Source organism: Dermacentor variabilis, chromosome 7 (assembly GCF_050947875.1).
Source record: "Dermacentor variabilis isolate Ectoservices chromosome 7, ASM5094787v1, whole genome shotgun sequence".
NCBI lineage: Eukaryota > Metazoa > Arthropoda > Arachnida > Ixodida > Ixodidae > Dermacentor > Dermacentor variabilis.
Window position 1 is genome coordinate 86169240 of NC_134574.1, and position 232782 is coordinate 86402021.

General features: G+C 46.3%; 4 protein-coding genes across 5 annotated transcripts; 1 reads left to right on the top strand and 3 right to left on the bottom strand.

The window, feature by feature from the left end:
- Positions 1-20099: 20099 nt before the first annotated feature.
- On the top strand, positions 20100-25908 carry LOC142586907 (uncharacterized). The gene is made up of 2 exons (XM_075697793.1): positions 20100-20358; positions 25635-25908. The coding sequence occupies exons 1-2, from the start codon at positions 20109-20111 to the stop codon at positions 25811-25813; spliced, it is 429 nt and encodes a 142-aa protein (XP_075553908.1). The 5' UTR covers positions 20100-20108; the 3' UTR covers positions 25814-25908.
- Positions 25909-46099: 20191 nt separating this feature from the next.
- On the bottom strand, positions 46100-50243 carry LOC142586908 (uncharacterized). The gene is made up of 2 exons (XM_075697794.1): positions 49789-50243; positions 46100-46413 (listed from the first exon to the last, which is right to left on the bottom strand). Exons 1-2 carry the CDS (start codon positions 50195-50197, stop codon positions 46172-46174), a joined length of 651 nt encoding a protein of 216 aa, XP_075553909.1. The 5' UTR covers positions 50198-50243; the 3' UTR covers positions 46100-46171.
- Positions 50244-76253: 26010 nt separating this feature from the next.
- Positions 76254-196671, bottom strand: Cmtr1 (Cap methyltransferase 1). 2 transcript variants are annotated; one of them, XM_075698727.1, is made up of 26 exons: positions 196474-196671; positions 187512-187583; positions 183512-183637; positions 180520-180618; positions 176238-176303; positions 170123-170200; positions 168397-168428; positions 165977-166138; positions 164032-164124; positions 162720-162791; positions 150556-150650; positions 148440-148512; positions 143575-143767; positions 139127-139236; positions 126980-127076; positions 125418-125550; positions 117204-117389; positions 112505-112561; positions 110860-110917; positions 102441-102509; positions 100687-100836; positions 97053-97175; positions 92033-92124; positions 86367-86483; positions 85823-85953; positions 76254-76600 (listed from the first exon to the last, which is right to left on the bottom strand). In XM_075698727.1, the coding sequence occupies exons 1-26, from the start codon at positions 196502-196504 to the stop codon at positions 76341-76343; spliced, it is 2775 nt and encodes a 924-aa protein (XP_075554842.1). In that variant the 5' UTR covers positions 196505-196671; the 3' UTR covers positions 76254-76340. The 2 variants fall into 2 exon arrangements, with proteins under 2 accessions (XP_075554842.1, XP_075554843.1); XM_075698728.1 differs by lacking the exon at positions 180520-180618.
- On the bottom strand, positions 190007-191907 carry LOC142588249 (uncharacterized). The gene is made up of 2 exons (XM_075699815.1): positions 191851-191907; positions 190007-191023 (listed from the first exon to the last, which is right to left on the bottom strand). The coding sequence occupies exons 1-2, from the start codon at positions 191905-191907 to the stop codon at positions 190007-190009; spliced, it is 1074 nt and encodes a 357-aa protein (XP_075555930.1).
- Positions 196672-232782: the final 36111 nt, after the last annotated feature.

Here is a 232782-nt window from a genome sequence, read left to right on the forward strand (position 1 = left end):
GATATAACACGAAGAATGTATACGAAGTTTCTAAGTTTAGTCATAAGTGCAGTAAAAGGTTGGCATTCACGTGCAAATCAATGTCACAATCTTGTCGACGGAATGGTGCTTTAGTCACCCACTACAGATTTCTTGATGTCATGATCGGCCGCAATCTTTCTTCGAATAAGAATTTTCTTGCCCTACCTCCGGTTTCCCTATTCTTGAACTATCGCCCTTAGTGGGTACACGTCATAAAAGCGGGACATAATCATCATCACCGCGCTTTCTGTGGTCATCTTCGGCAACACGGAAAGAAATGAAAAACCACTTCGCGTGTGCGACTTCGCAGACGAGACTCCGGCTCTTATGAGAGGCAAGCAAAAAAGGGCACACCTCTTACGCGCCGTTCGTGCTTCTGAGCACTGTCCTTCCATTCGGCTGGGGCCGTGTACGAGAAGACAGCTTTAGTATAGCCTTTGTCGTCTTACGTACGTTAAATGCAAGCTCCTTTGCGAGACGTTAGATGCGAGTCACTTCAAAATTTTTTTCTTTAACGTACGAGAACACAAACATAAGGAATACGTTAGATGACAGAGCGCCACCTGGTGCGATCGTGCCAAACGTATCGAAATAGACGCTCTATTAGCAACCACCCTGTCGTTTCTATGCGGACGCGTCTCTTTGGGTATACCGACGCCGGAATCGCCGAACGGTCTCAGAAAGTGGACGCGCTAAGCGCTCATAACTAACGCTTCACGTAAGGTTATAGGATCGAAAGCTCATATTTATAGTTACTGGTGAACAGCGAGAGCGTAGCCCTCACGAAAATTCACGCTGAAGCGGGAGCCAGGGTGCCGTCATATTCGACAACGCTATTTTTTGCACGCATAAGCATTACGAACGTTAAATTCACCAAATAACCTACGTTATCATACCACACGTGAGACGCAGCCACCCAATTACGTATGAAGCGTGCGCACTCAGCACAACGCTATTTTTTGCATGCTTAATGTGCTTAGGTTTGTTGTAAGCGCTATTCTAAAGCTCTTTATTGTCTTGCAATATGGCGCAATGTCAGCGTGACCTTACAAAACAAACAACTGTAAGAGTTCGCGTGGCACGACAAAGCGTCTGTGTATATAGATTCTGCGGCCGTGCCTTGTCCCGGCTCTCCGATTAGTTAGTGTACCTTCTACATCACTTGCTTCAGTGAAAGTTGAAGCAGTTGACAGCTGAAACAGTTGAAGCAATCGGCGATGGGTAAAGTCAAAACAAAATACACTATACTGATGCGCGACTTCAATGCCAAGGTAGGCAAGAAGCAGGCTGGAGACAAATCATTGGGGGAATATGGCATAGGCTCTAGGAATAGCAGGGGAGAGTTATTAGTAGAGTTTGCACAACAGCATAATATGCGGATAATGAATACCTTCTTCCGCAGGCGGGATAGCCGAAAGTGGACGTGGAGGAGCCCGAATGGCTAGACTAGAAATGAAATAGACTTCATACTCTGCGCTAACCCTGGCATCATACAAGATGTGGACGTGCTCAGCAAGGTGCGCTGCAGTGACCGTAGGATGGTAAGAACTCGAATTAGCCTAAACTTGAGGAGGGAACGGAAGAAACTGGTACATAAGAAGCCAATCAATGAGTCAGCGGTAAGAGGCAAACTAGAGGAATTCCGGATCAAGCTACAGAGCAGGTATTCAGCATTAACTCAGGAAGATGACCTTAGTGTTGAAGCAATGAACGACAATCTTATGGGCATCATTAAGGAGTGTGCAATAGAAGTCCGTGGTAACTCCGTTAGACAGGATACCAGTAAGCTATCGCAGGAGACGAAAGATCTGATCAAGAAACGCCAATGTATGAAAGAATCTAACCCTACAGCTAGAATAGAACTGGCAGAACTTTCAAAGTTAATCAACAAGCGTAAGACAGCTGACATAAGGAACTGTAATATGAATAGAATTGAACATGCTCTCAGTAACGGAGGAAGCCTAAAAGCAGTGAAGAAGAACCTAGGAATAGGCAAGAATCAGATGTGTGCGTTAAGAGACAAAGCCAGCAATATCATTACTAATATGCATGAGATAGTTCAAGTGGCTGAGGAGTTCTATAAAGATTTATACAGTACCAGTAGCACTCACGACGATAATGTGAGTGAGAATAGTCTAGAGGAATTTGAAATCCCACAAGTAACGCCGGAAGAAGTAAAGAACGCCTTGCGAGCTATGCAAAGGGGGAAGGCAGCGGGGGAGAATCAGGTAACAGCAGATTTGTTGAAGGATGGTGGGCACATTGTTCTAGAAAAACTGGCCACCCTGTAAACACAATGTCTCATGACCTAGAGCGTACCTGGATCTTGGAAGACCGCTAACATAATCCTAATCCATAAGAAAGAGGACGCCAAAGACGAAAAATTATAGACCGATCAGCTTATTGTCCGTTGCCTACAAAGTATTTACTAAGGTAATCGCAAATAGAATCAGGAACACCTTAGACTTCTGTCAACCAAAGGACTAGGCAGAATTCCGTAATGGCTACTCAACAATAGATCATATTCACACTATCAATCAGGTGATAGAGAAATGTGCGGAATATAACCAACCCTTATTATAGCTTTCATTGATTACGAAAAAGCGTTTGCTTCGGTCGAAACCTCAGCATTCATGGAGGCACTACGGAATCAGGGTGTAGACGAGCCATATGTAAAAATAGTGAAAGATATCTATAGCGGCTCCACAGCCACCGCAGTCCTCCATAAAGAAAGCAACAAAATCCCAAATAAAGAAAGGCGTCAGGCAGGGAGATATGATCTCTCCAATGCTAATCACAGCGTGTTTACAGGGAAACGAGCTATAGAAAGAATAATGATGGGCGTAACGTTAAGGGATAAGAAAAGAGCAGATTGGGCGAGGGAACAAACGCGAGTTATTGACACCTTAGTTGAAATCAAGAAAAAGAAATGGGGGGGGGGGCCTGGGCAGGACATGTAATGAGGAGGGAAGATAACCGATGGTCATTAAGGGTTATAGACTGGATTCCAAGGGCAGGGAAGCGTAGTAGTGGGCCGCAGAAAGTTAGGTGGGCGGATGAGATTAAGAAGTTTGCAGGGACAACATGGCCACAATTAGTACATGACCAGGGTAATTGGGAGAAGTATGGGAGAGGCCTTTGCCCTGCAGTGGGCGTAACCAGGCTTATGACGATGATGATGAAGCAGTACATGGGAAATTTCAATGAAAGGAATATCACGTGGACAAAGACACTGTGTAGATATTGAGAAATGAGCCACGAAAGGGGCTGCGTAAATGCAAAACATCACAACTTCAGTATTTGACAGACGTCCTTAATTAAGCGACGGTATCGGGGTTTATAAAGTGATTAGGGGCAAGTTGTTTCACTTCTCTTCACTCCTATTGGACTGCGACATTAAATAGTGATACGAAGCAAACTTTAGCCTTTCCTGAAAGCCGTTCTGATGTTGAGCGGCGCCTATTATAGACGATGCTTAGTACTGATGGTTGGTAATAAATACCATGACGGTGCCTAAGTATCTACTATGATTTTTTTTATTCGAAAGAAACTCGTGGGAAATATTGACACTTCAGAGGCAAGAAATTGAGTATAGCCTTCATCAAAGGCGATACATAGCTACGGAGCGTGAATTCTCATTTTATTGCCCGACACTCAGCTGGTGCATTCAGCACGTGGACAAATCTCCATACCAGTTTGTTTTTAAGCATGAAATGTTTTTAGCTCCCGCTGTCGGCGACCTTCAAGTGACCTTGAGCCAAAAGCCAGCGCTGTTATCCGGGCATTCAAGCGCGAACAACCGTGCAAGTTGTGAGAACATAACCAGACCATCCGGGCAACCAGCCAAAACTTCAGAAAATGCGGTCTCTGGACCCAACCATTTGTGAAGGACCGCGTTACATACGCCAGTTACAGCCAAAACAAGTTTTTTTTTATATTGCTTCCAAGTTCTTCCTATGTATGTTCACAATATAACTCAAGCGGTAACGTCTAGCACCATGAATTTTGGTTTGTCGTTTCTAGTAGCGACTTTCAGATGGGCGGTACTGGGCACCATACACCTGATTGTCATCTCTTTGCGCTGAGACAGTGTTGCCTGTTCAACGCCAGCGGTACGTGAGTTCCGCGGCGCGGGTTTTGCGTCAGCCCGAGAGATGGCGCCTCCCTGATTGACCAAGCCGGCAGCGTCCGGCCATCTGGCGATGTCTGTTTGGCCCAAACACTTGCAATGAGGTTCAGTTCAAAACAGGTTTGTGTGCTGTGGCGTGGTGTGGTGGGGTGCGGTGGGGTGTGCCGTTGCGAACATGCACTATATCCATTTTAAGGATGTGGCTAGTATCATCTCCAACCAATCTCCTTTGCCTGTAGCCATGTCATACTTACATCTGCTCTCGATTACGGGAGAGTCATAATTTTTTTAAGAGGAAGCTTTAGGTCTGCGTGTCCTATCTATACATGCATGGGAAAAGAGAAATAGTTTCTTTCTCGGCAATCATTGCGCCAAATTTGATTAAGTTTTTTTGTATTTAAAAGAAAAAGTTATTGTTTAGTCACTGTTTGTTGCGAATTCTCGATTCAGATTTTAATTTTTTTATTAAAAGTTGACAAAAATCTCGAATTTTCAGAAAAACGAACTATCAAGTTTAAAACTCTAACTTACCAATCAAACAATATCACAATTCTGTAAATTCCACCAATTAGTACATCTAAAGCGCCCAAAATCAATATACAATAGATTGTTCTCAAGTAGAACACTAATTTATTAGTAGTACTGTTGCAAACACCTTGTAAACAACGTAAAAATTCACGTAGGATATAACATTGTCCGCTTTAGATTCTCTAATGAATGCAGTTTACAGAATAGCGATATCTATTTTAGGTGCAGAGATACAAATTTGTAAACTTCGTGCACCTATTTTTTTCTTTCAAACTTAGCCATTTTTGAAAATTCCATTAAAAATGTCAAGCCATAAATCAAAATTCTGCTTCCGATAGTCACTAGAATCCAACTTTCGCTCTCAAATGCAAAACATTTCATGAAAATCGGCCTCGTGGTTATCTCAGAAAAGTGTTTCTGCATTTTACGTGGATTTGGATAGGGGGCGTCGGAGTTTGGCCCGTGTTAAAGCTTCCTCTTAAACTTTTCCTACAGCGCACCTAGACCGGAGCGCGAGCTTCAGTTGTATATTCTACGCATTGTCATAACCACGACCGCCAACCCTCATCGTAGATGTAGGTGCTGATCCTTGGGATACACTGGCACGCACCCACTTTGGGGGATTGGCCAAGAATCTGGTCGGTCAACGTCCGAAATAAGAGAACTGATCGTTCGCACGCGCGCATAAAGTAACAACGAAGAAGAAGAAGCTCGCAACCCCGGCGTCATGCGTCAAGGAAGGTCGTCCAGTTTCCTTCCACCTGCGCGAACGGGTACCGCAAGCCGAGTTTCTTTGGACCTGGTTGGTCCCGATGAGAGCGTCTCGACGATGCCTCAAGACGCGGGGCCTTCCTGTTCGCATCTGGACGAGGCCGAGGCGCGCCATGAGCTCGACATGGGGCGCCGTGCTCACGCCTCGCCAGCGGCCAGTTCATCCGCTGTGGCCACAGGTGCGTTGGAAGCGCGAGATTATACTTATTTGCTTACACCCTATAGCCACTTTGGCGATTTTATCTGGCTGCCTGGCCTCGGTACAAGTCACACGCGCTTTATGCTCCAGACGCTGCAGCAGAACGTTTTCCCTGTGCCGCCAAAACTCGGGAAGCCAGGGGAACCCGGCTCCAACAAAAATGAGAGGCGAAACCCCAACGCGTCGCACAAGGAAAAACTCGAGAATGAGGCTCCGGATAGAATAGGGTGTGTATCGCTGTGTGAAATGCACTCGCATTGACTTGCACGATCATCGTAGATGGGTTCTGTCTAATTTTACAGCGAAGCTGTTAGCCTTCAATTGGTCGGAATTTTTTCGTCGGTAATGCTCGCCCAAGAACAGTCCCGCTAGCAGGCGTGGTCACTCAGATATATACCTCAAGCGGCAGCTAAAAAAGGGCTTTGTCTTTAATTTTCCGGGTACACAATTACGTTTTCTCGTATATTCGAATTACAATCCGAAGCTATCATGTCTCCAGCTTGTGTGTAAGTCGTACTTGACGAATACTTTGGCGCAATTTACTTTGAAGAATCCAATTAGGTAACTAAGGTGCTTGCGCTTGGCGGATGGCTTAGGATGTATGCTGCACTTCCGCACATGTGCGTACGAGCGTGACGTACGTGAGCACACAATGTATTTGACCTTGATGCCTGCGCGCGCTGCCCGTGGCATCTGTCGCACAGCGTGTGCTGCGACCGTAATCGACACTAGAGAGCTTTAGAATAGGGGCCCCAAACGTTTTGGGGCCCCAAAGAAATAGCGTCGAAGCCACTGCGCATGCGCTAGATGCAAACTGCGTTTGGGTTTTGCGTTGGGAACGCTATTTCACCGATTTAGCGGGAGCCCAAATAGCGGCCCCAAAACTTTTGCGTCGGCAAACATGGCGGCACCCATCGAAGCGACGGCTCTAACCTAGCACCAAACTGGGTTCGATTCGCGGTAACGCGTGAAGTTCGCAAGCTAGGAGAAGTGACTGCTGTTATCGCTTTCTCTCAACTAGCGTGTGTTATGAAGATTGACAGATTAGACGCCGCTGATTTTGAATTCGATTGTGGATTATATGGCTTGTAGGCCTAACACGTCTAAGCTTGGTAGGTGAAGGCTAGTAAAGTTAGTTTTCTCAAAACTAAGCGCAACAAATTATTTGCTGCTTACAGAATAACTTCTAAATTGTAATTAAATGCGAATACACGAAAGTCAAAATTATTATTCCTATCATAAAATGGTATATTTTATTTAATTATTTCTAATAGCTTTTCTTTGACGCCGTAGTGGCGCTGTCAGCGCAAGACGCTATCCGCAAACGTAAAACTCTATTCTAAAACTCTTCACTCCTACGTGCCCCAACGCTAACACCCGCAAAGCTCTTTTGGGCCCCAAACAATCGAGGCCCCTATTCTAAAACTCTCTACTATGGCGAACACTTCCCAAACAAGTAACGCCACCTAGCGGCCGCGGCCACTCAGACAGGCCTCAAACGGCAGCTAGAAAAGGGTGCGTTTGGGCTGACGCTACTCGACAGAGCAAACCGGTAGTTGGTGGTGTGTGGATTGACATCAATCTGATCAACCCGATGGCAGATGGCGGGGGCCTTTTCAAGGAGTAGCCTAGCAATTGATTTCAGTGTCGTTGCGGCGGCGCAATGGGTAGGCCCAATTTAAATTAACTAATGGGGTTTTAAGTGCCTAAACCACGATCTGATTATGAGACACGCAGTAGTGAGGGAATCCGGAATAATTTGGACCACCTGGGGTGCTTTAACGTGCACTTAAAGCTAACCGCACAGGAGTTTTCACATTTTTGCCCTCATGGAAATGCGGCTGCCTTGGCCAGGATTCGACCCTGCGACCTCGCGCTTAGCAGCCCAGCACCAAAGCCAGAAAGCAACCACGGCGGGTGAGTAGTAGACCACCTATACGTAGGTCTGCGAAGACCAGCGTGAGCACGAACAACAGCAATGCGACCGTCTGTGAATGGTGGCGCTGGCTAACACTCCCAGGGTTATACTAGGACACATAAGTACCCAAGAAAGTGGATGGGGAAACAGCGCCGCGGTAGCTCAATTGGTAGATCATCGCACGCGAAATGCGAAGGTTGTGGGTTCGGTTCCCACCTGCGGCAAGTTGTTTTTTCATTCACTTTAACTTCCATTAATTTATCGTTTCTTTATTTCATTTATTAAGCACAAGTAATTTCCCCTATGTTGTCCTTGGTGTCAGTGTTTGTTCGCTTCTTATGATATGACTAATATATATATTTTTTTGCAGAATAGTATATTTAATTCACACGCATTCAACTTCGCACACAAATGTGCCATATAGTAGGCCGCCCATTTTTGTTACGTTTAATCTCAGTGGCATTTTTTAGTTAGGACAGGGCTGCGTGCTAAATTTGGTGCCGCTTGTGAAACTCAATCATATACGATCTGGAGCGCTGGAATACGTAATTTATTACACACGCCGTAACAAGTCCAAATACTTTGAGTTTTGTCTACGCGTAACCAATAACGAGCCCTTTATTCCTGCGAAACGTAAACTTTGTGTAACTTAGAGTTCACTAGGGGCACTGGGAAACGAAGTGTAAGATGACCATAAACGCTTTCGAGCACTTTCTAAAACGTTTTCTTTAAAAAAGAAAAGGTAATATGCGATCCACATGGATATAACTTAACAAAACTTTGCCGCAATGTTCTCCCCATGATTGCTGAAGTTAATTTTATTGGCGTTTGTAGTTATGCCAGTGTATAGCGCGCTAAACTTTGAACCGCTCACAAAGCAAGCTTATAGCACTGTGGAGCACTTACATATGTAATTTATTGCACAGGCCGTAGTTATCCCAAACACACTTAATTATCCCTAGACATAACTAAGAACGTTCCCCTAATTTCAGCCAAATACAAGCTTTAGTGTGAAATAGAATGCTCTCGGGAAGCAGGGAAACAGCGAAAAATGACCATATCGTGCTTGGTAGCACTTGACAAAGGAATTTTTTTTTCAAAAGCTTTATCTGATACACAAGCATTTAACTGCGCACAAAAAGTTCATCCACGAAATAGCGATCCATTTATGTACGCTAAATTTGATCTTGGTAGCATCTGTATCCATGCAAGAACGCCGCTCTTAAAACACACTCATGACGCTCCGGAGCGCTTCAATACGCAATTCACAGCAAAAGCTACAATTATCCAACACACGTTGAGATTCCGCTTCGAATTACCCATAATGTCCCCCTTATTACCCCTAAGTGTAAACAAGGCGCCTTTTTTTTTTCACCGTGGACACCGCTGGAACCAGCCAGAACCTCGTATAACGCGTATAAATAAACAAGAAAGCGAGGGCTAAAGGACTATTTTCAACGCTTCTAGCTAAGACCAGAAAGTCATAGTTTCGCCACACATTACTCTCAACATTGCTCCTATTTTTTACTGCATTTGGGACTTGGTGTCTTGTACTGTTGTTTTAGGATTCTGGGAAGCATTGCGGACAATGGCAGTATAAAACTTGAATGAGTGAAAATCTCGAATAAGTAACTTTCTACAAACCCTGTCATTAATCTACAGAGATAAAACACATTGTTTTATTATTTGTCAGGCACAACACGCTTCCTACGTCAACGAAATATAAACAACGTGCCTTACACAGTTCACTGAGGAACCAACTACATCCATCGGATAACGGATAAAAACCGCGTGGGGACGGGTACAGGTATTCAGTAAATATTTTAAAAATCACATAATTACCCAACACATCTCAAACTTTCCATACACATTGAGTAGTATTGAGTAGCATTGAGTATTTCTTCTAAATATGAAATATTTGCCGTTTTTGGCCCGTCCAACAAAGCGGATAATACTTTGAAGCCTTTCATATATCGCCTCGAAAGTGGCCGAAAACAAGGATTTAGCTATTTTCATTCAAGCGCCTGACGGACAGATCTACTGCGTCTGTTGCCTGCATATTTCGTTCAAATATTCCCCACATTTTCTCGAAACATACAGTGCCTAAGTGATGTAGTGTTCTTGGAGAACCATGCCAACGGGCCTATTACGTTTCCAGCGCGTCTAGTAGCACTAACAGTTTCGCTGTAGAAGGAAAAGGCTTAGGATAATCAAGAGAGCAGTACAATAGTATTCGAAGCGAGATCAGGGTGCCTACGAACCCATATGAGCAAATTACCGATGACCCATACATGTGTAGTATGTGAAAATAATGCAGAAACCATAGATCAAGTTTTGTTAGCATGTAGCGGTATCAGCCCAGACTCATATGAGGACGTATTTGCGTTGTCCGGTGCTCTGGACTTTAAAGGTAATAGAAATTATTTCAAAATGGAATCTGCCGATGACAGTAAAAAGCAGGCTGGAGGATTGGTAGCGTAAACATAGGGAAAACAAAGAATGAGAAGACATTATATTTTTTTAATTTTCAAGTTTGATGGTTTGTTGACACGAACCCACTGAACACTGTAGTGGCCGATCGATAGTTATGACAGAAAGGATGTAGAAATGACGAGCTTGGCGCATTAAGCCACTTCCAATTGGATTCTAATATTATCCATCCATTCAATCGCGAGGGAGTGTCGATCTTTGGAGGAACGGTCCGGGGAAATGTGGTTTGTTCCGCTGCCATCGACATACCTTTCTTTTTTTTTTTCTTGCTCGTCACCAGCAGGCGTCCCTCCGACGACCGAGGCCGACAGTTGCGGAAGAGGTCTCGACGGTGGTGTGTCCGGCTGGGCGTCCGCGATCTCCAAGGAGGCCCTCTGGGTGCTGGGCATCGTGGTGGCGCTGTGCCTGCTGCTCGTGGCGCTCGTCTACCTCAACCTGAGCCACAGGGCGGGGATGTGAAGACTACCACGAAGTGGCCAGCCACACCCGCCTCGTGGGCCTGTCGCGGAAACTTAAATTTTGTCCGGAATTCGTTGGCATATTTTCACTTGCTTCTAGGTGTGTGTCTTTTCTTTATTGCTACTGCTGTTGTAGATGCGTACATTGTCGGGCAAAAATTACTGTAATTTTGCTTTTTATTGTGCAACCTTTGTATTCCATCGTCTTGTTCACTCTCAATATGTGAATTACTCGTAATTATTGTTGTTGTTTTAAAAAAATTTCTGGGGTTTTTTTTTTCTTCCTGCTTTGCTCTTCCTCTTTTATGTAGTGGCCAGTTTCTGTTTGCTTTAACTACCACTACTGTTATTACTGCACGTAATATTAACGATATAAATTTTGTTCGTTGTTGTACTTGCCTCGTATTTATTTGCTTGGAAAACGGGTGCCATTCTGTTATGATTATTTCATTCGTTTTGTCGCATGTCTCGTTCATTAATTCTCGCCCCCCCCACTTCTGCAGTGGCATCTAAAGGGTCATTAAGTGTAGAATAAATGATTATTAGAATATAACCAAACAAAATCCTTCCTGGTTTCTTACTGCAAATTATAAGCTTCAGCAAGCTCATAAACAATTCAACGAAGACCTCCTGAACACAGATGCAGATTGTTATATATACCGTCGACAGGAACTTTCTCTGTAATAAGTACAGTTGGCAATTCGGCTGCAAAGCCTTGGTCTAGGTTTATCTTCAAGTGTAATCCTGTATTTCCGAGTCTCTTGGAGCCTGCATGCCTTTCTGGGTTTCAGCGAAATAAATGTTTCCTCCACAGGGCGGAATGGTGTTACCCAAGCTATAGTAGATTACCGTGGTAGATTAATTTTTCATATTTCTCTTTTTGCTTGATGCGGCGTTTTCTTCTTGTTGATATGTTTTATTTTTGTTCCGCAACCTAGAACTTTTATTACGAAGGTGGTGTCTTCCCCATAAATAGTTTCTCTCCATACCCCTTCCTCTTAACCACAAAACTTATTACCGATCCCGCAGCTTTTTTTTTTCTTTCAACTTATTGGGATCGCAGCCGTATCGTCCCTCGCGGTCAGGTTTATGTGCACATATGGATGCTGCCTGTGTGTGTGCAAATAAACTTGTGTGCATCACCCTCCTCGCGTGTGATGGCCGACTGCCCGTTTACTGGACTATGCTGCTAGTACTAATGCCTCTATAATAACACTATTTGTGTGCTTTTGAGTGTGTGTGCGTGTGCAAATCGAATCTTCGCTGCTTTCTTTTTTTCTTGGCTATTCTCGATTGAGCAGCGCACTTGGGAGTTCGGGATAGCCGGCTGATAGCCGGCCGATAGTCGAAGATGGCCTACGTTCCCAATTTTTCTACTTCTAAAATTTCCTAGTGTGAGTTTCCGCCATGGACATTCAGGACAACAACCATATTGACACGTGGACTTGTTTATCTTTTTTTGGATGAGCGTTTTTAACCGTCAAACAAATGTTATCGCTCAGCGTGGGACGCGCCTGCTTGTAACGGAGGTTTCTGGAATGTTATCGATGGTTCCATCCGCTGTCTGTTGTCACCGAACCTTGTTTAATCTAATTTCATGTATGCGCGACGCCAGTGGTGCAGAACTTTCTGGAAGACACGCGGGCACCAGCAATTACTCTGGAACGTTCGATGGCTCGTCTATAAAAACCAACGCGCTTGACCGGCAGATCAGATTTTCAACGATCGCCGACTGTGTTCGCCGCTATCGTTGTGCTTTAAGTGTGGCGCGTTTTTGTGGGCACAGGTTCGCCCAATAAAAGTTAGTTTCGTCATTCATAGTATTGCTACTGTGTTCTTTACCGTCACTACTACGTGACACTATAATTCAAGGAAGAAATTAGTGCGCTGGTCATAATTATTCTAAATATTGCAATGAATCTTCGTATCCTTTCTTAATTTAATCATCCCTTTATCTAGCCTCACTGCCCCAATTCACAATGCTATTTTATTCTGTTACATCTTTTTGTTTCTTCTTTAAGTCATTAACTTAGCGTACAACTGCCCAATTCTTCGTACATCTCCCATTGTGGTTACGTGCCATGTTTTAAAGACGTGTCATCGTCATCAGCGTCGTCATCATCATTATATATATGACGGCGTATCGCTGCTATGTTGAACCAGGCTTCTCCATAAATTCCAGATAATTCAAAGGTACAATCCTTGGTGGGTTGGCCCTTTCTTAGATTTAGTAGTATGTAAACCAAAGATCATTAGTTTGCTTCGAAGTAGCATATTTGGTTTTACTTCACATCGCGCCTTGTCCTAACTAAAGCGGGACGAAAGAACAAATGTGATCAGCCCGTTTCGTAGCTCAAAACCCTCGTTCACTGTAAGTCGTGCCACTATACTACTAGTTAAGTGCACATCTCAGCTTTTCCGACACAAGCACAACCAATACATAATGACGGCATCTGCATGAACGATCTTCTTCAAGAAGTCATTTTTATTCGTGAACAAAAGGTTGATTTGGATGCATCGCCAAAAAAATCTCATTGGTAAATCACTAAGCGAGCCCTCGGCATACCGATCTTCACCAACACCAATGGTCTCCTCCAGCTAGGTGCGCACAACACTCTGGAAAAGATTTCAGAGGCTCAGGAAAGAGCGCAACTTGTCAGAATCTCCACGACCGCCGCCGGTAAGAGGATACTACAAGAGCTCGGCCACCCGTAATCAGTAGAGGCACTAAGAAAATGCCACTTAGCGCGAGACATACGATACCTGTTCTCCGTATCGCCGATACCGAGAAATTTACATCCTGAATACAAGGGTAGGAGGAAAGCAAGAGCTTCCACCATACTCCAACAGATCCAGGCAGACTGGCGTAGAGCCTGCCTTGTTGACGCGGCCGTGTATCGGAAGGAGTGCTCCTTTTGTGCGGTAGCGGTGCATTCCAAACAGCGACTCAGGAACTGTGCATCTGCGCGAACCGGAGATGCGGCGATAGCCGAGCAGGAAGCCATTGCCTTGGAAATGCTTGATGACGGCAGCGACATCATTTGCAGTGGTTCAGGGTCGGCCATTAGGGCATTTGAGTGTGGAGTAATCTCAGATAAGCTTTGGGGCTGCTTCGTAAGGCAGGTACGGATAGAATCAAGCATCACTTGCTTACTTGGTTCCCAGACCACGTTGGGCACATGGTGGGTGTCCCCGCGAAGCTCAACGAGACGGCCCACGCTGCCGAGGGCGCGCTTACTGACCGCGCTGGCGGCGTAACGGCCGAGGAGAGAGTTAATGGATGGTAGGGAGGCGCCCGCTACTTACAATGTTCTTACATAACACTTTTATCTGTCACGGCGAGAATACCCTCCTCCTCACCAAGCTCACCAGGCCACAGGCACTGACATTCAGACCTGCAGGCAGAGACCTATCCCAATCGGTTCACGTTGCATGCGATATATCCGGAGATTCACCCTGATGGAGCGTGCCCTGCTTGAGGTGATAGATCAACACTTTCACACATGCTCTGGGGATGTATCTTTATAACAATCCCTGACCTCAACTCCGCTAGGTGGAAAGCGGCCCTCCGCAATCCACTCCTGGCTGAGCAACGTTGGGCCGTCCTGCAGGCCCACGATGCGGCTGGCAGGCTAGGCCTGTCGGTCTCGACGTAGCAGTGGCCCGCGACGGGCTAATACGCGTTCTGCAGGACTGAAAAATAACATTTATTCAATCAAACAATCAATTGGTAGCAACAGCAAGTATGGTGTATAACTTGGCGATCTTGTTACCTTTTGTGAGCTTTGTACATCCATTTACCTTCAAAAGAAAGTTCTTTTTTACAGCGCAGCTTTCAAGGCCTAGTTCTCCCAGGATCGCTTCCGTGTTTAGACACAAAACTTCACATACGTGGGCCGATCCAGAAGATGGTTCAATGCTGGGCTGACCCGCGGCGGAGATGCAGTACGCAAACGCTGGTAATCCTTATTCACTTCACAAAGTGGAAGGGCACTTCTTTTTTCCTCTACCATATCGTGTGGGGTTTTACGACATTTCTGTTGAGAATTGCAAGGGCCTATCGAGATACGACTCATTTCGCAAATGCTGGGACGGCTGCCCTAGAATCGCTGCGGATCCTGGATCTCTTTGGGTCTAAAAGTGTCAATGCGATGGCTACCGGTTCTGCAATTTCTGGTTGTGTGGTGAACGTCGAAGGCGAGTTGACGACATCACCTTTGCCGTTCAGAAGAACCACTGTGAAGGCTCGTCTGCTGGACATGAAAGCCGCTTCGACGAACAAGCATTCTTCAGCCTGATTTTTAGTTTTTTCTAGTAGGGCTTTGACTCTGGCTTGCCTTCTGCCCACAAGGTAAGAAGATGCTGAGGTTCCAGATTACAGGGACCACCTCCTCACTTACAGCGAGCTAACCAAGCACTTCTATCTAGGACGCAGGGCCCTCCCCCTCCACACAGTAAACTAAATATAGTTCCGGCTATTGCGCTAAGGCCCTTGTAAATAAGAACATATCCGAACCCGCATTTAATCAACAAGATATATCCGGAGTTCTCTACACCTACAACATACGATAAATGCAACGACACCATATATATTAGTCATATGCTCTGCCGTTGCTTCGCGTTGGGCTGCTGATCACGAGGTAGCGGGATCGAATCCCGGCCACGGCGGCCGCATTTCGATGGGGGCGGAATGCGAAAACACCCGTGTACTTAGACTTACGTGCACGTTAAAGAACCCCCAGGTGGTCCAAATTTCCGGAGTCCTACACTACGGCGTGCCTCATAATCAGAGAGTGGTTTTGGCACGTAAAACCCCATAATTAGAATTATTATTGGCGTTGCTTCGCGTTACGCAGCGACAAGGACAACACGGAAGAGCGGTGGGACGCAGCTCTACGCACTCTCACATTAGAAGAACAGCTGTGGGCACTCCAATGGGCCCGCGAAGAGGCCGAAAGGCTAGGCCTTTCGGTCCCAACGTGGGAGCGGCCCGCTTCGGGCTAGGAAACTCGCGCGACCTAATGGACCTCAATAAAGTTTTTCCATTCATCCATCCTCCTCCAGTTTTCGTGTTCGTCATTGCCGGATGTATTTCTATGTGTATACAGACAACCTTGTGCACCGGGTATGTGCCCGGATAGACACCTTGCAGCTGGCTGCTGTCTGGCCTGTAGAATTTGGCCCATCGGGTATGTGCCACTGTTTATGTGCCAGAACTGACTACTTCGGCAGTCGGTATATGTCAGCGGGTGTGCGCCTATTCTCGGCCAGTCCCCCAGAATGGATGCCCCACGGTAACATGACGGGTATAAGCCTTAAATCTATCTAGATATGTGTCGTGGTTTTCAGTGCATATGCGCCACTTATAGACATTATCCGTGCTTGAGGAAACCGGATTACGCAGGCACGTTCGGTTCCGCCCAGGACAGGATAAATTTTAAGTAAACCTTTTAAGAATGTGGTATGCAGCCACCATGGATAATTGAGCAAGAACGGACACATGTCCCCCTTTATTATGAATAAATGCTCACTCTGCCTCTCGACAAGTATCACACACCGTCTTCGTCCTCGTTACACAGATAGGTAGCCGACAGCCATAAGTGACGATGATGGTGCCATCCGCTACTTCGCTAACTCAAGCATTAAACTTCGCGTCATTGGCGTGATTTAGACTAGAACACTGCGTTGGATCGATGTATTCTATTGTGACAGCCGTTACACATGGAAGCTGTAGGTGCGAAGGGGATACGGCGTTCCTCCGGTGTTACGGGACGTGCCCTGCATAGGCTCTCGTTGTCCAACTCATTTTCGGAGGTTGATTCAGCATGCTGATCGTTGCCTTCAATCGACGCGGCAAGTCACCGGGATCATTTTCAGACCACGCTGACCCCAGTGAGTGACATTTTCAACGTCTAACTGAATCCCCCAAGCTCTTCGCGACCACGGCAGCCACAGGCACACAGCGGAATGGCTAACCCTAGGCGTGATCGGTTTCGGCCACGCTGACGGCGATCTTCGGGAGCTTTGACTGGGGAAAGTGACGCGTTTTCAAAAAACCTGCATAAATCCGCACCAGATCGAGTCAGAACCTGTCTTTCGCAGACGTTCTGGTACATTTTAACGTTTTTCTCTCTAGGAACGCCGCCGGCACGCAGAAGCCCGTGATTTCCAGATGGAGGCTGCTCCGCCCGAGAAAGTTGTGACAGACGTCGTGATCGGGACCACTGCAGCGGCTATGGACACGACTCTGGCCAGGACCACGACTAGTGACGAAACTTCCTGATCAGACAAGGGCGGCTCTGCATGGGTGCTGGTTCTAAAAGAAGCGCCACACGCAAGCAGACCTCTGTGTCCCGACGCTGAATGAAGACACGAAGCCAACTGCGCCGACCCCGGACATTGCAAGCCACTTCCCTTGCCCCTCCACGACTACAAGGTCATCCTGCGCTCATAGGGAGGGCTACGTTCGGACCAGTGGACTCGGTCCCGCCCTGACCCGGTTGAGTGAGGAGGTCATGGGCTTGCCCTATTGTTATCAAAGTGTCAATGAGACATTTGTAGTCACTCCCAGGCAGCCCCAAATGACATCTAACTGCTTTGTTTTCAGCGACGTACAATTGCGAGCAATTTTTACCGAATGGCAAACAAACCTCACGAAATATGAAAAATACCACGTGACTGCGCTCCTACCCGCATCATAAAGCAACGCCCTCAAATAAGCTGATTGAAAGCAACTGCATTGCCTGTCGCAAACCCAAAGAGACAGCGCATCACCTCGATAATGGTACGGAAGGAGCACCAACAGCAGGTTTCGCGGTATTGCAGCTATTCCTTCCTCTCTACGTCACACTTATCCATCTCTCAAGGCCGACTGATCACATTGATAACAAATGCCTCTTGACCACACAAGCGCTGCTCTGACCACGCACGAAACGCGAATAGCAATGTGATAGGCATAACATGTTTCGAAATCCCGACTTTGCTCGCACCGCATCAACAGAGTGCGCGCGCAGCTATGTGTCGCGCCAGAAACTTGCTTCGGACCAAAGCCAAATTAAAATGACGGTTTATTTCTCATGAGAGTGCATATATGCTGCAAAAAGGAGCTCGTGGAAAGAAAATAAAAGCGAATAAACAGACCGGGAAGCGAACCACGTGTTGAGAAAAGGCAATAAAACCGATGTGTTCAAGAAATTAAATAATCACTCCTAAATTTGATTTCTGACGTTGTTATCAATTCATGAGCAAAAAGTGATTTCAGCCTGTTGGTAATTGCCAGAGAGTATGGTAATACCGGATGTTAACCAGTAATATCCAGTAACACAGTAATACAGTAATATCCAGAGTTGTTTAGCTGACTGTAAGCCTCTTGCTTGTACTTATCTACTGGCCAAATAACTTTACTTCCACCTTTATTTCCTTACTTAATGGCAATGTAGTTCCGGAAACTAAAATTTCAGATGATACGACTTTCAGAGGCAGTTGTGCTTCTAGGTCGCTTAGCTGTCTTGGCTTATAATTTCTTTAGTGACAGTTTCGGGGCGCGTTCGTCGCCGAACGTCAACTAGCTCTGTCACACTCACTTTGTTGTCGCAGGAGACCTTCACGGCGTCCGAAGATTTAGATACTGCTGTCGGCGGTAGCACTTTGTCGCGTTTCTCCGCCGCCTGGGCTGACGGCTCAAGGCTACATTTTTCGCCGAAATCCTCTACGCGTCTCCTATCGTGATGCGCCGAAATGTGATCTTCTTCCATGAGTAATGCGTGTTTTACTGACAAATACTGGCAAACTTATTTCTAACTAATTTCAATGTTCCTGCAGATCTCAGCGGCCGCTGCTTCTGTAGATAGATAGATAGATAGATAGATAGATAGATAGATAGATAGATAGATAGATAGATAGATAGATAGATAGATAGATAGATAGATAGATAGATAGATAGATAGATAGATAGATAGATAGATAGATAGATAGATAGATAGATAGATAGATAGATAGATAGATAGATAGATAGATAGATAGATAGATAGATAGATAGATAGATAGATAGATAGATAGATAGATAGATAGATAGATAGATAGATAGATAGATAGATAGATAGATAGATAGATAGATAGATAGATAGATAGATAGATAGATAGATAGATAGATAGATAGATAGATAGATAGATAGATAGATAAACTTTATTAAAATAATAATAAAAAAACAGCTAATGGTCGGGGCCCTTAGTCCAGGGCTCCGCTGGCTCTTGCCATCTTCTCAGCTCTCTTTATCAGCTTGAGCTGGTCGTCGAGGGCCGAGTTGGACAGCAGTGCCTCCCATTGCTCACTCGTGGTGTTCGTGTCGGGGTGTTCTATGTTGTGTAGTGCGCACTCCCACGTAATGAGGTATAGGGTTGGTGTGGCCCCACACCGCGGGCATTGGTCCCTGTAGGCTGTGGGGTGTATCCGGATGTGTAGGTTCGTGTAAGCGCCTGTCTGGAGCCTACGCAAGGCAGCGGCATCTTCTGTCTTAAGATTTCTATGGGGTGGTGGATATCGCAAGCGACGCCTTCTGTGGTAGTTCACGATGGCTGAATACTCGAGGTCGACAGGGTCCGGGGCTTCTGCAGCCGGCGTGATGAGTGCTCGGTTATGTACGAATCCTCGAGCTGCTCTGTCGGCCTGCAGGTCGCCCGTCATGCTAGTGTGGCCCGGTATCCAGATGACGGTTTGGGTGGTGAAGGCCTCAGGGTCCTCCTTGAGTATTCCGGCTATGACTTGTGCAGCCGGTCTTCCAATTCTTCCCTGTAGGAAGTTGCGGCAGACCTGCTAGGAATCCGTGAGGATCGTCAGTGGTTGGTTTGCGTGTAGGCCCTCGCGGATGGCTAATGCGATGGCCAGCTCTTCGGCTTCCGTAATCGCGCAGGGGCGGGTCGATGCAGCGGAGGTAACGTGGCCTCGGTGGTCGCATGCCACTGCAACTGCGCCCTTTTTGTTCGTCGCATACGGTAAAACGTCCGTAAAACGGGCCGTGGTATTGAACCTGAACGCTTTCTCCATGTACTGGGCCCTTGTTCTCCTCCTGCCGGAGTGTAGGTTAGGGTCCATGTTGCGTGGTATCGGGGCAACGTGAAACCTGTCCTGGACCTGACGAGGTATCAAGCAGGTTTCTTGGGTTCGTGTTATTGCTGGGAACCCCAAGGTTTGTAGGAACTGCCGGCCCGTGCGAGTCCGCGCAAGTCTAGGTTGTTGCGAGACGTAATGGGCTTCTGTCAGTTCGCTGGGGGTTTTGTGTGTAAGCTGGTTTTGTTCAGAAATCATGTAGTCCTAATTTTTTTTCTTTTTTGTAAATGCTCTTCTTGTAGACGTCGCAATATTGTGAGAACTAGTAAATGTACAAATCGATCAAACAGCTTGGACTCTATTTCGGGCAAACAAAAAAGTATACACTTACAAGAATTCAGAGAAAAGAGGTCACAGAGCCCAAAGCTGCAAGGAAAACCCACTGGCATCCACATGCAGGTGCCATCATCGCCGTTACCAACCCGACTGCTCAACCTCGTGCCCGCACGCTCTAGCTGAAGAAGAAGAAAATTATGAAAGCGGACGCCATGCACCAAGTTGGGCCGACCAGCCGCCTTACGCGAACTCCGACGGGTGCACGGAGCAGAGCTTCTCTGGACTCGATCGGGACGGGCTCCGGGCCAAGTGTCCCTGCGACGTCCAGCCGCGCGGTCCTCTCGTCGTCGTTCCAGGACCGGGGACACCAAGACGTGGCCGAGGCGCCCCACGATCTCGACACTGGGCGCCGCTCGCGGGCCTCGTCGGCGACCAGCATATCGGCAGCGCCAGTGGCCTCAGGTGTGTACCGAGCCGCGAGTACTTTTATTGGCGAGTTCGAACAGTTAATTTGCAACCCCCGTTTTGAGTACTTGTCATTGTGTGAGATCATCACCTTATTGGATCAATGCCCCTTCGCTTCGTGTAGCTGTAACCACGTTGTAACTACAAAACACAGAGCAGGTCAGGTACCCCTTAGTATTTTCCTTTTATGGCGTTAACCGTTTATCGTATCACAAACGCGGACATGGACGAATTGGTCTGTTTTCATCGAAAATTCCCTCCCGCTGAGCACGAAAAAAAAAACATGTTCCTGAGCGGAATTTAACATGATGACTTACCTTTTGCGAGCTAGCTGTTGCAAACACTGCACCACAGCATTTCGACGGAAGTGTGTGACTAGTGGAAGCACGTTATGCAGTCATGCCGTTTTGTGCGTGTTTCGCCGAAGACTAGAGCGGTGAGTTACAAGCACTGAACCGACATGCATCGCCGTGATGAGGCGGATGCGGTGAGACGCATCACTTCACGCATTTTTCGTGAGACAAAAGCCTGGTATCAAGTACACTTAAACAAATACCAAAGAAGGTGGACGGAGGGACAGCCGCCACCGTAGTTCCGTTGGTGGAACATCGTGCGCGTCACACCTGTGGAGGTGGTCGGCTCGGTTCCCACCGGCGGCGCTTTGTCTTTACCTTCCACTTTGATTTAGCTTTTCTTTGATATTGCTGCATTTAGGTAAGAAAAAAGAAACGCACTTAATGTTCCCTACGTTTTCCTTGGCTTCATTATCTGTTGGCATTTTATGTTTGGTACTATACAACGAAAATCGAACATCATATGCTCCCTGATTCTTCTAGCTCTGTAAGTCTATGTACGTGACAAAGATCGTGTGAGGTGTCACGAAATTGCTACGCAGCCGGCCAGCCTGCAAGTCACTCGTCGATCCCACTCGCCTTCACCTACATCACGTGCACTCTTAATGACGTTTGCACCCTTTGAGGCTTATCTTGTCCCAAAAGTTCTTGAATAATCTGCGCTTGCTATTTTCCTGTCACGAATGCTATGCCACACTGATAACGCACGTGCCGTTAGTGACCTGGAACTACCGGGTCCACTGCGTGAAAGACAGGAAGTGCAAGCAAGACAGATGACAATTATTGTTGTGGGACAAGCACCACAAGCTGCAAACTTTTCTGAGAGTGTATACTGTCGGCGTGAAATGAAATGAGAACAGCGGAGCGCGTGGCCGAAGCATAACTGAAGGTGCATATTGTGCGCCGTCCCGTCATCGCCACAGAAAAGCGCGCGCATCAGGTTTCACCACACTGCTCGATGATGCCCGCCCTATACTGCTATATTTTCGTTTTTGTTCTACAGTTACCAACAACGTACCGCATCTACATGAACGGCCGCCGAGATAAACTATTACTCCGTTCCCAGATATTTAGGTAAGAGTTCCAGCGCTAAAGATCAACTTTGTGAGAAACCATATATTAAAAATTACAGATAAAATGCAGAAATGCTTTGCTGAAAGAACAACCGGATCAAGGTAAACGAAATTTCCTGCATTTGACATAGACAGTTAATTTCATAGACGCGTACTTAAAAATAAGACCTCAAGTTTTTAGCAACAACTGTTTAGACATATTTAGAAAAATTATGTATTAGCAATAAGTTCACAAATTCATAAATCTGCCCAAAATAAAATTCGCAGTTCTTTCAATCGTACTCGTTAGAGCATCTAAAGCGATAAAAATGGTATCTGCATTTCCTGTTCATGTAAAATTCTTTATCATACATCAGTTTTGTTCACTTTATTTGTAATGTATCAAGCAATGTAGAGAAATATCATATCTATAATCAATCATGAGTTGCAGCAGTAGGCGTGCATTCAAGGCTTTTTTTCTGTTTCTTAGTTTAAGTCAAGTCTAAGTCAGTGCAATGTTGGTTTGTACAACGGAATTCTGTTCACCTGTTTCCCGTGCGCAACAGTGAGGTGACGGAAACGTCGATGGCCAAGATCACGAAAAGAGGGATAAAGTATTATTCATTACACCACCAGACTGTGCACCAGACTGACTAATCACCTATGCAGGCACAGTTTACTCATAAGGAAGGAGTTCTTGTTAAATGATCGAAACACTGGTAACCTCCTCGGTTCGCAGCGGCTCACTTCTCCTGCTTGTCAATTCTCGTTCCTAGCTGGCTATTTGACGAAGAGGCACTTTGTCATGTGGAAAAAAAATAGTGGTTTGCAGAAGAAATGAAGAATAGGAAGAATATTAGAAGAGTAGGATTATGTAGGCTTAAAGGGAAGCTGAAGAGTCTGTTGAATTCAATAAGACGCTCATATACGGATGCGGGAACCTTATAAACTATGTAGGTAAAATTTGGGGGCTTTCTTTCAATTAGGAGTGACGTAATCGTAGAGTTAAAATTGCGCTGTAGCTCCGTCCCCCGTCGAATGCCGCGCGCTGCTGCTGACGCTGACGATGCGAGCGGAGACCGGAAACCGCGGTGTTGTGACGTCAACACTAGCGTTCCGTTCCTTCGCAGCCTCCGCGACCGTGCCTGACCGTGCTTGTTTCTGCGTGCGTGCCATCGTAATCTGCTTCGATCGACCCTGCATTCCTTTGTTGGTGCATCTGCGTGTATGTAGAGTGGTAGTCAACGTGCGCAGCATAAACTGAAGTGGTGGGCCGATCATGCCGCTTGTACGAGAACGGTAGCAAACGCAGGCTTTCTAAACGCAGCGCGAAAAGATCGGAGCACCGAAAACAAAGACGGCCCGAGTGCGGACTGACTGATGATAACTGGTGTTGGAAGGCCTTATGAATACACGAACTCGCCCAAACCTGGATTTTGATTTACTGCGAGCTCCTTCGTGTTAGCAAGCTGAACGAAAGGTGCATGTCTATCTCCCGCCCTTGACGCAGGTTACGTCGCAAAGCGCCGCGAATTTTCTATTTGCACGTGTGTTGTAAAACAGCCTGCATGCAGCTACCATAACGCAGTGCAAATGTAGAGTTTGCATGTGCTGGAAAGCCGGCGCACACCAAGACGCTACGCTCCCCCCTTCTCTCGCGCACAGCGAGAAACCGACCGTCTCACGTAGCCGACGGAATTCGCCGCCTTTACGATTTCGGTTACGAGTAGTGTGCGGATGGCGCACAGATGAAGGTCACTACACGTACTGCATGAACCGGGAAGCTTTTCACGCGTTTAAACCGTCTTTGTAGATTGCCGACAGCTTTGGACAGCGCACAAATGCCGACGATCGCATCCCCGCTTACGTTCCACGAGGAGGCATGCACAACACTACAGTTGTTTGACCGGAAACGAGCTCACTAGATCGGCGAGATCACTAGATCGCTTTGCAAAAAAGATACTCACCAAAGAGCATTTCCAACACGAGGAGATCCCAAGACTTCGCTTTCGTTCGCGTCGAAAGCACTGCTCGCACCAGCATCGTTTGCTTCTTCGAGAGGCCGGCTCTTCGCAATCGGCTCGTACATGTAGAGAGTAACGCCGAACTCCTCCGAAAAACGCAGTCTCTCTAAATTTTCCGTTACCGTCTCAGAAAAACAGCACCAAACTACCTGGCACCGCGCTTCACGTGTAGCGGCGGCGGCCGGTTCGGACGAACACTAGTGTTGACGTCACGAGGCGCCCGACCAATCACAGGCGGAAACGAGACGCGCAAGCTGGGCGTGTCCGCTGCTGCACTTTTCGTCGAAATAAAATATATTTGCGCTTTCTTTCGCTCAATTTCGATACGATATTCGAATTCGGAGGGTTGAAAAACATTATGTAGAGATGTTCACTCATTTTTTCTGGAAAACCTTTCAGCTTCCCTTTAAGAAGCGAGAAGATATTACGATAAAGCAACGATGGCTGCGCAAACTGTACCACGCGCCTCGCTGTTCGCGTTCCATTTGACGCCGATAGCACATATGGTTTCGCAGCATGGTGCGATAACACTGGTTCGATGCTGCGATATTCTAGCTCCGGTTCTAGAGTGCCGCTCATAGAGCGGCACTCTAAGACAGGAGCTAAACAGTCTGCGTCTATTTCATGGCGAGCATTGGCGTAGCCGAGCAAACGAGCACAATGAAAGACGAGAGCGAGAGAGAGAGAGAGAGAGAAGTGGTTCTTAAAGGGATAAGGGAGGGTTGACGCTATTTTCTGCAGCCCTTGCGGGAGCACGGATCAGAGAGAGCGAACGCGGCGCCCACCGAGGATGAAAAAGAAGCGGCGAGAGTGAAGCGCGAAAAGAAAGTGGAGAGGATGGTGCAGCGGAACCATGAGACGGAAAGCGGAGGAGGGTATGGCGAAAGGGTGAGGAGGAAAGCGGAGTGCCCAGCAGCATGCCGGCAGCGACCAAGCATGTGGCGAGCCCGGAAACAAAGCGCTGGCGTGGGCTTCGGACCTATTGCGCATGCGCTACTTCGCGTCCGGCGCCGCCGCTGCCGCCGCCACGCGTTGCCGCGTTCACGCTTTTTTTTTTTTTTGTGAAGAATGAGCTACGCAACCAGTGTAAATGCTTCGTCTGCCACTGCTGCTCAACAAGCTGCCTGAGCAGAGGCTCAGCGCCGCCGCCGAGAGTACCCTGTCGTTCAGAATCAAATTCTTAGCCACAATATGTCGCGAGCTCAAAACATCTAAACAGCTGCGCTCAACATTCGCATTAAGGAGTATTGTAATCGTTGGTGAAATTTTTCTTTTGCTATGGTAGCTTTGAAATAAAAGAGAACCGGAACAGAAACGAAAATATTGCAATGTGGGTGGAGCATCATCGCGCAGTGATGTCAAACCGTACGTCCGCACTTTTAAGTTGTGATGACTGGACGGCGCGCACTACATCATTAGTTACGTTTCGGCCACGAGCTCCGCTGTTCGCGTTTCAGTTTGACGCTGATAGCACTTGCACCATGAACTAAAGGGCCACCTGTGCGTTCCGCGCGACGAAGGCGTTTTTACCTTTCTGCGAGACACTGGTCTCGAAGGTGTCGCGTTTCGTGCTTGTTATGTGTACGTTGTGTGTCGTATGACATCCTTGTATCGTTTTATCTAAGATTGAATTCGCCTGCAGCAGCAGCACGCTATTGTCGCGCGGACGATTTCATTTCGACCGTTTCGACGAACCGACAGTTTTCGTTTGCCTCTCTATCTCACCGTTCACCCGCCAGTCGGTCGTATAGGTAACTCGTTGGGTCGAACAGAACCGTCACTTGGATAAAGAAGTTTGATATGGCTGGCATACTCACATCTTGCGCTTCTTCGCCTCTCGCCAGTGGGCCCCCTTCCGACGGCCGAAGCCGAGAGAAGTGGAAGCGGTCCCATCGGCGATGTGTCCGGCTGGACGTCCGCGATCTCCAAGGAGGCCCTCTGGGTGCTGGGCATCGTGGTGGCGCTGTGCCTGCTGCTCGTGGCGCTCGTCTACCTCAACCTGAGCCACAGGGCGGGGATGTGAACATCGCATAGCCCAGTCGCTCCTGTCTGCAAGACCCTTGTGGCCCTCCGCATACCTTGCTCCATTACATACCGTGCGCTGGTATTCCCTTACTGATTCACGTTCTGTTTTGATTTTTTTGTTTTGAGAATCATCAGTCAATAAAGAACCGTTTATATTCCCCTGAATTTATATTAAAACGAAGATCTCGGCAGCAATGGGAGTCGCTAGCTGAAACCGCATTTAACAGTAAAATCTTAAAATTACGGGGTTTTACGTGCCAAAACCACTTTCTGATTATGAGGCACGCCGTAGTGGAGGACTCCGGAAATTTTGACCGCCTGGGGTTCTTTAACGTGCACCTAAATCTAAGTACACGGGTGTTTTCGCATTTCGCCCCCATCGAAATGCGGCCGCCATGGCCGGGATTCGATCCCGCGACCTCGTGCTCAGCAGCCCAACACCATAGCCACTGAGCAACCACGGCGGGTAACGGTAAAATCTAATCCATTAATACGTAAGCAGTCTAGGGCTACTTCTTCCCTCGGAAATATGTTCGTCTGAAACGTGACACGATGTGCTCCATAGGTATACAAATGGTCCTATGGAGTACGTATGACAGTGCCTTATCACTACGTATGACTACTGAGATTTATGATTGTCATATGGAGCACCTACAGTTACAGTTGGCATAAAAAGAAAGTACATCAGTGCAGTCGACGTAACAAGTAACGCTACCATGTCTCCGAAAAGAAAGCACATGTAAGTGAGTGAATAAACTTTATTTCGGAGACCAAGCTGTTGATGCCCGAAGGTGCGCGGCCACCCTATTCCAGGTAGCCGTGGCCCTGTGCTGATAGCCTTGTCCTATTCACCAGCCAAAGTTGGTCCTCAGGCTTTGGGCTTGTCAGCTGTGCCTCCCACCGGTCATCAGGGGTGCGATCGGAGTTCGTTGTTCGGCGCCCTCGTTCGGTTACCGGCGCGCGCGATTGGCCTACTCCGCGCCGACGTCGCCAGCCGCGGGGCACCGCCCCGTTTTTGGTGACGTCAAAATGACGACACGCTCCTGTCAATCATCCGCCCACCGAGCATTTCGTCCGAACGCGACGGCAGTTGAGAAGTTAGGAGCGATCATACGGCTTCGCATGGCGCGTCTGGTGGATTGGATTGGATCCAACAGGCGGCCTTTTCGGCTGCGGAATGGCACGTTTGAATCCAATCCATAGTTTAATTCTAGAAAATGGCGCTTCCGTTGGAAACTTAGGTTGTTGCGCTGGCTTTTCTAGAGGAAGGAGGAGAGCGGGTGGCGGTGCGAAACGCGTTTGAAGAAATGGCAGAAAGTGAATTCCGGCGTCGTTTTTGTTTCTCGAAACAAATAATTCGTCGGTTGTACAGAGAAATTGACAAGATCATCGGTGCCAGCGAGCCACTGGGATATTGTCGCTGCCTCTTGAAAAGTGCGCCACTCTTCCCGCCGTTTTTTTTTCTCTTTCCTTCTCGCTGTGCGCGACACCACCTAGGGACGACGCAAAGAACCTAATAGTTATAAATTGCAGTAGTCACACGTACTACTATTTGAAAACGTGTTTGGGCTTGAGAAGAAAAAATACATTTTTTTAGATAAAGATTTCATTCAATTGGAAGACGAGAAACATTTGGCATTGTAGTATACTGTTTGCAAGCAGACGACAAACGACGGAGGTAAACTTCCGGGGAGGTCACCGCTTCCTGATTGACTGCTCTCTCCGCCCCGCTGTCACAAATTTTGCATACTGCAACTTTGTGACGTTGCAGCAACTGAACAGAACGCGTATCGAACAAAATATCTCCGATCGCGCCCCTGTTGCTGCTTGGAAAGGCGTTGTCGGCGGGTTATATTTTGCATTCTCAGACAATGGGGAAAAGGTGTTTTGTGTATCGCAGAATTGGCAGTCTCTTGTAAATGTTGAGGGATAGATTGCGTGTAATAGAGTGCCCTGGAGGTAATTGCCCATCTGAAGTTGGCGTAGTATGACGGCTTCTTCTTTGTTAAGCTTGATGCGTGGCGGCGGATATTCCCTCCTGTTCTTCTTGTAATGTTCTAGAATGTTGTAGTACTTTCTTTGTATCACGTCGTCTTGGTCTGACAGTAGATAACGTCTTGGTGGTGTTGCCCGGCGTACATGTTCTCGGGCGGTGGCGTGAGCCGCTTGGTTTTCCGCCAAGGATTCGTGTGCCGAGGTACAGACAATGCACATTTCAGTGATATCTCGTTTTTTGATGACGTTGAGTGCGCTCTTGCTAATTCTTCCTGCCTGAAAATGGCCACAAGCTACCTGCGAGTCTGTGGCGACGATGACCGGCGCGTCACATTGGCAGGTCCGTATGGCCATTGCTATGGCCACCTGTTAGGCCACCTGAATGAAAGGCAGCAGAATTAAAGATTTCATTCGGTTTTACTTAGGAAAGCATATAGAACACCTACAGTCGCCGCAACACTCGGCACAAAAAGAAAGCAGATAGTACAGCTGCCACAAAAAGTGTACCGTACAGTCGGCCATATTACATGGTGCATGTGGAGCTATATGGTCCGTGAGGAAAGAGAGTAGGCCACTACAGTCGGCCGCGACAAGTATGCCATGCCGTCGGCACACCGTAAAGTCCGTTTGGGAAGAAAGCAGGCCACTATAGTTGCCGCCATAAGAATACCATACAGACGGTGCAGAAAGAAAGAAAGGCCACTACAGTTACCACAACACGTAACTATAACATACAGTTATTGTAGACAGAAAGCCACTACAGTTCCTGCAAAAATTTTACCATACACTCGAGCAATACCGTAAAATTGGTGCAGAAATAAAACAGGTCTCTAATGCTGCCGCAGCAAGAAATTAACCCTAATTAAGCCACTAATTAAACCTAATCAATAATAGTTAAGTGTACTTATCATTAAACATGTAAGCCTTAAACCTTGTAACATGTTTCTGTGAATAAATGTCACTCGCACATTTGGCTACGTTGTTTGTGTGCCTTAGTGCCTACACACCCTCAGCAGCACGCACAAGATGTTCATCACGGGCCTCGCTGCAGCTGAGTTTCCGATACAGCATTCCCCGATTTTATTGTGAGGTTAGGTAATTTTTTACCAAAAAATAATTTTGCAAATTTTAAGGTATTGCTTGAAACGCGACATTTAAGTGAAGAGCGTACTGAGAAATATGAAAATAATTTTTTTCGTGATTATAGCTGCTGCAATTTTTTTACCTTTCATCAATAATACTTACTACTATCATAACGAGTGTTGTAAATTTTTTTTTTAACTCGTTGATGTTTACGACTGCCAGGTGTGCTGGGGCGCGGCAGACTAGGGCGCGAAGACTGTACACTGCACTCGATCGTTACTAAATTGAAAGACCTATAGATCAGAACCAACAGGAACAGATCCTTTTATTATTTATAGTGTAGCCTTGGGTAAAAAAAATGATGTATATAAGAAAGGCTGTTGCATGGCAGCAGAAAAGAAAGTTCCACAAGGTCGTATTGGACGAGAAAGTTATATACGGTCGACACGGCAACTCTACAATTATATTTTTTTGTTGAAAAGCACGGTGATTTACAATAATGATGCTTAATGATTACTTTATTAGCATCCCCTTGGAAACGGAGCGGCGAAATATAGTCACCTAGCCTGCTTCACCAGTCGAGCATTTTGCTTATATTTAACGTACATCCTCTCTCTCTCTCTCTCTCTCTTTGTACGTTCTATATTCAATATGTCTCTAGGCGTTTTTTTTTTTTTTTGTGTGTGTGTGTGTGTCAACGCGCGTGCTCTAAACATCTCTTGCTTATCTCTACTGCTGACCAGCGAATGCTTTGTTCCGCTTTGAATCTAAGTGCTTCTGGAAGATAGACGTTCCCTACGGTTGTTGTAGAGTGAACATCTTGGCATTTCATGACGATGCGCTGAATCATCTCCGGACTGCAGTAAACGCTTGCCTCATCCTATTCTATAAGTGCTTCTGCATGTCCTTGCCCTCAGGCAGCCAGCTCGAGTTTCCGAACAGCAATGCGAACCCTTTCTATTATTGTGCAAAATTTTTCTCCTCATTTTTTGTAAACCTTCAGTAATGATGATGGTGATAATAATTGTGGTCTTCCCCTTCGTATCGGGTGGCCAACGCACAGTGTCCTAACCGGTAAATGTAAAAAGAAGAAAAAAGATGTGCAGGTCCCACGCACTGTGGAGTGTGAGTGAGTGAAAAACTTTATCAGCTCTAGATTCACTGGTCTTCTGCGGTCTTCAGATGGAATCGTCCATCTTCTAGCACAACGGTCGGTTGCCCTTAGTCCAGGGCTCCGCTGGATGCTGCTGCCAGTTGTGCTCGCCGAATCAGACCTTCTTGGTCGACCTGGCGATCGCTGGAGAGCACTCCCTCCCATTGCTCCGCACTCGGGTTTGGTATAACGGGTACCACGTCTATCTTCTGGCATGCCCACGTTATGTGATACAGCGTGGGTGTTTCGTGGCACCAGGGGCATTTGTCATTGTATTGTGTGGGATAAATTTTGCTGAGTACGTTTAGGTTCGGGTACGAGCCCGTTTGCAGCTGCCTCCACGCGATAGAGTCCTCTCTGCTAAGGGAGTTGTGCGGTGGTGGATACCGCTTTCTGCAGCCCTTGTAGTAATTTAGTATCGCCGAATAGTCTTGGGGTACAGGTTCGGTCTCCTCGAGGTCGCCTATGTTGGATGCTCGGTAATAAGTGTACCCTCGAGCTATCCTGTCCGCCTCTTGGTTCCCTGCCACTCCCGTGTGTCCCGGCGTCCATACTATCGTATGCCTAATTGGTTCCTCTTTTGTTTGTCGTTCTGTTATGGGGTCTCCGGAGCGGAGTATGCGGAGCGCTCCGTACCCTATTCTGCCGCGTAGGTAGTTGCAGCACGCTGTTTGCGAGTCTGTAAGGATTGTTAGAGACCGTTTAGACCGATATCCCTCCGCTGCCGCTAGAGCGACGGCCGCTTCTTCAGCCTCGACTATCGTACAGCCTTGTAGTGATGCGCTGGTGATCTCGCGTAGGGTCGAATCAATCACCGTTGCTACCGCGTTGCTGTTGCTCTGCCCCGCTGCTCTGGCGTACGTGGATGCGTCCATGTATACTGTCGTTTCTTGGGGTGCCAGTGTCTTTTGTAGGTATTCAGCCCTCGCTTCTCTGCGTGCTTTGTGTAGGTTGGGATCCATGTTCCGGGGTATGGGTGCTACTTTCAGTGTGTTGCGATACTCGTCTGGAATTGTTTCGGTCCTCTGTATCTCTTGAAGTTGATAGGCGCAGCCTAGTTTCTTCAGGAGCTCCCTGCCAGATGGGGTCTGCTGTAGTCTGCGTTGTTGGGAGACTAGTTGCGCCTCTTTCAATTCGTCGAAGGTGTTATGTAGTCCTAAGGCTAGGAGCTTTTCGGTTGAGGTGTTGTGGGGAAGGTGGAGTGCGGTTTTGTAGGCTTTGCGTAGAATCGCGTCCGCCTGTTGCACCTCACTCTTGATGGGATTGTAGTATGGAAGGGTGTATGCCACTCGGCTGACGACCAAGCTTCTGACCAGCTTGAGTGTGTCCTCCTCTCGCATGCCGTGGCGTCTGTGTGAGATGCGCGTGATCATGCGGGCCACTTGTAGGGTGGATGCCTTGAGTAGGGCGAGCGTGTGGGTGCAGCGTTGGTTTGACTGCATCCACATCCCCAGGATTCTGATGAGCGTCTTTTCCGGTATCGGCTTCCCCTCGAGGTAGACGTGGAGCTTTAACTCGTCGCTGGTGGGGACTGTGCGGTTTTGCTTTCCTCTCCAAACTCTCAGCAGCTCGGACTTCTCAGTGGAGCAGGCTAGCCCTCTTGCTCTGACGTAGTCCTCTACGCAGGTGGCTGCCTCTTGTAACTTCTCTTCTTTCTGTCTGAGCGAGCCTGTGTTAACCCAGATGGTGATGTCGTCGGCATACATGGCATGGTGTATGCCGTCGATTTCATTTAACTGTTTTGCCAAGCCAATCATTGCTATGTTGAAAAGCGTGGGGGAGATGACTGACCCTTGAGGCGTCCCTTTGTTTGGAGTAAGGAACTTCTCTGATCGGAGCCCTCCGAGGCCAATCGTTGCCGTTCTGTTTGAAAGGAAGGCTTTGACGTAGCCGTAGACTCTCCTCCCGCAGTTCAGGTCGTTCATGCCCGTGAGGATAGCTTCGTGGCTTACATTGTCAAAAGCCCCCTTGATATCCAATGCCATTATTATATTCTCCCCACTCCTGGGGACGTTCCCGAGTACTTCTTCTTTGATTTGAAGCAGTACGTCTTGGGTCGATAATTTTGCTCTGAATCCAAACATGCTGTGGGGATACAGTTCGTTGTCCTCCATGTACTGTTGTAGTCTCAGCGTCACCACTCGTTCGTACAGTTTTCCCAGGCACGATGTGAGCGAGATCGGTCTGAGGTTCTCAATTTGCAGTTTCTTGCCCGGTTTAGGAATCATCACTACCTCCGCATGCTTCCACTCCTCGGGAACGGTCTCAGCTTCCCAGTGTTTGTTGAGAAAGTCGGTTAATTCTGCGACTAACTCTTCACTGAGGTTGCGGATGAGTGCGTTATTTATCTTGTCTGCACCCGTGGCTGTGTTTCTGGTTGTGTTTCGAATCGCTGCGTAGACCTCTTCTCGCGTGATGGGCCTGTCCAGGTTAACGTTTTCTCTTCCGCGGTAGCGCTCTGCGTAAGCTGCTGGGTTTGTGTCCCCGAAGCATTTAACGCGTACCTTCTCCGGGAGTTCCGAGTCTGGTCCCTCGAACTGGTGGATGAACCGGTAGATGGTTTTGTTGTTTTCTGCCTTGCTCTTGGTCGGATCTATGAGAGCCTTGAGGATATGCCACGTCCTCGCTGTGTTCAAAGTTCCGTTGAGGGAGTCGCTGAATTGCTGCCAATTTTGCCTTGCCAATTGCGCCGCGTACTTCTCTGCTTTCGCTGTGACTTCTGCGATCTTTAGCTTCCTGTTGTATTTTTGTTTCTTCCACCTCTTGGTGAGCCCGCGTCTAGCTTCCCACAGCTTGAGTAGTCTGGCGTCTACCTCGGGCGTCTGCGTCTTTCGCGCGATTTCTTTGGTGTACTTGCGCTGTTTTTCAATGAGCATTTTCCCCCACTCTTCTATCGATTGGATCCCGTTCTCGGCGAGATTCCTATCGCATGCGTCTCGAAAAGCGCTCCAGTCCGTAATTTTTGCCGATCCCAGCTGACGCCTTAGCCTGTCCGAAGTTACTTGCGTCTTGAGTATGTAGTGGTCACTACCCAGGTTCTCTAACAGGTTCTCCCACACTGCTTGTTCCGCTCCTCGTATGAACGTGAGGTCGGGGCAGGTGTCGGTACTAACGCTGTTTCCGATTCTGGTTGGAGTGTCTGGGTCTGTGAGAAGGTTGCAGTCGGTGTTCTCTGCTGCCTCCGCTAGCGTTTTGCCTTTTGGGTTTGCTGTTTGGTATCCCCAGCTTTTGTCCATGGCGTTAAAGTCTCCTAGGATGATTAGCGTGCTGTCTTTCGCTAGTTTGCGTGCGCCATAGAAAAGCTCGTAGAATTTTGCCTTCCTCTGTTTCGGGGGGCTGTATGCATTTACAATAAATATACTGCCCCTCTTTCTTTTCTTCTTTGGTATAATTTCTACAATCACGTGCTCTACGTCGGTGTCGGCTATCCTGTCGTGGCTTATGGCGATGAGTGCCTTGCTGACTAGGGTTGCCGTTCTTCCTTTCTCTTGAGTCTCGTAACACGTGTATCCTGCGAGTGTTGGTGTCGTGCCCGTCTCTTGAAGCGATATAATGTCGGGCGGTGTTTGTTGTGTGTGAATGTATTGTTGGAGGAGGCCCTGCTTCTTACGGTAGCCTCTGCAGTTCCATTGCCATATATCTAAGGTTTCTTGCTTGCTTAAAGTTGTACTGGCCATGTTTAAGCCTCGGTGTTGTTTGCGGATGTGTCGGCGAGGGATGCCAGCGCGGGGCGGTGGTTGGCCTTCTCTCTAATGTTCTCGGTAAACTTCTGCTTGCGGATGCGGCTCCGGAGCTCTGTGACTTGTAATTGCACTTGCTGCATTTGTTGCTGCTGTTGCTGCATCATCTGCTGCATCATTTGCTGAATCTCTGCTTTAAACGTGGCGAAATCCTCGTTGCCTGCTTGCCATGGGGCTTGGGTTTGTACGGTCTGTGGCTGCGGAGAGCTGTTCGACCTAAGGTCTCGCACTGCCTTCGTTAGCTCTGCTATTTGGCGTTCTAGCTCTTTCTGCCTAGAGCGTGATAGCTCTAATTCGCGTCTCAGCGCTATTTTCTCTGCGTCCTCCTGTCTAGGCTGTTCGCGGTTGCTGTAGAAATCGATGTAGGCGAAGCTTTGCCTGCTGTTTGCTTTCATTGACGTTATCAGGCCGTAATATATCGACGGCATACCATAGCTGTGACGGGATGTGAAATGTTACCTTGCCTGCTCCGCTCGACGCTTTATGCGAGCCTTCGTGTCGTCGGCCCTAGTGTGCACGCTTCGGGGCCATTCTGGGTTGTAGCGTTGTAGCGCACAAGACTGCCTCCTCTCTCTCTCTCTCTCTATTCCCTCGCTAAAATTCTCCCCACCTCCTCTCTCTACTGTCGCTGCTGTTGCGGGTGAGCACGGAGACAAGCGCGGCAGCTCCTGCGCAGCATTTGTGAGGGGTCACGCCTATAGTTACAGCGTCCAGAGGGCGGTGTGCAGATGCGACGCGGCGTAAATCTTGACACGAGCTTTTCTGACGGTCTTTGTGCCACGCTGCTGTCGTGTACTAACGCGATAGCGTTGGCGGGCCCCGTGTGGCAGCAAATCTGGTGTCGACGCCGCGGGCGTCACAACAATCATTCTGAACCACAACAGTGCAGGTCTCCAAATGGGGCATGCGTAGTCTTAAGGCTCAACCAGACGTACGCGTTCCAATGCGCCCGCACGCGCCGCACCACGCATGGGCGCGTACGGCGTCAGGCGCGGAGGCTGTTTCGCGTGTCGGCGCGCGGCGGCGTGGAGACCTACAACCGCTAGAATTTTTGCGCCCGCGCCGGAAGCTGCCGCTCGCGTCAGTAGCATGACACACCTCACATGACCACGGCAAGCCAACGTCACTTCCGGAACGACTCTTCGCGCGACGTTCAGGCAAGCTTGCGGGAAACATGGCGGCGGTCCCGGCTGCCCGCTTCGAATTGAATTTGGCGTTGCTTTTGTAAAATGCACTTCGTTCGTAGCAAATGACTGTGTAAACGGCTTTCGCTTAGTCTCAGGCCGCTTCGATGACAGAGTATTATGGATAACCTCGTGGTGTTTTCGAGATCGCTTCTCGTTTCGAACGAGTCGAAGCCTAACGAAAGAAACGTTCGAGATGTCAACGCCACCTGTCGCTAATGGCGCGAAATAGCCGCAACAACGGCATATGGCCTCTGAGATTCGAAGATATCGCCGGTCAACTAAAATTGTAGAAAACGTGCGCTGCTTAGCGTACGCTATATTATAGCGTATAGCGTACGCTGTAGTTGCTGACGCTAAACTAAAACTGTCTAATATGTAACACATTGCTTAACGAGGCCGTTAAGCGAAGGCTAGACTGCCTTGAACATGGCAAGCTAGCAACACTGCGCCGCCGCGACGAGACGCGCGGCTACGCGCGGCAACTCGTGCATCGTTTGGGTGCGCGCCCTCTTCCTCCGTCGGCCGCCACGCGACGTCGAGTCAGCGCGGCGTGTGCGGACGCATTGGAACGCGTACGTCTGCTTGAACCTTTAGATTCTTTACAAAGTTATTCCTCGAAATTTTGAAAATGACAGCTCATAAATAAATGTCATGATACAAAACACCAACAGCGCATGCCTTTCGTTTGTCTTTTTTTTTGCATTGCCACGTCTCGACCACGTCCCGACGTGGCCACCGTTAGTCTTGTGCGTGTCAACTACGTCCTGACGTGGCAGGCGCTATAGCAGCAGCCGCAGCAGCCCACAGCAGCAGCAGCAGTGGGAAAGTCGAAGGAAGAGGCAAAAAAAAAGCTTCCCTTTAAAAATTATGCGTGGCTCTGCTATCGCAAACGCCAGAGACTAGCGGAGCTGGGGGAAGCCCAGTAAAGTATTGCCGAACCGCACCCAAGACACATGAGCGCCGGCAACGCGTCCCTGCGAGTTCCACCAAAGGCGTCTCTACGGCGTCCGCGATTCACATGGCCAACGCCGTAGCAGACGCCGCGGTTGTCTCCACTCGGTAACGAGCAATAGGCGAGGAGGACATCGAGGCACCCTAGCAGCTGCCGGAGAACAACGCCCCTCCTCCCTCGCCTGACCCCCCTGCCCAAAGCCACCTAGCCCTGGCTCACGCACCGCAGGAGAGGGCACGCATCCGGGTCGCGTTAAGCCCCAACCAGACGTACGCGGCCGCACGCGCCGCACCGCGTCTGAGTGCGTACAGCGTCAGGCGCGGAGGCTGCATCGCATGTCGGCGCGCGGCGGCGTGGAGACCTACAACCGCTAGGATTTTTGCGCCCGCGCCGGAAGCTGCCGCTCGCGTCAGTAGCATGACGCACCTCACATGACCACGGCAAGCCAACGTCACTTCCGGAACGACTCTTCGCGCGACGTTCAGGCAAGCCCGGGCAAGCTGCTTCAGTACCTTGTGATGCTATGCCGATGCTGCTGCAGGTGTCGCCGGGCTCACAATACTCATATTAGGTCGCAGTTGAGCGGAATGACCCACAAGGAGTCGTAAAATATGTTTCTGAAATATAAACACAAATTTTAAGCTAAAATTATTGTGTTTTCTTGCAATATGTAACACATTGCTTAACGTGGCCGTTAAGCGAAGGCTAGACTGCCTTGAACATGGCAATCTAGCAATACTGCGCCGCCGCGACGAGACGCGCGGCTACGCGCGGCAACTCGTGCATCGTTTGGGTGCGCGCCCTCTTCCTCCGCCGGGCGGGTCGCGACGCCGAGTGAGCGCGGCGCGTGCGGACGCGTCCCACCGCGTACGTCTGGTTGGGGTTTCACTCGCTCGCTTATCGGAGGGAAGTAGCGGCAGCTAGGTTCCCGTGCATCCGAGGCAAGGAGGGAGAAAACGGTCGCTCCGCAGCACCAGTGCGTGGGCTGCCGTTGTAGCGGGAGAAAGGGCAAGTTGAATCGGGTGGCGGGGGGAATTTGCACGTGCTCTTGCAATCTGGTTTCCAACACACCCGTGCACGCGAGCAGAGAGAATCTTTTTTCATCCATAAATTTGGAACGTACACTAAAGGAATTAATGAGAGTCCGGGGCGGCTGACGTGCCTCCGGGATATGCCGTAAAAGTGCATGGGAAACGCGAATACATGTTCTGTACTCTAAAATTGAGACGCTGGCTATTCACTGCTTGCTCACCCCTCCGCAGCGGAAAACCAATAAATTCAGTTTCCTGGACCCTGCCACTGAAGTGCTCATTCTGAGTGACCTATTGCCCTTCTTGAAATACGCACGAGCTGACTTGATGTCAGTTGTCTGTTAAACGTTCAAAAACTGGACCGCAAGGAGGCTATTTAACTCGGCTCCCTAAATCTAAGCCTAGGGGCGCACTTGCTTTGGAATCCCACGCATATATTCTTTTTGAGAACTATATTTTTTTCGCACCGTAGCTGGACCACAGAGTTGCCGGAACGGGCCGTGCCTTGTATATGTGTACTATGACACTGTGTTTCTTTCCACAAGTTGCCGCTCTTCTGTCTTCCTTCTGGGCCCCTTCTCTATTGTGCCCCCCGCCACCCGATTCAACTTGCCTTCTCTCTCGCTACAACGGTAGCCCACTGTTGCGTTTCGCCTGCGACACGTGGTTTTGCCGGCGCGACTGCGGCGGGGCGGCAGACATTTTGGCCCGATCGTCGTCGCCGCAACACTCATCGCCAGGTGTTTCCAGGCGCGACTGCGGCGATGCGACCGCCTAGGGATCATCCTCGCATTCCAGTCATTGTGCCCGAAACAGGCGATGCCAAAGCAGGGATCTCATTCCAGTTATTGGGCCCGAAACAGGCGATGCCAAAGCAGGGATCTCGTTCCAGTCATTGTGCCCGAAACAGGCGATGCCAAAGCAGGGATCTCATTCCAGTTATTGGGCCCGAAACAGGCGATGCCAAAGCAGGGATCTCGTTCCAGTCATTGTGCCCGAAACAGGCGATGCCAAAGCAGGGACCATCCTCTCATTACAGTCATTGTGTCCGACCGGCAGCGCCACGACAGGGTGCTACGAGATCGTGCTCGACATGGTGCTACGGCATCGCTACGACAGTGTGCGTCACCATTAGCCCATTGTACATTCACGTGCTCGTCTTTTGAGGGGTTCCTTCTTGCCCTCAACTGCGAGAGTATAAAAACAGCTGCCCCCGGACGCCAAAAGGAGGGCTCCGATTTCTTCTGTTGAGTGAAGTGCTCTCCCGTCTCTCTACTTCGGTCAAACCTGACCGCCAACTCTTTGCGATGTTAAAATAAACAAGTTGTTTCGTTGTTACCAGTCGACTCATGCTTTGCCGAGACCTTCGGATGCTTCCAGTTGTACCCCAGGCCGCCAGGCCAACGCTACCCTTGGGGCTTGCGACCCAGGTACAACCACGGGCGTCAGCGCCGAGTTCCCAACAGATCGTACCAGCAGCAGTCAGATCCAAACATCTGGTTGCCAGCGGTGAGATCGCCTACGACTTCAAACAACTATCTGCCAGCGGCGAGATCGCGACAACGGAGGCCAGCAGCAAAGAGATGCAGTTGACTGGATGCTGAGCAGCTCAACGACGATCCGGGAGCAGTGCAACGAGCCCTGTGTGACGACTGGTTGCCTGCAGCGGAACGACTGCGCGGAATTCCTGCCTGCGAGGTTTGGTGAGTGCGGGACTTTCTTCTTCTGAGCTTTGCCAGGCTTTTGTTAGTGTTAGAAACAGAGCTGGTAATTGTGGTTGTCGTTGCTGCCGGGTTAGTTTGCGGCAAGACAATAATAAGCAGTAGAGAAAGCAGCATTCAGAGCAGCCATGGATTTGAAGTCGTTGCGCAAACCGAAATTGTTGGAGCTTGCAAGAGAGTTGGGTCTGGATGTCTCAGACAAACTAAGAAAACCTGAACTGCTAAAGGCTATTCTTGAGTTAGAGGCTGAGGATGACGAGCTGTCGGAATGCCTTGAGACTATTGAGGAGAGGTCAAAAAGACAGGAGCGCGAACTTAAAGAACAGAAAGAAAAAGAAGAGCGTGAACGTAAAGAACAGAAAGAAAAAGAAGAGCGTGAACGTAAAGAACAGAAAGAGCGAGAGCAACAAGAGAGAAAAGAAGAGCGCGAACACGCTTTGGAAATGAAGCGTCTCGAGGTAGAGATGGAACGCGCTCGTAATGGAAGTCAGGCACACGGTGCAGGAGAACGCGTATTGTTCAAAATGACGGACCTGATGCGGCCGTTTAAGCTTGGAGAGGACATTGGTTTGTTCCTGGTTAACTTTGAGCGAACGTGCGAGAAGCAGGGGTTCTCTCGGGAAACGTGGCCACAGCGCTTGCTCACTTTGTTACCCGGCGAGGCGGCCGACGTAGTCGCTCGCTTGGATAGAGAGGAGGCAGAGGATTTCGACACAGTGAAATCGAGTCTTCTAAAAAAGTACCGGCTGTCTGCGGAGGCGTTCCGTCGGAAGTTTCGGGAAAATGAGAAAGGCAGAAGTGAGTCATATACAGAGTTTGCGTATAGGCTTATGTCGAACATGCAGGAGTGGCTCAAAGAAGAGAAAGCGTTTGGTGACCACGATAAAGTTCTGCAGTGTTTCGGGCTAGAACAGTTTTATAGTCGGTTACCGGAGAACGTGCGATACTGGGTCTTGGATAGGCCAGACGTTTGTACGGTGGCTAAAGCCGCTGAGCTAGCCGAGGAGTTTGTGACGCGTCGAGCTCGCGGAGCTAAGGACGGTCAAAAGGGTGAATTTGGCTCGAAGTTTGAGAGGCCGAAGTTCACACCCATGAGAGCAAAGGGGAACACGCGTAGTGAGGATGCAAGTGAAAGCAGTCCGACCAAACGTAAAGAGACGGCGGCAGCCGAAGCCGAACGCAGAAAGCGGTTCGAGATGAGGCGAGCGGGCGTTTGTTATACGTGCCAGAAGCCGGGTCACTTTTCGGCGCAGTGTCCGGAAACAACACCAAAAGTTGTGTTTTTTTCATTAGGCAGCACTGACGAGAACATGAAGCTTCTCGAGCCTTACATGCGAGACCTCCTCGTGAACGGGAAAGAGTGCCGGGTGCTTCGCGATTCCGCAGCTACGATGGATGTAGTTCACCCATCTTACGTAGAACCCCATATGTTCACGGGCGAGTGCGCATGGATCAAGCAAGCCGTGGAAGCTCATAGCGTGTGTCTGCCGGTAGCAAAAGTGCTTATTGAAGGACCTTTCGGAGCGCTTGAGACAGAGGCGGCAGTGTCATCTATGCTGCCACCCCAGTACCCGTACCTATTTTCAAACAGGTCCGATCACCTCCTGCGCGAGAAGGGGCTTTTGTTTGGTGAAGCTAGTGTTCAGGCCTTAACCAGATCGAAGGTTCGGGAGCTCGCTGCAAAGGCGGTAGTTGCGGGGCCGACGTTATCAAACAACGAAAAAGGGTCAGAGGCGCAGCAAGCTGATATTCCGAGCACGCCCGAACTGAATAAACTTGAGTCTGTAACGTTAAAGGCGCCAGATACTGGAGAGGAAATGCCCGACACGGGAAAGTTAGAAGAGCTATCTACTGATTTGCTCATCGCGCCTACGTCAGACGGACTTGATAGGTTGCTAAAAGTCAGCCGGTCGGCTTTGATAGCCGACCAAAAAAAGGATGGCAGCCTGGAAAACGTGCGCTGCAATGTCAAAGAAGGTATCGCCAGGAAAACTGCGCGTTTTGTGGAAAGGGGTGGAGTCCTGTACCGGAAGTATCTAGACCGCAGAGGAGTGGAGTTCGATCAGCTGGTCGTGCCTCAATGCTATCGTCAGGATCTGTTGCGCTTGTCACACGGGGGTTCGTGGTCCGGACACCTAGGAGTTAAGAAAACTAAGGACCGTCTCTTGCAAGAGTACTATTGGCCAGGGTGTTTTCGGGACGCAGACCATTTCGTGAGGACATGTGACACTTGTCAGCGGGTGGGCAAACCAGGGGACAAATCGAGGGCGCCGTTGAAATTGGTACCTATCATTACGGAGCCTTTTAGACGGCTCGTTATTGATACTGTGGGACCTCTGCCGGTAACAGCCACGGGGTACAGACATATTTTGACTGTGATCTGCCCAGCGACAAAGTTCCCTGAGGCAGTGCCGCTTAAAGAACTCAGCTCAGTTGAGATAGTTAATGCACTACTGTCCATATTTGCGCGAGTTGGTTTTCCTGCAGAAATTCAATCAGATCAGGGCACAGTCTTTACTAGCGCTTTGACGACAACTTTTCTCGAAAGGTGTGGGGTAAAGCTGTTACACAGCTCAGTGTACCACCCACAGTCGAATTCCGTTGAGAAGCTCCACTCCGTCATGAAGCGCGTGTTGAGAGCCTTGTGTTTTGAACATCAAACTGACTGGGAGCTGTGTCTGCCTGGGGCGATGTTTGCTTTAAGGACCGCGCCGCATGCGGCTACGGGGTTTTCGCCAGCTGAACTGGTGTACGGTCGCTCGCTTCGATCTCCGCTTCGCATGCTTCGAGAATCATGGGAAGGTAGGGGCGACGACCCAGTCGTGGTGGAGTACGTACTTAAGCTCCTCGAACGCTTAAGAAGAGCACAGGAGTTGTCAGGTGAAGCAATGACAAAGGCCCAGCAGAGGGCCAAGGTTTATTATGATCGGACAGCCAGGGCCCGTCGTTTTGAGGTTGGCGATGAGGTCATGATATTGCGCACATCGCTAAACAACAAACTAGACGTGCAGTGGGAGGGCCCAGCGCGAATTGTTCAGAAACTGTCGGACGTTAACTACGTGGTAAGTCTGCCAGGAAAGCGGAAAGCACAGCAAGTTTACCACTGTAATCTGCTCAAACCTTATAGACAACGGGAAGCAGTGGTGTGCATGATGATAAACGTTCCTGAAGAGCTTCCAGTCGAGCTTCCGGGACTAGGCTCAGTGACGAACAGGGAAGACACCGGTCAAGTCATTGGTGACCTTATCAGTAAAGCACCGCTGTCGCCTGAGCAGAAAACCGAACTACACCAGCTATTACAAGAGTTTCAAGGTCTGTTCTCTGAGAGGCCTGGTAGGACTTCTGTACTTACTCATGATATAGAACTTACCTCCCCAGAGCCAGTACGATCCAAGGCGTATCGGGTGTCACCCCGCCAGAGCGATATTATGGAGGCTGAGGTAAAGAAAATGCTACAGCTCGGTGTTATTGAGGCAGGTGAGAGTGATTATACCTCCCCTTTGATTTTAGTTGAGGTACCGGGCAAGGAACCTCGTCCTTGCGTCGACTACCGCAGGCTTAATTCCATCACTAAGGATCAAATTTATCCGATCCCTAACATCGAGGAGCGCCTTGAGAAAGTTAGTAGCGCTCAGTTTATTTCCACCCTAGATCTTGTCAGGGGTTATTGGCAGGTTCCACTTACAGAAGAGGCTAGTAGGTATGCGGCGTTCATTTCACCAATGGGAACATTCCGTCCTAAAGTGTTGAGTTTTGGTTTGAAGAACGCGCCATACTGTTTTTCAAGCCTCATGGATAAAGTGTTGCGGGGACAGCAAGAATTCGCTTTACCGTATCTAGACGACGTAGCGATATTCTCCGCATCCTGGTCCGAGCATATGACACACTTGCGGGCAGTGCTAACCCGCCTGCGCGAAGCGGGCTTGACAGTAAAGGCTCCTAAGTGCCAGTTAGCACAGGCCGAGGTTGTCTACCTCGGTCACGTGATTGGTCAGGGTCGTCGCCGCCCCTCTGAAATAAAAGTGGCCGCTGTGCGAGACTTTCCGCAACCGCGCACCAAGACCGATATTCGGTCGTTCTTAGGTGTCGCCGGCTACTATCAGAGGTACATCCCTAGGTACTCTGATATCGCGGCTCCCCTGACGGATGCTCTAAGAAAGACAGAGCCTCAAACAGTCGTCTGGGACGAGACAAAGGAAAGAGCTTTTAGCGCCCTAAAGAGTGCCCTAACAAGCCAGCCTGCGCTACGATCGCCAGACTATACAAAAGGGTTCATTGTTCAGTGCGATGCTAGTGAGCGAGGCATGGGCGTTGTACTGTGCCAACGGGAAAATGGAGAAGTAGAACACCCCGTCCTGTATGCTAGTCGTAAGCTGACCAGTCGTGAGCAGGCGTATAGCGCCACCGAGAAAGAGTGTGCGTGTCTCGTGTGGGCCGTTCAGAAATTGTCATGCTATCTAGCCGGCTCGAGGTTTATCATTGAGACGGATCACTGCCCTCTCCAATGGCTGCAGACCATCTCTCCCAAAAATGGCCGCCTCCTGCGCTGGAGCCTCGCTTTACAACAATATTCCTTTGAGGTGCGTTACAAAAAGGGGAGTCTCAACGGTAACGCCGATGGCTTAAGTCGAAGCCCCTAACGTAGGAATCAGCCTCAAAATTGTTTGTTACTGATGTTTTTCTTCCTGAGGCAGGATTTTTTTTTTAACATATTGCTTTTGTTTAGTGTTTCAAAGTGATGATATGCTTTCTAGTGCAATTTTTCAATTTGTGGACGCGTTCTGAGTGATGCTAGACTACTGTAAGGAACTAGGCAGTGGTATAAAAAGGGGAAAGAGCCTGGCAGGGCTTAGTGAGGGTTGTGCCGTGCTTGCTGACTGAGCGGTTGAGTTTCAGCGTAGTTCTAACGCTTGCCGGGAACGAGAACAAAAATGTGAACTCTCCCGAAGTCACTTTGCAGTGTCCCGTACGAACCTGAACGAGAGAACGAGGCCTTCTCTGTGCGCTGCGCTCAAGAAACGTCAAGGGACGCCCGACTTCGGTTATGAGCATCATCGAGCGACATCCCTCCGGACAGCGGATGCAGTCCCCTGTCCATCGGGATCTCCTTCCCCCGGCGGGGCGGTCTGTTGCGTTTCGCCTGCGACACGTGGTTTTGCCGGCGCGACTGCGGCGGGGCGGCAGACATTTTGGCCCGATCGTCGTCGCCGCAACACTCATCGCCAGGTGTTTCCAGGCGCGACTGCGGCGATGCGACCGCCTAGGGATCATCCTCGCATTCCAGTCATTGTGCCCGAAACAGGCGATGCCAAAGCAGGGATCTCATTCCAGTTATTGGGCCCGAAACAGGCGATGCCAAAGCAGGGATCTCGTTCCAGTCATTGTGCCCGAAACAGGCGATGCCAAAGCAGGGATCTCATTCCAGTTATTGGGCCCGAAACAGGCGATGCCAAAGCAGGGATCTCGTTCCAGTCATTGTGCCCGAAACAGGCGATGCCAAAGCAGGGACCATCCTCTCATTACAGTCATTGTGTCCGACCGGCAGCGCCACGACAGGGTGCTACGAGATCGTGCTCGACATGGTGCTACGGCATCGCTACGACAGTGTGCGTCACCATTAGCCCATTGTACATTCACGTGCTCGTCTTTTGAGGGGTTCCTTCTTGCCCTCAACTGCGAGAGTATAAAAACAGCTGCCCCCGGACGCCAAAAGGAGGGCTCCGATTTCTTCTGTTGAGTGAAGTGCTCTCCCGTCTCTCTACTTCGGTCAAACCTGACCGCCAACTCTTTGCGATGTTAAAATAAACAAGTTGTTTCGTTGTTACCAGTCGACTCATGCTTTGCCGAGACCTTCGGATGCTTCCAGTTGTACCCCAGGCCGCCAGGCCAACGCTACCCTTGGGGCTTGCGACCCAGGTACAACCACGGGCGTCAGCGCCGAGTTCCCAACAGATCGTACCAGCAGCAGTCAGATCCAAACACCACGCACTGGTGCTGCGGAGCGACCGTTTTCTCCCTCCTTGCCTCGGGTGCACGGGAACCTAGCTGCCGCTACTTCCCGCCCCCATCATTCTCCGACTTACGTCTCCCTCCTCCTGTGTGCTTTTCTCTTTTTCTTTCCTTTTTCTTTCTTTCCTTTATTTCATTTCTTTTTTTTTCTCACTGACCTCCTTGCTCTACATACATGTGACTCCGCCTTCCTCTTGCCCTGCATAGCTGCCAAAGGCAGCTGTAAATCTGCCAAAGCGCCGAAAATCAATCACTGTCACAACTGTTCCTCTCGGTTTGATGTATGTAAGAACGACCGGACACCCGGTCTGGTGTCTTCACTACCAGGGCCGAACTGCCATTTTTTTGTAAACCCTGATGAAGATCGGTCCACCGATCGAAACTGTCGAAATTAAATACTTGTTCTGTTTACCTTGTAGAACCACTCAAGTTCTTTACGTTTGAAAGGTAGCCTGAAGAATCCCTCTTTGCCTACTATATATATATATATATATATATATATATATATATATATGTGTGTGTGTGTGTGTGTGTGTGTGTGTGTGTGTGTGTGTGTGTGTGTGTGTGTGTGTGTGTGTGTGTGTGTGTGTGTGTGTGTGTGTGTGTGTAGAGAGAGAGAGAGAGAGAGAATTAAGCTTAACGATAAGGGATTCTAAGTTACCTTGCTTATATGTCGTTGGAATGGACAACCACTTCTATGCGCGATATTTTTACCAAGTAATTCGTAACTTGCTTCTGACGTCGCGTTAGAGCAACTTTAACTTGGAGTCGGCTAGGAGTTTGTACGGCTGCGGCCGTGACACCTGACTCGATGGTGCTTGTGCCGTCACTGAGAACCAGGGGCGCATCCCCCCATCCTCCACAGAAATTTCAGTGAGGGATACCTGCGGCATAAAACGGCGGGAGAGAACACACTTCTGCCTCCCTCCCTCCATCCCTCCCCTCCCCCCTATGCCACTGCTAATAACAGCCATTCACGACGGCGTGAGCCAGCAGAGCCTCTGTTCTTTGATGCATCAATGTCAGATCTAAATGCATCCGTGAAGGCATTCTTACAAATATTTGAAAGGTTGAAGTAAAACAAGAAAATGTTTAAGAACGGAACGGCTGTCACGTCCAGTGATGCTACAAGATGCCCAATAATGTCGTTAACACAATTAAGTATGAGTAACGGAAACTCAATATATAGTTAAGCGTGAGAAATGAAGATGAATAATAAGAAATTTGCTGGAGATGCTCATATCCCAAACACAACATTCACAAGACTAAGATAAAGCTCGCTGCTTTCGTAGAAGCAATACATATTTGCCCATTCCACCAAGGAGGAAAGGTCACAAACGCAAGGGAAAGTCCAAAGAAAAAGCATAGCTAAGGTACTGAAAACAGGGTACAACATGAAGTCATCGTCTCGAATTTTAATATTACACACCGGAAACCTGTCGGGCCGACCCGGCGTTCGCATCTGAGAGACGCCAAAGCGGCCTTCTAGAACGGTTGCCAGAACTTGGTAGCCGCCTCTAGCAGTAGCCCATGCCGTGGCCTTCGACGTCGCATGGCGAGCAACTTCTGGTACGAGAAGTAAGCGAGGGCCACCAGCACTGCCAGCAGCAACACCAAGGTCACCGTGAGGCAGAACACCCAATCGGAAGGAGTCCGGCCCAGCGGAGACGCCATTCGACGGCGCCGGGCAGGGGCGGGAGGCGGCTCCACGTAGGGAGTCATGGATTCTAGGAATCAAGAAAGATGTGAAAGCATCAGTTTGCCTGCCTGCACAGTCACGTCGACTAAATACGAAAAGGCATGTTAAAGGCAAACAGTCTGCCCGTCTTCAATATTTCAATACCCATTCAGTTTCAAAAGAAATCGCGGCTCAAAGAACCGCATGCCTGAAATTATTTCAACGTTTTATAGAGAAACAGTATCTGAGATGCAACAAAAGGTTGCAATCGAAAGAGGCAACGAAATGTTTGCTTAAAACATTGAAAGAAAGGACGCCAAATGTTGTTATTCTTACATTCGATGTTAATCGAAACGGGTCCGTGAAGTCATATTTGCCAGATAGATATCACGTGAAGGTGTGGCTCTATATACATGCACTCCGATGCAAACAGCATGACGAGGTAATGCTTCAGCCTGCCGCCCAAGCATCTTTGCGTTTCCTTTAAGAGAAGGTTTCTTTGCCTGCCCTCCCTAGTATCGCGGGGCAGCTGCTGTCTATTGATGGGTCAGTCCGTATCTAGGCGGTTACATTTTTGGGCCTATATAGGAAGCATATTTGTGCACTGTATAGATGGACCTTGCACCGTATGCAAGTACTAGCAAAGGAGCATATATAGTATAACATTTGTATATGCTGACCAGCAAAACAGTACTACTAAACGCACTTCTACTCTGCATAATATAAAGTTAAGTTGCAATGCTAGTCAACCTGCAGTTGAAAGTCAATGAAAGACAATGTCTTCCCGAGTGAGTTGGGGACGAGATAGGGGCGGAGTCACTGCGCACCGCCCTTTATCGCGTCACTCCTCACGTGGGGGGAGTATAGCATGGAGCATCGCACTCAGATTCTTTTGCTGTACTATCTTCGAGATTGGCCCCTATTTTGACGTATGGTAAGGTGTTAATTATTCTAAATAACCTCCAGGACTCAACGTGTCGGACCACGACCTAATTATGAGGCACGCCGTTATGTGAGAAAAGTGTTGGTGGCGTAATGGTTACAGTATCCGGCTTCTGTGCAAGACGTCCTCTGTTCGAATCCGGCCTTTGGACAACGTTATTGATTTACTGATTAAAAAAAATCAGTTTCGTCACAAGGGCTAAACAATGAATGCGATAGCTACATGCTAGAATATGACCCGAAGCAAAGCTCGTAGCTTTGGTGGCAGTATGAATTGCAGTAAACGCGTACTGGCCAAGTAAACACGCGTGCCGTCACGTGCGCAGACACGCATGGACAGAAGGAACTCGATGGCCGCGAGCAGAATCGGCCAGAACTACAGGGTCCTGTCGGCGTTGTCACCTTGCGTTGGCGACGTCGCATTCGCGCACTGCGGCGGGCTCACGGCGGGCAGGATGTGTGCGTCTGCTTCACCCTTTTGAACCGCGGGGTTTTGTCGACGTAGTCGCTCAACCCTCGGCCCCTCATGTTCTCGCAGCCCCACGTCAGGGCGCCTCTGGCGTCGAGCTCTAGCGTGCGCCAAACACGTAGCGGCACGTTGTTCCTGTGTGTGGACCGCTGAATGGTCCTCCTTGCTTCAGTGCGATTAGAGTTTCACATAAGCTTCTCGGCTAGGGGTTCTGAGTACTAAAAACGCGGAGCCATGTTTTCCCGGTGTGATATGCACGATGCTTCACTGCAGAAATTCCGCACCGACGGGCTACGTGTGAGAAAACGACGGCACAAGCTGGCAGGGTCTACCTGTAGCTGGGGTTGCAATTCGTTTCAGCACGCAAAGCTGCCTAACCTGAGGTCTTAGCTTGCAGCGGCTTCTGCGCACCAGTCTGCGCGATTCGAACGCGAACACGTCTAGACATATCACGCCACCTGGCGTTCAAATTCGACTCAATGAGAAAGCGCGCAGTTAATGTGAGTAATGTTCAGCAGAAAACGTATTAAAATTCAACAAATCAATATTTTTACGCGTGATTATCGTTGACGGCGAAAGGTCACATCAAGTGTCCATATAATTGATATTGCAACAAATTGTTACACGCGCCTCAACGCGCTGGCTTGCACGTGGTAAATGCTTAAGGATATTCTATGCCACCTCATGGCGGATGCGCCGGTGGTGTAATAGAGAATCGGGTTTGCTGTTCGAATCCTCCCACCGAACAATTCCATATATATATATATATATATATATATATATATATATATATATATATATATATATATATATATCAGGTCGCCCAGTAGTCCCAGTAGCGCATATAGGCTCATATTTCAAGGCTGCACTATCTCCGGGATTGGCCCACGATATATGGCTAAGAGCGTACCCGATACGGAAACGTGGTGGTAACCCGCTAAGAAAGACTTTGTCTTTAAAAAGGTAGTTGTTTTCCCAGTGGGCAGAGAAGTGTTAAATCGTAGCGCAGAGACACGTGGACAAAATTATGCGGCTCTCATGCACTGTGGAAATCGATGTAATCGAAGCTTTCTGTGCTGTTTCCGTTGATTGGCGATAATTGGAGGTGACGTTTACAGCGAATGTTTGAATTCTTCAGCGTTTAGTGCAACACTACAAAGGGAAGTTGGAGTTAATTGTGGCCTTGTGAGCACCACTGTCTGTCTGCGTAGTATACACTGAACACACAGCGAAACGTGTCTCCTTGAAGCGTTGTGCGCCATTATTCATAACCTCCGAAAAGGTTGGCATTGTCATTGCCTCACATGGCACATCGCATCGCGGCAGAAGTATTAAACATTAATTGAAGCATGAAGCGTTGTGTAAGCATGCCTTCATTAAATTTGCATGACAGTGAACTTGCATTTTTAAACCGCTTCATAGTGCATTAGATTACAGGGTATTGCTGTTTGTCTGTGCACTGATAATGGCGCCATCGACGAGAGTGCACGCGGGTGTAGGTTGTAGCGCTTAAGCTTGTGTGTACTTTCTAGTAAAGTTAGTTGTGAGTTCAGCGCTGTCCTGCGTGTTTTCTGCTTTTTGTCTTTGTCGTCTTGCGCTGCCCCTTCAAGATGTTCATATCGGTTAGTGCTGACCAGATACACTGATTACATACTCTTCTTTTCGATATCGCGAAGTCCGTCATGAGTTGACAAGCGCCTGCCGAGCTCGTTCCAATCCTCCTTTAACATGTCTCAATCGTCAGGAATAAAAACCTTACCGGTGACCCACTGCGGTGTAGCTCAGTGGCTATGCCGTTGTGCTGCTGTGAACGAGGTCGCGGATTTGATCTCGGCCGCATTCCGAAGGGGGCGGTCTGCCAAAATGCTCGTGTGCGTGCAACAGGTGTATGCACGCTAAAGAAGCCCAGGTAGTCGACATTAACCTACAGTCCCCCGCTACGGCGTGTCTCGTGATCAGATTGTGGTTTTTGCACGTAAAACGCAACAACGGAATTCAGTTTCGAAGCCTTACCGGCGGCCAGGCCGGCACCCCATGGCTCGGCTTGGAGGTCCACCGCGCCAGTGTACGCCGGGGCCAGCTGCGGCACCGGTGCGCCGAGTGCAACCGGAGCATAGGATCCTTGGCCAGGATCGATGCCCACGGTTCCCAGGGTTGGCTGTGGTGGTGGCTGGGGATAAGTACTGAGGACGCGCTGAGCCGCCAGGGGATACGGGCTGTCGATGTGCTGCACTGGTTCTGGGTACACAGCGTCAGGAGCGGCGGGCTGAGCCAACTCTGGACGAGATTCGACGAGCTGCGGCTGTTGGACGTACGGCGGGCCGCCAGGTGCGGCGATTGGGAAAGGCTGGCCAGGGAAGTTTCCGGCCGCGTTTGCTGGAAGTGCGGCTGGCGGAGCCGAGGAATACTGCTGGAAGTACATAACCCTTTCGACGGCGCACTTCCCAAACCGTTGTTGTTTTTGTTCTTCTTCGTGCGTCTAAAGGCTGGCTCATACCCACTACAAGGGACTGGCCAAAAAGCAGGCGATCGCACATGTGCTTACTAAGATTATAACAAAAATAACATTTTTCTAGCAGAGCGTGGGTTAAAAAAGTTAGAAATAAAAAAAATTGTTAGCAATATTGAGGTCAAATAATTTACCATCAAGAAATGAAATAATACCGGTGATTGAGAAATTCAGGAATTCACAAAGGTAATGATTTTGCGTCCCTAATAATATAGTAAATCGCGAGAAAAGCATCCATGTGGCTGAGTACCAGTGAAAACGCCCCTAAAGACAGGAGTGGTTGGCGTAGTTAACGATAATCAAAATTGTCGAAATGATACTTCTAAGAACTTTGTATAGAATATCGGCGCCTAGAGTAAACTTTACCGTACTTGCCTACTTAGCGGGTTTGGCGCTGCGCTGCTAAGCACGACGTCGCGGGACCAAATCCCGGCCGCGGCGGCGGCACATCGATGGGGGCGAAATGTAAAAAAAACACCAGTGTACTTAGATTAAGGTGCACGTTAAAGAACTCCAGATAGTCCTAATTTATCTTGAGACACCCGCTATAGCGTGCCTCCTAATCAGATCATGGTTTTGGCACGTAAACCCCATTATTTTCATGTAAATGTTAAATGAGGAGTACGGCATCTCAATTTTGTAAAGCAGACTTACTATTGTCTTGAGGGACACGAATTATTTATGCGTTGGCATTCTCAGAGTACTTCATACACTTTCCAGTGGCGACTACCTATCTATCTAGTGGCTATACTATCTATCGGCTCCGTGATTTCGAGTTTTCCAAGCGCCCAAAATCTTCTGGTACCACTGAAATCAGCGGAATATCTTTGTGAACATCAGGGGGACTCAGCGGAACCAAACTTCGGTGAGCAGCAGTTTTTAAGACCAACGAGACCCCTATTCGTACGGCCACGCCGACGGTATACGGTTTGCCCTAACGCCGAACGCTGGCGCGCGGGAGCTCGGAGACCCGCAAGCAGCCACCGTGTCGACGGTGAGCTGTGGGGGCGACCCAGCCCGGAATGCTACGATCGCGGGAAGCCCAGGCACCATTTCCCATCAACCCACCGACACTGAAACCACAGAAGTTATATCCGAGAGTCACCCGAGACCCCTGCCTGACGAGGCCTTGCCCGGGCCGTCTCCCGTCCTCTCGGAGCAGCTCCACAATCAAGAATCCCAGTGGCAAACGGTCGTTTCCCTTCATCGGAACGCCGCCTGCAAAAACAACAATCCACTGGTGAGCAAGACCCAGTCGGGCAAACCCCGGCATCTAAAACCACGCCGTTAGGGCTAGCTCTAACCCTAGCGCCAGCCGCCACCGCGAAAGCCACGTCGCAGGCTATCTGCGAAGAGCGCGCAGCCGGAACACCTATTTCTGAATACGCGGCTGCAAAGAGCAAGCCTCGCCGACGCGCGCCTCCACTCCCGCGCACTGACATGAAAATCATTATCCGCCCGACCACGGGCCACATACTTCGAAAACTACAGACCCACCAAGTGGCCAATGCGATCGTACAAGCCATCGGAGGCGCGCCGACCTGCAAGGGGGTCGACTTCATCGCCCGCCGGCGACACGGCTCGAACATCATCATCGTGAGCACCCCCTCCATGAGGCCACGGTGGCCACCCTCATGAAAATTATGAGCCTCGCCTTTCACGGACGATCACACCCTGTGAAGGTGTATCTATCAACAGCCGAGGGCCTGCTTAAAGGTGTCGTACACGGCATCGACGCAGGCACCGGCGAAGAAGAGCTTATGATGAATCTTCGGGTCCGCACACATGGAAGCTTCTGTGGGCCCGTATGCTAGGACAATTCCAGACAGCCCTATTCCACTTCGAGGGACCCCAGGTGTCTAGATTTAATTGTGTACTTCTACGGAGGGGAGATGCCTTGCCGAGACTACCAGCCGACAAGGCAGTTCTGCTCCATCTGTAGAACCACCGGACACCGACCAGACGTCTGCCCCAACCCAACGGTTCGTGCGTGCAACGTTTGCAGCCACCTTAACCCAGACGCCGCACACACTCGTGTTCCGAAGTGCGCCCTGTGCGGAGGGGCCCATCTCGCGGCCGCAACACAGTGCAACAAGGTCAAGCGCATTCCCCCAGATGGAAGCCTGCCTCTACCACCACACTCAAAACCCAACGACAGCCCCGCCTGGTCACTCAGTCGACCAAGGCGGCTGGCCTTCACCCGCAATGGTCCAGCTCCGAGTGGGAAGACACCGACTTTGACTACTCGGAGTCTTCGAGCATCTACGGATCCCGGTCCGGTTCCAACCCGAGGTCCAGGTCCCGCTCCTGCTCTCACCCCCGGCCTCACTTTCGGTCGCCCAGACGGCGATCTCGGTTGACGCCCAAGCAAGAACAGCAGGCAGCACCAACCACAGCGGCACTCAAAGACAAGGAACCCCAGCAGCACCAACGAAAGACCAACGAAGTCTCACTCAAGAGGACTATCACCAAAGAACACGAGGTAAGCTGGTCAGCAGTAACCTCCCCCTCGTATGAAAAACCACGGACGCCACCATCTATGAAATTTGAACACGAACTCGCGACCATGCGTGCACACATACAAGCACTCACACAATTAAACAGACAACTCAAACAAGTGATACAGCTCAGACAAATACCACAAGAGATGCCTCCAAACAAGGTCATCATTGACCTACAAACCTATACCGATGCCATCCACACCCAGATGCAAGCCCTCATGGTCGCTACACGCGTCCATTTGGAACAACTAACACAGACTGCAATAGAACGCACAGAGGCAGCAATAAAGCACATGGATAAGCCACTGTAGACAGCAAGCTTAAGAACCAGCTTCACTCCACAAAACTACGAAAGAAACTACGACAGAACATTTACAAGGTCACATCTGTAGCAGGACCGAACCAAATCGTAACATCACCTACCACAAAATCCAACAATGCCTAGACCATACAGGCAAGTCAAAGAAAACTTAGAAATTTGGCAATGGAACTGCCGTGGGTACCGAAGGAAGAAAGGGCTGTTGACACAATTGATCGCTCATTCCTCAACGCCACCGGAGCTCATAGCCCTACAAGAGCCCGGTACCCGACCAACACTACATGGTTACAAAGAATGCCACACAAGTCAAGACGACAAGTGGAAGGTAGCCACACTAGTAGATAGAAACGTCACAACCATAAAACACAAACCCGTAGACGACGTGGACGTACTATATGTAATTCTCGAAATAGTATACAAAGGCAACAAGAAACACAGCGCCTTCGGCCTCAATATTTACTGCCCCCCAGCCAAAGGCGAGCAAACATAAGAACACTCTTTGGGGACACCCTCCGCCTCGCTAAAGACAGTCCCCTGGTAATCACAGGCGATTTCAACGCTCAGTACACGCTGTGGGGGTACCAGAGGCAGGATTGGAAATGTCTCAAGCTAGAAACGCTAATTGAACAGTGTCACCTCACACTCATCACAGACCCGAACATACCGACGAGGGAAGGGAACGGCGTAACACGCGACACCACTCCCGACCTCGCCTTGATAACTCAAACCACGCGAGCCGAATGGCTCAACACACTCGAAAATTTAGGCATCGATCACTACATACTAAACATAACACTACAGACTGGACGCCTACGCAGGCAGATCGGCACAGCTAAACTCACTGACTGGCGAAAAATCAGGGAAGCCCAAGAACAGGACGCCGACACAATCACGAACCTGGAAGACTGGTGCGACAACCTCCGTCGACATAAACAAGACCACCCAAAGGAAATCGTCAGAACGGAAGAGACCCCAGAGGTGGATCCCCACTTACTACACCTCTGGGATGCCAAACGGGGCCTCACCCGCCGCTGGAAAGAAAGACAGAAATACAACAGTAAACTGAAGACGCGCATAGCACAAATAACAGCGGAAACAGAATATGCCATGCAATTCGCCTCCGCGAACTGGTATAGATTGTGCGACTCCTTCGGTGGCACCCTGGACCCCACCAAAACCAAAGGAGAAGGACACAGGGCTCTGGAGCGCTTACTACACACACCTACCCAGGTAGCCAACAAGACCTCGTCGATGCCATCAAAACCAAGTGTCATGAAGATCCCGCTCCCACACAATCATGTAGAACACCATACACCAGGACAACCCAACCCACTAATGGACGAACCTATCACAGAAAACGAAATGAGAGCGGTCATCGTAGCCACCACCCGTAACACAGCGGCGGGAACGGACCAGATCACGAGCTCCATGATCAGAAAACTGAACAAGTCTATCTCCGCGCTCACAGCCTTTCTCAACCAACACTGGGAACAAGGTACGGTGCCGGCGATGTGTAAACACGCACTAATAATCATGATCCCCAAACCGGGCAAGAAATTCGCAATTTAAAACCTCAGACCCATCTCGCTCACGTCCTGCCTCGGCACGGTGTAGGAGAAAATTTTAACACAAGACTACAGAGATACTTAGAAGATAACAAACACCTGCCGGACACCACGTTCGGTTTCCGAGAAGGCCTGTCCACACAAGATGCGCTACCCCAAATTAAGGAAGAAGCCCTCAGCAACATTTCCCGCTGCGGCGAACACGTCCTCCTAGCAATTGACATCGAAGGGGCTTTCGACGTCAGCCACCAAAGAATCCTAGAAGGGCTGGCCAACACCAACTGCCACGAGCGAACGTACATGTATGTTCAGAGCTTCCTGAGCCACCGCATGGCCGAGCTGAAGATGGGAGAGATCCAGACTCCAGTGTAACACCCTCCCAACGAAGGCGCACCACAAGGTGCTGTTACCTCACCCACGCTGTTCAAAGTCGCCATGATTGGCCTCGCAAGCAAACTGCAGGACGTAGCAGGTCTTCGGCAAGCAGTCTACGCAGACTACATAACACTCTGGACCACAACAGGTTCCCTCGTTGAAAAAAAAAAAAGAACGGCTGCAAACTGCAGCAAATCCCATCCAAGAATACGTCAGCCGACGGGGACTACAATGCTGCCCCGAGAAATCTGAACTCCTACGAGTTTGGCGCGGCCGGGGTAACCACACAGTCCCCACAGACCCAACAAGAAAACTCGAGGTACACCTCAACGGAGGCCTCATCCCAGAGAAGCCATTGCTCAGGGTGCTGGGCATGTGGCTACAGTCCAACCAGCGGGCCATACACACCCTCAAAACCAGTTTCAAGGCGATATCACGCATGATCTCTCGCGTAACATCCAAGAACAGAGGCGTGAAGGAAAGGGACAACTTCCGTCTGATCAGAAGCCTGGTGGTAAGCGGAATCACATACAGCCTGCGCTAATACTATCTCACACAGTCCGAGACGAAGCAGGCCGACACACTTTTGATGATGGCTTTCAAGACCGATCTCCGCCTACCGATGAGTACATCAACTGAAAAATTATTGGCGCTAGGGTTGCACAACACTCTCAGCGAACTGACAGAAGCCATTTACGTCTCGTAACAACAGACTTGCGCGGACCCGCACGGGCAGGCAGGTCCTACAAACCACGGGGTTCCCAGCTATAACACGAACCCAAGAAACTTGCTTGATACCTCGTCACGTTCAGGACAGGTTTCACGTTGCCCCGATACCACGCAACATGGACCCTAACCTACACTCCCGCAGGAGGAGAGCAAGGGCCCAGTACATGGAGAAAGCATTCAGGTTCAATACAACGGCCCGTTTTACGCACGCCACCATGTATGGGACGAACAATAAGGGCGCAGTGGCAGTGTTATGCGACCACCGAGGCCACGTTACCTCCGCTGCATCGACCCGCCCTGCACGTTTACGAAAGCCGAAGAGCTGGCCATCGTGTTGGCCATCCACGAAGGCCTACACGCAAACCAACCACTGACGATCCTCACGGATTCCCAGCAGGCCTGTCCCAACTTCCTACAGGGAAGAATTGGAAAACCAGCTGCGCAAGTACTAGCCCAAATACTCAAAGAGGACCCTGATGACTTCACCACCCAAACCATCATCTGGATACCGGGCCACACTGGCCTCACGGGCAACCTGCAGGCCGACAAAGCAGCTCGAAGATTCGTACATAACCGAGCACTCATCACGCCGGCTGCAAAAGAGCCGGATCCTGTCAACCTCGAATATTCAGCCATCGTGAACTAACACAGAGGGCGTCGCTTGCGACATCCACCACCCAATCGAAATCTAGACAGAGGATGCCGCTGCCTGGCGTATGCTCTAGACAGGCACTTACACTAACCTACACATATTACATCGCATACACCCCGCAGCCTACAGGGACGAATGCCCGCGGTGTGGGGCCACACCAACCCTATACTTCATTACGTGGGAGTGCGCACTACACAACGTAGAACACCCCGACACGAACACTACGAGGGAGCAATGGGAGGCACTGCTGTCCAGCTCGGCCCTCGACGACCAGCTCAAGCTGATACGGAGAGCTGAGAAGATGGCCAGAGCCACCGGAGCCCTGGACTAGGGGCCCCGACCATTAGCAGTTTTTGTGATTATTCTTTTAATAAAATCTATCTATCTATCTATCTATCTATCTATCTATCTATCTATCTATCTATCTATCTATCTATCTATCTAACAACCAGAATCAGACTGGACGAGGAAGAGAGCATACAAGTGGACATGGGCAGGGCTAGCGCACCGCAAGGGTCCGTCGTGTCACCGATGCTCTTCAACCTCGTCATGATCGGACTATCGGAAAAGATGGAGCGAATAGAAGGCATTAATCACACCGTTTATGCAGACGCAGACATGGCACACGTCTTATGAAAGTGCACAAAGATCAGATCAATATATGTAGAGGACAACATAGAACCAGACCTTCTCGAAGAACGATGGTTAAGCGCTATGACTAGCTCGGAACTACACGACCAAGTATGGACGATCCAGCGGGACCGGGCAGCGGTGGAAAGGCTATGCCTCACCGCACATAATGCCCGTGTGGCCCGAGCCCGGGCTGGCAACCTCGCAGGTCCTTTTCTCATTAAAGTTTTTTTCCGTCCGTCCGTCCAGCTAGCCACCTATCTATGTATCTAACCGTTTTCCCGCCTACCTGGGTTGCTGGGTAGTCCATGGTCAAGTGCGTAGCACGTCGGGCTGCTGTGCTGAGGGAAGTGGGTTCGAAACCAACCGTCGGACCAACTTGGCTCACTGGGTATGTGGCCATTGTGTACATATGTGCCGCTATTCAAAGAGCCTCTCATGCAGACATAGATCAATGTAGATGCGGGTCTGGGTAGGTACCACTGTTCAATGAAACTCTTTGATGCCGACTTGGGACACTTGGTATGTGCACTCGATCTGTGATGGTCTGCGATGAACCGTTTTGATGCGAACTCGGGTCGCTGGGTATGTGCCAGTAGATGTGTGCTGCTCTTCAATGAATGCCTTTGACGCCAACATGAGTAAGTAGGTATGTGCAACAGGGAATGTGCCGCACCTACAGTGACGACGAAGATCCCTTCAATTTGTTCGATGGTGAGCGGAATCAAACCCACGTCACAAGGGTTCCTCAAGGACGGTATCCCGACGTACTCGGTATGTGCCGCTTTCAATAAACGCCTTTCCATCAACGCTTTAGCGAGCTGCGCCTTGAGTGCATTGGGTGCGTGCAGATCACGAACCTCCCGCCAAATTGGGTCACTGAGTATGCGCCACTGAGTGTACGGCTAGGGAGGGAGCAATTCTTAGCGTTCGCAGGCACCGGTGTGCCACGCTTCTCGTCTCGGAGCCAACGCGCGGTCTTCTCGGTAGCGTCACTAGATGGCACAGCGTGTCCAGAAAGAAAGTAACGTACACCTTCTATAGAAGCTCTCAAATTTAAGGTGTACAGAAGCATCAACCGGCTTCAAGTCGGGATAAGCAAGGAACGTCTAGGGTATTGGTAGGGAAAAAATGCAGGGAGGATGCTGATACGACCGGAACCGTTATAGGCATAGGTAGAGGTACAACATAGAGATGTTTTGAGATGAAAGAATAAAAATAAATATGTATCGAAACGCTATTATGCCTAAGGGCATGCTTTCGAATTAAAAAAAAACGCTAAAGTGAAAAGCACGTAAAGCACTAGATGGCGCCAAGCGTCTTTAGGGAAATGCGGAACAGAAGTCCTGCTGCAGTACACGGCTCATACGTAAATCGTTTCGACGGTGGCAATACGTTGTGTCGATATAATAATTTAATGCTAAACGCATTACCGTCGACATTCATCGTGAGATGGGTTCTACCGAATCTTTCATTCTACGGGAAACAAAGTTCATGGAATTTAGGAGATGATATTAGTCCATATTGCGGAATTTTCCGTGTGGAGAGATTTCTGTACTTACCCGCGGTTACATAAACAGATTTCGGCAAAACAGATGACAGGGCTATTTAGGGATGCTCGTGCGAGTAAATGCGTCATTTCATTCAAGCACAACCCCGCGGTGTCCCGGTACCTAATGCAATTGAACTTGCCATAATTGCGCAGGTACCATTTAACAAAATGTTCGCAGAATTCTTGAATTTGCGGATGCAGTAAGTGCCGTGCATACAGACGGCGAGTCGGTCACAATAACAGCTAATGAGGCATTTTGGGAAAGTTTTCGTAATGCTAGTACAATCCCTAATAATTCCACTTGTCGAAACGTTGTCTCCTGCTTTCACCTTGCTCTCGTTTTGCTCATCGTCTTGAATGTCCATCTCCCGCCTTCCCCGTGTTTTCCCTCTATTTAAAATAGAAGAGATAGTGCAGGCCAAAAAGGGACCACCACAGAAAACGCCGGTTGTGCGAGTGCGAGGGCCGTGGCCCTCGCACTCGCACAACCGGGAGTGAGGACCGTGGTCACAGACTCCTAGACCGCCTACGCAAGGTACCGCAAGGGGAACATCTCTCCCGCGGCACTAGCGATCCTCACCAAATGCAAATCACCGGGACGGGCCGTTGAGCTCGTGTGGGTCCCGGCTCACTCGTAAGTGGAAGGCAACGCACTCGCCGACCACTATGCCCGAGAACTTTCAATCCGGGCCGAGGACGAGCCAGAGCTACCGCACTCCGTGACAAGCTACAAAGAAACCACGCAAATGTACAGAAGCGGCAGATGTAGGCTTCCCCGGCCGCATCCGCAACTCAACCGAATGCAGCAAACGATCGTGCGACGCACGCAAGCGGGGTCGCTAGCGCATCCCGTGTTCTTGCACAAGATGTTCCCAACAGAGCATGACACTTCATGCCCTTTTTGCAGACGGTCAAAAGGCACTCTAGCACACATCCTTGCAGAGTGCACTAAGCTCAAGAACCCCCCACCATCCCTACCCCCCACCCTCCCCAGTCCCAACCCCCCCGAGCGATGGGAGACCTTGTTGTCCAGCCCCGACCTACCGACCCAGCTCGCGCTGGCGGCTAGGGGCCAGGAACTGCTGGACGCATATGGGACCTGAGAAGAAGGTTCCACCCCATCTGGTGCCAGCGCGCACCAACCGTCACTAAGGGCTCAGCACAAAAGTTGATTCTCTCTCTCTCTCTCTCACTACCAAAATATACGCAAGATATGTGTACACACTGTTCTTGGAACCGGTAATCGTATCCTACCCGACAATTCGAAATTTCATTTAAGACGCTGCCCCGTTGCCGTATCCCGCCATTTCATTTTTACTAGCACAGATATGGTATTGCGGCCTCCCCTTTATGCTATCTCCGCAATGAGCCGTAATCAATCGATTACTTTGCTTTTATCGTGTCAGTGGCTATTCGGAATTCGCCTCCGTTATCTCGGGCTGACTTTAGGCAGTACTGTTACACTTTCACTTGGAGCATCGGTGTTAGGATACAGCCACAGGAGCGTTTGCCGAGCCATACATAATTGCCTCTGCGACACAAATAAATTGCCGTAATAATATTACCAATTTTACCACGAAGGATTTATTTCTGCTTGTGCAAAGCCTTGACGACCTCGTTACGCACTATCTTATTTTATTCATAATGAGTCTCTTTCATAGCTTCGTTTGCGCGTTTATTTGTTTTTTTTCTTCGTTTGTCACATAACTCTGTTCGTGGCCTATCACCTGCAGCGAGTTTTGCGTCATTGTACATGGAATTAGCGCAACCGTCATCACTGCTCGAGATTCAGGAGGCGGAGAGCCTACATAACACTCGACCGGCACAGCCGTCCGAAGGTTTGTATCTGCGACCAAAATTCACCCAGAAGTACTATCATGACCGCTCATAGCGAATAGATAGATAGATAGATAGATAGATAGATAGATAGATAGATAGATAGATAGATAGATAGATAGATAGATAGATAGATAGATAGATAGATAGATAGATAGATAGATAGATAGATTTCTCTGAAAACAAAGTGCAGAATGAAAGCGATGTACAAAATGACTGCTATGTAGGCCGACGCATGGATCCGATTGCACGAACCATTTTACCTTTACACTTAATTAACATTTCGGGAGTGACTAAGTTGCCCTTTTGTAATTTGACGACATACAGGGACAACAAGAATCGGAGAAGTGACACCTTTCTTGATAAACGCGTTTCCTTTTGCTGACTAAAGAAGGTGTATCAGTGATGGTTGTTCATATATGTACAGGGTCCTGAATATTTGGCTGAGCGTGTTCAAGAAAATATTTTGCACTCGCCGCTGCACTGTTCATGCTCAAATTTTGCAGAACGACCGCATTTTGCTGTCGACTTCGTTTGCTATAATACCTGGCACGATTAGTCACCTGTTTTTTAAGCCAAAATGAGAAACTGTTTTCGCCCATGGGAAAAATGGCGTTTGAAAAGCCGGCCCTGGCACAGACTTGTGTCGCCGCCTGCCGGCAGCAGCAGGAAGGATCTGCTGCCGCGTAAGCGGCCGATTTGAAGATTCCGTTTCATCTGCGAAGCAGCTCCATAAACGGTATCTATAAACGGTTTATCGAAAGATCTGTAAACAGTGGTATATAGCTCGCAGCAACTCATTGCACAAGGAGTCGAGGAAGACGTAATAATAATATTTGGGGTTTTACGTGCCAAAACCACTTTCTGATTATGAGGCACGCCGTAGTGGAGGACTCCGGAAATTTTGACCACCTGGGGTTCTTTAACGTGCACCTAAATCTAAGCACACGGGTGTTTTCGCATTTCGCCCCCATCGAAATGCGGCCGCCGTGGCCGGGATTCGATCCCGCGACCTCGTGCTCAGCAGCCCAACACCATAGCCACTGAGCAACCACGGCGGGTGAGGAAGACGTACTGCTGACGATATACAGTAACTTCGTCCATGAAAGCCTTGCGATTGTGTTTTACGGTGGCTGTACTTTTCTTTTTAACACGTACCCTTGAGTTCTCGTTTAAAGATGCTTTGGAAACCAACTCGGCCAATTTTCTGCGCATGTGCGCACGACAACGAAATTGTTTAGTACAACTTATTAATGATGTCCAAAGGCCGCAGATGTGTACGTGCGTATACATCTACCGCTCAGAACCTCCAAGTCCCTTTAGTCATCTGGTCAGTCAGCCAAAATTAATTTATTTGTAGATTAATTAAAGACATATAATTATACTTCAGCCCGTAGCCTATGCGCCAGTACACAGTCTGGTGCAACAACTTAAATGAGCTATTACCAACATCTTTCAAGAAATATTATTTGAAAGATAAAGAGTGATGTTCGACTGGATAATTAGCCTTCACACTTTTTAAGTTGTTATGTAACTTGATAAATAACTTTCTGACACATCGCTCATTATTTGCATAATTCCAGGGCTCGGGAATTCCCGAGCTTCTAAATGCATATTTCGACAAATTAAAAAAAAGGAAAAACAACTAAGACTATCTGGTAAAAAGTTATAAACTAGCTAGAGTGCCTCGGGAGGAGGCACGTGGCCGAAACGCCGAAATATGCTTCCAGTTAATAAGCCAAACGTGACGAAGCCGCCTTTCACACTGCAAGTATAAATAATTTCTATCGAAGCGTCGGCAGGCATGTTCACGGGCATAATTACCGGGGGTGGGGGGAGTGTGGGGAGAGAGGGGGAACCACCTATAAAGGTATGCCCCCCCCCCCCTCACACACACTTTTGAAAGCCCGCACTGCTGGCTGCGACAAACCCAACCAAAGGATACCGGTTCACAAATTTTCTTTCTGAAAGTAGTGCCACGAAAGCAATGCTTTTCTTTCTTACGTGTTCTCTGCTAGGGCAGCAAGCAGTGGCGTAGCTAGGTCGTCTGGCACCCGGGGCCCTTAGCTCTTCTGTCACCCCCCCCCCCCGGCTGTAGTCGAGGAAGGCGAGGATATCGACAATTTTCGGGTGTCTTCAGACGTATATGACACCCTCCCCCCCCCCCCTTGCTGGCCCCGTGCACCCGGGGCCCACGGCCCCCCGGCCCCCCCTGTTGCTACGCCACTGGCAGCAAGGGTTGTCTTTCGCGCCTCCCCGTGAAGCGCTATGCGGGCACGCATTGCGGAGAAGGCTGGTGTTGGCCAGGGGGTGTATTCTGTAAGAGTCCACTTAGTGGACTGTCCACTTCGGCCGCTGCTGATTGGATGGAGCTTTACGAGAGAGGAGGAGACGAGCGGCCCTAGCCAATAAGCAGTGGGCGAAATGGACAGTCCACTAGGTGGACTCATACAGAATACCCCCCCAGTTACCACCATAAATATGTTTCAGTTTGAGCTGCTTATTACATCATGCCGAGTTTTGGGGGGACGTCTAACCATATCAGCGTTGTTATATTTAACCTAAGCGTGAGGGGTCGGGTCCAGATAAAGTAGCATAATCAGCCGCACCCAACAATTGCGCGCCTTACGGCCCGCAATCGATGGGTATTCAAATACCGGAACTATCGAATACCGATCCTTTGCGTACGTAAAGTCCATGTAGCATGCAGTCGTTCTCTTCTTACCTTCAAAAAACAAAACAAGGAAACTCTCGCAGCTCACCACCGAATTACATTGTGCAATCACAACTTATCGTAGATAATGTTGGTGGAAAACGATCTTATCCAAGATCTTATCCTACGAGCACTAGAAGGCCTCAAATCTCTACGTTGGCGAGACGAGACGAAAGTTGCCAGATATCTAGATCCCACGTGCCTCAAATCGATCTGAAGTCTCCAAATAACACCTTGTCATCACACAAAAAAAAAGAAAAAAGGGGGCAAAGAAGACCATATCACATTGCATTTTTATGCACCCGTACTCTTACAGCACCGACTTATTTTTTTTTTTATATTGACATATGTTTCTTCTGACGTTCCCTTTCACTTTTAGGTTCTTTCTACATAAGAGTTACAATAGCATATCCATTTTTCCCCTTGCGCGTCTTGCAAGTGGTTTAATGTTGATTGCGCCTATTTGGTATAACCTCGACAACGTCGTTGCCTTAACTGCTCTCAAATTTGTCTTGTAGACTTAAAAGCATGTATTATATATGCTTTAATTACTAAAATTGTTTGTAGCAAATGTTGTATGAAGCCAACAGACCATGCAGCCAAGAAAAGCATCGGGAAAGTTATTTGACTTTTATTCGAAGTGCAGAAACGATAAATTAAAGAGAAATGAAAGTGGACGAAGAAAGAATTTGCCGCCGTTGGGTGACGAAGTCAGAACCTTCACATTCTCGCGTAATGAGGCCGTTTCATTCATTGGTACATGGGTACTTGAGAAGCTTGCGATTGATTTGGGTACCTGGTCATAAAGGACTAATTATAAATGAAATTGCACATTCTCCAGCCAAGGCATCGATAAGTGGCCCGATTCTCCCTTATTGTTCACTCCCAAATTGTTCACACCCTTGTTTTAATACAACTCATTTACTCACCCGATTCGTGGCCAATCCCCCACTGTGGGTATGTGCGACAGCCGCTCAGGACAACAACAACCTTCACATTACGCGTGCGACGATCCACCATTTCTGCTACGGCGGCGGCTGTTCCAGCGTCCACATTCTTGGGCATTTATGTGTGTGTAACCACGGAAGTGTTAGCCAGCGCCAGTCAGGCCTTCGCGGCCGATGTAGAACATCATTTTGACCGATGGTGCCACGTAGCACGCGAACTTTATGAGCAGGCAGCTGACCAATAAACCCTTGTATGCCAACTGACGACGACAAACTTGCCGGCTTCATCTCTGATGGTTTCCGCGAAATTTTCTTATCCAGCGTGTGCTTACATCCGCTGTCGTATACATATTAAATCAAGTGGTGGCCACGCTGTTATGAATGCGCTCCAAGCAGTATACATCACGTCGCGTGAATATTTCGGTCGCACAAGTTGTGCACACGTTGTCTCAAAAGAACAGAATTACCTAATCCCAAGGTTGGCTATAATGTACAAAGCTAACAAATGGACTAAAGCAGAGAAAGCATCTAGCAAGTACGCCGAGACCCATCATGTCTGTTTTCCGCATACTGCGCGCGCGTCCTTAATTCGATTAAATTTTCAGAAGAACGACAGGAACAAGCTTTCTCCGCAATTTCACCACATCTCTTCCGTTGGGAACGTAGGTTTCGAGATAGCCGTGGCCTTCGCTTTCTCTAAGCGAGTCATATTGACCACGTAGCTGACGTACATCGTAACCATCAAAACGACGCCGACCACAACCATGACGAAGAACATCCAGGTCATGTTCTTCGGTTTCTCCGGTGGCGTCATAGAGTCCTCTATGGAAGGCGGCCTGTCCCATATCGTCCAACCCATGCTGATCGGAAACGAATCGGTTATTCGTGGCGATGATGTCAGCCGACGCTTGATTTCCGGCGTCTTGAGAGGGCGGTCGGAAGGGCCACCACCCCCAAAAATAAGACTCGGGTTAAGTGTCGGTGCCTCCGGTTTCTGCGGCGCCACGTAGCCGGAAGTCAGGAACGTGAGAACGTTGTCAGCATCAATGCCCTCGCCGAAGACGCTGGCTAGGTACGGCGGTTCAGACCGATCTGGCGAGGAACTCGACACCTGGACAGGTCCGAAGCTTTCGGAGGACGGCGTAATGGGCTCGCGAGCAGCCGGAAGAGATGCTACAAAAGCGGAACGCTTTCCGGCACGATTTTCCTCCTTGAAAGCACGGCCACTGACGGGCTCCTTTTCCGAAGACCGGCGGTTCGCTCCTCTGTCGAGCCAATCGGTTTCCGTGATCTTCGCATCCTTCAGGACCCTAGCCGCACGCGGTGCTGTTCTCGCTTCCCAATAGGGGCCACCTGCGATGTCCGGTACTGTTTCTACCTTGACTGCGGGCTCGCTCACGTCCTCGAAGGCACCTACTAGTGGCTTGGGCACCAGAGACACTAGAAGTTCGTGCATCGGTTCCAGGACGGGAGTAGCGCTGGACGCAGCCTTTTGCACGTTTACACGAGCGGCTTCCAGCGTCCCCGGTACGTCTCGCTCGAATTCCGAAAGAAAGAGCAGCTTATGCATGCTGAATGATGCGCGCTGTTGGTAACCTACAGCAATCGTGCCGCCAAGACCATGCGGTTTCGTCTTCCTTCCCGCTTGTTCAGATGTGACCACAATAGCACCCTCTACATGGAATCAGCAGAGAAGCCGGTGGCTCGGGGGCTGAAACAAGAGCAGTAATTTTACAATTGGGAGAAATATATTCTGATGCTAATGCATCAAACGGCCCATTGAGCAAAAAAGACGGCGTCTGTAACAGCGAAACGGCACCTAAATTCCCATTGGCCGCGACGCCACGTCACGAGCGCGCCTCGACGGACCAGCGCGGGCGCATCGGAACACCTGCTGCCACGCCAGCGCGCCAGGTGTTGCGCCGCCGTTGGCGTTGGCAAGCGCGGCCCACGCGTCGAGGGTTAGAATGCCTACAGAAACGCGCGTGCATTTGGCCGCAAAGGCCACCAAGTCAACCGGACGCAGATGTGCGACAGTTCTCAGGAAAGGGACATACCTACAGTGTTGAGACGTTTCGCGCTTGCCTTGTCTACTTTGCCCCCAAAAATCCACAGCTTACTCCTATGATGTCATGGCCGTCAGCTATGGGCATTGCAATTGGAACTGTTTGTTGTATCACTTCAATTGCGTAATTATCAGCATCAAGGCAAATGAGTAATGTGATTTCTTTTCCTGTTTAAGGTCATACATTGCCGCCTTGCACAATCATGAGAATAGTGAAAGGCAACAAAGGAAAACAAGCGATGGAGAGCTTCAGTGGAAGCAGAAGCACCCAAAAGCACAAGGTGGTGAAGCTGTGCCTTGCCTTTGAAAGAGAAAGCTTCTTATGGTATGACCGGTTTTTCTATATTGTAAACATATTAGAAGCCTTGGCTTCGCGTGGTGGTTGTGTTTACTTGATGCTCAGCACAATCGGCCTAGATTGGTTGCAAAGGCACGTGCAACGCAGGATAACAGTGCAAAATGGTGTACAGTAATTATGCAAAGCTGATTCTCTAAGGCCTCCCAGATATCGACAGCCTGAAACCATCTTTTTGGCGAAAGAAACTGGCAATGTGTTGCAGAGGCTTAGCATAGATACAAATGAAATATGGAAGCCAGCTCTTGCTACGAATTCACAGACAACGGCCTCTCCATGCTAACGTTCTAGATGCGTTTAACTCTTTCTCTACCATGGGGAAAATAGGCTTTTTTTGTCGGCTACGGCAGATTTCTTTCAGAGTAAACTAATGCACTATATATTTTATATAATACTTAAACAAAAGGCAGAACGATGCAGCTGTCACTCATAAATTTTTTATTAACGAGATGTATGCCATAAAAAAGATATAAATTGCCAAAATCAAGATTGTGGGATAAAATTGAACAAAATTTGTAATGACACGCTTATATCTACTAAGAAAAAAATATAACACATGGATATAGTCAGCCACAAACACAGCGGAATTCCGAGATCTGCGATTTATCGAAGCGCGCGCTGCTCCCGGAGGCGGCCATTTTTGCTTTCTGCTTTGAAAATCGCCAAACTTCGGAGTGCGTTCAAAATTAACGCCTGGTGGGGAAAAAGCGAACTGCTTAAAAAACAAAAATATAGTTCTCATCCTTCACATCCTACGGTGCAGAGTGGCCGGGAACAGAGCGGAAAGTCTCGAAAGCGGCGTTTCAAATCATCGATAGCGGGCAGCCATTATTGCTTTTTACATTGACGAGTGCGAAAGCTTCAGAGCGCGTTCAAAAATCGCCGCCTGGGGGAAAAAGGCGAACTGCTCAGGAAACAAAAAGGCTAGCTATCCTCCTTCACGTCCGAAAGTGCAGTGTGTCCGTGAGCGGCGCGGAAAGTCTTGAAACCGGCGTTTCCAACAATAGTTAGCGGGCTAATAAGAGTTGTGAGGGAAGCAAACAGCACACCAGCAACAGTTGTATATGGTTCCAGATGGAACTTGACAAAATTGCAAGACCTTGTTGTGCTGTCAGAGCAAACTGTAGACATTGCTTTTCAGAAAATTCATCAGAGCGTCTTGCTGTTGAAACAACCCCGTACTACTTTTGTTTTTGCAATGTTCATGCTCCGTGTAACCTCCTACCTGTGAGGCCTTCATATTCATCATCATCATCATCCTGGTTACGCTCACTGCAGGGCAAAGGCCCCTCCCATAGTTCTCCAACTACCCCGGTCATGTACTAATTGTGGCCATGTTGTCCCTGCAAACTTCCTAATCTCATCTACCCACCTAACTTTCTGCCGCCCCCTGCTACGCTTCCCTTCCTTGGAATCCAGTCCGCAACCCTTAATGACCATCGGTAATCTTCCCGCCTCATTACACGTCCTGCCCATTTCTTTTTCTTGATTTAAACTAAGATGTCATTAACTCGCGTTTATTCCCTCAGCCAATCTGCTTCTTTCTTATCTCTTAACGTTACATCCATCATTCTTTCCATAGCTCGTTGCTTCGTCCTCAATTTAAGTAGAACCCTTTTCGTAAGCCTCCGGGTTTCTGCCCCGTACGTGAGTACTGATAAGACAAAGCTGTTATACACTTTTCTCTTGAGGGATAATGGCAACCTGCTGTTCATGACCTGAGAATGCCTGCCAAACGCACCCCAGCCCATTCTTATTCTGATTATTTCATTCTCATGATCTGGATCTGCGGTCACTACCTACCCTAAGTAGATGTATTCCCTTACCACTTCCAGTGCCTCGCTACCTATCGTAAACTGCTGTTCTCTTCCGAGACTGTTAAACATTAGTTTTCTACAGGTTAATTTTTAGACCCGCCCTTCTGCTTTGCCTCTCCAGGTCAGTGGGCATACATGCAATTGGTCCCCTGAGTTACTAAGCAAGGCAATATCATCAGCGAATCGCAAGTTACTAAGGTATTCTCCATTAACTCTTATCTCCAATTCTTCCCAATCCAGGTCTCTGAATACCTCATGTAAACACGCTGTGAAGAGCATTGGAGAGATCGTATCTCCCTGCCTGACGCCTTTCTTTATGGAGGACTATGGTGGCTGTGGAGCTGCTACAGATATCTTTCAGTATTTTTACATACGGCTCGTCTACACCTCGATTCTGTAATGCCTCCATGACTGCTGACGTTTCGACTGAATCAAACGCTTTCTCGTAATCAATGAAAGCTATAAATAAGGGTCCGTCATATTCCACACATTTCTCTATCACCTGATTGATAGTGTGAATATGGTCTATTGTTGATTAGCCTTCACGGAATCCTGCCTGGTCCTTTGGTTGACAGAAGTCTAAGGTGTTCCTGATTCTATTTGCAATCAGCTTAGTAAATGCTTTGTAGGCAACGGTCAGTAAGCTGAGTATGTATTCCTCAATTATACACACGTGCACCCGGTATTTCCTGTCGCAGTACGAGCGCCGATATGCCTAATAGGTGTACCGACAGGCCTTCAGAGCGTTTTCGAACGTGCCTGTGGCGGTTTGAGCCCCTAAGGGCAGTAAATGACACGTATTTATTTTTTTTTACAACTGGCCGCGAGGTTTTCGCGACCCCTAGGGAGTTCTAAAAATCGGCCGTGGACTGTGCAAAACTGACCAAGATGCTTCAAATGGTCCTTGGGGCGAACGAGTGGCAGGAGGACAAGAACAGAAATGATGTACGCATTGAGGAATAAACGGGAAAGGAAGCTTGCTGCCGGCGTTTTGAAGGAGTTTGAGCTCAAAAAACAAAGTTTTGGCGGATGGCGAGATGCAGGTGTCCCTCATCCAAACCAAAATAAACTCTTTAAAGCAGTGAAACACAACACTCAGGCGTCGTGCGCGGGCTGAGAGTATGTCAGGACAGTTGAGGTTGACTTACGAGCGGTTGAGAGAGAATCTCAATTGTGGCAGAGTTCGGGCCTCATACCACTGAGCTTGCTATCAGTTGATAGAAATAGCTCATATTCGAATATACTTGCTTCTATGTGCATCTCCTTTTTATTCGTATTTGTGAATGTCCGACTTCATTTGCAATTTTTTTCGAAGACATTTTATTTGCTGTGCATTTTACTAACCCCTGCTTTCTATTCTCTTTTAGAGCGCAGCTCTTTGGCGTCCGTTCCTGGGTTTCGCGTCGTCGTCGGCCTCGTAACCAGCTCCGCCCCCCTTTCATCCCCCCAGCGCTAGCAGCGACCGACTGATACCGCTGGATGCCGCTGACGCCGCTAGAGAGTCAAAATAACGTGTCGGCATCGGCGGCGTTGTCCCTGAAACCAACTCCGCAGCTGGGGTTGACTCACTATCGGCTTCAGCGGCATCAGTCAGTCGCTGCTATCTCTTCCCTCCTCCCTTTATCGTGTTGTCCGCTTGCTGCGCGCGCTTCTGCCCCCATCGTTTGCCGCTGGGTGTACACGCCGCCCCCCTCCCCCCTCTTCCTGCGAGTCTCCGGTTGTCAAAGCGCCGGCTCGAACTTAATTCCTTTCTTCGCTCCTCCTCCAATGCAACCCCTGTGCGGTGGCAATCAGAGAGCCAGATCGGTGGCGGCGGATCTGTATATGTGCACCGCCCGAGCCGAAATTGCCGCTGCCGTTCGCCACTGCGAAATTATCTGCCAGTTCTTTCTGAGCCATGAGCGAGACGACCGATGGAAGTCCTCCGTCTGCTGCTGCTGCTGCTAAACGAGCTGCCAGAGCAGAGGCCCAGCGCCGTCGCCGTCAGAATCCAGAGGTGCGTGCCGCCGAAGCAGAAGCTTACCTAGTGGAGTCTTTGTTAAAGGAATACGTGTGAAAAATAAAAAAAAAATTCTGTGATAGCGCATACATGTGTTGCTCGATTTCTTTGCCTCAATCTATCGAAAAGGTGAAACAGCTTATTTGCTGCGCTCAAATTTCGCATTAGGAAGTAACGTAATCGTCGGTAATTTTTTTGAATAACATAAACACTACTTCTTAGTATTCAAATTGGATTAAGTCGCTTTTTTTTTCATGTGCTTACTCGAGAGTGACAGCATCAGGCGATATGGTTTCAGCCCATCTTGACATAAAACATAGTTCTGCATCACTCAGGGAAATGTGTAAAAGCACTCAGGGAAAACCTAGAAAACTCGGGGAATTTGGAAATGTCAACTTGGTAGACACCCTGCACCTCCTCTGCTTCGATCTTCTCCAGTTTCTTCTTTAAGGCATCGAGGTGCACTTAGCAAGAATGGCGTTGCTCTGGGTTTCAAGCGGATCGTGTAGGCTTCAGGTAGCGATCCCAGTCCTTTCAACAGGCCAGGGTCTAAGAGCAGTTCCCTGTATGGCTTCTGTGAGCTTGAGACTTGGTAAAGGAATTTGCATACACTCAGAGCCTGCATTACAGGGAAGCTTTGCAGAGGAACTGTCCTGGCAGCCAACACACAATTTCTGTTCCACAGACTTGTCTTTCCACGTGAGCGTGGCTTCATAGGTACCTAGGACAGGCAATGTAAGCTTATCGGGACCCTTAGCTTGCCTTCTGGGACATGAAGCTGCAGCAGGATGACAAGAAATGAGCCAGGGACGACAGAAAGTTAAGCACCGGAGTCTACCTTGAAAAACAGTGGACAGCTATTCACAAGTTTCTTGATTACCTTTGCATTCGAACAATTCTCTGCAGCAGCATGAAGCTTGATAGAGGTCGCTGAAGACCATGTGTGTTTTGAGTTGCTTCCTTTTTTCTTCAAGCAATCTGCTTCAAAAGTTGTTGAGTGGATGTTGAGCTGGAAGCCTGTGGCACCAGCATATTGGAAAAACACGGCATTGTGATAGGCAGATTGCATACAGGGAGAGGGTCCTCACTGGGTGCCTTTAAACATTGCATCTTTGGTGTAAGAAACTTCATGTGGTGGCATATATTCACATACGAAATGTGCAAGAACTGTTGTTTTGGTGTCTTTGTAGTTGGTATTGTTATGTGGTGAGACAGACTTGGTGACAGTGGTGAGAACAGATGGCCGGATTTGCAGAAGGATCAGTGATGCCGTTAAGACAGAGTCAGCTGTCGGCCCATAGCTGTCTTGTTCATGCGAGGCACCTGAACAGGAGGAGCCATAAGTGTGGAGCGTACCAGCAAGTAGACCCTCTCTTGTGTGATGACTGAACTTCAATGCTGTTTAGGTTCTGCGATCGCGAAAGCTGGGAAACTTGCAGCAGGAAGTGGCTGATGCCTTTCATCGTAGATGCAGTACAAGCAATAACATTTTGTCAGTTACCCACAGCCATGCTCAGTTCTTTTGTGTTGTCTGTCCTTGTTAAGTATTTCAGTGCACTTAGATTGAACAGAACTACTAATTGCAGCTTTTATATTAAATAGCGCTGTAGCAGGAACTCTGATCATCAGATAAGGTACAAACTTTATTTTCTTTTTTATTGCCGTGAACACCTGCCTTAAGGCATAACGTTTGGTGTGTATTATATGTGTGCTGCAGGACCTGTGTTGTGTATGAATTGAAGCAGAATTTTATTGTATCTGTTGTCATGTACCTAACAATCATAGCTTGTCATGGCACTGTAACAAGGCCAGCTGAAGTGCCAAATCTAAGAATGCATGCTGAGTGATGTACAAAGTTTATTTGAAAAATGGAGAATAAGTTGAGGTGTAAGCCACATTCAAAAATCAATTTTCTTGCAGAATACTGATTTTCGTTTTTTACATTTTAAGAACACCTCAACATTCAGAAATATGTTGCAAAAGAAATGATCTTCCTAAATGATTGGGAGTTAGTGAGTTTTGCAACTCATACCCTCATATTGCGAAACGGAAACCGCATTGCATTCATTCCGAAAATTTTTTACATATCAATATATATTATTCAAAATACTTTTTCCCTCTTATGCTGCTGACGGGCAGCCACACGAACAAAGAGAGACTCCTGTGCATCTCATGGGGGTCTCAGCTATGAACTTGGTGCATTTTAGGTCTCTGTGTGTTTTTGACATCTTTTACGTGGTTTGAAACTTTTTACATTTTTCTCAAAACAAGATTATGCTCCACCTCCTGTAACCCAAACTTTGATAACTTTTTCTGAATGAATACATTCAAATGAAATTTTTCACACCCATTCCTGACATAGATATGGGTGCAACAAACTAGAAGAAAATAAATAGGTGCAATATTTTTGAATTTGCATCATATTTTGCAAACAACAACTTTGATCCAAATAGGCAATTTTATTTCAGCTTGCTTAGTCTTTCACACATAACTTCCTTGACGTTTGTCACATTACATTTATTCTAATTGATTGCGTAGGTCATACACTTAGCTACATAAATGTCAACAGCTTTACTCAATTCAGCAATTCATTAGTTACTTATCATTGCTGGTGCAACTAGCACTTCTAATACATTTTACTAAAAGATTACCTGCAAAAAACAAAATGAGCTATTTTTTTTAGTTTAAACAGTTGGATATGTTAAATAAGGCATGCTCATTCAGTGAAAAAAGTTATTTCCATCCTTACTTCTGTTTTAAAAAATGACTTTTTTTTGGGGGGCCTCTCACCTTAATAGTCTATACATCAAAAGTCTGCGCACTGCTCCGACACAAATGTTTTCCCGATTTTCAACACTATGCAGCTTGGAAGAGGCTCTCTGTTGCGTCTGCCACACCTGTGCCATATCAACCTTGCAAAGTAGCAATACGCTGCATTTCTGTACCACCTGCAAAAGAAAGAATAGGTTATTTCCAATTTCAAATGCTTGCTACTGTTTTTATCAAGCCAAGATAAATAGTGCTTTCTGTTAGAGAAATTGTTGTAACACAGCTGATATGACAGCTACTGCATAGAAAAATTTGAAGAGTTCAACTGTACCAGAAGAGAAACTTGGGCGAGTCGGTGGTGATTCATGTTTCGAAAATTAACAGCCCAAAACAGACAAGGACGAAGGAAAAGAACGCAGCGCCAGTGTCACATTCTTTTCCTTCGCCCTTGTCTGTGTCGCACTGTTAGTTTCCGAAACATGAAGAGTTCAACATTTTAGTCATCTGTGACTGTACATATGTATATCGACAGCTTTGAAAGTGTCTTGGTTCAGGGCCATCATGTTCACGTAGGCAATCTCTATGGCATGCACACCTGAAATTTCAGCCACAAAGGTTGGATGCACTGTGATGCAGGCTCTGCCTTTCATCTTGGCGTGGACTTTGGCGACGCTATGGCAGCAGATGTTTTCTGTGGCTGTCTCCATTTGCTTGCACAGGCCACAGTACACCTGAAACATGCAATGTTACTTTTTTATCAGGTAGCATGCAAATCCTCCTGCCATGTCTTTTATCAAGCATTACTCAACGCTGTGAGCTTGCTTTCCAAAATACATAAACTTCTATTAACTCAGGGACGAAAATAAATGAGGCATTGCACTTTTTTTAACGTGCAAGAGAATTCTCTTTAAAATCGTCTGAGATACCACTATTTTGCTTCTCCTGTGTGGTCATTTAAAAAGGCAGAGACCACATGTTTGACAAAACAGCGGAAGGACAAGGAGTTTATGCAACATATTGACATCGCAGAATTGTAGCCTGTATTCCGAAGTGACACCTGTTTCAAGACATACATGGTATAAGCGTGTGCCAAAGACGTTATTGCCTCAGTTGCTTAACTCTTACTCTGCACATCTTTTTTTCTGCAGGAGGAGAGCACATTCCAGGCATTCAAATCTGAGCTCATGCTATTACATAATTAATTGTAGCCAAATATATTATTGACTGTGCCATTGCAACATGTGCCCTGTGGTCATTAGTTAAAATGGTAATTAAAACACATTTGTCAGTGACTTTCTCACTATAATTTTTTGAGCTTGTGATGTCCACTGTTTGTTGAACTAATCCCACTGAAGAGATAAACTGGTATCGCCGCTGGCGATCTTTGTAATGCAGCGTAGCAAGCTCTACGGCGAGTATGCTCTTGGAAGCACATTACTGATGTTTCTTGAGGCTGCAGGCAGCTAGTGCCCCAGCTAAATGTTAGACTTGCTATTCTTTTACCAATATTGGGTGCAGTAAAGCAAGTTCAAGTAGAGGTTCAGCCAAATCATTCATTGTGCAAAATCCTTGCACCGTGGGCACACGTTGTGCACGGGCATTTGTTTACATTGCCACATGCAAGTACAGGGGAGGAAAAAAAAAAGACTGGTAGGAATGCACGGCAGCTTAATGAAATTGTACTTTTGTTGAGTACGAACCTGAGATACATGCATGCATAGAATTCATGCCAGCAAACAATCCATGCGCATAACAATTTGCATTGTGCAAAGTAGCATCAGACTTCGTCTCCCGTGAACCACTGGTTCAGCAGCGCTGTGCGCATGAAATATGATGAAATGAGGCTATACTACTCACCAGTGCAGAAGGGCATCACCAGCGTTTTGCACAACACCAACGTTGTCGTCTCTGTCGACGTCTTCTGCGCTGTCTCTTGAGCTGGTGACGACGGGGTCAAAGTCAAAATGTGAAACGCACAAGATGCCATCGCTCCTTCTGCTGCTTAAAGGTTCGTTGCTTGCTTCACACGAAGTTGTCGGTGTCAAAGACAAGGCATGCGATATCGAGCAAATATGGCAACGAACGGTAGCTATACTCTGACGTCGCATGGTGTGGTGGCCAATCTTGTAGCAGACGATGGCTCAGTTCCATGCAGCACATTACTTTACACATGGAATAGCAATATGGCAGTCGGCGCCGGAGGGCGGGGCTTAAAGCCAGCGACTTCTATCTTGTATTTTGGACAGACGTATGTGCAGCCCAGTTTTTACACATGTATAGCCATACTAGACCCTCTACTACAATTTCTTGTGGAAAACTGAAAATTGTTGGGTGACCGTGTCATGCCCTCTTTAACAAAAGGCTCGTTTATGCATTGAAGCACAAAAGCAACTGGAACACCCTAGTATTTCATCCCACACTTAGGGAAATAATATCTCGGAAGTGGTGTAATCCTGGTAATTCATTTCAAGTGGATATGTCTTGTAAACTCTCTGGTTACAATTCATAAATTGCAATATTTGTCATAAAGTAGATAACTAGGAAGTTAATTAGTTGAATATGTGTTTCGATTTCTCATGTAATTAATGTCTGCCTCTTGAAATCATCCTGCTCTGGGATGAGAAATGTGCAATCAGCCACAAGTGATTTTTAAAAATTCCGTAAAACTTGAAAATGACCACGCCGTATATTGCTGCTTAATTCCTAATTCCATAATTTAGCATATCAACCTGGGATAGCAATGAATGCTAGACGTTAGTGGTACACACATGCGTTTAGACACATGCCTCACATGTGCTAGAGCATTTGTGAGCCTAGCTAAACTTCACAATGGACACAGCTCTAGTAATGACATTGGCAGGGTTGGGCAACTGGACATATCTCAAGTGCATGTGCGTTCATTTGTTTATGAGTCTTTCTTGGCTTCTTTTTTTATACCCTTCCCCTCACGCCTTCCTCCCCCACCCTGTCCTTCTGCAGGACCATTCCGGTGTCTGCATGAACGCGACACAGCTATGATGCCTGCGATCACACTTTTACATTTTCTCAACAGTAATACATACTACCCCTATTACTGACATGTATTGCTTTTTCGTGGGCACAAAGTGAGTAAAATAAACAAAGCAAAACAGAGGAGAGGATCGCATCACATGCCAGACTCTTTCATTCATCATCACTCTGCTTTCAGCTCACGCAGTTAATGTACATTCTCATGGCAGTCCATTCCAATGGTTCACTTTTCCAGTCTCTTCTTGACAAAGTTGATGAGGGTCATGCGATGGACACGGCCATCGTTGGGGCAGGTCTCGGATGGTGATTGGGGGGGCAGGATTCGGAGACCTGGAACCCATGGCCAAAGCACGGCCGACTGGAAGCAGTCCTTAAAAGTGGCTGCGCACCCATACTTGGGCATCTCGTAGTCACTCTTTCTCGTCATGGTGTTGAAGTAGTAGGTGCGTTGTGAACTCGTGCTGAACTCTTCATGCCATGGCTCTGCATAAACGTAGGTTACAAAAAAGGAGTGGGTATAAGCTGCTACTGCAGAAGTACTAAAGTTCCTACTGTTTGAATAATGGTGTTTTAATACAAGGGCCATCCAGAAAGTTAGTTTCGATTCATTTTTAAACAGGCATGAACATACAAAATGTTGACAGTCACTTGAGCATACACTATAGAGGATGAAGGCAAAAGCCTGCGCGATCACGAGATATCCTTGAAATTACTTGATATTCTCATTCGAATGAGTTGTTACTTCGTATCACTCGTTATCTCCCACCAAAGGTTGTGGCTTTGAGCACCTTAACTCGATCATAATTAACTGTGCCTTAATTAACTTTGCCTTAATTAACATCAGAGGTCTTGTACCAATGCTCGAGAGTTCAACTATATATATAATGGCCCCATCAATTTTTGGTGCCATCGAATTTTGGTCCGACCAAAATCGAGGGTTGGACTTCACCAAAAGTCTTGGGTTGAAGTACTGTAGTTAACTTAGCCCTAATTAACTTAGCGCCAATTTCGGTGCCATTGGATTTTGGTCCCACCAATGGTCGTGGGTGACACCATCAATTTTGGTGCCATAATGCCAGATGGCAAACTTTTTCATAATGTAAAACAATGGATTTTTCAACCTATGAGGCACTTAAGACTGTTTGCACTAAAGAAAGAAAGGTTTAACAAAGTATTCACGCTAAAGAAGACAAGGTCAACGTACATGGTGGTTCAAATGATTCACTGATTAAATGTTGATTATATCACTCTATTCTCTCTATTTCTCGTGTTCATTATTTATTAATTTTGTATCATATTCGTATTGTATTTCATGTGCAGTTACATCGACCTTGACTTGTTCAGCATCAAAACTTGGCTCAAGCTTTCTTTCTTCATCATTTCGTGCTCTGGAATGCACCCCTCGCCTTGCTTTTCTTGGTGCTCTTTCACGATACCACTTGGAGTAGGGCCTATTAGCCCCTAGTGCTTACAGCTTCTTCAAAACACACGCTCAAGGCACAGGTGACGCACTCACACGGCCGGTGGCTCACCGCTCTCACTGCTTCTCTGACCCAGCTCTTCTCCGCCCCAAATTCACGCACTTCGCACCATCTGGCAGAGGGCTGGGCAATTAAGTTAGAGGGCGCTTGGTGGTGGCATGGCAAAGGACAGCGGTGACACAGGCATTGACATCTCACCCCATTTATGGCTAATTATACTAGTCTTTAATTGTATCCTTAGTTTCTGACTACCGTGAAATTCTGAGCAAGCCCCCTTGCCCGTTCAAGCACTTCCCTCCACTTTCGAGTGACCTGAAATTGGTGCCAACTACCAAGCAAGAGCCCCCTCCCTTTCTTCACCCTGTCCACCGCATCATGCATTTTCACCTGACTGCTTGGCTAGCATTTCTTTGTCAACATTTTACGAGATGTCATATTAAATTACATAAAATGACGCAATTCAGTGTGAAATAAATTTATTGCTTAGCCGCATTTCTGCCGTGGCCCGATAGTCCACCATAGCCAGGTATCTGCATAGCCATTGCCTTCGTCAGTCACTATTTTGGTCAAACATGCGAAGTGTCACATAGTGCAAGACAAATGGTGCAATTTTGCATGTGATCCATCACGTGTTGGAGACCGACTTGCCACATACGATGATTCAGGACACGTGGCATAAATGAGCGAGTGGTGAACCAGCGCCCCTGCATGGTCGCTCAGAATGACTTCGCAAATACAGTGAAAACAAACGTGCTTGCACAGCTCTTTTGTTTTAAGCAAAAGATGCGAATATAAACACAACTATGTGAGCAGCATAGACGTGTTTCCGCAAGGCCACGTCTGCCGTGTCGGCTTTGTTGACAGCCGCCGATGACTAGGAGCTGGCAGGCCTAGCTCACTGGCCACCGGATCCGAGGCTGGCAGGCCTTGAATTTCGCTCCGCAACTGAGCAAGGCCCCCTCCCCCCGCAAACTTTCTGGGATTTTCTTTCACCCCAGAGGGGGGAGGGGCACTTGCTTGGAATTTTACCGTACTGCTCCGTGTTCTTGACGTGGAGAGGTATCATTTGATACGATTTTCATGTTCAGACATCTACAAGTCACCTGATCGACCATTTTGTGTCCTTAAAATGGTTGCAAGATACCCAGATCCCAGATATGCCAAATCCATCTGAAATCAGCTAAGACCTTGTCATCAAAAAGCAATGTTCCACTCATGTACAGAAAAGATTCTATTGGCCAGAATGGCAGATGCATCAATGACCGAGCATGGGAACATGAACAATCGATTAGGAATAATGCTGTATCGGATTGATTGACACATTGTAGGGCTGCACAAGTGAGCCACAGGTTTTTAATACTGTTACGAATGATGTTTATTTACAGGGTGAAACGGTGAAACGAGGTCCGAGAGGGAAGCTACAGGCCAGGCCCAGCCGGCGCAGAGTACCGTGAGGTCATGCGCGCACACTCTACTTCGTCTTTCTCTGCCTCAGCCGCAGCCGCGCAGTGCTGCGACATTTTCCCCGGGGGCAGACGAAGCTCGCCGTGCGAGTTAGAGGGACCTGTGATGGCACTGCTTGAGTCTGGCCACGTGAACAACTTGCGTCGCCCGTGAACGCCGATTACTTGCCATCACTTTGGCGACGACATAGTTCACATCGCTCAAGCGGTTGAGTATAACGAATGGTCCGGTGTAAGTGGCGAGAAACTTGCGGTACAATCCCTTTTTGCGAACAGGTGTCCACAACCAAACATAATCACCGGGAGTAAAACTGACGGGGAGATGCTGCACATCATAGCGAATCTTGCTGTTGCCTTGTGAGGACAACGTCCTAAGATGCGCCAGTCGACGTGCTTCCTCAGCACGACACAGAGTTTGGGCGATGGAAGGATCCTGTTGGCACGATAAAGGTAGAATAGTGTCCAGAAAGCTCTGGGGTGCGCGGGCGTACAGCAAAAGGAACGGCGCATATCCAGTAACTTCGTGCTTGGCACTATTGTACGCGTACGTTACAAAAGGTAAGACGGCGTCCCAATTCTTGTGGTCAGCAGCGACATACATTGATAACATGTTGGTAAGGGTTCGATTCGTCCGCTCCGTGAGGCCATTGGTTTGCGGGTGGTAAGGAGTGGCATGACGATATGCAGAACCACAAAGCCGCAAAAGTTCTTCAACGACGTCGGCGGTGAATTGCCGTCCACGGTCACTGATGACAACACGGGGAGCGCCGTGACGGAGTATGACGTGATGCAACAAAAATGAAGAGACATCTGCTGCAGTGGCAGATGGAAGTGCCGCCGTTTCCGTGTAGCGAGTAAGATAATCTACGCATACTATAATCCAGCGGTAGCCAGCTGACGTCTTTGGGAGCGGGCCAAGCAAGTCGATGCCCACTTTTTCAAAGGGTAACGTCGGTGGCTTAACTGGTTGTAAATAGCCTGCTGGGGATGTCGTCGTTTGCTTGTGGCGCTGGCAAACAGTACAGCTGGCGACATACTGTTTCGTTGTTTTCCAGAGCTTGGGCCAGAAAAATCTCTGTCTAAGTCGGTGTAGCGTGCGTGTAAAGCCAAGGTGCCCAGACGTGATATCGTCATGCATACAACGAAGGACAGCCGAGCGCAGGTTTTCGGGCACAACTAGAAGCAATGGGGGACCATCAGCCGAGTAATCTTTTTTGTACAGCAAACCATTACGAAAAGTAAACGGTGTTGTTCCTGCTGGCTCACGTGCAGCTGCCCGTAGGGATTTCAAGGTAGGGTCGCAACGTTGCTCGCTCTCGAAGGTACGCAGGTCTGTAAAGTCGGAAGAGATGGAAACTAGGTAGTCGTCGAAGTCATCATCCTCAGCTTTAGTGTGCGGCAAAGGGAGACGGGATAGGCAATCAGCATCCGTGTGACAGCGTCCGCTCTTGTGGTTAACGGAGAAGCTGTACTCTTGAAGGCGCAAAGCCCAGCGGGCCAACCGGCCAGACGGGTCACGCAGCCCAACCAGCCAACAGAGTGAATGATGGTCAGTCACTATCGTGAATGCGCGGCCATGTAGATAGGAACGGAACTTCTGAATGGCGAAGACGACTGCTAGGCACTCGAGTTCAGTAACGGTGTAGTTTGTCTCCGCTTTTGTAAGTGTCCGACTAGCGTAGGCAATGACATGCTCACGGCCATCGCAGAGTTGAACAAGCACAGCACCAACACCCGCACCGCTGGCGTCAGTGTGCAGCTCAGTTGACGCCTCCAGATCAAAATGCCGCAGTACCGGTCCAGAAGTCAACAAAAATTTCAGCTGTTGAAACGCCGACTCGCAGTCAGCAGTCCACAAGTATGGGGTGTCTTTGTGAAGTAGAGACGTGAGGGGAGAGGCAAGCTGTGCGAAATTCTTGATAAAACGTCGGAAATATGAACAAAGGCCCAAAAAGCTTCGAAGATCTTTCACCGTTTGTGGCTGTTGGAAGTCGCGAACCGCTGCTATCTTTTCAGGGTCTGGTCGTATGCCGTCTTTGTCGACCAGAAAGCCTAGTACGAGGGCTTGACGCTCACCGAAATGACATTTCTTCGAGTTTAAAATAAGGCCAGCTTGCTGGATACAGTCAAGAACGATCGACAGGCGCTGATTGTGCTCGTGAAATGTATGTCCGGCCATAGATAATGACGTCGTCTAAATAGCACATGCAAATTTCCCATTTGAGTCCGCGGAGCACGGTATCCACAAATCGCTCGAATGTCGCTGGAGCGTTGCATAAGCCAAAGGGCATAACGTTGAACTCAAAGAGACCATCAGGTGTCACGAAGGCTGTCTTCTCCTTGTCTGAGGGGTGCATGGGAATTTGCCAATATCCTGACCGCAAATCAACAGAAGAGAAATACGACGCGGAGTGGAGGCAGTCGACGGCGTCATCTATTCGTGGTAGGGGGTACACGTCTTTCTTTGTGACGGTGTTTAGGCGGCGATAGTCCACACAGAATCTCCATGAGTTGTCTTTTTTTCTTGACTAGGATCACAGGAGCAGCCCAAGGGCTAGATGATTCCTGGATCACTCCTTTCTGTAACATTTCTTCGACCTGCTCGGCGATGACTTTTCTCTCTGAAGGTGAAACGCGGTAGGGCTTCTGACGAATTGGCGTTGCTTGCCCTGTATGGATGCGGTGTTGCATACGAGACGCCGGTGGTGTATGGGACGCTCGTTGGCCTTGAGCAAAATCAAACACTGTGGCGTAGCGAGCGAGCACAGCTTCCAGCAGACACTGCTCACTAGAAGACAGCGACTTGTCAATCATGCGCTTAAAGTCAGCAGAATTATCATAGATGGAGTCGGGGTTGGATTTTTTTTCGGCAGTTGACATTTCGACCGTTCCGACGCTGACAATGGCTTGTTCATCAAAACTTGCCAGTTTAAGTCCTAGCGGCAATGTTATAGATTGGGTTGAAACGTTCACTGTCCACAAACGAGTACAACCATCAGTGGTAACCACGAGGGAGCGAGGGACTATCGCATTTTTCTTGAGCGCATTGTTATAATCGGGCTCGGCTAAACCACAACAAGAACCTGTACGAGGGCGAGAAGTAGTGACAGGTACAAACATTGCAGTCTTAGGGAGCAAACACACATCTTGTGACACGGTGAGAATGTCGGCGGCATCACTGGTGCTATCTGTCATTGAAGTTCGCGCGTCGCGGCGAAGAGAAATCGCGCCACTTCCACAATCCAAAGTTGCCCCCCACTCACGCAAGAAATCAATTCCTAAAATAATGTCATGCGTTGTACGTGCAAGCACAGTAAATTCACTTCTAAATGTCTGCTCCCCTATCATAACTGAAACAGAACAGACCCCAAGTGGGCGTAACATTTCCCCGCCAACTCCACGAAAGGTAGCGTTCCGATCCCAAGAAAACATAACTTTTTGTCCAAGACGATTTTTGAAGGACAGGCTCATAATAGAAACTGCCGCCCCAGTGTCAACTAAAGCAAAAGCACTCACATTGTCAACTAAAACGCACACTTTGTTTTTAAACAATTTTACACAAGGGGGTCTTGATGAAGATGAACATATTGCGGCCTCACCCCCGTCGGTCGCACCAGCTAGTTTCCCAGCGGCGGCGGTGATAACGAGCGACGACGAGGTGATGGAGAGCGTCGTTGTCGTGTCGGTGGTGGTGTCAGGCTGCGATCGGAAACGGGGGAGTCACTGCAGTTTGCGCGTCCCTGCTGCAGCCGCTGGAAGGAAGTGGGATATGGCCAGGGCTCATCAGCGGGCACGCAGGGCGTGTAGGAATTAAACCGTGGAGCACGCTGCTGGCGGCGGTGGCAATACCTAGCAATGTGTCCAACCACACCGCAGCTGTAGCAAGTGCGGGAGTCGCGGCTTGTCGCGGGTGACACCGGTGACATGGGTGTCATGGGTAGAAACACACTCTCAGGCTGGTTGTAGGAGGGAATAGCCCGCGGAACAAATCGTTGTGGTGCATCTTGTCGGCGTCCCAGACTTGTCGGTTGCGGTGGCAAGTTGCTGCTCTCCGTACGATCAGCATAGGTCCCGCGAGGTTCTCGGAAACTCTGAGGCGCCCAGGTGGACGGTGGCACACGAGAACGATGATCAAATGCACACTGACGGCACACATGAGCGTCGTCAACAACTTTAAGGCGTTGAAGCTCTTCTTTAACTACTTGCCGAATCACTGAGGAGAGGTCGTCGTGGGTTGGGACGGACACACTTGCAATAGTAGTAACATTGTCCAATCGTCCAAACTTTGGCCCAATCCTTCTCATTTTCAGCGCTTCAAACGCCCGGCAGTGATTCTTCAGATCAGACGGAGTACTAAGATCGTCCTTCATTATAAGAAAATTATAAACATCTTCAGCGATTCCTTTAAGCAGATGTCCTACTTTGTCTTCGTCTGTCATGGTAGCGCTGACGATTCCGCATAATTTCAGAACAGCCTCTATGTACGTTGTACACGTTTCGCCAGGTAATTGAGCTCGTCGGGAAAGCGTCTGCTCAGCCTTCTTTTTCTTAGAGATTGGGTCCCCGAAGCACTTGGTGAATTCTTCTACAAAGTTATCCCAGCTTGTTAGAACGCTCTCGTGGTTTTCAAACCAGAGGAGTGCGGTGCCAGCGAGAAAAAAAACCACGTTATCGAGCTGCTTCGTAGAGTTCCAGTGGTTGTGGCGACTCACTCTGTTGTAGTGTTTAAGCCAGTCGTCGACGTCTTCGTTGGCCTTCCCCGAAAAGGTGGGTGGCTCTCGCAGCGGTGTCCAGTAGCCAGCCTGACCTGCGTGATTGCTGTCTGGTCCGCTGCAGGTGGGGTCGTCATTGCCTTCTCCGGAATCGGCCATGTCCGCTGCTTGTGGTCGTAAACCGGCCAAGCGCCTACTCCGTCGGACAGTTGGTAGAGCTAGGTCATCCAGGATCGTCCAAGATTTACCCAGCACCTCCACCAAAGATGTTACGAATGATGTTTATTTACAGGGTGAAACGGTGAAACGAGGTCCGAGAGGGAAGCTACAGGCCAGGCCCAGCCGGCGCAGAGTACCGCGAGGTCACGCGCGCACACTCTACTTCGTCTTTCTCTGCCTCAGCTGCAGCCGCGCAGTGCTGCGACAATACAGTGGACTTTCATTATTTTAACCTTGACAGGACCAACAAAGTTATGCAGTGAGAGAAACAAGAACAAAGCAGACAAATTATCCAAACACACCACTGGCCCGTTTGGCAGTATTTGCCCGATTTCAATGCATTCTAAATCCAATGCACACCCAGTGTTTATGGGTTCACAGCAGGGTTCTCCACAGAAATTTTGCGACCGAGAGAGGGGGTACATGCAACTAAGCCCCCATTCTCTATTTTTCAAGTATCATTCTACCATTTTTAATTGTAACTTCAACTTTCGATTTTAGATGCATTTACAAAACTAGCACGAGCCAGCGATGCATCCTACTACAATTGCCAAACTTCCCCGGGACAAAAAATTCGCTGCTTGCTACTGTCAAAATACATGTGAGAAATCTGCTGGCAATTTAAATGTGCATCAGCCAATAGGAGCACTTCCTGTGCCTGCACGGCAACAGTAACAAATCACAACGTTAGTTTAGGCACTAAGTTTCTTATTGAGGTACCAACAAATCTCCTCGTGGGTTGTCGCACATCGCATTCATAGCCATCGCCACCAATCCTATTGTGACAAGCACATTCACTTATCTGTTTCACAGCATGCAGGCCGTACTGCCATTGGAAGTGTACTGCAAGCTTTTAATACGCGATAATCCAAACGCGCTGCCGCTCCCTGTGCATGTGCGGTCATGCTCCATGTGCTCCATGCTCCATGTGCATGGGCATCATGTGTCGCTCTGGTGGCACCACAGGCATTGTATTACGGTGCTGCCCACCAGTTCAATTTTACTGATATTTCTAATCGCAGTCTGTCAAAACAGTGTGCAACAGAAAAACGACCATGTGCATCTCGGGTTGCTCACGCCCTACAATCTCGACATGCGTCCGCATCTTGTGCCAGAATGATCTGCACAGAGTGGGCACGTCAAAACGTCCCAATAAAATGCCCTGCTCGAAGAAGCTGCTGACCCAGGCTGAAGTTGAGAAGCCCAAACGTAAGCTTGCTGAAGCCGTAAAAATGACAACACAAGTTTCGGGGCCTTTGGAGGACCCACCAGCTCGGCTCGTGTTTTTGTCTCGTGCTGCAATGATTCTCATAATGCTTTGCATTACACAGATGTCAACTACAGTTGAGTATGTAGATTTTTTTAGTGACTTCTGATTATATGTTTTCTCGGTTAGTATGTTCTTTCTCACGTTTTTTTCTAAACGTATGAATTAGTTTCTGCTGTAGTTAGTAACATTCTATTTATGTAGGAAACTGTAGCACCCTGGCCTGGGCGGAACCCGGATAGTGCGTGCCCGCATGAGAAGAAAATAAAGATGGCACCTGGTCGTCGCACGCGAAGCCACAGCTTGCAGTTCCATTCTGGCGTTGATTCGGATCAGCTGTCTCTTTCCTTCATGCCTTAGACATAAGCCTGCAAAACTTCAAATATTCAACCAACCCTAGAATTAACATTTTGCCTCAAACGAAATACTGCCAGCACAGCGGGGAATCAAGCTGGGAGTCCAACCCATGACCTCATGTTCAGCAGCAAAAGGTCATGGCCACTGAGCTAGGTGGGGAATAGACCCTTACAGCTGCTACAAGAATGAAAGCAACTCTCCCTTACCCCTGGTGGTACGGTAGAAGAGGACGCCCGTGGCCGAGAAGTGCTTCTCCTCCCGGTCCCTCGCTTCCTTGGGCACCGTGCAGCTGAGTCGCATGTTTCGGGCAGCACCTTTCTCCAGCTTCAAGGTGATCCTGGCGCCAACATGAGAGTAAAGTATTAGTATGGCGGTGGCAGATTAGACGGAGAAACAACAACATCATGGCTCAACAAGTAAACTCAAATGCGCCTGCCTAAAAGGGAGCCTATCCCTTGAATTATTAACAAATATGGAGTTAAATGCTATGTGAAACCACTCTACAATATGCGTTCACATGTGCTGAAGATGGCCTTGATACCTGCGAATACCAGAACAATACGGCCTTGCATGTAAATCCTTTTCTTACTTTGCAAGAAAAACTACTCTCTAAGAAAAAAGTATTTGTCAACAAGACAAGTGTGCAGAGCAAATGCAGGCTAACTTGCTTGCACATTCGCAAACATTCTACACGACAAACAGGCACATAACCCTTCCTTTAACAAAAGTAAGGAACAAAGATGGTACTACCGTTCAAAGAGTGACTCTACATCTCGAAGCTTGAAAACCTCCTTGGCTCGAAGAGGCGTCAAGTCAGATCGACTTGGCTTTGACAGGGCTTTGGCAAACTTTTGAACCCATTTCATCCTGGGAAAGTTAAGCAGTGAAAATCATCAGTGAAAGAGCAAATGGCTTGCACACACTTACGAAAACTTCCTACCCTAATTGTGCCACATTTAGGTGGAACAATTAGCAGCATGGGTGGAAGAGACGCGAAAGCATGGCTGGCTTTGCTTTGCGTCATCGACGTGAAGATATCGTTGACAAGGCACGAAATAGCACCTTCCGTCACCAACTCGCAAATTCAACCAAAAGAATTTTTTTTCTGATTCAAATTTGCCTTTTCCGACTGTCCAATAATTCAGAAAATTTTGTGGCCCCTTCCGTGTAAAAAAGATGCATTGGCAAGCAAACTTATTTGCACGAAAGGTCAAATATTAATATAACAAAATTTCAATATATCGAAGCAAATTGCAAATTTTACAGACTTGGTTACATCAAGGTTTAACTGGGCTGTGGCACCTTTCCAAGTAAAGTGGGTACTACATTTCATCACCACTGCTTGGCAGCTTCTTCAACGAGGTGCTGCTTGAGAAACACATCTCAACTCAATCAGGCAGACAGTGAGCTTGAGCACCTGGTTAAGGAATTTAACTGGTGAATAGATTAGGAGCGTCAACATGTAGTGACCAGTTCACAGCAGGTGGGCAGCACTGCCGACTCATAATTAATGCGGAACAAAGATAAAAGCAATAGCCTTGGTAACATCAGCCAAGAAAATGACGAAAGGGAATGCTCACAAATTCAAACGGAATGCTCCTAAGTAGGCTTGTGCAAATATCAATTTTTTGGTTCGAAGCAAGGTGAAAGCAAAAATTATTTAGTGTGGAATAATTTAGAAGCGAATGGTTCGAATAGTCATAAGGTTTGCATCAAACCTTGACATAGGAGCCAGACGTTGGCAAATCTAGGAAAAGCTGGCTCTTCGCTTGCACTAAGGAAAAGGGTTTATCTCAAAAGTCATTTTATTATAAAAGTGCCGTTTTATGCAGATATTTTCATGCAAAAGTTCAACATTTATTACTACTCCAGCTGTACAGAAAATGTGTTCACAGGATCTTGCCCCCTGTCATGTATGTCTATTTAAGATTCTGTGGTGGTTGAGGCACGGGAATATTTTGGCTTCGCCTGTCCTGCATTGTGGCAATGCTGTGAAGGGCAACCTTGACTGCGTGATGGTGGCAGTTTATGGTGTGCTGTGCAAATTCAGCTTGATGCTTTCCGTCTACAGGCGAGCTTAACGCGTTCCATTCTGCAAGCGTACAGACAAAAAAAATTGCAAAGCTTTAACAATAAAATTGGGATGCGGGTTAAACGTGAATTTCGGCTTGCAATGTGGTTTCACGACAGCGCGGGCTGCACTGCTGTGAAATGACATTTCGGGCACAGTTCTCCGCCATTAGCATCGCTGAATAAGTGGGGAACAGAGCAGCTGGCCAAAAATATGGCATGGACGATTCATGCATCTGCAAATGAAAAACATTATTGCAAACATTTGGGCATTGTATGCAATTATTTCTGCAGGTTATATGCACAGATTATTTTTCTTTTGGGGTTGTTGTAATTGTGGGTGTGGATTATGCGCGGAAAAATATGTATACTCATTTGCTTTGAATACCTTGAAAATGTCGAACACTGATATTCAAACCAGAGCTAATATTAAATAGCAAAATATTCAATCGAACATTACCGAGTCATAACTCATAATATCCAGTGATGATCCATAACTCAATTGTATTAAAAAGGTAATTTCATTAGATTATAAGACGGAAGAAAATGCTACTTGTCTACTTCTATTCGGTTCTAAGAAAAAATAACATTTTGACGTTACCCTTGAATAGTATAGTAGGTTTCGTTTTCGCTCGACTCTGCACGCTCGACTTTGCGCCGCGCACGCTTTGGAGTTTCAGTTGTTTGTTTATCGCGTCGTGCTGCGGTGGTCCTGCTGGCTCGCGAAACTTGCATTTGGAACAAGCAGCGAGAATGCCACGTCCATGTGATGTCGTGGGATGCGCGAACGGTCCGCGGAACTTGGCCAAGGGCAGTCGCAGCGGCGAATCCAACGTTACTTATCACTGTGTGCCAACGAGTGAACCTCTCCGTTCGAAGTGGTTAAGTGCCGTACCTCTGCCACAGCGCGCTGGCAAAGAGCTGAAAAATCACGTAGTGTGCTCGCTGCACTTTCCTCCAGAGGATTACGAGTTCAACACTGACTTACTGAAGTCGCGTGGAGTGCCTTTCAAAGCAGGCCGTCATCGTAGTAGTACTCAACGACGCCGGCAGCGCGAGCCCTCAATAGCAGGTCACATTCATCAGTGCTTAAATCGCTGAACTAATGTGTCGCAACTAATCGCAAGCTAATGTGTCGTTGTCAGGGTCATCCATTGCCACAAGCGTCGAAGTTGGCGTCATAAAATAATGCACCAGCTTATCGTCGTGCGCTTTCCCTTCCGCTAGCCACCATAGTTCCGCTTTCGCGCTACTGTCGGCTCTGTCTTGGCTCTGTTTCTGGCCGCGCGTTTGCGTTTTGTGCAGAAAAGCCGTAGCACCATCTGCGGGAGCCGTTTTACTCACTGACGGCGCAACGTCACTATGAGACCATGACGTCAATACTCCTCAATCGGAGGGCGGGTGATTTGAACTGCCCTAGAGGTACGCGGACGCTTCAGAACGCATTTTCTCTTAAAATAAGTCTCTTCTTCGCACGAAACAAGCGTTTCGACGCTTCTGGGATTGTATTTCCACAGTCCACGTTGACTTCATATTAACCTTTAGTGTCCGTTTAATGAAAACAGAATCAATGAGAAAGAGTTGCATTTATGCAGTAAAGCATCACTAAGATGTCCCAAGTTCAATTGCACATTTTTTCTTAAGAATAAGTGTGCAGTCACCAATCATAATTTCCAATAATACATGATTCATTAACAGGTACTGGTAACTTAACAACTGCAGATAATTACAGCCTATATTTACATACTTACGGCATATTTGAGTTCCAATTTGACCATATGGGAGCTGGTCCCCCAACCATAGAGAAAGAGAGATTTCAAATACAACCGGAAATGTTAGTGTGGTATCTAGGGTGGATCCAATACTCAGTTTCAAATATGACTGGAATATTACACACTCACCATTCATATTCATATTCGAAAATGTGCTATTCGGTATGTTTTATTATTTGAAACTAACTTTATATTTCACGACTTTATTTCACAATAACTGTTCAATTCTTGTTACGATTGTCCGCCTGCTAAACGAAGTATCATAAAATTATTCGAAGTGAGACAAGGACCAAAGTTTTCGAAGAAATTCAAAAACAATATGGGTAATGCAAGCTTGGTTTCATGATAGAAGCCTAAAAGCCAACTGGTGATTTCTGCTTACAGTCTGTCATTTCGTGTTTTTGGCAGTCTAGTAGCTCTATTTATGCTACAATCAGTGATGTTTTTCATTTACACGTACTTACGACACATCCTTCAGCTGTCTTTTTTTTTTCCACAACTCGTTCTTCTTTCTTTTAATGCGAAAACGTCAAATGGCCCATTGAGCTACAAAGCCAAGGTTGTAAGATCTTTTCTCGTTTGGACCTGATAAGGCTTCTGGCAAATGCCGCTGCCAGAGGAGGCTATCGTATTTACCTGCATAATGACCGCACTTGCATAATGATCGCACCCCTGAATTTTCTCGTCAAAACTCATTTTTTTTCTTTCCTGCGTAATGATCACACCCCAAACTTGCCGCAGCAATATGTCGAGTGCCAAGTCTAGCTAATGAAGATCGCGCGCAGCATCTGTCGAATTCTGCCGAATGCTATGTGAACAAATCCTCAAGACACACCAAGCGGTCTGCACACACCAAACATTCTTAAGAGGAAACTTTAGCTCGGGCCCAACTCCGACGCGGCCTATTCAAATACATGTAAAACGCAAAAACGTTTTTATGAGATAACCCCTGGACCGATCTTGATGAAATTTGTTGCATTTGAAAGAGAAAGTTAAATTCTAGTGACTGTTGGAAGCGGAATTTCGATTTAGGGCTTGAATTTTCTTAAAACGATTTTCAAATATTTGACCGTTTGAAAAAGATAGAAGCACAATTTTTAAAAATTGATAGCTATGCATCAAGAACTGATATCGCGGTTCTGTAAACGGCATCCATTAGATCATTCAAAGCGGACAAATTCAATATGTCATTTTACATCTTACATGAATTAGTTACGTTGGTTACAATGGTTTTACAAAAGTTGTATTTCCCTATGATTAAATTTTTTTATATTCATGTGTAACATATCAATTTTGTCCGCTATGGATGTACTTTTAGATGCAATTCACAGAATTGTATTATAATCATTAGTGGTTGAGTTACAGAGTTGTAAACTTGATAGTATCGTTTTCTGAAAATTTTATGATTTTCGCCAATTTTTAATAAAAGATTGACGACCTAACCCAAAAATTCGAAACCAACAGTCACTAGATTTTAAGTTTTTCTTTTAAATGCAACAAACCTCGTCAAATTTGGTGTAGTGGTTGCCGAGAAAAACGAATTCTCCTTTTACATGTATTTAGATAGGAGCACTCGAGCTAAAGCTTCCTCTTAAGCAGATGCCCCATTTTATTCCTTTCATCACTTTCCACACTTCCATGAAAAAAAAAGAAAGCTACCACCAAGTTTGCCTTGGCTTTATTATTTGTAGGCTTTATAATGGTTGTGGTCAACAACAACAAAAAAGGCGCCTTTCAATTCTTCGCATCTGCACTTGTGCGCACGCAACAAATCGCGAGCGGCAATGGTAGTAGCCACGTTTACACTGATACGTTAGAAGTGCACCCTATTCATACGCAGACGCTTGCAACACAGCTAAGATATTTACCCACTCTTAGCAGAAACGTGCCGTGTTAGAATAGTAGTGAAGACAAATGCCGCAGTTTTTGCAGCATACCCACCATGTGTTTCTATGTCACTGGCAGCTAAGCGTGCCCATCTGTTTCTGTCCCCTCAAAGTGGACGTGGCTACATTATTGGCACTGACTTGCCGATATTAACAATATTATTCATTACTAATACAGAAGAAACTGTTTCATCGCATTTGGAGCGTTCGGCTTGCTCCGCTGGCCGCCATTTTTTTTTTGGTGTCCCACACTGTTACAGTGGCAGCCGCCTGTTTGTTGACCTATCATCCCGCAGCAAATGAAGGTTGAAAAATTTTGCTTCCGTTTTGCGGGAAATTTAACCTGCGTAATGATCGCACCCCTGAATTTGCGGCAATTTTTTTGACAAAATATGTGTGATCATTGTGCGAGTAGATGCGGTAAAAAGTTCCCCATCTTTACGACACCATTAGACACATACGAATATAATAGGCCCGAGACAACAAGTGCTAACCAGTGTTACGAGCGCGCCTCGTGCACTGGTTCACAACTTGTAAGAAGTGCTTACGTGTCCTCGGATACTTTTTTGACAAGCATCTAGTGGCCTGACTACATGCAATCAAAGCTGTGAAATGAAATGGTTTGGCTGCCTCTGAGAGCTGGATGAACGAGAAGAAAATTTGACAAAAAACTTCAGGTGCCACTCACCTCTCCTCATAGTGCTTATCTCTGACAGATACTTTGCCCAAAACAAGAGCGTCAATGATGTGGATTGTGTTGAAACGTTTCTGTTGTCGGCCCTAAAAAAAAAAAGAAAAAGACAAATAAGCAAAATGTGCTGCTGATGGCTTTAACCTTTCTAAACATCTCATCTCCATGTCCCCCCCCCCCCCCCTTTCTAATTTTTGTGTGGCAACATGCAATATTGATGAACTGTTCAAATAGAACACAATAGAAAAACAGGCCTACAAAAAACTTAACACCTTCATTGTGTGTAGAAGCTTCATAAGGTAATTCTATTTTCCTTTATGCTTTTTTAATGCAACAGAATTTCCTGTGTGTGAGGCTCACATACTGCTTGAACTTGCATGAATCTCAAAAGAGGATATATACTGGAACGGAAGTGAAAGACTTGAACTTCAGGGTGGTTCCGTTTGAGAGATATGGGAACAGAGCAACGCTCATACTAGCAGTTAATTAAACAGCAAAACCAGTACTACGAGGATCATCATAAATTGCTCTGAAATGGAATCTCTATCATCTTTGTTAGGCACCATGCTTTCACTGTACCACATCTTGGCCACACATCAACCAGGCCTATTTTCGCAACTCCGTATGATTTATCAACTAAAAAAAATTAAATTATGGAATTTTACGTGCCAAAACCACGAATAATTTATCAACTGCAATGAATGCTGATGTTAAGGCTTGTTAAAAAAAGCCAGAGCTAGAATATTGTTTCAACGCTATGACTCTACTACCACATGTGAGCTCCGTGCTCCAAGAAAGAACTATCGTTCTGTTGTGACACTGAAATCCTTTGCTTCAAATGCAGTGTAACAAGAAGACACTCCAGCATTATGAGAAACTTGCCTGGCATAAATCATTACTACAGAAAACGATAGAGAACCCACTACATGATCAAGTGCCAGTGCTGGCTGGAAACACCTCAACATCTATTTTACTCTACTTTCTCTAGGTCAGTTCAAACCAATTACTGCTTCATTGGCATATGTTAAGTCAAGAGAGCCTTAAGTTGTATGCAGTGAATTATAAGAACGGCCACTTTCGTTGAAGCTTGCAAATGTGGGACACAATCATGGCACGTACAAATGGAGACCCGGCACTCATGCAAGACATTAGTGCTCACGACATGTGGGCACAAAAAAAGAAATTGATAGATAATGCCTAATGCATCAATTCTGGGCCGCAAGGTAAACATACAAGGGCTATGCCTAAACCTGGGCTGAGAAATGCATCACTGAAATGTCTCGCTAAGGGACACAAAACTGCACCATCCTCATCTACAAGCTGGCACGACTACAAAACAATGCTTTTGCTCACGTGACTGCACCGCAGTATGACTTGGCACCACTGCCTACATTACTTCTGCAAAGAGTACTGATAATAGACAATTTCACAATTCAACCTCATTTTAATGAGTCACTCTCCTTAAACAAAAATGCCTTCACTATATATACAGCGAAATCTCAATATAACGAACTTCTGGTGCCCGCAGTAATGTCTTCGTTATTCTGAAAGATTGTTATACAGTCAAAGCTTATTTATTCACAACTCATAAATTTGAAATTTCTGATAATTCGAAGTAGCTGCTACGGTCTGTCCAACAATGTATTGAAAGCAACATGTAATGCGTCCCGCAAATTCACACTGAAATCCGCACCGCCACCAATAATTCTAACTCAAAGCCATCGTGAATGGGGAGTGTGTTAGGGTGCAGGAGCATGTTGGCGATGCTGGCATTGCCGCGCAGGCCGTGCAGCTTTGCTCTTTCTATCTGCGGCCCTTTGTTTAAGCCCGACTGGAGAGAGACGCGTTTGTGCCAGGCCAGGCATGGCCAACGCCTCTGTTGCAGGTCAGTTCTCTCCATCTCTCACAACCTTCAAGATAAGAACACATGCGCGGCGTGGCGTGTTTTTTTTTTCCTTTTTCCTTCTTTTTTTCATTTTACATCTTCGAGGCTATGCTCATTCTCTACGAGGTTTTTCTGCCGAGAACCGGCACCAGGTAATGTCTAAAAAATGGCGGCCGTGGCGTTTATTGGCATTCGCAGTACCGAAAAAGTATGGCCTTTGAGATTGGTGGCCATTAATCAATGGAAAGCGTCATTTTGATACGTGTTTGGACACCACCTATAGCGGTGTGCAGCCGGTGCAGGTACAAAAGTACAACGGAGACCAACATTGCAGCAGCTTGTGGTGTGTTTTGCAAGTGCATTTTTGAGCACAGCTCTTGTTCCTGCGGTGAGCGTCGGTGGCGCAAAGGCGTGTTTATTGTCTGACGTTTCCGGCATGGGTCATTTGCGGCCAGTCACGCTACGTCACTTGCGCTGTGCCAGCCGTCCCCTCTATATGCGCGCGCCGCACGTGTGAGCACTGCTCTCTTCGAAGCATGCGCAGAACGATCCCCAACCCACGCACATCTTTGAATGGCTGTTTGCGACCATCAAAGAAGTGGCGTGGGCACTTTTTTCTCCGCGTCATGCATTGTGGGTCGGCGCAACAAATGTGCGGATGGAGCAAGAGCCATCTCGACGTTGGGCATGTCGGACCGCATTGGCCACGTCCAGTCATGTTGGCTGAGCCAGTGCTTTGAACTATAGATGTTGTTGTTCTCACCAACATTACATAGCATGTGCGCGCACATGCTCCCGCTACATTGAACTATATGCGTGTCTTAACTGAACGATTTCTTTTCTGACTTTCATTATTTCAAATTTTGCATAATTCAAGTTTTCGTAGCATCCCCAAGGAATTTGAATTATTTATTTATTTATTTATTTATTTATTTATTTATTTATTCGGTATACCTACATCGCCTGTACGGCATTATCGTACGGCTGTTATTGAGCTGTTATTGTAGTGAAAGCCTCAAAATTAACCATTCCGCCCATCAACCCATCAGTTCACAAGTTGTTACCATATAAGCTATCCCCGAAAATGTCACTGTTAGCTGTCAGCACATGCTGTTGCTATTATCCACAGATTCCGCTGCCACGCACCATTGAAGCACCGCATAATAAGAGTGATGCGTGCAATACAGATGCTGACACCGAGAAAACTACCGACAAAAAGGTAGCTCCGTGTTGCCTCCAAAGCACTATGTTTCTTGCTTTTTGTTTGTTTTCCACATTTCTTGCCGTGCACACCTAAACTGTCTCGCTCGAGGAGGACACCCAAACTATGTCAAAGCACAAGTGCGCCTAAATGACACCGTCTGGAACGTGCGAAGTGCGACTGTGTGGCATCCCCGCGAGTACGGAGGTTACATTTCACCGTGCATGTAGCTAGTACGGCTGCAGAAAGAAGCGCAAAAGAAAGAGGCATGCACAGAAAGAAGGGTGAAAGAAGCAAGAGGCGCACCTCCATAGCAAGGTGGCATTTTACTGGGTGGAGCATACGCTTGGAAAACCTGACGCGTTGTCGCCTCTGCTCACCCGCATTCTTTTTTTCTTGGGCACCGTCTCAGGTTTTCCGAACCCGTGTGTCACAATGTCTGCTCTCTGCACCCTGTCGTCTTCTAGCCTACTGTTTCGGCTGCTGAGAAGGATATACGGAAATCTAAGAATCCCCAGATTTCTGAATATTAGTTTGTAGTCCTGAGGCATTGTTAACGTCATAGGGTAACTGAACAACGATTGTTATTCTGAAAAGTTGGGTATTCTGAAGTTCGTAGCACTTAAATATTTTCACATTGAAACTATAAGTCAGCAGGCGATTTCTGAAATGTTCATTGATCTGAAAAGTCCGTTATTGCGGCATTCATAGTAATAAGGTTCCACTGTAACGGCTGTAAAAGCGCACATGCTGATATCAGTGGGAAAAAAAGTTGAGATCAAGTCCATGCAGAAAAAATGCAAGGATGATGCCTCTGACGAGTCAGCAATGGCTTTCCTTTTGATTCTAACGGCCCACCAGTGGCTCACTGTTTCAATGTATGGCACACAAGCCATGCTAAAGTTGAAAGCACATTCTGCGCTGTCCTCCATAAGTACGCAGGCAATCGGTGTGATCCCACGGGATTGTAGGAATGGCCAGAACGCTGGAGGCCAGCCAAATTTAGGCTAAAATCCACTTGCATGTTCAGTGTGTGCTGTACCAAGCCATGCCTGATCAGTGTTCAACATTTGCCTACAAGGGAACATACTTTGAGCTGCTGAGCAAACAGCTGTTCGCCTCTCTGTAAACAAAATTTTCTCGAATCTGGGACATCTGGTTTCATTCTAGCAGTAGAATACTCAGTGAATAAAACATGGTATGAAGATTTACTTTACTGTCTTGAACAGTTTGTATACTTGTGCTCGCTATATAAAGGTATTCATTTTACTGATTTAAGTTGTTATAAGCGTGCTTGATATAATCTTACTTCCACTGCCAAAAACAAAATGAAGCAAGTGGCGCTTCAGTATAAAACGTTCTCCGTGATCCAGCCAAATAAACACAAAAAACAAATAAACAGGGTGCGAACTTGGGCGAGTTGGTAAGTCATAGTAAACTTGAAAGAGTGCTTTACGAATGTGACATAGGCAAAGCAACAGGTGCAAAATATGTGGCGCTACTTCCAAGTGGTGTTTATTGAGTTCAACAGAACACATAATAGAAAAAAGAGAATGTGCAGACATAGCAGATGATGCTGTCGTCAATGTGATCAAACCACGTGTGTAAGATAACAGCGTTCTTTGTTTGATAAGGACGAAGACAGAGCACTGACGCAGTCTTCTCTGTCAAAACAAATTTCCGCTGCCTCTATAATCTCCTGCGTGCACTTGTGTCCTTACAGCAAATAATGATGCAATTATTTTAAAAATTTCTAACTGCAAAAGATTTTGAAGGTGTGTTTGTCGTACCTGTTTCTTTGCCTATGTCTCGTTCGTGAGGCACTATTGCAAAGTAAGTGTATCATTAGGCTTTCAGAACTCTCACGACTCTCCTCCAGCTAAGGTCACAGAAACCTGACGTGTAGTGCATGCCATATGCAAGCCACTGACCTCTCCTGAAAACTCCTGCACCATCTCGCCATAGAAAAGCGTGTCTGGTGGGAGTTCCAGGCCTTCGGTGACTTTCTTCCACTGGTCTGTGGAGTTGCCTGTCCACTGGTAGACCTGCTTCCGCTGCAAGTGGATGTAAGCAGTTATCGTACTATAGGCAAAAAAACCCCCCAAAAAACAGACCTCCCATGCCAGCAACCTGTCGACCTTAATACCTGAAAAACCCTACAGTTAAAGTGCAAGAAAAGAAGAAAGTAACAACCAAGAATTCATGAAACATACCTACCACAAGTTGTCTTATTACTCAACATGTAGGTTGGTTGTTAAACATTCACTGACTCTGTAATGCAGGGATGCTATAAACAGGCAGCTCTATATAATAGTTGCAGCAAGAATAATCTGTGCCACTCACCAAATGTTCATGAAATTTATTCACGAAATATTTGTGTTAAGGCAACTGATATTTTGGTTGCTATTACAAACTGGTTCTGCATGTCATTGTCGCTTCTGCAGGTAAGTCCAAATAAGGAGTCTGAAATGTCAAGTCTTAAAAAAAATTGATAAGCAACTCTATTTATATTCTTGTGAAATCAGTACTGCCCTAAACTAAACACAAATTAAAGATTACTACTGCCCCGAGATCTGTAAACAAGTTCTGAGAATCGTGCCTTGTACAATAATATCAAAAAACTGGGAGGTGATATGGAAGCATAGGCAGGGGCTGTACGCTCTTCTAGAAGTGAGATATCTTCACAAATGTCCAACACAGTTTTGGCAAGTCAAGTGCAATTGCATTATACTGCAACACCCGCAGATAATTTTCCTTGAAGCTTTGCTAACCCCTTGGCAACAATTTGCAAAAAAATTTATGTGCCGAATGTTGGTGAAGTGTTGGCTAGGGTGTGTAGGGTACCAACTGTTTCAGATAGCGTCATGCCAAGCTACTATGTGCAGCCTATGAAGGGACATGTGAAAAGTAAGTGGAATGCTTCTGTCGTGCAATGGTGCCTCATTCTTCCTTAATGTCAACAGAACCCACCACTAGCATGAGACGTTCTGTATCAGTGTGACAATTGACATAGGTTGACGTAAAATAGGTAATTTATCATGCCACGAGCAGTCTAGTTAAGTTGTAGCAAGCAAGCAAGCTGTATTAAGCAATTTTTCTATGAATCTCTAGAAGCATATAGGGAAATTTGCTTTCTTGTAAACAGTGAACATAGTAGTATGAGGAAGGTTACAGACTCTGACAAGGCCTTAAAGAGAACCCTCTTTACCCCACACTCTAAGAGTTATTCTGTGCAGTTAAAAAAGAAAGCAACATTCTAGCTCTGAGCACAATAAGGCTCTGTTGACCACTAATGAGCTGGAATGGTGCATATATTAAGAGAAGTTCCCATGCACTGATCTGATGTTATCAAAAAGCCATTATTGTGGCTTCAAAAGACTTGACCTCGTATAAAGGTTAAGACATATTGGCAAAGTGTTTGCTAAGAAACTGTCCTGGAAAGGCCCTCACTGGATAAGAAAATGAGACTTATCTTGCCAATGACAGATCTGTCACAAAAGAAAAAAATAATAATAATTCTGGGTTTTATGTGTAAGGCTCTGTCACCGACAATAATGGCATGTCTGCTATCCTTTAAGGGTATGCTACCAATGTAGAATGACTTGATTTACTGACTGACCTTAAATCGTACACTTTTGTTAATTCAACTTAATTCAATTTTTAGTTATTGATTCGATTAACTAGATTTTTCGGTCAATTTGATCCCCGAAGTTTCTGGCCGGCCCCTATACATTTCTACTGGACCAAACTTTAGTTATTCCAATCCTGAAACTAGCCTTCAGCGGGTAATTCTAACTTGGCTGGTCATTGCGCACACACCCAACTCCAACGGTGACCACAGACTCCACTAGGTGCAGCATCCATTTTGGCCGTGTTTAGGGTAAAGTGAATGCGTCGAGCTCGTGTCATCTTTCGTTGAAAACCCCTGTTTTATGGCATGCTCCAGCAATATTCTGAAGCAAAAGCAGCGGTGCACAGTGAATTATTACGGTATTTACCCTGTTCTAATGCGTGCCTTTTTTTCCCAAGAAAATTCATACGAAAATTGCTTGGCCTGGGCAATCCCGATACGAAGCTGAAACCAAAACAGTGTTTGCGGCGTTCAATCGTTATAGCCGGCCTGGCCAGCTTCACCACCATTTCCATTACGAGATGACTAGCACAGAAGACGACAAAACGAGTTTTCTTGCATAGCATAACGACGTCTTTCGCCGGTTTCAGCTTGATTACAAAAGCACATTCAAACGATCGGCTATTTTACGTGCTAAGCTAGCGGCAAGAAGTCGCGTCACGTGTTGTTGGCTTTCCGGAGAATTGTATGCGTTGCAGAATGAACTCGCGAAGTGGTTATAATCCTGTTAGCGATTGTGGTAGAGTTGTTTCATAAATGCAGATTATAAAGTGTGCCATGGACCGTACGAAGGACGAAACGTGGTGGTTCTTAATGGACAGCGATAAAGTGCAGTACGAGAGCACTGGTGATGGACACCACGTAGATAACTAAATTTACATTCTGTGAAGGTAAAGCTCGCTGGTTTTGTCATTTCCTTTCTGTCTAATATGCATCTACTTCCTGATTAGACGAGATGTCGTCCAATTATTGATTTATTTTCCTTATTGCCAGAAACAGATGCACTGTATGTTTTTCTTGCTAAAATATAGAGTGCGCGTTCCGAATTCTATTTCGTTTAGGGGCTCTAATGCCATTTCTGTATTAGTTTTCTATTTTGAACCCTTAATAAGTGGCACGTGCGCATTTTATTCAGGGGTGCTTCAGAAACGGGGAAAATACTGCTGATGAATCGGCAGTGAGTTTCAGCATTTCTGCCTCTTGCTTAATACAACCCACTAATTCAACCAAGTCAGTCGGTCCCATCAGGGTCAACTTAACTGACATAATCTGTAGTGCCTACAAGCACGCTTCAAGGAAGCTCCTGTACAGCTTTCATTTGCCACGAGCTACTTACAAACAGCGAAACAAGACAAGTGCTTTCTGAGATGAAGTGCTGAATATGCAACCAAGACAAACACTGCAAATTCTGCCGATAAGATATGGCAACAACCTTAGGAGGTAAGCAGCCGCTAATCTCACAGCAATTAAAAAAAAAATGATGGTACCACTTCAGCCAGCGATCAAGAAATCGGTGGTCTATGCAAGCAGTATGTGATAAGGCGAACCAAACTAAGCTGTTCCAGACAGCAGGAACATAAATAGTATGTCATGCATAGTGCATCTTGTGCACAGCCAAACACCAAAACCCTCATTTGCTGCATATTCTGCTGGCTAGAGTCTATGAGGGTGCTACAGTGAGTCTCCTTGTGGTTGCTTGTGGGTGTGCTTTATTCAATGCCACTGCCTGTCAATACCAATGCCCTTGATGGCACCAATAGTTATGGAAGGCTACGGCTTCAGTGGAGGCCATAAAAAATTATCCTGTGTTGACTGCTACAGTTAACAATCATCCTTTATAGCAACTGTTTTGAACTGTTCTCACTGCTAAAAGGAAAAGCCAAAAGAAATAGTTAGCCTAATATACTGAAGGAAACACAGAAAAATTCACTCACCCCTGCGCTGAGATAGAAATATTTGTTGTCTGGAATATTGGGCTTCCACTCTCCACATACGACACACCGGTAGTCGTGGATGCTCTTGATGCCTTCAAGAAACTTGGGTTTGAGCTCGTCAGGACGTTTGTCAAAGTACGACAGTTCATTCTAAAGCACAGAAAGCAAAGAAAGTAGATCGATGAAAGAATGTCATGAAACAATGTGTATAGCCTACTATATTCCCACAAAATCAGCACAAATTTATCTAAGACAATTTATGCTATGCTAAGACAATTTATCAATGCTAGCTACTGTCAAAGGAGATCATTAATTGGAGATAGAGCGCCAACTAATCTCCTTAATGATACAAAGTTTCACTGGTGGCGAATGTGTTTTTGCATCTGGTTGATGTGTTCAGTCCTCTTGTATCCCTAATGTTGTTTGCTTCTGCCATGGAGTGTTTTTAATTGCAACATTTAGAATGACTCAGATACAGTTGCTACATGGTAAATTGGACGTGACGGGGACAGCCTAAATGTCCAAGTAATCAAAAGTACAGAAGATTGGAGTCACCAGAAGATAGGTGCCTTCAATCCACAAGTGGCCAAAAAGAAACTTGTCAACGGATTGCTATGCCACTATGTGTACACTTGCCTGTGACCTGGTCAATCTGTTTTTCGATAATAGTCTCACCATGCCTACAAAGTGATGTAAGTTAAGGCGTGCCAAATCTATATCCCTTGGAAACTTGAAACAGAGGTTGACTGTGCTCTGATAGCTGAATAACTTTGGGTTCCTTCGCAATAGTGATTGTCTGGCGCTCCCCTCACTTAATCACCGCCTTTGTTGGCACAGACACTGAAGGTAATATTGGCACCACTTCAAGCTGTTTGATGATCCTGAGCGACTAAACATCAAAGAAGTTGCCTGGATCTGCGTCACAATTTAACACGTAAAGGAACGAACCCTGGACACGCAAGACTCATATGACAGACAATGCGGCCTTTACAACTCAACAGCTTGGCTTGGCTTGTCCTGTGGTTAGAGCATGGTCAGCAACTACTGGGTTTACTAGGGTCCACTTGTTTCAGTTTTGAGGAGACGCTGGTGACAATGCTGATGACACATCAAACAAAAATATAGCTCTTTCTGTCCGACTTCGTGGCTAAACTAGCTGGCAATTATGCAGTTATCGAAAGGTGCTTGGTAAGGTGCCTGAAATTTCGGTCATCCTTATACATTAGGTCTCTGACACCAGTGGTCATGCTGCAAAGCTGTCCGGAAACTAGAGCATGTCTGAATTATTGGTCAGCGACTAGTATAAGTCCATTTGGGTGTGGAGATCAAGATTACTTCTTGTACTGGTTTACTACTGATCTCTTGGAGGATGAAAAATTGGCAGTTCTGACTGAAGTGTAAAGGAGCAACAATAACTGCTAGCACAATATAACCTATTTGAATTAAGATTCACATTATTTCATGCAGTCTAAGTTGCACTACACATTCGCAGGCACATGAAAACAATTTGCACATCACTGTCTGGCTGAACTCAGAACTTTGTACATAGTTTGCAGAGTTCAACGTATGCACAGCACATCACTATACCTTTGCAAGAGATTTTCAAGAGGATTTTACAACAGCTCGATATAGAAAATAATTTTACATATCAGAGTTTGACATATCTCAGATCTACTGCTGCAGCATCGTCATATCTTCATTACGTTACACTTTGCAACTCATCTATATTGTTATGAAGACAAAGAAAATCCAACCTTCGTCAGTTCTTTGAGCTTTGCTTCAGGAGGTGGCCGCTTGGGGTCTAGCCGCGCTAGGTCTGGAACCTGCATGGTTAATAAATGAAATCATCACAAGGAATTCCCGGATGGCATCCAATTTAAATTTTTAGAAAGCAGTGCAGTTCTTGCTGCATACATACAAGTAACGTACAAGGTGTTTCACTTAACTTGGGCCAAACCTCAAAAATATGCAAATGCCACTTAGCTAGACTGAACAAAGGTAACGTTGCTTGCCGTCGCTTGGAGATACCGCGATTATTTTTTGCATTATGCCTAATTATATAATTGGTCTTAATTAATCACGTCTCAATTATTATAATTAGATGAGAAGTGTAAACAAGAAAATTGTAGAGCAATGTGATAAACTCCAGATACAGCTTTCTGTTGCTGAATACGTGCTAGATAAAAGTGTCTATCCGAGCGTGAAAGAAGCTCACAAATACATGCAAAAGTGCTGCGCGAGTGGCCGCTCGAGGCATTTTGTGTGTATTCACACTTAAGTAAGACTAATTAACTAATTGGGCGTAATGAAAAAAATTATCTATCTCCAAGTGACGGCAAACAACATTACCTTGGTTCTGTCGAGCTACGTAGCAGTTGCATATTTTTAATGTTTGGCCAAAGTTAAGTGAAACACACTGTATATTCAAAAGGAGAGATGTGAACATGCACCCATGTTTCCACAAGAAGCGTTCCAGGAGAATTTTCTGAGAACCGCGGTTTTTATGCACTGGGCATGTCCCAGTTACCCAAATGCTGTCACGTAATTCACGACTTCACAATCAGCCAATATCATCATCACCATCAGCCTGGTTACACCCACTGCAGGGCAAAGGCATCTCTCATACTTCTCCAAGTACCCCGGTCATGTACTAATTGTGGCCATGTTGTCCCTGCAAACTTCTTAATCTCATCTGCCCACCAAACTTTCTGCCGCCCCCTGCTACGCTTCCCTTCCCTTGGAATCCAGTCCATAACCCTTAATGACCATCGGTTATCTTCCCTCCTCAGCCAATATACCATCAAATTATTGTGTTATCAGTAACAGAAGCTCACAGATCCTGCGAACATCACTAACCCTGCATCCCTGTACAGCTTGCACACCTAATTAATATCCCTACATCGGCTGTTTTTCGACGTACTGCTCTTGAATGAGAAGCCAGAAAGCTTAAATTTACTGATAGCGTTGCTTAAATCAAGCCGCCTCAGAATGCATTGAAAACACAATGGGTCAACCAAAATTTTAAAGTTGTTTCAACTGAACATTAAAATATGTTAAACGCCTCAATGCTCACGAGGCATTATTTGAATTACTTGACGCTCTCACTTGAACGCACTGTTACATCCTATTGCTTGTTTTGTCCTGCAAAGGCCATAGGTTCGACTCCTACCAATAGTCATGGGTTCGACCATCAATGGTGGCACCATCAATTTTGGTGCCATTGAATTTTGGTCCCACCAAAGGTTGTGGGTTCGAGTGCCTTAATTAAGACTAACAGGTATAAGTACCCTAATTAACACTATCTTGATTAAATTTGCTTTATTAACTTGAGAGTTTAATTAGCACCATATATCATGGGTCCGAGTGTCTTAATTAACTATTTTAATTAACTGTGCCTTACTTAACATCCCCTTAATTAACACCAAAGGTCATGGGTTCAAGTGCTATGATTAATTTTATCTTAATTAACTGTGCCTTATTTAACTTCACCTTAATTAACACCAATGGTCGTGGGTTCGGCCATCAATGCTGGCACCATCAAATTTGGTGCCACTGAATTTTCTTCTACCTTAGGTCGAGGATTTGACTCCCACCAAAGCTTGTGTGTTGGAGTGCCTTAACATCACCTTAATTAATTAATTAACACCATATGCTGTGGGTTCGAGTTCCACCAGAGGCCATGGGTGGCACCAGCAATTTTGGTGCCACTGAATTTTAGTGCCATAATGTCGGACGGTAAATTTTTCGATAATGCTGGACAATGGATTTTTCGACCTATGAGCCACTTCAGACGTTCACCCTAATATACGTCTGAATTATTGCAAGTTGACTGTACCCTTACTAATGTTAACTAGCACAGACAGGAATCTTAGGCTGTGTAGCTGTTATCAAATGTTTTTTTTTTCCTTCCTTCCTGTCATTTGTCAATTCTGCACTTTGCCATCACGAGTTGATACAGCAATACAGCAGGTGGCAGCAATGTGCTATGTAGCGATAGCGATACAACGTTTGCATTTAGCTTCCCAATTATAAAGAAAGATACATATTAAAGAGGGCTGGAAACACATTCTTTTGAAACCTGAACAACGCATTAAAATTGGTGCAATGCATTTCAAGGAATATACTCTAGAAGAAATTCTTTCCCCATTCTCCCTCATGTCCTCACAGATGATCCTGCACTTCTTATCGCTTCTTTCTTTCATTTTCTTTTCTCTACAGCATGCTTCTGATAATGTAGTAGTAGTAGTAGTAGTAGTAGTAGTAGTAGTAGTAGTAGTAGTAGTAGTAGTAGTAGTAGTAGTAGTTTATTTCATGTCCAATACAGAACATGAGGACTAAGAGAAAGAGCTGCTTTTAGTCAGCTTGATGAAGCTCTCACTCTCTGTAGCTTGGACATGGGTCAGCATAGGTTTCAGACATACCGAATAATATCTCAAGTGGTTAACTACATGGAATTAATTGAAATGGACAAATGTGCAACCTATAATCACATTGAAAGGAAATACGAAGGAAAAAAATATAATAAATATGGGTATATGACTTCACATTATTCATTTCATGGTACAAAAATAAAAGTTTTGAGTTTATCTTAGCTTAAGAAACTATGCACAAACAAAGAAAATACAAAGAAAATGGTTCACTATAATATCAGCGCTACATACAATACTGCCTAAGTTGATTGAGTGTGAAATACCCTATATTTAAATCTTGTTCATAAAGATTATGTAACATTCTAGGAATGATGCAACATAACCTATCCCCCCCACAATTACTTTTACTGGGACGCACTTTCCAATATTTGAAACGTCAAGTGTTATAGGCATGAGCGTATATGTTTAAGTTACCCAGAGTGTGCGAATAATGAGTATTTTTCTTAATTTCATCTCATAGTGCATAACATACTAGTTAAAAATTTTAGAGATGGTCCAAACTAATCAAATCATACTTCTTAACGGCCAAGCCAGATGATCGGGAGCAGTATTAGCAATTACCCTCACCATATTGTTTCGAAGTCTTTTAAGTTTCAAAGTGCTTGTGGAAGTGGTGGCTACCCACATGAGAAAACAGTACACAGTGAAACCTCGTTTTTATGAACACTACATTAACAAACTTTTCAGAATAACGAGCTTTTCAGAAATCACCTGCTGACTTCTTATGGGTTCAATTAAAAATATTTCAGTACTACGAACTTCAGAATACCAAACTTTTCAGATCAGTGATCGTCATTCAATTTTCGTGTCACGCTAACATCGCCTTGGTACTATGAACTAATATTCTGAAATCTGGGGATACTAGCAGACGACATCGCATCGTTGCAGCGCATGGATTCGGAAAACCTGAGACGGTGCTCAATAAAAAAACGCTGGAGATAATTTTTTTTACCTATTGCAGAGGCGACGACACACTGGGTTTTGCGAGTGCAAGCTCTGCCCAGGCAAGCGTCCCTTAGCAACGGAGGTGCGTCTCTTCCTTCTTTCACCCTTCTTCCTTTCTGCGGCCGTACCAGCTAAGCGTGTGAAGAAATGTAACCTCCATACTTGCGGGAATAACACATGGTTATGTTTTGCACTTTCCGAACCATGTCGTTTACGCGCACTTGCACATTGGAATAGCTCAGGTGTCCGCCTTGAGAGAGACAGTTGTGGTGTCCACAGCAAGGAATGTGAAAAACAAACAAGAAACATTGTGCTTTGGAGGCGACATGGAGCTTCCTTTTTGTCAGTAGTTTCCTCAGTGTCAGCGTCTGCTTTGCACCCGTCACTCTTATTATACAGTGCTTTAGTGGTGCGTGGTGGCGGAATCTATGGAATATAGCAACAGCACAGGCCGAGAGCCAACAGCAACGTTTGCGTGGATAGCTCAAACGGTGACAGCTTATGAACTGATGGATTGATGGGAGGAATGGTTAATTTTGGCACTTTTACTATAACGACCTTTCAGAATAATGAACGATTTTTGGCGGTCCCACATGATTTGTTATATTGAGATTTGACTATACAATGCAAGACATAAACAAAGAGAGATAAACCAAAAGTCTGATCTTTGTTGGTAATAAGTCACGGTCAGGGCAGATAAGTCTTAATGCACGAACTTCCTTGTGAGCTCCATAATCAGTATGTGAGCCCTATGACAAATGTTCAGCAAATACAACACCAAGAGTTCTGAAGTTATTAACAACTTCAATGAGGCTTCCGTCTAGTAGGAGCGGACTACATTTTACAAAGTGCTTGCTTTTTGCCCGAAATATAACTGCACACATTTTGGAAACATAAATTACTAACCCATTACATGACGACCATTCGGTCAGCTTAAGCAGAACCTAGTTTCCACGCTGGAAGAACCTGTCACAGTCATCATTGGCTATAAACAGGCTCATGTCGTCGGCATAAATAATATATTTAACATTTGGGTCCACTAACGCATATACAGTTAAACCTTGATATAACAAAGTTGGTCAAATCAGTAATTTGCTTCGTTACACTGAAATACTGTTCTATTAACATTTAACCTTTCCTACAAATGAGTAGTCGCCGATACATTTTTCTAATTTGCTTCGTTACATTGAAATTCTGTTCTATTAACATTCAACCTTTCCTACAAATGATTAGTCACCGATACATTTTTCTTAAACAGAAAGGGGTCACAGAATTTTCCGAATTATCAGGCAACCGAAAAAAGCAAAGTTGAATTCAGAAAAAAATTCATTTTGATAAGTTTGGGAGTCGGCGATGAATGATACGGTTTCATGCCACTTAAGTGGACGATATCTTCACACAGGCGGCACGAACTAAGCGAAGACAACCATGCTTTCGCATGCTTTCCGCCCTCGCAACTGATGGCGTCGCCCACACTGGGACGACACTATCATGAAAAGTGCTGCCAGCTTCGTCTTCGTCTGCCTCTCGCTCCAACAGGTCACCGAAACTCGAGATTGCGCAACCTCTAATACTAAACATGCGGTAAGACAGCTTACATGGTGCCAAGCCGCCTTGGCATGCCCACTCTTTGCACACGTGGCAGATTACCCTTAAAACCGGGTGCACGGCTGCGTATGTGGTCAGCTGTGCTTACAGCCATGCGCAGCTACGGCCGAGATGCGCACCAATTAACCGCCACCCCCCCTGCCCCGTCGCGCATGCTTGATTGCGTTACCACGAGCGAGTTCCCCTCCCCCTCTTTCCCTTTGCTCGCGCGGGAAGGCGGCACTCGTGAAGCCACCATCTTTCTTCTCTCACCCTCACATACTTTCACTCACACCTACAGCACACAATGCACGAGGCGCAATAGGATCTTATCGCACTTGGACTTTATATGGAACATCACTGCGGCTTCAATTCGGTGGTCTTTCTTGTCGCGCCATGCGCGACTTGAGAGGTGCATTTGCAAACAGCTGCTTGTAATCAAATCATCTGACCATCTGTGTCCGTGAACGTTTCCATTTATTGTCTTGGCATTCCTTTACGGTGGCAGTGAAATTTCATTATGCTGAAATGGCATACAAACACACTTCCTTATATAGAGGTTTTAAATACATGGTGTTCTATGGACAAGAGGTTATGAAAAGTTAAATACAGTAAAAGCTCGTTAATTCGAACCGCAAGGGGAAGCCGCTTCAGTTCGAATTAACGAAAGTTCGAACTAACGAAAGTGAAGGAGAGCAACAGTACACTGCCATTTGCAAGCAGTAGGGCATGTCAGAAATTTGGCGTGTCAGAAAGTGATGGCGTGTGCCACGGGCACACGCCATCTTCAAGTTGAAGCTCTGGGTCCGACTGTGCCACACCACCGATGTCCACCGAAACGAACGTTAGTCGAGGCTTAACACCACCACAATGAATCGCGACGGCAGATACCTCCTAAGCTGAAAAAAGAGGTGCACAACCGATGAAGACTGCCGAGACAAAGACGCTGAACATGTGAAGGTGGCGAAGACCCTGATTCATTGGTTCTTGATTGCAAGCGCAGCTGCGACGTACTTGATTCGCTGTGTTTCGGTGCTTGCCGTGCCATCTAAACACAACATTAGCAGCTGCACAAGATTTGCAAAGCCTCCGAGATTCGCAATGGGAAAGAAGTCTCGGAGGTTACGTAGAACGGAGAGGCGGCAGCCGCCGCTGCCTTCTGCCTGACCCCGCGCCGGTTAGATTTTTTTTCCAATTTTGCCTCCACTCGCCGTTCTCTCCGTTCCGGAGGCAATGCAGCCTTGTGTGTAGGCAGTAGGCGCGTTTCTCTGGCTGTGTGCCAGGCGAGCGTAGTTCGAATTGTCCGTGAGGGAACCTTCTCGCGTTCGAATTAACGGACTTTTTTATACATAGACTTCTGTGGAGCTTGGCCGGACCAAATCGTACAGTTCGGATTATCCATAAATTCGAATTATTGAAGTTCGAATTAACGAGCTTTCACTGTACTTCGTTATATCGAAAATTTCGTTACACTGAAGTTCATCATATCGAGGTTTAACTGTATTGAAAAATTATCGACCTAAGATACTACATTGCAGCACTCCAGACGAAGTGCCTTTTAATTGAAGATGTGGTGTTATCAGTTGAAATATATTGCTGGCTGTGACTAAGGTGATATTAGAGGATCCGACAAGCTGCATATGAATGCCGTGCCGTAGAATTCTAAATTCTGGACAAGCAGATTTCTATTAGGGGAATTAAATGCCTTTGTAAGGTCTATAAACATACCTAATATACACTTCCTATCTTCAATTTTCTACAGTATAAATTCTTTTTGATTGTGGAGTGCGAGTTGTGTGGAATAGTTTTTACAAAAGCCAAATTGAGATTCTGCCATTATGTGGTGCTTATTGGTAAAAGAGATGAATCAAGAATAAAGAGCCTTTTCGAAAATTTTAGAAAACATGGACAGAATTAAAATCAGTCTGTAATTTGCTAAATCATTTCTGTTCTTCTGTTTATACAAGACGCAAACTTTTGCCTTCTCAAGTTTAAAAATTAAATTATGGGGTTTTATGTGCCAAATCCACTTTCTGATTATGAGGCACGCCGTAGTGGAGGACTCCGGAAATTTCGACCACCTGGGATTCTTTAACGTGCACCTAAATCTAAGTACAGGGGTGTTTTCGCATTTCGCCCCCATCGAAATGCGGCCACCGTGGCCGGGATTCGATCCCGCGACCTCGTGCTCAGCAGCCCAGCACCATAGCCACTGCGCAACCACGGCGGGTCCTTCTCAAGTTCAACAGTGAATATGGGATCGGAAGTGCAAAGGTTGATTACATCAACAATTGCATCTTGGCAATTACATCTGCAACAAGTTTAACAGTGCATACCTGAATTCCAAAAACATCGCAACAACTACTACTTCTTAAGCTGCACAATTAGCAGGCAAATCTCAGCCTACGAAACACGATTCAAGTACACCGTATCAGCATAGTTGCCTTTCAAATACCCTAAAGTGTTTCCTGGAGTCAAAGAAAAAGACAGGTTTGCAAGGTACTCGCTGAATATATCGGCTAGTTCGGCACTTTGAACTACTTGGCCATTAACAATAATTCCATGCATAGTATTATTCCTCCAACCGAGCACTGAGTTGAGCTTTCCCCAAGCCAGAATCGTGGTTTTTGAGCCCTCTGAAAACATATTACTTTGTTTCTTTTGCGTGCTGAACTTATTTATTTAAAGGATTACAATAGTCTTAAAACTCCTGAAGAGGGGGTCACAAAGCAAAATGACTGTTGTACATTGATGTGCAACAAATTGTCCATCTCAACCATTAAAAAAAAGTGGTTGAGATGGACAAAGGAGCTGTGAAAGACTTGAGGGATGCATTACCAATAGCTGCTTCCCCATTTGCCAGATCTCAAAAAGTGGGGTATGTGCGTGCACAATGGCTGTCACCTATTAGCCATTGTGCTTTGTGAAATGTTATCATTGACAGTGCCTAAGGCCAAAAAGAGCAGGGGTTTCAAATGGCACGGGAGAGAGCTAGCGACCTGTTACGTGAGACCCCAAAATTCCCTGTTGCTTGCAGTTGGTCAATGTGTGGCACGCATGTTAAACAAAAGCTACAGATTGTCTACATATTGGGAACATTTTCTTACTGCACCTAAATAGTGTTTCGGCACCCACTTACTTCCCAAACCTAGCACACAAGCCATTTAACCTATAAGACGATACAGATGAATAAGCACAAGAAAACACGCACCTTCCAGAGTTTCAAACATTCTTTCCGAAGGTTGCTCTGCCTTCCATCATACAACTCACTGCACAAGGCAAAAAGAAAAGCACAATCGTTAGACATGATGTAGGTCACTACACCGAAGATGCCACTAAGTCTGTGCGTTCCACAAGCTGTGACATGAACACCGCAAAGCACGTCAAAATGTGTCAGTGACAATTGCAGAAATGCGACAGTGACAACAAATGCCTTACAATTTCTATGCTGCACACAGCCAGAGGAAGAACAAAACCACAAAAGAGAGAACGCATTACAAGCAGTTTGATGAAAAGTTCACAGCACCGAGAGCGATAGCTAGTACAACTCTCGGGAGGCAGTGCTTTTGATCCTTTTGTTTGGCATTTATTAACCCTTTCAGGGTCGATTTTTTTCGCCATATGCGACTGCCCAGGTTAGATTTTTTTTATTGCATATTTAAACTGTTCAGAGGGACCTATTTCGAAAAAAATTTACCGTAATTGTTTTACGATGACCATAAAGTGAGAAAAAAATATTTTGCATTGGTATATATGCACTGTTTATTCATGGATAACAACAATAAAAAAGGAAATAAAGTTATAAGAATTTAACAATCTGATGCATTGTTACACACATAGCTCAAGGCTTAGAATATGTGCACACGAGAATACTTCAAAAGTCTCAAATGTTCCTGCTCTTACACTAATATTTACGTCCATAGCATAATCGAACTGCGTAGGTGAGCGCACTCAAGAAAACCATGTGGTTGTGTGCCCGTCAGAAAAGCAAAATGTGTGACAAACTTCTGCTAACCTTCACCTTATCACGAATCAGAAGCGATTAGCTTTTGCAAGTCTCCCCCAAAAAAAATCATAAAGAAAGAAAGAAAGAGAAGAAATGCATGAACGGTGGCATCCTTCATATGTGCACCCCTGTGAGCAATGAAAAAGCAAGTAACAGGCGGTCGCCCTTTTAGTAACGAGATAGCCATCAGTTTTGCGAGTGCAAGAAGCCGAAACCATACGTGGAAGAAAACCCAAACTAACTGCCACCCATCCGCACGCGTGACAATGCACGTGCGGTAGTACATAGACACACCGGAGCAAACAAACTAGCTCTAAAAGAAAAGAGTGTGCAACAAAAACCGGGAAAGGGAGGAGCAAGAAAAAAATTCCCTGCATTCCCGCATAGCAGCAGCACATGCCAGGGAAGAAAAAGTTTGGAAATTGGCGTGCTTTTTAAACGTACAGACTGCGCCGTAAGTATACAGCATCGGCCATTTTGGAGTTGTTCGCGGTGCCATATATTTACGTCACTGACCCTGAAAGGGTTAACTGCAACAAAAAAGAGGCACTGCTGAGCTGGTGCACCGTGTCAAGTGTTTTTGTCTTCTTCATTACTGCAGACCCCTGTCCTTCCTTATTGTCGGAAAATAATCTTTCCATATGGCCCAATGAAGCTGCAACAAGTTTCCTTTTTTCTTTTCTTTTTTTTTCAACAAGTAAATATAGCAGTGCTGCCACTTATGTGAGACATGCCACGCAAATTACATTCTTCTCATCTTTCCTGGCAACTGTTTACTTTTTGGAAGGATGAGAAGGTAATGCAATTACTAAACTAGAACTACTTGTGACACCACAAGAAGAGAACTCACCTGTTCTGTGCAAAGGCCCTGATCTTCATGAGATGTGTGACTTGGGCACGCCCTAGCCTAGATGAGCAAGAAGGGAAGCGCAAAAGAATAAAGCAAGAGCACAGAAGGACAGAGAGATAATGCATTCACCTGAATCTAACACACACCCCTTTTTTTCAGAGAAAATGGGTCCAAAAATTTCCTGCACATTACAATCAGGCATGAAACCAAAACTGTGTTCTCAGTGTTGGCAACAGCCTATCATCAAAGCTGTCAGACGTAGCGTCATCACCATCATCAGATGGCGACAGAGAATGTTTTTACACTGGTTTTCATGAAGCTTGCTATGGGTACATTTTGTGTTCAACTACATTCTGGAGCAGTATTCACAATCACTTTCGGAGGTACTACCCCTTTCGTTAAAATTTTTCGCGACTCGGCACTAGATGGTCAGCGTATAAGGCCGACAGCATTTCTGGCGTTGTGCCAAGCTCATTATCTGCAGACAGTGCCGGGAACGCTGTTGGTCATATACTTCAATAAGTCCGATGCAGTCACAAAATCTCATGAAAGTGATAGCAGTGTCTGTAGTGATCGCTCGAGAATATTGCCCCCGTGTGCTTCTTATCTGTGGGCAACGAAGCGGTAATAGCCATGATGGCATGCTGCTTTCATAATGCAAGCTCATTTTTAAAAAAAAATTCCATTCTGCAAAAACAAATTCTGCATGCCTCGTTTTCTTTTTTCTGATCGCAAATGTGGGGGGCATGCTACAGCTTAGACAACTTAAAACCTAACCGTTTATAGTGCACAACTGGCTACAAGACGGCCTTTTCTGACTCCTGTTTACCCTCCCAGAGAACTCCATGTATATGCGTACTGCTTACATTGCAGCTGCGCAAGACAAAATACCAATTATAATGTGGCTTCTGCAGGTAAATCCTGCGGACAAGCACGGTAGCGAGCATGCTTCTCAACGAGGTGTGCCGGCCAATGGAAGAGGAGAGCAATGAGGGCAATGCAGAGAAGGAGGAGGAGCATGAAACGAGGAGCGAGTGAACAAATGAACCGGAAAAAAAAATAATAAAGCAGCGGCAGCGCTATGCGGGCGCTCGGTGGTTGCCTAGGCAATGGAGAAGCTTTGTGCTCAGCTGCTGCTTATCAGCGATGTGCTCTGCACTGAACGCAGCTTCAGTTTCTGTGCACCCGTTGCAATGTGCATTGTTGTGATGTGCATATGTCAAGCGTGCGACCTTGACTGCTGTCAGTTTAAGCAATGTTCCGCAAATTTAGTTTGGAGCTATTAGGTTTTATGTGCACTTGTGAGCTTCAGCCGTTCCTACCAGTGTGCACACATATAGGCTTCGTAGGCGTGCACAGTAGTTGCCGCGACTGATCGCCGGAGAAACCAAACTCTGCTTTGCACGCGCTGCTGTCAATTTAGACCGTGCGTGTGATCGCATGTGCAATCTCTGTGCAACTGTCTACGGGTACAAACATATCAAGGGTGAGAATCCCGCAACGGCATGCCGCCCAACATCCCCGCTGGCTAGGTCTAACCAGCATGACTGATCGGTGACCAAAATTGTGGTTTAGTGCCAAGTCAATAAAACGTGTTGCAGTGGCTGTATGGCACATGGAAAATGAAGAAACCACCTTGATAACGAAAGTGAGGGCACAGGCAACACTCAAATGGTGGCAACTTGGTCTGCAGTCGCTATGTTTTTGACAATGTGCATATGCCGATGAGTTCGAGAAATCAGATGAGCTACTGTACTGCGTCTAAAATTTCGGTCGGCGTCGTTTTTAAAAAAATTTTTATTACTTTGTCTGCTTCATGGGAAGACAGCGGGTACTTGGACAATAACATTTCAATGTTTGTAAACTTAAACAGATGCAAAAGTCCTGGTCACAAGCTTCGATTCTCGGATACAGCTGCTGCTTGGGCTACATGTTTTTCGCATGTGAAGGCTTTGCACACTTGTTTTGGTTACAGTGCGGTACCGTTTATAGTGCAAATATTCCCGAATCCGGCAACTTACGCTACAAGCGGTCTATGCTGTATATCTTTCTTTTATAAGTTGGGGGGCATGTTACGTTCAGGTGCACATTTACTTTCTTTCTTTGAAGCGAAAATTAGGTGCATGATAGATTCGGGGGTGCATTAAGATTGCATAAATATGGTAATTTGTGCCTAACACAGAGCGCATTAACACGAGCACAGTCAAAAGTTTGAAGGTTGGGCCAGTATAGTGCAGCAATTCATTCGGCTAGATTCTATTCCTTTCCTAACATCCACCGCACAAAACAAGTCCGCCTTTGAGATAACAGACATATTTAGCAGAGCGTCACTTAGGTTGCATACTCAGGTGACTGCAGAGAACTGTATTGCCTTCACTTATTCAATAAGTCCCAGAGATACCAGTGACATGCAGTCAGCTTGGCAGTAAAACGACAAAGAAGCCAAGTAGACACACCATCACACTATGCTCAATCTGCTTTATAGCAGAGCATGGGCAGCATTTCACGTTCCTCTGCCAGTATGAACATAGCCTGCACATGGGCCAGTGCTCCCAACTGAGCAGCTGCGTGAAAATTGTTGGGATAGGCAGCTTTCAGTGGAGCAGAGCATAAACACTCTGCTAAACATGTCTAATGCAGGAAGTGCATCGCATGGACCCCTGACGAAGCCTTAAGATTCAAAAGGAATAGCACTGGAATAGAATCATTGCCTTATCTCGACCTTGGTCTCCTCAGCCTTCACTTTAATGTATAGAAACGTAACATAGTTTGCTTACAAAAAGAGAAAAAAAAAATGAGACTTGAACCGAGTTGTGCTCGTCAAGCGTGTAGTACTTGCGAAAAAAAGTCAAAAGAAAAGCCCAGCTCTTCTGGTGCTGTTGTAATTTTCATGCGGCCCTCAAGACGAGTCAAGCTACTCCGTTGTTCTGTGCTTGTTCAATACTAGATGGCGCAAGGTGCCTGTTGAAGGGTGAAGTTGTGAATATAGACTTTCTTGCTTCCTTGTCGTGTAACCAGCCATCTATTTCAATATGGCATCCTCCATGGGATGAGTGAACACATCGAATCATGTTGAAAAGAAAAAAATGTATGGCGATTTGGAGAACTGAACTTCTTCGAGTAAGAGGAATTTTGCAATATGTGTCGAAACGTAAAAATAAGAGAAGCAAAAAGGAGCAGTGAAATTTGCCTGTGTGTAGTTTAGCCAACTTTCATTACAGCGTAACATTTTTTTTTTGTCCTGATGAACTTTGTCGCTCTGAAAGAAAATTTTTTTCATGGTCCTCATACTATTAACAGATCATTTGCAAGCTAAAAAAGAAAGGCTTAGTTTTTGCAAGTCATTTTCTTAAATATCTGTACTGTCCTTCAAGGCTAAGGGTAAGGCAAGATAAAGCACTTCTCACAACAGCAAACATGAAGATCCACTTATATTCTCCATGTAGATAGTGCCTTCAGAATCTAATTTTGGTATTAAAAAAGAAAATAGGCTTATCACATCAGAAATTAATGTCTTTGAGCTGTCCTTTGGATCTGAAGAGCATGCAAACTCAGCTTAAAAAAGAAGTGCATGTTAGGTACTAGTACAGTTGAATCTCAATATAACGAAAATGGATATAACAAATTATTGCATAGAGTGAAGTAAATCTAAAATGCTGCTGGCTAACATCTGCATGCAACAAATAGATTCTTGTGACAAATGTAATGAAGGTACAGTCAAATCTTGTTAATGCTTTAAAGAGTTTAATTCGGTTTGTATTAGGGACACCTGCATCTCGGCATCAGCCAACACCATTTTTCGAGCTCAAGCACTTGCAAAGAAGCAGCAGCACGCTTCCTTTCCCGTTCATTCCTCAATGCATAGATCTTTTCTGTTCTCGTCCTCCTTCCGCCGCGCGTCCTCCTTCCGCCGCGCCAAAGGAAGCATTGCCTAAGCACGTGTACTGCAGCACATGGAGGAAGCTACTGCAGCTAGGCTCGAAGCGCGTACGAGGCGGCCATTTTTATATGCCGATGGCGATATGGTGACGCAGATTTAGGGTCATACTCGATTCTAACGCGCATGCAATGTTTTTACCCAATCTATCAGGAAAAAAAATGTTCGTTAAATTCGACTAAATACGGTAATTAGCACCATCCAGCAAGCTGGTGGGAAAGCAAATCCATACACTATCCGCCCATCCCCGCAGCTGCGCTACCCTCACCCTCCCTCTCAACTTCCTCGTAACTCCCTCATCTTCGACGGTCTTGGTGCGCCTGCACTTCTGCGCCAGTGCCGCCAGCCCCGCCAGCCTGGCACCTGCTTAGCCCGCTCCTTGAAGTTTCGTTTTCTGCCATTATCTTGAAGCAAGTGTTTGGCCGGCTTGGGCAGTTTCGTGGTCCTTGCTCGCTGTGTACTAGCGCGCTCCGATATTTCACGACTCGCACTGTTCGCGCATCGCGTTATGGTGAATGAATAATTCAAAAACAAGGCCTTCTTTTAATTCAAAGTTCATTTAGTTTAAACAAGTTTTTGGGCCCCTTCCAGCTTCAATTATTAAGATTCGACTGTGTTTCCATGTTTGCTGCAACTTCGTTACAACGAGCTTGAATTGTATTCCGAGACGTGTACCACAACTGTAGTTCGATGACGAGTTGCGTTTGTGACCAAGTCGTGCCCCTGACCAATTGCTGCCAGAAGCCTAGCTCACGCACCCACCTGTCATTTGACTCACGGATGTACTTCGCGAAGACAGCATCGTCGTTGATGACTTCCAGGGGCACAACCTCCACTATATCAAGCTCGCTCATGACACTTGAAATCTCCTTGAAGCGACAGGACAGCTCATACATGTAGTCCTCGATGTCCTTGGTGTCCGGCCGGCGCCACTTGCAGACGATGTACCTGCACATTCCCAAAATTAGCGGTTCTTTACTTGTCCCAAGTCGGAGAGCAGTCAGAGGACAACTCCAAGAATAGCTCCAGCTTTGTATGACAAGCTTTAGAACACACAGTCAAGATGCGCACTGTTAGGCGATAGAAAGCAATAGGAGGATTAGCAATATTTTGGCAGAAATTAGGGAGCTTTAGGAGAGGGACGCCCACACCTAGGGTCCCGCTAATGAATAGCACCTTGCCACTGCAGATGTGCTAAATGCAAACCTTGGTGTTTGAATTAATACTTGGGCGCCCCAAGCTTTGTTTAAACAAACATGGTGGTATCCATCCTGATGACACCTGCTACCTTGCACCAAATCTGACTTGATTTCTGAGCAACTGGTAACATTTGTGACAAAACAACCCTGATAAACATTATCACTTAAATAAAGAAGATTAAACAACAAATCACTACTGTTTTTGAGATTGTTTGTGGATCAAGAGCTCACATCCTTGAAGCAAGATGCTTTCGGCTCGTGTAGCCTAATTTGGAATTGCCTCGGCTGATTGTGCAGCTGCTTTTGCATTGCTTCCAACAAGAAAACCAAGACTGCCTTTGTGGCAAACGTCTCAAAGACAGATTATTTATCTAAGCACTGCCTCTCTGGCAATTATTACTTCAAGCAATAATCGTAGCATTAGCACGATGGTCACAATAAAGGTGACATTTGTCCCGTCATCTTTCTGGCAGCTGTCATCTTAACACTATGGTTATTGCTTTAGGTATGAACTGACTAGCTTGATATGAAGTTTTGACCTTTCACATAAGGCTTTGAGCCCACAACAAATGCACATACTACAATAATTCGTTATTTTATTTCTTTAACACTGCTTTTAGAACTTCTTTCTGCCGCCATAACAGCACTGCGAATGCTTTATGCTATTGCGAATCTGGAACCGTACACAAAAGGGCATCCGCTTTAAGTAACCCTCGAACCCAGAGCGGTCACTCGGGGCACCCCGAGCTGGTGTGCCCCTGCTCTATAACTCCCTATTAGGGGGAAGAACTAAAGTTTGGCATCTCAAGTCTGATGCCAACAGCCCAAAAATTGCCCCCTCAATGTTATATTCGTCTTAATGTTACACAAAGGTTATTGTAGTACAGTTAAATCTTATATAACAAACTTCAATACAGTAGAACCTGTCTATATCGAACCCGTTTACATATCAAGTTATTCTATATATCGAACAATTTCTGGACACGGTATAGTTACAATGAGTATACATAACAAAAATTACGCTTACATCGAACAAAAATAGCAGACTCCCAATATATCAAACGTCAAGGGGCAGAAAAGTGCCCCCAGAAGTTGGCTTTTCCTCGCGGTGGCAAGTAAACCCGGTGGCGCAGCTCCACCCAACCGCTCTCCCTACCGTGACCACGCTGCCTCAGGCGAACCGTCAACACCCCTCTGCAAAAAATGATCCTGGCCTGCCCGCAGCGCTTGCTCAGACAGCGAATCAGAGGCTCTTGTGCCCTCGTGCAATATGGCAAAAGTGCGAGTTGTCTCGCGGCTTTTCTGGTTCATTGTGTGTGCGTCTTGTGGGCCTTCTCCCGCAGTGCTGCCGTGATGAAGCGGCAGAATTCGCCTTTTGTTACGAAGCTCGAAATCATAAATAGGGTCGAACGCAGTGAGAAGTCGGATGTCCCCGCAGTGTGCAAGATTCCAAGGAGCAGTCTCAGCACGATCTTGAAAAATAAGGGGGAGATTAGGGCTAATGCGGCCAAACTGACGACCTGGTGCCTATGGTGCCCAATGCATATGCACGGCCGTGTACGAGCGGTTCATCCGAAATTGCTTCAGCCGTGCTAGAGCAATTTCAACTATTCACCAATTTAGTACTGGAGATTGCATAATCTCGAGTTTTTGTGACCCGTTGGAGCGAGAGGCAGACGAAGCATTCACTCCCCACTGCCAGCGCTTTTCATGATAGTGTCGCCCCAGTGCGGGTGTAGCTATCAGCTGCGGGGGCAGATTGCATGAGAAAGCGCGGCTGCCTTCGCTAAATTCGTACTGCCAATGTAAAGATATTGTCGACATGGCGTGAAACCGTATCATTCATCACAGACTCCCAAATTCATCAAAATGAATTGTTTTCTCTTTCAAATTTACTTTTTGGTATTGTCCGATAATTGGGAAAATTCTGCAGCCTCTTTCTTTGTAAGAAAATCGATCGGCAACTGTGCTTATTTTCATAAAAGGGCAAATTTCAATATAACAATATTTCAATAGAATGAAGCAAATTGCCGATTTTACCGACTTTGTTATATCGAGGTTTACCTGTACTTTGCCCCTATAATAAGAGACATGCAACGTTGAGTACTATTGGTGCTGCGGGTGAAGCGTGTACTAAGACAGGGTACTTTGGAATTTATCAAAGAAAACAGTGCAAACTGCTCAAGTAAAAGCTGCATAATGAAGCGCGGACAAAAAAAGAGGCACAGAAACAAGAGGCACTTGCAAAGACTTCCAACTCTCGTGTCTGCAATTTTGTGTCTGCAGCATGTGTCTATCGTTTCTGTGCCTTCCTTCTGCGCACCTTTCATTGTGCAGTTTTTACCTGAAACCGATATGCATCAACTAGTCTGCCACTACAATGCTTTATTGAAGGTGGAGCAAATTTCATAATAGCTGGCATTCAACTATAAACAACATAAAGAACACTGAAACCCATACAAGTTCCTCAGAACTTTAACGTTTATTGAATGTTCCCCCTACTTAAAGTTGAGAATTACTGCCCTTGCCATACCGTTTGCTATAGCCTCCTGGTCAGCTAGCCCATTTGGTAGAGAGTGACTACCCCGGAGAGAAATGGCATTCAGTTTTATCCATATATGAGGACAAATTTTCATTTAGCTGCAAAGCGCTTTCTTTTTTTTTTTTTCGAAGAACACGAGTGGGTTTTATTTACTTACTTTATTATGCATACCTATTATGCTTGTCATTATTGTAAGGTGGTTTAGTTATACAACTTAATAATCAGCATATTGAAAAGCAGTAATGCAATCAACAGGAATAAACACAAAACAAACAATGAACAGCCACGAAGCAGCAAGAACAAACAAGCACTTCTAAAGGAAAACAGTAGCTGCAAAGAGCTCTGAGTACTACAAACAACAACTTTTTGCTGCCAAGCATAAATTCACACATCCAATTCCCAGCGCGACTCTTTGGCCATAACTGGCCCTTGCGCCATTAAAAACCTCATATCATCATCCCAGCGCGACGGCCACATTTCAATGGGGGTCATGCTCATCCATTTACTTGCACGTTGAAGAGCCCGAGGCATTCAAACTTAAGGAGGGACGTGGCGTTCAATAACAACTTTCTTATTTCTTCCTGGATTTTTGTGAAAAATGGGAGATTTATCAGCAACGTTTCTGTGATAACACTGTATAAATTTCATAAAAATATCTTTAGAACTTTTTATGTATAATGTTTTTCTTCTTCTGTCCTTGTTCCAAGCCTGAATCACTTAAAAAATACGATAGGGCACTGTGCATTCCAAGATGAATGGTTGAAGTCGTGACATTTTTATATTTTTTTTATTTGCAATTTTTTTAGTTCTCATTTTTTAAGAGGTGACTGTAGCACAGGCACGTAGGCTGTGAGCAAGTAGCCGAATCGTTAATTGTAGTAAAGTCAAACTGCAAAAGCAAGTGTTATGCCCTGGACAGTAAATCCAGGAATACAGGAGAAAAAATGGAACTGAAATAGACCTAGTGGTCACGAAGAAATCAGTGGTACAAGCAAAACAGGAAGCAAGAAAAGTCATTTTGAGAAAAAGGCTTTCAAAGTTGTACCTTAGATTTTACATTATCAAAAGGCACTGGGGTTGTAGTCTTTTGCGTCCTCTTCAGTGCGCAGCTTCTTGAGTTCCCTGCCTTTGGTTTGATGTGCCTTGCTTGACTTCTTTTTTTCGGCAAGACATCCTTTTCCACTGCTCTGCAAAGAGCGTGTTGTCCCGGTTGCAGTCCAAGTGTTGCACAATACTCAGCATATCCATGGCGGGCCCCAGCATTGTATCTGCAGACTGCCTCATGGACAGCTGTCTCTGTCGCAACCAATGATGCGTTTTTATCTTTTGGCAGCAACGACCATATGACCGAATGAAGGCTTTCGGCAGCATTTTGGGTTTTTTTTCCCTAGGCAACAGCTGAGGTGCTGCATGTCAGAAAGGCATTGGTACACGGGCAGCAATGCATCGGCAACATGCTTTCCAAGCCGGTACTTGTCAGGAGGTGGAGGCTTCTTCTCTGCTTCTGCAGCCTGATGTTGGCACCAACTTTGGGGCCCCTGCGGGAAAAGGTCATATGGGGGTCTTCATCGGTAGATGTTATATGATGTGTTGGCATCACGGCCTTTTGCACGTCTTGAACATTGTCGTTGCCATGCAGAGCCATGCCATAGTAATTTGTCAGTTTCTTTATTTAATCTTGAGTGAAGCCACCTTTCCCTCCAAGAGGTTGCCTTTTCTTGCCTTTTGCGATCAGAGCACCCAGAGCCGTCCCCATTCTTTTCTTGACATCATTAATGCAGTCCTCCATTGTAAATGGAATAAATCCATAAGTCTTGTCCTGACAGAGTGCTACAAAGGTTCTACTGTAACCATCACAAACAATGTTTGTATATCACAAACCATGTTTGCTAAGGGACCTCCTGAATAGAATCAATGCTGCTTCAACCTCCATTCTGCCACCAGAGTTTACATCTGCGTTTTTTTGGCAGACGTGTGATGCTTTCCAATCATCATAGCCTTCATCCCCTTCTTTGGGGCCAAGCGTGCAACCATGGCATCGGTTTGATAGGACCACAAAGTCAAGCACCAGTCCTGTGAAAAATTCTATTATAGTGCCGACAACTATGTGGGATGTATGGCCATGTGTTAACCATGTCCCATCATAAACCACTGTTATGTTGTTATTAAAGGTAGAATCCATCTCCCTGTAGACACTGCGCACTGCCACCACAGCATCAGAAAAAATATTGGCAGCAGCTGTCTCACTGGCAGGTCTGAATTCAGCCTTGAGATGTTTCTGAAATGTTTTATGATGCAACCCTCTATGAGAGAAATTCATTATTGACCAGAAATTGGTCAAAGTCGTTGCCCCTTTGCCAATACTTTTAACAGCTGCACAGCTCTCATATTCACATCAAAAATTTTGCAACCTTCCTTTCACGGCGATGACCACCCCTTCGCAACAGCGCTGCAAAACGCGCACGTCAGTATCACTTGCGTTGCTAATCCATGTCTTGTTCCCAGTTGAACTGAAAGTCCTGGTTGGGAGAACTGCTGGCACTTAGATTTGCTGAGAAGGGCGTTCACGGCAGTCATTTGAACGATGACAAACTCCTCTGTACCGGCAAGCACCTCGCCTTCACCCGTCAGTTGCATTTTCCGCGCGGTCGCTGACACCGAACTTAGTTTTGCTGGCACTTTCACAGCGACCTACTGGGATGCTTCGGTCGATACAAAACGCAGCTCCAGGCGCGATCGCTGGATGCATCCGACGATGTGGAACGTGGCACGACAAGCTCAACGGTGCCACTGCTGCTCACATGAGATGTTTCGCCCGCGTAAGTGCAAGAGAACGACTCCTCAACATCGTTGACACAAGTAGGTATTCCGTCCACATGTGAAGTGCTCGGCAGCGGTTTCTCAACGGCATCATCGGCACGCGTACACATCCTGCCCGCATGTGGAGCCCTCAGCTGCGTGGCTGTGAGTTCTGCGCTATGCTGCACAGTACTTCCCACGGGATTTTGAAGCAGTCTTTTTCGCTGTCGGCAATTTTCGCTTACAAGTGCCGTAAGCATGAGCCGTTTGTACTTCAGCGGTCCCCAACCCATGGTCACCAGTAAACTTGCGAAATTACACCCCGCAAGCACTGATAAATGTATCGCGCTGATATGCCCAGAGTAGCGTATCACAACACAAACCAGCTTCCGAAACTATGCTCCCCACACATTGGCAGCGAGCCAATATGTCCAGAGGCACATATCACAATAAAAGTCAGCTGCGTTCCGCAAGTACAGTAGAACCCCGCTGTTACGTTCCTCACTGCTGCGTTTTCCCGGCTGCTACGTCGTTTTCATCCGGTCCCGGCATAGCTTCCATAGGATCCAATGTATAAGGAACCCCGCTGTTACGTCGTAGCTGTGAAAACGTTCCCGCATGATACGTCGCAACTTAGCCCCCCGAACCCGCCTGGGCTAAAGTAGGCAACGCGCTCCAACCGCCATTTTGGCTTTTGACGAGTTTTGGCCGGGCTTGGCTATGGAACTGGCTGCAAGAAGCCGCACGCCAGTTCGAGAGGCCGCCATCGAATTGGCGTGCGGCTTCTTGCAGCCAGCTCCATAGCCAAGCCCGGCCAAAACTCGCCAAAAGCCAAAATGGCGGTCACATACGACGACTACGTCGCCGTGGATGTTGTTGTCGGGACGTCAGAGTGTCAGAGCATCGCCGAGATCGATGGGATCTCGGTCGCGAGTGAAGTCGCAGACTGCGATGCACGAGCCGCATGATGCCGGGGAGTTGCCAAATCGTAGCTTTCGAAAAGCCGTTGCGGCTCTGGACCTCCTCCGCAGGTACGTCGCACCTCACAGCGACGCTGACAGCAATGCGGCCTTCCAGGCTATTGAGAAACGTGTGGTGATTTCTAGCGAGCGAAAGAAACGGCAAGCCACAATTCTGGACTTTTTTTTAGGTCCTAAGCGCACTCTGTGGAAATAAATTGTCTATAGTTGAAGCTGCACTTTTTTTCATTCATTTTCGGAGCTTTCCTCACTGTTGCGTTTTCCCAGCTGTTACGTTTTTTTTTCCCGGTCCGGTGAAAAACGTATGAACGGGGTTCCACTGTACTAATGAATGCGTCGAGCCGATATGCCCAGAGTAGCATATCACAACACAAACCAGCTTCTGAAACTGTGCTCCTCACACACTGATGGCGAGCCAGTATGTCCAGAGGCGCATATCGCAACACAAGTCAGCCAAATTCCGCAAGTACTGATGAATGCGTCGAGCCGAAATGCCCAGAATAGCATATCACAAAACAAACCAGCTTCCGAAACTATGCTCCTCATGCAATGACAGCGAGCCGATATGTACGCAGGCGCATATCACAACAGTCAGCTACGTACGGGAAGTACTAGCGATCCTGGCGAGCTGAGATGCGAGGAGGCGCTTATCACTTGTGGAGTCCGCTGCCGAAACTATGCTTCATACGTGCTCACGAACGATGCGAGGCGATTGTCAGACGCGCGAGTCACAGGCGATACAAGATGTAAGCTTCTGAAACTATACACCGCACATACATACGAACATCGCACGCCGAGAGACATGGCCTGTGCGTGGCGGTGCAGTAGCAGAAGACGAGCACCACCGAGACCAGTGGCGAAGCTCCAATTGGCCACGTGATGGGCGTGGCCAATCGGAGCCCTCGAAATGGCCTTGAATCATTTCCTTTTTGTGCGCTTGCTTCTGAACGGAGGAGGCGGCTGGCATGGCAAATTTAAAGACGGAGAAATGCGCTTTCCAACACTGGCAAATGGCGGCGCTCGGTTGCTCTGTTGCGGAGATATCGTGGCTTGAAAAACGCAGTTCTTTCGTGATTTCCGCGGAACTTTTTTATCATGTTGGCTGCTACAAAAACTTTTTTGAGCACTTCTACGAGGTTTTCAGCGTTCATATTCCGGAATCGGATAAAAAAAGAGTTATAGAAACGGAATATATGCTTTTAAAAAAAAAATCATTTTTTGGTCATTTTTTGCAACACGAAAGCCGTGTCCCCCCTTAATCAGCAGCCCTCCACAATGGCGTCTCTCGTAGCCCCAGCATCGCTTAGAAATGTTAAATACCATTTTTGAACTAATCAAACAACTTTTAGCTCTGCACATCTATCGAGCACATCCCACTTTTCCTTTTAACATATCTTCCCCCATAACCAAGTTCACCATGCAAATAGCTGCACAATTTTCTATGTTGTAAACTTGCCTTTCAGAATTTGCAGGTCGACTCGTGTTTGGCTTGAAAATGCAGACGTGCCTGAATGCCCGGTACATCAGGTAAATTAGACCGATACTGTACACGGTGAAGATGTCGAACAGCTTGCAGACAAAGTGACCCCCTAAACGAAAAAGGCCAATAGACAGCGATATGAAAGAGCAAACTGATGAAAACACACTCCACATGATTTGCCCAATTCTGCTTCTTCCTCTTAATGTTAAGCAGAATACCTCCACACATTTCACCTCTAAGCACTAGTCTTCAATCTTTTACTTCATAGTAATCAGTGGACTACACATAGTGGAATCCCTTTAGTGCGAACCTGTTTAATTCGAATTTCTGGTTCATTTGAACTAACGCTATGGTTCTATCTGGATTATGTCTACTTCAATGCATCATAACGCCTCATGATTCGAATGCATAACATGCAGTGCTGCCGACCATGCTCCTAGCAGAGCACTAGCTCGCACAGTGGTGCTTTTGACCCGGCAGTATGGCCGTGCATTGGCTGCTGCTTCCGTCCCTGTTGCAAGTGCCATATTTTGGTGCGTGTAACCAGCAACAAAATTTTTGTAAATTTGAAAATAAAGTCGTGGTGAAGATTACATTTGAATTTTGCCTTGATATGCGGCTTCACAGCAGCTAAAATTTTGCCTAAAGGTGTGGCTTCACCGTACTACACCGCAGTGAAGCCACATTTCCCGAACTTGCCATTTGTGTTCAGTGCGCATGTGCCACCTAACTCCACGCTACAGATAGTTCCTCCATTGAATGAGCTGCCTTTAATTTGAACCACATTTGATTTTAACAAATTTTAGGGCTTCGAGTTCAAATTATTGACATTTGACTGTGTACCAAAGTACACTGCATCATCAACTATGTACTGTGCAGCAAAAGCTAGGGCTTGTGTCAGCCAATCAGTATTGAGAACTGGCATTCTTTTTCAGAGAAAGGAGGAGGGCTTTCCCACTGTGTCCAATCCTCTGTGAAGCTCCCTTTCAGTCGGTGCCGCATGGAGGGCAATGGGAGACCGAAATCGGAGATATTACTGTTTTAGTTCTCTTTACTGGTTGGCTGACATGACCCACAGCATCTACCACACTGCAACAAGTTGAGTGACATGTTTGAATCATCCACATGAAATGTAGAAATAATAATAAAAAGGGAAATGAAATTCAATGAAATGACAACTTTCCAAACCCACAACCTCCTCACAATGCATGCGACACGGAGGTTGTGGGTTGGGGCTCCTATCAGTAAACTGTCTACTCCACTTTCATTTCCCTTTTTCTGATTATGTTTACATTTCAATTTCAAAATAACATTTTTAATGCTTTTCTTAGCTTTATTGTCTTTGGCTTTGTCATGCAGTTGTTACAAACATGAGAGTAAAGTCCTCCACCGCCACGTGTCATAAAAGTTCAGAAGCAAATAATGCAAAATGAAAAAAAAAAGCAGCAGGGCAAGTAAATTTATTTGTCCTGCTGCATTTCTTTTTCACACAAATGAAAGGTAAAAAACAAAAAGCTGAATGAACAAACAGAGCTCACCTGTTCTCAAGATAGAGAGTGCCATGTAGAATTGGCACAGGTAAAGTTGTTTAGACAATATTTCTTGGATGTTTTCGTTGCCCTCGACTGAGAAGCCCTGCAACAAAACAAAATTAAAAGGTGACGTTGTTACAGGGGTGTTTGAAATCTTTCTCAACTTAATTAACTTGAAAAAGAGGATTCACTAAGCCATCTTGAATTGTGCGTCGATAAAGAGCTTTAGTAAATGACTCGGCTTGCATATTATTACTGAGTTTGTTCAGTGTAATATTTAGGTTTAAATACAAATCAGAACAGTTTTTCCCAACTCTGTCTCCTAATTTGGAAGCTTTCTTGTTTTGCACGTGCAAAAAAAAGAAAAAGGAAATGTACCAATAAACATTCTTTAAGACAAAAGAGAGACAGTGGGAAAGTTAGTGTTCATTATAGGGATTTAATAAATAAGGCGAATGTATTTCTGTTTTTATTCACAATGCTTTTAGGGCACAAAGAAATTTTACACCAATGGACAAGAATGGAAATTTTACGCTAACTTTTGTAAGAGAGCCAATTCACCCAGAGGGTGCCAAATTCAAACAGACATCTAAAAAAATGAATATTTCTTTGACATAAGTAAGAAACACTATTCGTATGAGAGAAAAATTGCATAACATTCTTCAGGCAGATTGGCAATGGTCAAGCACAACCGCTATGAGGTTACGAGATTTAGGATAAATTAGCCCATTAGCTGCTGCTCTGCAGACATGTATATGTGTACCTCAAAAAGGGCCACAGAGCTCCAACTGAGAACACCTATGCTAAAGCGTTAAAATCAAAGCCAAAAATACTGTCACATTGTGGTGATGGTGAAAAACACAGCTGCAAGAACTATGAATCACGAAACTAACTCTTTATTGGGTGAACCTGTGCCCAGCAAAACAAATGGCACTGAAAGCACAATGATAGCGGAGAGCGCAGTCGGCGATCTTCGAAATTTGAGCAATGGATCAAGCGCATTGGCTTTTATACATGACTCGTCGAAGGTTCTATATTCGCGGACAACTTTTCTTGGCTATGAAGCTGTTACGATGGTTGACGGGCGGAGGTAACACCCCTCCCGTAGTGAATGAGAGTCGTACCAGCCGAACAACGTCGGGTTTATTCACGCTCGGAAATATAAAAGAAAAGGTAAGGGGAGAGGGAAGGTGTTAGAAAGACTGCGCACGCATGCACTAGAGGAAATAGCTCGCTTGTCAAGTTCATGGGTTACCGCATTTCTTCACCCTTAGTAACCAAAACACACAGCAGGTTTCTTTGATCGTGCGGAGCGACATAGCTCCGGTGGTTGCACTTCTGGTATTCTCTCGGATCGTTCAGCTGCCCTTGGTTCCTTTAATACAGGGGAACCTGTTGTAGGAAGCCTCGACAGGTTGACGGCTGCTGGGGTTTCATCTATGCTCCACTTACAAACTTGATCCAAGTGGTGGCGAACAAGCCCGTCCGCAGTCTTAACATCGAGGAGGCGAGCACTGGAAGTAGCTTCCACAGTGCCCGGGGACCACTTATCGCCGGCTCCGTAATTTCGCACGTACACATAGTCTCACGGTGCAAAGTTCCAGCTCGAGTTATTCGCTGCTTTGGCAGGGCAGGCTCTGGAAGGAAAAGACATGTCCAGTCTCGTGCACAACCGTTAACCTAATAGCATCTCTGAAGGAGAAGGGCCTGCTTGGTGTGGTTCGTTTCAATAATGGCACAACACCTGGGCCAACGACGTTATGAAGCAACCACCTCCTATCTTCAAGCCTTCTTTGATGGCATGCACGGCTCGCTCGGCTAGGCCATTACTCTAAGTGTAATAGGGAGGTGTCCGAATATGCACAATTCCATTTCGCTTCATAAATTGTTCAAACTCCCATGCTATGAATGGCGTCCCATTGTCTGACACGATCGTGTGCGGTATGCCAAAACGGTTAAATATCGTCCTGAGGGCATTAATGGTGCTGTGACACAGGAAGCGCCTCAATCCACTTTGTGTGTGAATCGACGACTACCACTATCATCTTCCCTTTTATTGGTCCCGCATAGTCTATATGCAAGCGCAACCACCTTTCGCGCGTATCGGGCCAATTTCACCTGAGGCATCTTTCACCTGAGGCATCGGTAACGTTTGTACGCAGTTGTGGCATGTCACAGCAATGCGCTCGATGTCATGCTCTAAGCCTGGCCACCAAAATAAAGACCTGGCTTTTGCCTTCATAGCGGACATGCCTTGGTGGGCTGCATGGAGTAGCTTTAGCAGCTTCCCTCGTGCATCTGTCGGCACTACAAGGCGATGACCCCAGTAGAGCACTTCTTCAGTAACAGACAGCTTATGCCGCTTTTTGTGGAAATCTGGCATTTCTTTCGTTTGCGTGTGAAAACTGCATAGCCAACCTTTCCGTATGTACTTGCGTACCTGTGAGAGTACCTCATCAGTGATGGCAAGTGCTTCGAGTTCCTTTAACTGCATGACAGGCTGATCCTAGGTCTGTACAATTTGGGCCTCATTCTCCTGGTCCGCTTCTTCCTGTAATGGTTGACGTAAGCGGCTCAGAGCATCGGCATTACACATGAATTTTCCAGGCTTATGTTGCAACCGATATCGGTAGGCCCCGAGTATGATAGCCCATCGCTGAATGCAGGCAGCGGCCATAACCGGAGTTTGTCTGTCCGCTTTTAGGAGACCCAACAATGGCTGGTGGTCAGTTATTAGTGTGAATGGTGTACCCAGCAGATAATCTCAGAATCTCATGACACCATAGACAAGAGCTAATGCCTCATGCTCGATCTGCGAATAATTCTTTTCTGCAGCAGTGAGCGTCCGAGATCGGAATCCTAGGGGCTGATACTGTCCTGCAATTCGATGGAATAAGACCGCTCCCACGCTGTAGGGTGACGCATAAGCCTCCAAAAATAGCTCTCTTGCAGAGTCGAAGTGAGTCAGCACCGAAGCGGAACACGATGCGGCTTTAGCCTTCCGGAATGCATCATCCTCAGGCCCTTCCCAAGACCATTTCTTTTCCGGAAGTCGGTACAAGGGGCTGAGGAGCGTGGATAGATTAGGAAAGAGTTTGTTATAAAAAGTAAGCATGCCCAAAAAGGACTGCAGCTCGGTAACTTTTCGAGGAGTCGGAGCCAGCTTAATTACCTCGATGTTCTTCTCTGATGAGTACAGCCCTGCCGCATCAATTCTGTGTCCTAGACACGAAACGGATGCCTCGCCTAGTCGGCACGTCCGCCCGGAGCTTGATGCCATATTTTCTGAAACACTGCAGAATTACTTGCAGATTCGTATTTGGCTTATCCTTCGCATCTGCTATTAGGATATCATCTAAGTACGCTTGAACTCCTGGAAGGCCTTGCAGAACATACTCAATCGTTCTTTGAAAAATCGCAGGTGCGGATGCAATTCCAAATGGCAGCCAATTATAGCAGTGAGTGAGTGTGAGTGTTTATAACAGCTAATTTACGAGAATCTTCGTCTAGAAGAATTCGGTTGTAGGCATTAGGTAAATACAAGATGCTGAACAGCTGTCCACCACGAAGTGTAGCGAGAATGTTGTCCACTACGGGTAGAGGATACCTTTCTATTTCAAAGAGTGGGTTCAGTGTTACTTTAAAAACTCCACAGATACGAACTGTCCCATCGCTTTTTAATACGGGAACCACCGGGGTTGCCCATTCTGCATAGGAAACAGGCAAAATAATGCCCACAGCCATGAGTCGGTCTAACTCAGCGGAGACCTTGTCTAACAGAGCGAGTTGAATGTTTCTTGACTTGCAGAACCTTGGTGTTGCTGCGTCCCTTATATGCAGCCGTGCGGGTGGCCCCTTGACAAGTCCCACAACCTCTGTGAAAAGGTCAATGTACTGGTCTATCACGGGTGCAGCTCCTTGCTTCTCCAGCTTCACTTCGGCTGACTGCGACGTGATGTGAAGAAGCGGCACCCCTTGTATCTAGAGTTTCTGCAATAATTCAGTCGCAAAGGCTAGGGCCTTCGCAGTTCAACACTACGAGATTGCAGTCAACTGTCGCAGACTTATAGGAAGCTTGCATTTGCAGAACACTAAGCACTGGTAGCTTTCCAAGGTAACATGAAAGGGTTGACGCAGCCTTACAAAACGGTAGCCACTTATGACGATGGACTTCGTATATTGCTTTGGGCACCATGCAGACAGGCGAACCATTGTCGATTATCATCTTCAGTGGAATTCTATTTGACGTGACAAATTTCTGTATGGAACCAGACATTCATTACTTTTTACTGACCATATTTGCAATGTATTGCTGCTGCTGTCTTCAATTTCCGCTGAACAATTGGTTATCGCCAAGGCTCGATGGGCGAGAACTGTTCTAGAGCATACTTGCGCCAAGTGACCGTGTTGCCCACATTTGTAACACTGGCGCCTTCACAGTGAGCACGCAATGGCTTGATGCCCCTGTCTGCCACAGCAGCTACATTGTTGCAATAACATGCTCGGTTCATTCCTTAATATTGTAAGTTCCCCTTTGCGCTGAAAGTTGAGCCCACGGACGGCATCACCTTGCCTGTCCATCTGTTGCGAACCTAGCTCTGTGCTTTCTGCTGCTAGAGCAAGTGCTTCGGCATCCGAAAGAGTCGTCTTCGCTAGTAGCTGTTTTTGTGCAAGTTTTTCAACCGCACTCTGCAAACAATGCGATCCCTGAGCATTAGCTGCAGCATCGAAGAGAAGTTCCAATTATGGGCTATCCTATGAATCTCGATGATAAACGCCTGCATAGACTCTCCTCCTTGTAGGCATCAATGAAAGAACTTGAAACTTTCTGATATCTTGTCGGGTGATGGATCATAGTGCTCATTCAAGGTTGAAACGACTTTTTCATAGCTTAGCGAGCTTGGTTTTCTAGGTGCTACTCTGCCGCAAACAATCTCAACGGTCCTAGATCCTAACGGTGCAACCAACAAGGCCCTCTTCTTTGCATCGTCTGTAACTTCGTTTGCTTCAAAGTAAGCGTCAACTTTTATGAGATACGCGCACCACTTATCTGTGTTCTCTATAAAATCCAGAAGCTTGAGGGCCATGGCCGTGGCTGGGCCGATAGGTGTCTTCATGTTGTGGCTGGTGCCCGGCTGCTGCTGCGTATCTGTGGGAGTTCTCGTCACCACTGTTACGATGGCTGACGGGCGGAGGCAACGCCCGTCCCGTATTGAATGAGACAGTCGTGCCAGCCGAAGAACGCCAGGTTTATTCACACTCGGAAATATAACAAAAAGGCAAGGGGAGAGGGAAGGTGTGACAGAAAGACTGCGCACATGTGCACTAGAGGAAATAGCTTGCTTGCCAAATTCATGGGTTACCGCAGAAGTGAAGGCTACGGAAACTAAGCATGCCTTGTTCACCGCTGCTGGAAGTAGTCCCGCAGTTTTGCTCACGTTTTCTTATGTGGGAAATAGAAAATAATACTTTTTTGCTTTTTACAGCACCTAATTTGAAACAATACGTCACATTCACCAGCTAGCTATTGGTATTTTCTTGCATATTTAGTTTGCTCTTCCCAAGTTTTTACACACCCAAGACTGTCGCACGTTTTGCACATTAATGAAACGCAAAATGACACCTGTGTCTTCTGGTGAGTGTTCGCTGCTTGCTGTCCCGCCAATCAACTACCCTGAGAGGCTGTTTACCCAACTTTGGCAACAAAAGACTGTTGAAGCACACAAAAAAAGTTTTTCTGGTGTCTGTACGGAAACCGATCAAATTCATCTGGGAATCGCAACCACTGGCCCGTACAAATGAGTGAGTGAGCTGACTGCTGCGCCGGCTCTACCGACACCAGTGTCCATTGCATGTCCAAGTCCTAACAGATGCCGTATGGCTGCTTCAGAGCTTCGGCCGACGCAGGCTGCAACGCTCGCTGTTCAGAACTTGGTATACAGTAAAACCTTGTTAAACCGTACCCGCTTAAACAGTAGTTTCATTTCAAAAGTAGTAAAGTCAAATCCCCGACTCAGCAGCCATTGAACATAATGTGTTTTGTATCCTCATAAACCGTACCAGCTTAATGCGTACATATCGGTTAACACGTAGTGTTTCCACTTTTCGTTGCGCAAACACAGCGGTGCGTCGTTTCCATTGGGCGGCACAGCAGAACAACAAGCCTCAGAGATTGGAACAACGGGCTCCAAGCATCCTGTGCATTTGTGTGTGAAGCCACATCAACATCAACACCATTTCCGTGCCATGCCAGAGAGTGTTTTGGCGTCGTGCAAACAAGGACTGCATCATGCCGAAGCTCGGCTAAAGAAGAGGCTGGGTGCTTAGCATGGAAGAAAAATTAGGCATCGTTTGTGCTATCAAATGTGACACGAAGAAATCGGCGCTGGCATGCGACAGGGATCTACTGTTGACTACGGTGTGTGGCATTTGGAATGCGAAGAAGTTGCTTGGCAGTGCTGCTGCGACTGCGAAGAGATGTCTGCTACGAGGTTCGACTTCTCGCCATCGTTGCCTCTGTTGTTGCCGAAGTGTTGACTAGCGCCAGTAATGAGGACGACACGGAAAGCAACAGCACAGGCGATTGAGGCCCGACAGTGGCAGAAGCTGCGCGTTAAGTCAGTCTCGCGAATGCAATCGTTGCGACGAGAACAGCACCCCGCAATGAAAAAGGCACTTCTGCAGCGCTACTACCCGCGTGCACAGAGAACATGCAACACCAATCGGGAATCTGCCATGCGAGTGTTTGCCGTGAAGAGGGGGCTGACTGAAAAGCTGGCCCGCAGCTTCAGTAAGTTGGAGGCCGCTGTCGTCACTTTTAGTGCGCTAAGTGAATAAATACTTCATGTCTTTTTCCCATTTCATCGCATTCTCTCTGAGTTCCGTTTTTGACAGGTAAGTGGGTGATCTCATGCTATTTTGGTTAAGCAGTACTACCATTTAGTATGTACTTTTTCCGAGCTTCGGCCAACTACGGTTTAACAAGGTCTCACTGTATATCAGATCTGAATAAACACTGATTCATGCCGAGTTAATTGTATCTGCCTTGACTAAAGTAAACAGGTTGTGCAAGGTTGGCGAAACCAAAATTGATGACAAGTGTGCCCGGACTACATTGCATACGAATGAAGTCATGTGCAGAAGCTCCGCCACCGTAGCTTTCACTTCACAGCCAAGAAAAGTTGTCTGCAAGTATAACGCCATCGCTGGTGCCTGTGTTCCTTCTAAAAAGTACTACAGTCGCCGACTGATTTAACGGACTTCAAGAATTCGGACATGCCCAATTATTCGGTCAGCTTCGTGGCACTGCCATTCTCCCCATAGACGATAATGTATAACAACTGTCGAAAGTTCGGACACCTTGCAACCTCTCGTCTGATTTTTCGGACACTCCTTGAGCCAACCCGATCGAGAGAACCATGCACCGACTCTGACCGGTGCATGGTTCGACTTGCTGAACGCCATTTTTGTTTCGAACGGAGCCTCCTTGCTGCCCCACGAAGTGGCGCTACTGGAAATCCCCGTTCATCATCAACGTTTCAGCCTGGTTCGATAGAGTGGCTCTACAGCGGTTCCGGTTTCAGCTTAGTAAGCCATGTCAAGACAATCCAGCAGCTGATTTGTTTCTTCGCGCACGACGCTGCGAGCAGGCCATGTTTTTTGTTTGTGCGACTGGTGTCGGCACTGTGGTGTTTGCTTTGAGTGCCGTGTCGAGGTTTCGGTGATCCAACGCGGCACACGGAAACATCGCGTCAAGTGTATAATAGCGCTGACAGTGCCCGCACAGACTGCGCTGGGGAATGCCGGCAAGCGGGTGCCAGGAGGCCTAAGATTTGTCGCCTTCCGACGTGCTCCCTACTGAGGCGGAAAATGTTGTGCCGAGACCTGCGCAGTGGTTGCATTGCGACTCCGGACACCGTCTCATTTGACAGTTTCACAGGTGCTGACACTGCTGTACTGACATGCGCAGAACTCGACGACGGCGAGATCATTCGTCAGGTTTCTGCTGCGCCGCCGGACAATGACTCCGAGTCGGAAGATGACGCACCATGTGCTACGCTGCCATCGCATGCGGAACGTGTACAAGCAGTGACTGATTTCAGCCACCTATAGTGACCATACGACCCTCTCAGAGATTCAGGCTTATCTGATCGCGCCTAAATGGAACAGCGTGCAACGGCGCATTCACGATTTCTTCAAGCCTACTGCCAAGCCTGAATAAGTACGTGAAAATAAAGGATTTCATTTTTTTTTTCTTAATCTGCTTTTTCGGACACCTGTTTATTCGGACATTTCCGCAGTCCCGTGAGGTCCGAATAAACGGTCGGCGACTGTATACAATTCGCATTGCGCACAGAATCAGGTTTCACAAGGTTCAGCAACAACAGACATTGGATAGAGCCATCGATAACATTCTAGAAACTTCCGATACACGTATTATGATGCGATACTTAGCAATTGGTGTTTGACAAATCCTTGATGACGACAAGAAGCAATCCTTGTACTCGGAGAACTCTCCGGTGGTATCACTTGGTCTTCGGATAGCGTTATCAATTTGGACTTCAGGTCGATGATCGCACCGTATTGATTCAGGAAGTCCATGTCAAGAATTACGTCTCACGAGCATTGTTGGAGGATAAGGAAGGCGCAAGTCTTGTCATGAACGGTAATTCTCGCCATGCAGATTCCAGTCCATGTTATCAGGTGTCCTCCAGGTGTCCGGATTTGAGGGCCTTCCCATGCAGTCTTAAACCGGGCGACAAAGGGTCCACTGATGATGGAGTAGTTGGCTCCTGTGTCCACTAAAGCAGTCACTGTGTGGTCGCCAAAAAGCACGAGGAGGTCGGGGGTTCTTCGTCTTGCATTGCAGTTAAGACGCGGTGTCGGGTCACGCCTGTGTCTCGTTGTTCTAGTGATGTTACGCCAGATCGTCAGGTCCTTCGGTGCCGTTTTCCTATCTTCGAGGCTTCATTCGGGTGGCATAGTGTTGTCGCTACGTAGTCAAGGTGTTTTTAGCATCTTTGGCCTTTCGACAAACAGCAACCTCACCTCAATCAGTTGCTGCTTTTAGTTTTCCAGATGTCGGCTTACGAACCGGCCATGGGCTGGTCCTGTGTATGGTGGGTGCTGCGGCAACAGGCAGTGTCCTGGTGATGGCTGATGGGATCGTCGGAGACTCCATTGTGCTGTGGTGATGTGGTTGGTTATGTCATGTGGTTGTCAGCGATGTCACAGCACGTCGAATGTGAAGCCACTAGTCCCATCTCCCAGTATGAGCATCAACGGCAGATGTGGCGCACTTCTCCGCAATGATAGCAGAATGGGTGGTCGCCGGGAGCACACCCGACATCTGTCTTTCTGGAGCAGTTGCACTAGGCAATGGGTGGGCAAGCTGGCAGACAACGGAATCACATTGTTATGGGGTCATGGCGCGGATGGTGACCTTGACAATGGACAACTGCAGCACAGGTCATCGTTTCCAGTATGGTACACGGCAATTCTGGCTGCACTTCAGAAACTCCCAGTCACCGTTGAAGTTCATCCTTGACCCTGTCGGTGATTGAGGCCACCTGAGGGTGTGGTGAAGGGCACATCTTGTGCAGTTCTTTGCACTCAATGGCCCTAATGGTCTCTCAAAGGTTGTCAGTGCCCAGTGCTTGAATTTCACACCATGGCATAGACATTTGGCAATTATCTTGCCTAGTGCCCATTTCCAGAGTCTTCTGAATCATCGTCGCCTCTGTCAAAAATTCTGCTGAGGTCATCAGCGGATTTCGGATCAGTTCGGCAAACAGTTCTTCCTTTACGCCCCGCATTAGGAAGCGGACTTTTCTCTCCTCGGGACATTTCCAGGTTGGCATGCTGGAAAGGATGGGTCAACTTTTCCGTGAAAGATGGCAACGGTCTCATTAGGCAGTTGCATCAGAGCTTCCAGTAGTAGTTTGGCCCTCTTTCTTGGAACCATGCTCATAAAGGGCTTCAGCAAGCTGCTTCTAAACAGGTCCCACATTGTTAGGAGTGATCTCCTCGTTCTCAAACTGAGCCTTCACAGCATCCCCCAGGGAGAAGTAGACATGGCACAGTTTGTCCTCAGACTTGTGGGTGTTGAAGTTTGAAACCAATCAGAAGGTCTCGGGCCAGCTTTCTGCATCGTAGGACGAAGCTCCACAGAAGGTAGGTGGTTCCCTGGGTTTTTTCAGTACGATGGCTGCACGCGATGCTCGGTCTGTCATGGTGGTAGCTGACTTGGCCATGCTCTTCCTGGTCGTCTTCTATAGAAGCCCGTGCTCCAGGGGCCAATTGTGTTGCCTGCAGCTAGCTCGATGGTCCAAAGCAGCATTGCCATCCTCTGCACACTTTCGATTAGGCTGTCTGCTGGATGGGGGCGTCCGGTACATAAACAGAACAGCCTTTCCTCCAGATGTCACGTAGTGACGGTGAAGAACACAGTAGCGAAAACTGTAAATCAGGAAACTAGCTCTTTATTGGGCAAACCTATGCCCAGCAAAACAAGTGGCACTCAAAGCACAACGATAGCAGTGAGCACAGTCAGCGATCGCTGAAACGTGATCAGCAGGTCAAGTGCGTTGGCTTTTATACATGACTATTCGAAGGTTCCAGCGTAATCGCCAGTGCTGGTGTGCCTTTCCAGAAAGTATCACACAAGTTGCGTCGTGCATGGAGTCAGGTTACACATGGTTCAGTGACAACAAAAAACAGATATAACCATCGATAACATTCGAGAAACTTGCGGTACATGTAGGTGCATCTTGTGCCGAGCGAAAGCATTTAACATTCCTCAGTCGGTGAAAAAGCGGTCACCAGCGAAAGATAAATAACTACACATGTCAATACATAACATTTAGGAACCTAAGAACAAATCAAAGAAAATTACTGCGGTTTAACATTCCAAAGCAACACACAAGACATAGTAGTGAGCAGCTAAGGATCAATTCAGATTATAGAGTTTACTGCAATACTACCAAGAGGGAAATCTGCCGCGACATTCTATGTGAACTTCCTAGTGGGCATTGTGCCACCTTGGGAATTCCCGAATGGGAATGCGAGGCTTTGTCTCAAATGTGACTTGGCCTAAAGCATCACCATAACCGCACAGAAAAAGCTTTTTTTTTAAAATAAAGTCTTTATAGAAGGTGTTCATTCACCATTACTACATATCTCGATACACCCACATTGCATAAGCAAGCGAGAAAGAAGGAAAGGCAACAAACTGACATACAGATTGGTGCAGACCTTGTCTTCTGTCCTCCAATTTTAGTGGCACGCTGGTAGTTCTTAAAAAAACATCTCATCTAATTGTGCATTGAAGCACAACTCCTCGTTATTCAATAAAGAACTGTTCTCGTGTAACAGCAAAGGAACTTATCCCGTCAGCGCTTGTCCTGTCTGGTTGCTTCTCGTGTTCGTGTTTCTTCACAACGTTTATTGTCAGTATGAATCCCCAACGAGCCCAGGTAGCCACCTTGCTAAATAAAAGGAACAGCTCCTTTCAGGTGTTGCTTTTAGTAGCGAATTAATCACTGTGACAGACGAAAACATGCTAGCAACAAATTAAATTAGGCTCTGAAGTTTCACAAACTAAAACCGTGATGTGATTAGGAGGCACATCATAGTGGGGGATTCCTCACTTAACTTTGACCACCTGGGCTGCTTCAACGTGCACCTAAATCAAGGTACATGAGTGTTTGTGCATTTCGACCCCCATCAAAATGCAACAGCCTGAGCAGATGGGATAGAACCTGCAACCTCAAGCTCACCAGTGCAACGTCTTAGCCACTGGGTTACCGTGACAGGTAAAGGTTAACTCGCTCACTGCAACAGGTTTTTTTTTTTTTTTTTGCATTCTCAATTCCTGTGCATCATGGCCCACTGGTAATCACCAGGGAGTTGTCCACCTTTGAAACTTTTTTTAAGGTTCAAAGAGACGGCACCATGTCGCATCTGATCAGAAACAAGAATTTTTTCACTCCGTTGATTTCTAGGAAAGACGTCGCTTGCGCACTGCGAGAAAGCCCAGCACAGCCGCACAGGGGGAATAAGGGCCATGAACCACTGGGGACCCATGCCGCAGCAAACGTGTTAACAACTGTCTCATGCATCACATCAGAAAATCATCGAGGTGTGCTTCCTTACACCATCTGCCATGACGAAGTGGACCCCCTGGTTGTCCGTGCTCTCCTTGACAAATTTGGAGAATGCCCGTACGTTCTCGGGATAAAAGATGTCACCATCACCTTTGACACCTGCACATGAGACACAACATGCAATAAATGGCACGAAAGAGCGCTCTGGTGTCACGCATGTTTCAAGGTTTCCCTGGATTCGTGTTTTAAGGCAAACAATGAGCGTGCAAAGTCTGTCCCAGAATTTCACTCAATAAGTCAGCAAAAAAGTAGGAAAAAAGTAGGAGAGGATGCATCAGTGTTGCTCTCTCTAATCGAGAGGACCTGGTTGGCCTCTAGCGAGAGCCGGCCTGCCCTATGACAAGGCCGAAGTTTATGCAAGTGCTTTATGTGCAACCCATTTCTAGTCTTCAACAAAAATTTAAAATTAAATTAAATTTAAAATTAAATTAAATTAAGAATTAAATTAAATTAAAATTAAACTAAATTAAAAAACACAATCTGATTACATGTATGAGGCATGCCGTAGTGGGGGACTTCAGAAATTTGGACCACCTGGGCTTCTTTAACGTTCACCTAAATCTAAGTAGGTACATGCGTGTTTTCACATTTTGCCCCCATCGAATTTCGGCCGTCGTGGCCGGGATTCGGTCTTCATCAAAATATAGATCAACAGACGATGGAACAAAGGACAAATACCAAACTTCTCGTGCAATTAAGCAAGAATGATGCAGAACTTCATCAAATGTTCCAAAAGGCTTATGGAAAGGGTACCTAAAAGGAAAGTAATGTGCTCAAGTGGGTCCACCATTTTTGAGATGGACGTGAAGACCCCAAGGACAATGTGATATAAGGACAATTTTCTACGCCTTGCAAAGATGAAAGCATCGATCATGTGCATTCTCTCATGCTCAGTGATCACCGAATGAGTGTTAGAATGATAGCAGAAGCTCTTCATTTAGGAAAGTCATCTGCTCAGCAGATTTTGACTGAACATTAGGAAATCATGAAGATTTGCACCAGGATGGTACTACAACTGCTGACTACTGAGCAAATGTTGTAGCGAAAATAACGTTGCATCGACTGGAAAATTTCAGAAAACCACGATGAACTTTGGCAAAGGGTCGTCACCTACAGTGACACTTAGATTTATGAATATGACATCAAGCTGAAGCCACAGAGCAAGATGTGGAAAAAGAAAGATGAGCCAAGGCCAAAAACAAAGGTCACCTTGATCATGCATTTTAAGTGTCATGTAATCGTGCATCATAAGTTTGTACCTGAAGGTCAAATTGCCAATGCAGCTCTCTATGTCAAGGTCCTGAAGCACCTGAGAGATGGTGCGTGCCGTATATGACCAAATTTGTCAAAAGAGGGGCACTAGATCGTGACCCACGATTATGTCCCGGCGCACTCTGCATTGACAGCACGCAAGCTCTTTGTATGCAATTCCATCACTGTGCTGTAACACCCTCTCTATTTGCCTAGCTTGACCTCCTGCGTCTTGTTTTACCTCAAATGCAAATTGGTGCTTGGAAGGAGGCATTTCAGCGTGTGACAACAGTTCAAAAGGAAACGACATCACTACTGAGGTCCTCAACAGCAGAGGGCTTCCAAGGGTGCGTCCAGCTATGGGAGGAGAGGTGGAAACAGCATATTGTGTCGAACGGGGAGCATTTTGAATGTGACCACAGTGGTGTATCTGAAAGTTTGGGAAATTGTTTTTTTTTTAAACACACTGCAAAACCTTTTGGGACAGACCCCATATATAGCACTTTCATTTACCGTGAGAGCGACCATATGAACACACCGGCCACTATTGCAGCAGTGGCGTCAGGTCAAGGCATGGGGCAACAAAATAAAGAGAAAAACAACTGCATTGTACAACAACAACCATGTAGTCAGACCTGTTCCTGTCGCCCAAAGCCTGCCTTGTGTTATGGCATCCTTGAACATTCACAAGGGTGCGTTGAGATAAGGACAACATAAGAGGTGCCCCGACTATTTTTAGTTTTCAGTGAAATTTTTATATGAGGTGAAAAAATATCTCTGTAGAAAGAATTAACCTTCGTTTTGCGAAACTTACCATGCATTTCGTATCTTAAAAATGTTCTTATTTCGTTTTTAAAATGTTCTTATTTCACTAAATGTGGAAAAGAGTGTTTATCGATTTGCAGATTTTATAAATTGGAATGCTTACCACTCTAAAATGAACACAGTACCCTACCAAAATTTTTTCGTTACATCTATGTGACTAGTATTATTGGCCCATGAGAAGTTAAATTTATGTTGCCCACAGTATGTTTTTGGAAAATTTCCAAACTTCGGTTTTTGAGCAGCTGCCTCTGACTGAACCCAAAATCAGGGTTTCTTTCTGGGCAATTTTAGCCAATGCAATGAAGCTGAAAAATATTTCTGACACGTCTTCAAAAAGTTTCTCGCAAACTAAAAAAAAAAAAGTATGCAACCACACCAAATATTTATTTCATTATGAAATCCCCAAAATGCCAAGACTGCAATAGCAAAAATTGTAATATTCGAGACATTAAAAAAAATAAACATAGCCGATTTTCATGAACATTTTATAAAATACTCACCCAGGATTGGTAAATCTGGCACGACAAAAACATGTTGCATTATTTTAAGTTAGAAAATTGAGCCTATCTTTAGACTCGTGTATGATCGTCCCAACAATGTGTCTCGTTCTAATAATAAAATAAAGATCACACTCATGTTTAATTCTGAACTCATTCTTTGTGTCGCAGTAAAGTAGAGTGACTCAGATTGTGTCCTTTTTGCCTCGTGTTAGCCGTGAAATGAGTTGAGCTTGAGTTTTCAGGGATCCTGCAACCATATTCCAACTATGGTACGCTGAGGTAGCAAGCATGTGAGGTGCTTACAACAAGTTTTTAAGACTAGTCGGGCGAACCTATTTCTGGAATTGGTCTCTAGTTACATATTCTACCCGAAACGCTTCTCATGTGCATGAACGATGGACAGCGTAATGGGAAAGTGCAATGAATTCACTGCAGTGGATGAGCCAACTGGGTATGTTCTGATGACGACAGTCGCAAAACGGGTCCCAAATATTTTTCATTTTCACTTAAATTTTTATATTAGCCATAAAAGTCCTTCCAGAGCTCAGAACTGTAACTACTTTTCCAACACACTTTTTTCCCCACACACAAGAAACCTTAACCGAGACGAGTTTCAAAAATTTTGTTATTGAATTGGAAAACGTTGCAAATTTTAAAAGTGCGTAGTATAGAGAACACAGTTTTCTGCATGCTGACACCATTTACTCCCCCTCTATATGCCCTCTCATACGAAACTACGGCAATCTGAATTCAATTAGTCTTAGAACAGCATTTTGCTATGCAGTCAATACTCGATGAGCCTTGCATTGCATTTTTTAAGCTCTCCAGGCCCTCCATAATGCAAAGGAGAAAAATTCTGCTTAATATAATGTTCTCAAGGTATCAATCTGAAAATTTTACTGAAGCATCAGGGAGACATTTCAAGTATTTGTGCCAATTTTCATCAAAATCCATGAAGAAATAAGGAAGATGATTTGGTAAGCCATTTCTCTCCTTAGTAGACTTCGATCAATTCAATTTCGGTTAATTTTATTTTTCAGTTAATTCGATCCTGACCGAAGGTCCCAGCCGGTGCCGATGCATTTCTATAGGCCCACACTTTCATTATTTAGATACTACTAAAACTGGCCTCTGCCGGGAAACTTGAGCTTGACTAAGCATGCGTGCACTTAGCCTCTATTATGACCTCAATAGCAACCCCTTCGGTGTCAGGGTCTGTCTCGGCGGAGCTTGGCGGACAGTCAATGTGTCGAAGACAGGTCCCCGTTTCATGTCAAAAACACCTATTTCTGGCCTGCACTAGGAAGATTTTTCAAGTAATCACGGTAGCTCACAATGTCTGATTGTAGCATTTAACCGATTCTAATACGAACTTTTTTTTTTTATACCAACAAGATTGGGCCGAAAATTGCCAGTGCGGTGCAATCGAATGCAACAACAAAACCACATTCGTATGATTTGCCGCATAACACGGAAGCATTGCGGCGAAAATGACTTTAAAAACATGGTGGAGCTAAGCTGACTTTAGAAAACCGGCTACCATTGTGCAACACACTGTTCACATAAAAAAATTTCTACCTTGTTTAGGAGCTTTAATGTCATTTCTACATTAGCTTTCTTGGTTTTCTACTTTAAACACATGGAAATCGGTTGCACATTTCATTCGGGTCGTGTTAGAATTGGGCAAATATGCCTAGTGAATCAGCGGTGAGTGTCAGAATTTTTTTCTGCATCTCATGTATTCGAGCCCCCCAGATAAGGCAAGCAATTCTATTGGTCCTGTCATGGTCACATTAACAGAAGTCAACTGTATCAATTTTGATGAAGCTGGGAGTGAATAAAGCACCCATGACGCCCTCACCGTAGTGTGGTTCAAAGGTATCTGGAGATCCGGCAAAGAAGTCCTCCAGCTTGAAGTCGTTTGGGCCCTTAAGGGTGAAGCCAAAGCCCTTGGCCTGCCAGCCCTTGCGCCAAAGGACGTACTCCGAGAAACCACCGGGGCCCGCGCAGATGTCGGCGAAGTACAGGAGGTCGTCAGGACCCACCACAGGGTCCTGAAGTGAGAATTGCCGCATTTACTCAATTATCCTGTTCAGCTACGGCATCCACATTTGCAGACAAAAAACCTTTTGGTGATTTTTTCCAGTAGTGACAAGGAAAAAACATGGAAACTAAGCTGTCAGTCAGTCAATTCCTTGACTTACCCTATGCTACTCCAGTTCACTTCAGACTGCAGAGGATTGGTGCACACTGTTGAATATTATGCTCCGAAAAAAGAAGAGAAGAAGAAGAAGTGAGAAACGAGCGTGGAGCCGAGTGCGCGCCGGCATTTTTTTAGTTGTTTTTACAAGCGTCAAATAAAAGAAGACGTTCTCTACTTCGGCTCCGCTTCCTGGTTTTCAACATATGGTGCCGTGACCAGGATTTCAGATCTACAGTTGAAGATCCCTGACGATGAAGCGAGCTGCCTGAAGAGGATGACCGACCGACGCGATCAACACGACGACGCTGCGACAGAATCGAAGAACGATCCACGTCATCACGAAGCGACCGATTCCCGACGTGACGACATGGAAAGACTACGACGGAAGCGTGCTACCGTTCGAGCGGCGGTCACCAGGATCATCAACGAGATGACGACTCTTATGCAGACGGAACCAACGCCATACTGACCGACCATCTTAACCTATTGAAGATAAAGGAAACTATGCTTACGGAACTTGATAACCAAGTAGAAGAGCATGTTACAGATGATAACCTTGAGGATGAGCTTCAAAGCGTCGGACAGTATCAAGAATCTATCGTCCTCGCGAAATCCCGCGCTGAACGCATTTTATCCGATCAGCAAACGACTACGCACGAATCTCACGATGACTTTCGTCAAGCACGCGCACACGTTAAGCTACCGAAGCTCGATGTGTCGAAGTTTCATGGTGACCCCATTAAATGGCCAGAATTTTGGGATCAATTTGAGTCTACTGTTCACCAGAACCGATATATCACAGACGTAGACAAATTGAAATATCTTCGGAGCTACTTGAGGGGTAAAGCGGAAGTTGTCATCAGCGGCCTGTCGACAACTAACGAGAGCTATAGCACACCTATAGAACTTCTCAAAGAAAGATTCAGTCAGAAGTCACTGATTGTTAACGACCACATGCGTCGCCTTCTAAACCTACGTAAAGTTCGTTCTTGCGAAGATTTCGAAGGGCTTCAAAGGTTGCATGAAGAAGTGCAGACTCGCGTGAGATCCCTGCATAACCTTGGCGTGGAAGAAAAAGAATATGGAGTGCTTCTGAAAACTGCTATAATAGAAAATCTTCCGCAAGAAATGGTGCTCCGTTATAATCAGCGCATCTTGTCTTCGACAAATACAGGCGTTACTAGTGACAGGCTAAATGAAATGTCTGTTCTTCTAGACTTCTTGAGTCTTAAAGTAAGAAGCCGGGAACAGACTATAATAATGACTTCTGACAAGAAAGAACAAGCCTCAACAGCAAAACGACAATCTAATGAGCATTTCCAAGGTTCTGCATCTATGCTAACAGTGAAACTGACTCCAGAGAGTTGTATATTATGCGGAGACAAAGATCACTCGGTGGATGTCTGCCCAACGGAACTAACATTAGACGAGAAAAAGCAGAAACTACGGAAATTAGGATGCTGTTTCCGCTGTGCTAGACAATTTCACAAAGCTAAGGAATGCCGAAGCTGGAAGAGACTAAGCTGTGCGAAATGCAAGGGACGACATATCACCACAATGTGTGACCCAAAATGGAAGCAGAAGAATACAGAAACGCAAACAACTGTTTCCAGCTGATCGACGGACTCGCTAAAGTACAGAGTTCTTCTGCAGACCGCCCAAGTTTGGGCTCTGGGCACTGGAAGCAAATGCTTTGTAAGAATGTTCATTGATGGTGGCAGTCAACGCAGCTTCATCACGGAAGAATTGTCTAGGAAGCTGAAAGCCACTGTGTTAGTCGAAGAGCAGCTCACAATCTCGGGATTTGGAAACGTTTCAGCACCGCGGAAATATTATCGAAGAGTACGAGTCACGCTGCATAGCCAGTACGACTCAAACTCACTAGAAGTAGAGGCGATAGAAGTTCCCAAAATATGCAATGACTTGTCAGCATTGACAGATACAAATGTACTTGCAAAGTTGAAAAGCAAGAACTTACGTTTGGCTGACGTCAATGCAGTTCAGGTCTTGCCTGAGCCTGGAATAAGCATCCTTATAGGTGCCGACCATTACGGGCAGCTTGTCAGTGGAAGAATTGATCGACTGGACGACTCCTTGACCGCCACCGAAACTATCACAGGATGGACACTTCATGGAGATACCAGAAGTCCACCTAAGTTCTACAAGCCGGAAACCGTAAGGAACTTCAACATATGCCTAACGGAAGCCAATGTTTCCCAGCAACTGATGTCTTCCTGGGAAATAGAACATCTGGAACTGACTAACGAAAACAGCCTTTCGAAAGATGACGAACACGTCCTGAAGAAGTTCGTGGAAACAACTATTAGAAACAATGGTCGCGATCAAGTTGAACTGCCGTGGCGCAGCAATTGTTCCCAGCCTAAAAATAACCGGGATATCACATTAAAGAGGCTGGAGTCCTTGCAGAGAACGCTACATTGAGAACCAGAGTTTCAGAAGGAATATGACACTGCCATTAGGAGCTACTATAACAAAGACTACACTGAGAAGGTCACAATGGACAGTACGAGTGAACACATCACATACTATATGCCACACCGAGCAGTAGTGCGACGCGACAGAACTACGACTGAAGTACGGGTGGTATCCGACGCCTCTTCTCATGCTCCGGAGTTACCTTCACTCAACGACGTCTTGTGGACAGGGCCGAACTTGAACCTCAACATCATCAACTTATGGCTGAAGTTTCGCAGCTTCAAGATTATAATTTCCGCCGATATCGAAAAAGCGTTTCTTCAAATATCGCTGGCTGAACAAGACCGAGATGCGTTTCGTTACTTCTGGTTTGAAGAAGGATCTTCCAATATTGAAGAACTGCGCATCACAAGGGTTCCTTTTGGTGCCTGCAGCAGTCCCTTTCTCCTTGCTACAACTCTGCGGCCCCTACGCCCATCAGGAAGACACCTGCCAGCAATGGTTCCACCACGAGCACAGCAAAGTGCTCATGGTGCCGACGGCAAAGTTTACTCATCCAAAGTGCGCACTTCTAGTGGCAATACGTTGTGGAGACCGCCACAGACGCTGTACCACCTAGAATCTGCCGGACAAGCTCCGTCTTGAAAATAAACAAGCACGCGCAAATTGCTCGGCCGGGAGCTGTTGAATATTATGCTCCAAAAAAAGAAAAGAAGAAGAAGTGAGAAACGAGCGTGGAGCCGAGCGCGCGCCGGCATTTATTTAGTTGTTTTTACAAGCGTCGAATAAAAGAAGACGTTCTCTACTTCGGCTCCGCTTCCTGGTTTTCAACACACACAATTACTTTACTAAAAGCACTACCATGTTTGATGGGATATTCGTCAAGCCATATTCCATAAGCAATAAAGCAGCAGTCTGTTCCTCTTGACATATGCTGGCAACAATTGCCTCATATATGTGGTCTGGGCCAGTGATTCAAATCTTTTTAAGAAAAAAAGATGTGACATTATTGACCGCAGACTAATTACATTGTAATTATTCACTGAATTACTTTCTAACTACAAGAACTCAATGTAAAATGCAGAAAGAATCTTCCTGTGATCTATTCCCCATTGCTTTCTTTCGAGAGAGTCCATAGCACCTTGGAATAAGATGAAGCACCATGGACTGTAATGGCACACCCAATTTTTCATGGCCAGAAATGGCCATGAAAAATTGTAATGCACACCCCAATTTTCATACTTCAAGTTGTGCAGAATGCAATCCCCTTGACTTCTCTCGACAAATTTTCAGGGTAAGAGAGAAAAATAGCGACTTGCTCTCACTTGTAAAAAGAAAATTGATTACATCCAAGTCACAGTGGACCAGCCAGCCATCACTCGTCATACATCAGCTATGTCCAATAGTGTCCATTGGTGTCGAATGATGACAAACTTTCGGCATTTATGAAAGCTTCCAACACCGGCAGTATGCCAAAGAAAGGCCTTGGAGATTGGAAGGTGGGACTTGAGATTAGAGCATGGTATTTTCATGCCACCGACTGCAGTTTAGGTATCATGCTTGACTTTCTAACGCGTATATTAAGTTAGGTTTTCAAGAAAGAAGAAGCGCACTTTAAGAGTTGAATAAACACGATAGATGTATGAGAAGAGTGAGGGCAACTGAGGTGCTCAAGATTTATGGTACATTTGGCTTGCCCTTTTCAAGCACTCTAGTGTGCTCTAGTAGCGCGCCTTAAATTCCGCTAGTTGAAATCAAGCGCTCAGAGCACACTCGGCTGCTTCTTTCACAATGCCATGCCCCAGCTCAGAGTGCTTGGAGGCACTCTCGCTTTTAGACCTGGAAGTGCAACCAAGATTGGGCAAACTTTCGCTAACGTGGCAGCTGCAACTTCCGTCTTTGGCGTAGCATCTGCTACGGCGGCATGCATGGCATATGCTCACCTAAGCATACGCTGAAGTGCGCTTACAAAAGCTTGCGTAAGCATTACCACTATACTTGTACCAGATAAGTCATTAAAACACTCAATCCCTCTGATTCCTCCTGTCAGCTGTAGCATGGACGGTCAAATGGATACGCCCACTCACCCCATCTTCATCCACGGGAGAAGTGAACATGAAGTCAAAGGCAGAGTCAATGTTGGCCATCTTCATGGCTGCCCTGCGGAGCAAAAGCAAGCCAGTCAAGATGTTGAAGTAGCCAGACTAAGACGCATGGGAAAACTGCAGAGGTCATACATGGTCATGTATACTCCCCTCTTCTTTTATTTGTTTCTATTTTTACAGTTGGCATCCATTAATTCAACACTGACAGGAACAACGAAATTGATTGAATTATCTGGCAGATCAAGTTAAACAAGATGAAGAAAAAGCAACAGAACACAGCTGATTCATTTGGCAGTAGCCTGATTCTAACACAATGCTGAATCGAATGCACCCACTTTCCGTGCATCTAAAGTAGAAAACTACCATAAAAATAACATTAAAGCTTTTAAACAAAGTAGAAATCTAATGCGCACTCAGTATTTCAGCAAGAAAAATGGGCGAAGGTCTAATATGTTTTGCATAGTGGCAGGCAGTTTCCTAAAATCAGCTTCGCTGCACCAATTAATATCAGCTTCGCCCAAATACAGCCATTATGCGACAAAGCATACAACCACCGCAAACACTGTTTTCGGCTTAGTTGCCCTGGAAAAGAAAAAGCACGCTTTGGAATCGGGCAAGTACTTAGTACAATAGTGAGCTACCGTTATTGCTTGAAAATCTTACCTAGGGCAGGCAGGAAATAGTGGTTTTTGAAGGGAGATGTTGTGTTAAACACATTCACTGTCCCCTAAGCTTTGCCTAGACAGATGCTGCCAGTAAAGGGGTTGCTATTGAGGTCACCAATGGGGTCCAGCACGTGCGTGCTGACTGGTCATGTTTAAATTATCCTGCGAAGACCAATTTTAGTATCCAAATAACGAAAATTTGGGCCCATAGAAATGCATGGGCGCTAGCCAGGACCGTCAGTTGGGATTGAATTAACTGGAGTCGAAATAACCAAAATGTAATGTATTTATTTATGTTCAATGAAAGTATGAGAGTTTTAATCACTGTAGAGTGGTGTGGGGTACTCATCCTTACAGAGGGACACAGAGAGTACAAAAAGCAAGAAATTGAAAGAAAAACAAGAAAGGACAAAAAATAATTTGTGCAGAAACAATCGGCAATGATTGTCAGAGCAAGTGAATAGCTGAACGCTTCATTAGAGGAAAGATGTGCTTGAAAGTACACATTTGATGCAGCGAGGAGAATTAGGTAGCATTTGCTGTTTCATTCTGTAATTCGGCAGAGAAAGAAGCCGTTAACCAGCGCATCTCTAGTGGTGCCAAAGTACACTCCTACAGCCGCCAACAGGGGGAGGCCCCCACAGCACCTAAACCTTCAGGCACTCAAAAGCACTTGCGTGACAGCACGTGCCGATAGGCCTAGCACAATGAAGCCGAGTTCAACCTTTGCATGCTCGCGCATTCCCTATTTTCAAACTCCGCAACACAGCCCTAGCTGCTCAACGAAATTTCATGAGAATGTGATTATTTTGCCGTTGCAAATGACATATCTTGAAATCAAAGGTATGTGAGACCTACGCTTGCAATAATGGTTATATTTACCTGATTCTTTTGGCATTTGGCTATTGCATGAGAGCATTGCATGAGAGCACTTGTCCAGAGACATGCGCCTCGACAATTTTTCCTCCATGGTATGTACTGTCCTTCAAATTTAATGCCTTGTTTGACACCATCATCCATAACAATGCCGCTGTCAGCAATGAATACTTCCAACAGCGTGACAAATGATCATGGTTTCATTAGGAGAAGCGCACTTACAGGGGGCATGGCACAGCGATATATTAAATGTGGCGATGAATGGGAATTCAATGCATGCATAGTACAGCCCTACACCTGTGAATGATGTTTTGAAGGGAATGTTACGATAGTTCAACACAGACAATACCTCGGTATGTCTGGCTTTGATATATGAAGAACAGACTGAATGATCAGAAATTAAAACAAATAGAAGAAATCAAGAAAGAAATGACAAAACAATTTTTAAAAAGTTATAAAGCATGCTGCACTGCTATCATGAACCCATTCAGCGCTTTCTCTACACTCGTATAGTGCGCTTCCATACTTACTCAAATTGATGACGCAGGGAAACATACCTGTTCAGAAAGATTCCACCACGAATAGTTTCAAAAGGATTCGACCGTGTTCTCGCTCGCCGCAATTCCTCTGGTTCTAGCCTATCAAACACATTCTGAAATGAAAATAGAAGGTAGAAGACAAAATACACTTCAACTACAAGTACAGTAGAACCTCGATCATACGTTTTAGAAAAAAAAAAAACATGAGAAAAACGTACTAACCAGGAAACCGTACAATCTGAACTAAAAAAAAAAAAATTGGCAGACTGAACTATTGTTGATATTTACGTAATGCCAAACATTGTGCAGATTGTTGCGGGACAAGATGCCGATGCGCGTCGATCTGGTGGTGCTCCGGCAGCTCGAGACCCATTTCGCTGTTTTCCTATTGCATGGTGCTTTAAGAGGGTGACGGGATATAGTAGTGAAATCGAGCTGGTGGGCAATGCCGGATGCTGCCCAAGCAAAATATGATGCCCACATTCAGTGGCGCATTTAGACTATCGCCTACTAAAAGCGTGCAGTGCGCTACCAATAGCACAACACAGTATGTACCACGCGCTGTAAAATGGATAGGTGGAGATGCTTATTGCAATAGGTTTGGAGGTGATAACTGTGAATGCGGTACGCGATGACTCGAGTGGAGATTTGCTGGGACTGAAAAAACAAACTGTGCGCACCGTCGTTTTCATGTGAGACAAGTGTGAAAAGGCCTGATATACTTTCCCAATCACACACGCATTGCCCCTTTTTATGAATGAATGAATGAAGCTTTATTTCTCACTGAACATGGAGGAGGGTGAGAAAAAAAGTCATAAAAAGACAGCTTCAAAACTCTATAATATTTGGGGTTTTACGTGCCAAAACCACTTTCTGATTATGAGGCACGCCGTAGTGGAGGACTCCGGAAATTTTGACCACCTGGGGTTCTTTAACGTGCACCTAAATCTAAGCACACGGGTGTTTTCGCATTTCGCCCCCATCGAAATGCGGCCGCCGTGGCCGGGATTCGATCCCGCAACCTCGTGCTCAGCAGCCCAACACCATAGCCACTGAGCAACCACGGCGGGTAGCTTCAAAACTCTCAACCATGTGAGACCTAGCGACCGCAATACATGTACGATCGCAGTCTGCAGCCGGGAACAGCAGCGTGTTTTAGTTATCACCTATTAAAAGAGTGTGCTATGCTTCCGACGGCACCATGCGCTATGAAAAAGACAGGCAAAGATGCGCGTTGGCTTTTCACGCTGCAACATTTCACGCCCAGTCTGCACATCAAAACTTGCCAAAGCTGCAAAAACGACAACGTCCATCTCAGGGCCCCATCAGCTCGGCGTGAGTTGGTGATTTGCAGTATATTTGCTGGTACTGAAATGAGAAACTGAGTGCGCATCGGCGTTTTCACGTGAGACGAGCGGGCGAATATTGTGGTGAAGCAGCCACGGCAGGCAGCTGCATACTGTTTTCGGTAGCGCGCGCCTTGCGCAGTTTCTTTTTTACATGGGATCTAGTGGTCAGAAAACGTATCATACGATCCCAGTTTGGTGACGTACTGAATGTTGGTGCCGAAAAATCATGTTTTTTGGGAACGTACAAACTGGTAAAAAATGAGTGTAACTCTATTGGGTCATTTTTATGTTCTCGATTGCGACCGTTGGCTCCAGGAAAATGGATGTAATGGGAACATATCAAAAAGGTTCTACGGTTGTACAAAAACATGACACAGACCACATACACTATGGGAATCAATGTTAGGTGAAGCATTTTGCAGGCAGCTGGCTTTCTAGCCTTGTTTCGGGTAGTGCAAAGTGTCGCCAGATTGCTCAATGGGTTCATGTAAGGCAAGAAATTGCATGTGTGATGTAAATGTGTGTGACGACAATGATAAGACGAAAGCACGCTGACGGTAGCAGGACGACATTAAAAGGATAACAACAACAAGGCATGACAATGATGGTGATGACAGCAACAGCGTTAAGTACCACCATCAGACATATTCTATTTATTGAAAAGGCCTCAAATGAGGCAAGCCAGCAATCTACAACATACCGCAAAGTGCCTGGTAAGAAGAAAAGAATGTGCTGAACTAAAGATTGTGAAGAAGCCATCGATGATGATTGTCAACGTAAACAAACAGTCGAACGCTTCTACAAAGCTATTTGCTTTATTTAAAGAATGATGCGCCTGAATTGCATTGAGGGTAGTGTAAAACCCCACCCATATGTATTAGAAAAAAATATGAGAAAAACATACTAACAGTGAAAACGAATGATCCGAAGTCACTAACACATCCGGCAGACAGACTCAACAGTAGTTTACATCTATGTAAAGTGAAGCACTGCATGAATTGTTGCAACACGAATCACCGTCGCACGCCGAGCTGATGGGGCCCTGAGATGGACGTTGTCGTTTTTGCAGCTTTGGCAAGTTTTGATGTGCAGACTGAGCGTGAAATGTTGCAGCGTGAAAAGCCAATGCGCATCAAGCTGGTGAGGTGACAGCGAGATATGTGTTTTCATTTTCCTATTGCATAGTGCTTAATGATGGCAATGGGAAGCTGAAAGAAAACTAAAACTCAGCTGGTGGGCAACTTGAAATATCACTTTATTCAAAATTTCTTTCGGTCCTGACCCAAACACATGCATTTTAAGCTGCATTACTTGAAGCGAATGAAGGCCTTGACCCGCTTAGAGCAAAGTGGCAAGCAAAGGCATTGGCGCCGCCGACCGGCGGCAACCATTTTGCGCGCGCAGTGTCAAATTATTATGCCGACGAATTAGTCTCCCGCAGGCACAGAACAGGCCACAAAAGTACCAAACCCACAACTGATGACCACCCAGTAAGGGGTACCAAGCAAGTGCTGAGGGCTCCCAGCTGTTTACTGTGGAGTGAATGGAAATTGTCAAATTCCATGAGGCAGCACGTCCGAACTGTTAATCTCGGTCACAATCGCATCCCTGGTGTCCCTCGTGATAGAATCCACATGAAAATAAAGTTTTCCTGACGCTTTGCAATGCTAGAAAACCACGGTCTATTGAATGCCAAAAAGTGACCAAAAGACTGCGGGCAGACTTGTGCCGTAGCATTCCATAGGGCGTGCTCGATGAGCGAAGTTTTACCACTCTAAGGAACACTTCTGGTGCTGAAACATGCCGAAAAGCACAAAAGAAGTCTCCCTCCGATTATAACGGCAATGTTCGACACGAAGAGCTATGCTAACAAATCAGGAAGACGACTTTGGGGAAGCCGGTCTAGAAATTTGCTCGCCGCTCGCCATAATCAGCCTGCATCGCAAGAAAACACAGCCCCTAGCTTCGCTGCACTTCTGACGGTGCAAATCGACCGATAACTTGCCGAAAACATGAAAAATCCAAGTACCGCCAGCAATGAGTCAGGCGGTCAACATGGTGGGTCAACGCAAGATGGTGTTTCCCCGGCAATTTGGTCGAGCCTATCATGTTCGATTCGCGTCATCTGAGCTTGGACAAACTGTCTAAATGCGTGGTACGGTCATTGAATTTTGTTCCTAGATATTTGTCAATGGCGCGGACGCAACGGTGCGCGAACACAGACACTCAAACCGTATAATTAGCACAGTGTTGTCAATAATGGTGTGCCGAAAAACTCTCGTTTTGCAAACTTCACGGCTGCACACCTCTGGAAAAAATTGCCCTGTGATCATGCAAAGCCCCTACTGCAAAACCGTTAAGCTTTTACCATCGCGCTGCATACCCACGATAAGCGGCTAATCGTTTTCTGAGCACTACAAACACAACTTCAGACTCGAGCCATGGCATTTGTGGCGCTTTCCAGCGCGGTACTCTCGTAGTCTTCCGTGACCTTTGCACCCCCACCATAAAAGCGGCCACTGCCTTCCCCTCCTCATTCGCTCTCCAGTATACAAGCCGTTTGGACGTCAGTCATTCCTCTCATTCGCCTTCATGTCAACTCCTCGCCTCCTCGCTGCCAGTTTTGACGTCACTGCTCCTCCAAAGCTGCCCTCTTCCGCCCTGCCCTCCCGAGCACAATCTTTTACCAATGAGTGCCTTTCTGTGGTTCCTGCTTCTTGGTCTCCACAACTCCAATCGCCTTTCTTCTGCTACACATGAAACCGATGCCAAGCCCACCATTGCAACCGTCGCCATCACCAGTGCGCACTGACGTTGAAGCTGGCAGAGAGGTAGAAGGCGACTTCGAGACATTCGCGTTGGCTGGCGCTACCGCTCCCGTGGTTGCCTCAGCGACGGATGCAGAGATAACTGACACTGTTGGTGGCCCCTACGAGGACGCAGAACTGGTTGACGAAAAGCCACATAAGTGCCAACTATGGTGCATACGCGGGAGTACCTATGCTTGCTGCGAAATAAGATCGAATGCATGGGCAGCGACCACGGCCTCGTGCAATGCTTGGTCAAATTAGAGCAGGGGTTGCTCGCGACCGGTAAGAACTTCAAACAGCCAAAGCTGACTGCATTTTCTGCACCTGAATAAAGTTTAGCTTCACTGAATACATTGTATTTTGACTTCCTCGCAGTTGTGGTGCAACTAAAGTTCGACTGCTTTAGCTTTTCTCAGGTAGTCGCTTATATCAAATTGCCACTCCTAACAAATGTTTTGGCCATCCTACTGACTTCGTTATAACAAGGAATTACTGTAACTTGGTCTCTACGGGGACCACCAAAAAGGTTAGAATTGGAAGTACAAAATACTGAACTCGTCAGAAAATGCCATATGCACTCACATAATGAACGCACTTGAGTAATGAATGCAGCCCCCGATTTTCCAATCAAAAATTGTTTTTCTTTTTCTCGCATAATGATCACACCCTGAACTTGTTGCCGTGAAGTAGGAGACACAGTACGATTCGGCGTCTGACGTGGGGCTTGGCGGGTGCTACAGTGTCTGATGCCATGTCAGATGCCGAATCTTCCCATGTCTCCTACTTTTATAGTGATAACAATTATATGGACACTCCAGGCACATTTTTGTCGTTGTTGTCGTCACTCGATTTCCCGCGAACAAGGGAGGAAAGCGGGAAGGAAACACTCATCTTCCATCGCACTCATGGTACCGGAGAGAGGGGAGGGAGGGGTGCATAGAGTTTTACTCTGGCAGCAACTGCGCACTGCGCGACCGCGGCGTGCCCTATCTTCAAAGCGATCTGCATCGGGGGCTAAGTCAATGGCGGTTCATACTGTTGTGTGTGCTGCGATCTCGCTGCTCAGTTTGTGTTGAAATGAATGTTTGCAAGTTTATACGGCCGATAAAACTACTACAGTAAAACCTCGTTAAACCGTGCCCGCTTAAACAGTAGTTTTATTTTAAAAGTAGTAAAGTCAAATCCCCGACTCAGCGGCTATTGAACATAATGTGTTTTGTATCCACATAAACTGTACCAGCTTATTGCGTATGTGTCAGTTAACACGTAGTGTTTCCACCTTTCGTCATGCAAACACAGTGGTGCGTTGTCTCCATCGGGTGGCCCGGCAGAACAAGCCTCAGAGATCAGGACAACGGCCTCCAAGCACCCTGTGCATTTGCGCATGAAGCCAAAGTCACATCAACATCAACATCATTTCAGTGCTGTGCCAGAGAGCATTGTGGCGTTGTGCAAGTGAGAACTCGCTTCATAAGAAGGACGCCGGGTGCTCAGCATAGAAGAAAAATTTGACATCATTTGTGCTATCGAACGTGACATGAAAAGTCGGCGCTAGCACGTGACATGGGTCTACTGTTGACTATGGTGTGTGGCATTTGGAATGCGAAGAAGCTGCTCGGCAGCGCTGCTGCGACCGTGAAGAGATGTCGGCTTCGAGGTTTGACTTTTCACCACCGTTGCCTCTGTTGTTGCCGATGTGTCGCCTAGTGACAATGATAAGGACGACAGGGAAAGCGACAGCACAGATGATTCAGGCCCAACGGCAGCAGCAGCTGCGCATTAAGTCAGCCTCATGAATGCAATCATTGCGACGAGAACAGCACTCCTCAATGAAAAGGTGCCCCTCGACTTCTGCAATGCTACCGCGCCTGTGCACGAAGAATATGCAATGCCAACGAGGAATCTGTCATGCGAGTGTTTGCCGAGAAGAGGGGGCTGGCTGAAAAGCTGGCTCACAGCTTCAGCAAGTTTGAGGCTGTTGTCGTCGTTGCTAGGCCGCCGCAGCATCAAACGAAAATTATATGTTTGTCGTGCGAAGTAAATAAATATTGCTTGTTTTTTCCCCTCTCATCGCACTCTCTCTGAGTTCCATTTTTGACAGGCAAGTGGGCGATCTCATGCTATTTCAGTTAAGTAGTAGTACCGTTTAGTACGTACTTTTTGTGAGCTCCGGCCAACTACAGTTTACTGAGGTTTCACTGTATCCTTGCTTTGTGTAGCTGTCTAGACATTTGCTATTGCGATTGATTGTTCGCATTTCAAGTGAAACTGACTTCCTTAGAGGTGGCCGTGGAAAAAAAGAATTGCTAGAAATTTTACCCCGCATAATGAATTCACCCGTCAAATTTGCACATATTCTTTGGGAAAAAAAGTGCGTTCACACTGCGAGTAAATACGGCAAGTGATTTTATTCCATAAGTGGCCTAAAAGGGTGTGCCGTATTCAATGTATGTACCGAATTCTCATTCGCGAATACTAGATCGACTAGGTTTCGCTAGTTTTGACTTTCAAGGAGGTGTCAGCGACACATCACAATGAAAATAATGCTATGTGTACTTGACCCGGTGGCCAAATCAGCACATGGTCGTGCAGTCGGAGTGTGAACTATCACACAGCATGCTACAGGGTGTCTGAAATTTCAGTCGTCCTTATACGTCTATGGGGCTAGTGGCAACGGTGCGGAGCAGTCCGGATAATCAGGTATGGCCAAATTATTGTTGTTTGAATTATCAATCGGTGACTGTAGTTGAAGATCCTTATCGCAATAGGGCTGGCAGTGACACAAACACACGGACCTGCGCTCTGTGCATGCTGATATAAACATTGTTAGTTGCTGCATACATTTTGCTATTTATTTCTTTACAATAGCCCCCTCGCCCTCCCCTTATTTGAAATAAAGAATGTTGTTAACGCTGTGTGCAACAACCCGCGAGGAAATTTGCTGTACCGAAACAGGAAACTGAGTGTGCACCGGCATTTTCATGTGACACAGGCAAGCAGGTACTGCAGGGAAACTGTTACAGCAGGCAGCTACTGTTCTTGATTGCACAAACCTCGGGCCTTTTGTTGTTTACATAGGATCTAGAGGCCGGAAAATAAATCATACAATTTCAGTTTGGCGAAGTAGTGAATGTTAGTCCAGAAAGGGTGTGTTTGCTGGGAAGGTATCAACCATTAAAAAGAAAGCATAGCTGTACTACGCAAGCGTTGGCTCCACAAGATTGTATGAAACAGGATCGTATCAATGAGGTTCTACAACATTTAGGCAGGGTCTGATGTTTCGATGCGTATTTCTGTAGAAAACAGAGTCGTTAACCAACACATCAGTAGTGGCAGTCCAGTTGACTTACGTTAATTTGATCCTGACAAGACGGATGAAACTGGTGCAATTAACCGGCAGGTTGAATAAAATAAAAGGCAGAGAAAATGTGAGGACACCTAAGCACTTCTTATGAATAGTGAATGCAAAAGCATTAATGTCCAATTGAACATTGCTCAGTGGTCCTTCAAGTTATAAACTTCTTGCGGGCAAGGAAGCAAACTGAGACACTTGGCAGGTTTTGATTTGGCCTTACCGAGGTGCAATTAAAATGAAGGTGAGAGCTTGCGTGGACAAGAAATAACACAGACTTCTTACAGTGAGAGTGAGCTTGACGTGGTGTCGCTCCGATACCCTCTCCCATCATGCAATACCATGGCAGTCAGTGTTCCCTTTCGCCCACTCTGCTCCGTCGAGGCGGCGCCACGAGCGTGCGAGGTATGTTCATAATGTCGCAGCCAATGAGAAATTTCGCTGCTAAAGATGGCGCCAGCTTTCTTGCTCAATGGGCTATTTGACTTTTTTGCATCAAAAAGCCAAAACACAACGTTGATTCACTTGACAGCACTTTTCTTTAAAGCTAGCTTCACTGCAGTACAACAGTGTTGTGTGCTGAAGCATACCAAGCGGAGGAAGGTACCACTGCTGCTGGCCACGTGTTCCTTAATCTACACACGCATATGTCTTCTCCATTCACAGTACGAGCACCTATGTCTATATGCCTAATAAGTTTACTGGCAAGTTTTTAGAGTTTTAGACAGACCCCCCTCTAACAGATTTAAACGGCCCCTCGACTTTCATAGTTTTTCATCACATCACCTGCCTTTTTACTATTTTTCAATAACACTGATGACTTTCGTTCACTTCTCAGTGCATGACGCATGCGCGTGCTTATAATTATGGAATGCGTACAAAGTCCTGTTAACAGTCTCGCATACAAAACTTGTATGGCAGGCAAAATGAGAGCTTAAATCTCTACAGCGATGTCAGAAACAGCTCTGAATGGCTGCCAGTATGTTTATCAGGCATATAGGTTCTTGTACTGTGACTGGAGACAGCGTGTGTGCACTTGTATAAAGGAACAAGTAGTATGTCCCGTGACAGTGGCCCCTTTTTCCCTTCTTGGTATGCTCCACCGCAATAAACTGCATACGCTTCACCACATAACATGGCTGCATTGTGACGAAGGTGAACAGTCATGTTCAAATTATCCGGCAAAGGTCAATTTTCAGATCGAAATAAAGGAGTCAAATGAACAGAAGTCTACTGCATGTACTGTCTGCCAAATACAAAATTGTGTCTCCTGACATGCATAGTCTCTACCAACAAAGAAATAAATGCTATGCTACATTAAATGTTGGCCATAATATGCACTACGAGGTCTTTTTTTTTAAATAGCGCTGAAAAAAATTCCGGCTCTCTCACATAACTATGTGGCAACACAAAGGCAATACCAAAGAAGCATATCGAAACTTTGACAGGAAACACAGTAGCAGATATGGCAGCTGTGTGTACGGTTAGTTTGGCTTTCTTTAATGCTAAGTGAGCGTTTGTACACTCATCTGCTCTCAGCAAAACTGGCACCATGATGCCAAGTCTTGCTCATTGTCCTGTGAGATTTGTGTAGTGTATCACCTCCTAAGGGAACGCCGTCACTTTGTTGGGAACTTGCTGGAGCAGCCCAGCCATATGCTTGGATGCGCCCAGTGCTGAATTTCGTGAAAGTAAAATCTTGTTGAGCCAATGCGCAGATGGCAGGCTGCTTTCACTTTTGCAAGTGATGTGCATTTGAAGCTTCCCCATCAGTCCCCCCCTTAAGGAGGTAGCAAACGGCGGTGCGTTTGAGTTTAACGTTTAACGTTAATGACCTACTACCTCCCGTTGAAATTAACGGGAGGTAGTAGGTCTACAATTGCATTATGCAATGCACCACAGGCGCTGCCGAGCAGATAGCCGAAGATGTTTGTCACGATAAGATTAGAGGCGATAAGTCATAACAGGCACATCCGTTGGTGGTTCTTTGACGAGGCCGCCACCACACCTCCGTGCATTTCCAGTGCATAACCGTATAGGCATCGCCACACTTGTGCTGAAGCGGGAATGATTAGTGAACCAGTCTCTGTACTTTCCGAAAAGGCAGAAGAGCTTTCGTGGCACAGCGTGGCATTCGCGACATTGCCATTGAGGCAGCGCAGTTAACCTTCACGGGACAAAAGGCGATTGTGGTATGCACTGACTAGCAGTCATATGAGCCACTACCGCTTAAGGGGGGGGGACATGGCTTTGAATATCAACTTTCTTATTTCTTCATCAATTTTGATGAAAATTGGCACAAATGTTTAGAATGTCTCTCTGATGCTTCCACAAAAGTTCCAGTGATATTTTGAGAACATTCTATTGAATTTTATTGAGTAGAATTTTTTTCCCTCAACCTTTTTGGAGAGCCTGGGGAACTTAAAAAGTGTGATAGAAGGCTTGTTAAGTATTGACTGCATAGCTAAATGCGTGCTGAAGGTCGTGACATTCGTGCTTTCTTTTTCCCAACACAATTTTTTTTGGAGTGGTACTTTTTATGTAACCTTCACATCAAGCACATTTTTGGGGTAGACGAATAGCCATATCGTAAACTTACAAAGAGTCAAGATAAAAAAGCGAGAATGCCACAACCTGCACTGTAGCTCAAGGAACATGACAAAAGGAAACGGAGTAAAAGTATGATAAATGGTAACAAAGAGACCAGCTCCAGAAAGTGAGCAGAAAGGCAAAAATTGTTTTGAGAAAACGGTTCTCAAAGTTTCACCTTCTCTTCAGTTCTTTAAAAGGCTCCAAATTTGTAGTCTTCGAGGTGTTTTGTGATGTGCGGCTTCTTGTACATGTGGCCTCTGGTCTGGTGAGCTCCCCCCCGCTTTTCTTTTTATATGGCATTCTTTGCTGCTGCTGCTCTACAAAGAGCATGGTGCCTGGGTTTCAAACCAAGTGATGTGCAGAACTTTGTGTGGGCATGAATATAGTTCCAGTGTTGTACCCGCAAGCTGCCTGATTGATAGCAGTCTCCAGTACAATCAGTGAGGCATTTTTTTTTTCTTTTGGTAGAACTGACCGTATTACTGAATGAAGGCTCTGAATGTAAGCAGCCTCCCAAGTCACCTTTACTTGAATGGCTGTAGAACTTAGGATCAGAGAGCCAGTGATAGATATGCAGCTGCTAGGTGCTTTCCAGAATTGTACTTTTGCATGACGCCTCGATCACTTCTGCAGCCAGGTGTCTGTGCCAGCCCGAGGGGCCTAGTGGAGAGAGCTCATGATGAGGTTCTCTTTATGAAGAGGTGGCATGATAGATGTTGTTACGAGCTATCGTAACAATACGATAACAGAGTGAATGTGCAATATGCTTGGTTGCAAGTCCGAGGTGCCGATGTGCGAAATGCCTACCCGCAGATACAAAGCGCCGACGCTCCATGTGCTTAGTCGCGCAGTTTGAGGTGCCAACGCGCGAAGTACCGAGCCACAGGCTCGAGGAATCGACACTCGAAGCGCTTATTGACGCAGTCCGAGGTGCCGACATGCGAAATGCCTAGACGTGGGCTTGAGGAGTCGATGCTCGATGTACTTCGTCACGCAGTCGGAGGTGCCGATGCACAAAATGCTTAGGTGAGGGTCTGAGAAGTTCGTGCGCGATGTGCATGATCACTGAGTTGGAGACTCCCTATGCACGAAATGCTTAGTCACATGTCCGAGGATTGTGTGCGCAATGTGTTTGGCCACAAATTCCGAAACAGCGAGTGCTGAAAGGCGTTGCTGCATGTGCAAGTATTCCGCGCGTTAATCTTGGTCGCGAAGTCTGCATCGCCGATGCTCTGAATGCTTAGCCGCAAGTTTGAGACGTCCACAAGCATAGGGATCAGCCACGCTACTGCGATGTCCGTGTGGTGCCCGTTCTGACACGTCGAGATTACGGTAAGTGGAGACGTCCAGACTCGTGAGGCGCAAAGAGTTGAGCAGATGAAGCGAGTGCCGGACCAATGGCGAACCGCGATGGAGTCACGTGGCGGGTGTGGCCAATTGCAGACTCCGGCATGACCTTCAATCATTTCGTTTTCGTGTGCTTGTTTCTGTATGGAGATAGATGAAGCGGCAAATTTGAAAACGGAGACATGCGCTTTCCAAAGAGACCAAGATGGCAGCGTTCGGTCGCGCCATTCCAGAGATATTGTGGCTTGAAAAACACTGTTCTTTATTAATTTCCGCTAGTTTTTCGCCACCTCAGCCGAAAAAAAATTTTTAGAGCACTTCTATGTGGTTTACAGGGATGATATTTGGGAGTCAGATAGAGAGTTAGAGAAGCTGAAAATGCGATTTTCAAAAAATCAATTTTTTTGACATTTTTCGCTATGCGAAAGCTCCGTCCCCCCGTTAGACAGTCAGGTAATACGTTAGGCTCTATAAAAACAGCGTCGGGGATCCACCACAACATGTTAAACACCCATACATTTTTAAAGGGCATGTATTGAAGACCAGCGAAATATTACCAGTGCAAGATTAGACAAGAGACAGAGAGCAAACAGAATGCCCTTATTCGGTACGTCTTGCCAAGGGCGAAACCAGTTTTTGTGGCATCTGCGTGTCACATTCAATTTTGCGCTGGTAACACGTATCAGGTACTAAGTAGAGACACCGGTGCACTGAACTCAAGCATAGTATTACCTTGCAGTCGATGATTTCTTTGAGCACCTGCTCGTCACAGAAGCAGGTCTCATCATCAATTGTGAGCTTTTTCTGTCAAAAGAAGAGAAAGGCAAGAAAAAGACAAGGTCATCACTTGGGCAGTTGCGTACAACATTTAAGCCTTGGCCATTCAATGGCGTGCGACCTGCAAAGTGGAACACGTCTCCCTTAACAATGACACAGACTGCACAATACAGTGGTATCTGGATGACTGAAACATCCTGAGAATGTGAAAATATGCTCCAATTACCAGGAGTTTCATTTACTGAGGCCATACGGTATACAGTAGAACCTACTTGCCGTGTTTCTCATGTGACTGAGGAAAAGAATGCTTTATCAAGGCCAAGGCAACATATGATAACTTGAAGCAGAGCTAAAGATGGCTCGGGAAGATACTCTCACACAAGACTAATTTGAAATTGAACAGGCGCCAACAAAATATTGAAAACTTCCTAAACAAAGCTTGTTATTGCTAGGTTACCCAATATTGAACACTTTTTTGGAGCAGTTACAGTTGTGAATCCCACTAAATAAGGCTTGTGATTCCTATCTGACACTTGAGTCAAAGCTTACATAGTCAAACTCACCTATATTGATACAGGTTTTAACAAAATATTGGATATAACAATGGGCAGCCGACGCACCGTCAACTTTTGTAGATTTTTTATGGCAAAATAAGCTGCTCACTACAATGCTCCCATGACGTGTTACTGGTTATAACAATTAAATCTGGCTACTGGGTGCGTTTGCCGAAAGAAAAAAGAATGCAAATCTTTGACAAAAAAAAAAATTAAAGGAAATGTGAGCCACCACACTTGCCTGTGTGCTGCACACTTTTGCCCCACCCACCTTTGTACCGCACATCCCACACGACATGCCCCGTTGCATCACCAGCCTCGTGCACCTCTCTCCCTGCTGCCTTCGACCCCTTCAACATTGGCACAATCGACTCGTGCATCGGAAGGGTGGAAGAGAGATGGGACAGGGGCACCTGAGGCCAGCGATGCGTAAGGTATCGTATACACCTCAGTGTCTACAAACAACAGTTTTCTTGCCACTGTGCTAAGACAGCATCAACGGCACTGTGGCAAGAACACTCTGACTCATAGACGCCGATGGATCCGGGGCCAGTCACACATAAATTTCACGAAAATGATCATCTGAGATGCAGCACCTCTTTCAATTTGAAACGCGAAACGTTTGTCCATCTCATCACTTATCTAGCCCCGTCTTCATTGGCACGCTCGTTTCATTTAAAGCATGACTTTGTAAGTCAGTAAGTTGCACTTACCTTTCCTTCCGAGACCCACTCCCTCAGAACTTTGATGTCTGGCGGCTCTTCTTCACACTCGGGAATCCAATCCAGCCGCTCCTTCACATCAACCTGCATCAGAAGCACAAGAGTATACGTAAGACGAAGGAGGAGCTTTTTTACTGGATAAGTAAAGGGGTGCTGAAAACAAACGAGGCAAAAACGAGCATTTCCTCTGGTTGTGAGCAGCAAGAACCCACAACTAGAGAATCTTGAAACACAGACGCAGTAATAATTTGGCTAACATGAGTTGCTTACTAATGCTCCAAAATGGCCAAAGCTGTGGCACCAGTAGTGACCGACTAATTTGCAAAAAACAGCTCTGCAAGTTGGCAGCGCTGCAATGCTCTGTTCCAACAGGAAAACCCTCGCTCACAAACCAATTTCTGGACTCCTTTTAAGAAGATAGAGCAATACCATCGGGCCTCCATAAGTGGATTCTGTTTATCGTTGACCCTGAAGTGTGCAACTAAAATATGCTGACGCTGTCCAGTAAGAAAGCCACAGAAATGACAGGACCAGGCCTATCAACCTCAGAATTCTAAAAGCATGACAGTGGCAGCCAGGAAATACTAAAATTTGGTGAAATATGCTACAAATCTTTTTATTATTCAATATGTTGAGTGTTTATTAAAGATTTGCACATTCGTTGTGTAGGAACGCTGTGAACAGCCACTCTGCTCTACATAGTCGCAGCAACAATGATCTGCTGTGCAGAAAGGCAAAAATGTTAATGAAGTTCATTTGTGCAATATTCAGGTAACGGGTGTCGAAAATTCGATTGCTGTTGTACATTGGTGGTATCAGTTGATATCGCTGCAACACTGGTATGTGCCTATAATCAATGGGCCCAAAAAATTGGGTCAGAAAAATCACTCCGCGACTGGTTCTGCTTTAAACTATACGCAAATAAAAAAATCTAAATATTTATGTAAGTACAAGAATCGTAAACCAGCGCTAAAAAACTGGACATCTTACGATAAAATCGTATAAGAGTTGGCAGGTATGCAGGACATATTGAGCAATAACAGACGTGCGGAATGGCATTTGGTGGTACCCAATGCATATAACCCCGCTCTATGCGCTGTTATACGCATTCTGAGCACCACATGAGCTCTTACATTGCGTAGCACACCTTTGCCATGCCAGGCCAGAAGCTGGACATTGCGCCTAATATGAACAGTAGATTTGTTGATGTGACATCGCAGCATGTGCTATAGAAAACCATTTCCACCACCCTATAGATTAAGAGTTATGGCATTGCTTTTGAGAGTTTCAGCGATGGTTTCCCATAGAGGGGAGAAAATAGGGGAGGCTGCTTCAAAGGGTAACGGAGGAGCCAGCTTGTTGCTAAAGACAGATGTGGCAGAGTTAGATATGCAATAGAATCCAACCTAGAGAAAAATACCTGCAGTAAAGCTCCTTTATTTTTAATAAAATAAAGCATGACGTTTCTTTTTTTTTTTTTTTGCAAGCAAGAATTTTCACTGGTCAAGATGAGGATTTGCAGGGCAGCCAACTCAGAGCGTCCACTGTTTTAAGAATTATTTGAATCTGGAGTTTAACGTGCTGAAGCTGCAGAGTAGGTCATAAGGGATGCCACAGCTCCAGATTATCCTTGACCACCTGAGGTTCGTTAGCATGTACCCAAAGCACGGTACACAAACATTGTTGCATTTTGTCTCTCTACGTGAATGCAGTCACTGTGGCTGGGAATCAAAACCCCAAACTTGTGTTCAGCAGAACACCTTGGTCACTAAGTTAAATAGGTCACAGTTGTAAATCTATTTCAACCAGAGGTAACGTGCCCAGTTTTCCAATGACGAATGTGAAGAGATAACAGCCTGCAAGACATTACTGAACAGCAACAACACAGCCTGAAATGCGAAAAATGTAAGCAGAAGAATGCGCTGCCCTTTCTCACCTCTTCCTTCTCAAAGTCCCAGCTGACATCTGGGCTGGGTTCGAGGCCCTCCAGAGAGAGACCCAGACCCCGTCGCCCACGCTGCTTCGATGTAGGAATGATGTCCCGAATTCCTTGGTTGTCCTTGCCGAGACCAGTGCCAGCCCTGTAGCCCATGCTCGCCTGCAGACCACCAAGGAAAAGTTGAATAACCATCTCATTATGGCTATTACAATACATTTCTATAGGGCTATATAACAGCAGTAATGAAATAGAGTCCCTTAAATATCAACACGAAAGAACCCCGGGTATCTGTTTGTCTCATCAGAAGTTGAGCATAGCAAAAGTACATTGCATTATTAGAGGTTTAAGTGAACAATCCAAAAATGCTTGTCTTACCAAAGACTGCAACTGTGGTAGGGGGTGCCGTATTCTCTGACAAGCTGAACATTTATTTGATAATCTGCACAACACAAAACTGTTTTGCACTTGCTCTTAGCCTATCTTATCAACATTCTATGTTGTTGGACAACCCTCTTAGCAATCTGGCTGTTGTTGCAGCAAGAGGTGACTTCGTTGCAGAAAAAAAAATCACAGCATAAGAGGGCTACATGACTCTTCTGCAATTAAGATTGTTCACTATGAACATGCTCTGCTATATAGGCCTGTGTGCCAACAACTTTAAGGAATTCATGCTCTGCCAAGTGCTACACACTTTGTCAAGAGCTCGCACATAGAAACCACCAGGTTCGAAATACATGTCGGCAAAGTGATGACCAAAGGAAGCACCCGATAAGTTTTTATCAACAAATATATAAAAGAATCAGTGAAACTGCATTTTGTTTCGTGTTAAAATGTAACAATTCTTTATTGTTAGTGGTTAACAACAAATTATCAGTTGCAAATGGGACATGCTACATTATAAAAGCTGGTACCATAATCTTACAGCCACAGTGTCAATCCTGTCTAACACTTGCCTCATTTTCTCAATTATTCTCATTTGTTTGCTCACTTGAGTGGATTACCACAAAGCATATGAAGGTATTTACGTGAAAGGGTCCAAGCCCTTGTCCAGTAAAACTGTAGTAGGGGTTTGCAGAAGCTATCATCCATAAGCCAACATGTATAACTCTCAGTTCCACATTACACATGTGATGCTCTACCAACTAGCTAATGGCAAGAGAGAGAGAGAGAAAGAAACAACTTTATTTGCCACTGCAGGGTAGAAAGTTAGGGCAGGTAGGCCTAGTGTGGCTCCCAGGTGGGGGCGACGCGTTGGGCCCACGAGACGAGTGCGAGTTGCGTTTTCTTGTCTGCTATTGTCAGCAGCTGGTTCCAACCCTCCTCGAAGGGAGCTGGCAGTAATGATTGTGGGGGAGGGTTACCCTCGCATCCCCAGAGAATGTGTGCTCGAGTGGCGAACACTCCATGGTCACACTTAGTACAGAAGGGGTCGTAATACCCTCCAGTGATTAAATAAAGCCTAGAATGACTGAGAACAGAATCGGTGTGCAGTCTGCGAAGCATGGTGGCTTGCGCTCGGTCGAGGTCGGGTTGGAGAGGCAGGCACAGGCATCTCGTCTCCTTGTAGAAGTTGGTAATGTCAGCATAGGATTTGGGGGCCTCTGCGAGCGCATCTGGGTTCGAGAGGCCGGCCTCCCGGTTAGTTAGGCCTTGGGCTAAACGGTCGACCCCTTCGTTCCCAGAGTTCCCCGTGTGAGCAGGTACCCACACTAAGCTTACAGTTCTGTCGAGAGTGCAACCACGGAGGATGTGTGCGGCGGGGAGACAGAGTGAGTTTTTTGAGAAATTTTGGATGGCTTGTTTAGAGTCACTGAGAACCGTGCTAATGGCAACAGTGCTACATCCGGTGCCATGGCCAGGGGTGGCTAACACACCCTGGGTCTCATCCGTATAACTCAGTTCCATCCCAGGTTGGCAACTCCTGAAACCTTATTTTCGTAATGAACATTGTTGGATGAGCTGTTTTCGTATCTTGGAACCCTGGTCAAGCACTTAGGCTTGACTTACTAATTTCCTATCACATCCTGTGAAAGGGGGTATACTTATGCAATGCCAGTGCTCCAAGTCAATACTACTACCAGTGACCTCACATGCAGCCTGAGGATAGACCACTGTTCTGTGCCACCTCTAAATGGTGGCATACAGCAAATATATTGCCAAGGCTCCATTCCAATGGGTACGCAAAAATATGCAATTATTGAAGGCAAAATAAACGAGATTTATTTATGCCCTTTACTGGGCAAGTTTCTTCATACATGGCGATATAGAAAGCATAAATACTGTAATTATGAGAAAGAATATGAACTAGCGTGCAGTTCTAGACATGTCTTCCCCCCAAAAAGCTTTACAAATCATTGCTTCTGTGCACCAGGTCACAAAGAAAATTATTCAACTGGACACCACCGTATCTTGCTTACCATCAGCTTCTGTGAGACATTGCTGTAATTGCCTGCATAGAAAAACAAATTAATTATCACAAAATGAATCAAAAATAATAAAGAGTACACAGGCTGGCCAGGAGAAAGTGCAATCACTATCAAGGGGCCCCCCTGAAATCCTTCTCTTCTAAAATTCATAATAATCGTCATTGATGTTATCCTCATCAGCCTGCTTATAGTATACTGCAGGTTGATAGCCTCTTCCAACGATGTCCAGTTACTCCTGCCTTGCAACAATCAACTCCCACCCTATGCATTGCAAATTTCATCATTTCATCACAACGCCAAGTCCTGCACCTCTGTACTCTGTAACCTGCATATCCATTTCGTTGGCATCCGTTCTGTTAATCTAACTAACTACCTGTTATGTCCTCTATGCCACCCCCCAACATGGCCTGTGCAACACCACTCGCGCACTCTTAACTGGAACACAGGCTACCTGTGCTTACTCTACAATCCAAGCAACTGTCCTGTTATCTCTTAATGCAATGCTTTGTTCACCTCTTCCCCAAATATGTGGATGCCAGCTGCCGTCTTGCCAAGTAGACTACAACTTGGGTCACTGGGTAAGTGCCCATTTTTGACCAACTCGCCAGAATGCATAATTGCCACGGCAACACAAAAAATGGGGCCGCCATGGCCGAGATCGAAACCGTGACTTTGCGCTTGGCAGCACTAAGTTGCAGCCAGTGAGGTTACAAAAAGCCTTTGTGAAAATAAACAGTCCCTAAACCATGCCTGCAATGTTAAAGGGACACTAAAGGCGAATACTAAGTCAACGTAGACTGTTTAAATACCATTCCAGAAACCTCGCAATGCTCGTTTCATGCCAAGAAAATACTTAGTATATGAGAAAATTGCAATCGGAAGGGTCCGAATATCTTTATTGCAATTCAAATCCGCCACCCAATCAGGGGAGTGGTGACGCATATGCCATCACCATCCTTTGCTGCCGTTGGTGAGTAAAGCGGCGCCTGACAAACGGCGGTACCGAGCCAAGACAGAGTGGTGGATTCGCCGCTGCAGCTGCACTTTGGTCAAGCAACGTGGACCGTTCAGACATCCCACAACATCACATGGAAGTTGAATTCTCTGCGACTTGCAGTTTGTGCGAGTTTCACGAGCCAGCAAAACCAGCGCAGCACTACGCAATAACTATTTAAACGCAAAAGCGTGGGCAGCGCGGAGTGGAGTGAAAACGAAACCTTCCCACAGCCCACATCGTTGTCAGGGTTACTTCAATGAGTTTTTTTTTCTAAAAGTGAAATAGAACTGGAGAAGTAGCATTTTATTTCGTCTTATAATACAATACAAGGATGTTTTGTGCAACGAGTGGTTGAGTACTAGTGACAGAATTTATCTGAGAAGTGCTTTCGTGATCGGGCAAGTACTTGAGTGCCTCGGGAGAGTCTCCAATCAGGTCCTGCATTTACCTCAGTTTCTCTATAATTAAGGCTCTGTTCGCAATAATACTGACGCCTTAGAGATTCTCGAGGACTAAGCTATCACTTTAGCTTGACTTAACATTTGCCTTTAGTGTCTCTTTAATGTGTTTCAATGTCTGATTTGTTGTGTTCTTGCCACATTCCACAGTTATAATAGGCAATAGACTAAGACGCACATTCTGTACTGATTGCTAGTTGACAGAATTCCATGCACAGCTAAGGCCAAAAAAAAGAAAATCTATACGCGACAACGAACTCACCCATCGAAATGCCCGAGCCACTTTCAGCCACCTCCTCGTCATCATTCGAGAGACTGTTCGAGTACTTCACGTATTTACCTGCGAGAGCACACAGCAACACGATCAGTGACTCGGCTGAATTACACCTTACAGATGCAAGGAGGGGCCACATTCTCAGGTGCTTGCGTCAGGTGATAATCTTAATTTTGCATGACGTAACATTCAACACCATGTTCCAGTGTAGCACGATACGAACTCACTCATGCGACATACATTTCTGCTGCAAACCTTTGATTGGAGTTTGCTGTTAAGAGCACTGTTCATAGTTTTCTTTTATTTGATACCATGCAGTCATAATCCACAGCAAGCACTGCCAACTCATACAGGTAGTAGAACTCACACTGATAAATAATAGCTCATTCTAGTGTCACTGTTAACAGTTCTCAAACCTGTACAATACGCCAGTCTTCATGGCAAATGCATCTTGAGTAACATAGTATGAAATGCACTTAAGCTGCATGAGAAGTACACGTGAGAAAAATCGAAGCATCCAAAGAAAGACAATGCGCCAACACACTGGCAACTGAACATTATCTTAAGCCTTTCAGGGTCAATGGCGTATATACTGTGCCACGAACAAGCCCAAAACAGTCAATGCCATATATTTACGGCACCGTCTTTATGTTTAAAAAGCGCACCAATTTTCTCAGTTTTTCTTTCCTGGAATGTGCTGCCACTATGTGGGAATACAGGGAATTTTTTTCTCACACCTCCCTCTCTTGGTTTTTGTTGCATTGTTTGTTTTAGAGCTAGTTTTCTCTGGCACGTCTACATACTACCACTCGCGCGCCAAGGGTGGCGGTTTGGGTTTTGTTAATGGGTGGTCTCGGCTGCTTGCGCTCACAAAACTGATGGCTATCTCGTTACTAATCGCTCAAAGGGCGGTTGCCTGTTTCTCGCTCATTTAGTGCTCACAGTGGTGAGTATAGGAAGGATGCCGCCGTGCATGTGTTTTCTTTTCTCTTCTATATTTTTTTTTGGGGGGGGGGGAGACTCGCAATATCTAATTGCCTCTGGTTGGCAATAAGGTGAAGATTAGTGGAAGTTTGTCACATGTTTTGCTTTTTGCTTTTTTGATGGGCACACACCCCACAGCTTTCTTGAGTGCGCTCACCTACACAGTTCGATTATGCTATGGACGTAAATACTAGTGTAAGAGCAAGAACATTTCAGACTTGCAAAACATTCTCGTGTGTGCATGTTCTAAGCCTTGAACTATATATATAAGTTTATTTCCTTCTTTTTTTGTTGTTGATATTCATAAATAAGGAGTACATATAGACTAACGCAAAAAAAAAAGTTTTCTCACTTTACGATCACCCTAGAAAAATTACGGAAAATTTTTTTCGAAATAGGTCCCTCAGAAGAAATGGAATCTGCAATAAAAAAAAATCGACCCTGGGCGGTCACATACGGCGAAAAAAATCGACCCTCAGGGGGTTAATGTAAAAGAGCAAACAATAACATATACACCTACAAGCAAACCTCAAGATGATAGAGCGATATTAGTTATCATGGCAAAAACAACCTACAAAAGCACTCGTGAGCTATTGAAACCCTTTCAACTCCCGTCTACAGTTCAATTATAATTTTGGCCATGCACTCTGAATGGTCACTGGGGAGGTACCATCTAGGCCTTATTCGGGCTAGTGTATATGCCCTACAGCCACTGGCCCTGGTGCAATGTGGAGCCGCCTGCTGTCCTCAGGTATGGCTCGTGTTACGTTGTGAGCCATGCACGCAAACCCAGGCCCCAGGAGCAGCCCTTTTCTCGCTCTCAGCTTGGCACCTCTCCTGCAGCATTGGAGGCGAGTCGGCACTTTTGCCTGGCAGATTTATCTTCACTGTGCTTGGTTGTCAGACGCTGAGACACACCTGGGACACACAATGAGCCACACGGCCTCCTTTTGAAAGGAACCTAGCTCATTACAGTCCTCTGTGAGTAAGTGGACTTCCCACGAGCTTTCACTTGTGGACCGTGTTCGCCACCTCAATGTCATAGCCCTTGGCTGCACGTGCCTCTAGTACATGTGGGGAAACAAACACCTTTGTTGATTCAAGTGCTCGAGTCGTCGCCAAACCTTGCCAGTGGGTCAACGAAGCCAACGCGGTTCCCCTTTGCCTGTGAAACGTGGTGGCGACCTGCTATGTGTCCCACTGTAGGCCTTAGGTAGCCAGTAACGGGAATGTTAGCTCAAAAACCCACATCACCTTGTCAAATCATAATCAACCATGCGCTCCATGACCATCTCACTAAAGAAGTAATCAAAACATTTTACAGAACAAGGAGTAGTGACATGCACATAGTCGAGACATAATCTATGCTGGAACAACAAGACCTGTCTTTTTTTGTTGGCCAAGAAGAGTAGTCGGACATGGATTTCATTAGATTTTCAAGTACTTTGACTGCTTGCTTTCACCATGATAACTACAATTGTTCTGTCATCTGAGTGTTTCCCTGTAGGTTACTTTAAAATTAAATTATGGGGTTTTACGTGCGAAAACCACGATATGATTATGAGGCATGTCGTAGTAGAGGACTCCAGAAATTTTGAGCATCTGGGGTTCTTTAACGTGCACCTAAATCTAAGTACACGGGTTTTTTTCGTATTTCGACCCCATCAAAATGCGGCTGCCATGGCCTGGATTCGATCACGCAACCTCGTGCTTAGCAGACCAACACCATAGCCACCACTAAGCAACCACGGTTGGTCCTGTAAGTAATACATAAATCTTTAGTTTCAAATAAAACTTAGCTGCAAGTACAGCAGCATGTTGTCTTCCTTCTACCATCTTGCTTGCACTGCTTCAATAAAAAATAAACCGTGATCAACTAGCACAAATATTAATCCTTCTAAACTTTATGCATGCTGTGCCAGGCAAAACTCTTCAACACACACCGAAGGAACACTAAAGAAAATTTGAAATTCTATCCTGGAGTTTTACATGCCAGAACCACGATGTGATATTGAGGCACATCGTAGTAAGGGACTCTGGATTAAACTGCGACCTACCTGAGGTTTTCTACTGTGCACCAGTATTTTTGCATTTCACCCTCACCAAAATGCGGCCACCATAGCTGGGATCAAACTCACAAGCTCAGCAGTGCAATTCCATAGCCAGTAAGCTACCTCGGCAGTTGACAATAAAGGGAAAAGCAAGTGTAACTGTATTAGTAAATTAGCTTTCTGCAATACCAAAAATGCTACTCTTAACGTGACAGAAGGCTTGGAAATCAAAGAAAAATATGAAAACAAAAGGCGCATGGCAACACTGCCTTGAAGTTCTCCCACCAACTCATCATTGTGGGCATAGAGGTGCCTTCCCGTGCCTCGTCCCCAAGCTCACACGTTGTGCTTAGCTCAATCTCCGGGAACTAGTGGCAACAGTGGCAACATAGTGGACATGGCTAGCCCACTGGAGCTAATTTCCCATGCAAACTATGCTTCTCACTCCCGGCATCAAGTCACCACATGAGCATATGTCACCGGAACGCGTGTTTCTATTTACGCCCAAGCCCAGCGCTCGACCACTGCGCCACTATGCGCCGCTCGCGTGTACCACGTTTCTAGGTACTTTTTCCCCAAAGCTCCACGGCAAGCACCCTAGATCCTTGTAGGTACTTGGTGGGGCTAGGGAGATGTTATGCCTGGGCGCACAATCTGCTCACCCAGCTGTCGCTAAGAGAAAATAGGTTTTTCAAAACAAGCCGCCTAGGCTGCTTCGAAATAAGTGGTGCGTGCGGAAGCTGACGCAACACTGGACGAAATTTTTCAGTTTGGATAAGGGGATAAAGGGATGTGATAAGAAGTTGGTTGTGGTGTGCGAGGCACTTCGATCTACAAAATCTGGGACAATCGTGGGGCATGGAGGGTTTCTCACACCACGAGCCACATCATCGCTGCGCTCAAGCTTCCTTTCCTTATTGACATCACTATCTCTCTTCCAGCAGAAACAATAGCAATGCGCTGGCGCCATAGATGACACATATTAAACGTCCAGGTACAAAAAAAAAAATCTTGCAGAAACTCCTCTGGGAGTCAGACTATGCTTAAGCATTACGCGACTTGCTCATCTCCACGCAGCCCCGTGACATTACTAACGTTATGAAACTAATTAGGCCAGTACTAACGACAGCTCAGTGGCGACACGAACTGGTGCCAACGGCGGCACAAGGAGCATTGATGACGCAAGCAAAGTACTGCAGGTGGAGGCCCGAGGTGCGCTGATGATCGTTCCGATCATTTTATAAGCCGTTATCGCTCTTCAGTGCCTTATTCATCCGCGTGAAACCATTGGGGACTTTTAGTGTGTCCGGTATTCCGGCAAACGGGGGTGGCTTGGGCGGATTGTCGGATGGGCGGGAGCAACGTGAGTGTCCGGCGCGGTGCAGCCGCCTTGGTGGCGTAGAGCTCAACCAGACAAACACAGAGCTAGAATTGCAGTAAGCTACTATATTATGCTTCACTGCTGGTGCCAATTTTTGGCAGTGGCATAATTGTCCACACGATTACGCCGCTGTCCAAAATTTACACCAGCAGCTAAGCAGAATATAGCAATTGGCTCCGTGTTTGTGTGGTTGAGCTTTGTGCCAACAGCTGGCACCACCAATCTGGCCACTGATGTTTACGCCTCCCTTCCCCCGGCAAACCATCCACGCTTGCCAAAATACTGGACACCCTCAAATTCTCTATTATCGAGCCATGAACTTACTCAGGCGGCGGCTTCTTAGGTCAATGCCGCTTACATAGTCTTAAAGAGACGCGGGTCTGCTTAACTTCAGAGCGATCTGCGAAAGTTGCAGAATGAGGCGTTAACTGAGAGCAACGCCAGCCCTCTGTTTTCGCCGCTTCGTTGCCGTTGAAGCGGAAGGCAGCGCAAAGGCAAATTCATTCACTACTGTGGGCGCTATCTCAAAAGCGGTCGTCTTATTACAGGACGGACGAAGGGACGGTTTTCTCCTTGGGTAAGCGTACAATTGCTTAAGCATTCATAATTAAAATTTACCTAAACCGCCTAAACTCTGCGAATGCGGGCTGGCCCGAGCACACAGCGCGCCCTGGCACAGCCAGGGACGAAAAACCAAATACATCTAGGGCGCGTGCTATGGCACTTCGGCGAAAAAGTACCTAGAAATGTAGTACGTGCGGGCGGCGCAGCGATCAAGCACTGGGCTTGGGAAGAAATAGAAACACGCCACGGAGACGCACCCTGATTTGCCTCTTGAGTGGCCGCCCCTGGGCTACACCCGAGCTCCACCCAAGCTCTCTTCTGCTGAGCACTTGATCGCCGCGGGAGATGCTCACAGGCCTACAATGAGTTTGTTATGTGGGACCTTTGCTCCCGTGACTTCTCGTTCTCGTGCTAGGTGGACTGCTAGCCGGTTAGCCCTAGCACAGCAGGCTTGCATACTCAATCGGTCTTGCGGTGAGCCTTTGTCCCTAAGTGCTGAGACTGTTGCACTGTGTTGTATCTTGGGATAATAAACCCATGTTTGTTCGCGATCTGATTCTGGAGCCTTCTCTGCGCCGTATCGGAGGGCAGATGAACCCCGCCGCAGCACTTTTGTGCATTGCGGAGTGAAGCAGCGTCGCGCCCTTTTTGACCGTTGCTTGCAGGGTGAGCCCATCTCCATATCATAAAGTCGGTGGAATTTGACACCACCTGCTTGCGCCCAGCTAACTTTCTTAATTAAAAGATGTACTATACCGATTTCTAAAAGAGTCGAGGACTGGACCTGGCAAGTTTCAAAGAATTTGTACTGTGCGACAATGGCTTAAATACAAGAAAATGTTTTGAATACGCAATAGACAATAGACAAATGTACAATGCCACGCTGCCATACTGGGGCTAGAGTTCTAGCATTAAACTAAGAAAATGGAAATTGAGTCCTCATTTTCTCTTCCACTAAACAACCTCTTACCAGAACACAAAAAGAATTGAGTGTTGAAGGGATACTTAGCCAATGATTTAATGTTTCACTAGACTGTCCCTTCATCACCCTACACGAGTAACAAGGTCTTTTGGACACAAAACACTTGAGCAAAGTCTAAATGTCCAACAAAACATTGCTCACCTTTAGAGCCTCCCTTTTCAGAAGATTTACGTTTCTTGCTTGGCGCCTCAGGGGCCTTGTAGTTTTCTGAAACAAAGAATAAAGGCTTCTGCTACAAAACAAAGCAGTAGGATGCCCATCACCTCCATGCCAGATGAAAGTGTGTATGCCCCAATACTTGCCAAGAAACTGCTGGTTTGGATGAAACCAGTCAAAGCCACAACGGCTCCTGAACATATCAAGAGTTGCACCAGAAACCAGTGACTATTACAGACCCTAAAGGCAAATATTATTTCAACGAAGCTAAACTTCCAGATCAGAATTTCATGGGGCCCAAATAGGGTTGCCACCTGGGCGATTTAGCCAGATTTTCCCTCACGGTGTCAGCTGCCGGTTCAATCACCGTACCGGCACAACATTTGCCGGTTTTATGATTCTACCCAAATCACCACATTAAAGGCGTCGCAAGAATTCTGTCAGGCCTTTAAACATAGCAAACAACTGAATTGTCGCAAGGAGGTTCATTCCTATCTTCTTATACTGTACAGTGTCTTGAGATTTTCGTGTTATCTGAAGTTACGCGACTAAGGGGTTCATCCTTTCGTGCCTATTCTTGCTTCTGACCTTTCTCTTACATGTTCAAATGCAACTTCTAGTCCTCTTCGATGCGTCTTCTTGGTGGACACCTTCTGTTGTCACTTATCCGATCAGCTGCCACAATAAGTTCAGGCCATGCAAGCAAAATCAACTCACATTGTTCGTTGTTCTGCCCCTACACAATCCTGGGCTACGGAAACAATTCTCAGCGGACTATTGGCTTTACCCGCTGGTCATATTTTTAATTTCAAATGCGTACCATATTCTATATAAATAAAGCGTTTTAATAAATTTTAATCACGCTATGTTTGTACTCTAGGTATCGCCACTTTATTTTGTCTTCCTTTTGTTTTTATTTTTTCCATGCAGTACTTGTCACAACCCCCTCCCCCTTTCTTTTTTGATGGCAATTTTTCTTCTCAGCAAAAATGGCAAACCAAAACCTTATGTCCAAAACGTTACCTTTACAATGCCTTCATAAGCGGGAAAATGACAAGTGGAATAAGGGCATGCCACTGCTGTGAAGCATCCAGTCTGCTTTCACAATCTGCAAATTTTAGTCGGAACATACAGAGAGAGAAAGCTACTACACTGCATTTCACCATAAAAGAAAATGCAGTTTTGACAATTTGATTAAATTTTTATACAAAAAAAAAGAGATCACTTCTGCTACTTAGCGTTTTTCATGCAACTGCAGCACCTCGTCTGGGCTCTTAAAAATGCAGGAAGTAACAGTGGCACCTTGTCCTGTTTGTTTGTGCTATTTGCACTTATCCCATTTTAGTATTTAGATGTTTTACTCCCAGCATCTAGAAACTTCAACACGAGCTCGACCAACTGGCCTGAATTGCCATCTTTCTTAAATTGTGGAATAATTGTGCAGTCCCTCAGGTCGTGACTTATATAGAAAGATTGTACAAGATTTCTAAAATAGCAATCTAAAACTCCCAAGTGAATAAGCATTTGCCTTTCACATCTTCTTAAAAAAACCAAGTGAAACATATTCACTACCTTTTCCTGGCGTGGCATCACCTAGCGTTGGAGAGCATTCATTCTATTCTACATGATGACTGCGCTGAAATTCTGGTCAAAACACACATGAGATAGTTACAGGATAAGCCAGAAGTCACATGGCAGCACATCAACAATTTCATTATTACACGATGTCAAGCTGATGCTCAGACACCAGGTGAAGCCACAGTAAGAATATACATAATCATTACACTGCACATGGTTATCACTTTAGAAAGAACATGTTGGATTAGTTATCTCTCTCACGCAGAGACTGCATGGTATTCAGCATATTCCAGCTCAAGAAATCTGTGAGCAAACAAAGCCCAATCCGGACATAAAGGGCACCAAAGACTGACACGCCTATCTACAGCATACCGTAACACAAGATGCAGACTTACAACATATATTAAATTCTGATTCCACACTAGCCAGAGTGCCTCAAAGCAACACTCTGGTTATGACAGGTATCGTATCGGAGAGCTCTGGAATAAGTTGAATGCCCAGGATTCTCCAATGGGCATTAAAATTTGGGGGCACAAGCATCTTTGCGCTGAATCTGTGTTGGCTTGCTGCGCAATGCTGTGAAGTGCAGATGCTGCATGCGACCTCAACTACTCAACGCCACCAATTTGGGCCGTACTGCACAATTCAGCTCAGTGAATTCTGCCTACATACGAGCGGAACTTGTTTCATCCAGAGAGTGCAGAGACAAACTTGGTAGGCACAAGGCCCTCAGTACAGCCTGTGCGTGCAATCTCAAGACCTAATACCGATGAGAAATTTGCTCTCACCACCTCAGCCAGCCGTTAGGCCTAGCCAGCTCTGCTTTGCCAGCTGTCAGCGACTGAAATTACGGCTTGGTGCCTAGTCAACAGAAACGTATTTGCAGGAGCTGTATGGCCCTAGAAAAGCCGAGAAACAACTCAGCCAATGAAAATGGGTGCACGGGGCACAGCCTGATTGGCACCTATTTTCTTCACAACCGCCATTTTCTTGATTATCTTGCATGCCTTCCAAGTATCGAGTGAGACACCCTACGGCGTTCAAAACTATGGTCGCCACTATGCAATGGTTCGCTAGAGAAGTTGGCGGTGCCGTGGAAATTGAGTGGGTCCAAAAGAATGGGCCAACAACTAAACAAATTCTTCCGATTTGGCTTTTCTCGACTATGAGCTGTGCCAATGGCAATGCGACTTGCTCACTGAAACAGACATTGCCACTGGTACATGGTTCAAACTCAAGCTCGTTCGTTCTGAATACTTCTAAAATTTTGATGACTGAAATTCCAACCGATGCGAATACTGAATATCATATTCAATCGAATATTTGCAAATACTGAAAATTTGCATAAGCCCAAGATTGAGGCACAATGTGAAACAGCTAACCATGTTTAGCTGCACCAATTTATGTTGAGTTCTTTTAATGTATCTGTAGCAATGCCATGGATATGCATGCATGACAGGAACATTACCAGTGTTCATTACTACTGAAACAAATTTTTCAGAAGAATGTAGACAAATTATATTTGTTGCACAGAATCACATGCTATAGGGTGTTAACTAAAGCCAAATAAATATATAATTGATGCCAAATTTGCTTTCTGAAGACCATAATAGTAATTGACACTACTTTTTTTGGTGCAGTCAGATTCCTATCATAAATAACAGCCAAAAGATTACTTCCAAAATTGTGTAATGTAATCTACACATCTATTCTTAGATCAGTCAAATTTACATTTTTGAGGGCTAATTTACAGCTTCCTAAAGACTGTATTTGTAAGAGTAATACAACAGAGTTTTGAGTCCACATATGCATGTTCTATTTTGGACAGCGCACATGGCCTACTTCTAGATTATCAATTTTGTTGCAATTTTCGCACATAATATCCAAATACGAATTTCAAGATCGAAGCCATTATAAGTGAGCTGTATTCAAATATCTCAGTGCCAGCAAGCAGCAAATATTTAATGGTTTCCAGAAGCACAGACAGTTGATATCACAACATCAGGCACAAATCAAGAATGCTCTTTGCACAAGCAGAAGACCTAGCTTCATGTTGTGATTTCAGTACATGCTGTAGGTGCTGCATCTTAGCCTAATTACCCAAGTGACAGTTTCAAAATGAGTAGTCAATGGTGCTCTTTACCTTAACACCGTCTACGGAGCAACGACATAACTATGCCATTAGGACTAAAATAACAGCAAATAATTTGGCAGGGGAAAGTAAGGAAGCTAACACTGGCCCCACTAAAACACTGGTGCTTGCTTGGCAAAGACAAACAAATGACTGACTGCCAACACTCAGTCACATATCTTTCCCGTAGCATGTCACACAGAGCACAGAGGAATAAATGTGAAAGACACAGTGCCGGGAGAAAGACACACCACAGTAATGGGCACAACACTGTCAGGGCTTCCAACCACCACCGGGTTAATAAATTCAGTGCAAGAAAACGAACATTACCAACAGCACTTCACACAATGAGTAGAGATTTTCGCACACATGGGGAGTAAGAGGGTGGGCAGAAGGTAAAGAATGCACAAATGTGGCGGAACGCCAACACCAGCAGCAGCAGCAGCAGCAGCAGAACAAACAGAGCACCACCCAGGCCATTTCACAAGCCCCCAGAACACACACACACAAAATCAGCCCCACTCACTCAAGTCTGGCCACAGCAAACACCGTCCTTACCCCTCTGGCTCCAAGTGTTTCTGATGTTGCCGTCATCGCTGTCATCACTGTCACCGCTGTCACTGTCGTCACTGCTGTGGGGAGCCTTTTTTGATTTACCTGTGGCCACACACACATACACACACACAAGAGACTACTATGCGACCTCAGAAATGCCGGTATTTGATGCAGTCGTCGCGTGGTGCTCAAGGTATGAAAAATAAAGGAAAGTGGGGAATACAAACAAACTCAGCACTGACTGCCAACAATGCTGCTTACCTTTAGATACTATGTTAATGGGGTAGTGCATTAATCATGTAAGAAGCCAGCAAATGTCCAGCCTATTACAAAAATGGGTGCAGTAATTCAGCTGAGTAACTGAAGTGTAGCATGTAGCATATTAAACCATGCTCCTAGCATGTACAACATCCTGGATTGCAGCTAGTAAAAAAGTAATACAGTCTGCATCTGAAGCTTGTCCCTTTAAAGGGCCTCCCAACAGGCCCCACTGAAAATTTTGGTCGTAAAATCCTGTCTAGGGAGCATTTTATTGCAAGAATTTTTCATATTGGTTCATTAGTAGAGGAGACAGAAGAAACTGAAATGTCAAGTCCACATCCTGTCAGGAGGCAAGCTTCATTGCCAACAAAGACACTCTTTCCCACTGATTCAACTAGCGTCTGCAAACAACATTCCTTCCTGGTCTCCTTCCATACCGCAGCCGAAGAAGTTCATCCCACTCATGTCATGAGCCCCATCTGTTTCTTTCCTGCTTCTGTTCCTTTTTAGCTCTTCAGCACACTTCCATTGGCACTTTTGCACATTCTACAGTGGATGATTTATCTAAAATCACATGCCATAATCCGGCAGTCCAGGCAGTGCATCAAAAGTAGGGGTGTTTATGCATGTGACCTTTATTCTCCGGCAGGAAGCAGGGCTCCCTCAAGAGAAAAGGCACACAGGCTATCGTTTCACATTTCAGCTGTTGTAGCACTCTGCAGCAGCTTGACACTCTGCAGACACAATCACAAGTGCGCGACTATTTGCTATTTGGGCAACCAACTTTCTCACAAGGAAAGAAGTGCAGTTTGATTGGGGTCTAAGGAAGATGATTACATGGTAAGCTTTAAGAAAAGAATAGAAAAAGCAAGCTTCAAGCATTGAAGGCTGCCTCTTTCCCAACCTTTGAGGATGTTCTTTATTTGCTCTAAAAAGTGCTACAACAAAAAGCGAAATTTTTTTTAAAATATGGCTAGTAGTACAACAGTTTTTCAGTGTTAAATGATACACCTGATGTCATACACCATTGACCACAACATACAGTGGTCAGAAAATGCAAAGTGACTGATTCCAAGCCTCAGCACAAAGTCACATGAAATCCACATGTAAGAAGAGTTATATTAATTTAATGTGGATGAATTTGCACACCACTTCGTTAAACCAGGTTCAAAAGCTCCCCAGAATATCAATACTATATGTGTTAAAGGGCCCCTCACCAGGACCCACTGCAAATTTTTGGTGGACACTGGAAGTTGCAAGGTGTCATCTAGGAATCGTTCTACTGAAATAATTTTTCAAATTGACTTGTTATTAGGGGATAAAGGAGAAATTGAATTGATTGTGTTGGCCATGTTGCCAGGATGCGAGCTTCACTGCCGACAGAGACTCCCTCCCCCATTGTCTAGAGTAGTGTCTGCAAGTAGACTCCCTCCCCCATTGTCTAGTAGTGCCTCCTCTCCTGCTGTCTGCCGCACAACAGCAGAGGGACTGCGTCCCTTTCAGGAGACCAGCCTTTCTCTTCCTTTTTTTTATGAGTGGCGAACTTCCAGTGGCGGCATTGCACATTCCACACTGGATCATTTACTGAAGTTACGTGCCATGGTTGGTGATTCTGCAGGGTGTACTTCTTGCGTAGAGGCACCTATACATATGACCTTGGCTCTCTGGCTGGAAGTGGGGCTCCCAGGAAGGGCACGCACACCTTTCTTTGAAATTTCAGCTGCTTTTGCTATGCGCACTGGTTTGTTATTTTACAGACAGGATCGTCAGCACGTGATCTACGCACCGCGCTCGTCTACATTCAACGTCCAAACCTGGTAAGAAGCCCTTTAAAAGATCACTACGTTCAAACTTAAAGGGGCCCAACCACATTTTTTCAACACAGGTAAAGAAACCATGCTCAGACACTACATAACAATGTCAAGAGAACGTCTGGTCCAAATATCATTCCTGTACTCTTACAGTTTGGAGTTAGTTTACAGTTTCACTTAATAGCACTTCCTTTTCTGTAACTCCGTGGATTAATCATGTTTGTCAATGTGGATGCCTTTTACTATGTTCTTGCTCTGCACGCGCCAAGTGCTGCTTTGTATGAAATGAAAGATGCTACTCTTGCACCAAGACAGTGTTGGGAAGCCAGTTGTTCTGTTCTAAGTGCATGCCTTCTTGGGCAGGTAGCGCAGGCAGGCAGGTGGACCTGCTTGCTGGTGTCATGTGCCAGTGTCATGTACACTCCCAGTCGAATCTTGCTATAACGAAGTTGAATCCAGAATATGCTTTATTATCTCTGATATTTGTTATAAGCATATCATTTGTTACATTCTAATGTCAGAAATATTTTTCTTACTTAATTATATCTGATATTTGTTATAAGGATATATATTCTCTACTCTAATATTGGCAAGACACTTTTTTTTTACTTGCTATATATGTGCTCGTTTGAATGAGGTTCAACTGTACACCGCGGCCGGGTATTAAGCAAAAAGATAAATAAAGGTGGGACAGTTTCGTATACGCGCATCGCCCGGTCATATTGTCCACTCGTTGCTGCTGTGGCCATATCACTTCACCAGCATTGTCTCCCTCCCTGCAACAGCGCACCAATAACCTCCTCCTGTCCTCACCCCCGTGTAGCATCGAAAAGAACAACAAAAATATATTGACACAGCCTGCAGCCCATTGTAGCGTGATGCTATAGCTCCGATCATTTGCCAAAGTGGGAAGTTCAGCTCACTCGTTTCATCATTCCCGCTTCTGCCATCCCAGTCATCAGTGTTGCTGCCGTCCTCCTCCTCCTCCTCTTCCTCGTCCTCATCGTCACCGCACAGCTTTGGCATGGAGCATGCTTGCTTCTTTGGAGCTATGAAATAATGCACCCAAGCAACATGTCAGCATTAAAACCTGAGAGCTGCGCACCACTGGTGCGTTACAGTACTGCCACCGTCAAGCTTAAACAAGTCCTGACACGACCTTTCTGACTTGTCATTTTGTTGCACATGTTGGATGAAGGCTGACACCTTCGCAAGCCACACATTCACCCATGCATTCAAGTTAAAGTGTACTGACACACACTTTCGAGGTTGGACAAGCTCTATCACACACTTTTCACATGTGCAAGAATGACAGTTCTCTAAACCCTAGAAGAAGGCAATAGTGAGCGACAGAGCAACCTAAATAACTTACATGAATAGTGGTTGCTACGAGCCAGTTTCAGTTTCTCTACACTGAAGGTATTTGCGTCACGACATCCAAGACGCTACACTGATTTAGTACGCCAGCTCACTCTGCCTGCCACACATAAGCGCAGCCCAAAAACATGCACAAATTGCTGTAGTTAATTATTTTTTTTTTATGTGCAATGTCATAACACCTATGCTTACTGCTACACAAGGTCAGCAAATGTTGCTGCATCTCATTGACATTATGATAATGTCGATATCAGGCAATCGTTAGTAACCCAACTTTGGTATCAAACTAAAATATGTTGTTTAAGCATAGTATTGCTAACTGTCATTCTTGAACATGTGAAAAGTGTGTGATAGAGCGTGTCCAACCACAAAAGTGTGTGTCAGTACACTTTAACCTGAATGCATGGGTGAACGTGCGGCTTGCGAAGGTGTCAGCGCCACAGAGTGTTGGCCGCTGGGTCTGAGTACCGAACATGATCTGGCATGCAGTGCTTGCTGACAGCAAATGAAATTACTCATTTGACCATCTGCTGCATTGAAAAGCCACAATGGCTACATTTGCTGCAAACAGGTGCCAAAGGTCAACGTGTCTTGGATCCAGTGGTCAACACTCCACAGAGCTGGATGTTAGGTGGACCACACATGCATACGTTTGAGGTATTTACTTTATTTATTTGATACCTGCTTTGCACTTGAAAGCATCAGAGTTAAGTCTGATGGCATTAGTACATCTCACAAAACTCCTAAAAAGCAAAACAAAGCTACTGCTGATCGGTGTTTTCTAAAAAAAAAAAAAAAAGAAAGATGCAGTAAAAAGGCACAAGCAGTGGCTGGAACTTTCTCTGAACTTTCCATCTATTCAATATACAGAAAACTTTCTTTTTTATGATTTAAAAAGAAAACTACACGAGATCCGCTACACAATCATACTGCAGTATCTCAAAAATTCAAAACATTACACATTCATTTTTCTTAGTGAAGGCAACTTCGTGATAAAAAAAGAATACACACAATAAAGTACCACACTTGCACAAAGGAAATGCAAGTTCTTTATATGTGATTGCAAGATTTACAAAGTACTCGCCTTCTGCGCACATTGTGCACAATATGCAAGAGTGAGTCAAAGGAACTGACACTCCAACATGCAACACAGTTTGATAATGCCATCGCAAACTCATTACTGGTTGAACAGCTGTTATTATTATAATACAAGGATAGGGGTGTGCAAATGGTAGTAACTTTTTAGACCGAATTGAATATGAATTGAACAGTGACAAACTAATCTAATCTAATCAAATCTAACGTCAAATACTTTTCAAATATTGGGCAGCGGTTCTGAGTTGAATAACTAATGATTTTCAAATCCTAGTACATTCACAATGCTAGCTACTCATCCACTCTCAGGGGAAACACACAAGCTTGCAGCAGCGCTCCGCGGAGCACCAAATGCATCCGCCGGACAAACTGCTTACACACACGCATAGAAAATCAAAGACAGGGCCCCACGGCAGCTTATGGCGTGTCGTCCACTACTGTGCCAGCACATGCAAAACCTCACCTGATGCAGGCGTCATAAATTTGCTTACATCACGGTGCAGCTAGCACAAAGAAAAGTCATTCGTATCGCTGTACATAAAGCGCTAGGTGTTATCGCTTGTCATCCAACGCACTGCTCAAAAGAGTAAAGAAATGCTCTCAGAATAGCCGTTTCATGTGTGGTGCGTTGATGTGGGACTTCGAGGTATTTTTTGTGACTGTGCTTATAACACATCGAATTTCGGAGGAGCTGAGGTGCACATTACGGCATGAACCTTTCACGCGACACTTTCGTTGCTCCTTTTCCTTGCATGTTCGGTCTCTCTTACTGTCTTCTTTGTCTTGGTATACTTTAGTTGCTCAGCCAATACACTTATTGTAAGATCACAAACTGTCAATGCCAATTATTTTTCTGCTATGGCAATGCAACTGCCCCGTCCCAATGGCTCCGTGTTTGGAGTCAAAACTACTTAACGTGAAAATACAAGTAGACGTTAACACACATTGCATTGTGTCACTGACTAGTCCCAGAAAAAAACTGTCGACTGCATCACTTTTTCCCATTCAACACATAGTGCTACTGATAGAAAAGTTGGACTGCACAGTGTTGATATATTTTTTGATGAGTTCATTAGGTCAATTGAGAGGAGCAGCACATGGGCACGCCCGTCATGCATACGGCGTGCTGTCAAATATTGAATCAAATAACACCTATATAAACAACTGTCATTCTCTGAATACTTGGTTGCCACTTCAAGCAGCTTGTTGTGGTATGTGCCATAAAACACACATCGCTTTACATATGGTGACATGAAAGATGGGCAATTGCGTGCACACCAGCAGAGTAGCAGACGACATTCCCTAAGCACCACCTTTCATTCTCAAGTTGCCTGCACAAGTAGATCTCCTGGTGGCCGCGTGTGCCGTTCCGCGTACTTCCCCATAAGAGTGCACGACCATGTACATTACGAAGTGCATGGTTCATCAAAATCACCACGTAGCCTTCCAAGCAATAATTAGTTTATTAACATACTCGGGACTCACTGACAAGTGCGAATGGTTGCAGTTTAGTCAGAAAAGTCTGACTCCCTCAGCGATGCAGCATGCTCCGAAATGTGTTTTATGTATAGTACCATGGCTGCAGTGGGATGAAATTTATTGCAGCTACTGCAATTTTATTGTTTGCAGACAGTTGGAGACTTGAAATATTCAAAATATACTTTAAAATATTTGTACTTAAGAATAGCAACTATTTAATTCAAATTCAAATTTAATTCAGAGAGCGCCATGCAAATACTTGCATGGCGCTCTTTGGCCATACCTGGCCCTTGCACCAATAAAAACCACACATTCATTCATTCCTTTAATTCATAGACCTAATCAAAGAGAACAATACTTCCTTCGTTATTCAAATGTTTTAAGCACTTGCACATACCTATACAAGAGTGCTAAAACACACACGTGAAGCAAGAAAAACAATATGCTAATATGAAACAATCATCGGCGATTCCTTCACAAACTCATTACTAATTGCACAGCTCTTCACAAGCGTTGGGGTTGTTAGTTTGGTATGATGCAATACCATCGCTCGGGGACATGGAACAAGAGATGAAGGTGACACAACACGGTGGTTGACTAACAATTGAACCTTCATATGCATATCATAATAAAGCTTTAATTGTTAGTTTACATCTGTGTTATGTCCCTTTCATCTTGTGTCCTTGTAACTGATTTCAGGCATTGCATCATTACACAGCTCTGTTACTAAACTAATATAAGAGTGCCAAACATACAACTGAAGTCAAAATATTATGGTAATATTCAATGCAAATCGGTAATTCCTTCCCAAACTTGTGAGTGGTTAGGAGTGGATAATAATGTGCAAACGAATCCATCAATTTTCGTGCTTTTTCTTATTTGAAGTCAGCAAAACTGAGAAATTTGGCTTCCGACAGCTTGCATCAAATGTTGCATCACAGTGTTTGATGCAGTGAACCAGTCACATCGTACCTTGTGCAGGACGAAAACTCTGTGCCTTTTTGGGCGAGTCATGGTCATTGTCTGTATCGTCCTCGCTTGTGTCTGCCAAAAGAGAGAGACCGACATGTCAGCAACGTAGGCAGCATTCATGATAAAGAGATTTTTTTTTTAGGAAAATCAATATAATTGTTCACAACCAAATGAAATGATTAAAGAAGCACTGGCATGGCATTTTCGACCTTGCATTTTTTCGTTGAATAAAGATCCTTGACCAAGAAACTCTAGGAAAAATACTGGCAGGCCTCAGAATGCCCTAAATAATCTACTCTGATAGCTTTTCTATGAAGCGATTTCAGTATCATTTCCCAGGAGATGTGAAGAATCCTTTTTTTTTTTTCAAAATGAGTCAAATTCAGAAGCCAAAACTAGGTGAAATTATGTTCCAGTGGCAAGCACATATAATCAGCTTTCATATAAAAAAACTTATCAGAACTAACTGGATCAAATAATGCCAGCAACACAGACAGGCACACAGATCCTGTCTCAAATTGAAACTAAGCCAGATCCTACTGGTGTACAAATCAAAATGAGACCGATCCACTAGCCCTATAGGAGAGCCACACAATGTGATCGAGCAAGTTGTATTCCTGATTTTGTTACAGCCTTCAGTACTGCTCAAGAAAAAGATCCTGTGAGACATTACAAACGATGCTCCCTATGCTTTCAAGCAGACAAACTTGCTCTCTTCAAATATTATTCTCAGTGTTCATGAAGCACAGCAGTGCCCCGAATTGCCAATGTTCAAATCGCATTTCTGCTAAAATAGCGTCAGACTGTCCTTAAAGTTGTTTTCAACAATATTTTCTGACCAGAACCGCATCAAGTTGGGTATTTCAAATCAAAATTAGTCAAGTCCCAACTTTACGTGCTGATATTGGTCAAATGTGTTGCATAACTTTTTTAACTTGTCGCTGCAGTGTTGCTCTAGCTGACGCGTAAAACCTATCACATAATTGCTTATATAGTATTGCATTTCAGTCCAATAACTGACTTTATTTGTTTTTCTCAAGTTCTGTTTAGGTGGATTTGACCCATCTCGAGACAAAACTCCTCATGTATATGTCATGATGTCATGATGCAGAAGGTGGTCACGTGGGAGCAGGACAGCTAGACAAAACATATTATCTTTCATGGCCCAGATCAACATTACATATATATACACATATGGGCATGTTCAGATAAGAACGGTAATCGAGGTCCCATGACCATTTTTTGTTTTCAATGAAATTTTTGTATCTGATGGGCAAATGTGTCCACACAAAGGAATGAACCTTAGTTTTGCAAGAAACTACGTAGTTTTCTCGGAAAAAAATCGTATGTCACAAGAGGTGGAGAACATCGTTTTTGCCACTTCGCAAAGTTGAAAGTTTGGAGCCTCACTGCATGCACAATAAATTTTTTCCGCACATAAGTATTTTTCTGTTACTTTTTTGCAACATGTACTATACGAACAAATAAAACAAAACATTTTTTCGCTGTGTCAATCTTCTAAATAAAAAATCCCAAACTTCGCTTCAGGAGATATTCGGTGCAAAAAAGGCACTTTTCAGGGCAGCCTCAGGGCAAGATGCATAAAGATCTCCACACTGAATCTTTTTCTCAGTATTTTCCAGTACTTTTACTTACTTTAGGCAAGTTTTGTAGTTTTACACTTGATAGATATCTTTCAATATGGCTTCAAATTTGGCCGAAGTTCAAAAACGTCAAAAAAAAAACATTATCATCGAATTTCATTAAAATTTGCCTAAATAATCCTCAATACTCGATAATATTAGGGTGCCAAGAAAGTGTTGCATTATATTGTTTTAAATATAAAAATGAATACAAAACTGAGTTCATGTTTTTGTTATCTAGAGTTGCTTATTACTGCCTCTTAGAAATAGTAACTCTCAGAAATTTGTTTTAGCACTCACTGAACTTGATTACATGTTATTTACCACAATATCCGAACCATCCTCAATGTTTGTAGTGCTTCTACTCGCTTGTTAGCGGCGTTCTTGATGCGTCAAAATGGGAATAAATTCGCTACTTCACCTGATGTGTCAAGAACTGGCTGGCGGCGGTCAAACGTTTCTTGTATTGCCTAATTTATCATCGTAAGTTACATTGGTATGTAATCGATTCTTTAAAAATGTTAGATCATTTATCGGTGCTTAGAAAAGTTTTTATACATAAATATGAATATTAATGTGTTTCTGGAGCCGACGTGTCCGCACCTGCATCTGTTTACCTCTGTGTTCAGTGGTTCGACAGGGCACTGTCAGGAGACAAAACGTCGTCTTCTGAGGGGGACAATTTATCTGCAAGGTTTTTAATCAGCAGGAGTTTTAATCGGGACACAATTTACAAATGGTATGCCGCTTTATGTGCAGATTGCAATTCAGAAAATCTTAACAAGAAATAAACGGCAGCAGTTGACTTCGGTATGCGCACATTATATTGTCCAGCCCGAAGCACAAACCAGATCACAGTCTCTTCCATTCCGAAGCAGCGGTGGATGCCACGTAGGATGCACTGCCTTCATTTGATTGAACGTACTTCCACATGTGGAGTGCCTGAACTCCAGGCACTTTCTTTGCCGTTTTCCATTCTTCCTTCTTCATTTCGCAAAAGTCTGCAAGCTCCCTCTGTGGGAGCTCCAGAATGGTGATGTTCTTTAGCGTTCCTTGAATTGCGTCCACGAAGCCGCTGGCTGTTTGTATGGCCTCACTTGCAGGCTTCTGCAAGTTGTGGTGTGATGCCCGATGTTTCACAAGCCCATCAACGCCGTCGCAAGAATTTTTGCCGTGTCCAGTGGCCGAAAACATCCATTTCGTCTCTTGACATTCACTGCGTTGTAGCTCATGAAACTGATATTTATTCTTGAAGTGAGCGGGAGCCCCGTCGCTCACATGTGTTATCTTGGTGTAGATTGGCACGTTGTCTTCAAGGTGTGCTTTGATTTTTGACAGAGCCAAACATGCATGAGCTGAATCATGAGACATATCGTCGGAAATAACGGCGTAGTTCCGAGTCGATTTTCTTGACGTGACGACGCAGGTAAACATGGTGACCTGCTTTTTCTGCCAATGGTACGCTTGTACTGCGTCTGGAAGCACAACTGTCCAGTTTTCGGCAAAATCAAAATGCAAAACAATTGCACCTCTCTCGCAGCTCTGTTTTTCTTCATGTATTGCTTTTGCTTGCACAGATCTGATATAGTTGTGGGGAATCCATTTCATGGTCATTTTTAGAAATTCTCTCATAAATAATGAAGCGGTCAGAGTTTTTTTAACTAGCTCACCGTATTCCCATGAAGCAATCAACACCTCGTCCTCGCTGCTCATATCGAAATTTTCCAAAGTGAAAATGCCATCTTGTGGACAGTGCTCACAATTCCTGAGGAAACATGACGCAGTAGTTTCCTGGCATACGCAGAGACTCTGCATATCATCAGGAGAAAGTGACCTTCCGGAGGCGTTCTGCAGTCCCACGAGGCACAACTGAAAGTTTGCACAGCACACGCAAACACACACTTGCCACTGTGGCAAGCATTTCACCCACTTAGGACGCAAGGATATGAATTTTGTGAGGCCAACCTGGGAGGCAGGGTGAGCTTGCTTGTAGAGGCGGAATGCTTCTCGCAAGGACCGCGTCATGAACCGTTTAGGTACCCATTCCTTCTCTCCCTCCTTTTCGATTCTCACAACATCCTTTTTGTTCGGTGTCTGTCTAGAGCAATCGAGTTCATCCATGGTGTAATATTCTAAAATGGTGGTAATGTCTTCGTGTTGTAGCTTACATCTTGTATATCGCTCCTGTGTTGACCATACGCCTTCTTCATCCACCATCTTCTTCGATTTTTGAATAACTTACCTCGTTGCCTCTGGAATAACTTCCTGCACATATTTCACAGTTAGGTTGCGTGGTAGCAGTGTCAGCAGCTGGCAACGCTCTTGAAAGGACGTACACCTATTGTAGGCAGCATGTAGGTTGTCTTCCCACCTGCTGCATTGCGCACACTTTTCTTGCGACGCATGCGAAGTCTCTGGGATATTATATGCTGCCTGTATCCCTGATCGTATTTTTGTCACCATAGCTCTGGCCACCTCTTCCTGCTTTCACTTTGCATAGGAAAGTCTGAGGCGTTTTTTTAGAGTGCTCGGTGGCTTTAGGGGCGAGATTTCGGAGGTAAGGCTGACACTAAAGTTTAAATTTTCTACGATTTCTTCTCCAGGGCGGAATTCTTCGAATGTTTCGGTCGACTCTGCCTGCATATTATCTATGTCTTCCTTGAACTGATGGTAACAATTCTGACAGATGAAGTCACTTTCTCGTACTCGGAGAGCTTCTTCGGGAAGTAGGACTTTTTTGAGAGCAGCGACATTGAGTGTCTTTACACTGCAAAAATTACATCCTTTTTCAATTCTCTGTTTGTGCCTTTTTGAGTAGTCGGCACAAAACGTTTGCCGCAGAAATCTCTTCATGAATGCAAAAGCTCACCGCTTCCGAAGATTATCATGGGACAGAAGAGCAGGTGACGGATGAAGGGCCCAGGGCTGCTTTTCCATAAAAAAAGGAGATGGACAGATGGATGGATTTTTAACACAGGCTGCCCGCCGTTGACAATGATGCTGGTTCGGTCTGGCGTACGAGCTGAGACTGAGATACCAAGTATGCTTGTCGTGGGAGCCCTCGAGTGCAGAGAAACCACGTGAGTACAGAAAACGACCCCACCCTCTACCAGGCCTGCAAAACGACATGCGAAACTCGAGATCCGAACAACGTCCTGTCCGCTCATCGGGCCTGTCTCGGTCGAAGGTCCAAGGCTGAGGTATAACTGCCAGGCGTTCGGTGCGTTGCGATGGAAAGATGATAGCGGCGGCTAAAGCCTCGGTGCGGTGGCGGCACACATGGTGCTATGAAATTCAGGGTCCCGCCGGGCGTTATATAGCTACAGAAGCGGCTGCCAAGCGCGGTTCATCCATGGAGCAGCGGCAGCTCGTTAAAGGCATCTTGAGAGTAGCGACGGGTGCATTAAATGTTTGCATAAACGACCACTAACCACACGTCACTCCAAAATAACGTTCTCAAATATGCTTACAGTAAGTCAAGTCCCACTGTTAGAAGAGTACGAAAGCGAATAGGAGCTCTAGACCTTTGATTGTAAGAGGAAAAAAAGAAACTTAAAAATTACATTTATGAACTCAGCAACTGTAACGTTTAAAAGTTACCCACAAAAAGATAATACAAAATCCAGCTTCTCACGATAGCGCATCCTACGAGAAAATACTGAGCAATCGTAGGGATTGAAATCATGAACTCAGTTTTGTATTCATTTTCATACCTTAAAACAATATAATGCAACACTTTTTTGGTACCCTAATATTATCGAGTATTGAGGATTATTCAGGCAAATTTTAATGAAATTCGATGATGATGTTCTTTTTTAAATCCAAGCCAAAATTGTCACTTTTTTGACGTTTTTGAACTTCGGCCAAATTTGAGGCCATATTGAAAAATATCTGTGAAGTGTAGAACTACAAAACTTGCCTAAAGTGATTAAAGGTAGCTGGAAAATACTGAGAAAAAGATTCAGTGTGGATATCTTTACACATCTTGCCCTGAGGCTGCCCTGAAAAGTGCCTTTTTTGCACCGCGTAGCTCGGGAAGCGAAGTTTGCGATTTTTTATTTAGAAGATTGACACAGCAAGAAAAAGTTTTATTATTCGCTCATATAGTACACGTTGCAAAGAGGTAACGAAAAAGTACTTATGTGCGGAAACAAATTATTGTGCAAGCAGTGAGGCTCCAAACTTGCAACTTTGCGAATTGGCAAAAACGACGTTCTCCACCGCTTGTGACATACGATTTTTTTCCGAGAAAACTACGAAGTTTCTTTCAAAACTAAGGTCCATTCCTTTGTGTGGACACATTTGCCCATCAGATATCAAAATTTCATTGAAAACAAAAAATGGTCATGGGACCTCGATTACCGTTCATATCTGAACATGCCCATATACATTATTGCCAGCAGGCAACTATTTTACCAAATACAATCATCAGGAACTGGTACAGTACTTTTTCAGCAGCAGAAATAATAATGATGTAACTTAAGTCATCTCTTCGTTCACAAAAACTTTCTTCTAAGTAGAAATGATGCTATGGGCATTCAGGCACATCAACATTATCAGTTAAGCTTGACCCCACCCCGTTAAACTAACTCGATGTTTGCCTGTTTGGAGCACAGGTGATAAAGCAGCAAGAATGTCAATAAAGAATAAGAGCTGCAAAAAACACCACATCCACTTAGCAAGTAGAAACCTGCTGCATGTTACACAGCACATTCCAAGGCCTTTTACATGAAACAGACCAGCAGAAACTGGAGATATAAGCATATCTAGCTTGCCTCTAACTTAACCTACATTGATTCTCACAGATTACATTACAACGGCATCGTGTGCACCTGTGCTGACAGTCGAGCTCAACCCTTCTGCACTTCCCTTGTGCACTTCCATGTGCCATACACTCAATGCGCTTCCCAGCGACATCATTTACTCAAACCAGCATGGAATTCCACCAACACCTATACTTCGTCTCACTAATTCCATGCACTGCAATGAAGGCTCCTCTCATTGAACCAGTAACTGGTAGCAGCTTCCAGAGAAGGGCTTGTCCACTGCATGCTACTAAGCCTTCCACAATGCTTCCATATAGTCAAAATAGCACAGGGGGCCATTAGAGGCCGACAAGGGCTGTCACTATTCTGGCTGGCTGACATGACCTGTGGAACGCACAGGGTTTTGCACGCTTAATGAATTGACCTCTGCTAATTAACTGGTCACACCCTTGGCACATGCTATGTTTACGCTTGTTTACTGCTGCATACATTTTCTTTTACTTTGCCATTTTTTCATTATGTGCACTGGTTTATTTTATGTAACAAGTGGAATTGTAAATTAAATAACAATTTTTGCAATTTGCTGCTGCTGTTCTGCTTTACATTATGATTTGCCCTGTTACCATCTTGCCTTTCACTGATGTACTCTTTTCTTTTATTCACTTCCACTTCCATCCCTTAGTTAAAAGAAAGAACAAGCAAAAGTTCAAACCAGTTCGAGCTGATTTTTGTCGGTGTGCGTAACTAAAAGACAGTTACAAGAAAATAAATGTATTCTGTGCAAGAGCTTAAGGCTGGTACCAGTACCATCAAGAGATGAAAGCAAGATTCCCTGCAGTGGAGTTCCTGTACCAAAAAATAAAGGATGAAGGTACCCAGAATCTTGGGACTCGCAAACATTGGCGAAGAGTGAGTGAAGCTTCCTTCTTCACCAGCTTGCATTCTTTCCTACATATTTACAAACTTTAAAGCGAAATCTATTTCATATTAATTTCTTCCAAAGTACTCACTGCAACTATAAGTCAAACAAGGATTCCACAAAGTGCTCTTTTCTTACTTTAGAGGAACCTGGATTTTTCATTTGAGCCTCAATACCTCAATACCTCACAAAATGTATTACTAGACGCACTATTCTTGCATGATACTGTGCACATTGCAGATTTGTCAGCTTAAACTCTTCAGGGCAATCAATGTTGCAGTGAATACATGTGGTGCAAAGGTCCACTGCTATGGCAGGTGTGCCGAAATACTGAATGGGAATGATAGGGAATGTGATGTGTCGACTAGCAAATTTAGTGACAGCATTTGTGCGCTTTATTACAAAAGTCAGCCACTAAAATGTGAACAAATGCAGCGAAGCCTGCTGAAACAAAACTAACGAGTCTCACCACTTGTAATGGCGACACCTATCTTTCTGCGCCGAATAGAACTTCTGCGCCATTATGAAAGCTCCAATCGCTGATGCAGACATAGGCAAACCATTACCAGCATCACTCAACATTGCTACGGGTTCTAGCACACCACAAGAGTAGGCAAAAGGTAGTCAAAGCATGGAGTGAGCAACCTTCAATGGCCAAAGCCGAAGTCTTGAACTGAATTTATTTTCGTGTTGGAGAGAGGAAAGCTTTATAACTTGTACAAGTTATGAAGCTTCATAATTTGTACATAACTTGTACAAATGAGAACTTCTACAACTCGTTTACAACTACAAGACAGTTTAAAACTTCTTTTGCAGGAACAGACTCGTCAGGTGATGTCCTTAATTAGTAAATACACTTCACAAGTTTCTTAAGCGGTGTTACAGGGCCTTCTTATAAGAGAACTAGACTGCTGGTACGTCATCGATATTTGGTTGTTTACAGACAGCATCGACAACACAAACAGGAAATTTATTTTATACAATTTTACTAGGCAAGTACAACACATAACAAAATAACGTCGTTCCCAATTTCTTATCATTTGTTTAAGCAGCTTAGAAAAGATGCCGATAGAGTTGCCTGCATTTTATCCAATGGCTGGCATACTCATGTATTTAAAGAGTTACGCATAACAAATACTTACGCTAAAATCTGTGTTCGCATACAAAATGGAAAGATAAAACAAGATTAATACGGTCGGAGTAATACACTTTTAGTAGAATCTGCTTTAACATGTTTTTATTATTCGTTGTAGTAGTAAACAAATCTCCCATCTGTTTTGCTGATAGCGACTTCATTCGCGCTCGATCAGCCCGCTGATATAAGCGATACCAGCACTGAGAGTGAAGTTTCCTATTACGGAAGACGGCACTTTCAGTTCGACACCGGCTTTGGACGCTAAAAACTAAAGCGGCAAAATTAACGCATCGCGAATGGCTTGACTGATTATGACGCTGCTGTTACATCGGCAAACGCAACCTCAACGCACGTACAGTGAGCTGATAAGGTAGCACCGACTTCGATCGGCGCCTCGCATAGCCAGCTCCCGACAGCGCCATCCGCTTATCAATACAAGGCCGCATCGGCTCCTGACACGCAAACAGCGTCTCCCGTCTGAACGGCGCACTGATCTTACCTGACAACATCTTCGCCTTGAACATACTCATAGCGAAGTGAACGAGGCTTGCACTACAGTCCAAAACGCGAGTGTCACACACGTACGCGTTCTGTGCGAGTTTACAATTACTAAATAGCTAAAATAAACCGGTAATCGCAGACTATGGCACAGGGCAGCCCATGCTAAAACAAGGGCGGCGCCATGTTTCCTTTCGGAGCGACGAATGCGTCGCTCTGCGGGAATACGTCGAACATCTTGACCGCCTGAAAAATTCAAAGTGCCTTTATCGCACGTTTGTGAAGCATATTATTTGCTTTCAACGCGTGTATACATGTCTGTCAATTGTAATTTTATTTGTGATATGCTCTACGGAATATACATGCAGCAAAACGAGGAGATACCAATGGCGGGAAGTACGAAGTAGAAAAGGCAGTGGACATATAAAACATCGCTAAGTACCATCGTTTTGGTTATATAGTTTTATATGCTATTAAGTATGTCCCCAAAACCACTGTGTCTGCTCATTATAAGTAATTGTCATACTTGGACTGACCTTGTAACTACCAACAGGCATACACGGACAGCACTTCCTTTTTCGTCACCTTCGGCAGGAGAAGAAAGAAAAAGAATAGACGGCAACACTTTTTAGGCCTCTGGGTCCTGTAGTCATCTGTGCGAAACTATAAAAGACATGAAGTGGACGTTGCGCAAGAAATGAACCATGATTTCATATATTACAAAGTCGGTAACGTAGTAAAATGTCTGCTTGTTTCTGCATGGTGCATGCTGGCAAAACTCTCAGTATTCCAATTTTCACAATCACGGCAAACTTCTGCACTTGTCCCCTAGTCCTGCCATAACAGATCGTACGCAAAGCAGTGTTTTCTTTCTTTTTAAAGAATGTTTACGCCGACAAATTTGGCTGCTGCGGGCGGCAAAATTAAAACAACGTGCTCAACAATGCGATTTCCGATAAGCTCTCATTGGAAGCGACTGCAACAAAATAGACTTACGAAAGTGCTGCAACGAAAAATGTACCAAACAGTTATCATCTTGCATGCCAACGAATCATGACGCAGCCGAACTAAGAACATTCAGCCTCTGTCGCGCGATGACAGTAGCGATCAGTACACTTACCAGCTTGCTCGAACTATGGAGCCGCTCGCCTTATTCAGCTTACCGTTTCCTCTGTGACAGAGAAACCTTGACAGTGCACAGTTATTTGCGCTCATCATCCAATGTTTGTAGAGAATGATTGTATCACATATTGCCGTCATGGACGGGCATTGATGACGAACTGTTCTCATCAAAAGGCTATGCTTAGGCCGCGCTTGTTCAGAGACAATGTTCTGAAGCGGTACGGCTACAAGTTTAAAGGTGGCTCGTGTCGCTTCAAAGCGTTGTGCCAATAATTAAGGCCATTTGCATACACACAAATATATTACGGCTAATGGAAGTAACACAGGCAACGTAAGATTACGCAAACACTTGTCATGCATAGTATAGTAGGTAATTCTGTGTGTGCACTAAATGCTGGCGCCCAATATAGGCAGTCAGTGTAGAAATGCCCGCGTCCGCTTGTAATCAGTAAAGGTAACGCCACACAATGCAAATGTGCGAACGTCTTTAATATACATATATTAACATGCTCTTCTGCCCGGTTTTAGATGGAATCTGCATAGGCATCGAAACACATGATTGCGTTGCAATGACGGGATGCCATTGTAGTTGCTAGAAGAAAAAGGCAAATAGCCCTTGTCTTTTCGTGAATAGATGCGGAAGACAACCGAGCAACTAGGACATTAGAGACCATTTCGCGACACAAATAAGCCGTTGAGCGTGTAGTAAGAAAAACGTCATTTCGAATCAAGCAAAAAGTGAAAATCTTTGCGAATGCTGTTCTCGGTGTATTTCAAAAAAAAAAAAAAAAACGTGAGATCCTCTGCAGGTCTCACGTCACTCCCGTCCAAAGCCTGTTTCACGCACTGCGTTTCTGCCATTCGAAATGTTATTTCCGATGAGAGTCGACGAGCAGTTATCGTGGACCGTTTCAATTCAATTTCGTTTGAAGTTAAATTTGCGTCAATGTTCTGGTCTATATCTGGTCCATATTGTCACGTTGTCGTGACGGTGCAGCACTATAGCTCTTTATTGGGTAACTTGTGCCCACAAAAAAAAAAAAGCAAGTTACATCGTGGCAGAACGATAGCTGCGTGCACGCGGGTTCATCTTCGAAATCTAATCTGCGGGTCGGACGCGTCGGCTACTTATACGCGATTCATCGAACGTCCCAGCGTGATCACCGGTGCCGGCGCAAGTTCTGGAATGTGCAGCGCTATATTCCCGTCGCTCACACAAGCAATCAGCTGATCACATATACGCAAGGCTAGGCGATGTCCCAGACAACCAGATAGAATCGGGTATACAACACTCGAGGATGTTCTGATACGCACAGGCGCCTCATGCACCGGCCGGGCGATAACATTTAACATTTGTTAGCCGGTTGAAAGCGGTCACCGTACAGTGTTAAGTTAAACAAGTTAAACAGTTACGTGCGCGCGCGCACAGAGAAACATGCCTGAGTTGTACAGAGCTACTTGTACTGCGCAGCGTGATTTTAGACGTCATTATCCGCTGTGAAGGAACGTGTCACCCTGGAGGTTCAGGAAGCGACGGCACGGCCTCGCTTCCTGGCACGCATCGCCCACGACCTACTGTACGACCCACGTACGACCCACGTACGACCTGTACGCACGACCCACGACCTACTGTACTACAGTAGGTCGTGGCATCGCCTTACGGGAAGCGCGGTGTGAGCTTTTCGGTAAATGCCTAGTCCGTACGCGACTGACTGAGATTGCTTGCTTGCTCCTTGTTCCGTGGCGCCTACCCACTACGAAGCAGCGGCGTAGCCAGGGGCTGACCTTCCCAGGTAAGCAGGCGAGATAAGTAGCAGACGGTCAAAGCATTGGTAGAAAAAGAAGGAAAAAGAAAAGAAAGCAGAGAAGAGATTGAGAGAACCGGAGTCACTGCAGCCGTATAGGTAATGTTACACTATATTAATATAGGTTTTAAATACGAAACTTAAGACCGAGATCGAATAGGCAAAATGCTAAACAGTGGTAGATGTAGTAAAACCTGAGCGACTCAAACAGACTATAGGGGACTATTTCTCCCCGCTCCGTTTCGAAGTCAATAAACATCATAACCGGGCACGTGGCCCCCCTCTCCTCTTCCCTTCCCGAGGGGAGGAAAAGAGGAAAATGGTAAATGAAAGGCAGGGAAGTTAACTAGGACTGAGCCCGATTCGCTTTCCGAAATTAGTATGTGGTCTGTCTAGTTCTCCTATAGGCCCGCGCTCAACGTCCCCGAAAAAAAAAAAAAAAAAAATTCTGGCTACGCCATTGCTACGGGGGACTGACCAAGAAGCCGACCAAGAAGCCGGCGCATAACGGGAGGGCGGAAAAAACGCTTAAAAAGTAAAGTAAGGCAGGGCAAAGGGGAAATTCCGCAATTGATCTGGAAATAGAGAAACTTTAGAGAGGCATATTTTCTTTTTCTTTAAAGGAAGAGTACCATTTACGTATACCCAGCAAACCTGGCTGTGATAAAATATTTTTAACTACAATCGACAGTTTGGTGAAAGATCCAATAATCGATTCAGAAAAAAAACATAACATGGTATCCTCCTTAATGTGACACAGGCATTCGTTTCGAATTCTGACAATAGTGAAGTGGGCTCCTTTTCCCTTCTTGTTCTTCGTGTTCTTTTTTTCATCTCAGCGTACCAGTTAGCGTTAAGGAAAGCAAGGAAACATAGCAACGGCTATTTGCAAAAAAAAAAGAGATAATAAGAAAATAAAAAATAACAATAAATAAATAAATAAATAAGTAGTCGAGGAAAGACCTGAAAATCGCTAAAGTGGTGGCACCTGTTGTCGTACGTTTGTCGGGAGTCCCACCAGGGGGAACCGCGTCGCCCTCTTTGTCAGGATCTTGCGGCTCCTTCGAATGGCGCGGCATTTCCTCCGTAGGTGCGGCCGTGTAGCCTGCCTCTGAAAATGCCACCGAAGGATTATATATATATTGTAACGAATACGAAAGGCAGGTACAAGAAGGAATAAGAGAAGACGAAGAGAACGAGGAGTTTGAGAGGCTGGACTGCGCTACGATCACGCTACGATCATCGTCCACCTCCTGTAAATAAAACCATTTCTTCGCAACTCTTCGTAACAGTCGTGGTGGAAGTTGCGGGGTAATCGACACCCGAAGGCGGAGGCTGAACCACACTTTCTTCCGCGGAGCCGTCACCTTGCGGGACTCCCACCGAATACACCGGAGTTGAATATGTCCCACGACGCAGACGAACAACGGCTCATTCCAACTGCTGCGCCGACCAGTACCGTTCTACAACTGAAAGATACGCGTCCCTTCGCCGGAAGATCGGACGAAGACGTCGAGGAATGGCTCATCCATTGTCACCGGGGGAGTGCCGCCAACAGCTTCTCAGCCTCTCAGCTTTGGAACGTCGTGTTCTTTCTAACGGATGCTGCGTTGGTGTGCTTCGACAATCACAAGGAAACGTTGACAACATGGGGAAGATTTGTTTCCGAAATCAAAGAGCGATTCGGCGACTCCGCGACGAAAAAGAAAAGGGCAGAACAGACGCTTCTGCAACGCGCGCAAGTGCCAGGCGAAACCCGCACGACCTACATTGAGGCAGTAATAAAACTGTGTAAAATGGTGGACTCTGGAATGTCTGAGAAAGACAAAGTCGGGCACCTCCTAAAAGGAATTGCCGAAGATGTTTACAATTTCTTCATCGCAAAAGACAACCTGGCTTCCGTCGCCGACATCATTCGGCACTGTCGCACGTTCTAGCAACTGAAGACGAGGCGCATCACGCCGAAGCTTGGCAGGCTATCCAATGTGACGACAGTTGCAAGCGTAGACAACAACCAGCTCCTCGATCTTGCATCAACGATCCGACAAACAGTTCGGGAAGAGATCAGCCTGCACGCGCAAGCGACACACCCAGGCATTCATAGCTTCCGCGCCTACCACCAGATTTCGATCCAAACGTGGCATCCTTCTCCCCGTATCCTGCAGCGAGGGGCACTGAGGATTATGAACTCGCGCCCCGACAGCAGCCACGTCTCTACGACAGGGGCCCTACTTATGACGCTCGGCCACAACGAGAACAGCCGCGTTTTTACCCCCGAGACCCTATGACTTCTGCAAAAGGATAGAAAGTTGGGCGAGTTGGTACGGTAACACGATCTTGGCTTGTAGCGCGAAGCGAACACGGACACAGAAAGGAGCAGACAGGACGAGCACTCGTCCTGTCTGCTCCTTTCTGTGTCCGTGTTCGCTTCGCGCTACAAGCCAAGATCAAGTTACCTATGACTTCTGTCACGCCGCGACAAGAACAGCACCGACCCTACTACCGCGACGTGACTTATGAACGATATAACGGATTTCAGCGAGCAGCAGAGACACGTTATCCACATGACAACAAACTTTCTCGCCGCCCGCAGCAGCCTAGCATTCGTTTCGAGGAAGATGCTGTGAACTGCGACCCTCCCGTGTGCTACCACTGCGGTTCCACAGGCCATATAGCTCGGTATTAATTGTCGCCAAGGCCGTCAATCACGAAGGACACCACCGATGTTCTCGTCACTCGGAACCTATATGACTTCATATGACTTGCGGACGGCCGATTTGCTTCCAATGGACCACTTCTCACACGAGACCAGACGCAGCGATTCGCCAGCATCTGAGCGGAGTTTGACGCCACCAAATAACCGTCCACGTCGCTCTCCGTCCCCTCGTTGCCGTTCTTCCTCACCGCCGCCGGGAAACTAGCATCCGCGGTCAATGGAGGTGAGGTCGCCGGACGGTCTTTGCAAGAAATATCTCTGCCTGTTGTGATGCTCAAAAACAAAGTGAATGTGTCGATTGACGGAATACCGACCATGGCGTTAGTTGATACTTGGACGACTGTGTCTGTGATGAGCCTCGCTTTAAAAAGCCGTCTAGGCCACAGAGTTATGTTTTCTTGGAACGATGGTATTACTTTTCGTGGACTAGGCGGCGAGTGGCTTCATCCCCTTGGTATTTGTGCTGTGAGTGTTTTGTTGGCTGGCAAAGCGTTTGTGTCGGAATTCCTTGTTCTTTCTCGTTGTTTGCACGATGTTATTCTTGGTATCGATTTTTTTGAACAGTGCGGCGCTTCCGTGGACTGTGGTTGTGGCGAAATATCACTGAACAAGTTATTTTTATCAGCGCATTCCGAACAAAGTTCGCGTGGCAAAGACAGAGACACAGACACACTCAGTGTTCTTGATGAAGTGATTGCACCATCGTAGTGCCTGACGCCCGTTCGTGTTTCTGCAACTACTGTTGACCCTGATTGCATATATATATATATATATATAACAGCACCCGGGCGCAGCGCAATACGTCCGCGTGCTGTCCCTATCATTCGTCTGTGTAACAGTAAGCGCAATATATTCATGAACACTGATTGTGTTGACCTTGTAGTTAGGCCTCTCCGCATAAACTGTGCTAAAAAATATACGTGTGCCCTGCTCTGTAATGTGCATAACGAAATGAGTCACCACATTGTTGGCGCTGAACTGTTCCGCCGCGCCGGTTGTCCTTCCTCGCGGAATGAAAATCGATCTCTTCAATGAAGCCGCATGTGGCTCAATAGCGGCACTAACTGCGGACGTCTCTATACAGCTTGCTCTCCTTGCGATAATCGGCATTCTGAAGAGCTAATGCTCGGCATGATCAGCAAGGCTCTCTGTACATCGGAGCGACAAGCACTGGTACATGTCCTTGCCAGGCATGAGGCTGCATTCGACTCCACGCATGGAGATGCACCCCTTCATTTGCCGTCTTCCCGCACTCGTCACATAATAGACACCAGCTCAGCACACCCCATCCGCCAGAAGCCCTACCGAGTGTCATCCTCCGAGCGCAAAGTTATTGCAGAGCAAGTCAAGGAGATGATGGACAAAGGTGTCGTTCAAGAATCGTCTAGTCCATGGGCAGCCCCAGTAATCCTGGTCTGAAAAAAAGATGGCTCCTGGAGATTCTGCATGGATTACAGTCATCTAAATGCAGTGACGAAGAAGGATGTCTATCCACTACCGCGAATCGATGACATCATTGATTGCTTACACGCTGCTTCTTACTTCTCAACACGTGATTTGCGATCGGTGTATTGGCAAATACCTATGGACCCTGCCGTGACTCCATATGGCCTATGGGAATTTAATGTTGTGCCTTTTCGCCTTTGCAATGCTCCTGCCACCTTTGAAACATTCATGGACACAGTACTACGTGGTCTAAAGTGGGAGATATGTATGTGTTACCTCGATGATGTTGTAATCTTTGGCGGCACGTTTGAAAAACATAACGAACGCCTCAGCCTTGTTCTCGACTGCATCGAGAAATCTGGACTGGTTCTAAACTAAAAAAAATATGTTGGTTTGGCTAACGTCAAACACTGGTCCTGGGACACTTAGTTGAAGGATGGCGTCAGACCCGATCCTCGTAAGATTGAAGCGGTGAGCTCCTTCAAGCCACCACAATCAGCACGAGAACTTCGCTCATTCATTGGCCTATGTTCGTATTTTCGTCGTTTTGCTCCCCGGTTTGCCGACATCGTTTACCCGTTGACAAGTATTTTGCGACAAAATGCGTCCTTCAATAGGACACCAGAGTGTGACGCATCATTCTCTCAACTGAAGTTTATACTAACGTCAGCAACCCTCTTGCGTCACTTCGATCCATCTTGCCGGACTGAAGTTCACACTGATGCTATAGTGGAATCGGGATAGGAGCGGTGCTTGTACAACGTCACAGTGGCGCAGAACATGTTGTCGCATATGCCAGCCGTTGCCTGAGCAAATCTGAACGCTATTATACGGTTACGGAACAGGAATGCCTGGCAGCTGTTTTCGCCATACAGAAGTTTCGGTGTTATCTTTACGGTAGACCATTCAAGATTATCACCGACCATCATTTTTTATGCTGGTCGCCTCGCACGTTGGGCGTTGCGCCTCCAGGAATACGACTTTGCGGTATCGTACAAGAGCGGTCGTCGTCACGTTGACGCAGACTGCCTCTCTCGGTCTCTCGGATTCCTCTTGCAACTACCGACTGCGATGCTGAGAATTTCGACGACTGTCTTGCTGCTGTTACGTCTACGTTCCCTGACGCGGCAGACTTTCAGCGAGAACAACGGAGTGATCTTACCCTCCATCCGCTGTTTGTCGCCGCCCGTACTTCTCAAAGCAGCGGTCGCTTTATTGTCCGTGATAAGTTGCTCTACAAAACTAATTACTCCGGGCATGGAGAGCTTTTTCTGTTTGTTGTCCCCGAGAGTCTCCGCTCCGGCGTTCTACGCGCCATGCATGACGATGTGACATCCGGCCATTTCGGCTTCGTACGAACGCTACACCGCACGCAGGAGCGCTTTTACTGGCCCAAGATGTACGAAACAACCAAGCGCTATATGTCGCTAATTGTGAAACGTGCCAACGTCACAAGCGACCAACTACCGCAGCCCCCGGTCCCCTTCGGCCATTGACACCGCCCAGTACGCCGCTCGAACAATTAGGCATTGACCTTTTGGGTCCATTCCCGTTATCTAACAACAAGAACCGTTGGATAACTGTCTGCGTAGAGCATCTCACACGGTATGCAGAAACTGCAGCCATACCGTCTTCCACCGCTGCTTGCGTGGCGGTCTTCCTGCTGCGTTCCATGGTCCTTTGTCATGGCCCACCACGCGCCATCATCAGCGACCGTGGCCGCCAGTTCATTTTCAGCTTTCTTGCAGATCTTCCGTTGACCTGCAGTCCTGTGGATTCTGCAACCCCACTGCTGCCTGATGTCAAGTCACCCCTACCGGAACCATCCGGTTATGCCATTACTCCTCCAGGCCGGTGCAGTCTGGTCTACCGGCAACTCTGCACCGCTTTTCGGAACCCTGATGGACCTGCTGGCCTCCTTGGACCATGCTCTCTTAAGACGTCCTCGTTCCTTTTCCCCCTTTTCCTCCTACTAAATAAAAAATTGGACGCAACGAGACCTCACCCGTCCCACGCCGATGCAGACAAGTCCTCCGCCGTCCTATCCCCTCCTGGTATGCATAAACATTCTCTGTTGGTTTACCTCGGTTTTGTTTTTCTTCATAATTGGCTTTACTTCAAATTACATTTTGGGTTTCTACCCCTCTTCATTTAATTTTGATTGGCTTAAAGCTGCTATACCTTGGTGGTGCGGCTTTCCCTCATTTTTATTTAGGTTATTTTTGTTTTACGAGGGGCTCAAAAATACGCCATTAAAGAGACACTTCGTTTGTGCACTTCACATTTCCGTCATTCCACGCCGCATCATCCACATACCAATGGCCTCGTTCAAAGGACAAACAGAACGCTGACCAACATGCTTGCCATGTACGTCTCCTCCAATCATAAGAACTGGGACGACGTGCTGCCCTTCATCACTTACGCATACAACACGGCGAAACACGAAACTGCGAGCTATAGCGCATTTTATCTCTTGTATGCTAGGTTACCGCGAAGCCCTCTGGCCACTTTCTTACCCTTCGTTCTGCACAGTGACGATTCTGTATCGAAGACTTTGTGTCTCGCCGAAGAAGCCCATCGAACAGCTCGTCTTCGTACTCTGGCCTCGCAAAGTCGTTCGAAAGAGTAATACGACGACTGTCACGTACAAGTATCGTTGGAAAAAGGTGACTTGGTCCTTCTTTGGACACCGCAACGCAAGCGTGGATTGTGCCAAAAATTCTTGTCACAATATTCACGCCCATTTGTAGTTGTGGACCGCCTGAACGAATTCATTTACGTCATAGCTCGCCTCCTGTGCAATGGTCGGCGATCAAGCAGAACTCATCTGACTCATATTGCCCGCCTGAAGCCTTTCTACCCTGCTCGTCCATCCTGACTCGCCCCACGGGCTTCGTCTGCTTGCGGGGAAATGTACCGGATACGAAAGGCAGGTACAAGAAGGAAGAACAGAAGACGAAGAGAACGAGGAGTTTGAGAGGCCGGACTGCGCTACGACACGCTACGATCACGCTACGATCAGCGTCCATCTCCTGTAAATAAAACCATTTCTTCGGAACTCTTCGTAACAATATATATATATATATATATATATAGAGAGAGAGAGAGAGAGAGAGAAATGCACTATTATACAGTTAGTAGCACATCAGATTACACGCGAATAGCTTGAACAGAACACATACATTAGAACATATTTACTATCCGCCGTGGTGGCGTAGTATGGCCTTGAGCTAAGCCCGAGGGCGCGCGATCGATTCCCGGCCGCGGCGGCTGCATTTCGATGGGGCTGAAATGTAAAGATGCCTGTGTACCGTGCACTGGATGTACGTTAAAGATACCGATGTGGTCTAAATTGACCCGGAGTCCTTCACTGCGGCATGCCTCACAATCACAACCTCACAATAAAATCGGGGTTTTGGCACATAGCCCGCCAGAATATAATTTTAAAATATTTACTCACGAATTTGTAAGATAACACTCGCAAAGTTTCTAGTTGGAGAAAATGTGTGACATTTTAGGGGAATCATGCAGGAATATTTTTTAAGTACGTGGGTTCCCAATGGGAGGAGGAGGAATAAATTTTATTAGTAGAAATGAGCCGACGGTAAAATCGTCCGAGGTGAACAGCGTCCCTTGTCCAGGATGCCGTGGGCCTGAGCCGATAGCTTGGCCCTGCTCACCAGGCGATGCTGGTCTTCAGGGCTCGAGCTTGTCAGCTGGGCCTCCCACTGCTCAACGGTTGGCCCGGTGATGGGCGGTGTCGATGGATTTTGTTGACATTCCCATACCATGTGGTAGAGGGTATTGGGCGTAGAGCAGAAGGCGCATTTGTGAGTATAGCTCGTAGGATACATGGCGTGTAGCAGGGTGCCGTGCGGGAATGTGCCGGTCTGTAGTTTTCGGAAGATCACCGCCTCTTGTCAGCTTGGGATGCGGGGGTGGATAGATCCTCCTACCCAGTCTGCAGTGGCTCAGGATATCGGCGTATCTTTTCAGGACGCTATCTTGTTGGTCTACCGGTGCTCGTGAAGTTGGTGGGATAGCCCGGAGAACGTGATCTCGGGCAGCGGCATTAGCCGCTACATTAACGGCAGGGACTCGTGTCTCGGGGCCCAGACAATGCACAGTTTTGGAAAATTGTCTCGTTTTTCGAGGATGCTCAGGGCTTGTTTGGGAATGCGGCCCTTTTGGTAAGTTCTACATGCTGTTTGTGAGTCGGTGATGATTGTAATTTGATCTTCCTCTCGCTGGCCCGTAGTGGCCGCCAGGGCTATCGTCGTTTCTTCCGCGCAGTAGATGTCTGGAGTGCTTACCGAGGCCGCTGCTACCTCTTGTCCTTGGCCGTTGATCATGCTGATAGCGTGGGCCGCTCTGTTCTTGTACTTTGCCGCGTCGGTGTATCGGACTTCTCCTTGTTTTGGTCCTTCGTAGGCCTTACGTAAAGCTTTCACTCCCGCTCGCCTCCTTTCTCTGTGTTATTCAGGGTGCATGTTTCTCGGGATGCTGGCCACCGTGATCTTCTCCCTCATGGGTAGAGGAACCCACTGTTTTGTGGACTCATATTCGACTGGGTAGCCCAGTCTTATTAGCGTGTCCCTACCCGTGCTGGTGAGCTTGAGTCGCTCTATCTGGCTCGTCTTGTGGGCCTCTACTAGTTCCTCCCAAGTATTGTGGATGCCCAGGCTGAGTAGCTTCTCCGTCGACGTCGTCGGTGGAAGCCCCAGTGCCAGCTTGTAGGTCTTTCGTATTAGAGTGTTCAATTTGTCTCTCTCGCTGTTCTTGAGACCCAGGTACGAGGTGCCGTAAGTGACTCTGCTGATTATGAGAGCTTGTATTATTCTGATTTTGTCCTGCTCTTTCAGGCCGTGCTTTTTGTTTGTCGCTCTTCGCACCAAGTGCGCGACTTGGGTAACTGTCGCTTGCAGTTTTTTAATGGCGGCGAGACCGGCACCGTCCTTCTGGAAAGTGAGGCCCAGAATACAGAGTGTGTCCACCTTGGTTATGTTGACTCCATGTAGTGTCAACGTTGGGTCAGGTGTCTCCTGCGGAGGCCGCCCTCTTGTCCTCTTTTTGAGGATCAGGAGCTCCGACTTTTCCGGCGCGCATGAAAGACCGCAGCGGGTATACATAATGCTCGGTCCTGTCGATGTCTTCCTTCAGGGCGTCTTGTTGTTCGCCCACCAATCCCGTGCACGTCCACATGGTCAGGTCGTCTGCATACATTGCGTGACGGATACGCCTGACGTTCTCCAAGAGGTTCGGCAATCCCCTCATCGCTATATTGAACAGCAACGGGAAGATCACCAACCCCTGGGGGGTTCCTTTCTGCGGTATTTGGAACTTCTCGGTCCTGAGGTTCCCCAGGCCTATGGTCGCCGTTCTACCCGTCAGGAAGTCCCGGACGTAGTTGTATGCCCGCCGTCCGCAGTTGGTATGTTGTAGGCTGTTTAGCACTGCTTCGCGTGAGACGTTGTCGAAGGCTCCCTTCACGTCGAGTGCCAGGATGACACTCGACGTGAATAACAATTTTCGGTTATCCCAAGGAGATAGCCGAACATTGCCGCACCCTCGTCTTCTGCAAATTTAGTTGTGTTATATCAAACGCTTACAAGGTTTCTCCGCTTTCCTGTGAGGACGAAAGACGGCAGCAATTTCACATTTGGAGAAAATAGGAGCCATACGCTATGTGTGACCTGCGCCGAAAGTTTGAAGTGTGCAGGGGCGCTATAAAGTACAACTATTCTAAACTTTTCTATTCCAATTCTGCAATCAGCCCACCGCGATTGGTCAAAAACGTTTTTGGACCACCCCCACCTCACCTGTCTGTCACGCGACGTCACGAAAACCGCGATAGCTCTCCATCTGATATGACGTGTGCACGCTGATTATGCATAATTTGACCGAACAAAAAAAAAGTTATTTCTGATTCGACGCCTTTTTGCCATAAGCCCTCGGCTATTGATCAAAAGTTTTCGGGCTGCACCCACTTCACCTGCCTCTCTCGCGACGTCACAAAACCTCAAAAACTTACCGTGTCAAAGTGACACGTACGCGTTAAAGATGCATTAATATGCCGAACAAAACTGAATTTTCTTCTGAATAGCCGCAGGCTACCCCGTTCCGAAAGGAATAAAAGATGGCTGCCACCGATCGCTCCGGCACTGGCTACTCGCCCCTGCCGGAGAGCATGGGTTAATTTGCGTGCAATAAAACTTTTTGCGTGGCCATATAACGTTTTCGAGAACTTTCGGCAGGTTTACAACCTCGTTCTGCCAATTCTTCTTTGCCGAGTATCCGTTTTAGCGTCATTCTTAAGCTTCCGGTGCATGCCGCCGCGATTGTCGACGAGCCACCGAGAGCTAAGTAAGAGAAAGCGGACCAATCGCAGACGCCGGCACCACCTTCTTCATCCGGTTATCAATATTCAGTGCTGTGGCTCGGCCCCATCGAATCCCTCTCCACTTGAACATGCTCCTCGCCTCTTGTGAGCCAATTAGATATTACAAGCCGCTCAGTGCAGGTAATGTTATTCATTTTTCAAGCAAACAAAAGTGACCTCCTATGAACGAGAGGAGCATTTGATTGGTTTGTTCAGACAACCCTGCGTGTCACCGCCCGATGCTTGCGTCGGCGGTAACGCAAATTTGACGTCAGGCGATTGGAATAAAAACACATCGGAATAGTTTTACGTTATACGGCCCCAGGTTAATTAACTATGTTCTCTTAAACTTTAATAACCGAGTATCCGTCTTCTCCATATGTGCATGCCTCATGCGCGAGGCATGTAGTTGGTCTTGCCGGTCTCCGCGGTGAGCTATTCGAGGCAGGTTGCTTATATTTCGCTGAAGCACGAAGCATGTTGCGAATGACATACACTAAATGTTCAATCCTTGTCCTGTAATTACAGCCTCTCTAGAGGATCACTTGTAATGCGTTCCAGAAGGTCACATAAACATTGGTGTGCTACCTATTGGCACCAATGCTGCCAACGTCGCGAGACCCTTCTCTCTATGTCAAGGGCGAGAAGGGGAAAAACGTTGGTGCATCTCACCGAAGCCGGAGACGACGACGGCGACCGCCATCATGGCCATGACCACTGACATGATCAGCAGCAGGGTGATGATGGCGACGGTTCGCTTCACGAAACTTTTCTCGCCGATGCCGCTAGACGGAGAAGGGAGAACGTAAACGAGAAACAAGTTTCGCGGCTGAGCAAACGCAGCGACACGTTTTGTTGGAAGCCGATTGAGCATCGAGTCGCATGGTGATTGCAACAGCGCGAGTTCGGAGACAAGAACCACCGGTCAATTAAAGATACTGGCATATAGCTTGCTCACAGCTGAAACACTTTTATACAAGAAATCACTTATCGCACAAGATGTAACTCGATACGCGAATAAACTGGAAAAGGGACGAGAAGTACATTTAAAAAGGTGTTCCTTTTAACCACGTCGCAACAGACAGCACCTGTTCTTCTATACACCATCAAACAATATAGGGAGATACATGTGTAGTCTTTCAAAAGAGCAAGCGTTGCCTTTGCTTTGTCTCCCTGTGTCTCAGTCCGACTATCGTAATAACTATTAGGACACAAAGGACGCCAATAACGAAATGTTTAAAAAGGTTTGCTCGACTCGTGGAATAATTTGACAATGAATATTGCCATATCTAGTGCGCCTATCAATTCGGCTACCCTGCGAGCTGCCAGCCTCCTATAATTAGCTCAAATGATAGAGCGACCGCCTTACAATAGCGTTAGTCTCAGGTCAGATCCCCGGGCTAGTACGAATTTTTCTTCAGCTGCTAAGAATTGCTTTTGAGGAACCCTTATTGAATTCCTTTTTAGCATCGTGCAACTGTCGGATGGATGACAAATTTTCGTTTTTGAAGCCAAGGACCCTTTAATCGACTTCAGACGGACTTGGTGTATCGGCAGTATGGGTATCTTGTAACCACTTATAAAAAGAAACCGTCGGTTACGTGACTTGTAGATCTCGTATGAACATGACAATAGTATTAAATGATACCTCGTCACGCCGAGAATACGTACCAATAGTCAACAACAGAGTGTATATTAAACGAAACGAGTGTAAGCATCTGCAAATGGGATGGAATGTGATTCTCTAAGTCGCTGTCGCCCTCTGCTGTGCTGCCGCCAACTGCCATATTTATTTATTTACTTAAGCACACCTTACAAGTCTCGTTGAAGGCATTGCGTGAGCGCTTCTTCGCTCAGTATCCGTTTTAACGATGTATTTAGCCGGCCGTAGCACGCCGCCGCCATTTTAGACCAGCCGCCGCAAGCTAAGCAAGGGGAAGCAAGTCAGTCGCAGCGGCCGCCACCATCCTCCTCGTCCGGTCGCGCCTTCGTTAAACGAAAAAAAGCGCTCGCTCGCCGCACACTTGTGCGCTTGCGTTGCGGCAATTAACAGCGCTGCTACGGGCCACGTGCAACGCTTCGGGTGGAAAATGTTGCGTGATTCTGGCGTCTCCAGCGCGACGTATCCTACTCGCCCGCCTCCGACACATCCGATTCGGCGTCTAGCCCTAATGCGAGATTCGTCTCGTGCCCGCCAGGAGCGCGTCGTACTAGGTAAAGCTAAAACCGCTTGATAATTTGAAAGTAGCGACACTCTCCTCCTCACGGCACTTTCCTCCTCGATTATCCTCGCCCGCCAGCTGCACACGGCGCGCTTTTCCTCCTGGGCTCCCGCGGACGGGCCGCATGATTCTATGGAGGCGTGTTATTTTGGGCCAGTTGCGCGCCCCACTGGGGCTGAAATTTTGAGAAATGCTAACAGTAGCATCGATAATGCCGGAGGCAACGTTTATGAGGAGTTTGGTTTTTTTCTTAAAGCCGTATGAACGGGGTATACCGATGTAAAGGGAGCTTTGAGGCGAGTTCTATACTCCAGACAATTTTTCTGCCACATGATCAGATGCTTTACTTCGTGCGTCTGATGTAGTATTGCTTGTGACATCCCGTTGTGTGGCTTATTAAGCGAAAGCCTTAGACCTCTGTTTCAAGGTCCCGTTGTGAGATACAGAAAATATCACGTGACCGAAGGAAGGCGGGAAGCGAACCAAAGCACGTGCAGCCGCGTATAAGAGATGATTATTGATTAGCAAAGTAGTGCTTGGATTAAGGTGAATTTGGGTGTATTAAGGAGGATTAAGGTGGATTAAAGTCAATGAAGGTGCATTAGGGTGAATTAAGGTGCATAAAGGAGGACTAGGTTGGATTAAGGTAAATGAAGGTGGATTAGGGTGGATGAAGGTGCACTAAGGATGATTCTAGTGGATTAGGGTGGATTAAAGTGCATGAAGAAGGATAAGGGCGGATTAAGAAGGATTAAGGAGGAGTATAGTGGGCTAGGGTTAATTAAAATGAATGAAGGAGGATTAGGGTGGATTAAGGAGGATTATGGTGGACTAAAGTAGATTAATGTGAATTAAGGTGAATTAAGGACGCTTATGAAGATTAGGGTGGATTAAAGTGAATGAGGGAGCGTAAGGGTTGATTAACGAGGATTAAAGTGCATTAAGGAGGGTTAGGGTAGATTAAGGTCGATGAAGGTGGATTAGGGTGCATTAATTAAGGAGGACTTTCGTAGATTATGGTGGGTTAAAGTGAATGAAGGAGGATTAAGGTCGATGAATGTACATTCGGCGGATTAATGTGCATTAGGAGGATTATGGTAGGCTAATCGGTCTTGATACTCAATGAGCCATAATTCACTTTAGTCCACCCTAATCCACCTTAACCCAGCTTAATACTCCCAATCCACCTTAATACAACCTAATGAACCTACATCGTCCCTAATGCACCTTAGCCTACCCTATACGGTCTTAATCCTCCTTTATCAGCCCTAATCCATCATAATTCGCATTAATCCTCCTTAATCCACCTTAATCCGGCTTAATAGCCCCAATATACCTTAATACACCCTAATCCACCTCTATCAAACCTAATCCAGCTCCATGGTCCTAAATCCATCCTAATTGGTCTTAATCCTCCTTTATCAACCCTAGTTCACCTTAATCCACATTATAAGACCTTAATCTTTCTTTATCCACATTAATCTTCCCTAATCCTTGTTAGTACACCCTAATCCACCCTAACCGGTCTTAATACGCTTTCATCAACCCTTCACCTTAATTCACCATAATCCACCTTAATCCTCCTCCACGCACCTTAACCTTTATTCATGCATATTAATACTCCTTAATGCGCTCTAATCCACCTTAATCCTTTTTAATGCACTCTAATCAACCTTAATCCTCCCTAATCCACCTTAAGTCAATCACTAATGATTCATTAATTAACTTGGGTAGTCATCTCTTAAACAGGGGTGGACATGCTTTAGGTCACCTCTGGGCTTCCTTGAGTCACGTGATACTTCCAGTTTACAACGTGACCTTGAAACATGGAGTTCTAAAGGCTTTCTCCTTAAAACTTAAAAAAAAATGCAATGTTGACTAGCTAACGCTCATCACCTGCAATACCACGGGTATACTTGCCACTAATGTTTTCAGGGCACAAAGCAGAATCTTTAATGCTGCACTTCCGACTGAATAACAACAGTTAGCGACGTGCGAGGTGATGGAGCCGCCCCAGAATATTAAGCATACTGAGGACAACCGCAACAAAAACGCCGGTGAGCAGGCCGGAAGAATGAAAAAAAAAAACAATGCAGCATTACGGGATGCTTTGCTACGAGCTATAAGAAAGACGCCTTAGCTCGCAAACAACGTTGTTCTTTGTCAGAGCAAAGTTCTTTCGGCCAATGTCATGCAGCCACTGCTTCCTGCGCAAGCCGTCCCGCTTTCCTTGTGGTATCATAAAAACGGCATAACCGTCTTCAGGCTTCTTGCTGCAGTTATATGCGCAACAGCCCGGCATAGCGCTAGCACATAGAGTAGGAAACACAGCGTACAACGTTCGCTACGCTGAGCTAAAGCGCCGAGCCAGCCGTGTTCAGGAGGAAAATGGCGCCAACGAAAAAGAAAAATACAAGCAAAACTCAAGATCCGCGCGATTCCAAGGGCAACGGCACGGAGACCAATCGTCGTGCAGAAAAATGGGGGCAAAACGGGTTGCCGCGGGTGGCCGCGGGGGAACGCGCAAGGGGCGAGGAGGAGGCGAGGAGGTAGCTCGGCGGCGGCAGAGTTCAAAGAGTGTCGCTACTTTCGAATTATCAAGGGATTCTAGGTAAAGCTTTAGAACTATAGGGTGCCTTGACGTCCTCCTCGCCCGTCGCTACAGCATTGTGGCGCCCTAGCGGGAGGGAGTCGCTCAAGGCAGACGCGTGGTTGCCGATACTCCTGAAGCACACAACCAGCGTCTCCTACGTTGCGGGACGGCCAATGAGAGCAGACGGTCATCATTGTACTTGTATTTCACCATTGTATTTACGGTGAACGCTAGGTTGACACTCCACTTTTAAGATTGCCTTACAACGATGTGCAGCGTCTGTCGAAAGTACACCTTCCAATATGGCCGACCTCAGCCTGGTAGCACTCTCGAAGCCGAAGATTGCGGGCTGAGAGGGCACGATAAGCTAAAGTAAATGGAACCAAGTTTCAGTGACTTTGCAAGACGCACCTCCCTCTTGCCAGCAATCCATGCCAAGGTGCCATGGATGGCAGCATTATAGAAGCACTGTGTCCGATCAATCTCAGAATTCAGAAATTTTGAGTGGCGTAGTGCCCTGGCGTGACACCATTCATCGCACTAACTTGACGGGCACCCTAGACAGTGATATGAAAACTGTGCGATGTCGTCAGAATAACGGTTATGATATATGCATAAATATGCCATTCCTTTCGTCAGATTCGTTTCCGCTGGAAACAATCAACGATGTTGAAATAGTATCCCCAGGATTGACCGATCGAGAATGCGGCGCTGCATACTGCATGCGTTCTCGTGTTAGCTTAGGACGTAACCATCAAGTGAACGGTATACAATGAGTGTACCACAAGCGCTGTACCACAACAGACATAGGCTCGATTCATAGCGACAACTGGCAAAAGAAAAATACCATGCCAAGCAGAATTTTAGAATTTTACCTTTTCTGCTCATACGTGATGCTCTAATATACTAGATTTCTTTGGTTCACACAACAGGAGCGATGCTAACGAAGTTATTCTGTTACTTTTGTTTTACTAATTACTCAAGATGCTCCCAACACCAATATGTTCGGTTCTGACTTACGCTGATCTAGGACACGTGTGTTTCGGAAAAAAGCGGGCTACAATTACATTGAAAGTGGTGAGGTATAGACGCTTTTCGTGGAGCAGTTTGCTCTACGAGAACTAGATGGCGCTTTCGGCGGCGCGTCACACGTTGCCTCAGCGAAAGCGCACGAATGCGAAACCGTTACCGCGTCTGCCCTGCTGTACTGTGCGATCAGCTGTCGGAAATCTAATTGGGTGATCGCTAACGCACTGCGCTTCATTCATGCTGCAAAATGTGCAACGGTAGAGGGAAGACGTCTGCAGTTGCTGGCTACAAAAACAGTGACTGGCATATTAAGAAATAGAAGGAATATGTAGGATTCATGGACCACTGCTACAACCGCTGCTCTGGAAGCAGCCTGTGTTGCCGGCTCTTTGCGATGTACGGCTTTCTTCGAGAATAAAAGAATTCACCCATCCGCCGACGTTGTATCGCTAGCCTCCAAGGAAATGACTTCAACTCAGGAACGAAGGCAAGAGTGAGTACCGCTCGTTACACAGTGACAAAGCGAGTAGCGCCGCCTGCGGGTATAGTAAGTTGCTCGCACGTTATCTATATACGCGTCTACCTCAACTTACACATTACCTTACGTCCACTCTATTACCAACGTATCAAGAATAAGTGAAAGGGTCCAAACTTGAACCAATGCTCCGAAGCATGGGTAATGGCGACTACAATGGCAGCACACGAGTGCTCGAGGCTGAACGTTTTGTGACGGTATACACAGAGTAAGCGAGCGACTAGCAATAATGGGATAGCCACCAAGCCTGATCTCGTGGTGACGCGTCCATCGCTTGGGTGAGCTGCCTCCGTGTTTACAATGGACGGGCACGAGGCCGGTGCGGCTCAGGAAACCTTTGTTTCGGCGAATTTCATAGACGATGACTGGGTGAACAACACGAAGCTTTGGCCACAGCTTCAGAGGACACGTAAACACTTTCGGACCTCATTACGCTTTCTCCCAACGGTGCAAGCAGCATATACGCTGCTTGTGCTGGAAGCGGGGCTAAAAATGTATTTCAAGCTGTCCAGACATCCCGTTTTTGAGTTAAATAAGGATCAGTGTGTTTTCTATTGGTTCTTCATTTTCCGAACACTCTGAAGAAGCGGCTTACCACGTTTCTCAGTAACGTTCCTCGGTGCGGTCACCGTCTGATTGTCTTTAGAGCGAAGCCGTTTGTTTACCTCTAGCCCCCGTAGTCCGCATGCGTTCCCAGAGGGGATACTCTGGACGGCTTGCGTCCGAGTATCCAAACAGGATTGTGGTGGCTAGCCACCATAGACAGGATTGCACGAGGAGCCGACCAGTGGGGTGAGAAGGGAAAGGGTGTGGCGTCGGCGACTGCGCAGTGGCGCGTCGAGGTGCCGGCGCGGAACAGCAGCGGTTGCGGCAGGTGCATGGACGAGCCGTTCAGTTGAGGGATCGCCAGCCGTTTGCGCGCGGGCGCGAGAGAGAAAATCTAGGGGCTTTTGCTTCTTGAATATACCTATACAGAAAGAGCGTTGACTCACAATGGCGGAAAAGAACTAGGAAGCTAACCAGTAAGTATGCCAGACACGAGGACGAAGAACGACAGAGCATTAAACGACAGGTTAAAAACGCGGAAGGTAAAAATTGGATAAATTCAATGGAAACGTGCATAGCGTGGAACTATATCGCTACTGGAAACGGCAGATCAGGAAGGAAGCGTTTTATGATAACTCAAGAGGCAGTGCCCTACTCTTTGAAGCTACGTCAGGATGTCTTAGAACGCGGAGCTATAAAAAGAAATTTAACGAAGAAGAAGACACATGCACTGTGTGTGGTAAGTCTGTAGAAACAATAGAACACCTCATACCAAAATGTGATGGTATCCATCCCGATGTCGATGCGGGCACAGTCACGCTTCCTGAGGCGCTAGGGTTTAGAGATAACAATAGTCGTGTAAATAAACATGCGGTGAAAATTTAGCAAAAGGTGATTGGAGGATTAGTGGCTCAAAAGCAGAGATGTGAGATAAAGTTAAAAGGCTAGGAAGACGTACTTAAAGAAAAGGGCGAATTTTAATAAAACACAACACAGGTAAACAAAAATGAAAAGATGAGCATTGTGGTAACTGCCATCACCCCGTTTCAAAGGGGACGCTCCTACCTTCCATCCATCCATCCATCGTTCAGCCACTATGGGAATGATGGGAATACCATGGATTTGTCTGATGTTCGTGCTTGTGGCTTCAGACGTTCTTGCGACTTCGTTTATTACGCTTAATGTATCTGCACTGTTAGCAAAAATGAGCCGAGATTGGGTATTCGCCACTCACGTGCTTTGATAACTTCCTTCGGCTAAAAATTACTCTGGCATGCTAGACTAAAATGCGCCACACTGCAGCGTTTTACTATGGCTTTTTTCGGTGCACGCGTTCGTGGCGTAATGGTTTCAATATCGGGCTTCTGTGGTTGAAGTCCATTGTTCGAATCCTGCCGTCGGGCAATTTTAACGATGTTGCTCTAATTATGTATTACACGTACTTTGTTCAAAAATTACCAGTTTACAAAGTCACGAAACCGTTTGAAGCCAGAAGGACGAAGTTTAGGTAAATCTATGCACTTCCCGTGATTTCCATGCTGGCCGAACCGCCCCGATTGCAGATCCCGTAGACACTAGCGCCAGCGTTCCCTTTAGTAATTACTGTATTGTAGGTAATAGAGTGACTCATTCAGTCACGCTACGTGACAACATATACTTTAACACTCACACTGGCGAACATATGGTGATCGAAGACCAAGCGGCACACCAAGCGCACGTGACTTCATCGTTCTCTTTTCCCTTCGAGCCGTCGCAATGAAAATAAGTAGGTGCCACAGGGCCTTCCCCCTAGTGAGGAAGCCGCGGGCCTGCTGAACGGTGCATAATAACGGTGACTAAATTAAGGGCCTATCTGTAGCAAAACGCACTCTAGGACGGCGATATGCAGGCTCGAAGGAGTTTGCGCCGGTGTGTGTCCTTTTCGATTCATTGTCAAAAAGAGCCAGTTAAAGACGGTCAATGGATACGGTGTCTTCGCCTTCGTTGATCATCTCTGGAAAGTGCTTGGGCATATGGTTGATTACCGTTATAAGGGGCCGTTGCATGGTGGCTGCAGTGGAGCAGGGACTGCGTCTCGGCGTATGAACACGCGTGTGCCATCGTTGAGGTGCGGGCTGACAAACGTGTTCTGACAACTGGGGCGAACAGGTGGCGGAACAATGTCGTCCATCATCGCTCGGAGTCGGCTGGCGTAGTTGGCGATCTCAAAGGGCACAGGTGATGACTCTGTAACAAAAAACTCTCAGGGCACGCGGCGTGTTGTGCGAAAAACAAGTTCTGCCGTACTCCATGTCGCTCCGCAGTGCAGTCCCCGGCCGAGGAGGTCAAGAGGAAGCCGTTCCATCCATTGCATGGTGTTGTCGGAACACATTAGGGCGGCCCTTAACTGTCGATGCAAACGTTCGACCATTCCGCTAGGTGCCGAATGGTAGGCAGTTGTCTTCATAATGTGTGCGACCCCAAGAGTTTCCGAGATGTTACGGAAAGGTGTGGACTCAAACTGACGACCGCGGTCAGCTGTGATGGTAGAGGGTACAGCGTATAGCCTTATCCAAACCTCGACTACAGCCACTGCGACTGTTTCTGCGGTAATGTTAGTAAGCGGAACAGCTTCGGGCCAACGTGTAGAACGGTCGACGCACGTTAATAAATATCGGTGCTATTGCACGGGAGGAAAATGACCAACGATATCTATGTGGATACATGACTGAAGTGGGCATCAGGAGGTGGAAAATCCTCTATTGGCCCGACTGTATGTCTATAAACCTTAGCCTGTTGGCATTTCAAGCAACCGCGCGCCCAGCTCCAAACACCAGCCTTTATACGGAGCCACGCATATTCATTGGTTACTAGGCGTTGCGTCGCTCTTGTTCCCGGGGGAGAGACAGTGAGCGCAGAGCTTCAAGAATGGTTCGGCGAAAAGCTGGTGGCACGTATGGACGACAGCGGTTGTTTTAAGTACCGCATATAATGGGAACGTCACTGCAAGGCATGAAAACTTCTTCAAGCACGAGTGAAGTATAGTGGCGCGGAAGTTGCTGAGATCGTCGTCATCGCGCCGTGCTGCGGCCAAGCGTGTGAAGTCTACGCGGGGTCTGGTGACGGAGATCGAGTCGACGCACAGGAAAAGAAGCAGGCGCTACAGTATGACACTCTATGCATTTCGCAGCCAACTTCGGCACACGTCTGCCCCTTACCGCTCCACGTTTCCAAGCACGAATAGAGCCCAGTGTGTTAGCGAACACCCGGTTGCATATCAGACAGCTGATCACACAGCAACAAGGCAGAAGCTGTAATGGTACCGTGCGCTGAGGCAGCGTGTGGTGAGGCAACGCTGATTGTGTTTGCCAAGTGTGGGACCCACAATTACAACGTCATCGAGGTTAGCACATGTAAATCTTCCACCTTAGGCTACGGAGAACTCTGTCCATAGACCACTCAAGGGTTTCAAGGAAGTTGCACAGCCGAAGCCCCAAGCACGGCATTACGTGTAACCAGAAATGTTACAAGGTGGGAAGCATTTATTTAGAAGGCTCGGCGTTAGAGGACTGTATGGGGCGAGGTCGCCAGACTTAAACCAAAGTTCACGTCCTCGCCCTCCTATAGCTCCTTCTCCTCCTCTTCGCGTGCGCGCCGTTACAATATTATGTTCAGTTATACGTAGATTAGCAGCGGCAAGTTTGCATCCTTTCCCTTTTATGATAGCCATGTGCCCACCTTCGGAACCTTTTCACACCATTTTCCTGCGCCCCGCTATTTTTAGGCAGCGTTCTGGCGACGATTGTGTTCTTTGTGATATATCGTTCTGTTATTGCAGGCTATTGTGTTCACCTTATATTGAGATTTTTATGTTACTGTTTGTTTGCCATTGTTCTTCTACGCCTACATGCAATTTATGCATAGCACAGGTCCTTCCAGCAGTATTTTTCATTCTATTGATGACACACTACTTTCCTTCTGTAACATGCAGTCCTCCCAAAGGCCCGGTAATCTGGCTGACAGTAATAAATAAAATAATTTAGAATGACTCGTTTATTTGCTTACGTAGTGGTCGCCTTCCACACGCCTGCCAGAATAAAAGAAGAATTTGGAGAAAGTACGAATTAGTGGAGATGGCGAAAGAGAGGCACCATAGTGCTACGAACATTCTTGAGAATAAAGCTGTTCAAAAAAAAAAAAAAGAAACTTTGCTTCAAAGTGTTGTATTTTGGATTATTACGTTGCAGCAAGCGGCGAAAGTGACAGCGCTTTGCTAACGTACTGCAATAATTTTGCAGAGCCTGCGGCAACTTCAAGCTGTTATTTAAGAGCAATTTCAATTAAATTTTGACCCGCGTACAAAGGCTGAGGTTTCAGATAGGGCATATTTAGAACAGCCCCCGGCCAAAATTTTACGTTCGAAATAGGGGTGGGTGCGTGCCAAAAAGCTCGCAAAATAAAGACATCCTTGATACCTAAACTAAAACAAAAGAAAAGGAAAGAAATGCAGCAACCACTGCGTGCTCTTCGGAAGCGACGCGTGCTCCAGAACGTTGAGAAGCACCGAGGATCCTCGGCATGGCCTCAGAGATCGGAAGGCACCCGCTGCAGCATGCAACGCTGAAAAATCTTGGAGGCGACGTGCTGGGAATAACGTCACATCCGCTTACCTTTGCCGGTGCACGCTTCGTTTGCTTAGGGGTTATTTGAAGGCTGCGACAATAAGACAATCACATAATTGCCAGCCCTGCAACTCGCCCAAGATTCCATGAATAGTATACGCTGTCCATTTATAGCTAAGTTAACCAAAGCGAAATTTTGTTGCAGTCGATCTCGTCTAACTCGGGGCCAGTTTCTATCGCTATATATGTAAATAAATACTAGTGAAGCTATGAAAGGCTTCCACTAGACAGGCGCGCGGAACGATTTCAATGAAACATCTTGCGCTTAATTAAAAGGGAAGGATATGTGCTGCCATTTGTAGCAAGCACATTTGCAGCAAGTAGTCAGGCGTAGATGGTATCTCACGCCAGTCGAGCAGAGCTGATGATTGTTACACTCCAGCTCTCGACTCGCAAGAGTGACTCCCAGCTTTGCCCGGCAATAAATTACCTCACACGGTAGGCTTTGCGCTTGTGTCGAGATTCCCGCCTCTGAAAGCGAAAATAGCCTATCGAGCACGAGATTTGATGAGAAATATTCTGGAACGCATGCGCTTTAGGAAAACGAGATTGAATGAAGTTATCATCGAAGAAGATTGTCTTTACTTTTCTGTTATATTCTTGAAACGAAGTAGCGAAATTTTAAGAGCTTTAATGAACAATCTTTTGGCAATTACACATTTTACGGCTGTACTTACTTACTGGCGAAATGTGTGCCTGCAAAGCTTATAAACCATTTGACAAAGCAGCATTTGCAAGGATAGCATAGCGTCTTTATCAAAACTACTGATACTTGTTTTCTTTTTTTTGAGGGCCCATTTTCTCCCAGGCTGATATCGTGCGCGTGATGCCGTTGCCGCGTTAAAAACAAAGATGAACGGGTAATGTCTATCGCATAAATAGCTATTCGCTGTAAAGCATATTGCACTGGCGTCGAAAAGTAAATTAGTTCCAACTTTGTAGACCGAAGCATGGGCATCCGCTATGTTGAAGGGGGGGGGGGAGGCAGCAGGTGCCCTACACCTGCCCTGTGCTACCCCCCCCCTCCCCCACACCCTCATGGACTTCCGGGGCCACGGGGCCAAGTAGCATCAGCTAATTTTAAGGAAAGTTCGAAACATGACAGTTCGGAAAAAATATTTTGTGCAACTACCGCGCTCTCGTTGCAAAAGACGTTTCTGGCAAATGAAGCACAAGTGGCGTTCGAGAGCTGTAAGGCCGCGTCCGGGAGCACTCAGTGCCAGGCATTTTAGCAGCCCTTCGACGAAAGACCGTTCTTTCTTGCTCTGATAAAACTAAATGGTTACTGTATATATATATTTTTAAAGGAAGCAATGCAAACTGTACCTTTATTCGCTTGCTTAATTTTGCGCTTGCTCCTCTTCGTTGAGTTCTAGTTGTTCCTACCTGCTTCCAGAAGCTTCCTTCGAGAACATTTTTCTGTGAACGCGAATGGGCCGTAGCGACGTGGCTGGTACCACCTACACCCACTGGACCACCTATAAGTTCTCACCGGCATTGAGTGGGAGCACGGCCTCGTAGAGCCCCACGTTGTTGGCGACGTCGAACTGCGGCACCTGCGCAGGGGGGGCCACAGGGGCCGGAGCTGCCGGTACCAACGCCACATCCATCGAAAAGCCGCCACCGGAAGTTGTTAGCGGATGTCCTCAGTCGGGACCGATCCGAGCGGACACCTTGGACGTGAGCAACAGCGAAGAGAAATCCTGAAAGGGCACTTTACACTAAATAACTCATTTAAAGATGTATATTTTGATGAATACATGTTAGGTTTCTCCGTTAGCTTGTAAATTAGGCTAACCGTGGTCGGAGGCTTGGTTTCGCGAGAATAGGGCGCGAGAATGGCAGACATGTAGCGACCCCGCCTTACAATTCCGGAACCATGTGTGCCGTGCTGCCAGATTTTGGCATCGTTCAGTCAGGGCTAGTTAAAATTTTTATTGCGACGGCAATTATATGGACGCTCCAGGCGCGTTTCTGCCGTCGTCGCCGTCGTGAGGTTCCGTATAAAGTCCGAGGGCTATCATAAAAGCGTCTCCGCGCGCCGTATGTGCGAGTAAAAGCGTGCCGGGGTGAGCCGGCCGTTGCGGCTAAATATCGCGCACGCAACGGCGGAAAGCGGGGAGGAAGCGTGCCGTCTTCCGTAGCGCGCAGGGAAACCGGAAGCAGGTAGGGAGGGGAGGCGAGTTCTACGCCAGGCGGCCCGGGCGACACAGCACGTGCGCGGTCGGGCCGCTGTATCTTGAAAGCCATCTGCGACCGGTACAGAGTCCGCGCAGCGATGTGTTTTCGCGGCGTACTTTGCGTTGATGCGAGCGGGCGCACGAAGGTGAATTGGCTCGCTGCTGCTGCCGCGTTTCCTCACTACAGCGTTTTGACAGCGAGTTTCCGCGGTCATCGAGTGAGATGGGTTCCTGTTGGCTTGTGCACGTGCGTAACACCATGCTTGGTAATTTAGTTAGTATATGTCTATGTTTACAAGTTTATGCGGCCAATAATACTACTATCCTTACATCATATAATTGTCCACTAGTTTGCTATCGCAATCGCTGCTTCGCCTTTCGGGAGAAAGTGCGACTTTTTTTTTTTCAGAAAAGCAAAGCTTTTGAAAGCGAGATACGACTGATCCCGGCAACATTCACAGACATAAATTTGTCTGCACAAGACACATGAAAACACCGCCGAAATGGTGACGTAAAGTAGAGGTCATGAGTAGCATGGTTTGGTAGCCAAGTTCAAAAAGCGTAATTCGGGCTTCAGTTTTTCCGCTAAGAGTTTCTCACTGTATTATCTAGAGGGAAATCTGGTGCTGTTGAGCTGTCCTGAGCATGGAAATGCTGGGATATGGTGGCTTCGGATTCGCATCGTTCGAAGAGAACCAGGACACCTCGAAGACGCGCATGGTTATAGCACCATTCCGTCTGTCCCAATAGCTCCTTTCCTACTAAAACGGCACGTAAAGAACTGCTCTATAAATGTAAACATTCGGCAGATACGTGCCTGGTTGGGGACAACTTAATGAACTAGCAATGAAAAGTCCAACGAAATTTTGCTTTAATTTTAAAACCCGACGTTTCGGAGCCCCACTAGCCACTTCAAGGGTGAGATGGCGTGAGGCGTAGAAGTGCTCATATGCGTTCTTTTTAACGCTTTAACAGGCGCGGACAATCTTCCCAGTCTTTCAGAGTACACTGCAGTGTGGGAAGTGTCCCGGACAAAGGAAGCTCGCAGTTTTGTGCCACCGTACTGACTTCTCTGTTTATGTGGCGAATGTCGCTCTTCTGTTGAATATTTTTTTTTCTTTTTCCGGGTTGTTTTTAGTCTAGCCAAAAACGACGCGGAGCATCCTGTGCAGTTCATGCTACACACAATTACTTGCGCCTTTGCTACTGAACAGCGGCCGTTTGGACGAGGGTTGGAGGATTCCGACCATGGAGAGAGGCCTGCAAGCGACGACAATCCCTGCCCCTCGCACCACATGGCCAATGTCTCGTTGACGCCTCGAACGCATAATATCGAGACACGGTGCAGTTGCTGGGGAAGGTTGGCAGTCGCCGTCTTTCCTTCAGTTTTGTTCGGTTGGCGGAGGCCGCGGTGAATGAATGCCTTTGTATAACTGTTCATCACAAGGTCACGCCTTACTGTGTTCTCTTCCTCCTTCGGAAGGTGAGAGACGAGCACATTGTTTTGGCTCTCTTGAAGAGGTCTCGAACTACGGCAGGTGGGGTGATTAGAATTAGAGTGATGATATCGTCCTGTATGTGTCGGTTTTCTGAATGCGGAAACAGAAAAGTTCGGTCGTTCTCTGTTTACCAGGAGAGAACCGGGATTTTCGCGTTCCACTGTAAACTGTATAGCCGGCTCTATGGAGTTCAAGTGCGCGAGCAAATTGTTCACCTCGGATACTTTTACTACGCAAGAACAATCATACACGTAACGCACAAACGCTTTCGGTTTTGAGGGTGAAAGTACAATGCGCCTTCTTTTCAATGTCCTCTAGGGCGAGTGCGATGACTGTGACGGAGATTGCGACAGTCATAGGAGTTCCACTACTCTGTTAGTAGAAATGGCTTTTGAATGAGAAATAAGCGCTTGAAAGGCAGAATTCCAATAGCCGACATACGTGATTAATAAATGTAGGAGTGCAGTCTTTCAGTGTGTTGTCATGTTCGAGTGCACAAAATGTCACAGGAAGTGCGAGGGGCACAGGCACACTAGTGAACAGCGAAACTACATCAAAGGACACCATGCTGTCGTTGTCGTCAGCTAGACTCGCATTGGACGCCCTTTCCACGAAGTCTCCCCAGGGGCGATTGTAGGTTTCCGTTTTACCGTTGAGGCGAGGAAGTTTCTTGTGAAGGTAGGTTGACAGGGCTCGTAGGCGGCAACACGGGAAATTTACTATGGGCCGTAGAGGAATTCTTATTTTATTAATCTTTGGGAGACCGCAGAATCTTGGGGTGGATCCGTTTCTGCATATCAACCTCAAGTAAAGGGTTTTGAATTTTGGATGTTGCTTGAAAACTTAAAAGAGAATTTCGTTCATCTGGGTTTGAGCTTGCCACATTGGATCTTTCTTGATCCTGGTGTGTGCATCTCCGTTAAGAAGGTCCTCCACTTTCTTCTCGTTGTCAGCTCGTTCCATGATGACAGTGTTGTTCCCATTGTCGGTTGGAAGGACAACGATGTTTTCGTCCTTCTTCGAGTTTTGTAGAGCCTTCACTTCGTCATCTGGTGGCTTTTTGTTTTGGCGGGTGGGTATCTTAGACAGTATTAATTCTTATTGCATTTAGCCTTGTTTCTTGATGGACGGCAATTTCCCGATGTTGCATACTGTCTTCGACCACTGCAATAATTATGGGGAGAGGCAGGGTGATTAAAACATTGAGCCCATGTCCCTTGGCCAGTACGGATATCTCCGCAGTCCAAAGACGCCAGGATGATAGGTTTATCACAAAAGTGCTTGGAGGATTTACCGGTGACTTTCGGTGGCAAACCAGGTTGCTGAGTTTCTTTTCTTTGCGATGCCTTGTACTCGCTCGAGTATGCAGAGGCAGCTTTCTTTGCAGTGTCTTCCAATGATGGCATGATTCCGGGAATACGATGTTCTAGATTGCGCAAAGTAAAGTACAGTTCTTTCTTCCTGATTGGCGCGTTGCACTCATGTATGCCAGCATTAAGCAAGTGTTGATCGCTTTTGGAGATGATCTGCAGGCCTTCCGATGATAAAATCGAACGTTTCAGACACAGGTTGGGGGAGATGACACCGTTCTCTTTGCCCTTAAGGTTGAATTCCAAGTGGCACTTGAACAAAGATATTCTTTCGAAGATCCTGCTAACACTCTTATCAAAGTGCATGGTCTTTTGGCCAAAATCGCGGCGTATAGAATCAAAGGTGACATTTCGCAGATATCTTTTGCCAAGATAACATTTGCCAGATTGGGGACAATTTAATTAAAGAGCAAGGAAATGTCCAAGCAAATTTTATTTATTCTTAAAACCCAATGCTTCGGAGCCCAACCGGCTCCTTCTTCAAGGGTGAGATGACGTTTTGAGAAGCGCGCAGACACTTTTCGCACTCTTTGAAAGGAAACGGCGACAAGAGTTCCTGACGAACGACTGGTGTTTGCCGACGTCAGTCAGTCAGGCCAGACCAGGCAAGGCCAGGCAGGGCAAGGCAAGCAAGCAAGCAAGCAAGCAAGCAAGCAAGCAAGCAAGCAAGCAAGCAAGCAAGCAAGCAAGCAAGCAAGCAAGCATCCTGAGAATTCGCTCCAAGTGGAACCACCTTGCGAACTCCCCTGATAGAATTTGTAAATTGCAATATGTGCCACAATGCAATTAGTTAAAACATAAATATAATTTATGAATTATTGTTAATTAGTCGATTATGTCTATTCAATTACTTGTGCAAGTAATATCCGCCTCTCCGAGTGGACCAGCTCAAGGACTATAGAATTGTGCTATCTGCCACAAGCAATTAAAATAAAGATTGAAAGTGTTCGCTGAAACACCCTGTACGTATACCAACTAGGCTACCAGAAACTTTCTTGTACGTACATCACGCAGCACGTCGCAATGCACGCGCGTAGCCTGACGATGAAGTCACCATGCATGCTTGTACGCACTACATCGTGTGTGATTAGGTCACTTTGTTTAACATTAACATTAACCTTAACGGTAACGCTACACTAGAACCCTATATCGCTAGAAGCGTCTGGTCCTAGCACGGCTTGGATGCGCTTCGTGATCGACATTCGAAGTACGCATGCACGTATACGTTGGCTGTGCATCTCCTAAACGACGGAACCTCGTCTCTGCAGTCCGTAAAGTTTACCGGGCTTGAACGCCTGACTAGGTCGAGATGCGTGAAACGCTAAGCTTTTCTAGTGGCTTCTATTTGAAAAGAGAACAGGTTACCTGAGGTGGCAAGTCTTTTCTTCTTCTTCCCGATATTGCGGATACATGTCTTAAAAATAAGATGATGATAATCGTGATGATTACAGGCATGGGCACAAACCCACATCCGGGGATTTACCAAAAAGCTGGTGGTAGAACGATGAGAAAAAAAAGTAAGGCCGGTTCCACGCAGTGCATGCTGTGGTGGTCACTTTCTCAAGTTTGAACTCGTGTTTAGCGCAATTTTCATGAAAGTCTTTTGTCTCGATCGTTGTCGTAGTTTTGCTAGATTCGAGCTTCCGTTCCAAATTGCGCACACTCTTCAGTTGCGTGAGGTTGTGATCAAACCACAGTCTATCACATACCTTGCAGCTGTGGCCGCAGTCACGGTCGAGGAATACTTTCTTGAACCGTTCATCAGCCCCATCCGTGGGCGGAATCCCTCTGCGTGAACGTCTCTGCTCAGCCTCCTACTCTCGAAGTTGTAGGTTAGCTTGCCTCTGCTGGCGCTTCGCTTGGGTTGCCTCCTCTTGAAAGTGGGGGTTGGATTGCCTCCCCCGGCGCTTGGCTTGAGCTTCCCGTTCTCAATCCTCGGCGGTAGCAGCTGTCCTCCGCTGGCGCTTTGCATGCGCTTCTCGCTCTCGAAGCCAGGGATTTGCGCGACGTAGGCGCTACCGCTCTCGTACGAGATCCCGCTGCCATTTGCGCCGAGCGGAATCCATGCGGCGAAGGGGCGCGGGGTGGCGAAACACCTGCTCCTATACCCCTTTCCTTCCCCTCCCCCAGCGCGCGCTCTGCCCCCTGCCCCCCTGCGTGACACCGGACAACGGACGGTGAAGGCTCGACTTAGAACAGCTCCATTGTTTAAATTTACTGACGCTTACGATACTCCCTAATGCGGAATTTCAGCGCAGCTCTATACGAGTTCTCGTTTCGCGATTTATGCGCTGGCGCGGAAAATCTGTCTCGTGCGGCACGTTGCAAACGGCACGGAGCGTTGCAATACAAGTAAGGCTCGATCACAACGATAGCGGCAAACAGGGTCGGCGATCGTCGGAAATCTGATCTGCGGGTCAAGCGCGTCGTCTTTTATACATGACTCGTCGAAGGTTCCAGGGTAATCGGGGGTGCCCGCGTGGCTTCCACAAAGTACAACACAATGCGCGTCGCGCATACAATCAGATTACAAAAAGCTTCGGTGACAACTGCCAACGGATATAACTATCGATAACACTCGGGAAACTTCTGACACATGCAGGCGCGTCGTGCGTCGAGGGATAACGTTTAGCATTTCCTAGAGAAAGCAATGACAGAAGAAAGATAAAGCAAACAGAAAACGCGTGATATTGTCTGGCGCGATCTCGTAGAACACGTCGTGCGCGGCACCATGGTGTGCGGCACCAGGCGGCCCTACGTTTTTCTCTTTCATCCTTCGCTGTTGTGCCTGTTCGCTCGGTTACGCCGCCGCCGCCGCCGACGTTCGCCGCAGGAGCAGGCCATTAAGAGCTGCGCTCTAAGAGTATGGAATACTTTAAGCAGCAGACGACATCTGTTGAGTCCGTAAATGTTTCGCATTTTCCTAAGCTACCAAATATAGGTATAAAGTTCACTGAACTCTTTCGATTTCATCGAGAAATTTCGACAAGTTTGGTGGCATGGTGGCACCGTCCCATTTGAAGTATTTTCCTGATATCATAACCGTCTTCATCATCGTCATCATAATCATCATCATTATAATTTGGAAATATGGTAGGGTATGATACAGCTTTCTCAAAGACGGATGGCTCATCGGCCTGTCAAGGGTAATGGAGTTGGGGAAATTGGGAGGACAGCGCAGGCCACCGAAGAATGCTTCTCCGCATGGTTACGCCATGCGGAGATCCTCAATTCCACAGCAAAGGCACGCAGCACTCGCAGGAGACTGTCCGCGCTTCCGATAAGGGTCGAATCCATTCCTCGAAGCTGGCCAGTTCCCCCCGGCGCTTTCGTGAAGCAAATCGTAACATCGTCTTGAGGCAGAAACAAAATTGTGACAGGGGTGAATGGGTTGAAGGATTTGTGTCCGAAAGGACGGACTGCAGTATGCAACACGCCAGAAGATATAGGTCAAGCACAGGAAGTAAAGAAGAAAACAGTTACCGCTGCCCATAAAGACATCTTAATTTGCAAGTGAGAAGCACTTCGATATGGTAGATGTGAATAGACAATAATGACGGATCAGTTCGAAAGATATTTGCAATCGTTATGGCATTAATTTTCACTAGAAGCTAGGACGAGCTGTTGAGTTGCGACTAGGGGGCAGATTGGCAAATTCTTAAAGAAGCCCGCGAGGGCCTTCGTGGAGGTTCACTAAGAAGCGTTAAAAAGATAAAATTAGGGGGCTTTACATGCAAAAACCACGATTTGATTATGAGGCACGCTGTAGCGGGGGAGGAGAAGGAGGAAATAGCTTTACTGCGTGCCCTGCGAGTTGGTGGGGTGGGCCACAGGCCCCGCCTAGGTGAAGGCCAGGAGTTCGTGGGTCCTGGCGGCATCCTCGGCCCGCTGGACGGCCCATAGTTGATCCTCGAGGGCGGGGCTTCCTAGCGCGGCTTCCCAGCGCGTGCGAAGGCTGTTGCTAGAGGCTGCAGCCTTCTTATTTTTGCGTATACCTCGGAATTCCCATAATATATGCTCCAGAGTGGCTCTGGATTCACATGTGTTGCATTTGTCCGTTGGATATATATCCGGATATATGATGTGCAAGAGCGCAGGATTCGGATCGGGGGACTCTGAAATAATTTGGACCACCAGGGGTGCTCTAACGTGCACCTAAATCTATGTACATGGGTGCTTGCGCACTGCACCCCCATCGAAATGCAGCCGTCGTGACCGGGATTCGATCCCGTGACCTCGTGCTTCGCAGCCCAAAACCATATAGCCACTAAGCAATGCCGGCACGTAAGAAGAGTTACTGAAATTATGAACAGCGTGGACGTTGTTGAAACAAAAACAGAGTACATATTTTAAGAAAAGAAAGTGTAACACTGGTAGATCAGTTACATTGTCATGCCAGGAGACAGACAAAATAAATAGTTTGATAGATAGACGAACAACTAAATAAGGAACTGATAATTGTCTACACTTTTACAGTAACTATTCTGAGAGATTTTGAGTAATTTTCTCGATAATTTATTTATTCATGTGACAACACATGGAAACAGACAGGAACTAAAAGCCATGAACGTGGCTTGAAAGTTCAACGAAGCTAGGACACTTTTCGACGGCTGCATCTGGGAGCTTTGCAACAGAATAACAGCAAATAGAAAAGGACGTTGGTAGAGCCTACTGATTTCTTAAGTGTCAGATGAGCGGAAATGAGGTCCTCTTGTAAGGACGATCTCTTGTTAACAGGAACGATTACAGGACATATAATACGATATCGCAGCAGCTTACTTATATGGAAGGGTAATATACATGTATATTACCTGAACACATCAGAGAGCTCAAAGATAAGAAATTATATTGCTATAGGTCATACGAAGGTCCATTTGAAGAAGTGGGTGGAGACACGGACAACAAAGGGAATATATTGTCTGGCGTGAATGAGCAACCCAATCGGTAGCTGTCGACACTGAAGCGGGAACCGAAGTTTGAAGCTAAATTAACGGGGTCAGTCGTCGATTTATTACTATGGCATGTCCGAATAAATGCGGTGTAGGTTGAGTTTAGTGCTAATGCAAAGATCATGATGAAATTAGAAACTTAAGGAAACACTACAAAACATCACTTTGCGCTTTGAATATCGAACTGAGGGCCTGTTTACGTTTCCTGTAGAACGCACAGTGGGGCGTGGTACAAGAACAGTTCTTTATAGCACGTTCAAGGATGATGATGATGATGATGATGATGATGATGATGATGATGATGATGATGATGACGACGACGACGACGACGACGACGACGACGACGACGACGACGACAACGACGACGACAACGACGATGACGACGACGACCCTATAATATGGCTCATATCTACCCTGGGGGATTGGCCAAAACTGTGCGCCAGGAACGCGCGCGCCACTTCCTTTTCTTCTGCGCACGGCGATTCTTTATATCGCTCTTCAATCTGCATAAGAAAAAATTACGTTTGCTGTGTGATTTCGTTCCATGAGGTGATTGAGCTTGCGAAAATAAATACTACCGACAAACGGAGGCCTTAGGGGAGCATCTGAGATTACAATAAAGCGGTGGACGCAGGATCTCCACGTCATCCAGGAGCCGCGAAGGGATTAAAGCTGGAACCAGTGTGGCCACAATTGACAGACCACTCTGATTCCAGCTGACTGCGTCGCTGCGCTTGAAGCGGCGTCAAAGTATACTAAATGATCACAGCTTGTCTGCACGACCTACGTGCGCAGAGAGGGAGAAATATAGGAATAAAGGGAAGGACAGGGAGGGTAACACACCGTGATGCCAGGTTTGCTACGCTGCGCATGGAGCGAGGAAAGGGGGCGTACTTTGCGAAAATTCTCGCTTCCCTCTTGCCTTGCCAGACGAGACTCATTCAAATCTCAAGAGCTCTCCTTAGGGCTCCGTTTGCCGGTGTTTTGATTTTTATGTTTGCGTGCTAAATTATCCCGGAGAACCAAATCACACGGCGAACGTAAATTCTTCCCCGCAGAAAGAAACGGGAGAGAAGAGGCGCACGCAGAGAGAAGGAAGGTGCAGGCCGTTCTGCAAAAAAAATTTCCCTTAAGCTCCCTCTCCTTCATCTCGCGTTATCAATGAATGTTTCAAATTTATTATCATGTGGAGCTGCACAGTTTGCCCGAGGCCACATGGCAAATCGCAATGGACTCCATACGTTTATAAAAGCGCACC

Coding starts and splice junctions, on each gene's coding strand:
- LOC142586907 (XM_075697793.1), top strand. CDS start 20,109: ATGCACCAAGTTGGGCCGACCAGCCGCCTTACGCGAACTCCGACGGGT. Junction 20,359..25,634: donor GGCAGCGCCAGTGGCCTCAG/GTGTGTACCGAG, acceptor GCCTCTCGCCAG/TGGGCCCCCTTCCGACGGCC.
- LOC142586908 (XM_075697794.1), bottom strand. CDS start 50,197: ATGTACTTCCAGCAGTATTCCTCGGCTCCGCCAGCCGCACTTCCAGCA. Junction 46,414..49,788: donor GGGTGCCGGCCTGGCCGCCG/GTAAGGCTTCGA, acceptor CTTGATTCCTAG/AATCCATGACTCCCTACGTG.
- LOC142588249 (XM_075699815.1), bottom strand. CDS start 191,907: ATGTCGCTGCTCTCAAAAAAGTCCTACTTCCCGAAGAAGCTCTCCGAG. Junction 191,024..191,850: donor AGCTCTCCGAGTACGAGAAA/GTGACTTCATCT, acceptor GCAAACTTTCAG/TTGTGCCTCGTGGGACTGCA.
- Cmtr1 (XM_075698727.1), bottom strand. CDS start 196,504: ATGAGTATGTTCAAGGCGAAGATGTTGTCAG. Junction 183,638..187,511: donor GAGTTTTCGTCCTGCACAAG/GTACGATGTGAC, acceptor ATTATTTCATAG/CTCCAAAGAAGCAAGCATGC. Junction 92,125..97,052: donor TGCAGGAGTTTTCAGGAGAG/GTCAGTGGCTTG, acceptor TTTTTTTTTTAG/GGCCGACAACAGAAACGTTT.